Genomic DNA, 243,793 nt, shown 5'->3' with positions numbered 1-243,793 from the left:
GATTCATCCATTGTTTCTTTTCCCTGAAGTTAGGCACATCTTACAAAATGGCCATAGATCTAGCAAACAATGTTCCTTTAAGTCCCGACACAGTGGTTGAGGCAGAAATATTAAGAATTATTCCTTTCTGGTTCCTTCTGGCAACTTATCAACTTTGCCATAGGCTACAAGTCGAATGCTGGGCTTCAATGCATTCTGTACCCTCTCCAGTAACTACACAAACACATTTTAATATCAAAGAAGTTTAATACGCTGCAATAAAATAAGCGCCTAGAAAAAGCTCATGGAATAGATGTCAATGTTAGAGAAATCCCTCCCACACATCCTCTAGCTCCATCCCCCATCCCTCAAAACCAAACAAGAAAATCCGAACAACACAGGAAATCCTTCCAAGCTTGGATTTCAGTGAGGGCCCCTTCACCAAGAACAAGAACACAGCTTCCTACATGGCCTAATAGGAAAGTAAAACACAGGAGCACAAAAAGTCCACAAGATTTCAATATTTAAGAGACTTAGTACATATTCAAAGTTAAAATAACTCCAACTTTTATAGCTATACATATTGTTTTAAAGCAACTTAATATATTTTTAAATTTCATATATACACTCTCAAAGGTTCTTCAGGTGAGGTATGTAAACATTGTCTAATGAAAAACTTTCAATGTTTCAAACCAACAAATTCACAGCATACATTGAATTTTCATCCATTAAAGACACAGTATTTTCCTACACTCACTAACACAGCGGAAATCCAGGCCCAAGAGATACACGCTGATCATCCGGATTACCATTTGCAGAATTTCTCATTTCACTGTTTTTAGAAAGACCACCTTCACACAAATCAGGAGCACACCTTGGTACCTGGAAGGGGCTAGGCCCTCTGGAGACTATCTCCTTGGGCATCTGGATCACTGGCTAAGACTCACAAGACAGTAAAAAGGAGCACATCTGAACAACTACGAGATTGACCTCGGCAATGACAACACTGGGAGGAACCAGCAAGACCTTTAAAGGAACGGCAGAGATTCATCTTAGAGCTCCCTGGATCCACAGCTGGATCAGCAGCCCCTAAACTCATTCTGAAGGGTCGCGGCCTAAAAAGAATAAAAACCCAACACGGCACCTGAGCTTCAGTTAAATTGCATGGGCCTCCTATGACCCTCTGGCCCCTCAAAGGCATTAACTCTAGCCTAAAGTAGGACCCTGGGCTGTGCTTTTCATACAGGTTAGGGTTGAATTTCTTAATATCATAACGCATATGGGAAAATAATGCCATGAGTTCACAAAGATGACCAATGCCTGCACAGAGGCACTGGCCAATGACCTTGGAGGAGCTCAATTTTGAAAACCACTTGTTCCCTGAGGGTAAACAGCAGGCTTCTATTGAGATTAAGTGAGGTTAATAAGGGGATTATTTATTACAAGCTAATAAGACTTGGGAAGCCTCAGGCCAGAATTCTATTTTACCCCCACACAACCTACAATGCCCCCTCCCCACCCTCCCACCACCACAAGAAGTAGTCACCTTCCCAATGATACAATATAGGTCAGTTTCTTTCCTCTTGCTTGCTTTCAGGCTCAGCAATGGAAAGTTTTATCCTAATGCACCCACTTCAATCTAAAAAACACTAGTGAAAAATTCCAAACACCATCATAAATACAAAAGAGAAGACATATTCCAAAAGTCTAAAAAACTACCTTATTCTATTCATGGTTATTTGGGTGTGGGGTATTTTTCATAAAGTTTAGGACGGTCACAAGGAGAGGCTGCTAAACAGCTTAGAAACCTGTTGAACTGGACACGCTGGGAGACTTGGAGGAGCAACTGCTCTCTTCGCACTGACCTAAATGGTTTAACCCCAGACATGAAGGGGGCTTCAGACATTTCAAACCCAGGCACAGAGGAGGATTATAGGAAATTGGCTAGCTTTTAAACCTAGGTCAGATATAGTCAAAGGACTTGTAATTGGCCATTTAAATTTCTAATGTAAAAAGTTCCTATATTTACTCTATAGGCAAATAAGCTTTGCCTCAACTAGATTCTGAAAACCCTATAAATTCAAGGAAAATTGATAATTTTTCAATCTCTATGCCCAATTTTTGATGTGTCTAGTGCGGGCAGATTTCTCATCCATTGTTAAGAGTTGTACGACATGAAGGAGCGTGCAGACAAACAGAAGCAAAAATTCAAGTACAGCAACCTCTCCAGCAAAGGCAAGAGGTCTTAGCAAGAGCTGTTCTACCCCCACCCTATCCTCTGAGACAAGGGCCAACGTGGAGCCCGGAATAACTGTTATTACCTAGGATCTTATTGCTGATGGGCAACACATCAGAAAGAACACCTGGAAATCTGCTCTGCAGATCTGGGGACTGACCACTGACCAGTTTATCATACATACGTATATATATAATATATAACATAACCAGATGAGAAGAGGGGCAATTAAAGCTTAGATTTGATGTAACTTTACAGACCAAATGCCCCAAACAGCTCTCAACCTGCTGGTTTTTGTTCTTTCTCCATGTGTGAACTGTGTTATGAAAGGAAGTCCACTGCTCAAAATAGACTCTTCTACAACTCTACAATGCAAACCAACATCACTCAGAACGTGAATCTGTGTATAGCACATGTAATAAATATTTTTTAAAAATTATTTACAACATTACTTCTTTTGAACATTTAGATGAGAGCAAAATTTATTTCTTCCTGCAAAGGTTAAAAAAGTTTTGACCGTCTAGTTCAGTGCTAAATTCCCTGGCACTAGTTACCCATTCACATTTCATCTTAAAATCAGATTTGCTTACAAACGGTATCTTAGAAAAAACATTCTCCAGCATTACTGTTCAAGTGTCCTCCTCATTTGTTTAGAAAAGACAAAGGGAGGCCATAAGTAAATATGTAAATTATGGTTAAAATGGATGACAAAAATCCCCGTGGGTCCAGTCCCAAGCTCTCTGCAGTCCTGGAGCTGCAGTTCTGAGTCCAGCCAGCTGGGCAGAATGAGAATGACTCAGACTGGGGTGCCCAGGAATGGGGCACAGGGAATAGGAACATGACCATAAAGCATTGGTTCCATTACATCTAGGGGTGCTCTGAATTGCAGACCAGGACTCCTGAGAAGTAAAGCTGCACACATCTTTGAACAGATGGTCTCCTTCTGTAACCTTCGGTTACAGGTGGGGCTGGCCCCCATCTGCAAAGATGCTTGCTGAGACGGGGAGGAGGACGAGGAGGAGAACGGGGGTGGGGGGGGTGGGGGAGTACTGTCAAGGTGCGGAAGCAAACATGCTTATCTCCCATGGTTAATGAGAGTGAGACTAGGTGTCTTTCACAAACCTGAGAAAGACTAAATACGTCTTAATGCTTTCTTTAGGCAACCAACGGTTTCTCCATATCCCACAGGTATGGGTTTGGATTTCCTTGGGGTTACAACTAAGGCTCATTTCCCTGCACAGGCTGTTGAAGCGTACAGTTCACTGTACCAACTGTGCATGCAAAAAGTGGGCAGCCTGAGGCAAGCCCTCACGCCATGCCCAGCACAGCCATACCAGCTGTGGGAGACCCACTTTGTTCTGCGATGGGGTAACAGTGGGGGATGCACTTAGGTTCCCAATCCATGTTGCATCTGCCCAAATACAGTGAGGGTTTCAAGGCCTTGCCCTTCTGCCTTCACTGTGTTGTTTGGGGGTTCAACGGCTGGGCATGGTAGTTGAGGAGGAGGGTGGCTAGAAAGAACACTTTTTTGGAAAGCCCTTTTGACAGTTAATTCTTTTCGTTAAAATAAATACTTTCTGTAGAAGCATCCAAACATTTGAACAGGAAAATATCACTATTTACACAGTGAAATAAATTCCACAGTGGTGTGTATAAATATGTATTATATATACGTATTTGAAACCAGTCTCTAACACAGTCTCCTAGAACTATTAAGAATACAGAAACCACTGGTGAAACTAATAACCTCAAGCTATAGTGGCTCTAAAACTAATCTCTACCTGTGGCATAAAGATACAAAATTACACAAATCTTGTTTGTACAGCATCTTTTCCACAAACTAGCTCCCAAATACTACAGCTTTAGCTATAAGACAACGTGTAGATTACAGAAAACAATTGGGGTGAAAAAGTTAATAAATTGAATATCATTTGGACCCAATGGCTAAACACTAGAAGAAAGAGTTATGAAAAGAAAAATGCTCCTAATATGACATATATGTGTTCAGTGAAGCACTTGGGAGGTGGGAGACTTCAGAGAGGATGCCTCTAGGGAGCTCGTGGCATAAGCAGAAGAGGGAAGAGGCAAAGTGCCAAGGGTGGCCCCTCAGAATGAGGTGAGGCTGGCCTGAGCAGGGTCGAGCTTCCCGGGCCAGGCCAGAGCACTCTGAACTTATTCAGTCTAAAGCTGCTGGTGTGCTGACAAGGTGCCATCGACGTGCTGGTATTTTTAAGAGAGCTGAGAATGGGTGGTCTGGATTGGAGGTTCAACAGGCAAAGACCAGCCACTTCCGTTCACAAGTAGTGACTAAAGCATGAGGAGTGAAAAACTTGCAAATATGCTGTACATGAAAACGTAAAGGGGCTCCAGGGGTAAAACCACCCGCCCTGCGCTTGCCGGGAGAGGCAACTATTTTGGGCTTTAGGGTCATCAGTAAATCTGTTTGTGGAGGAATGTCTCTCCACAAGAGTCGAGTTCACTGTGATTCACAAAGATGAAGATGACTGTAGTACTTTCAGTTTTAACCATTTATCCTAGTAGATAAGACCATACGTCCACAATTCAACAAATTTTCAATCAACAGGGGGGATATTTTCTTTTTTTCTTTAACACACAAGCATTACTCAGGAATAAGGTGCAACAGGAGCTGTGTGCTGAGATGAACAGGCAAGATACCCTAAAATCTAAAAGGAAAGAAATGTTGCAATTCTGGACTACTTGGAAAAATATGTTTGCACCTAACTGCCCACACAATTTGATCTTGAATGACATATTGCAAGGGTCAGTAAACCTTTTCTGTAAAGGGCCAGGTAGTAAATATTTTATATTCTAGGCTGTGTGGGCCACATATGGTCTCTGTGTTATATATTTTTTAACATAGTCCTTTAAAAAGAAAAGGCCAAAAGCATTCCTCCAACCTCTGGCATATTATAAAACTATGAGCACCCAATTTTTTTTTTATGGGCAGCCTATACCTCCAATGTGGCTTGCCTACCGAGCACCTTATGTTAAATGGCATGGTCCCAGGCAGGTGAGAAAGCCTGTGTGTCACTGCACTCGCCAGGTGAACGTAACTGCACCACCGCCCCTCTGAAGGACAGAGCAAAGGATGTCTCCTGAGCACTGAGCGTAAACCACCAGGGCTCTGAGAAAAGGAAGATCAGACTGAGAGGAGATAATGGAAGGAACTGACCAGCTTTGGCTCAATTCTAGGGCAAAAGCAGGAACAAGGACACTCTCCTCAAAGTGCCCAAGGTGGTTCCCCAGGTCCCCAGTACAGCATGGCAAAGCCCTGAGCTGGGAGGAGCGATGGAGAGCTCTGGGTTTCTGCATGAGTACAACTTAATATCTTTAAAGAAAAGAGGTCAGACCTTCAAGTCTTCCAATCTGTCCAACATAGAATATAGCAATTTGTTCTGATGCTTCAAAGGATGAACTTCATTGAAGGCTGCCTCAAAAGGCTTCCCACAGTTCTGCTTGTTTTAAATACTATAATCTTTTTCTTTTCTTTTTTTCCCTGAAAAGGATTTGGGAGCAAGCAAAGGGAAGAGCATTTACTGCTGCGATGTGAGGACTGCCTTGCCGATGTGATATACATAGACGTGATTTCATACTCACAGAAAAAATTTCCAGTATTTCAGCGGAAATTTCAGTATTTCAAGCCATAAGAAGACAAAAATTAATAGCTAAGATTAAAAAATAATAATCTATTTCAAAACAATTGAAAGTCACTGTTTTGGGGCCACTGACAAAAATTTTTTCACTGACATGACATTCAACTTCAGTTTGACAAACAACATAAACACTTATCCTCCAGTTTTAGGGGAGGGGGAAGACTAACACCTTGGAAGTTGACTGGATTTGATCTAAAGATATAATCCGTAACTTTTCAGGTTATAATATGCTCCAATTTTCTATTATTCTTTTCTAAAGCACTTCAAGCCTCTATTTTTTATTTGTTGGCTTGCCTTTAACAAAAGTATTTTGAGAGAAGAGTATGTGACTGAAAAAAAACACCAGTGCCAATACATTTTTATTTTCCTAGAAGCTGGGCAAAAATATGACATAATAAGCAATGCTTTGGGTTTGTGATTGGACTTTGTTTCCCCTCTGTGAAAAGAGTTTTCCTTATCTGAATGTGAGGTTCAGAAAACTGAACCACCAACTAAAATGGTCTCAACTAATTTTGAGAGAAACAAAATCTTGGCTTACTTTAGTAATAAATAAGAAGTGAAGCCTGAGACAGGTCTGTGATAAAAATTGAGTGAAATGAGAGGCCCAGGCCATATAATTTTAGAACTCTGAATACCTATTTGCTCAAGGGTTCTGACTCTATAGGCACAGGTGGCCTCATTTTGGCTGTTGTGATGGGTGATTCTAAGGAGGATGATGAGAGGCTAAGGTAGCTCAGGTTTCAGGAGACGGTATTCGATGTGCTACAGCAATCTAACATGTCTCTTCTAGCAAGCAGAAATAAAGAAATGTAAAAGGAAGAACAAAATTGAGATAAGATAAGGAGGAAAGAGAAGAAAAGAAGAGGACAGAGAGGAACAGAGGCAGAAGAAAGGAGAAGATGAATTAGGGAAGATTTGTTCCTGAAAAAGGATTATTTTCTCAAGCAAGGGTGAGCAAACTTTTGTGGGCCATATGGTCTCTGCTGCAGATACTCAATTCTGCTGGAAAGCAGCCACAGACAATACATACACAAAGGAGTGTGGCCATGTTCCAATAAACTTTTATTTACAAAAGTTACCAGCCCAGTCTGCAGACCCTTGATAGATCACCTGTAAGCCAAAAGACAGCCTGCACAGCTGACCTAAAACCAAAAGGAGAGGTTGTGGCTCTGTGGGCCAGCGCCTTGGGGAATTCCAGCCCAGTGCTGGGTGCAGTGACAAGACGCTAGACTTGCTGATGGTGACACTACAACATCTCCAGCTTGCATCACATAGCACAGTCTTTTCTTACTTGGCTTTTAGGTCCACTAATCAATATGAATGCTGCCCATAAATGAGAGTAACAGCTTTAGCCCTCACCACAGAATCCATCACAAGGCAGGAAAGAGTCTAAACTTCAATTCAAAGTAAATGTCTTGAAGTGATGAGTTTTACTGATGATCTATCTGAACAGTGAGAAATTCACCTGCACAGTACGTGATGCATAGAGGATCCCATTAGAAGCACCACGTACACGAAGGGATGACTAATGGCACCTCGTCTATCCATACTACTGCAGGAACAAGGAGGCATGAAGCCCTCAGCCTAAGATTATTTTTTTAGATAAGGCTTGTGTAGATGTCTTAAAGAAATACACACACAACAGAACTGGCCTACCTAAGGGATCCAAAGGACTAGCAGTTGCAGATTAACAGACACTAATAACATTCCTACGTAGGAAGCCTCAAGAGCAGAACAAAGGTTCATGGCCTTCCTGCTTTGCTGCAGGATTGCTACATGTCCGAGGAAGAGCTAGGGGTAAGACTCTGGACCCCGACTGACGGAGCAGTCTCCATGTTGTCCTCCAAAACCTAGAGAGCCTCATGGGATAGAAAATGGGAGACAGAAAATGAGTCTCCTGAAGATGGCCCAGCTCTGGAGAGCTATTGTAGGCTTCAGTGATTGCTTCCCAGGCATCTTCCAGCTCCTCCAGAAGCTCAGAGGTAATACCAGTGTCCTCTGGTCATCAACTTCAGCTCCAACATTGGGACAGTCACTTCACTGAGTATAGGCCCAGGAGAAGAAGTCCTTTCTGATTTGGAATCCAGAATGTGGGATACACTGCCTTTGCATCTGGCGGCAAGTCATACTGTGAACATGGCTATAGGAAGCAGGTCTTCTCAAGAGACAGAAAACAAGGGGAGACTTGAGCCTATACCAAGCCTGGGCTTGGAGGTACTCAACATGCAGACATGTTTGCCAACATCTGCTGTAAGTATAAAAAGGCCTTCTAGAGTTGGCCCTCAAGTTTTTCTTTTTTTTCCGTCTATTAGCAAAATTAACTGAATCAGCAAAAATGAGATTCAACACATTAAAAATAATTCTAAACTTTTAAGTGTCCTAATTATGTAGAATCCCAGTCTATTTAAGTGTAGTCACTACTATAAAGTGTAAGTTCATTTTAAAGATGACCCATTGCATTGTTAGATGTATAAAATAAATACATACACATTAATATCTTTTCTCAAATGCTGCCTAGAATGGGAGAGAAGGCTATTATCTTGAAATAAGCTTTTAAAAATGAAAAAGAACTTAGAAAAGTAATGGAATGAATTATAAACCTGAAACTGGAAAAGTTCCACCCGCTTACTGCCTCACACCTCTCCCTGACCTAACCCAAGCACCCTTCCAAGGTAGTCGATATGCAGCTAAGGGGCACCTTGAACGTACGTACAGGAATCAGCACACCTGACATCGGCAAACCTCAGCTGTTTAAGTCACCACAAAAACAATATCCAGTGACGACTATTTGAAAAGATTTTTTTTTTAAACTTTAAAACCACTTTTTAAAGACTAAATGAACCTACTCAAAACATATTAATGCTTCTGTGCAACTTAATGCTGAGAAAGGGTTGCCAACATACACACTCAGCAGTTTCATTAATATAGGTAGCTCTTGAATGGCCAAAGTCAAAGATATTAAAAAGAAAAAAAGAGACTCATGGGATAGAGGAAACATTAGGAAAAAAAAAAATCAAGGCTTCATTGAAGAAAATAAGCTTCACTATCTAGGAAATTCAACACAATTCTCAATTTCCCATGAATCAAATGCTTTTCTCCAGTCCGATCCAATCATCAGAAGTTTTCATTATATACAGCAAACCAATAACAGAATGGGTAGAAGGCCTGTTTTATCATGATTAGAATGAACTAATGCATGAGAAAAAGTCCATCTGGGTTTATCTAAACAGATCTGAAACAATCTAAATGGAAAATTTTTTAATAAAAAGCACAGCATAGCAGCTGTTCATACAAACCTATTTCAGTGACAGCGTATGTCAGAGAAACTGGTTGAGGGTTTAACAACCAAGCCTTTTTTGCAGAATACCCCAATGGAAATGTCGAGTACACACTGTGTTATAATGGAACAATGTTATAGGGCACCAAGGTAAAGCCAACGCACCCATCTCAGGCTTCACTTGGGAAAGGCAAACAACACCAGTTGCAAATACTGTAGCTCCCACTTTTGAGCCACGGAACAGAGCCCAACATGACAGAGGCAGGAGTGATACTATAAGCATTAACTACTAGTATGGTGCTAACCAATCAGAATGGACACCCACTCTAAACATGTACATTCACATTGGAACATACCAGCCTAACATCACCTCTGGGTGTAGGGCCCACTATGAAATGCTGGAGCTGCTTCCTCCAATTGCAAAGTTGTTTTGACCTTTACATAACTCTGCTGTTTAGACCTTTCTGAGTCTGGTGCCAAAGTGGTTTGAGGGATGCTCATAGAGACCTGGGCCACATTTACACCATCCAGCATGTGCTAACTATCCAGCTCATGAATACCCTCACACACTGCATAAGGAGGAAGAATTTTACTTTCCTCCTGTAGAACTGGGATTGGGAGACATTTGTGGCTGACAGCTACATGCAAATGCACCCAAATGCACATGCACACACACACTCAAACTTTTCTATTAGTGGAAATAACATTTTGTATTTCTTTGAATACGGAAGTTCTCAGGGTAAAAAAGAAAATTAGAACAGTCACTCTTATCCTAATTGTCAAATTGCAGCTCAAGATGAAAAAAAGTCTAGGATTTTTCCTAGATTTCCTAGAAAACCTTGTTAGAGTGCTAGCAAGCCTGCGAGGCCAAACATGAAAAGGATGGTAAGAATCAGTAATGCAAATAATTTGAGGGATGTAAATAATTTTTAGAGGTCATAAACCAATATTAATACCTTGTGACACACCTTTTGTCCCATGGGCACATAATTTAGAATACATTTTTTCAAATGACAAAAGATCAAAGGTGAGAGAAGTGACCAACAATGAATATGATTTTTTAAAAAGGGGTAACAGAAACATTAATCTTTTATAATAATTATAAATTCCCTCTGCATTTTCATATACTATAAAAATGATTTGGTTTAGCTTTCAAATATCACTTAAACAAACAAGACAGAGAGGGAAGTTCACCGCTGGGGTTTGCAAAGAGGAGCATCTGTTCATGTACAGACACTGCAGGGTGGCTGCTGAAAAGCTACTTTTATGTGCATGATGGTGGTCTTCTTGGCTACAGTACAAGTGCTTGTGCATCAAGTATAAAATACAAGCCTTTAATCACACAGATCAGCTTTTTAGCTTTTGTAAATTTAAAAACAAAAAGGATAAATAAGGCACTGTACTTTTAAAAACTAAAACTGCTTGGTTCCAAGTTTAAAACCCAAGGAACAACCAGAATATAATATATAACTTCCCTTACTCAGCCTCAGAGAAAGACTCTGCAAGTTCCCTTCTCCATCTGAGACGCATTTGCTGACATTTTAAATTGTGGCGTTCTCCATTAACTGCAGATTTGAAAGGCTTGATAAGCTTATAAAAGCAGAATTTAGTTAATGCAAAATAAAGGGTTACTTCTATAGAACAGTTTTACTCTTGACTACCACCCTCTCAATCACTTTGCATCCAGCCGCCTCCGTTTGCTGTGTGAAGAGTCCAGCTTTGCCTTCAGCTTTCGCTTTCTCTGGGCTGCACTGTTCTCTGGGGTTTTTGTCAAGGGTCTGGCCCGAGTCTTTACACTGCTCTGCTTCCTGTTTGTGGCTTTCTGTGGCCTTGAAGAGGATTCACCTGCCCCCTTTTGCTTTGCAGGTTTCGTCACTGTCTCTGAGGCTGTGGGCTGGGTAGATCTTTTATTTGTATTCTCTTTTTCTTTCCTGGAGGGAGGGCAGCTCTTACCAGGGGACTTTTTAGGGCTCTTCACTTTATTCTCTTTCAAAGACTTTTTGGGCAGTTGGCTTATTCTATCCTTTGCAGCTGGCTTCTTGGTGGCAGGGGTTTTGGTGGATCCATCAATATGCTTTTCTTTGCTGGCTTTCATCGCAGGTCCCTTGTCCTTCCTGTCCAGAGTGCTGCTGCCTTCTGTTCTCTTGCGTTTATTCTGAACTTCCGCTTTCAGCAAGATTTCAGGCACCTGCTTCCCTTTCCGTCCCTTCATTCCATCAGTACTCTTGGGCTTAACGGGAAACCCAGCTGCATCCACTTGCAGGGCAAGCTTGGGGGACATCAGAGGGTTGATGCACACACTCTTACAACTCGGTCTATTTTCCACACCTAGACCAAACGGGCTTTCCATTTTCTCGTTCTTGATCAAACGTTGCTGGGCTCTGAGCTTTCCTCGAATATTGGAATATTTTCTAAGGATCCGGGTACTGGCTGGAGTAGGTGAGTTTGTGGGAGGATGGCTATTTCTACCTTCCCTGACGTCCCCTATGCTCATGTCTTCAGAATTGGGGCTGAGGCTGATGTCACTGCCATTCTCTGGATCCACTTGGTCAGGAGTCTCTCGAAATTTAGCCCAGAGCTTCTGCGTTTTCCAATTGTTCCTAGCAGGAGTAGCTCCCGGAAATTTCTTCAAGTGTTTTTTCAAGCGTTCAGCCTGTAGTGAACTGGGGTACAGGCTGGAAGGAGAGTACTTCTGAAGAGGATGCTTGACAGGGGGGATGTCTCCTGGAAGACGAGTATTGAGCTTCTTCACGATTACTAGAGACCGGGTTTCAGTTGTCTCTAAGAACCATTTACAAACATTAGATAATTTAAAGTTTGTCATAAACAGCATCTGAACAGGAGAAAACTTTTGACCATCCAGGGAACCCCTACATTTCCGTGACCTTTTCTTGCTTTTCCAAATCTCCTTTAGTTTATCTGACTTGTTCCTTGCTCTTGGTGTTGGCTGGGTTTCTTTTTCCAACTGGATCCAGCCTTTCTGAACTTTCATGTATTGGGCATTGAAGTTAGCAATAAGCTCTTGGTTCTCCTCCTCAGCACACCATTCTACAAACTTTGGCTGGTCATCTACCACTGTGTCCACATCATCCTCATCTAAGGGATCTCCACTCTCTGAAGCTTCATTTTCCTTTGGCATTGAGTTTCCGTGTGCTGCTTCCTTTTCGGAAGTCACTTTTGTAGCATCCAAAGAGTCTAGAGAATGAGCATGTCTTAGGTTGTAGATTGAAGAGGTCAGTCTTGTAAGCCTTGGTACCCATTTTGGGGGCTCAGTAGCATCACCACTTCCACTACTTGACAACCCAAGTGTGCTAGATGGCACATCAGTATCATCATCTTTACGCTGGGTGTTTGCACTGTCTACTCCATTTACATCCTCCTTGATATCTTGTGCAGGAAGAGGTCCTGGCTTCTCTTTTGATTGTTCTGGGAAAGTACAAGGAATACTATCTGAGGAGTCATGAGCACTTTTCTCACCTAACTTAGACTGAACATAGATTTCCAGTCTCTCTCCAGGCAGGGACTGGCCAACTGTGGTCAAGAGATCACTGCTGGGGAAAATAACTCCCTCTTCTCCCTTGACTTCTTTTGCCAGCATGTTTTTAAAAGTCTGCCTAGTGATGATTCCACCTCCCTCGCTCTCCTGTTCAGCATCTTTCTCAGAGGAATTTTCACTGACATTTGAGTTTTCGGCATCCTCCAGAGTTTTTGTATGGAAACCGTCAGTCAGAAAGCCCTCAGATGTTGTCCCACCAGGGTACCCTTCCTTTTTAGAACGTTTTGCACCGGGATTTTTAGAAACTTTGATTTCAGGACAAGCAGAAGTAGTTTCCAGTTTCTCTCCAGGCAGGGGCTGGCCAACTGGGGTTATGGGATCACTGCTGGGGAAAATATCTCCTCCTTCTCCCTTGACTTCCTTTGCCAGCATGTTTTTAAAAGTCTGCCTGGTGATGATCCCACCTCCTTCGCCCTCCTGCTCAGCATCTTTCTTAGAGGGATTTTCATCGACATTTGGGTTTTCAGCATCCTCCAGAGCTTTTGTATGGAAAGTGTCAGTCAGAAAGCCCTCAGGTGTTGTCCCACCAGGGTACCCTTCTTTTCTAGAACGTTTTGCACCAGGATTTTTAGAAACCTTGATCTCAGGACAAGCAGAGGAAGAATCTGAACTTTGATTTCTTAGGCACCTATCGGCAGAGGAAGAATCTGAAAGTTGACTTCTTAGGCACCTATCAGAGGCCTCAGGGAATTTTCTACCTTTTTTCTTCTTGTCCAAATTCTCTTCAGGTGAGTCAATGTTTTGATCACACATATCTTTTTCTGAAGGATGTTTTACATCACTGCCCTCTCCCTCTAATTTTCCTGTACCACCTGCTGCCTCACTTTCCTCAATTTCACTGGGGTTTTCATTAGTAAAAGTGCTGCTTTCCTTCATGAGTGGGTCAGTGTCTAGCTCCTGAGTGTCTTCAGTCTTGGCCTCAGTACTGATGCTTTGGTCGTCCTCAGCCTTTCCCAGGCTCATGGGAGGCTCCGAGCAGACTGGTGGACTTTGATTTTCTGAGCACAGATGACCTTCTTCTCTACTGACTATTTCAGGAGAAGAACAAGGCCTAGAAACAACATCTTCACTGCCTCCCTCAGGAACGCTCTCAGTAGAGGGAACCAGGTGACAGTCTTGGGGTACACTCATCTCCTTTGTATCCAGCAGTTCAACTGGTTGTTGGTCTCGTTCAGGGGAAGATATCCCACCCACTGTGGGAGCTGAGACCATGGAGCTGCCTTCTGGCATGTCCTCTTCAGGAGGATGAGCAGGGAGAGGCCCCACCAGGCTGGAGGCTGTCATTTCCTTTGACCTGGGGGAGCTGCTCAGATTCGGTTTATTCATCATGGGGCAAACCTCAGGCTCTTGTGATTCCTTTTCAGAAGAAACATCTCTGCCTCCTTCCTTGAGGGAGGTTATTTCTTTCCTAAGTTCTTCACGGTCGTCTTCTCTGGGATGTGGCACATCTACTGTTGGTCTAGGGGCTGAAATTATAAGGGTCTGCTTGGGAGTGACCACTGACTCTGACGCCAGTGTTGAGCAGCTTGCTTTTTCTTGGGAGTGTAAATTTCTGGCCAGTGTGCGAACAGTTGGCAGCTCACAACAATCACCATTGAAAAAGTATCCTCGAGTACTCTTTCTGGCTGTTTTCCGAGAAGATAATATCGATCTTTGATTCTCAAAGTGGCATTCTGTTATTGGCTGACTGATATAAACGACATCGCATTGGTTATCATAATCATTTATCCTCAACCCTGATGCCCTTTTACTTTTCCGAGCTGTCTTAATGGAGGTTGATATCATCTTGGTTCGCGAATGTCCATTAGATGCTTTGTGTACAGCTGGCATGGGGCTGGGGGCTAACCAACCATCTTTGGAATGATCAAACTGGCCCTTATCACTGGGATGTAAATGGTAACCCACCTTATTTCTTCCTAGTGAGTGAAGATGGTTCTCTTGCTTTGGCCTTGAATCTTGTTCACTTGCCTCTAAATCCTGGCGCAAAGGTGTTTTTGAGCCACACTGTAAAGCATTCTCTTTGTCAGCAGTTCTAGGTGAATTCCCCATAAACCCTGAGTCCCAAGCCTCTTCTGATAAAGCTCTGAATGAATTTCTTTGAGAAACAATACAGCTGTTGCTCTCCTCACTATTCTCAGCTGCCACTTTTACTGCAATTACACTTTCTACAAAAGCTGAACTCTGCATATGGTCTTTACCATCCTCACATATTTTCACATTTGCGTCTTGCACCTGTCCAGTGGTTTGCCCCTCCAAGCTCTTAGAGATGTGGTGGAAGTTTAATGAGGAAGAATTAGATGCAGTGAGGTATCCCAGAGTAGAACTATCCACTGAACTACCAGAATTAGGTTTAGTGGTTGGAAGTTCAGAGGAATCTTTCTGGACAATAGTCAAGGCATTCTCTCTTCCATCTACAGAGTTTGTCTCAGGAGGAGGCTCCTTCAGGGCCTGTTCTATCAAGTGTAGAGGGCTACGAGAACTTGATGAGTCTACGAACAAATCTGCAGAAGCAGAAGACTTCATATTGAGACACACAGCATCCTTTTCCTTATGTTTGGTGCCTAACTGGGCACAGCCAGCATTGCAAGTGGATGCATCCATTGCTCCAGAATCAGAAGGTCGCAGGTCCTCAGTGCCTGGCTGAGATTCAGTGTACAGATCGTTCAGAACACGAATGAACTGCTTCTGATGATGAGTGCACAGCTTCACCATAAACTTCTCCAGTGGAGACTTGGACTGATTGTTAGAATCTACTGCTATTGCCTCCGATGGGTTCTCACTAGACAGACAAAGAGAAAGAAGGAATTAGTATGGTCATTTTCCAAAGAACCATTTTTACATTATAAAATTCACCAGATGTCACTCATGTTGTAAAGAGTGAACACTCTGGCCAAAACTGCTTCTGAGTGCCCATATACTTTTGATTCAATAAATGAGGAGTATTTACCTAGTAAAAATATAAGGCCAGCTCTGTTATAGTCTCAATTTTTAATGACAACATCCTTCATACTTTTTAAGTGATCATTCACAAATAATTTTTATCTCAGAGAGAAAAAATATCTCTAAAAAGAAATTTCTTTTTTCAAAAAATAAAATTTGGCCACATTAATAACTCCAATTGGTCAACATATCTTTGTTTTAGGCCTGGGTATCCCTGTTTATTGGTTTATAAGTCCACAACACTGACAAAAATTCAGACACACTATATCACAAATTTTAGTTTAGAAATACTGAGAGAAATTACAGTTTTAACATGGTGTCTCAGCATGATCAATTGGCTGGACTTTATAATTCTGCAAACAGTAATGCAGGAATCTTTCTACAACCCTTTCCTGGGGAATGGAGGTATAGAGATCAATAATTTCACATTTCAGACACAATGAAGGATGCAATGACAAGCAATTCCTGATTCCTAGCTCGTAAGTGAGGAAATAGATACGAAATCACATTGTAAACTGTAAGGCTCTGTCAATGGAAGGTAGTAGTATTATGTCTTCAGTTAAACTTCACTCTTTACATTCTCCTAGACCTTCAATAAACACTTTACAACAATCCACAGGAAGTCATTCTACATTAAAGAACCCTTCTCAACTATTTCCATAAGTTAGCCAGCACAACTCTTAGAGTTTAACCTGGATAGTGGGGATGGTGGGAAAGGATGATACAAGCTTCAAGACAGGCTAAAGGCAATTTCTGCTTAGACAGCCAAGAGTTTTCAGAGCTTCTTTGTGTTTCTGGATGTGTGTTTTACTAAGCCCAGGCAGTGGGAGTGCTCCAATTTTCCAGAGTTTTATACAACTTCTCAATCTCTCTCTCGCTGGATTGTAATTCCTCAGGAGACTATTATCTGACTTTTTATGTAATGTGGCAGAGCACTAAGAGCAGCTTAATAAATGTGTGTTGAACAGATGTTGTTTGATAATGTCTTCCAGCTAATTCTTCTTTTCTTTAATCTTTGACTTTATCTCCTAGTCATGAGGTGCCTTTATAGGCAAGCTAACCGCAGATAGCCTACGTCAGCCTCCTGCTTTCCTACCCTCCTCTGGCCTCTCAAGCAGTGTGGTTTTAGTGGCAAGAGCACAGATTGTGGAATAGGAAAACCTATATTCTACTTCCAGCTCTGACATTTACTATCTACAGGATCTTAGGCAAATTACTTAACCTCTCTGAACCTTCGTTTCCTCATTTGTAAGTTGGAACTGAATATCAATATTTCAAAGGATTGTTGTGAGATATTAGATAACATACATAAAGCACAAAGCACAAAAGAGCAGGTGCTCAATTTTAGTTTCTCTGTTCCTGACTCAGGGAAAATTTTAAGACCAAGTGGTGAATAAAGTTGCTGAAACATATCTAAATACAAAACAAAATAAAACCAAGAAACTATTAGTCAAATCTGTTATTTAAACTGCTTTATGAGAGAAAGGTTACACTGTGTTTTTATTTTCACGACTAGCAAGAAAGCAGTTTTATTCAGTGGTGCCACAGGTATCTGAAAGGGCCTACCTTAGACTATGGATTAGAAAGACTAGAAATGTCTTAGAAAATGCCTATCTCAAACTTGAAACTGATCATTGAATTATGAATAAACCAAGAAAAAAGATTATTACAGAAGTATCGTAACAGGTGCATGGGGATGGTGAACTTTAAAGTACATGCAGGCAATGGGGCCAAAACCTAACAAAGGGAAGAAAAGACCAAAAGGAACTAGAAAAAAACTCATTGAGCAGTATACTAATGATACGTATATTTTTCTGTCTGTATATAGTGTCCTTCAGTAAAAAGTTTTAAAAAGGTAACATCTGGAAGGTCAACAGGAAGAAGCTCCCCCTACTGTGTGAGGATGGCCAATATTATCTCCTTCCTTCAGAACAGGGGAGACACCAGTGACTCCCTTGGGTTAGTTATGGTTAAGTCATTTCCAACTCTTGGACTCAACGCGATGTACACGGGAGCTTAACAAAGTCCTCATGCAGCTGCAGACTTCGTAGCTCATGGAGAAGTCAGAAGGCCCCAGTTGAAGGACCCCTCCAGGAGGTACCTTGTGGCTATGTCTATCAGGTGGGACCAACAGCATAACATGTGTTATAGGAAGTATTACCATGAGACGGTGGAGAGTAGTCTGCCCCTTAGTTGTGTGACCTTGGCCAAAACACTTAACCATTTTGGGTCTTAGTTGAGCACCTGTCCCCTCTACCCTTAGGATTGCTGCAAAGGAAAACCTACAAAGTTTATACCAATATCAGTTACTGTTATTGTCAGACAATCACATAAAACATGCTTCAATAAAAATAACGCAGAGCTCAGGAATGTGCATTGAGCTTTCTTACAACCTAAAAAACTGAATTTTCTTGATAATTAAAGGTAACCCTTCAAGTACCAAACATTTTAAAATTTTAAAATATTTTTGATGTAAGTCTTTTAAGAATTATATTCTCTTCTGAACACAATTTATTCTTTTTTAATGACTCAGGGTCATTACCATGTGCACCACTATTGAAGTTTGGCTATTAATTTTACTGTACTGAACTGAAATATATTGGTAGTTTTGAGGGCTACTCAATTAAGTAAATTTGACTGCCTAAACACAAAAAAGTTACTGTGGCAGTCAGCATTTTATTAAAATCTTTCTTCTTATTGGCTTCCAAATAGCAGCTGTGTTTAGGAGTCCCACGTTTATGTTTAGTAGAGTACTTCTGCTCACTAGCTGAGAAACTGTATCTCAAGTGCTAGACTGGTACCTTAAGTAAACAAATAGGCTCTGAATGAAGGCTTGAGGAATAGTTTTAGGAGTAAATTACATGGGTTTTCTAACAACTTCAACGGCTGAGAGGCCTTTATTCCTCAGTTTTTGGTTCTTAGATGTGTTCCTGATGTTTCTGAGATAGGTGACTATAAATAAGTGGGATATTACTGCCTTTTCAATGCATCAAAGAATGGAGTCTAAGTACATTTTAGCAATACATAAAAAAGGCTGACAAAGGTCTATGAGAAAGATTAAGAAATATCATGGCATCTTATTGTAGAAAAAACCGAAGAGATAAGTGGTTCTTCTCAACTCAAGAAGCGCAATCATCATCCAAGTCTGTGAAAATCATCTGGACTGCTTCACGCTTGTGGCTGTGCTCTGGAAGCAGGCTTTAGTGTTTGGGATGAACAATACACTGGGAGATTAATGAAATCAAGGCGTGTGTCTAACAAGAGGATAGAGTGCTCTGAAGGAAACCGAGGAAGTACTTTCTTCTAAAATGACGCTCACATAGAATAAAAAACTGAACAACAATTAATCCATAGGTGTTATCTAACTTCCTTTATGGTTGTGAGACTCGGATCTGCTGCTGTCCCACATGTTTCAAAAATTTAGTAGTGCTTTAATATTTTAATTACCCTCAACTAATGTAAGGTCTCCCAAGGGGCCATGCAACCAGCCCTAAAGCAGTGACTGTGGCAATATGGCTCAGCTAGTCCCTAAGGACAGAACAGACAACCACAGGTAGGTATGTATCTATTTCACAGCATCACGGTAAGGGGAGGTGGTGTCTTCACAACTAAGGCATATTAAAGAAACATTATCAGTATCCGCTAAACCCTAACCTGGAACAATGCAGTACAGCATTCAGATGCTGAGAAACAGCATCAGAGAGGCAGACACAGACTACAGCAACCTTAAGAGGCATTTACAGCAGTGGTTTGGGGAAGCTCAGGAGATGAAAAGATTAAAACTGCAAATGGCAACCTTGCCTGAGAGAAAGAGACACCAACAAAGGGTCATTTTTGTGTGTGTGTTCCTGGTAAAAAGGATCAGGAACAATGTACCGGTGAACCACAGGTCATCAGAGCAAGTGGAGGGTGCTCTCTATCAACTACATCCTTGGCCATCTCAAAACTATCTCCACCTGGAGTGAACCCTTTCCTGAAATCCTAAGCCCCAGTGGTTTGTAAAATTCATTGGCAATTACAAAGGGTCTTGCATATTTATCCTATAATTTCTATCTTTTACTGACTTAATTTGTCTCATCTTTGTCTTAGCTTTCAAAGCAGATGTAAACTACTTGAGTGTAAGTAAGGACCACAGTTCGTTTTTCTGTTTTCTCTTAGCAAAAAAGAGAGGGAAAGGGAGCACCCAGGCTACTTCCTGGGTTTTCTTCCTGAGCAGGACTATTTACTGAGATAGGAACACAGGCAAAGAAGCTGGTGGCTGGTGGTTGTTGGGGTATGTATGTGTCTGATGAGTTCTGTTCTGTATACGTTGAATTGAGGCGTTTATAAGATGCAGAATCTGAGATGTCTGATAGGCAACTGGACACACACATAAGCTCACCTGTAGCTTCACTTGGATCTGGGAACCTTCACATTAATACTAAACTTTGTCCAGGTGTCATTAAATGGCCCTGTTATAAGAGCTAACTTTATAACTATAGTAATAAAATCACTTTTGACTATGTCTCTAAATTATCCAGCCTCCTACCTTGTTTGATTTTCTCTGGAAATTTTCTCAATAGGACCTAAGTTTAGATGAATTTTAATTTCATATCATTTGAATAATTTTTAAAATTAACTTCAACCTTCTGAAGTTTAATTCTATTACTATTTTTTCATGTTTAAAAAAAATGGGTGTTAGCCAGTTTTGCCTGAGTTTTAAACAGCTAGTCTTTACCTTTGCTTCTAGTTATTCAAGTTTTCCAACAGTCTTAGGCCTTTAATAGAGGCTAAATACAGCATTTGTCCTGACTTAGAATACTCTCAGGCAGGGATCAGGGATACCAGAGAGGGGCCAGTTCTGTCCTGCAGACCATTCACTCACCTCGACCTAAGGGGAAGCACTGTTTCAGTTCAGTGATTCTAGTCGGTATCACAATACGTCCTTCACATCTGAGTGTATAAGATCTTTACAAGCACAATAATTCATCAGATTTTGAAAACCCTTGTTTGATTTCCTGTTTCTTCCACTCAACAACAGGTCTCTCTGTGATGGGTAACAGGTCTCTCTGTGATGGGTAAGTAAATGATTTACCAATCAGAAATACTTCACCACCACCACTAAAGAGGAGTAAGAGTCTAGGGACTGGTAACTGGGAGGAAGGGCTGTAGAAGAGGGAAACTTGACTTCCAGCTATCTGGATTAGTTTTGAGTCTCTCTCCTTAGTGAGAAATGGCCTGCATGACCTTGACCATTTTGTTTTTCTATCCCCAGTTCAATGCCTAATTCTTAAGGGTATGGTAAAAGGATAAGATAATATTCATAAAAACTTTGAAAGGCACCATTTAAGAATAATGTGTTGTTTTACAACCTTATCTTTAATGATTTACTCAATGATGTTTTTCTAGATCAGAGGTTAGACACAGCTAAAGTTGCCTACTTTGTCAATACTGCAATACCTCAAGTCCCAAAGGAAAGCATTCCTGTGGTTAATATAAATGGTGGATGGTCAATGCTTATGTTATCTTAGGATAAAAGACAGATCAACTAGAGATACGACAGAGCTGAGATGACAATTTTAATAGTAGAATTTGGAATTGCTGGATTCAAGTAGTCCCTCCTATATCTGCTCTCTAACCACCAATAAAACTGCTTTGGCAAATGCAACATCACAGATGACCAAAATATACTCTTCTTGACTGAAAAATGTGAATGATATTTGGATGGGAGCTAACCTTAGTAGCAGAGAAAGTAGTCCCAGGAAAACAGACAAGGAGAGAAAGCTAGAGACAACACTTTAGACAGAGTAGACCAAATTAAGAGTTGTAAATTAATTTGGCTTGATTCTTTTCTTTAAATACAAGAAAACACGAAAATGCATCGTCAGCCCCCCTTCAAGGCAATAAGAGTTGTGGTTTTTTGGCTAGATAATAATCTCAAATTATGTTCCCTAATTCCCTACTTCTGGTCCTTTAAGCACAGAAAACATTAAGTATATATTCAAGCGCCTGGGTAAGTCTGCTGAAAAGTCCTTGTTCTACACTGGGAAACGCATCTACCCTTGGCTATTTCACATCCGTGTTATCTTCCAAACCTGGATACAGAAATATTCCAAGGTCTATGACAAAATTGTGTGTGTGTGTGTGTATAGAAGGTGGGCATGGGGTGTGGAGAGAGTTTTTCACTCTCTGAAAAGCCATATATAGTTTGTACCTCCAAACTACTGAACAACCAAGTTTTCTTTCCATGGAATTGAACTAGGAGAAACAGTAAAAGGCTAGGTCAAGGTGACACAGAAAAGTGAGAAATAAAATTCATGAGATCACAGAACAGAAGGTGACCTCTTAAAATCAGGCTGTTTAATACCTGATTTCCAGGTGGTTGAAATCCAAAGGATCTAAATTTGGATTTAGATAGAATTTAGATGAATTTAGATAGAAAAAGCAATTCTCAAAATTGGGGTTAAGGAAAATTATCACTCTCCAGAGATCAGAATCATGGGGGATGGTGTGTGTGGAGTCAAACTCAGGATGCATCTGTATCTCTTCACCCTATAAGAGTCCAGCCTCAGTGAGCCATTATTGCTAACGGCAACACGGGATCTTGTTCAGATGTGGAATGGAAAAATAGTTAAGTACTGATCTAAAGCAAAATCCACACAATCCCTTTGTAATAGCTCTCTAAGTTTACTGTGTTCTTAACCAAGTTCACTAAAGGCAGAGCAGAATAAAGGTTCAAAAAATTATGAATTAATAAACTAAAATGGCGGAAAGGAGAGGTACTTCAGAGGGAGTTTACTGGGCATGAAGCTGTAGTTTGCTAGCTTTTCTGTATCTCAGGGCTTAATATCCCTGATAAAAGGCTACTATTCAGAGTAGATCTAAATATGACAGAAGCACTTTAAGGCCTGTATATTGTATCTCCTATTTCTCTTCAATTTAACCAAACTATCAAATTTATTAAATTACAATGAAAATACAATTATCATGTTCGCTCTTGAACGTATTTTCACCCTATAGGCAAACGTACCTGGGAAGCTAAAATATAATCAGAAAGTTACTTGGTGAGTAGGAAGTCAACGCAAGGGGTCGCTAAGCACAACAATCCAGTGCCTCGACCTCCTCTCTAGGTCATGGGCTCACAAAACAGATACTTCTGTCAAAAACCGAAAAAGTTTTGTTTTTTCCCAGCAAATTGATTTTTGTTTCTATCATCCCAGGTAAGACTATGCATGCAAGATCAAATACATCACATTTGGTGTTAATTAACTTAAAGAAAAGGAGCGAGGGTTCAGAGGCTATGCAAGACATGGGATTTTAGACTGGATGGAATAGATTAAGAATGTCTGCCATTAGCCTCACTGAGTTAGTGAAACCAGATTAGAGAAAGATCTGGATGTTAAAGGCATAACTGACATTTTCGAAGGTCAGGATTACATGAGAGCTCATGACATGCCAGTGAGACTGGCCTTTTTTTGTTTTTGTGTTTGTCAATCAGGGGATTAAAATTTATGTTGTTCTGTGGGGGAAACTGCCCTTTAATTCCCAATTTAAATGACCAGGACAATGACGGGCTAAAAAAATACTACTGCTCAAGCAGAATACAGAGATGCTCATTCTCCAAGTGAGAGAAAATGCACCATATCATGATGCTCTTTTAAAGGACTGTGAGGGGAAAGAAACATTTGTCAAGGCCCAACAGAGGCCAAGGACTGTGCACGGTTTCCGTGGAGTGGGATTGAAAGGAGTCAGAATCCAGACAGGACTTCCACTACAATGGGAATGCATTTCTTTTGTAATAATAACGATAACAATAAACTCAAACAAAACCCCACATCACCACCTTGCAGGGCAGTGTACGCAGAGGGGTGATCTAAAGGAGGCATGGGGAACTGACACAGGTAAACAAAAGGACACTGAATAGTTCACATGACAGATCCCAGCAACACAGTTTTTTCCCCTCTAGAAATAAAGTGATAACGTTTTTGACAAATATTTCTAGTTTCTTTTTGGGTGAAAAGAAGCGAGAAACTAGCAGATTATATATCTAAATAAGCAGCTATTTGATACTGTCCTGTGTTTTTTGTGATTTTTATGGGATCTTCTATATCCTAACTTCTCTCATGTTCTCGAGGTTCTTAATTTCCATTCTTGAAACCACATAAATCTTTGGTATAATCCTTAAAAGTGGCAAATAAATCACTTAAAATTGGCACAATGATAGCAGTCCTAAGTACTAATTGTAATTAAAGGACTTAGACCACTTTGTAAAATGTAAAACATTAAAAAAGATTTCTGTGGAAACTTATACAAGATTTAATGTTATTTCTCACTTGTTCACCTCATAAATGTTAGAGGAGGTATCTATATTTAAAAATTTAAATATAGGGATAAATGAAGTATTTTTATATCTACCATTCTCTCTGGGGTGCTCTTGCAATTAAAAGTCCTTTATAACCACGCCCCATTCCACCTCTCTCTGGAAACACTCAAGGCTACTGTTGGAGAAGTACTGGAGTGGGGTCAACTAAGCAGGATTATCTGTACTACATTCAAGTTTTTACTCAGGAATACTGGAAGACAACACGTAACTAAATGTATACACACATGCACACTCATACACACACATATACTCAATTTAGGCATTTATTCTACCTCAATCCTTATCCCTAGGTTCCATCACTTCTCCCATTTCCAATATACTATCAAGTTCAACTACACTGACTCAACTTCTCTTGGAAAATACAATATTCTAAGTTCCCTGCCACTAGTTTCCACCCATTTTAGAATTTGCTTCACATTATCCAGAACTGTCATCTTCCTAAAGCCCAAATCTGATCTTGTCACTTGTTTTATTCCACTGCTCACACTCCATCTTTCTTAGCAGGGGGTCGTGTTAGATATCTCTTCTCCCTGGGGCAAGTGTTAGATATTTCTCACTCTATTCTCAAGGTTTCTATCTTTTATTAAATAGCTCTTATGCTGCATGGTAACAGTTGACACGGTTATCTACTCCACTGGACTGTGATCCTTCTCTAGGTCCAGGACTTTGTCTTTTTGAACTTGGTAGCTTCACTACCTAAAACTTGGAGTTCAGCTCATCTCATCTCAGGCGTAAGTAAGTGATGAATAAACTAACGAAATAAATTACTATGTAGTGAAAATAATTTTCCTAAGACATTTTTTCAAGGGAATTGAAAAGGGCAGAAGAAACATTTTGACATATAATCAGAAGCGAAAAGAATAAGCTTTCAATGAAAATGAGTTCAAATCAACAAGGGAGGGAAACAGAGAAAGGAATTTTGAAGGTCAGACAGTAGCAGTATAGGCTACTAACTATAAGCACACAGGAGGTTGCTAGTATGCTCTTCAAGGTACCAGAATAACTGGGATGAAAAGTTATGGTTTACATATTGGTTTTCCAAAGCCATTAGAGTTTCTGACCGCAACCCAGAACAAGAAGCACTTTTTACAAAGTGACCCAGTACACCCAGTACATATACCCCAATTTGTATGTGTATGATGACACGCAAATTTCAATGAAATAGTCTTTATCCTTACTGTATGCTACGTACTCTGATTCTCTTTTTCTTTTTAAAATGGTGGTTAGGACCCACTAACTTGATCTTACAACCGATTAATAGGTCACAACTGGTTGATGCAGTTTGAAAAACTGGTCCACACAGACTCACCAATTCCTAGCACCTCATAACAATCTGCTATCCTGGTTATTTTCTTTTTAATCCATCTCTCTAGCTAAAGTTACACCGACACATTTTCCTAGCAAAAATGTCTCAAGTCAATTTAACAGACACTGGAATGAACACCTCTAAACCATGCTAGCTATGATCTGTTTGAAATGAGCAGAACTCCCATCTGATAAGAGTGTTAACTAAAATCACATTCAATATGCAGAGGATTCCCCAAATTCTTTCATTGGAAAACTAAAGGTCTGATGATTAAACACATATGCATGCACACATCCCCACACTTAGTTCTTACATTTTGTTATTCAAACTCCACCACCAAGTAAAAAGAAAAATCTACAAAGCATGTAAAATTTCAACCTTGAATATATAAAAATCTCATATACAATGGAAATGCAAAATAAATCTACATAAATTTATAATATTTAATCTTAAACATCTTCTAATTTCCCAACTTTTACCCTTAGTCTTTGAAAAGAAATGAAGAATGATTAACAGTTTGATAATGTTCCCCTGTAACAGGACCAAGAAATGCAGAAAGGCAGCATTCCAGGTTTCAGTCGTAGTTCCAACATTTTTATGTCTGACTGAAGAGTTAAAACAAGACTGGCTGCCCAGTGTCCCAGTCTAATATAAATTCATCCGTCTCAATTTCAAAGTTCTAATCAACATAAACAGCTTCCTCCACAACTTTTCATGTGATTTTCTCTCTCTCTCTAACCCTAACACTAAATTAACTCCTGCCAGGTGCTTTCACTCCTAGCTTTCACTCACTGAGCACTTGTAAAGAGCCTGGACACAGTGCTAAGTATTTTACATACAGAATCTCATTTAAGCCTCAGAGTAGATCTCTGAGGTGGGTAGTATAAACCCCCTTTTATGGATAAGAAAACTGAGGCTCATAAAGGTTCAATAACTTGCTCAAGATCACGTACTAGGAAAGTAGAAGGGTGGGGTAAAGACAGGTCCGTCAAATTCTGTCTTTTAAACTTGGATAGTCTCTCCTCTCCTTTCTATGCCTTACCTACTCTTCAAGATTCACCTCTTCCAACACTGAGTCAACAAGGCTGACTTCTGTTTAACAATGCAGTTTTATATCCTTCAAACATAATTTCTTTACTGGTAATTTCATAATATAGATTTAATTCTCTTCCTAAAAAGCAATGTAAGTTCATTCAAGAGTGAAACTAAATTAATAGTTGAAATTTAATTAGTTAAAAGTGAATCTAAAAGAAAATTAGTAGTAGATAAAACCCCTCATTCTAATTCTAGGTTTAGTCAAGAATGCCAAAGTGGTATAGAGATAAGCCCAATGGTTTGGAATCATGAGTATCAAGGGCAACTTATTACGTGAGGAGGGCAAGTCCCTTAAAACTCCTCCACGTTCCTTTTTTTGTTTCATTTAAAAAACGAAAGGGGCTGGCCCGGTGGCATAGTGCTTAAGTTTGCACACTGCACTTCGGCAGCCTGGGGTTTGCAGGTTCAGATCCTGGGCATGGACCCATGCACCGCTTATCAAGCCATGCCGTAGCAGGCGTCTCACATATCAAGTAGAGGAAGAGGGGCACGGATGTTAGCCCAGGGCCAATCTTCCTCAGCAAAAAGAGGAGTATTGGCAATAGATATTAGCTCAGGGCTAGTCTTCCTCACCAAACAGAAAAAAAAAAGATTACAATGGGAGCAAGAGTGTTTAATCAACGGGTTAATCAAAACCTCTTATGGTCACAACAATGTGAATATACTTAACACTACTGACTGTACACTTAAAAATGGTTAAGATGGTAAATTTAATCTTATGTGTCTTTTGCCACAATTAGAAAAGATTCACTGTATAAATGAACTCTAAAAATTCCCCTCCCCAAAAAAGGAAAAAAAAACCCAAACCAAACAACTTCCTGCGTCACATTTTGAAAATATGTAACACATTCAAGCCTCACACTCTTAAATAGTCACATGCTGCACAGTAGCATTTGATCAACAACGAACTGCATATACAACACTGGTCCCATAAGAGTAGAACTATATAGCCTAGATGCGTAGTAGGCTATACCACCTAGGTTTGTGTAAGTACACTCTATGACGTTTGCATAACGATGAAATCGCCTAACGATGCATTTCTCAGAACATAGCCCCATCATTAAGCCACGCATGACTGTAAACTGATTCAGTGGATCTAGTGTAGGTCCCAAGCATCTGTATTCTTAAAAAAGGTTGTTTCTGACTGAGACTGATTATATCCAATGATCCCCAGAACTCTCTGCGCTCTAACACTCATGGTAGAACTAGCCTGCACACAACAGAAATAGAAATTATGAATAATATACCTTAAAATTAATCAGAATAAAAAGTAACTGCTCAAGCTAAGTTTTGCAAAAGTATCATCACATTCATATGGCTCCTAATAAAAACTTAACAAAATGGACTTGTTTTAAATAAAAGGCATCTAAAATGACATTCAGATCTAATTTTTCCTTTAGGAAATGCTGCAATGCAAAGTTGAGACTTAAGGTTTGTAAGCATTATCCAATAAAGGGTTGCTACTGTATTTCTCAATGTTCGAACAGATATAATTACTGTATTTGTTTCACATTTAATATAAAATTGCATTTTTAATAGACTCAGAGTTGCAATAAGGTGTAAAAAGCATTCAGGCCAATATTCTCACTTTACAGATGGAAAAACAAATGATCTTTCTAGTATTCCAAGTTGAAAGAAACTTAAAGTACCAAATAATTCCTTATCACTCCATACTGCTGATCAAATAAAGTTGGCAAGAGCACAATTAACAATTTAAAATTACTAGTCAAGAAACAGTATTCTTACGTGCCTATAAAAAGCTCCAGACTCCAGAAGAATTAATACTTATGAATTCTGATATATTTTTACTTACTTTCCAAGTTGAACTCTAACAAAATCATGGATTAAACTATTACTTATATACTGATCAATCTTTTTAAATAATATTTTGTTTGGGAACATTTCTTTTCCACTAACCTCTGAAAACAAGCCTGTGTACTCCAGTTGTAAATGCAGTTTGATACTCACACTACCATTTCCCCCCAAAAGAACAAAAACTTATAAGCTTGAGTATGATGAATAAAATTGTGTTAAAATGCAGATAACGATCAAGTGGACACTCTGAATACAAGAACAGTTATCTACTATGTGACTTAATAAATAATTTCTATTAAAAAAAAGAAAAGGATTTTTCACTCACTTCAGCTACAAAATCTAATATCATATGACTTGGATATGTTTTTACATTTGAATACAAGTGTCTGGGGAGGAAACTCACAGTCCTGGGGGAAAAAATAACTCCACAATTCAGGAAATGGCAGAAAGCTATACCATTTTCCAATTTTTCCACTCCATTTCCCCGATTCTTACACCTTGATAAGACATAAGGGTCCCTGAATTAATTCCAAAGTATCAGCAGAATCAGCGAAGAAAATTCTGGATTAGGAGAAATAAGTCCTTTTTAAAAATAAGCTCACAACAATTGAAGAGATAATATCAACTGGATCACTAAAATAAATTCATTTATGAGTTGCTAGATTGTAATCCTACTACACTGATCTGGCCACCAGTTTAGAATGGATAATGACAAGAAACAAGTAGCTACAGCTTTGAAATTTACAAAGAAAGAATAATTAGGTTTCCAGAAAAATATTCTACAAACATGCAGCATAACTGATTAAGGGGAACAAGTGAACCAATGTACAAGCCTGTAGTACCAACAAAAATTTCCAACACTATATTATAAACATTGAACCAAAAGCAGGAATAGTTAGACAGCCAAAGAGATAAGACAAAAAATATTAACTGAAAGATAATGTAGAGCAACTACCAACAATACATCATTTTTAAATATCAAAGGCCATTACAAATGATCAGAAATCACTTCAAGCAGCCTGCATTAATTACACATATATCATGAGCTTGAAAAGGCAGCTTTCTAAAATATTTTGATCTCATTTCTAATCTTTATTACTATAATCCAGCTGTTCCCCTAACCACTTTACAACAGAGATCACTTTATAATACAAAACTTCTTTATACACTTAGTTTCTAAAAACCACAATATAAATGTTGAGCAACATATATGTTGTTCTTTATTTGTCCTGGTAAAAGAAAACACCCGCATCCTCCCAAGAACCAGAACTACTATAATAATCTTAGGCGACTGACAGTGTTGCTTTTATACTTATGCCTCAAGAAAAGAGCAAACAAAAATTAGTAAATCATTATTCTTTTTAGCAAGCAATCCCAGCATAAAGTTTTACTCTAAGAAAATTATGAAAAACGAAGTCCAGCAAGCAGGTATTATAAACATATCATTATATCTTGTTTAGCAGAAAATACTTTTTTTAAGTGAATAATCTAAGGAAGAAAACGGAGGTAGAGGAGTATCAAATTACTAAAGGCACAGAGCTACAGGGCAGTATTGCATCCAAACACGGAAGCACAATTTTGAAGCAGCAACTTCTAGTTATCTAAGAGACTTCATCTGGAAAGAATTTATCATAAAAAATTACCAACTTTGATTACCATGTGCATTTACAGTACACTTCAAAATCTTACCCCTTTTGTGGATTTTTAAAAGAATTAAAATCTTAAGAAGTAGAAACCAAGCTTTTAAAACAGTTTTTCACAACAAAATTTATTAGAAGAATAGTGGTTTTGAAAAGTCTAGCATCCAGTGAGAACTACCATACACAACATTACAGCTGGGAATGTTTCTCCAAAATGTCATGGTCAAATAATACAATGGAACCATTAAATCTTACACATGCACGAAAGAACTAGCGCTTCTGACATACAATGCAAAAAAAAGGGGACCACATGGATTAAAGTTTTAAGTACTCATCACATACATTAAGACACAGCTTATTTTAGTCCAGTCAAAAATCAGAACTGTATTAAAAAATTTAATGTAGTGCAATCAAACCAAAAAACTTAATTTGTGATCATAAGTGCTCTACTACATAAACATTGATCATAGCAAGGAACAAAAAGTTCAAATCACACAGTACAAAAAAAATCTGTAAATAAATATAAACTACAGTACAAGAGAAATATTAAATTATACAATTCCATCAAACTGTAAACAGTATATTGAAATGAGGTCCATAAGAGTAAAGGGGGTTCCTGTTTTGTTGCATGACACTTGAATTTCTAGAAATCTGAAAGATGCCATATTCCATATCTTCAAAGGCTATGGGTTTTATATATGGAGAATTCCTTTTAGTTGTAAGATATCAAATATTAAAGCAGAGGAATAATCTATTTTGTTAACCACAGACAGTACTGCAGAAAACAAAAGGAGTTTTAAAGAATAAAGACCTCTAGTAGACAAGTCTTAACATTAGAGATGCAAAGGGCTAAAACACTAGAATTAGAACTTCACATCATAAGAAACTTGTCACTGAGGACTTCAAGGCTACAAAATATACTGATAAAATCGTCTGCTGATATGCAGGCCTAGACCTCTGCTAATTTTTTGACATTTACATACTCATGTTACACCACCAACTTTGGCAGAATCACTACTAATAAACTCAGAGCACTCCTGGACCAATGGTTCCATCACAGTGGCCAGTGCACAGAATTCTCTAAAGACATTGCATAAACTAGAATGTAGAGGTCAGACACCCAAGGACCAGTGCTTGAATTTAGTAGTAGTATGGTGAAGAAGCAAGAGCCACATTGAGGAGGAACTGCATCTGTTATAGTTTACAGAGGCAGCAAGGAATGTCATTTAATTGTGCTGGCTTTTAGTGGCATTTAAAAATATATAGTGTGTGCGCGCGTGTGTGTGTGTGTTTTGCATGTGCTGGCTATACATTTACGCACATTTTGTTTTTTTAAATACACTGTTAACAGGAACCCCCATATTATCTGCTCAGTAGTAATAACTGAATATATAGAATGCCACTATAAGAGTGTGAGGCACCGTGTGCTGGAGAGTTATATGCAGCTTTAAAATCTGTTTGGCTGAGTTATACCTGGATACCTGAACTGAGTTTTTAAGTTGACATTCATCAAAGATGTGCTACCAGCACGTTGAAATAAAAGCAAAACAGAAAAATACAAGTCACTGTTAGGTTTAAGAATAGCATCAAAGTACCTGAATTGAGTGAGAATAGTGTGTAAACCGTCCCTGAGGGTTTTTAAACAGTGTGTACAAGTCGGATTCCTAAGAACAATTAGTTTTATTCAGCAGTGTGGACTGATAAACTACCAATGTCTGACAGTTTAAAGTGGAGGTTATAAAGAATTATATGCAAACACTCCAAATGTATAGTTCATACATTTCTTCTCAAAGCAGCAACAAGCTGCTGTAAAGTATACATCCCATCAGAACAAGCAACATATGGGAGTCAGATAAAGGTTTCTATCTTAGTCTGGTTTTCTGACAGCACAGCATATCAATATCCATGACTATATCTTTCCTAGATCAGAATGTAACTAATTTCGACTAGCAATATAGGATTAGATTTTTAATCAAACACTTTGCTATTACATACTAAAATTCCTTAAACTTACTAATGCTGGTATACTAACCTAGTTAATTAACCCCCCCTCATTTTAGAAATATACCCTTCCACAACTTAAAAACATTAAGATCCATTTTCAGTCCTCTGATGTAAAAAGCATGTCAGTGAATTAATATTAAAAATTTACACAGTAAAAAGGCTTGAATTTCAGCCAAAGATTCTAAACACTGCTCATTCCCTGAAGACTTAAAGGGAGAGAGAATCCCTACCCATTTTCCTAGTGATTCATTTTTCTAAAATGGTCTGACACAACTTTTCATTTTGGGGAATTTTCCCCTCACCTCCTCTCAAATTCCAAATTCTTAAGCCTGAAATGCTTAACGAAATGGGGAAAATGAGGAAATCACTTGGAATTGCTTGAAAGGTACAAAATGTTATTGTCTTTTTTTAATAAGACAAGAATTATTTATATTAATGTGATCTGACCCCATATTACGTAATATGTTTTATAATTTTAAATAATCACCCTAAAACTTACAGTACCTAAGACTCTGAAGATAAATTAAGACTTTAGTGTTGTAACAGAAAAAGTGCTGAATTATCCCTTTTCTAGTACTTTAAACATTTCGGACAAGTGCTTTCCTAATGACAGTAAAGTTTAATATTTACCCTTCCACCAAGCAGGAAAAAAAAGTCACCTGGATGAAAGAAAAGACTTTTAGGAGTGTAGCACCGGGTATTTACCAAATAATAGATGTTGTTTCACCATTCTGAGGGGGTGAACATACTCTAGATTGAAATTCTATTTGGCTATTGAATGTTAAAAATCCCTGCTCTACTGTGTCAGTGTCCTGTGTCCAACCCCACACCCCCCTCCCCCAGTCCCCTTACACACTATCCACTGAGAATCTAATCTCTAAAGAGATTATTTTAAAATTTATGTTTTCAGGACATACCTGAGAAAGGGTGCAATTATGCAGAACAAGGAACCCAAGACTGCACTAATACTGGTTACAGGTTCATAAATTCTTTTCCAAGACAAATCTAAAAAGTCTAAGAGGTATGGATCTTCAAATATGTCTTACTGCTTTCGATTTTTTTGGTATGTGTGTAGGGTCATTTCCAGTGTTGAAAAGATCATCTTGAGCCTGTTCAATGACAGTTCAAGATGGCGTAAAGAGTTCATTTCCATATTCAAACAATAAAGATGTATAATTATGATTATAATATTTGCTACATCCAATAAATCTATGATTAACTAAAAGTGCTTGCTTTTCGGCTTTTATTGATACAGCTCTAAATGAACCGGAAACCTTAAAATTACCCCCCAAACAGTTGCAGAATTAACTCATGTTTTATTTTTTTGACCAGTCAACATTAATTAGCCTTGATTCTCATTTTCAATCTAAAAGATTTTTCTGACTATCAAATAAAGATGGCCCAACTTTAACCACGTTATCTATCCTGTGACTCATTTTTAGTATAGTAGGACAGAATTTTTAGCCTTTTCTCAAGTCTACATACTTTCCCATACTACTTCCCACTTCTCTCCCCAATCTTCTTCATAACACTTAGGGCACACAGCTACAGGGCTAACGTCTGCTTCTTTAAAAGACAACTGTGAGTTTATCTGGGAATAAGAGACAGAGGATATGCAAAGAATTTCCTCTATTTTCCCTTCAGTCACCATGTTCACAAATCCTACTCAAGTCTCAGGGACAGAACGAATCCAGAAAAACTAAGAAGACTTTGGAGGTCTGCATTCTTTGTACCACAATTACACTTGTTTCCTTTTCAGCAGAGTTTGAAAGCAATCAGATCTTTAAAAAAATTCCTATATAACTTAATAGTCTCCTAACTGGGCTGTTTGGCTAAAGCCGTTAAGTTTTTAATAATACTGGCCTGACCATAGTATTAATGAAGATCTAATTATAATGGAAAGGTAGCAAGGAAAACAATCTTTGATATCTTCATGAAAGTAAAAATTTATAACTTCAATGTCTCCTATAATGTCTCCCATAAAAGATTAAGCAGAGCAATTCAGTCTATTGCCATATTCTATCACCAATGACAGCAACCTGAATATATAGATAAGGGTGGTTCATATGAAAACAACCTCTGGCATTTAGTCAAAGAAATAAAATTACAAAAGCAAAAATCTGTGGTTTCAAAATTAAATCTACAGGGATAACAGCTCTTAAAGAAAATGACACTGAACTGTCATATGTCTGCTCTAACTACTCAAGATAATTTCAGGTTCTGACATTGGGTTGACTCATTTATTTGTTTTATAAAAATAATTAACTGAATCCAAGCTTCACTATCATGGATCAGATTATGGGTCAATGAAACGTAAGAGAATCACAAACAGTTAGAACCAGGCCTCGCACCATGTGCTTACTTGGGACAGGGGGAGAACACACAGACAGCTCACTAGCAGCTCAAAGATTGCTGCGTACTGCCTAATGACAGAAGGTAGTTATGATATGGGCCTTTGCAGGTAGTCATTTTTAGCCTAATTTAGAGTTCTCTCCAGAAAATTGGGAACTAAACTTCTCATTGTGCCTTATTGTTTTACTATCTGATGCCATATAGCTCAGGTAAAATGTTGGGGAATGGAAATGCCAATTGGTTGAGGTAATGGTTTATATAAGATAACTAGAGTTCTAAAAGCACTTCAATATTGTAAAGTAAAAGTGTACCAAATAAAGCTAATACACACTTCACACTTGTTGAGCTTGCTCACCAGAACTGAACAGTAATTAACTTCACATAAGGACCCCTATTATCACACAAAGCCTTACTCATATTCATGATCTGCTGCAGCAAAGGTTTATCAAGCAACATCTAAACTTCAGAATAACAACAAACTTAATATTAAAAAGTATTATACACAAATATAAATTATTTTTCCTGAAAGAGAGACCTTGTCCTTCACGGTATTTGGGGAACAGAAAAAGTGTATAGCTCATCACAAACATAGTTCAGAGTCACTTGTAAGCCTAATGAACAAAGTAATATAATACATTACATTGTTGTCAAGCTTGATGACTCTCCTGTCTCAAAAATGAGAAAGCTAATGATAAAAATACCAACTAGATATCCTTCCACAGAATTATTCAGTGTTCTTGATTTTTATAGTGCCATAGCTTATCTACTCTATAATATCAATGTTTTCTCATAAAAAATGAAAGAACTGACTTTAAATACATTATCTCCTAACATTAGTTAGGAGACTAATATCATATAGTTTGAGTAATGTCATCATCTGCCTACTGGAAAATGCAAGGAGAAAGGCTTTTGTGACAAAGACAGTTGTGAACTATACTTTCCCATACCACAAAAATGGTCAACTGTTGTTCAGGCCATGCAAAACTCTGAGTAGCAGAAATTAAGCATGCGAATAGACCAATCTCTGTTACACATTTATGAGGACGTCCCCAAACTAGAATATCTACACTGAAAGTGCCAATACAGAATAGTGGCAAATCAAGAGAGAAATCAAATATTAAGGGATCACTGCGGCACCAAAACTGACAGCCAGCCATGTGATGAGCCACCTCCGAGAAATACATGGTATAATGGAACTCTGAACACAAAATTGAACATTAAAAGTGCACCTGAATATTACAAACTAACTTTACAAAACCTACAATAAGGTAAAATATATATCTTTTGAAATATTCAGCAGCTTTCTGTATTTTTTTAAAGTTTTTTTTTTTTGAGAGGCTCATGAAATTTAAAAGGGACCACTATCTAATTTCAACCATGCTTCACAAAACAATAATGGCTATTTTATATTGCAGTTACCAATGTAATGCAATTAGTGCTTTAAAATAATCTACACTCAAAAAAGAAAAACAAGAGAGAGAGAGACCGACCGACCTTTGGAGGAAATATGCTTATTCAAAAGCTTCTTGGAAAAGAAAATTTACCTGAATATCAAGTCATGACTGATCTCAAGTGTAATGTTTAAAAGCTTCACAGACATGAATATTACAATCTTCAGGTCTCAGGACTTTTAATCTGAGAAAAGTTTAGAGTTTGGTTTGTTTTTTAAATTCACTTTCTAACCAAAACAAATAATAGAAGTACTCAAATTTTCACTATTTACAACTCTCAGCCTACAATCTGAAATGACACAATACAAGTTCTCTTATTTAAACTGCAGCATTAAAGGGTAGGCACACCATTCTTCTGCTGCTCGATTGTCATCCACTGAAACACACATAGAAAATATTTATGTTAGTAAAATGATCACTCCATGTACACTACAATGACAAAATTTACATAACTCAACTCATACATCACTTTATAGACTACCACATAGGATTAAACCTCTCTGAATAGTAAAACTCTACAAAAGCTGGACTTTTAGGGCCAGATTTTTAAATGGGCCTTTAAATGATGCCTTTCTGAGAGGGGATAAAAGCAAGCACAAATTAATTGCTCAAAGGACGTTTTTGCAGTAATCTTGGGCTACTTAATACCCCAAATATCATGCAAAAAGGTACCATGACTGCAATTAATTGTGTGTGACAAATTACTGAGTGTGGAACAAAGGAGGCATTCCTTCATAAGCTTAGCCTTTTGCTTTCAGCAAACTTTCTACAACTTCCTTCAACTGCAGATGAAAACCATACATTTCATAAAGTATTTTTACTGCAACTTCCAGCTAGGCTAGAAAATATTGCAGAATCACATACTCTGAACCCAAACTGTTTTTTCTGTCGAGAAGACTAGAAAGCTAAGAGGAAAAAGGCTCAGTCAGCCACTGATTACACTGCTACACAAAATAACCAAACCAAAAGAGGAACCCAAGCCCAGGCTAGGTCAAGAATGAGCAGTGCATGTATTTTAATAACAGCAATGGTGTGCCTAACCTTTGAACACATAGGTTGCTGAGGGAAAAGTATCCTTAGCCTAATTAACTGCTCCAAAGTTTCCAGGCAAGAATGAATATATGCCTTGGGAATATCTGGACCTACTTCTCTTCAAACTGTTAACCATCAGCCTCGATTTAACTAACACTCCAAGTTTGATTTTATTTTATACAAAAACTCCAATGATTTTTTTGGTTTGTTTTTGGTTAAGCATTTAGAAGGGCGTGACCACCTTTCTCAGCAGATTAGAATATACAGGGTGTATGTGGTGTGGATTTTGTTTTGCACAAACAGTAATTTTAATTTGGTCACAATGCAAAATTAAATTTCCTGGGCTTTATTCTTGCAAAAAATTGTAGAAAATAAACGTTCCAAACTTAATTACTATAATTTTAAAAACCCATCTCAAAAAAAAGCTTAGATATTCTTCAAGGAGTGTTTGTACAAACATGATCTGAAACGTCCTGAACTGTGTGCTAAACAACCATAAAAATCAGAAAAAGTGAAGAAGGGGATATTATGTAGGATGCCAAAAAAAGAAAAAAAAATTTCAAAGCTACACATTAAATAAAAACTAAAAACCGACCCCTCCCTCCTCGTACTAGTATCTGGATTGGTTAAAAAAGAAACTCTGATGAGCTTGATTTCTGATTGAATTATTGTTAGAACTGAAATGCAACCTAAATCATACTAGGTTACCTTGAGGTGGTTTTTTTTTTCTCTCACCACAAACATGGATCCTTCGTTCATGTGGATATTTGGGCAGACTACTGAGGCTGTAAAATCTAGATACCACTTTTGTAATATTATAATTACTTATACACATTTCTCCCATTCCCCAATAAACAGATCTTGAATATTTTAAACTAGTGGTATTCAGTCATTAATTAGCACATGATCAAATCTGTAAAAGGATTTAAGAATACAAAGAAACTTAGTTTGCTAAAATGAGGCATCCTCTATTGTTTTATGTAATGTACCCTGACCGCTCCTGAGTTAAGAACGGAGCTCGTCCTCCATGAGATAAGGCTACATCCTCACATGTTGGTGAGACCGAATTCTACCCTTAGAAAATCCCAAATGAAATTACAGCAAAGGTAGTGTTACAAAGTAATTAACTGAAACATTTCTGAAGGTAGTGTGTGCACATTTTCCACCTCCTTCCCCTCTGGGTGAGCACTAAATAGACTGCTAATTTGTTAAGCAAATTTAATAGTGAGAAGAAAATCATAGAATGTAAGTTGACCCAAATAATTATTTATCACTGAATAACCAAATTTCTTAAAGGTTCATTGTTCTTAAGAGTTTTTTCTTTAGTTTAATCCTTCATTTAGTTTAATCGTAGAAGAAAAAACATGAATAATTTTATAAGATGGCTTTCCAATTTGTAATGATAAAGCTCCCAGTATGACAGAGGTGGTTTCTAAAAGGGGGCCTTTTTTTTTTAATAAATAAAGGCAAATATAACTTAAGAAAAAAAGGAAAGAAAGAAAAGCATGCAGGCTCTACAGGCAAGGAGTCCACTTCCATGTATCTGTTCTCTGTGAGGTAACTCAATTCTCTTTTGTAGAGAAACATGCAAAAGGCCAAACAATATCCCGAGCCATACTGCACATGAAAATTTTAAAATATGCAACATTCAGAATGCACCTTTCACCTCTGTACACACAAGTCAATGCAAAATATGCAAAGAAACAAGTGTCACAGTAAGTGAAGTTAGGTGCAAGCAATGATAGTTGAACAATGCAGTAGTGCTCACCCAGTTTGTACAGTAATTGGCACTCTATAGTATTCCTAATCGTTTTTTGATTCATTTGCACTTTGTGCTGCCTCTCCCTGGGGATCTAATTCAATCTTTACAGAAACATCTGGCCCCTCCGACCTCATTAATTTCATCTTTTTCTTTGGAGGGTTTTTCAAAGTGCCCAGCCTCTCTTTTACTTTGTACTCCAGTGTACTGTGGGGAATCCCATAAATACTCTGAGCTTTGGAAACACTCATTTTTCCACTCATAACCACTGAGATTGCTTCCTCCAGTATCTCACTGTTGTACTGTCTGTAACGCCCTCTTTTCTTCCGAGGCTGCTTGGAGCCAGGGTCTCCTTCTTGATCCGATGTGGGATATGGCTGTCCAGAGGTAGACTGCTCAGCATCTGAGCCCCAAGAATCGGGTCCAGCATCTAACATGCTTTTCCTATTTTGTTTTGGAAGAATAGCCCTTAATTTTTTACTAAGCGCGCTCTCCGTTTGTGAACCCATTACCAAAGAGCTATAGCTGTACTGATCACCAGTGCGAGACTCCCAAGAAAGATCCATTCCTCGAACTTGTGGTATCTTTAAATCTACAGGAGATGAATGGCTCGCATCCTTTTTTCCATCTTGTTTTGCTTGAAGTGCCATTTTTGGAAAGGCAGAGTTTTCTGCAAGAAAAGGAAGGTCACTGATGTTGCTGAGTGCACCATTTCCCCTGAACTTCATACGACTGAGGTTGAACTCATAATGTGGTTTTGCCCAAGAGGCTTCCCTGGATAATATTAAGTGTTGTCCATGATTCTGTAATCCAGATGGTCCAAGGCTGGCAGCTGTGGACAATTGGTTTCTGCTCAGTAGTTCTTCACTAATCTGCAGGGATCGAGCCAATGGAACTTTGAGTGATGTGGAGTGTCCAAAACCTTCCCTGGTTCCATCCTGTAAGCTTCTTGGAGGTACCCCATCACCACTCCGAAGTCCGTCCGGGCGGTACTGGCTGGGTCTCCCAGGTCGCCTAATTGGATGGAAGGAAACTGATGTGAGCAGGACTTGCACAGGTAGGGAGGGGTGGGTGAGGGGACCACTCCTTTATTAGAAGGCCTTGCTTGGGTAACATCACTTTGTGTTATTTATTTATTTTTCTCTAAAATTAAAAAAAAAAATAGTCTCAGCAGTTAGTTTTAAAACTTGTTCACAAAAAAAGAAAAGAAAAAAAGAAAAAAAAAACCAGGAGCTTTTTGGGCAAAGAAAAATTAAACCTGTCAGCTGGTCTCTGGTTGGGTTCACAAATTTTCGGAGAAAAAGTTTCGCGCAACTGTCTGAAAATAGCACCTTAATTATTAATTACAAAGTAATCATCAAGTCTCCATAGTTCTACACAGAATTGTGTTACCAATGTGACGTTACCACTAAACAAGTACAGTAATAAAAGAGTAAGCCAAATTATTTATTGTAATGCAACATATTCAACATTCATGACAACCAGCTATAAAACTGGAAACATTTACATTGGTGGAACCCATAGATAATCGATCATTTATCCCACAAACAAGTTGATGTTCATGATCAAAAATCAAACAATTCCAAATAACATTTCTTTCTTGCTTGGGAAAAAAAAAATATGGCTACTAGCCCCAAGGGGGAAAAAACCCCAAACCAAAACAAACCAAAATACCCATCATGTTATAACTTACCACACTTCTTCCTTTTAAAATACTATTACTTGCAGATATATGAGTACCACTGATTCTCCATTTGAAATAATCCAAGCTTTAAAGAAACTTCCCTTTATTTTCCCCAAAACTTTGTTTCTTAAATTCTACTCAAAGTAATTATTGTCAGAGATACATACACAACTTTGAAGCAGTTTCCTTTAGTTAAAAAATGTCTTCAAATACCAAACATCAGTTTTGAAATTTTAAGTGGATAGCTTTCAAATAATGTTTAAAAAGTCAACTACTTATACAAAGTTAATTCATAAGGTTTTCATTTTCACAATAGAGAAAGATTATCAGTGATAAAACTGGCAACTGGTAAAGCATGCCCAAGGAGAGCAATTACATTAACTAGGCACAAAAGTGGAACTCTGCAGAAATAATGATAAACCAGCTATGTTCTCCAAAAGTCTATGGGGACTCTGTGCTGTTATCAGTAAATAACATAATAAGGATAACAATGAATATTCAACTAAAAGATGGGCGGTACTGTCGGTGCTCTGGTCTTCCAGAAAACAATAACACATAGAAAACTCTTTCCATTCATAAGGATAAACACAGCAACTTCAACCATATAATACATGGACCTGGTGGCCAAGTTTAAAGTGAATCTTAAGCAAGGGATTCATTTATGCAAACCGCACTTAAGCTTCTCCTACATGTGTCCTTAATTACACAACTCAAGTTTTTGATATATAGATGGGACCCAATGATTTGGGACCATGATCACTTATATCTAGCATAAACTATAGTGAAAAGAAGGGCTTAAGAAAAAAAGATTAGTAAATTATGCAAAATGGATTAAATTAATAAGTTATTTTTAGACTGAATAAAGGAGGAAAGAAAAAGGAAAATGATGGAGTTTTAGAGAAAATAAAGGGAGCATTTTAGAAGTCAGTAAAGGAATCCTTCAATTTGAAGGTAATCAAAAGTTGAAAACGGTTAGTCCATTTAGTTTCTATTTATTCCTTTAATATCTAAACAACTTCCCCATGTTGATATTTTAAAAGTTAAATAAACCTAAATATTAACTAACTTACCAAAGTTATTTTTCATACCTAGATGAAGATTTTTGGTCACAACACAGTTTTATGGAAATGCCTTCCCAATTTGGCATCTAAACACCCTCATTAATATCTGACTTTTCTAAATGGTTACTACGTACACATAGAGGGAGAATTAGACAATTCTTACACTATAAAATTAGGTGGTCGGAAAATTCACTTTAGTCTGCTAAGAGTTATCAAAACTGAGCATGTAATACTGTCTTGGCAGCATAAGATGGTTATCCATCAACTACAAGCAATCTTATCTACTTCAAAACACAAAAATTACATACAATTACATTTCCTGAACTGACACAGTTAAAACTGCAGTTCAAATCAACAAACAAAACAAAACAAACAAGAAAAAAACGAACAGTCCCCACATACTCCATTAGAGATACCAAGTTAAATATTGGAGCCCAATTTTCATTCAACAACTTCAGCACACTAATACTGACTTTATATCTGAACTGTGGAATTATTTAGGTTGGGTTTCACACTCCTAAACACTCAACAACAAAAAGTCCAAAGACATTCTTGCCATATTCCTGATTATTTAGTATTTGTATTAAAACCGCAAAACTGATCTATACTAGCCAATTCTACATTTTACAGACTGTTTGATTGACAGACTCTAAGTAATTTTAATAAAGTTTCACCTATAAGGGTGTTACTCTGAAGGACTTATTTTTAAAACGTACAAGGGAGAGTGGCATCAATCTTTGATAAACTGTCCCCTCTAAAACTGAGGAAGGCTACAAATATTTTCCCTTACCCGTTCCCTTGAGTACTGGAGCAGCCTGGAGAATGGCTCAGGGAAGTGCTGCCAGCACATGGACTTTTCTTAGTGGATAGATCAAGTACACCGTCTGTAGAGACACAAAGAAACATCTGAGGATATTAAAAACTAGGAGCAAATGTGAACTGAAAAGGCTAAAAATGACAAAGCAGTAGGCAGAGGCAACTAAGCAGACATACCAGCCATATATTTGAGTTATGAAACCAATGCATTAATTAAATCAGGATATTTTCCCTCCTGAAGCAACAAAAATTTAGCAAAGCTTGTTATATCTAATATCTCCAAGGGTTAAATATTTTATTAATAGGGCAAAAGAAAAGGTAAAGCACATCACTAAAGATGTTAAAATATAGTGAGATATGAGAAAGAGCAGTGCACACAGTATGAGGTTCTGCAATAGAACTATTAGACTTCATTTTCTAAATTTCCTTGATCAAAGCATACAAGTTTTTAATGCCACAATGTCATACAAATTATAAAACCAAACTCCTCAAGAGCTAAGTCTACCTGAGACACTAAAAGTATGTGAAAGCTGGATTTAGAAAATTTTAAAGAATACAAATGTCATGTTAAAATATAAGTTTATATGGTTAAATTACACATATATACAAAATCGTCTGTAAGATCAATCAGTTGTTAATTGTTTATAATTTGCATGTGTCCTCATTACTTTTTGGACACATCTGAAAAAAACTGTGTACGTGGATTCAATATTTTGGAAAAATCTGCAGATTCAAAACTCACTTGCTGATATTTATAAAAACAAGGTTTTTTGATTAATAAGCTATTATAAATTGGTGGGCAAATTTTAAGGAAAGAAAGAATGAAATAGTCTTGATACTGACAACAGCCTAGAGGTTTAACCATTTTTTTTTACTGAAGCTAGACCAAATCACCAATTCATGTTATTAGAACATAAAATTAGAAGATTTTCTTTTCCCACAAAGACTTTTTTCCCCTCATAGACGTGTCTAGAAAAGAAAACTCACAGTCTGGACAACTTTTAAAGCTGCCATTCAGTCCAAAATTAAGTAAGCAAGCTAATACTCAATGCTGCGGATTTTCAGTTGGCCAGCAGAGAGCCCTTGCTATCTAGTTATGCTAAAAACTGCCCCAATATAGAACCCATTTAGGACTTGTATCTGAGGACACTGTAACTCCCTATTTCAGGCTATTACAAATAAATAAACAACTGAGTTTATAAACCAAAAAACCCACACTCATTACAAAACAAGCGTTGTCCTTGTAGAGTCATTAATGTCTCTAAAAATATAATTGTAATCTTACAGAACCAAGTATCCTATTAGACATCTAACCCAATTAGATATCTAACAAGCGAACACACTACTTTAAAATTTTTCCAACCAAAGACAGTATTATATAAAGACTTCTAACTCTGCCTAATCAATTAGGCAACATATTTTAAATCTACCACTAAAAATACTGTGATTTAGTTGAAAACTCACTAAAATTCACTTAGGAAATACAATCTTAAAAATTTTGTTCATTTGAAGTCTATACACTATAATCCTATCATCTAGTTCAAATGTCTCTTGGTAAGTGCATGCTGTCAACATAACATACCTCCTTAAACGTAACAGTAGCTGTAATAAGTATCTTTGTATGTTAATCTCTGTTATTAATACTTTACATACAACCTCTATGCTGTCATTCTCCTATTGTAAAGCCAAAGCTTTTAATGTAATATTTAAAGAGATTTTTAATGAAAGCTACCAATCTGTGCCAAAGAAAACAATCCTCAATAAAACAGAGAATAACTTTGCAAATATGGTAACAACTTTGCAGAGGTACACTGATTGATGTGAACACAGAATAACTAGGAGGTCTCCTGCTAGGAAATCTCTCAGAACTTAGAGATTTTGATTGCTGTTCACTACACAGAAATAAGAAAAAAGCAAAAGAAAACTATTCAAAAAAAATTCTTGGGCCAGCCCCGTGGCTTAGTGGTTAAGTGCGCACGCTCCACTACTGGTGGCCCGGGTTCGGATCCTGGGCGCACACCGACGCACCACTTCTCCGGCCATGCTGAGGCTGCGTCCCACATACAGCAAACTAGAAGGATGTGCAACTATGACCTACAACTATCTACTGGGGCTTTGGGGAAAAAAAGGAGGAGGACTGGTAATAGATGTTAGCTCAGAGCCGGTCTTCCTCAGCAAAAAACGAGGAGGATTAGCATGGACGTTAGCTCAGGGCTGATCTTCCTCACACACACACACACACAAAAAATCCTTAGGAAGCCACTAAAGCCAGTCCATTAAATGTAAATCTTTCATAAATTACTTACAATAAGCAAAAGAAAGTCCTTTTGGTTCTAATAAGAAAATTATTTACTTTGCAAAATAAACATGTATTTCTCACCAATAAATCCACACATCTCATAACCATTCAGCAGACTCTTATGTGATTTCTGTGACAATAAAATCTCAGTACAGACATCACCAATTTACAATTTGTAGCAGTTCAAACAATGGCAGAGTTGAAATGCTCATTTCATCTTTGTGAAATTAAAGGTAAAATGAGATCGCAAAGCAACAAGAATACTTAATCTATTTAAGAGAGCAAACTTTTCAAAGACTCAAGAAATATTTGCTAAGTAAAACTGATAACCTCTTAACCTTTTCACTTAATTAGGATCCTTACCACCAAATTACCTTTTGGAAATACTCTGAAGTTAGTTCATAGTACAGTGCATGTATGTATGTATGTGTTTGTGTATTTATAAAATACTGAATACACTTAACCTGAAGTATGCCTACTGTCTTCTCATTACTTCTAACCCTAGCAGTTTCTCTTTTAAAAATGCAAATAATACATATTTTTGCCTCATAATCTCATTTGCAGAGTATAACTTCTTCCACTTAACATGATATATTTATTTCTCAGATAGATGCTAATGCTAGAACATTGATGGATAAGGGGAAAAAATTTTTCATAGGGGTCTTAAAAACAATGGATATGACAATGCTTTGGAAAGTATAAAATGCTTATAAAAATATCAAGTAACTTAAAGATCAGTAAGAACTGTAACCACCTAACTTTCCTGAGTGGTACATCAATCATGACTACGAACTACTGATGGGTAAGACAGCCACTTTATCTGTACTACTTCTCTATCACTGCATAGTCAGAAATAATCTAACAATCACATTAGTTTTTATCCTATTATCACAATCGGTACCCTACTTGTCAATAATGTTTTTCTCCCCAAATTAAAGTACTCTGATTAGACAGAGGAGATCTTGACATCAAACCATACCTTGTTCGCTATGTTCTGACTGAGACTTTCTGACAGTAAGGTCCAGAGGTGAGTCTTGGTCAGCCATGAGAAGTTTGCTGAGCACAGGGTTCTGAGTAGTTGCAGCCGTGGGAGAGGTGGTGACTGGAGATGCTTTCGGCAGGCTTTGGTTCTTTGTGCTATTGGGCTGGCTGGGGTCCTGAGTAGAGCTATTTTTTGAGGTATATTCAGCAGCAAATTGTTGGATCATTCGCTGCATGATCTCACGGGCCACTAGGGGAATATTGGGGTCGGAGACCCAGGGACTGTCTGTAAACAAAGATTTATTTACTTTTAAAGTGGGACAATGTACTAAAAAAGACAGCTTTCAAGCAAACATAAAATTTCATTTTATTTGTTTTCTTAAAATGCAATATCCTAAAAACAGTATTCCCTCTTATATTTTTAATCTCTAAGCTTATGAGTTGCAGACTTAAAAAAATAAAATTTTCATAAAATTATTTCTAAACATCCCCCCCGCCCCCCGGGATTATGAAATCACATAAAGAGATAACAAATAGTATATCTTATGGGCAAGAATCACTTACCTGATACAGAAATCCCAAAACCCTTCTTTTATGAAATAATTACTCCCCTGTTTACCACCTATAGGTCACATCTGGTTTCCCCTAGATTTTTCCTCAGCTATCTCTTCCTAAATTGTTGAAGAATGGATTACTCAGTTCATGAGTGCTTATTTACTTCCTGTTCAAGACTGAAGGCATACCAAGATTATAAAAGGAGATACTTAATATTAAGATACATGATAGGCTAGGGCCATAGTTCTCACACTTGAATGTTCATCAAAATCATTTTGAGGTCTTGTAAAAACAGATTGGTGGGTCGAATCCCCAGAGTTACTGATTCAGCAGTTCCAGGGTGAGCCAAGAACTGGCATTTCTAACAAGTCTCTAGATGCTGCTGGTCAGGAGACCACAATTTTAGAACCTAATTTCAGGCTAGGGGTTTAACTTCCAAATCTCAAAAGCCTAAGACCATGTATCTTCCATGAGTTCTTTAAATACACTCTGTCAACCATTAAACCCAATAGCTAGGGAAGTAATGAAATAAACATCTAAGTTATCAATTTCTAATCAGTGTTAATTTCAAAATAAAGACCCTACAAATTCATTAACTCATAGAACTTTCAGTGCTGGAAGGGATGTTGAAGGTCAAATGGGGTAAAATAAAAGGGAAAATGTTTTATGTAAGTATTATCATCACATCTCTATCATTACCATACTATCAGGGACACTAAGATTCTCGAGAGCAGAGATATAGTTTGCCTATCTCTGTATTCTCAGCACCTAATCTTGCCTGGTATAAAGTATGCATTCTTATTAGTTGAGTAATAAGTGGATCAATCAAATCAATCACCATCAATCAGTTCTTTTTTTTTCCTCCCAAATGAGGGAAATGGGATCTAAAGAGTAAGCGGCCTCTTCAAATTTGTATAGATGGTTAGTGGTAGACCCTTGATTAAAACTCTCCCTCTGATCTTAATGTTCCACCCGTGACCTTTACTTCCCCACTACACTTGTGAGGCTTTAGAACTATTCTTAGAACACCTGAGTTTCGTTGGTCTTTTAAAGATTATAACTATACAAGGTAAATTTCTTTTTATAGCTCCAAAATCCATATTATTTTGGAGCTATAAGGAACTTAGATTGATTTATAAATTTAGAGAAAAACTGACTCATTACTATTAAATCTAAAATCTCCACCAAAAAAAAACACATCATCAAAACTTCACAGGACTCCTAAGAACATGTAATTTTCTTCTGAAGGACAATATTCAATACCAGAAGATAGTTATAAAGTCAGAATATTTATTTAATTGTCTGGAGTTTAATGAGGTTTGCTCTACCAATACTGACATTTCTGTTCTACTAAGTTTTGCTGACCCTGAGTTTCCTCTATAAAGAGAGACTATGAGTAAGCTAGATGGTTTAAGAATAAAGGTATTCAATTAGGTAAGGTTCAGAAGTTACTACAATGGCTGACAATGGTTTCTTAAATATTTTTTTAGGTGAGGAAGACTGGCCCTGAGCTAACTTCCACTGCTAATCTTCTTTTTTTGTGAGGAAGATAGGCCCTGAGCTATCATCTGATGCCAATCCTCCTCTTTTTTGCTGAGGAAGATTGGCCCTGGGCTAACATACATGCCCATCTTTCTCTACTTTATATGGGACGCCACCACAGCATGGCTTGACAAGTGGTGCACTGGTGCACGCCCGGGATCTGAACCTGTGAACCCCAGCCCGCCGAAGCGAGCGTGCACACTTAACTGCCACCAGGCTGGCCCCACCAATCTTCCTCTTTTTGCTTGAGGAAGATTGTCCCTGACTTAACATCTGTATCAGCCTTTCTCTATTTTGTATATGAGATGCCACCACAGCATGGCTTGATGAGTGGTGTGTAGGTCCGTGCCCAGAATCCGAACCCGCGAAGCCTGGGCCACTGAAGCAGAGCACGTGAACTTAACCACTATGCCACCTGGCCTGCCCCCCGTAAATGTTTTAATAAACATTTTAGCCATACATTGTTTTTTTTAAATCTCTCTACTGTGTTTTCTTATTAACATTCATTTAACTTTCTACTTAAGATCTATTTTTTCTTACACAGCATACAATCCTCCAAATCAAAGACAGTATATAATTTCAAGTTTTAATATATTAGTGTATTTTTTTATCCCCTGAAAAGTTGGAGAATATGTAATACATAAAAAGTTTCCAACCACAAAGCAAAATGAAGTTAGTTATGAGACGTCTCTGTTTAACCAGATTAATAAATATAATTAAAGAGATCTGTGAAGAGTCAAAGATTTTAGGATAAAGACCATAAATTGTTGCCTTTGAGCTTTAAATACCTGCAGCATATTTTGCCTCTCTGTTGAATGACTAACGTAATCATGAAATATAATTCATGTTTATGAATCAATATCTCTGCCATTTGAATTTCCATGTCTTCTGAAAGTTTCTTGCACATTTCATTCTTTCACTTACTTAACACACAACATCTACAAACCTAGCCATGCCTAGGGAAACATGCACAATTGAGTCAAATAAAAACAACAAATCAGATCAAAATGAAAACGATAGGAAAAACATGTAAATGCTACACCACAGACACCTGTATGTTTTAAAAATGCAAATCCAACTTTTGAAAAAATGTCAAATTTTCTAACACAAGTGACAAAGCAAGCTGAAAAGAAATATGATTAGGACAGTTGTGGAGGGCATATTGTTCTTAAATTGGAATTACAGAGTCCATACCACAAAAGCCTACTTTTATTGCATCTATACTTCCTACCTAGCTATATATAACCTTTTCACACTCAATTATTCAAACACACAATTTGCAATACTTGGAAACAAAGGATTAAATTCAAATACCTGAATTATTTATTAAAGATAAAATAGTCTCTTCAGACCAAATTGCCTGTCATATCTCTGGATGTTGAACACTGTTGGTATTAATTTGAAGAATACTAATGCCCATCTTTGAGACATTTCCAAGAAGATTAATATCTAAAAATAACAATATTAATACATAAAGCAAAGGGGAAGGAAGCTCCAATTACAAAGCAAGTTCTTTTTCTGAGCATCATATGCCAGTATACAGACAAATATATAAACTTAACTTGACATAAAATTTCAGAGGATTCTCATCTCTCAAAGTCTATCTCGAGCCTGATTCCAAGGTAAGAATTTCTCCCGTAAAGGTTATGTGCTCAAAAGTTTAACTTCTAAATAAGAACACTTATAAAAGAACTTTACCACAAATTATTCCTATATGACAAAGGGATGGGAACAGTAGAGAAGCAGGCTAGAACTCTCTTTAGGAATCCGCTTATGATTGACCTTATTAACTCCCTCTAAACTAAGAGTGGATGAAAAGTGGTTCCTCCAAGCAAATTAGGAAGAGGAATTCCTAATGAAGATAATGAAGTTTGCTGTAGGATTAGACCCATGACTCAGTACACATTCTAAAGGAGAGGAGCAGCAGAGAGAGGAACTGTAAAGATATTTTATTTAGTTAATAAACTGACAGAACAGATCTATCAGTCATTTATAATTTAAATGTGAATTACTTTAATAAAACAATCAAATAATCATAACACTAAGAAAATTACTATTTTGAACATAATTTTGGAATTCAGGGTACTCTAATGGGGATGATAAGGTGAGCAGGGGAGCCTCCATTGGGAGCTTTAGATTAGAGGATGCAAGATAGTAGTAGAAAAGAAGTGAGGATGTACTAAAAGATTTAATTTTGCCTAGGGAGCTGATGAAAGAAATTTTTTTAAAATAGTGCCACTGAAAACAATAATCTTGTGCATTTCTTAATTTTATATGACCCTTCACCTCATACTCCCTTTTGAAAATACTGATCAGATTAAGGAGAAGCCCAGCTGGTCTCCAACTGTAACCAACCCATTAGAATCAGCACTTATCAGACTTTTAACTTGTGTACACGCAAAAATCACCCTTTAAACTTCCGAAGGAATTTCCAGAGGAATGAGAGGTATAAACCAGAACATATGAAGAAATATTAAAGAAAGTGGAATCACTGAGTCTGCTTAATATTAAATAAGAATATTCAGGATTATCAGGAGTTTGTAGAAAATTTTTAAAGAATCTATCATAGTAACCTCCACCTTGAAACTAGAGGAAAGGTGTAACTAAAGAATACAAATCCATTTAGAAAGAATTTCTTGAAGGTAAAGACTCTTGACTAGAAAAATCATGAAGGGAAGCTTCCTGAAGGTCTTGGTTGATGGCAATTATGTTTCGTGGACAGAGAAAAGAAATGTAAAACAAACCTACAGAAGTTTCAAGGAGAAAGGTAAATTGAAAAATGCAAGAGATGGAGCTATTAAATGCCACCTCAAATGCATGGGGGAAAATTTTATTATATAATAATGAATTTCTTTTTCTAATTTTAATAATTAAAAAAATTTTAGGGAAACAGGACTATATCTAGAAGAAAAAATGCTTGTAAATCTAATTTTAAGATACAACTTTACAATTTCTCTCCAAATGAAATTTCAGTGAGGAATTACTAAAATTTTACACAGGTGGTTTCATAGTTATCAGTGATTAAAACAGTGACTGTTTATGTGTAAGAAAATTTGTCTAACAAAATATAGAACTACTGAGATCTTACAACTTTTAGACTTTCAAGAACTGTTTAACTAAATCTTACATAGCACCATCACTTTAGAGCAAAAAGGAGAGACAGGAGTTACCTTACCCTATTCCACGTTTAACTTGACCAAAGAAACGTAGAGAATTATAAAGTGTATTATCAATAGAGAAAAACATTTTTAAAAGTAACTCTTTTTAAAAATAACATTGAAATTAAGGAGATTAATATAAGACAAGCAGACGCTAAACATCATTCTTCACTGGAACCAACCTTTTCTATAAAAGACTGCATTGAGGAACTCTTCTGCTTGTCTCTCGAATCGAATGATTTTTGCTTGCTCTTGTTTAAGCAGAGCTTCTTGCCCAGCTCCCGAAGCTGGTTCATCCAGACCGACTAAGTGTCCCTGCAAAAATATTTGGTGAAATATTTGCACAAAAATCTTTCCCCATTCAATATCAAAAGCACAGATGCAAAATCAAAGACAAATGTTGATAACAGATAAGACAAATAGGTTTATAATACAACTAAAATACTTTAAAACTTCAAATCAGGATAAGATTTATCTCTACAAAAGTATAAAAGCAAAGTGAATAAAAGCAAAGTGAATATAAAAATATACTTTGGGTGGTTTTATTCATAGTTTTTGATCATGAGTTTTATTTAAAATTTACAGGTAAACTCTAAACTATAATTACTAAAGTGAAAATTTCCTTGAGGATTCAAATATATTGGCTCTTATTACACTATAGAAATAGCTCACAGACAACTCAACTCAGACAAAAAGATACCTTAAACTCCAAATCTCATTTGAGAATCATGTTTGCCTTCCTAGTATGAGATCTGTTTTCTCCAGATACAAAACAAACATTTTTAAAGAGTCATTAGGGGGAAAAACTCAAAGAGAATGTATTTGAATTCATAATTCTGTCCCTAGCAAACTGTATCTTTCAAATCTTTAGTGGGCTGTAAAATTAACAGGTCAAAACTATCACTTAGAAAAAAGAATTGAAAAATAGAGCACATTGCATGTTCTAAGTGTAAACGTTTTAGTATCTTAAGGGTAAACATCTCAATATCTTACACACACACACACACACACACACGTTTGAGCATGTCTGCAATACAAAATATGGGTCCTGATCAAAAAGTCTGCACTAGAGTCATCTCAAAGACTCCCAGGATCTGCTCTCAGAGTGCAGGAGCACTGGACTAGGTCGACAATGCTCTGCACTTACTCCCACTCTTTTAGCTAATAAATAAACAGGAAACTATGATAACAGAAATAAAAAGAAAAGCAAAGTACATCTTTTAAGTGTTCTTCAAGGTCCAGTGCATATAATTTACTTCAAATCACGGCTATGTATCAACACATGCATTTACTTATATTGGAAAACTTAACAGGTTCTAAATTAAAAAATGAGCACATATACCTTGGCATAATGGAAAGAAAGTAAACAAGACATTGAAGGCATGTTATGATCCACAAATGATTTCCTCAAAGATTTTAAATACACCCAATATTTGCAACCAGCTTTCCATGATTTCTTCATCACCTGAATTTTGTCAACAGCACAACTAAAATATGTATTTTGCAAAGAGTTTAATATGAAGAATTCACAATGATCCCTTAACATTTCCATATAAGACATATTAAGGTTGCCACATAACTTGTTTAAAAATTTTTTTTAAATATTTTAAGTGTTATAAATCATTACGAAAACCTTTATTATAGTTGCATTTGCCAACACTCTCTTTTATGGACTAAAGAAATTATTAAGAATAACTTTTTGAAATGAATTACAAATAAAATAATCTAATTTTGATATAGATTTAACATCTAAAAGGGATTAGGAACAAGTATTAATTAAAGAGTCCAATAAAATCTTCAACTGTATTATACTTTAATGTCATTTCATTGTTTAGCGAATTTTAAAAATCAGACATTATATGGAATAAATTGTACTTAACTCCTTAGTCCTACATTCAGTCAGTTCAATCAGACTTTGAACAGAATATCTATACTTAAATTACGTTTGATGTAGCATTCAGGCTACTTTCTAATCTAAATCAACAAAGAGCAACTAATCTAGCAGTACTCAGCAAGGCAGGTGCCACATGTTCTTTCTTGAATCTAACAATTACCTATTTTATCAACCTGGACTCTGTAATATACAGATTACTTTTAGTTGGTTCCTATCAATTATAGTCACATATTTGTTTTGTTTTTAAACAGTTTTACTGAGATATAATACACATACCATACAATTCACCCATTTAAAGTGTAAAATTCAATGATTTTTTAGTATATTCACGGAGGTGAGGGTCCATCACTACAATCTAATTTTAAAACATTTTCATACCCCAAAAGGAAATCCTGTACCCATTAACTGTCACTCCCCATTCTCCCACTTGCCCCAACCCTAGACAACCCCTACACTACTTTTTGTCTCTATAGACCTGTCTATTCTGAACATTTCATATAAATGAAATCATACAATATTCAGTTTTTTGGTGACTGACTTCTGTCTCTCAGAAAAATTTTTCTAAGGTTCATCTAAGTTGTAGCATTTATCAGTACTTACTTCCTTTCTATTACCAAATAATGTTCCATTGTATGGATATACCATATTTTATCCATTCATCAGTTGATAAACATGAGATGTTTCTACTTTTTGGCTACAATGACACAAAAAATGCTGCTTTTAATATTTGGGTATAAGTTTTTGTGTGGATGTATATTTTCATATCTATTGGATATATACTTATGAGTGGGATTTCTGGATCATATGTTAACTATGTTTACCATTTTGAGGAGCTGCCAAACCATTTTCCAAAGTAGCTGCACCATTTTATTATATTTCCAACAGCAATGAGGGTTCCGATTTCTCTGCATACTTACGAACACTTGTTACCTTTTTGATTACACCCATCCTAGTAACATGAGGAGGAGTACATCATGGTTTATATTTGCATTTCCCTAACAGCTAATGATGTTGAGCATCTTCTCATGTGCTTATTGGCCAAACACCTTCTTCCAAAAAATGTCTATTCATATGCTTTGCCCAGGTTTTTTTTTTTTTTGTGAGGAAGATCAGCCCTGTGCTAACATCCGTCAATCCTCCTCTTTTTTTGCCGAGGAAGACCGGCCCTGGACCAACATCCACGCCCATCCTCCTCCACTTCATATGGGACGCCGCCACAGCATGGCTTGCCAAGCAGTGCGTCGGTGCGCGCCCAGGATCCGAACAGCGAACCCCGGGCCACCGCAGTGGAGCGCACGCACTTAACCGCTTGTGCCACCGGGCCGGCCCCTGCTCAGTTTTTAATTGAGCTATTTACCTTTTTGTTGTTGAGTTGTAAGAATTCTTGATATGCTCTGGATACAAGTCCATTATCAGTTATACAATTATGCAAACCTTTCTCTCATCTGTGAGCTTTCTTATCACTTCACTGATGCTACTGTTAGCAGTAAAAACGTTTTTAATTTTAATGAATTCCAATTTATCTAGTTTCTCTTTTGTCATCTGTGCTTTTGATATTGTATCTAAAACTCTAGCAGCCAACCCAAGGTCATGAAGATTTACTCCTATGTTTTCTTCCAAAAGTTTTATAGTTTTAGGATTTACTTTTAGGTTTATGATCCATTTCAAGTAAATTTTTGTGTATGGTATACAAAAGGGATCCAACTTCCTTTGTGAAAAATCACTGGCCATAAATTTTACTTCTGGACACAATTCTATTCCACTGATCTATATATCTATCAACATGCGACTAACACACTATGTCAATCACTGTAGTTTTATAGTAAGTTCTGAAATTGGGGAGTGCCAGGCCTCCCACCCAATTTGTTCTTTTATAAGATTGTTTCAGCTATTTAGGGATCTCTTAACTTTTCATATGAATTTTAGGATCAGCTTGTCAATTTCTGCAAAGAAGCCACCAGGGTCTGGATAGGGAATGCGTTCAATCTGCAGTTCATTTTGGGGAGTAATGCCATCTTCATAATATTAAGTCTTCCAATCCATGAGCATGAGATGTCTTCCCATTTGTTTAGATCATCTTTAATTTCTTTCAACACTATTTTGTAATTTATAGTATATGAGATTTATACTTTTGTTAAACTTATTTCTAAGTATTTTATTCTTTTTGATGCTACTGTAAATGTAATTGTTTTCTTAATTTCGTGTTCAGATTGTTCATTGCTAGTGTATAGAAATACAACAATTTTTTTTAAATGCTGTATTCTGCAACCTCACTGAACTAACTTATTAACTCTTAATAGTGTTTCGTAGATTCCTTAGGATTTTCTATATACAACATCATGTCATCTATAAACACAGATACTTTTCTTTTTTTGCAATCTGGGTAGCTCTGGTTTCTTTTAATTGCCTAACTGCCAAGGCTAGAACTTCTTGTAAAATGCTGAATAGAAGTGGTGAGAATGAATATCCTCGCCTTGTTCCTGATTTTAGGGGAAACTGTTCAGTCTTTTACCATTAAGTATGTTAGCTGTATATTTTTGTAGGTCAGGTTGAGGAAGTTCTCTTCTATTCCTAGTTTGTTGGTTTTTTTTTTTTTAATCATGAAAAGGTGCTGGATTTGGTCAAATGCTTTTTTGGGGGGCATCTATTGAGATGATCATGTGGTTCCTGCCACTTATTCTATTCATACATTGTATTACATTAACTGATTTGGGGTGTTAAACTCACCTTGCATTCCTGAGATAAATCTCACTTGGTAGGGATGTACATATATGTTGCTAGATTTGGTTTGCTAGTATTTTGTTGAGGATTTTTGTATTGGTACTTGTAAGTGATACTGGTCTGCAGTTTTCTTGTGATGTCTCTGTCTGGTTTTGGTATTCAAGTAATACTGGCCCGACAGAATGAGGAAATCTTTCTTCCTCTTTTTATTACAGAAAAGTTTGTGAAGAAGTGGTATATTATTTCTTTTAAAAATATCTGGTAGAATCACCAGTGAAGAGATGTGGCCACGGGCTTTTCTTGGATGGAAGTTTTTAAAACAACTAATTAATCTCTTTAGTTGTTCTAGGTTGTACTGGTTTCCTAGGGCTACTGCAACATATTACCAAAATGGATGGTTTAAAACAACAGAAATTTATACTCTCATATCTCTGTATTCTAGAAGTCTGAAATCAAGGTGTCAGCAGGGCCATGCTCCTTCTGAAAGCTCTACGAAAGAGCCTTCCTTGCCTCTTCTTAGCTTCTGGTGCTCTTCCTAGCAATCGTTGGTGTTTCTTGGCTTATGACAGCATAACTCCAATTTCTTTCTCCATCTTTACATGGCCTTCTTCCCTGGGTGTGTGTCTGTGTTTCCAACTCTCCTTATAAGGACATTAGTCATTGGATCTAGGGCCCACTCTAATTTAGTGTAACCTCATCATAACTTGATTACATCTGCCAAGACTTTATTTCCAAATAAGGTCACATTCACAGGTAACCAGCAGTTGGAACTCCAACATATCTTTTTTGGGGAAACAACTCAACCTGCAAAACGTATGTCTGTTCAGATTTTTTATTTCTCTTTATGTTAGTTTCAGTAGTTTGTCTTTCTAGGCATTTGCCTATTTCACCTAAATCATCTAATCTGTTGGCAAATATATTGTTCACAGTATTCCTCTTATAATCTTTTTTATTTCCATAAGATCAGTAGTGATTTCCCCTACATCATCTGTGATTTAGTAATTTGAGTATTCTCTTTTTTTTTCTTGATCAGCACTAGATAAAGGTTTATCAATTTTGTCGATATTTTCAAAGAATCAACTTTTGGTTTTGTTAATTTTCTCTATTTTTCTATACTATTTCATTTATTTCTGCTCTAATCATTATTTCCTTCTCTCTGCTTGCTTTGGGTTTAGTTTGCTCTTCTTTTTCTAGACTCTTAAGGTGGACAGTTAGGGTACTGATTTGAGATCTTTTTTATCTAATATAGGCTTTTGTGGCTATAAATTACCTTCTAAGTGTTGTTAGTTACATCTCATAAGTTTTGGTTTTGCTTTAATTCATCTCAAATTATTTTCTAATTTCCTTTGTGATTTCTTCTTTGATCCACTGATTATTCAGAAATGCGGTGTTTAATTTCCACATATTTGTGAATTCCTCACATTTCCTCTGTAACTGATTTCTAATTTCATTCCACCATGGTTGGAAAACATACTTTGTATGGCTGCAATCCTTTAAAATTCACTTTTTTTATGGCCTACCATATGGTCTTTCCTGGAGACTGTTCCATATGCACTTGAGAAGAATGAGTATTTTGCTTGTTAGGTAGAGTACAGATGTCTGTTAGGTCCAGCTGATACACAGTGTTGTGGCGTCTTCCATCTTGGTTGATCTTCTGCCTAGATGCTCTATCTATTACTGAAAGTGGGGTATTGATGTGTCCAACTATTACTGTTGAACTGTCTATTTCCCCCTTCAATTCTGTCGAATTTTGCTTCATGCATTTTCAGGCTCTGTTGTTAGGATATAATTATGTTTTCCGGACAGACTGACCCTTTTATCATTAGAAAATGTCCTTCTTTATCTCTAGTCCATTGAAGTCTATTTCCCCAGCAGTGTGCGGCCTCTGATATCTCTCTCAGAGGATGCTGTCTTGAGCATGTGCAGTCTCTCTGTCCACCAGGAATGACTGTGGGTTCAGTTGGGCTCACTGGCAATTTTTTTCTTGGGTCCCCCCCTTATAAGCTGTTTGTTGATCTGCCTATAGCGATATCACACTCAGCTGTTAGCCTCTATTAACTATTCCACTGTTTCTGCCACACCCTGGGACCACACATTGTACCACAGTCTGATCCAGTAAAAGTGGGGCATCTTTGCAGAGGCAAGGTATTGCCAGTCTGTGAGGCTTGCTCCAACCCCAGGGGGCTCTTCTTAGCTGTCTCTTTTTCTGGTTCTCTCCATTAAACTTCTAACTGGTCTGCCATTTCACTGTTGCTACTAGTATCATGGAGCTACTAGCCTCCTCTTAATTGTTCACCACAAAGATCTTCATCACTTTCAACAACATCTTTTCACAAGTTCTGTTCCAAATAAAGTCAGTCCCCTTGGGAGAGCTACAGGGTTCTCTGTTCTTAAGGCCTGCCTCTCCCTTTGGAAGAACCTTTGTGCCACTGCACAGGAACCGGGGGCTGAGACAGTGACTCAACTCTCTCAGAGTGACATCTGTGCTCTATGAGTGGGGGTGTTGGATGACTTTCTCTTCCTGGCATGGAACTTCTGCCTTATGAATGAGGCCTGGCCCAGGGCAACTGAGGCCCAGTATTCTCAGTCTGCTGCACCTGGAATAGACTTCCACTCTCAGTAAAGGCTGAGTGAGGGAAAGGAGCCCTAGGCCTTTTGACCTTACCTGCCTGGAAGAAAGCATCTGTAACAAGAAGTCAGAAGATAGGAGAGATACCCACAGTCTGCCCCTCTTGCTCAGAGCAGAGCTTCCTTTAAGCTGAGCTCAGGGAGGTGGGTGGGAGTGAGTCATGGCTCAAATACTACAGACTCTTGTTCTTACTGAGATTTAGCAGATTTTTTTTGAACAAATGATTCTCCGTTTGCTGTGTGATCTTAAGATAATTATTTCCAGAGTTTAAATGGTTGTTTTAAACTAATTTTCAACAGTTAAATGGTTGTTTTACTTACTTGTTTTTATCTAGAATAATAACCAAAGATAAAAAATATAGACAAAAATCATATACTTTTTTCAACTGCATCTTGCTACCAAGTTAAAAATTTACAGGAATGATGTATAAACAAAATATAGTTCACCCTCCCTCACTATACATACATATACCAAAATTAAGTGAACAAACAAGACTAAAAAAGTTCATATGACATAGAGCTAATAAAGCTAATACAATAGCCTGGAGATAGAAGTTAAAGAAAACAAAACAATTCATGTCATTTCTCCTCCCCTATATTTGAATTCTAAAAAGAGTTATTCATTATGTATGGTAGGGCAAAAAATAAGAAAATGATGTGACATTCTCTTCTGTAAATTAAAAACCACTGTTCTTCTTTGCATTTATTATCTCTACTTATTAAAGAACAAGCTGTTGGCACAGAACTAAATAGGAATAAAGTGGGAGAGTTGAACTGCAATTTATATCTCCTAGGAGTTGCTTCCTTCAGGATTCAGGAATTGGTCCATCTAGACTGCTTGGCTCATAGTCAGAGGTGATTCTGTCATATAAGAATCTACTGTGAGCTTCTTAAAAGTATACACCTAGAACATACTCCCAGAGCTTTTCTTCTTTTTTTTTGTGAACAAGATTAGCCCTGAGCTAACATTTGTTGTCAATTCTCCTCTTTTTGCTGAGGAAGACTGGCCCTGAGCTAACGTCCATGGCCATGTTCCTCTACTTTATATGGGACACCACCACAGGATGGCTTGACAAGCGGTGCATCAGTCTGCGCCCAGGATCTGAACCCACGAACCCCAAGCAGCCGAAGCAGAGTGTGCGAACTTAACCGATACATCACTGGACCAGCCCCCACACCCAGAGCTTCTGAGTCTGTAACTCTGGAGCAGAGAGTAGTCATTATGTTTTTTAAAAGTTCTCTCCCTAATAAAGAACTGAAAAAAGCATCAGTATCATACGTTTAAAATTATATATTTAGAATAAGTCTTAGTATTTGGGAAGGCAAATCCCCACTTACTTATATTTTCCAAAATGTCCTGGCCATTCTAGCTTTATTCTTTCAGATTATATTTAACATCACTTTGTCAGTTCTGTTCCCACCACCAACAGCTCCCCAAAGACAATATGTTTTTGATGTGAATTGCATTGTACAGTCATGCGCTGCATAATGACATTTTGGTCAACGACCCACTACGTATACAACAGTGGGCCCATAAGGTTAGCGCCATATAGCCTAGGTGTGTAGTAGGCTATACCATCTAGGTTTGTGTAAGTACACTCTATGATGTCTGCACAATGATGAAATCGCCTAACAACGCATTTCTCAGAACATATCCCTGTCATTAAGTGGCACATGATTGTACTCAGAAAGTAATCAGGAAGAAGTAACATCTTTAAAAATATTCAGTCTTCTTTTTTAGGAACTGCTTTATATTTACCCAAGTGGGCTTTAATGGATCTCAACCAAAATTCTGTTGTTTATTCATATAGTTCCCATATATTTATTATTTTATATTTTTATTGTTATTATGAAAAGGATGTTTCCTTTATTTTCTAACTGCCATTGCTGGCATAAATGAAGAATACGTGTATGTAAAACAATGTTGTATACAGCTTTGAGGGGAAAGTGTAGGTCATCTATCTTCAATTGCTATGTTCTCTGGTAGCCTGACCAGTTTGTGTCAATTTTCCAACATCCTTTTTTTTTTGTGAGGAAGATCAGCCCTGAGCTAACATCCATGCTAATCTTCCTCTTTTTGCTGAGGAAGACCAGCTCTGAGCTAACATCTATTGCCAATCCTCCTCCTTTTTTTATCCCCAAAGCCCCAGTAGATAGTTGTATGCCATGGCTGCACTTCCTTCTAGTTGCTGTATGTGGGACGCGGCCTCAGCATGGCCGGAGAAGCGATGCGTCGGTGCGCGCCCGGGATCCGAACCCAGGCCGCCAGTAGCGGAGTGCGCACTTAACTGCTAAGCCACGGGGCCAGCCCTCCAACATCCTTTTAAGGTAATTTCTTTTAAGGGAGCTGTGAGAGTGATAGGGAGAGGTAAAGGAAAGAGAGCTGCAGAAGCCACCAATGCTTTGTGGTCTGATGATCCATCACCCAAAGCAAGTAAGGAGATATAATACTGAGTGGGTTGGAATCTTCTTCAATAGAAAAGACTTCAAGTTCTTTATTAAGCTTTTGGTTATCTTTACATACATAATCTATATAACATACTCTTTTATCATCTTTTACTCCTTTTTTGGGAATGGCAATAAAACAAATATCCAAAAGATGTTTTCAAATAAGGAGTTTACACTTTTCTCTACAACTTAAAAGTAACTCTCTCTCTGTACTACTAGAAATGCTAAAGGAAATTCTTCAGGCTGAAGGGAAATGACACTACAAAACACAGCTGAGAGACAATAAAGACTGCATAAATAAAAATGAGATAAACCATGACCATAAACTGAAAGACTCAATAGTGTTTACATGGCAATCCTCTCCAAACTGATCTATAGATTCAATGCAATCCTAATCAAAATTCTAAAAGGCTTTTTGAAGAACTGATAAGTTGGTTTTAAAATTTATATAGAAAGGTCAAGGACCTAGATGAGCAAAACAAGTTTGAAAAAGAAAAACAAAGTTGGAGGACTCGTACTATTTGATTTCCAGATATAAAGATACAGTAATCAAGACATTGTGGTATTGGTGTAAGGATAGACATATAGTTCAATGGCACAGAACACAGTTCAGAAATACACCCACATGTATATGGTCAACTGACTTAAAATGCTAAGGTACTTCAATGGGGGGAAAGGCTTTTTCAACAAATGGCTAGAACAAATGGATTATGTGAATACACTAAAACTAAACACTTAACACACACCACATAGAAAAACTAACTAGAAATGGATCAGATATCAAAATATAAGAGTTAACACTACTGAACTTCTAGAAGAAAATATGAGATTTTGTGTGTTTGACATTGGATTAGGTAAAGACTTCTTGAACAGGACATAAAAAATATGATTTTTTAAGAGAAAAAAATTGACAAAGGGTTTTATACAAAATATATAAAAAACTATAAGAGCTCAACAATTAAGTTTTCAAAAATAGGCAAAAGATTTAAACAAATGTTTCACATCAGATATGTATACAGAAAGATGCTCAACATCACTAGTCATCAGGGAAATGAGAATTAAAATCACAATGAGATACCACTACAGACCCACCAGAACGGCTAAAGTTAAAAAGACCAACAATATCAAATGTTGGCAAGATGTGGAACATTGGAACTGTCATACATCGCTGATGCAAACACAAAATGGTTCAGTCACTTTGGTGAACCATATGGTAGTATCTTATAAGGGTAAATATACAAGTACAACACTACCCAGTAATTCAAATTACACATATTTATCCCAGAGAAGTGAAAATATATGCCCAAAGACTTATACGTAAGTCAGTCTAATAACCAACAGCTGGAAATAATTCAAAAGTCCATAAAAAAAGTGAGTGGATAAACAAATAGTGGCATGTCCATGCTATGGAGACCTACTCAGCAATAAAAAGCAACAAAAGACTATATTCAAAAACAACAATGAATATCAAGAAATTATATTAAGTGAAAAAAGTCAAATACAAAAGACTACATACTATATGATTCCTATTATATAAAATTCTAGAAAAGGTAAAACTACAGTGATTGCCTAATCTGGAGGCCTGAAAAAGCGACTGACTACAGAGGGGCATGAGAAAATGTTTTAAGGTGAGGGAACTGTCCTGTACCTTGACTGTGGTGGTAGCCATAGAACTGTACACATTTACCAAAATCCATTAATCTTTTCTCTTAAATAGATGAGTTTTATTGTATATAAATATTACCTTAATAAAAAATCATTAAAAATTGGTTCAGGGTATTAAAGATACTAGATACCGAATGTATCACTGAATTCTGACTCTTGAACTAACCACTTGAAATCAAAAATGATCTTTACTTATATTTTCAGCATCACAAAGAAATTTGACACTCCATTGACAGATGATTGGATAAAGAAGACGTGGTGTGTGTGTGTCTATATATAGACACACATACACACACAATAGAATACTACTTGGCCATAAAAAAAAAAAGGCAGACAAAATTGGGGTCGGCCAGGTGGTGTAGCAGTTAAGTTCGCGCACTCCGCTTCAGAGGCCCAGGGTTTCCAGGTTCACATCCTGGGCACAGACTGACGCACTGCTTGTCAAGCCATGCTGTGGTGGTGTCCCATACAAAGTAGAGGAAGATGGGCACGATGTCAGCCCAGGGCCAATCCTCCTCAGCAAAAACGAGGATTGGCAACGGTTGTTAGCTCAGGGCTAATGTTCCTCACGGGGGGGGGAAAAAAAAAAAAAGACAAAATCGTCCCATTTGCAACAACATGGATGGACCTGGAGAATATTATGTTAAGTGAAATAAGCCAGACAGAGAAAGACAAACACTGTATGACTTCACTCATATGTGGAATATAAACCAACACATGGAAAGAGAGAACAGCTTGGTGGTTACCAGGGTGAAGGGAGTTGGGGGGGGGTGGGCACAAGGGGTGAAGGGGCGCATTTATATGGTGACTGACAAATAATAATGTACAACTGGAATCTCAAGTGTTATAAAGTACTATGACATCAATAAAAAAAAATCCACCCCCCCCAAATGCAAACTTGTAAAATACCTCAGGACAAAAAAAATGTGACACATATTTTCAAAAGCTTATGTGAATATCTTTCTCTTCAAGCAAGCATACTTTTAGGTTGAAAAAGAGTATCTTTCACTTGCTATTCACTTCTTTGCATAGTATTCTGAATAGATATAACATCGGCAGCCACAAATTGATGGCATTTCACTATTTTTGCTATATCCTTAGATATAAATCAAGATAAGGAGCCTAACTGTTGCTCAACAGCTGGTCTTTGTTAACGAAGCTGTACGCCAAAAATGGGTGTGCGTGCATCAACAATTCCTCACCAAAGGAACCGGATCCTTTAGAAAAATGGAATCCACTACTGGATCAGCGAAAAGACAAGATGAACCTAGAATATCTTGTTGTATCACAAAGTAAGAAAGCGCTCAAAAAATGATGGGGACACGTCAAAAGGATATAGGAGGTAGCTTGAAGGGCCCACTAACCAAATCTGGGACACTGGACAACAAACTATTGAACAGCATAAGAAATCTTGACTTCAAACTGATAGAGGGAAAGGGAAAGATCTTTTCAAAGTATAAAGCCCCATAAGAAATATAGAAGGAATAATGGAGTTTGAAAAATCATCATTTTCAAACTACCAGAAAAATAACTGATTCTACAAAGAATTACCATCAATACTAAAGCTAAAATGGATGAAAGTTTGATGACAAAAAGACACTTACATAGTCTTAAAGTATCTCTCCACAAATTACTTATCAATTACAAGGGAAAAAACAGTAACATTTCAGTGGAGAATCCTAGCACACATCAACCTTTGTCAAATGATCAAAGTTAACATCACCTACTAAACCGGCATTGTGTGCTTCATGACGTGATGCACTGACAAGGATACATTACTTATTTAATATTCCTGCTAAAAGATTATGACCTGAATTTAATAACAAAGAAACATCAGAAAACCTAAATTGAGAGACATTCTACAAAACAAATGGCCTGTACTCTTACAAAATGTCAATGTCATTAAAAATTAAGAAATAAAAGGCTGAGGGACCATTCTAGATTAAAGGAGACTAAAGAGTAGTGACAATCAAATTCAATGAGTGATCCTAAACTGGACTTTGAACTAAAGGGGAGAGGGGTAAAAAACTATAAAGTCATTGGGACAACTGGTCAACTCTGAATGAGATTCATAGATTAGATAACATATCAAAGTTAACTACCCTGAATTTTGAACTGTACTGTGTAGTTAAAGTAAGAAGATATCCCTATTCTTAGGAAATATATACGGAACTATTTAGGAGTAAAGAGGTATGAGGAGTATGTCTATAACTTATTCTCATAAGGTTCAGGAAAATGTGTGTTATATGTAATATCTATGAGAGAAAAAGAATGAGAATGAATAATAAGGCAAATGTGGTAAAATGTCAACAATCAGTGAATCTAGGTGAAGGATATATAACAGTTTTTGTAGTATTCTTACAACTTTTCTATAAATGTGAAATTATTTCAAAGTAAAAAGTTAAAAAAAAGTAGTGTGGACAAGTGCTGAACTCTACTTTTTTCCCAACAAGCCAGATCTCCCTTGTGTCTCTTCTACCTTCTCCATTATCGCAGCTGTCCTGCCATTAAATTATATTTGCTTATGTTATGGGTTGCTCTGTTACACAGTTGGAGGAAGAAGAGCAAAGAGAATATAAGTAGGAGATGGAAGTTAACAACTTTCAGGCTTCTCTCAATATCTCAACGACCTGATGAAGATATTCAAAACAGAATAAGAAATCTTCTGTCAAGGGCCAGACAGTAAATATTTTAGGCTTTGCAGGCCACATATAGTCTTTGTTGCATCTCGCCATTTTTTTTTCTTCACAAAAAAACCCAACTCTTTAGTTTGAAGGCATTACAAAAATAGGCTGTGGGCTGGATTTGGAGACAGGCCATAGTTGGCTGACCCCTGATAGAAAGAGTTATTAAATTTCTCCAAGAACCATAACAAAAATCACTCCACTGGTCCCTGAAATAGCAAGGACATTATTGGATAATTAAAGCAACAAAATTATGTCAGCATGAAAGTTAGTTCTTAGGGCAATAAACAGTTAATAAAGTTAAACTTTAAACACAAAATCAAGATTAACATTTCTTAAAGTTTCTTTTGTAACTAATATTTGTCCCCATTCCTGCCTAAATTCAAGACCATTCCCATTCTGTACCTGGATTCTCCAAATTTAAATCACATATATTTTTTAATTCATACCATATGGTATAGAAAATCTGGAAATTAGAAGTATATGTATGGGGGTCGGCCCGGTGGCGCAAGCGGTTAAGTGCGCGCGCTCCGCTGCGGCGGCCCGGGGTTCGCTGGTTCGGATCCCGGGCGCGCACCGACGCACTGCTTGGCAAGCCATGCTGTGGCGGCGTCCCATATAAAGTGGAGGAAGATGGGCACAGATGTTAGCCCAGGGCCGTCTTCCTCCGCAAAAAAAAGAGGAGGATTGGCGGATGTTAGCACAGGGCTGATCTCCTCACAAAAAAAAAAAAAAAATGGGTGCAAGATGGTAAATTTAAAAAAAAAAAAAAAAGAAGTATATGTATGCATGCAGGATTTGCAATAATTACGTTAGAAAGGCCTACCTGAGTAGATCTACAGCCTATAGCTACAGCAATGTCCGCTACCCATGGCTTACTGACATTTCAAGCAATGAGCTAAAAAAAGAGCTGACAAGATGCAACTCATTGATTTAAATGCCACTCTCCTACGTCTTATTATTTTAAATGCCAGCAAGTCTCAGGGAAAATGGCTCCACCATTTTAAATGCTCATATACAGCATAAACTGACCTCTTTAAGGTCAGTTATTAAAAAGGAACCTTCTTACTTCGTGTAAATTATTACTTTTTACATTAACAAAATATGAATTGTTGCGCTTAATGAAATTTTTACTTTATAGCAATGTTACTTTCAATTTTGTTAAGCAGAGCATCAAATTAAAGAATAGGAAAACAACAAAGCTTGAGCCTGAATACACATGAAGAGTTAAATACGGTATTCAAAATGTACAACAAATCTACCATGAATGACTCTTATCAGTGTATCTAATTGTGTTATTACTGTTCACGAAAATTATGTCTAAAGTATAAGTGACAAATGACTATTATTACTATTATACTTAATTCACCAGTAACTATAATCAGCATTTTCTTTTATAGTTTTTCTTCCATTATACACACAATTATCAAAAACATTAAAAGACAAGTGCAAGCCACTCCCCACAGTCAATGGCAAGGGTTTCTTATGTCCTTCCACTGGTTGGAAATTACAAGTTTATACTACCCCAATTCTCACCCACAACCCAATCTCAATCAGAAGACTTCCCAAATTTCTATCTGCTCTCCATAATGACTGTGGATATCCCTAGATGCCCAAGATCATTATAAACACAAGGATATCCAACTGCATATTTGAGGCGACAGTATTATAAAGCCTAGCAGAGGATAATCTTGCCTTTTTCTAAACTCCTACAGGACTTTATCTATACTGCTCTGAGGGCACTAGTTTTATAACCTGTATTATATTTATCTATATATATGTATATTTCTTACCTCCTCCACTAGACTACAGTTTCTTGAAAATAGCATCTGTGGCTAAAATTTCTTTATAATCACTCACAGTACCTTTATTTCAACCACAGTCCCTGGCGCTTCTGACAAAATAAGAGTGAAATACATACATAGTTGTTGATTTTAACTTTAGAAATAAGGAACTGAAGAAATTAAAAGAAAAAATTAAAAGAAACAAAAAGGCAAAGATTTAGTATTGTTAAGATGTCAATACTACCCAAAACGACCTACAGATTTAATGTAACCTCTACCAAAATCCCAATGGTGTTCTTTGCAGAAGCACAAAAGTCCATCCTAAAATTCACACGGAATCTCAAGGGACCCCAAATAGCCAAAACAATCTTGCAAACAAAACAAAACACAAAGTTGGAGGTATCACACTTCCCAACTTCAACTTATTACAAAGCTACAATAATCAAAACAATATGGCACTGGCATGAAGACAGACACACAGAATAACGCAATAGAATAGATAGCCCAGAAATAAACGTTCACATATATGGTCAAATGATTTTTGACAAGGGTGTCAAGACCATTCAATGAGGAAAAACACATTATTTTCAATAAATGATGTTGGGAAAACTGGATATCCACATGCAAAAGCATGAAGTTGGATCCTTATCTTATATCATATACAAAAATTAACTCAAAATGGATCAAAGACCTAAAACTATAAAACCCTTAGAAGAAAACACAGGAGGAAAAGCTTTATAACATTGGATTTCCCAATGATCTTTTGGGTATGACACCAAAAGAATAGGCAACACAGGTAAAAATAGATAAATTGGACTCTATCAAAATTTTAAAAACTGTGCATCAAAGGACAAAATAAACAGAGAGAAAAGGCATCCTACAAAATGGAAGAAAATATTTGTAAATCATATATCTGATAAGGGGTTAATATTCAGAAAGAACTACAACTCAACAACAAAAGAACAACATGATTTAAAAATGGGCAAAGAACTTGATAGACATTTTTCCAAAGAACATATACAAATGGCCAATAAGCACACGAAAAGATGCTCAACCTCACTAATCCTTAGGGAATGCAAATCAAAATCACAATGAGATATCACCTCACACCCATTAGGATGGCTACTATAAAAACAAAAAATAACAAATGTCAGCAAGAATGTGGGTAAATTTGAATCCTTATGCACTGCTGGTGGGAATGTAAAATGGTGCAGCAGATGTGGAAAGAGAGTTTGGTGGTCCCTCAAAAAATTAAAAATAGAACTACCACAGAATCCAGCAATTCCACTTCTAGGTATACACTCAAAAGAAATGAAAGCATGTTCTTGAAGAAATATTTGTACACCAATGTTCATAGCAGTATTATTTACAAAAGGTGAAAGCAACCCAAGTGTCCACTGTTGGATGAATGGATAAACAAAATGTCATATACTCATACAATGGAATATTATTGTGCCTTAAAAAAGAAGGAAATTCTGACACATGCTACAACACGGCTAAACCTTGAGGACATTTTGCTAAGTGAAATAAGCCAGTCATAGAATGACAAATACTGTATGATTCCACTTGTATGAGGCACCCAGAGTAGTCAAACTCATAGGAACCAAAAGCAGAATGGTGGTTGCCAGAGGCTGGGGGAGATGGAAATGGGGAATTGATTAAAGGGTACAGAGTTTCAATTTTATTAAAAGATGAAAAGAGTTCTGGAGATTGGTTGCACAACATTGTGAATGTACTTAGCACTACTGAACTGTACACTTAAAAATGATAACGCAGTAAATTTTATGTTTATTTTTGTATAGAATACAAAAATAAAAAATAAAAAAGGTACAATCTACGGCTAAATGCAAACAATTTCAAAAAGACAGAAACCTAATAAAGAGTAGGAAAGAAGAAAGAGAAGCAGAACAAACATGCACTCATAATAGAGGGAGAAAAACTGCCTAGTGCAAATATCAGTTCATAAGAAATGAAGAAAAAAGAAGTGAGACTCACATCCATGGCCAGAAAGAAATGAAAGACTGAATCAATACAAGACATCCAGATGAAACACTAAGGGGCTCAATATAATATGATGCTTTCTAACCTAAATTTTTGTATAACTAGCCATATGCTAAACTTTTTCAGGGCTTTGATGAATTATAAGAATCTCCTCAAGCAAGATTTCAAAAACAGATTTTTCAGAGAATCACAGAATTTTAAAGTTGAAAATTAGCTCAATGGGGCCGGCCCCGTGGCTTAGCGGTTAAGTGCGCGCGCTCTGATGCTGGCGGCCCGGGTTCGGATCCCGGGAGCGCCCCGAGGCACCACTTCTCCGTCCAACGCGAGGCCGAGTCCCACGTACAGCAACTAGAAGGATGTGAACCTATGACGTACAACTATCTACTGGGGCTTTGGGGGGAAGAACTGAATAAATAAAATCTTTAAAAAAAAAAAAAAAAAAAAAAGAAAATTAGCTCAATGCCTATCCATTCAAATTGCAAGTACAAAATACAAAAAATAAATTAAAAAATTGTATTTTTACATTGACAAAATGTAAGTAACATTGACAAGAATAAGATTTAAAAAAAAACCTAGACTTTACTAATTTCTTTCCTACTTAAAAATGCATTGCTGAGGAAGAAGAACAAAGCTGGTGGTATCCTTCTTCCTGATGTTAAACTATATTACTAAACAAAATAGTATAGAATTGGCATAAAAACAGACACACAAACCAATGGAACAGAATAGAGAGACCAGAAATAGACCCACACATATATGGTCAATTAATTTACAACAAAGGAGTCAAGGATAGACAATGAGGAAAGGACAGTCTCTTCAATAAATGGTGTTGGGAAAACTGGACGGCCACATGCAAAAGAATGAAACTGGACAACTGTCTTTATACTATACACAAAAAATAACTCAAAATGGATTAAAGGCTTCAATGTAAGACCTGAAACTACAAAACTCCTAGAAGAAAACACAAGTGGTAAGCCCCTTGACATCAGCCTTGATAATGATTTTTTGGGTTTGACACCAAAAGCAAAGGCAGCAACAACAACAAAAATAAACAAGTGAGACTATATCAAACTAAAAAGCTTTAGCACAGCAAAGGAAACAATCAACAAAACGAAAATGCAACCTACTGAAAGGGAGAAAATATTTGCAAACCATATATCTGACCAGGGGTTAATATTCAAAATATATAAAGAACTCAGACAACTCAATAGCAAAAAAAAACAGTTCAATTACAAAATGGCCACAGGATCTAAATAGACATTTTTCCAAAGACGACATACAGATGGCCAACAGGTACATGAAAAGGTGCTCAACATCACTAATCATCAGGGAAAAGCAAATCAAAACCACAATGAGATACCACTCACACCTGTTAGAACGGCTATTATCAAAAAGACAAGAAATAACGAGTGTTGGCGAGGATGTAGAGAAAAAGGAACACTTGTGTACTGTTGGTGGGAACGTAAATGGGTACAGCCACTATGGAAAACAGTATGGAGGTTCCTCAAAAAATTAAAAATAGAACTACCATATGATCCAGCAATTCTACTTCTGGGTACTTATCTGAAGGAAATGAAAACACTAACTCAAAAAGATATATGCACCCCCATGTTCATTGCAGCATTATTTAGAATAACCAAGATACAGAAGCAACCTAAGTATCCATCAATGGATAAATGGATAAAGAAAATGTGATCGATCGATCTATCTATCTATACATACACATGCATGTGCACATGCAATGGAATATCATTCAGCCATAAAAAAGAAGGAAATCTTGCCATTTGTGACAACACAGATTGACCTTGAGGGCGTTATGCTAAGGGAAACAAATCAGAGAAAGACAAATACTGTATGATCTCACTTATATGTGGAATCAAAAAAAAAAACCCCGAACTCATAGATACAGAGAACAGACTGGTAGTTGCCAGGGTGGGGGGAATGGGGGGAAGGGAAGCTGCGAAAATGAGTGAGGGTGATCAAAAGGTACAAACTTTCAGTTATAAAATAAATAAGTCCTGGGGATGTAATGTACAGCATGGTGACTATAGTTAATAATACTGTACTGTGTATCTGAAAGTTGCTAAGAGAGTAAATCTTAACAGTTCTCATCACAAGAAAAAACATTTGTAACTGTGTGTGGTGATGAATGTTAACTAGACTATTACGGTGATCATTTTACAATACATACAAATATGGAGTCATTATATTGTACACCTGAAACTAACATGTTATATGTCAATTATATCTCAATTTTAAAAAAGGAAAAAATAGTAATAAAAAATGATTAAAAAAATGCACTGCTGGACAAAGAAATCTTACTAATTTTCTTGAAACTATCTTTTTTGCTGCTGATACAACTAGAAAAAACTCCAAGCAGCAACGCAAGTGTTAGAGGAGTAGTTACTATAGCCTATTCCCCCTGATTATTTTTTTAAACATCACCTTTCTGAGAGTTCTTCACTGTTCTTTGCCCTCAGTGTGAGCAAGTCAGTTAGGGAGAGTTCTTATACTTAGGCATTCTTATCTCATTTAATTCCTGCCAAATGTTAACTCCTATAGTTACAGTGACTATATCCTAATTTCAATAGGAATTTCCCATCACTGTTCAGTAACTAATTTCTTGTTGGTTCTCCTTCAATCTTGCCTTCTTCAACTGTTCCCTCCTTTCAATAACTTTAATTTCTTCCTCTCCTCCAGATTCTTTTCTTCCAAGAGTGTATTATGTTAAGTTTCCCCTTTCTCCCCCCAAAATCTTTACTTAAACCAACTTCCCATTCTTTCTATGGTCCTGTTTTCTTCATCATTCCTGTTACTGACAATTTTTCAAACTAGTAGTCTATATCCATTTCTTAACTCCCACAGTAACCACATTCATTAACCCTGTCAGACTAATATAGTCTGGCTCCCACAACCAGTATTATTGAGAAGCTATTCTCTCAAAGCCCATGGTAGTATGTCTGCGTGTACTTGCTCAAGCCAGTTAGGGCCCATCTTGGGCAATGGCATAGGAGTCCACGTTAGTGCAACAAACACAACAACCTATCCCCCTACTCATCACACAGTACAGGGCCAGGAAGATACCTGATCCAAGATGGGCAACTCATTTATTCTATGATTCTACCTTCCTTCCTTCCAATCTGATTCTTCTTCCTACATCCTAAAATGAAGGTCTTCTTCAACTCGCAGTAACTTGTGCTTTACCCCTCAGCAAAGACTTCATCTGCTCAAATATTCCCATCACCACATGTATTCAGAAACCCTCCAAATATGTATTCAGCTCAGATCTTTTATTTAACTCAATTTCCACAACCGTTAACTGTCTACCAGACACTCCAATTAAATGTTCACTTCCACCACAAACTGCTTCCAGCCAATAACCTCATTATCATTACTATAAAAATTGGCCATTGTACTTTTCCCCTTCTTACTTTTCAACTTCTATTTATTCACCATGCTAAGTCATCCCGGCTTGGAAAGCCTAATGTGAGTATCACTTTCCCCTCTCTTATTTATATAGTCACATGACCACTAAGTTTTGACAATTCTTTATTCCAGTTTCTCTACATCCATCCCTTCCTTATGCATCTTCACAGACACAATCCTAGTTTAGGATTCATTTTCTGCATTATTACAACAGCCTCCTATAATTTCCTCACTATAAATTCCTTTCCATTATATCCTGAAAATGACTACAAAATCAATTGCTCTAAAACACAGATCCTTTTAAGGTTCATGTTGAATTCCAACTCCTTGATTAAGCAACTCCAGTGTCATCCACTACACTTCTCAACTCTACAGTACTTATTTTTTCTTGTATTATCCACTATCTTTTAAATTATTATGTATGAGAATGAAGGAGGGGATTTTACTCTAAATGTTTCCTACCTACATCAGAGCTTTAGTTCTGGGTGTGTAGGATGGATGATTTAAATCCCCCTACTTTAAATCTCCTTTCATTGTATTAGCCACCTACGGTCTCACCAACATTTCATAAGCAAGGAGGGAATCGGTCTTTTATTTCTTTGGTATACTCTCTTGCCTACCACAGAACCAGACATTTAATAAATTTGCCAAATCATTAGTCTTTTGGTTAACTATGACCATGTAAAATTGAACAGAGTAGAGTTAATCACCAATAAATGCTTTATCCAAGCCTACTTGTTTGTTTTAGGGAAAAATCCACAGATTGGAGGAAAAAAAACACAGCTCTTTGATATTTAATAGGATCTTGGACTGAGCAATGCTTCACTGTGTCAAGTGGTTTTCCTTAATCTTTTAAAATAATCTATATAAAAGGCCTCTGGAAATACAACAAGATTAGGTCTTGCAATTTAGATCTGTACAATTAACTGAATAATTGATGAATCATGTACTAACTCATGGTATCCACTTAACTCTGCCCTGTACCTCTTTAAATCTCATAAATAAATAACCTTTAATAACTTTAATAACTCCTCATATTTGTTTCTTCTTTCTCACTCCCAATAGACAGGAACTATATTGATATATTTTTCTTCTACAGTTCCTTTTATATAATAGATACTATGAATACTTACTGATTTGTGGTATCTGTGACAAGATGACAGACAAGTCATATCAAGCAGCATTGAATATGCCCAAGCTAATATATTCAACGTAAATATATGTTATAGAATACAATGAGAAAACAGTAACTAGATTTACCATCTGCTCTTACTAAAAACTTTCAATATGCTAACATAGCAATAAAAATCAAAATGTTAAAAGGATAGAACTAAACTTCTAATTAATGTATACTTACGAAACAGAGGAAATTATGAAATGTTCAGAGTAAACAAAATATGATGGACTAATGATAAATACGAAAAGGATCTAGTTACATGATTTCTGAGCTAGCTGGGCATTGAAGGATATCTGTTTCCAACCTTATCACTGGTTACTTCCCAAAATAAATGCTCTGCTCCACCCAAGATGTGCCCCTCTCATCTCTGCCTATCTAGACCTGTGTATTCTTCAAAGACGCGGCTCAAGTCCTAACTTCTTCTTAAAACATTCTCCTAATATGCTAGTCAAATACTAAACTTACTAAGTCTTATAATAAACTTCTTAAGAGGGCTGGCCCCGTGGCTTAGTGGTTAAGTGCGTGTGCTCTGCTGCTGGCGGCCCGGGTTCGGATCCCGGGCGCACACCGACGCACCACTTCTCCGGCCATGCTGAGGCCGCGTTCCACATACAGCAACTAGAAGGATGTGCAACTATGACATACAACTATCTACTGGGGCTTTGGGGGAAAAAATTAAAAAAAAAATAATAATAATAAAATAAACTTCTTAAGAGCATAAACATTTTGTATTATGGTATAACATTCTATCTCCCATCATCTTAGTTACTAAAACATCCATGCTCTTTACTCTAAAATGGCTCTCTCCACTCTATCTCAGCCATACACAAGCACAGCGATACCACAGATCAAGTCATCCCTTAGAATTAGTCCATTTTTAGAGATATTGAATACTCAAAGTAATTTTTCATTCTTCCCATTTCCCCTGGGAAATGGGAAGCTCTTCATAGTAGCAACACAATCACACAATTAATAGAAGCCTCACGAGACAATTTTTAATAGATATAGAAAGAAATATAGATGAATGTGTGTGTATATTTAAGTAAACATACACATTTCCTAGCTCAGACAACTGAGGAGGCCTAGAAGCAATGAAGCTCTAGTACCAATGAATACACCTAGTGCCCAGACCTCGCTTGCTTATACAACTCTCCAAATAAAAGAAACTAGAGTTCCCTGGAGAAATCCAGGGTTAAAACAGGGAAAGGAAAGCTAAGCCTGGAACATTTTTTGGTGCCAAAAAGAAAAAAAAAAAAAATCATATCAAAAAAGATGAGAAGTGGGGGCAGCCCAGTGGCGCAAGCAGTTAAGTGCGCGTGCTCCGCTGCGGTGGCCTGGGGTTCGCTGGTTCGGATCCCAGGCGTGCACTGACGCACCGCTTGTCAAGCCATGCTGTGGTGGCGTCCCATATAAAGTGGAGGAAGATGGACATGGATGTTAGCCCAGGGCCAGTCTTCCTCAGCAAAAAGAGGAGGATTGGCAGATGTTAGCTCAGGGCCGATCTTCCTCACCAAAAAAAAAAAAAAAAAAGATGAGAGGTCAACTTGAAAGCAGTCTTAATGGCCAAATCTAGGACAGTGTGAACTACATAATAAACAATGACTATAATAACTATAATCCATCGTAGAACGAAATAAGAATCCATGAGTCCATATTGATAAGTAAACAAATAAATACATAAATGGAAGAGAAGGGAAAGCTCTTCCTTACAGTAGAATTCCAACTAATAGAGGCAGAAGAAGAAACAGAAAGTCATCATTTGGTAAATACCACAGAAGTAATTTTTTACGCAAGATTCATCAATGGATGCTAAAATTAGTGTATGATGAGAAACTAGTATGATGAGAAAAAGATATTTACAAAATCTCAAAGTACCTCTCCATAAGATACCTATTAAGTACAAAAGGGGAAAAAATAGAAACATTACAGTAAAGAAAATCGGCAGACACCACCTTAGCTAAGTGATCAAAGTAAACATTTCCATGTGCTTCCTGAAATGGTGCACTAAGGATGACACAACATTAATTCTGTGGAATTCTTGCCAAAAATGCACAACCTGAATTCAATCATGAGGAATCATCAGACAAATCTTAATTGAGGGGCATTCTACAAATCAATTTGCCAGCAGTCTTCAAAAGTGTCAACGTTATAAAAGGCAAAGAATGACCAAAAACTATTCCAGACTAAAGGAGACTAAGGAAACATGACAACTAAATACAAAGTGTGCTCCTAGATTGGATCCTGGATCAGGAAAATGACATTACTGGGGTAACTGGTGAATTTTGAAAGGTTTGCAGATCAGATAACGGTATTGTATCAAGGTTAATTTCCTGATATTTACAATTGTACTGTGGTTACATAAGATGTTAACATTTGGGGAATCTGCATAAAGGGAATACAAGAATTCTTTTTATTATTTTTGCAACTGCTTTATAAGTCTAATATTATTTCAAAAAGAAGCTAAAAAAAGTATAAAAGCCTCATGAGTGAATAACGCACAGACAACTGTGTATATGTGCTTGGCACATGTAAACACTCAAAACAGTTAGCTATTAATATCATAATTCTCCAATTACATAATTCTCCAATTCTCCTGACTTCTTAGCTACCCGTTTAGTAAATATTTTATGGAGTGCCTACTTTGTGCCCAACAGACAGAACAGGAAGGAAAGAAAGAAGCAAGCAAGCAAGCAAGCCAGCCAGCCAGCCAGCCAGCCAGCCAGCCAGCCAGCCAGCCAGCAGTCACTCACTCACTAACAAAATCACAGCAGAGCTGAGGTTAGCTATTTCAAATACACTCATGCCCATTTATACTCTTATTCTCTCCCTCTTTCAAAGTGAGTAATCCCAAATCCTCAATTCTTGCTCTCTACATTCCATGTTCCTGTTCCTAGTTTTGTTTTCAAAATGCATGTATTCTAAAAACATGGATCAAATCCCAGCTTGGTGACTTTTTGCCCATACCTTAGTTTCTCTGACCCTTCCTATTTCTTTATTTGTAAAACTGGAATGCCTTTAACCAACTTTATAGGGTTGTTGTGTGGATTAAATGGGAACAAATAAAAGTAGCACATAGTAGATGCTCAAAAAATATTAGTTACCTTTCCCTTACAAATTATATTTTCTAACCACTGTAAGTTCCTGAAGTGTATGTAGATCAACAATTGCTTTACTTACTAATCTCTAGGTGAATCCCTGTTCTATTTCCAAAGCTATTTTGTATTTTTCACCTACATATTTTAAAAAGTAAATATAAACAATGCATTTACTTTATGCATTCTAAAGGCTTCAGTATCTACTGAAAATCCAATTAACTAAAAAATATGCATAACCTCCATTTCTTTCTCAAATGTCAGACCAATATTTCTAACAGCTTTTCCAAACATTATCCAAATATCTCACTATACCAACCTCAAACTCAAGATTCCAATATATTGCTCAATGCTGCCACCTATTGGCTGTTACCATACTCTCCAGATATTTCCTTCTTTTTTGAAATCTCAAGCTAGCCCTGAAGTGCAAGCCTTAAACCAGTGGATATATCTAATTTCCAGATTCTAGTCCTTCTCAGATGAGATGCTCCAAGTGCCTGAAAAAATTTCCAGCACAATCACTTTAAATCTAACACAATTAAAGACATATACTTGACAGTTTACATTTTCTAGGCTCTCTCTTTTCCTATTTTCCACTATAGATGTTATGGCTGTCTCTGACAAAAATAAATGCCAAAGACAGTAGGGAAGTGTCTAATGGAGAAAAACAGCCTTCCAGAACTAGCTGAGTTGTCAAATGGAAATATTCTAATTAGAAACCAACTAAAACTGTAGAACTACAAACACTAAGAACAGCTGTTTCAAATGTTACATGGTTCCATGCCTTGCCATTTCTGTATTATCTTCTAAAAATATTCATACAATATTTTACCCTCATATAGCAATGTAAAACTCAATCATATTACAAGAATATACTATACTCAATTACTAACATAGACAGAAGGGCTTTCCTCCCAATCCCACTCTAAAACAAAGGTAATTAATAGTTGCTTCTTCTATTCTATTAAATCACTTGCTCAATAAATAATCACAACATGCCAAAACACAGACACAAACACAGTTTAAAATGATGAATTTCAACTTCACTGGCAGCTGCTTAATTTTCTGGTCTTTTTCAAACCACATTAAATTTCAAAACACTTCTGATTAATTCAATGAAAACAGACCATCCTGGATAGTCACAGCAACAACGTTTTCATGTAGTAAGCAAGAAAAAGATGCCACAAAAGAAGAACATTTAGAAGCTCTTAAACTGGCTTTCAGATTTTAAAGCAACTTGCCAACCATGGTAAATAGTGGTACGGCGGCTACATGCAGAGGTAGGAAGAAGCATACAACAGGGTTCACAGTCTTCAGAGGTTAACAATGTAGTCAGGAACATAAGATTCAAACATAGAACAGGATGAACAAAATAAGGTAGAATATTAATTGACAAATAACTAGTATAGATAATATTTATTACAACAGTGTGAAGAGTTGAAACACAATAAGAGCAGAGGTATTCCATTTATAAGAAGGGAGAAGCTTAAGCTAAGAGTAAGAGCAAAGTAATTTCAAGCTACAGAGAACAACGAGTATGCAATTCTGTAGCCCAAATGGTAAAAGCGTGTTGTTTAATACAAATGATCAGACCAGTTTAGCTGAAAGAAAACTGTATGTAAGACTACTGGGGCAGCATCAGAAAGAGAAGCAGACTGAACTGTGGAGGGTACTGAGGCACTGAACCTTAGGCTAACGAATCCAGAAGACAATGAGAAAGTCACTGGAGACTGGGTATAGGGTAACATTTTTACATTATATGAGGGGTGAGGGTTGGCAGGAAGGAGTTTAATCTTGTAGCACTATTTAATAGACTTAAGAAAACTGGGAGAGACCAATCACCTTATTTCAATAGTCCAGAAATAATGCTAATGGTCTGAACTACAATGATGACTGTGGAAAAAGAATGAAATTCGGTATGAGGGAAAAACTGAGAGAACATGGTCAATGATTTGAAGCTGGTAGTGTACAAGAGAGATAAAGGAATTCAAAATGTTTCCAAAGCTTTAAAACAGGTAACAGAAGTACCATGAAAAGAAACATAAGACAGTAAACAATTATTAATAAATGTTTCCAACAATTGAAGTGTTTCTAAACCAAAATTCTATTTAACACAAAGCAATAAAACAGAAACCCAAAGATACAGTCAATTTCTACAATGGAAATATAAACAGCATTCACGCTCAAATATTATGAAGAAACATCTTATACTAATGCATAAGCCACAGTCCATCATAAAACTACATGAATTAGTAACTACTTGGTTCAGATCCATGTTACCGTTCTTTTTGTACAAATGACTCCTATTACCTGAATTACCATACATTTCATATTTAAAATAAATACAACTGTTTGAGACCTTGTTAATTATCCTGCCTGGTGAACTATATAAATAAAGCAATGCATGTTGGGATATAGATTTCACAATAGGCTAATCAAGAGACTAGAAACAGTCCAAATTGCAAAACTGAGTTACTATCAAATCCTTTATAAATAAATACAGAATCATACCTTCCTTTTCCTACAAATCCTCCAACAAAGTAATCAAATTTTGAAAAAATAAAAACTATAAAATACCACACTAGACAAGTTTCACAAGTTTCTTGGTTACCTTTACTTTATCTCTTCTCAAGCAACAGAACAGACAATTTTCATCAAAGGTCCAATCAGAAATGCTTTCAGGTTCACAGTCTGCAAAAATAGTAAGAATAACAAATTAACAGTCACAAAAGAGAATTTTTCAGGAAACGAAAGAGAATTTCAAAAATATTATTTATTTTAACAACGACAACCCCCCTCCTACTAAGTAGTAGGACAGGTTACTTACTTGCGTTACAATCCTTAACAATAATTGCTCACCAGTTAATATTCAAACATACATTTGCATGATCAACTAAATACAAAAAGATGCTTACATGGATATAGCTTTAACCCACATAAAACTGTGAATAAAAGGGAGAAGGAGACTGAGGCTAAATCACCAACATATCACATGCCACCAGAAAAAATCTGAAATACCAAAAGAAGATTTTGAATACCTTTAAATAAACTGAGATCTTTTAATAATGCAGGTCCAAACAGCCCTTCAAGAATACTTTCAAATCCTGAAAGGATGAAAAAAAATCCATTATTACAATAATATTCTCTATAGTAATTTAATATTAATCTGTTGCATGAAAAAACGATGGTATTTTCTTCCAGTTCTCAAGTATCCCCAGATTATTACTGAAGGGATGCTGAGGAGAGAAACTCAATGACAAATCTAAAAGCATTTTTTTTTGGTCAATGGTTAACACTCAAATGAATTCAGAGTACATTCAAGAACAATACAAAACAGCACTAGAAATAACCAATGAAGGAATGGAAATTCACGGGTTCTCTTACATCTTACAAAATCCCAAATACTTCTTTACATAAACGCTCAGATTTCATCTAAAAAGGTAACTTTCCCAGTGAAAGAGTCCAACTTCTTCAAAATTTTCACAATGTTCTGGATTACTCTAAATGGTATGTTTCTGAATATCAACTAAATAACAGATTTTTCAAGCTAAGTTTTTTGAAGAAGAAAAATCTTCACTGAGAACATCTATATCACTAAAGAAAAAAGCCATAATATAATATTTGAAAACAAAAAGACCTTTGTAATTATTTCACATTGCCACAATAACTTCCTGTTGGTTCCTTTATGAAGGCAGAACCCACTAATTATACATACAAAAAAAAGTGAAGGCAGAACCCATTAATTATACATACAAAAAAAAGTATGAGAAAAAATTCAAATATACCTGTATATAAATGTTTAAACTATTATCACCTTCTACCAGTATAAAGTAGAAAATGAAAAACAAAGAAAACTTTTCTCATTTATCTCAAATATTGCCAATCAACTCAATGAAAAACAATTAAAAAGATCTTTGCTGTCTTGCTGTTTTCTATGGGTTATTAAGAGAGTAAGGAGGAAAAAGAATAAGGGAATCCGATTTTATCTTTACATAACATAACAGAAATAACTGATTAGAGCAGTGACTCCCAAACTATGTGTCATGGACCTCACTGGCAGCTCAAATAGTTACAAGCGGTCCATGAATCCATATGTACTTTAAGCATGACCTTTAGAAAGAATTAATATTCTTGTGCATTCAGTGTACATACTATTTTTCAAATGCATAGAAATATTATTGTAATGAAGAAAACACAAAAAGTGTAACTGAATTCCTAGTAGTCTGGGGCAGTATGTATTTTGTGACATAATCTACCATCACCTAAGGGTTTATAAACTTTTTTTTAATTGTTAAAAAGTACTCATGTTCAAAAGGGAGGGAATTGCTAATTTAAAATACTGTTAAGTAGCATTTCCTTACCACAAATACAATCACCATAATGGATCTGGAGGGTAAGGGGATAGAAAAGATGGTCCCTGCAAACAGTATTTTATCTGATTATAAGAAAAACATTGTAATGTGTGGGATTTCTTTATCTCTAGTATTAAGCCATCATTTTCAATAGAGTTAACCTCTAGAGTTTGTGTTATTCACATTATAGTTAGAGACTTGATTTTTCTACTATTTTCTAGATCTCTAGGTTCTAGATTTTTCATGTATTAGTAAGGAGCAATTGTTTTTCAACTCTCCTTAGTTCTTCCCATCAAAATTATTCCAAGTATATTAGTAAAAAAACCCCCAAATAACTACCCATTCGAGCAAATGGGAGGAATCTATGCCTGTTTATTATTTGCCTACTATAATTAAAACATTTTCCAATAAATTACTATAATCTCTCTAGGGAGGAGAAAGGACTGGGCTGGGGGTTTTGAGGGTGGAGAGATGGTGGTAAGAGAATGAGAAGGAACTATCTTGGACCTGCAAACTAGATCTCAACATTAGCTTTTTTTTTTTCACCCAAATAAATCCCACAGCCTGCCTCCTACGCTAAAGGCCTCTAAACCCCCCGAAGAAATTCTGATTTCACAAATATTAATGAAAGCATTCAATATCTTCAAAGGACCAAGGACACACTACAAAGAGCTAAAGGAGATTACAGGTGGCGCTTATCCCGAAGAGCAATCTAATACGCTTTTACTTGGGTTTATATGAAATTATGACAAATTCGAAACTTGCATGCCAAGCATAAATTCTTCAAAAGAAAAAATGTAAATATAGTAAGAAATAATACCGGGAAAGAAAAAAGCAAAGAAAAGCTTTGGGAAATAAAATTTTAAAAAACACAAAAGATAATAAAACTTGAAAGAATAAGAAAACAGAATAAGAACTTCATCGATAACACATAAACACTAAAAAAAACAAAATCACACATCAAAAGGCAGTGAAAGGGAAAGGAATCAAACAAGAAAAAATCTGGTCATGAATGCAATGACTTAACCACAACTAATTTTGATCAAAATAGTAACTGTAAACAAGTCACTCCTCTTTTGCTCATATCTGCAACAATACCTTAAACCTTACAAATATTGATTGGGCACTGTAAAGCCATATTTTGCTATCCTCTGTTAACTGAATTTAATGCCACTCAGTTTTATTAATATTAAATATTGAATTTAGCAGTTGCGTAGCAACAAGGAATGTCTCATGTGCTATGCATGACATTAACAAAAGGCAAATAAGGAAAGAACAAATGTATTCAAAATTTATACCATGATCTCACAGAAAAGCCATGAAGATCAATAACAAAATGCCATGGAAAATTAAATAAATACTGAAAAAGACAGCCATATCATTATGTTCAATCACTAGGGCTTAAAAAACACTTTTATGTAATATATTACATATAAAGAAATATTAATAATTTTATTGCACATGACTTGCTTTCCAAAGAATTTCTATCCAACTCACAACTGGTCTCAAAGCTGGTCTCCAGTCTCGTCACTGCGACCTGCACTGTCTTCAGACTGTATTCCTAAAACACTGCTTTGACTATGTCACTATCTGCTCAGGAAAACTCCACTTTGTTTGAAAAACAAATCCCAATATCCTGAGTCCAGCAATCAAAGCTGCTTATAATTTAACCCTGACCTACTGTCAGTAGCCTTATTTCCCAGAACTTTCCTGCTCATTCTCAGAGCTCCAGTCAGGTTGGTATTCTCATGTATTCATTCAGTCATCATCTCTACCTCCTAATATTTTCTCAAGTCTTTGTATCTCACCTCTACCCAAATACATTATCTCCCTCAAGGCACTCTTCAACTTGTTCAACAAACATATTTGCTTATTCAACATACATTAACTGACAGCCTACCACCTACCAGGAACAGTGGCAGGCACTGAGTAGGCAGTGGTGAACAGACACCGTGCCTGCCCTCATGGAGCTTTGGTTTTCAGCTTCCTCATCCTCAGAATTCACATAACACTGCCCCCTTTTAAATAAATGTAAATTGCCTTATGTTTTCTGTCATGTGCAAAGCACTGGCTATGCAAGTATCCTGTAAAATAAAATTTGTCAGAGGCTATCTAAACCCTGTTTTTTTTTTTCTTTTCATGTGTTTATGTCTTATCTCAAGGATTTAACGCTCCAGGAAAGCTAGGAAGGTCTTCCTGTTTCCTGCAACGTTTCTCTTATATCTACATGCCTGGTTTTTAGCTTTTGATTTACTCACGTAAGTCTCAAAAACAGAAGCTAGAAGATTAAAATTTCTCACAAATTTCCTTCTTCGATCTAAATCATAATCTCTACTCTCTTTATGTCTAACCAAAAGGGGAAAGGCAGGTTATATAAGCAACGGGATATGAACATGTCAAATACACAGCCAACTAAGATAAGCAATTTAGCCTATACGTTTGAAATAAAGAAAAATATTACGGATGGAATGGAAAAAATGGTTCATGGGTCTTGGGAACCTCTCCTCTGAGATAACCAGTACAGAAATGAGCAGTGTGAGGGACAAAGAGGTGCTGAAGGAAAACGAGGAGCATATCAGAAAATCAGTAATTTTTACATCAAGGTCCCTTGGGTATCTTGTGAAACTTGGTGCTTGGTATAAAAGAGCTCGATCTTCAACAGAGTATTATAATTTTATAAAATATCAGTTCAAAGGCGCTTGCTGTTAACAATCATCAACTAATGTCCTAATAAACAAAGAGGGGACTGACAGTATATGGAGTTCTTCACTTAAAACTCAGGGTATATAACTACTTGCCAACACCCCACTGAACTTCATAACAAGTGAGCCCCAAAATGAAAATAATTTAAAAGCACCAGATTATATAATCTTTTATATTCTATCCAAGTTAATAAAAAGTAATTAATCCCCTTTTATTGATGTTCCAGCTATCTCACTGTGTCATAAAACCAAGGAAGTTTGGATGAACTTTTATAAGTAATGAACAAAAACCAGGCTCATTACTAGGCAATTCATCCCACTGTTGGACAACTACATTCATTAAGAGTTCTTTCTCGCTCCCTGAGCATCTGCTCCTGGCCCATGCACTCCGAGGAGTCCATTTTGCTGGCCCATTTACCACTCTCAGAATTACCTAGCACAAGAACTGCCGAAAAAACCTGACCAGGTATACTGAAGAGAAACAATAATCTAATCACAACTAGTGGCCCAAACTGAAACAGAATTAATGAAGACAAAACACTACAACTTGAAGAAAAATTATAAATAGTATTTCTATTGAGAGCAGGGAGAAACCACATTAAAAAAAAAAGAGCAACCTGCTCTGAAAAAAGGAGTAGAGACTATGTGTCTAAGGTAGGGAAAAAAAAGAAAAAAAAACTGCCAAAATAACCAAATAGAGGTATTAGGTAGAAAAATATACAACAAATTAGTGATTTAGAAAACCAACTTAAGAAATACCCCCATAATGTACAGTGAATCTGAAGAAACAGAAACCATGGAAAAAGATTAGAGATGAGGAGGTTGCCAGGACCTTCAATATCTGTAAAACAGGATTTCCGTAACAAGGAAGAATATAACTTAAAAAAATATTAAATTTAAAACAAAAGGGAAGGAGGAGGAGAAAAAGGAGAAGAAGAAAACTTCCTAATGTTGAATATCATCTTGAGTCTTCATATCTAATGGGCTCTGAGAAGTACTGGGTCAGAACACTTAGGGGAAAAAGAAGTATATCCATGTAGAACTCTCCTGGTAAAATATCTGAATTTCAACAATAAAAGTTTAAAAGCTCCAAATAAGGGAAAATTTTTACTTAATTTTACTTATAATAAGAGGAAAGAGATTTAGATTGCCAATTATTTCATCAGTAAAAGTAAATGCTAAAAGCCAATGGAGCTATGTTTACAAAATTCTGAGGGTAAAAAAAAAAAAACTTTTTGTAACCAATCTATTACTCATAATATGAGTAAAAGAAAGAAATTACAGTCATGTGCCACATAACAACATTTCAGTCAATGACAGACTGCATATACAACAGTGGGCCCATAAGATTAGAACCATATAGCCTAGGTGTGTAGTAGGCTGTACCATCTAGGTTTGTGTAAGTACACTCTATGATGTTCGCACAATGCTGACATCACCTAATGACGCATTTCTCAGAATGTATCTCTGTTGTTAAGCAATGCACAACTGTACTAGATATGCTCTGATTTGGAAAGTAGGATAGCCATTCACTTTGGGGGTAAGAGTTACTTAAAGCAGTTCAGCTCAATAAAAAGTCATTCAGAACAAAGACTTCCTAAAAAGGGAAACACTATTTATATAAAAAATAATGGTAAGCAATATACCAGTAAAACTAATAGTTAAGGGTAAATAGTTGTTACTAATTTAGGGGTTCAGTTTAATATGACAAATAAGAAAGGATTCTTTAAGTAGATGAATGCAACATTATTTTAAAAATTAATAATTTAAGAATAACATCTCAAATTATTACAACAAAATCTTAGGTGAAGAAGTAAGAGTAAAATATGCTTAAGTAAAGTATGCTAAGATCAAATGTTCATGTGGGGTGAAGGAGCAATTTGTGTCATCAATCTTTGATGTTGATAAGGAAATACAGGCTTAAAATAAATTTGCTTAAAATGTTTGGGTAAAGCTGAAGAATTTCCAAATCACCAGAGGAAATAAAGAACAACAACAAAAAAGGTCAATTATAAAAGTAAATAAAACTAAAAACTAAAAAACTAAAAAGCGCACAAACAAGAAACACAAAAAATAATTTCAGGAATAATACCAAACATGTACGTTACAATAAAGGTTAACTGAATTAACTAAGTAAAAGAGAAAAGGCTGTTAGAGTACAGCAACATACAGTTTATAACAGACTCAAAGTGACATAGATATGTTGAAACTACATAGAAAAATGTAAAAAAGGAAAGAAAAAAGAAAGCAATGAAATAGGTGGCAATAACAATATCAGACAAAGAAGAATTCAAGGATAAAAACATAAAACAAAATAATGATTTTTTTCCTATTACTAAAAGGGTAATCTATGTCACGAGTGAAATGGACCTATAATTTTTTTCTTATAATAGCTCTGTTTGGGTTTGACATCTAGCCTCACAGAAAAAGTTGGGATACATTCCCTCTTTTTCAATATCCTGGAAGAGGTGACAGAAAATTGGGAAGCTCTCCTCCTTAAAAGTTGGGATGAACTCACATGTAAAACCATCTGGGGTTATTTTCTTTGAGATAAGAGTTTTACCTATTAAAAAACTTACCTAATAGTTACAGAACCGTTCAAGCTCTTTATTTCTTCTTGAGTTGGTTTGTGGCAAGTTATATTTTTATTTAATTTCCAAATTATTGGCATATGGTTGTTGACAGTATTTTCCCTTATCTTTTTTAAAATTGTGGTAAAATATACATAAATACAAAATTTACCATTTTAACCATTTTTAAGTGTTTCATTAAATATATCTACCTTGTTTGCACCATCATCCATTTCCAGAACCTTTTTCATCTTGCAAAACTGAAACTCGATACCCATTAAACAATAACTCCCTATTCCCCCCTACCCCCAGCCCTGTCAACCACCATTCTACTTTCTGTCTCTATGAATGTGACTACTGTAAGTATCTCTTAAGTGGAATCATACAGTATATGTCATTTTGTGACTGGACACTGGGTTGCTTCCACCTTTTGGCTATTGTAAATAATGCTGCTATAAATCCCTTATCTTTTAAATCTCTTCTTTACCTGTAGTCTTCATTTTCATAATATTATTTATTTGTGTCTTTTATTCCTTGATCAATCTTGCCAGGTTTGTTTTCTGAGTTTTTCCCCCTCAAAAAAATCCACTTTTGACTTTTTTTGATCTTTTCTATCATATCTTTGTTTTCTGGTGCATTAATTTTCACTCTATCTTTCTATTTTTTTCAGGTTTATTCTTTTGTTCTTTTTCTAACTAATGATAGAAGCTTAGTTCACTTATTTTCAGGTTTCCCTCAAATTTTTTTTAAACAAAGAATTAAATATAGGAATGATTTAAGAGAACTAAACCTTTAATTCTTTTGTATTAAGAAGTAATCTAGGATAAATAAAATGTAGTACGTATATCCTCATAATGGAATATTATTACAATATAGATGAATGAACTTCAAAACATTATGCTAAACGACAAAGGCAAGAAATAAAAGACTCCATACCATATGATTCCATTTATATGAAATGTCCAGAAAAGACAAATCTATGGAGACAAAAGTAGATTAGTGGTTTTCTAGGGCTGAGAGTGAAAATGGGAACTGCAAATGGACACGTTTCTTTTTGAGGTGATGGAAATTTTCTAAAGTTAGATTTTGGTGATGACTGGACAACTTTGTATACAATAAAAATTGGTGAATTGCCAGGGCCAGCCCGGTGGTGTAGTGGTTAAGTTGACGTGCTCCACTTCGGCAATGCGGGGTTCACCAGTTCAGATCTTGGGCATGGACCTGCGCACCACTCATTAAGCCATGCTGAGGCGGTGTCCCACAGAGAGCAACTAGAAGGATGCACAACTATGACATACAACTATCTACTGGCGCTTTGGGGGAGAAAAAAGGAAGAAGATTGGCAACAGATGTTAGCTCAGGGCCAATCTTCCTCCTCAAAAATAAAAAAATCAGTGTATTGTACACTTAAAATGGGGGAACTGTAAGGTGAGTAAATTATATCTCAACAAAGCTGTTAACAGGGCCGGCCCTGTGGCGTAGCGGTTAAGTGCGCATGCTCTGCTGCTGGCAACCCCGAGTTCGGATCCCGGGCACACACCGACGCACCGCTTGTCAGGCCATGCTGTGGCGGTGTCCCACATAAAGTGGAGGAAGATCGGCATGGATGTTAGCTCAGGGTCAGTCTTCCTCAGCAAAAAGAGGAGGATTGGCATGGATGTTAGCTCAGGGCTGATCTTCCTCACACACACACAAAAAAGCTGTTAAAATAAGTAATCTACGCATATTTGATAAATATTTGTAATGTTTTAAGGAAATTTGGCCTATTAGAGAGCCAGCCTTGTAATTCTAATTTAAAATGTAGAATTGAATAGCTGCTTTAGACTTGTGGTTTTAGATTGAAATCTTAATAAATTTGCATAGTGTATTTAAAAAGTTACACAACTTAAGAATAATCACCTATTTAAATGATTAGATTTACAAGATTTATTTAAGTATCTAGGAAGGTTTTGTTTAGTAAATCAATATTTAAAGACAAAACAAAAATTTTAATTTATAGTTACAAATTAAAATGTTTTAAGAAGTTAAACTAAAATACAGTCACACTTGCTTAACAACAGGGATACTTTCTGAGAAATGCATCATTAGGCGACTGTTGTTGTGCGAACATCATAGAGTGTGTTGAAGGGGAACAAAATATGCCACCCCAAAACGTGTCTCTTTAACATGAGGACTATTTTAGGCTAATTATTTTTAAGAAACAAAAGACTCAAAGTTTTTCTTGTTACATCCCCTTTAACTGCCTAAAAGAATTCAGATGAAAAAACCTGTCTCAGGAAGGGAGCTATCACCTTAGTATAACAGGAACTAGGTGGTAGACAGGGGAGGAAGCTAGAAAAGCCTGTTTGTTGGGCTCCCTATTGTGTTATTCTGTTTCTGTGTGGCCAAACACTTGTTCTCCAAATGTTTGCTCCTTTTTACTTACATGTGAATTGCCTTCCTTCCACCTTAAGTCCCTGACTCTCTCTAAGCTGAGGGCTTCAGCCATTTTGGTTAGTTACTTGGTGTTCCTGGGTTTCTCTCATGTATATGTTACTAAAATTTTGTTTTTCTCCTGTTAATCTGTCTCATGTCAATTTAATTCTTTGACCAGCCGGAAGAACCTAGAAGGGTAAAGGAAAATTTCTTATTCCTCTACAGTACTTACACAAACCTACATGGTATAGCCTACTACACACTACACACCTAAGCTATATGGTACTAATCTTACGGGACCATATGTGGTCATATATTGGGTCCATTGTTGACCAAAACGTCATTAGGCGGTGCATGACTGTATTTATCAAAAGTTTGTTAAAATTAGAGTAAGATCTGTATTTTAGGAGAACTAGATTTTAAATTTATAAGTTTAAATAAAGTGAACATTAAATTAGAAATCAAACTATGCACTGTCTTTTCTATATACAAGGCCATTCTAAAGGATATTATTTTTAAAACCTCACATTTAATATCAAAAACCAATCAAGTATTTATTCAGAGCTCACCAGTGGGGATTACAGGGGATAGGTTTGAAATATATGCTCTGCCATTAAGATTTACACACATTTCTGCTACCATGCATATACTGATAACTCTCCCATCTCTTATCTCTTGCCCCAGATCTTAATTCTAATTGCCTGCTTCATATCATCACCAAGATATCCCAAAAACATCAAAAAGTCCAAATCAAAATCATTCTACTCCTCTTCTCTCATCTCAACCAGTGATGACTCCTGTATTCCTTACCAGGAAAATGGCATCACTAACCCTCTCCCCCTCAAGTCATTCAGGTTACAAATCTCAGACAGTCAGGATTCTACTCTTTCCCTAAGTCAGTCACCAAGTGTTCCAGTTACTGAGTCTTATTCATTCTAATTCAGAAAGATTGATCCAAATCTATTCTCTCTTCTCCATCTCTAAATTCAGGCCTTTACCATTTCTTACGTTAATAACTACAATTGCAGTACATATCATTCACGCTGAAAATAGTAGCAGTGGTTATTAATTGAGTCCTTAGTATCAGGCAAGCACTGTGTCAGGTTACTTCATACTCATTATAACAAAATCTTCAGAGGAACACTGTCAAACAGGTTTTATTACCACCTAGTACAGATAAGAAAACCGAAAATCTGAGCAGCTCATTTTTTCATACAGCTACAAAGACAGCCTAGGTTTAAAACCAGGCCTATGATTCTAAAGCCCAGGCTCTTTCCACTTCATCACAGTACCTATTAACAACATCTCTTAACTTTTAATTCATCTTACTATTTCAACATTCCCCTACACCAACCATCACCACAGGAATCCATCCTTCATATTGCTGCTGAACTTCTTTCATCTTTTCTCGGTTTTAAAAACCTATGATGGGGACCAGCCCAGGGGCACAGCGGTTAAGTGTGCGTGCTCTGTTTCGATGGCCCGGGGGTTCGCCAGTTTGGATCCCAGGCGTGCACTGACGGACCGCTTGTCAAGCCATGCTGTGGCGGTGTCCCATATAAAGTAGAGGAAGATGCGCACAGATGTTAGCCCAGGGCCAATCTTCCTCAGCAATAAAAAAGAAAGGAGGATTGGCATCAGATGTTAGCTCAGGGCTGATCTTCCTCACAAACTAAAAACCTTTGATGGCTTTACACTGACAATACTGAAGACTTTAAATTCCTGAATGACATACAAGATCACTGAGAGTCTGTCTAGTCCTAAACTACCTTTTCAGTCTCCTCTGCCACCATTTTCTGTCCACACACACTATGCTCTGGCCAGACTTACTTATCAGTCATTACATAAATGTCAATGCTTCCATGACTTATGAGTATAACATGTCCTCTGCCTAGAAAAGTTCTCCTGCAATCCTCAACGTAGTTCATTCTAAGGGATCCCTTATCTCATCCTATAAGCCCCAAGCAAAGTTAGGAACATCCTCATCAATGCTAAAGTTGTACTACCCATAAACTATACTATAATTATTTTTTTGGCATTTTATCCACTAGATTTTGAGCAAAGAACTGGAGCCTATTCATCTTTTTCTTAACATCAGCCTATTCCTTAACCTGAAGTCAAAAAATGTTTGTTGGATCAATGCAAACACACCCTTCTTAATTCCATATCCTTATATTTACCTGAGTGGTTTGAGATTTTTATAATGACTCTACTTTGTGTGTCTGGCATGTTGCAAACCCAAAGAAATAGAAATAAAGTAAATAAAATAGAAGGGTAATTGATACCTGATGGAAAAAGGACAGTTTTCTGCTCCACCTCAACCAAGTTCCCTGTACCTATGAACTAAAATCAGAACATAATTAATGGCTTGCTTTGCTGGTCCACGAACAGAGATGACAGGACACTTTTTTTGTGCAAAGCTGTAATCACAGCAAAGACAGAAATAAATCCAGAGAGATAAAGTTCTGAAAAATAATGATATTAATATATTAAGAAGGGGGCCGGCCCCGTGGCTTAGCGGTTAAGTGCGTGCGCTCCGCTGCTGGCAGCCCGGGTTCGGATCCCGGGCGTGCACCGACGCACCGCTTCTCTGGCCACGCTGAGGCCGCGTCCCACATACAGCAAATAGAAGGATGTGCAACTATGACATACAACTATCTACTGGGGCTTTGGGGGGAAAATAAATAAATAAAATTTAAAAAAAATATATATTAAGAAGGGATAAGTACTAAGTAGCTGGCATATTACCAAAACAATTTCATATAATTATATTTACATACATAATGCCATAAATGAGATTCCAAGACGTTAAGTAACCAAAATCACAAAGGTAGTAGTAGCTAGGTCAGATGAATTTAGTTCTTTGGAAATCCAAGGGCAGTTTTGGTTCAATTTTTTCTATTTCCAAACTGTCTTGGGTAGAGTAATTATGCTAAAAAGAGGCATTTAAATGCAAATCTGAAGTTGATTAGGAATGAGTCAATTACACCAGGAGTTCACAATCTGTGGGCCACAATTCCTTAGAGAAATTTAGTCATTACAAGGTCAGTAAATCCATATGAGCACTGTTTGTAAAGTAAATAAAAATGTGCTTATATATACAGCCACTACTTTTCTGAACACATTTTGCTGTGAACAAAATACATATTTCTTTAAAGAGCATTACTGAATTCATAATAGCCTTTGTCATTATATATTTTTCAAAGATACTAAAAATAGAATACAATGGAAGAGATCAGAAATTTCTTTTGATTTTTTTTTTTTTTTAGGTTGAAGTAAAAAGGTTTTCTATTGTTTCTGAGCCTCTTTTCCTGGGTGGACTATAGATATTTATTGAGCGTCTACTATGAGTCAGGCACTAGGGATGCAGCTGTGAAAAATACAGAGAAAAGTTCCTATCTTGGAAATTTAATTCTGGCAGAGGAGACAAATGATACAAATAATAATGATGATGATGATAAATAATGTGTGGTAAGTATAAGTAGAAGAAGTAGTGGCTGAAGAAGAATATAGCAGAGTAGAAAGATAATAACTAAGCCCTGATACTAAACCCTGACTGATAACACTGAGAAACGCTGAGGAGGGACTGAGCAGAGAGGAGAATTTTTAGAGATCAAGAAAAGACTCTAAGAGGCAACATGTTTGAGCACTGAATGAAGTGAGGGAGTAAGCCATGTAGATATCTGGGACAGGAATGTTCTAGGCAAGGAAACAGCACTAAAGCAGTATATGGTTTGAAGTATAATATATTTGGGAAACAGCAAGAAAGTTGATATAGTCTGAGCAAAGTGAATAAGGTAGAAAGTAGGAATCTACTAGAATCAGAGATCTAGATGCAAGATCATGTAGGCCATGGTAGGAGACTGGATAATGAATTTAATAGAAATCACTAGTTTTACATTTGCGTAGTGGTGAGGTCACATGATCAGATTTATATTGTTTAAGATTACCAGGTGGCTGCATGGATAACTGATTATGAGGAAAGTACTATATTACAATAGCCTTGATAAGAGAGAATGGTGGCTTGAACTAGAGTGGCAGTTATAGAGGTAGAGTAGTGGCTGTATACAGAGTATATTTTGAAGATAAAACCAACTTGCTTTGATGATGCAAGGCGGAATGTGAGGGAAAGGAGTTGAAAACAACACTTAGGCTTTTGGTCTGAGGACGGGGGGAATGGGATGGGATTTTCTAAGAGCGAGAAGACTGGAGGAGAAACAGGTTTGGAAGACAGAAATCCAGTTCAGTTTCGGACATGTTAAATCTGACATGCCTCTTAGAAATCAAAGTGGATATATGCAGGAGGTAACTGAATGGGTGAGTGTAAAATTTAAAGGAGACCCTAGGATCAGAGATATAAAACTGGAAATCATCAAAGTACAGATAGAATTTAAAGCCTTAGAACTAGATGAGATCATATTAGCTAATGAGAGCATATAAAAAGGAAAGGAAAGAAGAGGAATGAATACCGAAGCACCCCAATGTTCACCAATTAGGAAGAAAAAGAGACTGAAAATATGACCAGGTCTTATTCATGGTTATATTTCCAGCATCTGGCAAGCAACTTGGTGGCAAGCACTCAAAAAATACTACCTGATATGAACTATTGTATATAGCATGTAATTAAAATAAATGCATATAATACCCCCCCCACACACAAGAGATGATTTTGAAAGAAAGCACATCCCTTTTGATATAGTCAAACACATTTCTTTAAATATATCTAATTTGCATATTTTACAAATCATTAGTTTATGATACACCTCCAATTATAAATATATACCTTAATATACGGCACTACAAAAGACCAAACTTCACTCCAGCCCCCACTGGAATAAGCTTCAGCATGTTTTAGAAAATTTTAAATTACACCAAAGTTTAAGTTAGCCTTCAGACTTATATACATATTTACACATAACATAAATTCTTAATAGTTTTCCTCTGCTCAAAAACGTTCAATGATTACCAACAGAATAAAATCCAAACTATGAAGTCTGGCTTTTAAATCTTTCCAAAAGCAAACCTTTTCAACACTCTTCTCCTCTGATTTCCTTCAAGCACAAACTATCCTGTTTCTTAAACATAACTTGCTTTTGCTTGTCTTGATCCCTTTTTCACACCATGTTCCTTCTGCCTAAAGTGTTCTTCTCTCAAATCTCAATAGTCTTGATCATGCTTGGTCTTCAAGGCCACAGATCAAAAGTCCCTTCCCACTGTTATCTTTCCTCCCAATTGACTCTCAGTATCTTTCACTTTATCTGTCCTGAATTTTCGACACGAATACATTTTATGTATCCAACTGAATTTTACACTCAATGTTGTAATGTAATTTAAGGAACACTAGTATTCTAGAAAGTAAGAGACTAGTGAGTAAGGGCTTGGATTCTGGAGCCAGATTACCTGGGTTCAAATTTCTGACTTTGCCTTTTAATAGTTCTATGGCCTCGGGCAAGTTATTTGTCTTCTTTACCCTTCACCTTCCTTGGCTATAAAATTGTCTTGATCTCAAAAAATTAAGATAATTAAAAAAATATTTGGGAACTGTTTAGAATAATGTCTGAAAGCATGATAGAAGCACTCTATTATAAAGTATTTGAGAAAGAAAAGAAGGGAGGGAGGTTATATTTTGGTTTCTAACTCCTTTTTTTCCTATATATTATAACAGACAACTACATACAACAATAATTATAAATCTACGTTGACTGGCATGTAATGCATAAAGATGTGATTTGTGACAACAACATAAAGCAGGGGGACAGAGCTTTATTGGAGCAAAGTATTTTGTATACTATTGAAACTAAGTTTTATTAATTTGAAATGAATGCAATAAAGATGTTAATTACATATCCCAAGGGAAAACACTAAAAAAAAAACTAAAAATTGTATAGTAAAAGAAATGAGAAGGGAATCATAATGGTACATCAGAAAATATTTACATAACACAAAAGATGGCAGTAAGAGAGGACTTCTAAATTGACATAAGACGAGTAGAAAACAAATAGCAAAAGGCACATCCGTCTTCATCAGTAATTACGCTGCATAATGATGTTTTGGTCAACAATGGACCGCATATACAACAGTGGTCCCATAAGATCAGTACCATATAGACTAGGTATGTAGTACACTATTCCATCCATAGGGTGTAAGTACACCCTATTATGTTTGCACAATGATGAAATCATCTAATGATGCATTTCTCAGAACATGTGTCTGTCGTTAAGTGATGCATGACTGTACATTAAATGTAAATGGATTAAACTCTCCAATTAAGAGAGAGAGATGGGCAGAACAGATTAAAAAAAAAACACATGATCCAACTATATGCTGTCTACAAGAGACTTGCTTTAGACCCAAAAACACAAAGAGGTTGAAAGTGAAAGAAAAGAAAAAGACAGTTCATGAAAATAGCAACTGGAAGTGAAATGGAGTAGATATACTAATACCAGACAAAATATATGTTAAGATAAAACTTGTTACAATAGACAAAAAGGACATTATAAAACAAAAGAGGCAATCTATCAAGAAGATTTAATAATTAAAAATATATATGTACATAACAGAGCCTCAAAATATATGAAGCAAAAAACGACAGACGTGAAGGAAGAAATAGCTCAAAAATAATAGTTGTAGACTTCACTATGCCACTTTCAATAACGAATGAAACAACTAGATAAAAGATAAACAGGACACAGAAGACTTGAACACCACCATAAATCAACTAGACCTAACAGACTAATAGAAAACTCTGCCCAAAAAGAGCAGAATATATATTCTTCTCAAGAGCACATGGAACATTCTCCAGGGTAGACCATATGTTAGGCCACAAAAAACGTCTCAATAAATTTAAAAACTTGTAAATCATACAAGTATTTTCTTCACCAATAATGTAATGAAATTAGAATCAATAACAGGAAAACTGAAAAATTCTCAAATATATGGAAATTAAACAACACATTCTTTTTTTTTTTGGTGAGGAAGATTAGCCCTGGGCTTATATCCACGCCCATCTTCCTCTACTTTTTTTTATATGTGGGACACCTGTCACGGCATGGCTTTGATAAGCGGTGTGTAGGTCTGTGCCCAGGACCCAAACCTGCGAACCCTAGGCTGCTGAAGCGGGGTGTGCGAACTTAACCACTATGCCACTGGACCAGCCCCTAAACAACATGTTCTTAATCAATGAGTCAAAGAAGTAATCACAATGAAAATTAGAAAATACTTTGAGAAGAATGAAAAAAAAAAAACACAACATACAAAAACGTATGGGATGCAGCAAAAGCAGTGCTCAGAGAGAAATTTATAGCTGTAAACATCTACATTAAAAAAGAATATTACAGGGGGGCCGGCCCGGTGGCGCAAGCAGTTAAGTGCGCACGCTCCACTGCGGTGGCCTGGGGTTCACAGGTTCAGATCCTGGGCACGCACCAATGCACCGCTTCTTAAGCCACGCTGTGGCAGCGTCCCATGGAAAGTGGAGGAAGAGGGGCACAGATGTCAGCCCAGGGCCAGTCTTCCTCGGCAAAAAAAGAGGAGGATTGGCATCAGATGTTAGCTCAGGGCTGGTCTGCCTCACACACACACACAAAAAAACAGAATATTACAAATCAATAACCTAACCTTCCACCTTAAGGGAAATGAGAAAAAGAAGAAACTAAATGTAAAGCAAGCACAAGGAAGGAAATAATAAAGATTAGGGCAGAGATTTAAAAAAGAGAGAGATTAGAAAAAGAGAGAAAATCAGTGAAACCAAATCTTCTTTGAAAAGATTAACAATATTGACAAACCTTTAGCAAGATTGACCAAGAAGTAAGAGAGAGAAGACTCAATTTACTAAAATCAGGAATGAAAGTGGGGACATCACTACTGACTACAGAAATAAAAAGAATTACAAAAGAATACTATGAACAAGTGTATGCCAACAAATAGATAACGTAGATGAAATGGACAAATTCCTAGAAACAAACTACTAAAACTGACTCAACAAGAAATAAAAAATCTGATAGACCTATAACAAGTAAAGAGATTAAAACAATAATAAAAATAACTTCTGACAAAGAAAAGCCAAGGGCTATATGGCTTCACTGATGAATTCTACCAAATATTTCAAGAAGAAATAACATCAATTCTTCTCAAACTTTTCCAAAAAATAGAAGAGGAATGAATACTTCCTAACTCACTCCATGAGACTGGTACTATCCTGATACCAAAGACAGACGAAGACATTATAAGAAAACTACAGGCTAATATCCCTCATGAATACAGATGCAAGAATCCTCAAAAAAAACATTAACAAGCCAAATGCAGCAGCATATTAAGAGGACTATACATCAGGGATTTACCCTAGGAATGCATGGGTGTTCAACATACAAAAATCACTCAATTGGAAAAAAAATCAATCACCATATTAATACAACGAAAGGGAAAAAAATAACATGATCATCTCAATTGACACAGAAAGAGCATTTGAGAAATTCCAACACCGTTTCATGACAAAAACACTCAACAATCTAGGAACAGAAAGGAGCTTTCACAACCTGATAAAGGGCATCTATGAAAACCTCATAATTGAACACACTCGATGAAAGACTGAAAGCTTCCCACTAACATGAGGAAAAAGACAAGGATGTTCACTCTTGCCACTTCTTTCAACATTGTCTGGAAGTTCTAGCCAGGGCAATTAGGTAAGAGAAAAAGAAATAAAACGCATCCAAATTGGAAAGGAAGAAGTAAAACCACCTCCTTTCGCAGATATCATGATCTTATATATAGAAAAATCCTAAAGAAATCTACAGAAAAACTATTAAATCTAATACATAAGCTCAGCAAGATTGTAAGAATACAAGAATAACATACAAAAATCAGTTGTATTTTTATACACTAGCAATGAACAATCTGAAATTAAGGAAACAATTCCATTTATAATAGTATCAAAAAGCATAAAATACTTAGAAATAAATTTAACCAAGGAGGTAGAAGAAGTGCACCCTGAAAACTGCAAAATAATGTTGAAAAAAAATTTAACAGACTTAAATAAGGGAAGGGAAAGACATTCCAGGTTCCTAGATCAGAAGACTTAATATTGTTAAGATGGCAATACTCCCTAAATTGATCTACAAATTCAAGGCAACCCGTATCAAAATTCCAACTACCTTTTTTGCAGAAATTGACAGGCTGATCCTAAAATTCATAGGGAACTGCAAGGCAGTCCAAATAGCCAAAACAATCTTGTTTCGAAGAAAGTTGAACAAAAAGAAGAGCAAAGTCGGAGGATTCACACAACCCAATTTCAAAAATTATTACAAAGCCATGGTAATCAAAACAGGGTGCTGCTGGCACAAGGACAGACATACAGACCAACGGAACAGAAATGAGAGTCCAGAAATAAATCCATACATCAATGGTCAATGGATTTTCGACAAGGATGTCAAGACTATTCAGTGGGGGAAGAACTGCCTTTTCAACAAATGATGCTGGGCTACTGAATAACCACATGCAAAAGAACAAAGTTGGATTCTTACCTCACACCATACATAAAAGTTAACTTAAAATGTATCAAAGACCTAAATATAAGAGAGAAAACTATAAAACTCTTAAAGAAAAACATACGGGTAAATCTTCGTGACTTTGGACGTAGCAATGGATTCTTAAATATGACACCAAAAGCATAAGCAAAAAAATTAAAAATTTAAAAATATTAAACTTCATAAAAATTAAAAACTTCTATGAATCAAAGAATATTATGAAGAAAGAGAAAAAAGTCACAAAATAGGGGACAATTTTTGCAAATCATATACCTGATAAGAGTCTAGTATCCAGAATACATAAAGAACTCTTACACATCAACAAAAAAACAGATAACCCAATTAAAAAATGGGCAAAGGACTTTCACATTTCTCTACAGAAGATTTACAAATGGCCAACAAGCACATGAAAAGATGCTCCATATCATCAGTCACTACAGAAATGCAAATCAAAACCAGGAGCTACCACTTCATACCCACTAGGATGGCTATTAAAAAAACAACAAGGAAAATAAGTGTTGAGGAGGATGCAGAGAAATTAGCATCCCACACATTGCTGATGGGAATGCAAAATGGTGCAGATGCTGTGGAAAACAGTTTAGTGGTTCCTCAAAAAGTTAAACATAGAATTACCATGTGACCCAGCAATTCTACTCAAGTATACACCTAAGAGAAATGAATATGGGTGTTCATTCAAACAAACACTTGTACATGAATGTTCATAACGGCATTATTCATAATAGCCAAAAAGTAGAAACACTCAAATGTCCATTAACTGATGAAAAACAAAATGCGGTATCAACATACAATGGAATAATATTCAGCCATAAAAAGTAATTATTTTGGACTGTTTGTGCCCCCACCCCAATCCATATGTTGAAGCCCTAACCTCCAATGTAACTGTATTTTAATTAAGGTTAAATGAAGTTATAAGTGGGGGAGGCTTATCCGATAGGATTAGTGTCCTTATAAGAAGAGACACCAGAGAGTGCTTCCACCCCTGCATTCCAGCACAGAGGAAAGGTCATGTGAGGACACAGTGAGAAAGTGGGCATCTACAAGCCAGGAAAAGAGTACTCACCAGAAACCGACCATGCTGGACCTTGATCTGAGGCTTCCAAGCCTCCAGAACTGAGAGAAAATAAATTACCTCTTGTTTAAGCATTCCAACATTTTGTTATGGTAGTCTGAGCTGACTAATACAGGAATGAAATTCTGATGTGTAATGTAACATGGATGAATCTAAAAAATATTACATTAAATGAAACAAGTCAGACACAAAAGGCCACATACTATACGACTGTTTATATGAAATGTCCAGAAGAGGCAAATCCATAGACACAGAAAAGATATTAGTGGTTGCCAGGGGATGGGAGAGGGGAAATAGGGAGTGACTATGTAATGAGTTTGTTGTTAATGCCGTCGACTCCGACTCCTAGGGACCCTGTGTAGAGTAGAGCAGAACTCCGCGGGGTCTTTTTGTGCCATGCTCTCACCTTTTGGATCACTATATGAGATAATGCTCTGCTGCTATTCATATAGTTTTCATGGCCAATTTTTTCAGAAGTGGGTGGCTAGGTCCTTCCTCCTGGTCTGTCTTAGTGTGGAAGCTCTGCTGAAACCTGGCCACCATAAATGACCCTGCTGGTATTTGAAATACCAGTGGCATAGCTTTTAGCATCATAGCAACACCCAGCTGCCACAGTACGACAACCGGCAGAGAGATGGTGTGTTCCCTGACCAGGAAATGAACTTGAGCCATGGCAGTGAGAGCACTAAATATTAACCACTAGACCACCAGGCTGGCTGTGTAATGGGTACGGGATATCTTTTTAAGGTAATGAAAATGCTATAAAATTTGATAGTGGTGATGGTTCTGCAACACTGTGAATGTACTAAAAGCTACTGAATTATAGACATTAAAATGGTGAATTTTAATTTTTAAAAAAGAAATGAATATTGATAGATGCAACCTGGATGACTCAAAGGCCTTATGCTGAGTGAATGAAGCCAGCCTCAAATGGCTTAATTCTATATGATTCCATTTAAATGACATTCTCAAAAAGACAAAACTATAAGGATGAAGAACAGATCAGAGGTTGCCAGAGGTTTGCGGAGGAGAGATTGTAAGAGGAGAGCCAATGGAGTTGTTTGGGGTGATGGAACTATTCTGTATCTTGATTGTGGTAGTGGGTACACAAATTTATTACATGTAGTAAAATTCCTAGAACTGTACAAAAATGGTCAATTTTTCTATATGTTAATTTTTTTTTTTTTTTTTTGTGAAGAAGATCAGCCCTGAGCTAACATCCATGCTAATCCTCCTCTTTTTGCTGAGGAAGACCGGGTCTGAGCTAACATCTATTGCCAATCCTTTTTTTTTTTTTTTCTTCTTCCCCAAAGCCCCAGTAGATAGCTGTATGTCATAGTTGCACATCCTTCTAGTTGCTGTATGTAGGACGCGGTCTCAGCATGTCCGGAGAAGCGGTACGTCGGTGCACGCCCGGGACCTGAACCCGGGCCGCCAGTAGCGGAGCGCGTGCACTTACCCGCTAAGCCACGGGGCGGGCCCTATATGTTAATTTAAAAATAAAATTTTTGCTACAAAAAAATCCACAGGTCTATTTTGCACTTGGAAAGGATCCTTGAGCAACGCTTGATTTGTAACATTAGGTACTGGCCATTTTGAAATTATTAGTTCACTGAGTTATGTGCATCTTCTAAATGTTGACATATTTCATTGTACAATTTCCCACCCAAAAAACCACATTTGTTAATATCACCACCAATCTCATCAGGCAGGTTTTTTTTTTTTGTGAGGAAGATTGGCCCTGTGCTAACATCTGCCAATCCCCCTCTTTTTGCTGAGGAAGACTGGCCCTGGGCTAACATCCATGCCCATCTTCCTCCACTTTATATGGGACGCCGCCACAGCATGGCTTCACAAGCAGCGCGTCGGTGTGTGCCTGGGATCCGAACCAGCGAGACCCGGGCCGCCGCAGCGGGGAGCGCGCACTTAACCACTTGCGCCACCGGGCCGGCCGGATCAGGCAGGTTTTTTAAGGGAAGTTGTCACACTCACAAGGGTGAATAATATATTTTCCAATATTCTAAAAGCTGGAATGTTATGATTGGCAACAAATACTGTTATTTCTTTCCCTTGATGTGACAAGCTCACTTCATTCATTTTTCAGAAGATGTCTGTCAATTACTGAAGTCTGAATAACCAGAGTTTGTCAGATATTCATCCAAGTAAAATGGTGTTCCATGAAATAAGTACCTAGTTTAAGCTCACAACTCAAACAATCACAGAAGTGTTTTATATATACTTCCCATTTCATTACACAGAATACTAACAAGACATGTACTCAAGAGTTTTATCATTATGAAGTTATCTTTATGAAATATGAAATATCATTATGAAAATAGTTTTGACCTTGCAGATCCCTGAAAGGGTCTCAGGAACTACCAGGAGGGTCCATAGACCACACTTTGAGAAGCTGAATAATCAAATCAATTCGTCTTTGTCAGTTTTCTTGCCCTGTTTATTATGGTTGGAATTAACAGTTTTATTTTGAGAATACTGTAGCATTTCTTTAGTTCTCTGTGTGCTGAGGAAAAGAATATAAATTTATATGGCTAGAATACTGGTTTCAAGATAGGAAATGGGTACTTTTTGACCAGAGAAGTGTAAGCAGCAGGATACTTCAGCATTTAATCTAATTATTACAAGTGCTCAGAAAGAGACGCAGAATGGAGAATTTCAGATGGCACAAAAGACTCAACAGTCCAGTAAAACCTCTCCAGACTGTGCAGAAAAGACTAGTACATTTGAGTGAATAAGTACAAGTTAATACATTTAAGGAAAAAAACCTCAAATTCTATTTATACGACTGACTCTAAGTAATCAGTAAGTACTAGAAGTCACTGTATACTCTTCTCTGAATCCACAATTACTAACAAGTATGTTGTTATAGCTAACAGAGAACACCAAAACTGCTAGATGTCTTTGGGAAGAGTACTACGTCCTACATAGTATCCCAACTATATAGTGAAGAATTGATCCTTGAAATTCTGTGTGTAGTTCAAGAACAGTAAATATAAAGGACTAGAACGATATATGACAAAGTCTTTAAAATCCTTAAGGGGTACATATCATATCAAGAAATATTAGAACAAGGCATTTCTTTTGACAAAAATGTAGAATAAATTTTAAAATATCCCATGTTACAACTTAACATAGAACCTAACCTACCCAAATTCTCAACTAAAATAGCTTAAGAAACATTTAACATTCTAATTCTAGGAAAGAAACAAATGGCAAGTCAACAAACTATTAAGAATGTCATTTTAAAAAGATTTACTGTTATATACTAAGCTCAAAACACACTGAATCCAATTTTGAAAGCTTTATATAACTATACAGATATTCAAATGAAAAGTTCTATTCTAAATAACTGTAAAACATTGCATTTCCTTAAATTAACTATTCAAACCAAAATAATGTTGTATTTAAGGACATTTTCCCCAAAAGCTTTATAAATATTTATAGGAAAATTGCAGTTGCTCAGTGATAGGTTTATAAATAGGACCAAACTATTCAGGGAAAAATGTAAAGATAACTTAAAAGTCCTGTTATTATAAATATCTAAATAGAATATATGGATATTTTATCCATATAGTGAGTAAAATTTGTACAAGGGGTACATATACTCATCTCACACACATACACACACACTCTCTCGCTCAACGCATACTTAAGCTCAAAAGGTTGGTAGGAAAGCCCTCAAAGTGCTAGCAATGAAGGAGAATCTGAAAGAGCTGAGAATGTGCTGATAATACACTGAACGGATGATTACGGTCATGCATCGCTTAATGACTGGGACACGTTCTGAGAAACGCACTGTCAGACGATTTCATCGTCGTGTGAACATCAGAGTGTACTTACACAAACCTAGATGGGATAGCCTACTACACACCTAGGCCATATGGTACTAATCTATGGGACCACCATCGTATCCGCCATCTGTCGGTAACCAAAACATTATGTGGCATATGTCTGTAGTATGGGTAACCTAGGAACTTGGGTTTTAACACTCATGCAGGGACAAAAGAAGAGAGGCCTTAAGAAGGTTGAAACTGAAACTTGCAAAAAAGCTAAGACCCTAGAGCAATGCTACTCAAAAGCGTGGTCCATTAACCTGCCACATCATCTGGTAACTTGTTCCCTACAAATATAAATTCTTGGACCCCAACCCAGACCTAATGAATCAGAATCTCTGGGAATGAGGCTCAGGGATCTTAGTTTTAACAAGCTTTCCAGGTGATACTTATGCTTACTAATGTTTGAGAAGCACCATCCCAGAGAAACTGCACCTCAGGTGTAGAAAGGACTGACTCGGGGAAAAAAATCCATCTACTGATTGGCAAAGGAAGTTTTTCTCTTCCTAGGTTGAGAAAAAATAAGGGAGTCTGCCCAGAGAAACTGTATCCCTTGCTTGTGCCTTGCACAGGTGTGGTACCCAAATATACACTACTTCAGTAGCTTTCAAACATGTTAGTTCCAGGATCACTTTATACTCTTACAAATTATTGAGGATGCTAAAGAACTTTTGTTTATGTGGTTATACCTCCTGATATTTGCTGTATTTGAAATTAAATTTTTTAAATCCAAGAACATAAAAGACTCACATTCCATTAGCTATCAGAGTGATGATATCATCATATCCCATAGCCTCTGGAAAATTCCACAAGAGAATGAAGAGTGAAAAGGCAAATAATATCTTAGTATTATTATGAAAATAGTTTTGACCTCCTGGACCCCCAGGAGTTCCTGGATCACACTTTGAGAACCACTGCACTATCTGAATTATCTAGGAATCCCCTAACTATAAAATGAACATAAGACCGGTCCTCTAGGTTACTGAAGAAGCTCAAGATCTCTATTGGAAAAAAACAAGCCACGTCAACCAGGAATCCACTCACAATTAAAACACCATAAAACTTACAGAAAACAATTTATCAAAAGAATGCACTGACAAGAAACAGAAGGATTAAAGCCCCAAGAAATTAAAATGTTATATTATACCTGTTTTTTATAATTATTACAAATGGGATAAATTATATATTTAATAACATAGCATATTTAAATATTTAAAATGTTATATATTATACTCAGTATATATATTATACTATTTCATAGGTGAGCTATGTATACCACTGTTTAAAATATTTCACACAGCAATTAACCTTTAAGAAACTACCACTCAAGAGAATGAGAGAACAAGTCACAGACCAGGAGAAAATATTTGCAAAAGACATATCTGATCAAGGACTGTTATCTAAAATATACAAAGAACTGTTAAAACTCAATAATAAGAAAAGGAACAACCAGATGTAAAAATGGGCAAAAGACCTGAAGAGACACCCCACTAAAGAAGAAATACAGATGGCAAGTATACATATGAAAACATGTTCAATATCATATGTTATTAGGGAATTACAAATTAAAATGAGATACCACTACACGCTGATTAGAATGGCCAAAATCCAAAACACTGAGAACACCAAATGCTGACAAGGATGTGGAGCAATAGGAACTCTCATTCACCGCTGACAGAAATGAAGACAGTTTGGCAGTTTCTTACAAAACTAAACATACTCTTAGCATGGGATCCAGCAATTGCATTTGGTATTTACTGAAATGAACTGAAAACTTATGTCCACACAAAAACCTGCACACAGATATTTATAGCAGCTTTATTCATAACTGCCAAAACTTGGAAGCCACCAAGATGTCCTTCAGGGAGTGAATGCATAAATAAACTGTGGTACATCCAGACAATGGAATATTATTCAGTGCTAAAAGAAATGAGCTATCAAGTCATGAAAAGATATGGAGGTAACTTAAATGCATATTGCTAAGTGAAACAATCCAATCTGAAAAAGCTACATACTATATGATTCCAACTTTTCAACATTCTGAGAAAGGCAAAACTAGAGACAGTAAAAAGATCAGTGGTTGCCAGGGATCAGGGGGAAAGGAGAGATGAACAGGCAGAGCACAAGAGGAGTTTTAGGGCAGTAAAACTACTCTGTATGATATTACAATGGTGGATACATGTGCCAAAACCCACAGAATGTACAACACCAAGAGTGAACTCTAATGTAAACTACGAATTTGGGGTGATAATCATGGGTTAATGCAGGTTCATTGATGGTAACAAATGTTCCACCGTGGTGCTAGATGTGGATAGTGAGGAGGTTATGCATACATAGGAACTCCCTATACTCTCCATTAAATTTTGCTGTGAATTTAAAAAATAAAGTTTATTAATTAAAAAAGAAACACCACTTAGCAAGTTTGGGTGTTGTAACCAAGAAAAATATCCACAATTATTTGAAAGGCTATTAAAATATTTCTCCCTTTTCCAACATTTCTGTATCAGGCTGGATTTTCTTCATATACGTCAACTAAAACAACATTATGCAACAGCTGAATGAAAAAGGATCCAGCTATCTTCTATTAACCCAGACATTAAAGAAATTTGCAAAATTAAAAACAATGTCCCCTTCCTCACATAATTTTTTTCTTTTGGAAAACAATGATTTTCACTAAAATGTTTAACATGTAATAGGTTGATTATTATTTTCAAACAAATTACTAATACAACAGCTCTTTGAAGAGCTCAATAATTTTCAAGGGGTCTCAAGACCAAAAAGTTTGAAAATTGCTTCTCTAGGTCATCAAAACTCAAATGATAAGAGGAAGCTATAGGAAGACAGAAGTCAGTACACCAAATAAAAATAATTAAATTAGTGCTATCCAAAGAAGAGACAGACCACTTTGAGAAATTCAAAATTATCAAACACTGAAATGTGGTAACAATGGGTAACAGATCAGATAGTTTTTAAGAGGACATCCCCACTATAAGAATCTATAAAACATCATGGTACCACAAATACTGGCTAATATTCTCAATTAAAATACCACTGCTTCAGATCACAAGAAAAGAGGGGACCTGATACTGCTATACACAATATTTATAAACAGCATATATAAATATCATTATCATTTTATATTACATATTAAATATATTGTAATAAAAGCAGCTAACATTAAGCTGGATTCTAAAACTTGACATTCATTATTTTATGTAACCTTCACAATAATTCTGAGATAGGTATTATTACCATCCCTCATTTACAGAGTGAGATACTGAGGTCTAATAGCTACAAAAAAAAAAGAGAAGCTGGGATTCTAATTTAAGCATTCTCCTTAGAGAGTTGGACAAATCTTTTCTGTAAAAGGCCATATAGTAAATATTTTAGGTGTTGCAGGCCATACACAATCTCTGTCCCTGCCTTTTTTCTTTTTAAACAATTTTTCACAAAAAAACATCCTTAGCTCTTAAGCCTTCCAAAAAAAAAAAAAAAAAAAAGAATCACAGCCCAGATCAGCCTTTCTCAACCAGGTTCCCTGAGAGAATTAAGCCCAAATGCCCTAAGGCATCCTTGCATGTAATGAATTTACTTCTCTTCTATGCACCATTAGAATGGTATTTGTTTTGTATAATCTTTGGGAGAATTGACAGTCACTAAAATAATCATCTGTGTTCAGTAGTTCACCTGCATTCAATACAAGAAACAAATACCAACTGTTGCAACTTACCTATCTGGAAAAATAAGGATTGCATGTTTTTTTCGAAAATTCTATTAATGGTTCACTAACTTTAACAGAGAAGCCGAATTAAATCACACAATATTGTTCTACAGTTATGTGGTCCTCATTAAGAATATTGATAACCTAAAAAAGACAGCCTTAAACTATACTTGCTTGATGCTTGAAGGCCAGCCACCATCATCATCACCTTTTAGAGTCTGATTATACCCTCAAGGAAAAACAAATGATATAAAACACTTTGTGAAGTTATATCATTTCAAACTCACAGCTGTAAAGGTCATCGAGATTATTAAAGAGGAATCTGAACTAAAAAGCCACACTGCCTTTTGGGACAATAACAGTTTAAGCCAAATAGAGCAAAACCAATACCTGAATGCAGAAAGGCCAGCCAATACCTTAAGGATTTTCAACATTAACAGTCAAGCAATTGAAGCAACATTAAATAGGAGAATATATGGAGCCCCTGGAATACCATCATTCCACAAATCTCAAACCAATACTTCTTGCAACACGCCAGATATGTAGACAGAAATCATCAAGATGCAGTATTGGTAGATGTTTTCCAACTCAGATAATCACTACGTTCCAGAAGGTCTCACATAAAAACCTGCCTAGGTTAAGAGCACCTCAAAATATAATTTCTAGGGCTTTTGTATCAGCACTTGCAGCTTCATAGGTTCACTTTATTTTATTTTACTCGCTTTATTTTATATTATGAAAATAACCAAAACTTTTAAAGCTGTGGAAATACCCATTAGCCACAACTTCTATGTGTAGATGACTTGAAATAAGCTTCTGGGCCTTTGCTTAAATCCTCACTCTCCATCCATTCATGACTACAATAAAATCATGGGGAATAATAAAAATGGAAGCAGCACTGCCCAGTGGTTTAGAACACGGACTCTGGAACCAAACTGTGTGGCTATGAGTCCTAATTCTACCTTTTCTAGCCATGTGACCTTGGGCAAGTTCCTCAATTTATTTCTCAGTGCCTCCTCTGTAAAATAGGCATGATAATAACATACCTTATTAGGTTTTTATGAGGATTAAATAAATTAGTATTTGAAAAATTAGATAGAACAGTACCTGGCATAAAGTACTACATACACATATCTTAAATGGAAAAACAAAACAAAAAAATACAGGAAACAACATCAAGCTGAGGAAGTGAGAACTCACACAGTTAAAGAACAACGAGAGGCTGACAATGAAGGGCCTTCTCATAGCAGCTGTCTCATATCCTGCAGTACTATATTCACAATGAGTATCTACTATGTGGACGATATTCAAAACTGAATTCTTTATCTTCTTCTCAAAACCTGCTCCACTCAGTATCTCCCATCTTGATTAAAGCCAACTCTGCACTTTGAGTTGCCTGAACCAAAAATTTTTCAAGTCCCCCTTACCTCCTTTCTCTCATTCTCCACATTAATCCAACAGGAAATTATGCTGGATCCACCAACCCTAACCAAAATTCTACCTATCTAAATATATTCACAGCCCTAACCACTTCTCCCTTCCTCTACTAGCACCCAGAACAACCAACCTTCACCTCTCATCCTGGACTAATGCAATAGCTTCGAATCTGTGCTAATACTCCTGCTCCCCCTCCCTATTCCTGGCCTATTCTCAACATAGCAGCAATTAGTTTGTTAAAACTAAGCCAGATCATCAAATCATTCTCCTGCTCAAAAGCCTACAATGCTCCTGATTTTACTCATAGTAAAAACCAAAGTCCTACCTTCCCCCTAATTTTGCTGTGAACCTTAAACTGCTCTAAAAAAAATAAAGTCTTAATTTTGAAAAAAAAAGAAAAGAAGGGGCCAGCCTAGTGGCACAGTGGTTAAGTGTGCACACTCAGCTTCGGCAGCCCGGGGTTCGCTGGTTCAGATCCTGGGCGCGCACAGACGCACACGGCTTGTCAAGCCATGCTGTGGCGGCGTCCCATATAAAGTGGAGGAAGATGGGCACAGATGTTAGCCCAGGGCCAATCTTCCTCAGCAAAAAAGAGGAGGATTGGCAACAGATGTTAGCTCAGGGCTGATCTTCCTTACAACAACAAAAAAGAAAAGAAGCAAAGCACGTTTAACTGTCTAAAACGCAGCTAAGCTTTCCTCAAAGGATTAAGTAAACTACAGCGGAAATAGACCACTGGAGACATATCCCACACTTACTTACACATACATATACGCACACACACAGCCAAAGTTCTCACAAGAGTCTATATACCTTACATGATCTATCTGCCCTCTTATTACTTTTCTTGGTTAGATTCAGGTTAGTTTTTTAGGGTACTGTGTCCTTCTTACTTTATCAAATCAAGAGACATATTATGTCTGCCTGTTCTACTTTTAGTGATGCTAAGATTGATCAGTGAATTCAGGATATCAACTTGATCCCACCATTACAAAGTTACCTATCACCTTTCACCCAGAAGTTTTAGTATATATTAATAATCTGCCTAGATCCATTATTGTATTATGAGCACAAAATGGTGACTTTTCTAATACTTTCATTTCTTCTTCATTTAACTGGAAAGTCTTCAACAAAGAAGAGCTTTCCGCTATCAACTATTCGGTTACCTTGAAATACATTTCGCACTGAAAGGCAGGACAAGTGCTTCATTCTTCTATGTACAAATTTTCAGAATAATGAGTTGACATCCTTGAAACCTCCAAAGGTGATCAATTGTTATTTTTCTGTTTTATTTTTAAAGTACCATTATCGACTCCTAGATTTTTATTTATTTGATATGGTTCGATCCACTACAGTCATTACTTTTTTATATTCAAATTTTCCTTCTAAGGCCAGTAGGAGCACCTTTGAGATGGCCTCTGTGAACTTCTGACACTTCAACTTATCTTAACCAACATGACAGGCAAAAGATTTTAACTTGCAGTTTAAATTTGCAATTCCTTGATTATAATCAAGACTGAACAATTTTCATGTTTACTGATCTCTTTAACTTCTTTGTGAATTGCCTATTCATTTTCTTATCCATTCTTCCTGTGGGCCGTTAATCCTTTTTGCTTTCTTAATCTTACAAGTTCATTTTAATATATGGCAGAGGTTACATATTAATAAAACCTGCAATCTTTTTTCTCTATTTGCTTTTTGATTTTACAGGATTGTCATGTAAAATATTTAATTTTTAAAAAAATAAAACAATCATTTCCTTTACAACTCTTAGTTGAGATTATAAAAGCCTTTTCCATTTCAATATGATAGAAAAAAATTGCCTATGCTTCTTTTAATTCTTTCATGGTTTCTTTTTTTTTAATGTTTAAATCTGACCCAGCTAGATAAAATTAGCTGTTTATAAATATATTTATTCCCACTAGAATTTGAGATCTTCAAAGGCAAGAACTATCTTACTCATTTTGTTACCAGAACAAGCTTCTTGCCTGTGGACCCGTGCGTTTTCACAGGGTTTGAGGAAGGTGGTGGTGGTGATGAACAGTCATAAATCCTGCTTTCTCTGCTTTTAAATTAGGGCAACTCAGTCCTATTGAACTGTGTTCCCTGCAGGAGAAGGTGTGGCACAGGGAGAAAAACCCTGTGTCCTGCTTTAGGCTAATATTACACATGCATTGCCCTGACATCACATAACAATTTTAAGAAGTGAGGGGTGGGGTGCGGTGCAGAAAGTGAGTATGGGAATTCAGCTTCCAAGAAGTGATGTCTGAATGGAGTCTCAAAGAACAAGTAGGTATTAAATAGATAAAGAGAGACTGATAAAGAGTACTCCAGTCATAGAATACAGAATGTGCAAAGGTGTGAAAGTGGGAGTACATAATCTATTTGCAGAATTAAAGCAGTTTATTATGACTGCCTAGGCCAGGGCTTGGCATATAGAGTAACAACTATATAAATGTTAGCTATTATTTATGCTGATTATCGGGATATGAAGATAAATTAGGTAAAACTGCAAGCAGTAGGCTAAGATGCTCCTGGAAAGCCACATTAAAGTCTGAATTTTAAAGTCTAGAGATGTGGAGCCACTGAAGGATTTTTGAAAGGATGATGGCATGTTCTAGAAAAATTACACTGGTAGTGTGGATCAAAGATTGGATGGAATACAGATAGGCAAGAGTCATAAAGAATCTATAATGATGGAGTATGCAGAAGTGATAAAAACTTTTATAAAGTGAGGGAAGTCTGCAAACCTCTTGCAAGACCTAAGACGTCAGTATACTGATCTCTACAAAAAGGTACCAGGTGTCTAATACCGTTTTATAGCCTGTGAGATATAAACACTTAATAATAAACATTCCTGTCCTGATCTACCTGTAACACTTTCCATTTTAGTAAAGACTCACATCCAGTAAAGTAAACCATTTTCAACAAAATTCCTTCAGGGTCATGAAATGCCCCATGTTCTCTTTTCTACAAGCAAGAGAGGTTGGTAAAAGCTCATGAATGTCTCCCAGTGAACCAAAAAGCTGGTTTTCTAAAGACCCCATGATGTAACAAAAGCTAAATTACGGCTACTGATGCATCGTACCCTGGCCCAGTCTCTCTGAAATTTCTGCAGGCTCAGCAATACTTTTTACTGACACTGTGGTAATGATGCGACACACATATGCCCTAATAACAGAGTTCACACCTAATTCCAGCTACATGGACTATCAGACACGAGATGTGAGTAAGCTACAGATTGTGGGACAACTACTGGAGGGCAAGCTATAGAGCTAGTTTAGGGGCACTTCTCATCTCAGGTGTCTTACTGCTCAGAAGGACCGCTTCTATGTGGCACAAAACTTCTTGGGTCCATTTGGGACCCTACCAAAACTGACAAAACTTGCTAGGGAAAAGGAGAGGAGTTGAGGACCATGATTCTATCTTGAACTCTATGGAGTGGCAGATACTGGGACTTAAAGTTAATGAACTGGTTTGTTTGTTGTTGTTTTTTATAAGGCATACTTCCTAAAAGCTGTTGTTCTTCCCTGAATCATGGTTCAGTAATGAACCCAACTACTCTAGCTATCTCCTTAGAAAAGGTCCAAATAAAGCAATCTTTTTCTAATGTGATTCTCTAAAAAAATAGTTTGGAGACTAAAAAACCCAATGTTACAACAGCTCCCCCACAGATATCTATTTCTACCTTTACATTTCTTGAAGATCAAATGTCTATAATACATATATAATTACCTATTAATTATATACAGAATTATCACAAATAAACAACAAGATAAACTGAATTTTTTGAATGGGCAAAAGACTTAGATACTTCAAAAAAGAACATATATGAAAGTCCAGGAAGCACATTAAAAGGTGTTCAATATCATTAGTCATTAGGGAAATTAAAACAATGAGATACCACTTTATAACCACTAGAATGGTCAAAATAGAAAAGACTAACAAACATCAAATATTTGTGAGGATGTGGAGTAACTGATCTCTCCAGACATTGTTGGGGGGAATGTAAAGTGGAGATACAACCTCTTTGGAGTTTCCTATGAAGTTAAACATATATCTCTACCCTATGACCCTGCGATTTCATTCCTAGGTATTTACCCAAGAGAAACGAAAAAAGACTTATACAAAAATGTTTATGGGATAGCCTTACTTATAATAACCCCAAGCTAAATAACCCAAATGTCTATCAGGAATGGAACAGATAAACAAATTGTGGTATGCCCATACAATAGAACACTACTCAGCAATAAAAAGAATGAACTAATGGCCAGAATAGGCAAATCTACAGAGACAAAGTAAATTAGTAATTATCTATGGCTGGGGGGTGGAAAGTGAGGGGGACAGCGTAAGGAGTGACTGCTAACAGGTATGGGTTCTCATCTGTAAACCGAATATAATGGTACCTACTGGGGTGACGAAAAAGTGTTCTAAAATCTGATTGTGGGAATGGCTGCACAACTCTGTGACTACAGCAAAAATCATTGAATTGTACACTTTAAATAGGTGAATTTTTTGCCATACGAATTCTATCTCAATAAATCTACTTAAAGGAATCAACTATTAATGTAATAACACACATAAACATTATGTTTAAGCAAAAGAAGCCAGACACAGAAGAGTATATACTGCATGATTCCTTTTATATGAAATCCAGATGCAGGCAAAACTAATTTATGGTGATCGAAATCAGTTATTGTGGTGGTGGGCAACTGGCTGGAAAAGGACGTGAGTAACTTTCTAGGAGGCTGGAAATGTTCTGTATGTTGTTTGGGGTGGAGGTCACCAGGGTGTATGTACACAATTGTCAAAACTTAAGAATTGTACATATTAATTATATCTCAATAAAAAAGGTGGTTAAAAAAAAATCACTATTTGAACTTGGAAAGAAAAGAGGGTAAGAACTAAGAGTGCCTGCCAAAGAATGCCTTCATGCTTCCCCAATGGGAGTGATTATACAGCTGTCCATTTACAGAAATATTCAGTGCCTGAGCACACTCTGTCTTTTCTTTCTTCCCATAACATTTTAATAGTAAACTCATCCAGTTCTCCCCTCTCCTCCAATTTTCCCATATATCAGTTTCCCTTGTTTTTAAAAAAACAGTCAAAGAATACTTCACAACCAAAACTGAGCCAAGTTAAAGCGTGTTTAAGTGCAACCAAGTAGTGAAAAGAAAATGTAAATATTTATATAAACCAGAATCTGAGGAGGGAAATCAAGGTCTAATTTTTCTTTTCCTGTCTTCTGAAAACATATTCTAACACCCTGTCTGGAAGAATCCTCTCCATCTACCACTCTTCTCCTCTTACTTCCCCTGGTTAGTTAACTCCTATTCATCTTTCACCTCTCAAATGAAAATTTCTCTTAGAAATTCTTCTGAAATTCTATTACTCTAATCCACACCCCCCACCCAAACACAACTACACACACACAGAGAACAATGTCTCCTTTCAGAGCTCTTATCTCATTGTGTAGTTACAGGTTCCTCATGTGATTAACGTCCCTATTTCTTCCATTAGACTCTAAATGCCATGCGAGTTGGAATAGTCTCCTATGCTATGCACATCACTGTATCCCTCCACGTAGCATAGTTCTCAGTAGCTAGCATCGATACTCAAAGAACATTTGGCTCAATGAATAAATTAAAAATGCAACTCAACCAAACCATCTAAACAAAGATTGTCTCCCAAGCAGAGGTTGTCCTTGCTTGAGAAATCCATTGTAAGTCAATATACCTTTGACAGAGTACATTTTGGATCAGTATCTATGAGTCACTGAGTATCTACTTCCTTGTCAACTTGGCACTCAGAATATAAGATTGTCCTCTGAGTCATTAGCTTCTACCCTTACTCTGCCTGTTGTTCCTTTCTTAATTGGGCACATGTATTCTTACTATCTTTAATCTCTGTTGTATATTTTACTATGTGCTTTTCCTGCAGTTTCTAAGATATCAGATTTTAAGAAATTAAACAATAATGTTCATAAACTACTGTCAAGACAATATTTAATGGCATTAATAGCTATAGAAAACTGCTTAGGGAAGGGGGTTTCAGTTCAGAATGGAAACAAAGTGACATTACTACCAAAAAACTCAAAACAGTTCTCCCAACATTTCAATAAACAGAAAGCTGACTGAAGTGTCAAAAAGAATAGATAGAATAGACAAGTTGATGACAAAAAATAACATCATGGAAGAATGGATCTGGGATTTTGCAGAACGCACTAAATGAAAGCAAAAATGTTTACAGAAATCAACTTACACCAACTAAAGCCTCTACTTTAGCAAATACCTACGGTAAATACAAGACCAGGCCTTTGGGTGAAATTTGAACAATTTTCTACAATCCTTTGAAGCAGTTTAAAGAGACTGCATAACACCAATCTATGCTTTCTTGAAAAAGGCATGCTCAGAAAAACCTGGATGGCTATGCTGTGCCAATCACATACTGCAGACTTGCTAAAGCAATAACAAAGCAACTTAACTTTCAGAATCAATTCTCTAAGAATCAATTCTGAATATGTGAAAATTTATGAGTTGGAGGAAGAAGATCCAAAAGTCTTTTTTCTAATAATCATCACCTCCTCCCTTTCCTCCCCTATTAAAACATTATTATTACTTTCACCACTGGCAATGTATTATAATCATCACTGCAGAAGTCAATTCAAGATCAAATGTAAGCAGAAATGTCCTTAAGGGCCAGCCCTGCGGTGTGGTGGTGAAGTTCACATGCTCTGCTTCAGCAGCCCAGGGTTCGCAGGTTCAAATCCCGGGCATGGACCAACGCACCGCCCAGGGTTCGCAGGTTCAAATCCCGGGCATGGACCAACGCACCGCTCGTCAAGCCATGCTGTGGCGGCGCCCCACATACAAATCGGAGGAAGATGGGCACAGATGTTAGCTCAGGGCCAGTCTTCCTCACCAAAAAAAAAAGAAAGAAAAGAAAAAAAAGAAATGTCTTATTAAAAATAAGAGGCTCAACCTCACTCACAAAGGAAATGCTAATGAAAACTATACTGAGAATATTTTTTACCTATTAAATTTGCAAAAATCCACAAGTCAGACATAATATGATACTAGTAAGGCTGTGGGGATACAGATACTCAGCTGATGGGCGCTCTCCTACAATGAAGGAGGGACTACAAAATTGTATCACCCATGTAGATGGCAATTTGGCAATATCTAGCAAAATTACAAATACATTTTACGCTTTAAACTCAGCAATACCATTTCTGGGAATGTATCCTACACATACAAAATAACTTATATACAATATTATTCACTGCAGCATGGTTAGTGGTAAGTGAAAAGTGAAAACAACTAGATTTTAATAATCACCTAGTTAAATATATTACAGTACATCCACCCAATGGAATACAATGGAGCTGTGAAAAAGAATGAGCACGCCTTTGGTCCGGCCCGGTGCTGTAGTGGTTAAGTGCGTGTGCTCGGCTTTGGCGGCCTGGGGTTCGCAGGTTTGGATCCTGGGTGCACACTGACGCACTGCTTGTCAAGCCATGCTGTGGTGGCGTCCCACATAAAGTAAAGGCAGATGGGCACAGATGTTAGCCCAGGGCCCATCTTCCTCGGCAAAAAGAGGAGGATGGGCAACGAATGTTAACTCAGGGCTGATCTTCCCCACAAAAAAAAAGAATGAGCATGCTCTCTATATACTGTTATGGAAAGACAGCTAAAATATAGTAAGTGAAAAAAGCAAGATACAGAACAAGCAAGGTTGTTTGCAATAAACAGGGAAAAGTAAGAAAAAATATTAACATCTGCTTTTATTTTTATAAAGAAACACTAAAAGAATAACATAAAAATGGTTGCAGGAGGAAAGTAAAATGAATAGATGGGGCATGAGTGGAACCAAGACTTCTCATTGCATACTTAAAAAAAATAATTTTGAGTTTTGATTTGAGAAAATATTACTAAACTTAAAAAAAGGTACCACTGTCAAAAATACTTATAATGAAAATTAGTTGTACTGCATTCATCATTACTAACTTAAAATATGACATTTTCTTTACTTATTGTTCCTATTTCATTTCAGTGACTATTGGGGGTGGGGCAGACAGGGAGTATATATATTTAAAAGTGCCTTATAGGTCTCCCAAACTGTTTTTCCAATTAAATTTTAAATTCCTTAAAAATGAATTTTCGTATGTACCACAAAGCTTTTTTTCTTTAAATTTCAAATTATGTTTAATGCTTTTGTACATATTACAGATCTATTTTTTAAAGCCTATCACATGGAACTGATTTACTCAAGGAAAGTGGCATTTTGGAAAAATAGAAGTAGAAGTAGAGTGGGTCATTTGGCTGACCAAATCATCCCACAAAGGTTTTGAGTAAGAATTACAGTATCTATAGAAAACACCCACTTCCTGTAAATTAGAAACTAGGATATTCATAAGATCATTTTTTTTTTCAAAGTTTAACCACACCTTGAAGGTATTATGACTCTCTCAGTTTGCAGCAAATGAACAAGAGCCCAGAAATACTGCTTGAGCTACTCTTAAGTTTTTGCTTAGTCTCATCAAAATACTAATTTGTTCCCACCTCGACAGCCAGTTGCCCTAGACATACTCTTTCTTTTACATTCAGGCTATTAGCACACGTTTACTCTGGGTGTTTCACTTTACTTCTGCTACTGGTTCTCACGTGGAACTGTGCTATTTGGGAGTCAAACACATTGAAAAATAATGTTTAGTTGTTCATCAACAAGGATCATGGCTTCAGCTAAACTATAACTACAGACTCTCTAAAATGTAGAGTCTAAGAAATACAATCAATCACAAAAATATCATGTCACATTATTATGGTTAGGACGAAATTTTAACCAAAGATTATATATTTTTAAATGCCAAACCCATAAATTCCAAAGGTATCCCAAATCCCCATAAAATCCATTTAAAATGTAAAGATATTCATTGGGAAAACTTATGGTCAGTATTTTAAGAGGATGGACTGAATAAAATAATAAATCTTAAATGTACCAAATATGTTCTGTATTAGTCTCCTAGAGCTGCTAACGTATTACTACAAACTAAGTGGCTTAAAACAACAGGAATGTATTCTCTCGCAGTTCTGGAGACTAGAAGGCAGAAATCAAGGTATTGGCAGGGCTATGCTCCCTCCAAAGGCTCTAAGGAAGAACACTTCCTTGCCTCTTTGCAGCTTCTGGTGGTTGCCAGCAATCCTTGGCGTTCCTTGGCCGGTGGCAGTATAATTCCAATCTCTGCCTCTGTCTTCTGTCTTCACATGGCCATCTTCCTTGTTGCTATCCAAATTTCCCTCTTCCTATAAGGACACCAGTTACTGAATGAGGGCCCACCCTAATGTAGTATGACCTCATTTTAACTTGATTACAACTGAAAGACCCTATTTCCAAGTAAAGTCACATGCACAGATACTGAGGGGTGAGGATTTCAACATACCTTTCTGGGGGACACAATTCAATTCATAACATAGTCCAAATCAATTTCTTCAAAAGTAGACCCAGATTCATATATAGATATTTATAGGTTTTTGCCTAACCAGCATCCATTTCCCTTTCTTAGGTAATAGCATCCAATTTTCTTTTGAAGATTCAATCTGCTCCTCCAAGCCATAAGCAAGGGCTGGTCTTAAGCCTCTCCCCAAAAACAGGCACCTGTCCCTGTCAGGTCAGAAAATCACACTCCACTGGCCTTAGTGACTGGTTCAGGGAGAGGCCACATGTCCCAAGCCTGTCCAATGAGTCCTTCCATTCGCCCAATTTGGCTGGTGCTATACAAAAAGAGACATGCAGACTTTAAGACAGACTTTAAGAATTATATAAGTCTAGAGCTACCTTTGATCATCTTTACCACCATACCTGCCAAAGAAGGAAACCAAAAGAGGAAAGGAATGCTTAGAGATGGAGATCAAGAGACATTCCTAATGACATCAAACCTCTGGATCCAGACATGTCAGAACCTAGCTTTAGCTTTACTCTGTGAACTTTCCAGTTCATAAACCTACAAAATGGTCTTTTGACTTAAATTAATTTGAATTTGGTTTCTGAACTTGAAATAGAAAGAGTCCTGATAGATACAGGAAGAATACTGCAAAGTGCTAAATGATTGAAAACAGGGCCTCACTTTTTGTCAGTTATTTTCTCAAACTTGCCAAAGAGACAGGAAGAGCCAGTAGAAAAGGAATAGTTTGTATCCATGTCCATTCCCTGTCCACCAGGCCATCTGCCATGAAGGGTTTTAGAATCTAAAAGTTACAAACAAATTCATTCATGTTTGTTAAATTCATGTTTGTTAAATTCACAGGATCTGTGAGCTCCTGACAGCAAAATATGAATATAAGAAACTCTCAGAGTTATAAAAACCTAAGTATTAATACCTAAAATAAAGCATTCATAAAATCTTGTCCTCCTCAATGACATTCCACATCACTCTCACCCCTAAAGCAATGATAGTCCTAGATCAACATCACTACAAAGTGTCTAGAGTGGTGACAAAGTCATATTAAAATATCTCTTTCTTGCCTTATCACCACTGTGAGAACATTCACGACAGTTTCGCCTTTTAATATGGCTATCACTGTTCATGGTTCATTTGTTTCTATCGAGAGCAAAGTGTGTCACACACAGGGTATGTCAATATAAATGTCCCTGGACTTCTGGAAAGAGCATCAATATTTTACACTCATACAATCTAAACGCTCTTCCTTCTCCATCTGCTGCCCACCTCCAACTTTTACCCATGTGTTTCTAGAAAATTCCCAGCCCTTTCCTATTCCTTTTGCTGATACTTTAGAAACCTCCAAGTAATATACACACTCTGGACAAAAAGGTAAAGATTACATCTTGAAGTGAAACAAGACAAAATAAAGAAATAATGTTTTTCCTGTTACAGGTCGAGTTTCACTTGTGTCTCCACACATGCAGAGAAAACTAGTCTGTAGTATCTCTAACACAGTGGTTCTCAAAGGGGTAACTCCTCCTACCCAACATCCCTTAAAAATCACTGTGTTAGGGGCTGGCCCAGTGGCGCAGTGGTTGGGTTCGCACACTCAGCTTTGACAGCCCAGGCTTCGCAGGTTCAGATCCCAGGTGTGGACCTACATATCACTCATCAAGGCAGGCTGTGGTGGTGTCCCACATACAACATAGAGGAAGACTGGCACAGATGTTAGCTCAGGGACAATCTTCCTCGAGCAAAAGGAGGAGGACTGGCAACCGATGTTAGCTCAGGGCCAATCTTCCTCACCAAAAAAATAAATCACTGTGTTAAAGCCATTAAGGGTACCACAAATTGTGTCCAAAATATCTACACTCCCTCTTCCTCATATTAATTTGGTTTTTCCCTAAATAACTTGAGTCACTATAAATAGAACACTATCTCTTACTTAATTTCAGTCACTAGTTTGTAATATTTCAAAGTACTGTTTTCTGCCTTTCCACAAATATTTACTGAGCATCTACTGTGTGCCAGTCACTTTGTCAAGTACTTAAAATATAAAGAAAAACACAACCAACATGGTCGCTGACCTCAAGGGTCTTGCAAACTAGGAGAGGTATAGCAATGCTTGCACGCTAGAAAAAGTGACCGGTATTTTGTGGTTGGAGGACTTGTGGAATTCAAGAGTGTGGACTGGGCAAGATACACAGAGAGAGTTGAGACTGAAGAAGTAGGCTAGGATCAGTTATCTTGGAGGGTCTTGCATGCTGGTTAAAGTAACCTTATTCTACATGCCTGTGGTTTTCAAACTTCAGTGTGTATAAGAATCATTTGAGATATCTGTTAAAAATACAGATTCCCATGTCCCACCTAAGAAGATTCGGATTCAGCAGATCTGGGGTAGGACCCCAAATTTTCAATTTTTATAAATATCTCAGTGGTTTTGTTCAGGTGGTCAATACTCTGAAACAATGCTTTAGGTAGGTATTTTTCTCAAGTTTTCCATGTAGTCCTAGGGGTGAGAAGGAGAATGCTAGCGGAATACGCACTTTCAATAGCCTCTAGTTGCACTGTTCTGTAGGTGACAAGATCATCAGCTGAGAGAGAAGCAGGACTGCACAGGACTAAAAGAGAGCCACTGTGGTAAACTGCAGGATCTGACCAAGAATACACAAAAGAACTCCCAATGCCGAGAGTCCAGCTGAGGGTGGACACCACAAATTTGTAGTAGCATCAATCCACACAGCTGTTTTTCCACCTATAAAATTAAAATAATACCCACTTAGTAAGGTTATTATGAAAATTAAATTACATGTGATAATAGATGTAAAATATGTAGGGATAATGGCATATTAGAATTCAAGATTTCAACATTTCCAGTTAATAAAAAGGTACAGGGGATGGCGTTGGGAACGGATGTCTATGCATTTTATTTCAATAATACACTACTTAAACTCTTCAATTTACTTAAATCATGTTTGTGGGTTGAGCTGGTATCATAACCAACAATTTTAACACTGTTTCTTGGTTTAAAACGTCTTGTGAAATAGAAATAACCAAAAAAATAAAATCAACTCTTCAACACCTAAATGGGCATTATATATATTATTATTGTACTTGGTACTCAAGAAGGTGACTGAAGAATTCATTAAGAAAGAATGAAATAGAATGCCTTGTAGTGGTGAGTCTACTTTCTCATCTTACTAAATTCAGTAGATCATTCCCATGCTGCACTCTACTATGTTTCTTCCTGGTATAGTATCATCACAGTCAAATCATCCCTCCCCATTTCCATAAGGCCAGAGAATTTGCTTTTTTACATTGTTTACCTACAGTAAGCTATTCATTTTCTGTTCCCCTTACAAAGGTATAATCTTTCTTAGAACTTAAAAACAGTGTTTGTCAGGACTTTGGTTGCAAGTGATAAAAATCCAACCTAAATGGGCCGGAACAAAAAAGAGTTCAAGTAAGCTTTTTAGATCTCCCTTCAGGTACAGATGGATTCAAGTGCATAGCAATATTTCTCTCCCCGTCCATCACTCTGTTTATCTCACACAAAGGCAAACAACTACACTCAGAGGTAGGCTCTTCCCAAAATGGTAACTGCTTCCTGCATATGGACTATTTTCTCTGCCAGCCCAGAGAAAAGAGATCTCTTTCCTAAGAACTCCATCAGCCAGTCTCAAGGCTGATCCCTGAACTACTCACTCACTGTGACCAATGACCAGGCATCAGTCACAGAAGTAAGTTAGTTTCATCCAAACCATATGGAACTCAAGAATGTCAGGAAAGATGGCTCCCTAACAGAAAATCAAGATGCTACTACCAGAAGAGGGAAAGATTCTGAGATGGCAAAAACAAGATATGCGGTACAGAAGACATGATAAAACACACCCATACTTTGTCCCCAAAAATAAGGGAGAAAAAACTTGGAAAATTAAAAACATAATTTACAAGATAACAGTCATATAAAAGCATATAGGCTCTAAAGTCAGACAGTCCTAGATTCAAACTGCCAGTTCCATCACATTTGTGAATTATTTAATCATTCTAACTCTCTGTTCCTTGAGAGTAAAAAGAAAAGAAAAAAAAAAGGATATCACACTCTTTGCAGGTTGACTGTACAGACTAAATGAGAAAAATACCTGTTAAGCACATATTGTGTGCTTGACCAATACCTATTGACATGAATATTTACATGAAAAAATGAAGACTGATGCTTTCTAAGGTAGACTGCAAATGGCCCCAATTCTTCATCCCTCCACATATCCAGGCCCTTTGCCATATAACTTTATAATACCCTCCCCACCACGAGTCTGGGCTCAATCATGTGATATACTTTGAGATATTAGCAGACACATAAGCAGAGGCTTGAAAAAGTGCTTCCTTATTCTGCTCACTTTGCGCACATCTGCCATGCCATGATAACTGGCCCAAGTATCCTGCTGAAGGTTGAGAAAGGTGGAACAGAGTCTAGTAACTGCAGTCATCTCAGCTTAGGTCAACCTACATCAGCTAGCTCATCCTCAGACAGGGAGCAAGTCGAGCCAAGATCAGCAGAGCTGCCTAGCCAACCCACAGCTGACTACATGAGCAAGCCCAGCCCAGATCAGTTGAACCCCAGACTTGCGAACTCAATAAATGCTTCTAGTTATGTTGCAGAGGTAACTGTGATTATTTGATATGCAGCACGAATGTGGCAACAGATAAGTGAAACACCATCTTATGGTGGTAAGTCAATAAAGAAAATAATTTTTATACCTTCTTTTATGATGTTAAAAGGTGATTTGACAATATAAATAAAATAGTTTATTCCTATTATCATTACAAGTTTACTATCCAAGCATAATTTTAAACTGTTAGAAATGGAAGAATCAATGCTTAACTTCAAGAAAGGCTGCATCTCTTACATCTTTTAATTCATAAACAGACAAAAGTCAGAAGAGACAAAACTACCCGCACTATATCAAAATAAAGTTGTTTTATGGACCTAATACAAACAGTGATGCAAATTGAACCAAAAAATTCACTAAAAACCAAAAAACTTCACTGAATGTATTTCATTACTGAACTCTGTCTAGTTAATTTCATTCTGTTACCTATGACCACCATTGTTTCTACTTCTAAAGTCACTCTTATCTCCATGGGCTTCTGAAGATGTCTGTTTCCCCAGACTAAAATACATATATACATTTATTTTAAAAATTAATTGTTTACCTGTTAATTTGATATATTTCCAAACATATATCAATTTATTTCACATATACAAAAAGAGAAAAAGAAATACAGTCACGCGTCGCTTAACGACGGGGACACATTCTGAGAAATACGTTGTTAGGTGATTTCATTGTTACGCGAACATCACAGAGCGTACCTGCACAAACATAGATGGTACAGCCTACTACACACCTAGGCTACTTGGTACTAATCTTACGGGACCACTGTGGTATATGCGGTCTAACGTTAACTGAAACGTCATTATGCAGTGCGTGACTGTATAAAGAAAAGATGGAGGCATATAGAGTATGGAAGAAAGATGAATGAAAAGCTGTATCATGCAAAAGCAAGTTACTCATTCCTGAAAGAACATTTTTGGCAAAATACTAGGGTGCGCTATTGGACCAAACAGAAGATGCTGTATTTTCTGCCATCTGAGAGCAACATTCTTTCAGCATCAAGTTTTAAAATGTGCTGCTTATTTCATAATCCAAATATAACAGCAACAGTATCATTACTATCTTGCTTATACTTCTGTTCTTGAGTCACAGAAACGAGACATTGGCAGCAGCATGATTTGACAACAGATCCTTCCTGTTTCTTAATACATCCTGTATTCTTTACCTTCTTTTCTACTTGTAACTGGATATATATTCATATTCTTCAAAATAGTTGATTTCATCTGGATTACTTGTTAAAGACTATTTGACAAAATATGGATTGGCTGACTAAAGTACAGTATTACTAAAGGTATTTTTACCTAAACATCTTCATATAGTTTTAAGAAACAATTTCTATCAAGTAATCTTTGAGGTAATACATAAGCATTTATTAATCATTTAACAAGACCAAAGCTTCCATCTTTCCAAAATAAAGTTTAAATCCTTAGGAAAAGAAAAAAACAGCAAAATTGTCTGGGTCATCAACACATCCGGTCATTGTCCTTGCCACAACGTCAATTTATTTTTTATCAATGTAACTATATTAGAATACTCTTCTCCATTAATTTACATTTTGTTGCTTTTAAAGATCAAAATCTGTGTATAATTCAATCTTCTTTATAGTTTAACAGTCTTGACCCAAACAACTCATTCAGGTCGGACTGTCAACTATATGGGCTCCTCTTTTTAGAAAAACGAAGTCCCATACAGATTTACAGCTCCTGATAACTCCTACCTAAAGCCTTCTCACCTAACGTGGAAAATTCTAGTTTCTCTTCTCTCTCTTTCCCCTGTTTATGAATTTACCCTTGCCTTTCACCAATGAAATGTACTAATCTGTGATTTGGATAAGTTATAAAATTAAACAGAAGTTCTTTGCCTAAGGAGAAAGGAGCGAAAGGGAATGTTATCTTTTAGTGGTACATTGGTGGCCATTAGCCATGGATCTTGAAACTGTTTTCAGTAGATACATGTGGACTTCTGACTCTCTGTATATGTCTATTTTAACATGTCAAAATCTATTTTCACACATACTCCACAGTGAAAAGCGATATATAGTAAATATACAAATAAAAACTGGTTGTACAAGATTCACATGGAAAATAGCTTCATCACTTTAATCATTCCCATTTTTCTTTTAAAAACTCAATACAGCAAAATTCCAGTACCTCTCAAAAAATCGCTGGAAATTAATCTATATTATTATTTTTATCCTGATGTATTCTCTTTCCAGAACACAAACTAGATCTAGATAGAGTAACATAGTAAGTATCATAAAAATATTATTGCCCAAGACAATTTTGAGGTTTCCAATAGGTAAACAATAAGTAAAATTTTAGTACACTGACCACTGAACATAGGGGATATATAACTAAATCATTTTAAAAAGATGTATTAAACACTTATAGAAAAATGACCAGCTTAAAGGTTTCTTCAATAGCTATTCTCAAAGATTTATGGACTTCTTAATGCCCATTCGTAAAGTATCATTTTATTGTGATCAGATAAGGTAATCAATGCCCATTTATACAAATTAAACTTTGTCAGCTTCCTTACTGACTGAAAAGTCACATAACCTAACACATGACGAGATAGATAAATATTTATATCATTAATCGTGCCATAAGAAAGCTGCATTTTAACACAGGGAAATATTCACAAATATTTATATTCCTCTCATTTTTTATTCTTAGTGAAGGCAAGAAATTTCTCATTTTATTTTGATGGGAATTTCTCCCTATTACCTTTGTCACAACATCTTCCCGTATCTACTAATGAAGCATTTTTGTCTAGAATCAGTGATGTTTGAATCACCAAAATAGTGTATCATTTTAAAAATTTGCCAAATTGTTCCTTCTCCCCTTCTCAGCAATTATACACTACTCAGCAACTTCCCTTTCCATCACATATTTTAAAATATTTATTGCCAACTGCACCAAATCTAAGTCACAGTTGGAAGGTTAGAACTAAGAAGGCATTGGGCTAAAATCGAGGAATCCTGAATCCTGACCTCAATCTGCTTTACCCTGTTTGCCCCTACACCCCCACTTGACATCTCTGGGAAGGATACGAATAGAAGAAAAGGCCAGGCACCTACACACTGTTACTACATGGGCTTTTGTTACAAACTTCAAAGTGCCCTGTTAACTAGGCTGGTCCACACTTAAAGCTCACCAAGCTTAAGGCCTAGAATCAATATCACTTGGATATCCTTTCTGTCTTTCCTCTTCTAAGCCTATGCTTAAATCTCAGCCAATGATGAACAAAGGCCAGTCTAGCAACATATGAAGGAAAACTAAGCCAGTGGAACATTCAGCTCTGAAACCTGTTTAGCACTGAATAACACCGACAAAACTAAAAAATTGAGAAGAAAAAGGAAAGGCAAACAGGACCAAAATGCTGAAGAGAAGGGGGCAAGGCATTCTAGGTCAGGGAATTGAAAGAGTAATTACGTTACCATTTATGGTAAGATTATAGGTAGAGAAATCAGAATTCTTTAATGTAATATATGGCAAGTAAGCAATTAGTACTTGGAAACAAAGAAAGGGGGTATTTTGGTGGAACCAAACAGGAAAGTCTAAAAGAAGGGTGTATGCTTTAATGTTTAAGATTAAAGAGCACAGGCTTTTCAATTCCAATCCTTGGTCTACCACTCTTTAGCTGAGTGACCATGAATGAAATCCTTCATCTTTCCAAATCTGTTTCTCCACCTTTAAAACAGATATTAACATCAAAGGGCTTTTGTGTAGCACATAGTAAATGCTTACTGTATAGTAGCTTTTAAGGAACATTAGTAAAACAAAACAAAAACCAAAAACTTGTCTTCTCCATATTTAGATAATATCTTTATAAACCACTTGATGGGGACAATAAAAAATATGTGAAAAACAAGACAGAATCAAACTGAACGTAAGCATGTCTTAATTTAATAAATTCAAAAATTCCTTCCTCTATACACATTGTACACTTATTTTTAAAATTTGAATAAACCATCATCTAAATGTACTAGTGGAGCATGCACTTATATTAAATCAGATGTGAATTCTGTTTTAAAATGAAATATATTTCTTTGCGGTAAATTCACATTTTCACATGTAGGATTTTCTCTTACCAAGCAAGATATACCCTGTAGATCCTCTTAAAATTAGTTTTTCTTCCCCTGTATATTGTGAGTTTAGGAAAGGGAGAACATGCCTTTACCCTCTGGAAACCTCTAAAAAGTCAACTAATAAGAGAAACACACACAATAATCATTTATTGATGATGATGATAAAATGATTCAGATTTTATGAAAAATAAGCTAAATGTGAGACAGAATAACAGTCAAGACTATCTAGTATTACCAATGAGAATGAAAATGCTCATCATACAACAGTTTTTCCAATAATAGTAATTCTCATGGTAAATAATATTGGTGTTCACATCTTCTAACCCAGAAAGTAAGCGTTGATTTGTATCATCTTTAACAGAGGGTGAAAACTAGTACATAATTTCATACAGCAATTGAAGCAAGTTGAATAAAAGAATTCAGTTCTGTGTTTTACTTTTACCTGAGAAGTTAAGTAAATATTTCAAACATTAAAATACCATACAATTATTTCTGTGGATAAGAGGGAAGCATTTATGCTAAGGGAAATCCCCTGATTGCTTTATTTATTCATAAGAGTTATTACTCAGTGTTTCCCAACTGACCAATTGTTTTTTTTTAATAATTTTATTTATTTATTTTTTCCCCCCAAAGCCCCAGTAGATAGTTGTATGTCATAGCTGCACATCCTTCTAGTTGCTGTATGTGGGACGCGGCCTCAGCATGGCCGGAGAAGCGGTGCGTCGGTGAGTCGGTACGCGCCCGGGATCCGAACCCAGGCCGCCAGCAGCAGAGCGCGAGCACTTAACCGCTAAGCCACCGGGCCGGCCCCAATTGTTTTTTAATACCCATCTTTATCTTCCTATATTTCTAAATAAAGACAACAAAATAATGTTTGTGAAAGTTTTCTAAAAAGTACAAAATGTGCTATGCAGATATCAGATGGTAATACCATTAACAGATTTTTCTGACACTGTCTAATTTCCATTTGTCAAGTTTTAGAGTTTATTTATTCTCCTAGGTCATTACACTTACCAAAAATCTTGTGAGACAACTTTGTTTCTAAATGATCCCCTTCAAACTTTGTAAAACAACTGGGATGGACTAACTTTTAACAATTTAGAAGTTCTAAGAAATGCTCCTTTACTTCAAATGGTAAAATACAGTTGTAATTGTTTTCAATACAATTATAAGATACAACTGAGTAGAATTTCTTTTTCCTCTTGAGTACAAATGTCTCAAACATACGAATTTCTAGTTTCCCAATACCAAAATTCTGAAATGTAAGTCTAAATAAATCACTGGTTACATCCATATTTTTCTTCTTTTAGCATTCCCTTTGACTCATCCTGCTCTTATCATCCCGCTCTTATAATTTAAAAATACCTACCACCCAAAACTAGACTCAAAGAACTTTATTATAATAAGGGCACTCAACAAAAACTGGTTTTACACATGTAACTTCCTTGGACTGCACAATAATAAATCCAGAAAACTGATTAAGTAATACACCAAAAGAATCCATAATTCTAACAAAAGATAGATAAATGTGGAACAAAGGGAATAAAAACAAAACAAAAATCATTAGAAGGTGACAACCATTACCACACAGCTTTCCTAACTTGCCCCTCACAAACAATCCATTAAGTAAAGGATTCTCAGACTAACTCTGCTGCCTACCCGGTAAGATTCTCAATTTCATCCTTAAGACATCACTACACCTGACACTTCATAACAGACCAAATCTAACCAATTCAAAAATCAAAGTAAAATAACGACAAAATTCAAAATGGTCTTTTGAAAACAGCATGTTAGTTTAGCACCAAAAAATAAAATCACATAACTTGCCCTACTAAATATAACTTGTCAGGGCCGGCCCCGTGGCTTAGCGGTTAAGTGTGCGCGCTCTGCTGCTGGCGGCTCGGGTTCGGATCCCGGGTGCGCACCGATGCACGGCTTCTCCGGCCATGCTGAGGCCGCGTCCCACATACAGCAACTAGAAGGATGTGCAACTATGACATACAACTATCTACTGGGGCTTTGGGGGAAAAAATAAATAAATAAAATTAATTAAAAAAATAATTTGTCAGATAACTGGGTTTTATAAAATACAAACAAAAAACGTAATCTTAAATTTCAAAATACTGCTATTGTATAGATTTCTCGCACTATTCAAACTTAGAAAAAGAAGAGATTCAGACAAAAATGTCTATATAGAGTAAAGGTATTCCTCTCTACCAAAACCTTTGTTAATTACTTGGGCATAGAACAGATTTAAATAATGTAATTTACCACATTATCTGTACTTGATCTATGAACTCTCACTATAGAAAGGCAGGAATTTACAAGATTTGGATAGCAAAGTAGATCTGTGTTGTCACACAACTCCATCAAATAACTAACAATTTTAATAAATCATAGAAAAGGATGTTTATGGAAGTCTTTCCTGAGTAATTCTAGTTCACTCCGATCACTCCATTACTATATCCATTTTTCCCCTCACAAGGTATACTGCAGTTTATCTTGTGATTTGTAATTATTCTCAAATTGAGGGTACGACAAGGAAAAAAGTTTGCAAATCACATACTGATATGGGTCTAGTATTCAGAACATACTCTTACAACTCAATAATAAAAAGATAACTCAATTTAAAAACAGGCCAGGGATCTGAATAGACATTTCTCAAAGGAAGATGTACAAATAACCAACAAGCACATGAAAAGATGTTCCACATCATTGGTCATTAGGGAAATTCCAATCAAAACCACGATGAGATACCACTTTGTACCTACCCACTAGGAAAGCTATAGTCAAAAAGACAGGCAATAACAAGTGTTGGCAAGGGTGTGGAGAAACTGGAATCCTCATACACTGCAGGTGGGAATGTAAAATATTGTAGCCCCTTTAGAAAACAGTTTGGTAGTTCCTCAAAAAGTTAAAACACAGTTACCATATGACCCAGCAATTCCACTCCTAGGTACATACCCAAGAGAAGTGAAAATAAATGTCCACAAAAATAATGCTGACAATGCAGCATTATTCATAATAAGCAAAAAGTAGGAACGATCTAAACGCCCATCAACTGATGAATAAAAAGTAGTATGTCCCTATAATGCAATATTATTTAGTCATAAAAAGCAATAAAGTGGGGCTGGCCCAGTGGCACAGCGCCAAGTTCGCGCACTCCACTTCGGCAGCCCAGGGTTCGCTGGTTGAGATCCTGGGCGTGGACCTGCGCACCGCTCATCAAGCCATGCTGAGGTGGTGTCCCACATAGACCAACTAGAAGAATGTACTACTATGACATACAACTATCTAGTGGAGCTTTGCGGAGGGAAAAAAAAAAGGCAATTAAGTGCCGATACATGCTATAACATGGAAGAATCCTGAAAGCGTTCTAAGACCCAAAAGGCCACATACTGTATGATTACATTTATATGAAATGTCCAGAATAGGCAAATCCACAGAAATAGGAAGTAGATTAGTAGTTGCTAAGGGGTCATAGGAGGAATGGGAAATGAGTGCTAATGAGTATGGGGTTTCTTTTTTGGGCAATGAAAGTGTTCTGGAAGTAGTGATGTTTGCAAAACCTTGTAAATAAACTAAAAACCACTGAATTGTATACTTTAAAAAAGATGAATTTTATGGTACATAAATTATATTGAAAAATAAAGAAAAAATTCAGGGTATGGACCACTGTACTTGGGATACTTCCTGCATACAAGAGACAGTCAATAAAATGAGCTAATAGTTCACACTAGAATCATCCCAAAAGCAATGTGCAAGTGTATGGAATACTAAAAAGATTTTCAAAATATTTGCAAATAGAGTAGGAAATAATGTGGAGCTTAGTGATGGTTAAGTTTTTAACTTGAAACTACAAAAAATAACAGCTTTGTTTATTCACATCTACCCAATATCCAGATTCCATACAGCAGGTGGGTAGACATAAAGGAAATAAGAATCAAGAGAGAAGTTCAGAGGCACGTCGAAACAAATCAAGCCCCTCTGCTGAGCTTTCAGAGCCAGTATGTGAACCAGGAAACCAATTTCATTATTTTACATATACCTTTGCCACAGAAAATACTTTTTGACTATTTCCAAATAGCAAATCCAACCTTTAAGGATGAAAATTTGCCAATAATAAAGGAGATCCAAAGAATATGCCACTGATTTCAGGCAATTCCAAAAACAGGTTTTGTGCAATGGAATAAGGTATAGCCTCCACATGACCTTACTTAGAGACACTGCTGTGGATGACAATATTGTCCCTGTCAAGATGATTTTAAAAACAATCTGTATCATTATTGTCGAGTTCCACAATGGAATCCTTATATAAAGAAACATTCCTCCCCTGAGCTACGGAGAGAAATGTACTGCAAACCCCAAGTTGCCTAACAAAGAGACTCCATTTTTTAACCTGCATAAGAAAATCATATAACCTACCTTTGGAAAATCTATCACCTATATTTCCCCCCCACACGAATCATGGATTGCCCCTTAAATAAACAACTCATTCTTGTCCCTTTTCCACTTCTGTACATTCCTTTCTCATGATAGGAATGCCGTTTCCATATTCATCAAAATGAAGCCTTCCCTCATCATCTGAAGAGATTCTTCTCACTTCTAAATACCCCTAGCACTTGCTTGCACCATCACATGCCACATTTTGCCTTGTACTATAACTGAATATACTATGTTTTCTCCAAGGACTGAAAGTTCCTAAAGGTTAGGGCAGCTTCCCCAATATCTCTGTTTGCCCAAAGTGCCTGGTACAAGGCAGATGCTTAATAAATATTTAAATGAAGTAAGTACTTACCTAACTGCCTTTCCTTGGTTCCTGAAAACAGCACTAATACAAGTAGCTAAGTGATGAGGCACCAGGCATTCAGAAGTGGCAAGCCCCCACAGACACTGAATACCTCATTCTCACCCTGGAAGAAATTCCAGGACATTCTGTGTAGCCCCATAAGGCTAAAAGAAAAAAATGACATTATTCAGATGCTTCCTAGAATTGTTCCAGCCACAAACACATTTGAGGGAATTAGGGCAATTTGAAATAACTCTCTGCAAGTCAAAAAGACTCATCGTGCTACCCTTTTTCAGCCAAGCTAGAGCTAAGCTGAAATCACAACCTTCTGTACAATGGGAAGAGCTTTTTGAGAATACAGCAAGGATTAGGAGCAGCCAAGCAATAGGTTACATCACACTCACAGCCGAGAGAACCTTGATCTTCCTGGAACCTGGACCAATCATCCTAGACTCAGAGGACCCCTCAATAATCACCTGGTTACCAAATACCCATCTTAATCATAATCACTGCCTGAACCTGCTACTAACGCCAATTCAACTAAAATCTAATAACAGAAAGACCAATACCTCCACCTCCACAATCCTGACACTCCCCCTCCAACCTCATCCCTGGAAAAAAAGTAGAAGGGAGAATTAGATTTTGGAAATGAAAATTCATTTTTAAACCAAAGACTGCTATAAATTAACTACCATTTAGAAACCAAATGACCCTAAAATATTAAGATAATCAGTCAACAGAATCAAATAGAAGGCTAGCTGTTCAGAACCAACCCCATTAAAATAAAACAGGAATTATTACATCTGCTAGTGACAAACTTTTGGACTGAATATAAGGGATCATTACCAGCTCTCTCAAATATAGAAAGTTAACACTATAATTGATTTACTCAGACCTCTCCTCTTGAAGAACAAAATTACATACAATAAAAGAGAAAATATGAGACCCAACTGATTTTAGTTTGGAGATTATCAACTATATATTACTACTCAGATTAAAATACTGCTCTGTACTCTGTACTCTAAATATCTCCTGAACTTTACTACCTCGAAAGTGGAAATTTGGAGTTAAAAGTATGCTTTAAGAAAACTAATCATCATATTAAAATCATCCTTCAAAAAATGAATCTAAAATTTTATATTCAATTCAGATATTTACAAAACAATTTTATTAGTCATTAAAAAAAAAAACCCTGTCAAGCAGCAGTAACTAACCACTAATACCAGCAATGACTGATAATAAGGGGGCCTGAGGCAGAAGGCAAGGATTCAAGGCAAACAGAATTGGAATAAGATAAACAACTCATTAAAACCATCTCAACTAAAGCCATAATAACTTAAGAAATCTATGAGGTTATAGTTAATTTTAACATCTTTTAAAAACTAAAAAGCCCTACTGAAAAAAAACAATCACTAAAAAAATCAAATATAATAACTAAAAATTCTTCAAAATAATTTTAGGATTTTATGTTAACTCACAATTCTGAAAACATTAATTTCATGCTTTTCAAAACCTCCTATATGCCTTTTATAAGCTTTCTTATTTGACAGTTACAAATAATAACTCAAAAAATGCTTAAGCTGATGTAACATTTTAGCAAATGTACGGTAGGTTTAAAAGAATAAAACAAGCAGAGACAGAGCAAACGATAACTGATAACCAAAAGGCTCATTCCTGGAGGGCAGAGCTGGACTTGGCTTGGCAGGAGGGAAATTTTAAAATATACCCACAAGACAAATTATACCAAAAAAACTGACTCATGCCTTTACTATTTACACAAGCATGTTTTAAAATGTACTTTTAACCTTTGGACAACCAAAGTAATATCAGATACCTTAAAGCATTATTGCCTGTATTAATTTTGATGTTACAATCTAAATCCTTAACAACATTCACACACATTTTCATAATGAAACACTGCAGAAATGGCAAAGCTTATATTCTCTAAGTAAACGTTACCTTATTTTTCACTTGTCTAAAGTTTCAGTTTTGCTTTTTAATCTATTATAGACAACATCCCTTGTGGGACATTGTAAAGGGCATACCCTCCTGTCAAGCCAGAAAGCTCAAACACAAAGACATTGAGCTAACCAAGTGCTGTAATTCTTCCAAACTGAGCCTCTCCACACCCCCTCCACCCTTCCCCCCAACAGATATGTCTATTAAATCAGTGTCTGTTCTCCCCCTCGCACAACAAAGAGAACTTCTCACCGCATGAAATTGCCGCTGAATGGACACCAGAAAGCAGGATTTGCATAATTCCTTCCAACGAAACCCTGTCGGGAAGGAGGGGATGAGGGGCCCAAGCGAACGGATAGAATCTCCTAAATTCTGCCGGGGAAGACCAGGTTCCCAAGAATATTCCCCGGGGGGGGGGGGCGAGGGGGAAAGGGCTGGAATTCTGGGCCTCCCCGAGAACTGGGCGTGGGGGGCGGAGAACGACGAGAGAGCATTTCCCCACACAGCAGCAGCACCGAAGCAAAGACCGGGAAATAACAATGCTGGAGGACAGGAGAGTCAGACACAAGGATGGACCGGGGCTAGGGGGCGGCGGGCGGAGCGGAGACACCACACGGGCCACTTACTTTTTGGAGGGGGGTTAAATATATGAGTTAAGCCCTTATGGTCCCGCCGGCCGCCGCACAGAGGGAAACGGGACCTTGGGAGAGAAAAACAGACAAAACACACAGTGTGAGAGGCGCAGCTCGGCCGCCCGGCCCCTCCCGGGGCGCCCCCGTCCACACTCCCTCCTGCCCGCGGGGAAAAAGCCACCCGAGGCGGCCCGAGGTCCGGGAGGCGGGGGGCGGACGGGGCTCTCGGCGAGGCGGCGGCTCCGGCAAATCCCCCGGGAGGAGACAAGAGCGACCCCGCTCCGGCTTCTCGGTCGGACCCGGTCCCACCCCCCTTCCTCCCCGCCGCGCGCACACCGAACACAAATACACACACACCGACCCGAGCGTCGAGGATTAACTCCCCGGCCGCCGCCGCCGCCGCCGCCTCCGCCCGCAGAGGAAGTGCAGCCGCTGCCCCCCGCGGCCATGACACCCCACTTGGCTCGGTCAGGCGGACCCGCGGCCTGTGACAGCTCCGGCTCCCTCCGCCCCCATCTCCACCTCACGCCTCGCACACGCCCGAGCGCCGGGCGCCCGCCCGCCAGCCGCGCGTGCACGCGGGGACGGGGGTGCGCGCCGCCGCCACGCGTGGGGGAGGGGCGGCGCGGGACGGGGAAGGCGCCGGCGAGAACGGAGAAGGGAGTAGAGTCGCGGCCCAGCACGCCCGCTGCCCCCCGTCCTCCAGCTGGGCTGTGTGGGGCCGGCGGCGGCGCCCCGGCCAAATGGCAGCGCCGCGGGGTAAGTCTCCACAATAAGCCGGCAGCGGCGCCGGGCCGCCGGGCGGTGAGGGAGAGGGGGAGGGGAAGGGCACGCGCTCCCGCCCGAGAGCCCGCCCCGGGGAGGGCGCGCGGAGGGGAGGGGCCGGCGCGCGCTCCGGCCCGCCCGGGAGAGAGCCCGCCCGCAGGTCGCGCGCGCCCGCACTCCGGGGGGTGGGGGAGGGGGGCTCCGGAGCCAAAGAGGGCGGGCGGGCCGGAGCAGCAATTGCCTGTGCCCCAGCTCCCTCCCGCGTCCGGGGCGGTCGGCGGCGGGGCGGCCCGAGGGCCGGAGGCGGCTGGGGGAGGGTCTCACCTACACAGTGAATGAGCTTGTGGCGCCACGAGTCCAGTTCTTGCCGAAAGCCGCGTCTCTCAACGGAGCATTGCTGCCGCCTACACACCCTCGCCATCTTCTGCCGCCCGCCCGGCCCTGCCTCCGCCGCGGCCCCGCGCACGCCCAGCCGCGTCGCCCGGGGCCGCGCACGCACCCGCGGCCTGGGCGTCGCGCCTCCTGCCGGGGGCGGCGCGGGGGCAGGGCCGGCCTCACCTCGCGGTGGCCCCGGCGTAGCCCGGGGGCGGCCTGGGCGCGCGCCCGCCCCGCACGCAGCGCCGCGCGACCCGCCGGTCTGCGGCCGCCGCCGCCTCGGGCTGCCTAAGCAGGCGCCTTCTCACGGCCGGAGGTCAGCCCTGGCTGCCCTGCGCCGCCGCCGCACTGTTCCCCAAGACCGCGGCTGCCCCTTCCTTTCCCTTCCCGGGGCTTTTTGTTTCTTAAACCAGCTTCATCTATCACTTCCAACCTGCCTATCGCCCGACACCAACTGTTGCAGGTTCCATGGTAACTGCTTTTCTGAACTTCTCAGTCGGAACTGCTCCTCCCGGGAGCCTGTTTAAGAAGCAGAGTTAAGAATAAATGCCCGGATGCCCGTGGAGGCACTGAGCCCTAAAGTTTTCGCAGGTAAAAAGGATGCATTTTATTAAGTCATTGGAAGACTTAGCTAATATTCGTAAACCCAGTAACAATTGAAATCAAACGTTTTAAAGTAAACAAAAAACTAGCGAGGCTGATTATAGGCGACATTCTCAAGTTTTGGCATATTCGGAACCCCTCCTGTGTTGTGTGGAAAGATGTTTTAAGAAAATTGTGTTCAAGTGAGAGAGTGGTTTTTCAGAAGAAGGCTTAATGAACAATACTTAAAGCAGAGTGTTGGAAAATAGCTTAATTCCATATTTCAGAAAAGACTCATATTTTCAATGACGATGGGATTTTCAGGTGAAAACCTGGAATAGTTAAATCACCCTGCGTAGGGCACTACCTCTTCCATTTAAACATAATGCTAACCTTAATTCCTTGACTGTTCGGGAGAGAAAGAGAAAAGAGAGAAGAAAGACGGAACAAAAGGAGGAAGGGGGCGGGGGGCGGGGGCGGAATACAAAACCAAAAGAAAAAACCAATAATAGATTCTTCTTTACTGGTAGGCCCAGTACCCTAGGATTCTGGCCTCTTCCTTGCCTGTGGGGTTTAAGATTAAGGACGCTGCATTCCTGCTTTTAGATATTTAAATTTAAATTTGAAGACTTAATTTTAACTTCTGTAGTAAGTAAAACAAAGTCGTTTAAATACTTGACATCAAGGATCCCATTGGTGTATTGATTTATGTCTTTTCAAAGGTAGTGGTCCTGGTTCTAGGAACCAGGCACTTGTGGAGCGGTGTGTTTATCCATAAAGAGATGGACTGAGTGGGCCTCTTGGGTAGGAGTGGTTTGAATAGTGGTATGAGTAGAAAAGCACCTTCTGCTCCCCAAATCTTAAAACCAATGATTTTCCCACAATTTCCAAAATTCCACAGTATTTCATTGGCTTAAGAGTACTGTCAGGAAGTATTGAATTTCTATGTACATAAAACTTTCCTGAGTGGTGAGAGGAGGGGACAAACGTGAGATAAAAGATTGCTATGGACGGCCATCCTGCACATGTGATGGCAAGACATCTATCGTCAACCTGAAACTTCTCTTCTTCACCACTAGGTGGTAGGTTTGAGTCTTTTGTAGCTTTTAACCAAGTTTCTGTGGTTTTTGGAGGAAATATATTTCATAAAATTTCAAATAAATGAACAACATGTAACTCTAAAATGAGTTAATAATAAATGTATTTTCCAATTATCCCATATAATTTGTTTAAAAATAATCAAACCAAGGGTATTATTTCCTCAACATAATCTCTTAAAGAGTCTTAGATGTATAGATTAAGAGGATCCTAGAGGCTTCAGAGATCAACTCTAGTATAAGGTATGGATCCTCTATTTGAGGTATGGAATTGGAAGCCCCGACAAGTAAAGTGACTTGACCAAGGGTACATAGCTGCTAGGTAGATGGAGGGCAACAAACGCCAGAAGACAGGTTTCCCAGTTCCCAATTCAATGCTATTTCCACTACTCCACTTTGAATTGCAATTACTGCTTTACTTATTTTACTTTGGAAACCAACATATAGTTTACCTCTCACAAAGGCCTATTTGGAAGAAAAGATAAGGGGACAATAATAGTAACTTATTTATTAAGTACCAACTGTGTGTTTAGCATTGCAACTTGATTTCATTCCATCTGAATAACAATGCCATAAAATAGGTGTAATTTTAACTACTTTTTCCATTTTCCAGATTAGAAATTTAAGACTCGGAGGGGTTAAGTGCCTTTGTCCAAGGTCACAAAGCTACCAAATAGCAGAACAAGAATTCTACGATCTCTCTGACTCCAAAACCCTCCAAATTGTCCTGCAAGTAGAAACAGGACTCTGCATGCAGAGGATTCATTTAATTCCATGTGAGAGATGACGTTCCACTGCACAGTTAAGCAGTTTGACAAATACTTTGAGCTCCTATCGTATGTCAGGCAGTGTCCTAGGCACTGAGGACATATAGATATCTAAGACGTAATTTCTGGCCTCTAACTCTTTTGGCTACCCTGAAATTGGGCCTTAGCTGCAAGCTCTTTCCCATTCTAGGGAGGGTCAAGCAATATAACACAGTGGTTAAGAGAATAGAATCTGAAGACAGACAGAGCTTGATTGGATTACTGGCTCTATCCATTAGTAGCTGTGTGGCCTTGACAAATTAACTTCTCTGGTCATCAGTTTCCTCATGTGGAAGAGGATAATAGTCTGCAAGATGGAGTGTGGGTGAAGATGAAATAAAACAGTCATGTACAGTGGCTGGCACATCGTTAGCGTGAAACGAGTATCAGTTCTCATGATTAGGCCTTCCTAAGGTCCCATCTGCTTGTCCAGTCTGTTGGGTGACGGGAAACCAAGATACTTGTGCAGTTTGGAGTTGATCTGTGCCAGTATGAAGAAGTGACAGCAATGACCTTGGCCTTTGAAAGCAGCATTCTCTGAGTCCTGTTCTGTAGTTCTCACAATGGGCGGATGATGGGGAGAAACGGAGCACAGAAAAGGACTGTTGGAGAATGGGGGTAGACTCTGCTAACCATAGGACTGATAGCTCAGTATTACAGCAAGCTTGTGTCTGATTAGTTGGACGTGGCATGTAATAGGGCAATGACCTCAGATAAATGGGAGGATGCAATGGATTGGGGCTTTCTAAGGAAGAAAAGCATCCTGATGGGAGACTTTTTTAAGAACATGGTCAACTTCTAATGAATTCCAACAGATACTTTTTAAAGTACTTTTCATGGCTTATGTTATTTATTCCTCACAACAATCCAATCAATTATCCTCATTTTTTAACAGAGCACAGAAAGGTTAAGTAATTTGCCCAAGGTCACACAAGGTATAGTAGATTTGGATTCGAACCCAGGCAATCTGGCTGCAGGGCCAGCTCTTTAACCTTCGCACTATTTTGCCTCCTGTACTACTAGGGGAAATGGGACCTATAATGAGAGACAAGACCTAGACAGACAGAAGGGAAGCCCTGTCACTTGGTGGAACTACTCATGTAGTGGTTCTTCTTGCTTTGTAAAAGACTTTCAGAGTTCCTCATTTCTCAGCCTGTGTCTGCCCGTGTGCCACAGGCCTAGAAAACTTTATGGCTTTTCTTTATGTTGTATGTGTATGTGTGAAATTTATTTTTCTTTTAAAGTTTTATTGAGATATATTTCACATACTGTAAAATACACCTATTTAAAGTGTATGCTTCAGTGGTTTTTAGTATATTCACAGAGTTGTGCAACCATGACCACAATTACCTAGAACATTGTCGTCAGCCCCAAAGAAACTCCATATCCATTAGCAGTCACTCTGCAGTCACCTCTCTCCTCAACCCCTGGCAACAGCTCACCTACTTTCTGTCTCTATGAATTTCCTTATTCTGGACATTGCACATAAATAGAGCCATACAATTTGTGGTCTTTTGTGACTACTTGCTTTCACTGAGTGCAGTGTTTTCAAGGTTCATCCAAGGTTCATCCTTCTTTTTTTGTTGCCAAATAATATTTCATCATCTAGATAAACAATATTTTATTTATTCCAGTTGATGGATATTTTGATTGTTTTCACTTTTGACTATTATAAATAATACTGTTATAAATATTTGTGTACAAGGTTTTGTGTGGACATATGTTTTCATGTTTTTAAAAAATAGATATATCTATTTTGAAATAATTTCAAATTACAGAAAAGTTACAAGAACTTCCATATTCCCTTTGCTCAGATTCCTCAGTTGTTATATTTTACCACACCTGCTTTCACTCCCTCTCTCTGTAGATCTCTCTCTGTGGATCTCTCATATATATATATGGTTTTGTTGGTGGTTGTGAGTCCTTTTATGAACAATCTGATAGAAAGCTACAAACTCGATTCCCTACCACCCCTAAATATCCAGTGTGTGTGTCCACAAAGCAAAGACACTCTCCTTCATAACCATCATATAGCCCCACAAGTCAGGAAATCAACATTGGTACTACGCAGACCCCATTAAAATTTTACTCTTTGTCCCAACAATGTCTCTTTTCCTTTTCTGGCCCAAAATCCTACCCAGGAACTTACATTGAATTTAATTGTTATGTATTTTCAGTCTCCTTGAATCTGGAACAATTCCTCAGCCTTTCCTTGTTTTTTATGACCTTGACAGTTTAAAAAGAACAAGACTTTCATTCTGTAGGGTGATCCTCAACTGAATCCATCCAGTGTTCCTCGTGACTAGACTCAGGCCATACATTTTGACAGGAAAACCACAGAAATGAGGCTGGGATCTTCTGAGTGCATCTCATCGGGGGCTCACGATGTCAGCTCTTCACACCGCTGTGATGAGAACTTTGCTCATCTGGTCAAGTGGTTTTCTCCACCATAAAATCACCATTGTTTCCTTTGTATTTGATAAGTATTTTGTAAGGAAATATTCTGAGATTATGCCAATGTCCTGTCCCTCGCTTCATCCACCAGCCTTAACATCCATTAATGACTCCTGCTTGAGTCACTCACCGCAATGATGATGGTCAAACAGTGATTTTCTTACTCTATCATTTCTTCTGCATTTACTAGTTAACATTCTAATGTAAGAAAGAGGTTTCCCTTCTCCTCTTTTATTTATGTATTTACTTATCTCAATATGGACTCATGGACTTCTATTTCATTTAATGGGTTGTAATGTATTGCTGTGGTTATTTATTTTCATGCTCAGATTGTCCCAGATTTGGTCAGTGGGAGTCCCTTCAAGCTGACTTCTTTGTCCTGTTGTCATGTCCCCATCATTCTATAAGCATTTCCTTACCTTCTGGTACAACTAGATGTTATAGGCTCATTTTTTATTTTCCCTTCTGGCGCTCTGGAATCAGCCATTTCTCCAAGAAGCCCTGATTATTTTTGGTGGAGGATAATATTTAGAAATCAAGATCTGGGTTCTTGATGTGTTCACTGCTACTGGGGTGTCATGGCTTCTAGGTCCTATTAGCTTTTAGAGCTAGGAAATATGTATATGTATGTGTATACGTACATACACACACATATATTTATAACTTTTTTAATCTATCTCTAAATATATTTAAAAGCCATGAGTTCACACTGATGCAGTCAATTCCAATCCAGCACCTCTTAATACTTGTAAGCTTTTCCCTGCTCCTTATTTTAAAATCCCTCTTAGACAGCGAGAAACCAGGCTTTTGTATTTTTTTTATATTGACTTCAATATATTTACTTGTTTTCTTGATCCCCTCTACATTTACCGATCTTCTGACCAAACTGGCTGCCTCCTTAGCCTGCTTCCTCTGCAGCCCCTTCTCCAGACTGTCCTCTATTTGGCCACCACTCAAATGTCATCTATTTGGCACTCCACTACCCAGTGGATGTTGGTTCTCCCCACATTGAATGGCATGCATTCTGTGCCTCCAACCAAAATTCTCAAAGGAACTCAAAAAACCTTCCAAATTTATAAAGAAAAATAAAGATCCATGAATAATTATGATGTCAATTTTGAAAAAGAAGAGCAAAGAAGCGTATGTTAGACACAGATGCAGCCTAGATCCTTCTTCAAGGAAGAACTGGCCACCTAGCTGCGGGTAGTGAGGTCACTACACAGCCAGTTGCTTTAGGGTCAGCCTCAGCTGCTGAGAACTGTCCTGCCAAGGTCACATTCTTCTGGCGCTGCCAGGATGTGGTGACTGAAGGCAAGCAGGCTATAAAAGCCTGGTCATTTCAGCATGATGAAGGACACTCTGATGGTTAATACTTGCTCCAAAGTGCTTCCCTAGGTTGGCTGAGGCTTTGTCAACCTGCATCTTAGTTCAGTTTCTTTCTCTGCCCAATTCTGCTTCCTCCCTTTCCCTTTCACAGCTGCTAATCCCTAATAAATGTTTTACATCCCAAAGTCCATCTCAGCTTCTGCTTCCAGAGAACCTGACATGTGACAAGGAGGGATTCACCCTACTAGATATTATGCAATAAGCCATAGTAATAAAACTACCATGGTACTGGCATAGGAAAAGGGAGATCATGGAGAATAATATCTTTGTGGCTTTGGTGTGGGAATAACTTTGTAAACCAGATGCCCCAAAAGCGTGAACTACATATATATGTTTTTTAAAAAAAGATTTTATTACATCAAAGTTAATGGTCTATAAAGGACATGATAGATAGAATTTAGCAGATGCTTTGACAGACTGGGAGAAGACATTTGCACCATCTAAAACCAACAGGGAATTAATATCTAGAATATACAGGGAAATATTTCAAATCCAGAAAAATGTAGATAATCCAATAGAAAAATGGAAAAGAGCATAATCAGGAAATCCGAAGGTGAGAAAACCATCTGGCCCACAAGTGTATGAAGAAATGCTCAGTTTCGCTAGTGATCAGAGAAACAAAATAAAACTATGAGATGAATCCAAAAATTGGCAAGGTTGTTGAGAAGGAGGAGCCCTTATGTGAGAGTATGAATTGGTGCAGATACCCTGAGAGCAAACTGGCCATACAGGTCTGTATAGATCCTGTGACCCAGGGTCTTAGATGCTGAGACAAGAATTTAAGTTTGAGTAGTCTATTAGGGAGATGATTCCAGGAAACACCAAGTACTGAGTGGGGAAGTGAGACAGAAGAGAAGGATGCCTTTTTTTTTTTTTTGTGAGGAAGATCAGCCCTGAGCTAACATCCATGCTAAAATCCCCCTCTTTTTGCTGAGGAAGACTGGCTCTGAGCTGACATCTATTGCCAATCCTCCTCCTTTTTTTTCCCCCAAAGCCTCAGTGGATAGTTGTATGTCATAGTTGCACATCCTTCTAGTTGCTGTATGTGGGACGCGGCCTCAGCATGGCCGGAGAAGTGGTGCGTTGGTGCGCGCCCGGGATCTGAACCCAGGCCGCCAGTAGCGGAGCCCGCACACTTAACCGCTAAGCCACGGGGCCGGCCCGAAGGAAGCCTATTAAGGGTGCATTATTAAGCAAATTACTACTGTGAGCAACTGGAGTTAATCTCTCTGGAGAAGTGTAAGACATAGCGCCTCAGATTAACCCACTTGAAGGATGAGGGAGCTGGGGCATTTACCCATAAATCCGCTCAGTCATTGGTTGACTCTGAGTCCCAGGGAAGGAATTAATTTCCCAGACTTCTGCCTGCCCTATTTATAGGCAGAGCAGGCTCCAGGAGTCAGAGAAAGCCCTCAGGTTCAGAGACGCAGATGCTAGCAGATCGAAGTCTTGGGCAGCTGTATACCGAATCGTAAGGTCCAAGGGCATGTAAGTGGGACATTACAACAGGATCTGCAATACCTGGTAACCCGGCTCCTGGGTATATAATCCCACTTCACACAGGTCCATAAGAACACATGCATGAGGATGCTAATTATAGCAGTGTTTGTGCTAGTTGGAGTTAAAGGCAACCTGGGTATGGTAGAGACTGCTATACACTCACCAAATCCTGTTTTCTTTTCTTTCTGGGCACACAGATAGACTACCTGGGTTACATGGAGCTATATGACCAAATTCTGGCCATCAGAATGTGGGCATGAGTGATTATGCCACTTCCAGTCCTGGCCAAAAACAAACAAACCTTACACACAATTCTCTTGCTTTCTTATCCATTCACTAATGAAGGCAGAGGGGGACAAGGACCTAGCATATGGCTGAGTCACACAATAGAAGAAGCCTGGGCTTCTGAACGATGCATGGGGAAAAGTCCCTTCCCCAGCTTTTCACCACCTCACCTTGGAGTGTGACCTGAGCTTGACAAAACTTTCCATTGTTTTCAGCCACTGAGATTTGAGGCTGTTTGTTATGCAGTTACCCTACCCTCACTAATACACTAAATCTGTCACTATATCACACATGCACACACACATATTTTTTTTAACCAAAACTATGTTATACTATGGATACAATTTTGCAGCTTTCTCTTGTCATTTAAAAATGTGCTGTAGATCTTATTATAGATATATGCTTATTACATATATATGCTTATTATATATGTTAATATGTGCCTATTATATATATATGTATGTATACGTGTGTGTGTATGTGTGTATGCTGTATTATCTCCTAGAAGTCAAATTGCTGAGTCAAAGGAATTACATATTTCAAAATTTGATAGATTATTCTCCAACAATATATTACTCCTGCTATTAATATATCAATGCCTAAGATATCCCTTGTCCCTACATCCATTTGTAGCTACCACCATATTTCTCTGCTCCCCTTTTTGACAAAACTCTTCAATATAATTGTTTATGTTTGTTGTCTCTACTTCCTTATTCTTCCTTCAAGCTCCTCCAATTTAGCTCTTTCCTTGTTATTCCACTGAAATCCCATTTGTCAGAAGTCACCAGTGGTCTCCATCATGATACATCAAATGGTTGACTTTCAGTGATAGGACCTGACACCTCAGCAGCTTTCAATACTGTTGAACACTCTTTCCCTCTTAAGACACTGTCTTCACAGGCTTCCAGTTAGCTTTCCCCCTCACTAGTTCCTCCATCTTAGAATCGTTTGCTGGCTCCTCCTCCTCTGCCTATCTTTTTAAAAAATTCTTTGTAACTTAAAAAAATTATTGTGGTAATAACATTTAACATGAGATTTACCCTCTTAAATTTTAAGCATACAATACATTATTGTTGACTATAGGTACAATGTTATACCGCAGATCTCTAGATCTTATTCATCTTGTCCTCAGAATATTCAAAAAGGAACTACCTCACCAAGAAAAAAAGAGAGAAGGCTCAAATGAATAAAATTAGAAATGTATGGGGCCGTTGGGGCCGGCCCCGTGGCTTAGCGGTTAAGTCGCACGCTCCGCTGCTGGTGTCCCGGGTTCAGATCCTGGGCGCGCACCGATGCACCGCTTCTCCGGCCATGCTGAGGTCGCATCCCACGTACAGCAACTAGAAGGATGTGCATCTATGACATACAACTATCTACTGGGGCTTTGGGGGAAAAAATAAAAATGAAATTAAAAAAGAAAAAAATTAAAAAAGAAATGTATGGGGCTGGGCCTGTGGCTTAGCGGTTAAGTGCTCGCGCTCCGCTGCTGGCGTCCCGGGTTCGGAACCCCGGGCGCGCACCGACGCACCGCCTCTCTGGCCGAGCTGGGGCCACGGTCCCACATACAGCAACTAGAAGGATGTGCAGCTATGACATGCAATTATCTATTGGGGCTTTGGGGGGAAAAAAAATAAATAAAATCTTAAAAAAAAAAAGATTTTAAAAAATAAATAAAATTAGAAATGTAAAAGGAGAAATTACAGCGGATACCACAAAAATACAAAAGATTATAAGAGAATATTATGAAAAACTATATGCCAATAAATTGGACAATCTAGAAGAAATGGATAAATTCTTAGACTCATACGACCTCCCAAAACTGAATCAGGAAGAAATAGAGGGACCGGGCCAGTGGCGCAAGTGGTTAAGTGCGCGTGCTCCACTGCGGCGGCCCGGCCTTCACCAGTTTGGATCCTGGGTGCACACCGATGCACCGCTTGTTAAGCCATGCTGTGGCAGCATCCCATATAAAGTGGAGGAAGATGGGTGTAGATGTTAGCCCAGGGCCAGTCTTCCTCAGCAAAAAGGGGAGGATTGGCCAGATGTTAGCTCAGGGGCGATCTTCCTCAAAAAAAAAAAAAAAAAAGAAGAAATAGAGAACCTGAATAGACCAATCACAAGCAAAGAGATTGAAATAGGAATCAAAAACCTCCCAAAAAATAAAAGTCCAGGACCAGATGGCTTCTCTGGAGAATTTTACCAAACATTCAAAGAAGATTTAATATCTATCCTTCTCAAACTATTCAAAAAAAGAGAGGAAGATGGAACACTTGCAACACATACTATGAGACCAACATCACCCTCATACCAAAGCCAGACAAAGACGATACTAAGAAGGAAAACTACAGACCAACATCACTGATAAAAAAGATGCAAAAATCCTCAACAAAACATTGGCAAAATGAATACAGCAATATTTTAGAAAGATCACACACCATGATCAAGTGTGATTTATACCAGGGACACAGGGATGGTTCAACATCTGCAAATCAATCAGTGTGATATACCACATTAACAAAATGAGGAATAAAAACCATATGATCATCTCAATAGGTGCAGAGAAGGCATTTGACAAGATACAACACTAATTTATGATAAAAACTCTCAAAAAGAGGCCAGGCCTGTGGCACAGCAGTTAAGTGCGCGGGCTCCGCCACTAGCAGCCAGGGTTCGGATCCCAGGCGCACACCGAGGCACCGCTTGTCAGGCCATGCTGTGGCGGCGTCCCATATAAAGTGGAGGAAGATAGGCACAGATGTTAGCCCAGGGCCAGTCTTCCTCAGCAAAAAGAGGAGGATTGGCATGGATGTTAGCTCAGGGCCAATTTTCCTCAGAAAAAAAAAAAAAAGGGGAGCCGGCCCAGTGGTGCAAGTGGTTAAGTGTGCACGCTCCACTGTGGTGGCCTGGGGTTCACCAGTTCGGATCCGGGTGCGCACCGACGTACCGCTTGGCAAGCCATGCTGTGGCGGCGTTCCATAGAAAGTGGAGGAAGATTGGCACGGATGTTAGCCCAGGGCCAGTCATACTCAGCAAAAAGAAAAAAGAGGAGGATTGGCGGATGTTAGCACAGGGCTGATCTTCCTCTCACACACACACAAAAACTCTCAAAAAAATCGGTACAGAAGGAAAGTTACTCAACATACTAAAGGCCGTATGTGACAAACCCACAGCTAACATCATACTCAATGGGGAAAAACTGAAAGCCATCCCTCTGAAAACAAGAACAAGACAAGGGTGCCCACTCTCGCCCCTTTTATTCAACATAGTACTGGAGGTTCTGGCCAGAGCAATTAGGCAAGAAAGAGGCATAAAAGGAGTACAAATAGGCAATGAAGTAGTGAAACTCTCGCTGTTTGTGGATGACGTGATCTTATATATAGAAAATGCTAAAGAATCCATTGGAACACTATTAGAAATAATCAACAACTACAGCAAAGTTGCTGGGTACAAAATCAACTTACAGAAATTGGTTGCATTTCTATATGCCAACAACAAACTGACAGAGAACTCAAGAAGACAATCCCATTTACAATTGCAACAAAAGAATAAAATATCTAGGAATAAATTTAATCAAGGATGTGAAAGACCTATACAATGAAAACTATAAGACATTATTGAGTGAAATCAATGATGACATAAAGGAACGGAAAAATATTCAATGCACATGGATTGGAAGAATAAACATAGTTAAAATGTCCATACTACCTAAAGCAATCTACCAATTCAATGCAATCCCAATCAGAATCCCAAGGACATTCTTCATGGAAATAGAACAAAGAATACTAAAACTCATATGGGGCAACAAAAGATCTCAAATAGCTAAAGCAATCCTGAGAAAAAAGAACAAAGCTGGATGCATTGCAATCCCTGACTTCAAAACATACTACTACAAAGCGATAGTAATCAAAACAGCATGATACTGGTACAGAAACAGACACACAGATCAATGGAACGGAATTGAAGGCCCGGAAATAAAACCTCACATCTACAGGCAGCTAATCTTTGACAAAGGAGCAAAGAACATATAATGGAGAAAGGAAAGTCTCTTCAATAAGTGGTGCTGGGAAAACTGGACAGCCACTTACAAAATAATGAAAATAGACCACCTTCCTTTGCCATACAAAAAAATTAACTCAAAATGGATCAAAGACCTGAAGGTGAGACCTGAAATTATAAAACTCCTGGAAGAAAATATAGGCAGTACACTATTCATCATTAGTCATAAAGGGATCTTCTCAAATTCCATGTCTACTCAGACAAGGGAAACAAAAGCAAAAATAAACAAGTGGGACTTCATCAGACTAAAGACCTTCTACAAGGCAAACAAAACCAGGATCAAAATGAATAGGCAACCCATCAACTGGGAAAAAATATTTGCAAACCATATATCTGACCAGGGGTTAACCTGCATAATATATAAAGAACTCACACAACTGAACAACAAAAAAACAAACAACCCGATCAAAAAATGGGCAGAGGAAATGAACAGACACTGCTGCAAAGAAGATATACAGATGGCCAATAGGCACATGAAAAGATGTTCAACATCACTAATCATCAGGGAGATGCAAATCAAAACCACAGTAAGATATCATTTTACACCCATTAGAATGGCTATAATCACCAAGACAAAAAGCAACAAATGCTGGAGAGGCTGTGCAGAAATGGGAACCCTGATTCACTTCTGGTGGGAGTGCAAACTGGTGCAGCCTCTATGGAAAACAGTATGGAGAGTCCTCAAAAAATTAAAAATAGAAATACCTTGTGATCCAGCTATCCTGCTACTGGGTATCTACCCAATGAACCTGAAATCAACAATCAAAGAGGCTTATGCACCCCTATGTTCATCGCAGCATTATTCACTATAGCCAAGACATAGAAGCAACCCAAATGTCCCTTGACTGATGAGTGGATAAAGATGATGTGGTATATATACACAATGGAATACTGCTCAGCCATAAAAAAAGACAAAATCATCCCATTTGCAACAACATGGATGGACCTGGAGGTTATTATGTTAAGCAAAATAAGCCAGAAAGAGAAAGACAAACACCACATGATTTCACTCATAAGTGGAAGATAAACCAACACACGGACAGAGAGAACTGTTTGGTGGTTACCAGGGGCAAGGGGAGTGCGGGGTGGGCACAAGAGGTGAAGGGATTCATTTATATGGTGACTGACAATAATGTACAACAAAAATTTCACAATAAAGAAAAAACAAAAAATAAATGGGGGAAAAAGCAAAAAAAAAAAAAAAAGGAACTACCATATGATCCAGCAATACTGTTCTGAGTATTGAATTGAAATCAAGATCTCAAAGAGATATTAGCACTCCCATGTTCGTTGCAACACTATTGATATAGCCAAGATGTGGAAACAATCCAAATGTCTATCAACAGATGAATAGATAAAGAAAATGTGGTATATACCTACAATGGAATACTATTCAGCCCTTAAAAAGAAGGAAACTCTTCCCATCTTGAAATGTTAGAATACTCAACACTCTGCTCTATCTGCTCACACTTCCTTGGCAATTTCATCCGGTTCTGTGGCTTTAAATACTGTCCGTATATCAATGACTCCCAAATTTATATCTCCATCCCTGTTTCATCCCCTGAGCAACAACTTCCTACTGTATATCTTCTGTTGCATGTCTAACAGGCATCTCAATATACTGGAACCCAACTCTTGATTCTCTTCCCAAGATTTGCACCTCCCATAGTCTTCCCTATATCAGTAAATGGTACCCCCCAGTAGCCAGTTTTATAGGCCAAAAGCCCAAGAGTCACCCTTGATTCCTCTATTTCTTTCACATCAATGGATGAACAGGGGCCGGCCCTTTGGCGTAGTGGTCAAGTGCGCATGCTCCGCTGCTGGCGGCCTGGATTCGGATCCCAGGCACGCACTTCTCAGGCCATGCTGTGGCGGCGTCCCATATAAAGTAGAGGAAGATGGGCACGGATGTTAGCCCAGGGCCAGTCTTCCTCAGCAAAAAGAGGAGGATTGGCATGGATGTTAGCTCAGGGCTGATCTTCCTCACACACACACACAAAAATGGATGAACAAGTCCTGTCAGTTCTATCTTCAAAATAAAGCCTTAATCCAGCCACTTCTCCCCACCTCCACCACTATTACCTTAGTTCAAGCCACCATGAGCTCTTACCTGAACTGCTACAATAGCCTCTTATCTGCCTCCCAGCACGTAATAGGCACTCAAAAAATGTTTGTTAAATAAATGAGGGAATGTATGTGTGTATACTTTGAAAAAAGTATAAAAATATGATCCACAAAATGTTAAGACATTATCTTTGTGTGGATTGAATTATAGTGTACTTGTCTTTTTTTTACTATACATTTCACTACTATTTGAATTGTTTACAATGATATATTATTTCTATAATCAGAAAAAGAAGATCTCTAGATAAAAAATAGACATAATGAAACAACACACTTGAAAATCTCAAATTTAAATATTTTAAAAAGATAACTGTCATAAAATGTTAGCAATATCCCCAAGTGTGTGGCAAATTATAACTTAGGAAAAATAATGTAATGCTGAACTAGGTCATTTTAAAAACTGGTAACCTTCAGTTTGAACTTCAGAAAATGTTAATTTGTCTTTAATCTTAGCTACTCAGGGGCCTGCCGGTGGCGCAAGCGATTAAGTGCGTGCGCTCCGCTGCAGCAGCCCGGGATTTGCTGGTTCGGATCCCGGCGTGCACCAATGCACTGCTTGTTAAGCCATGCTGTGGCGGGGTCCCATATAAAGTGCAGGAAGATGGGCACGGATATTAACCCAGGGCCAGTCTTCCTCAGCAAAAAAAGAGGAGGATTGGCAGATGTTAGCTCAGGGCCGATCTTCCTCACAAAAAATAAAATAAATAATCTTAGCTACTCAAAAGTTAAATTAAAGCAATATAATAGAGTAATGGCCAGCCAGTTAGAAAAATAAGCACATGAGATCTGGTTATTTACATTTGGTGTTAAGTTAACCAAAACTGAAAAAGAGTGCAGCATAGTTGTATTGATCATAGCACTGTAAAAATATATGAATAGACATTTTAAGAATAAAACAGCACACAGAATGATGTTAAGTGGAATTTTAAGTTTATAAGATATTTTCCCAAATGACAATAGAATTGACTATAAGATATAAGCTGCTTCAAGAGGATGTAGGGATAAAATTTAACTATGTCTAGCTTTATTTTTGATTTTTTTAATGGAGTGAGTGAACCTTTTTCCGTTAAGTCCTTAGAATCATGTTCTCTGCTGACCTATATTTACCTGACCACATGGTATTATGTTCATCTGGTTTTGGTGAACAAACAAACAAACAGTTCACTATTTTCTTTGTTAGGTGACTAAGAAAAAAAAAGAATCACCAGAAAGGAGTTATTTATAACTAGGTGGCAAATGAAGGTTGTTTCCATGGAAAATGCGTTACAATTTTTAAGCTTGAAAAGGTATAAAATGCATCTGAATTAGGCAAAATGAAAGTGTTTAAAACCAAAGGAAGTCCTAAAGAAAAGTTTAGTTTAAATAAGAAAAAGAAAGTTTGGTAAAATCATAGAAAGTACTTAAATATCCTCTCTGAGCTTCAGCACAATGTGCATTTCAAAATTTACATCTGATAATTTTCCCATCTAACAAAAATGACTCCTCATTACTGAGCAACCATTCTAATTTGTTTTCATTTAATCTTTTAAAAGATTTGTTATTCAGAGCCTCTTATGTACCAGCTACCCAAATGACCAGGTGGCAGACCAGTTGGTTTTCATGGGTCAGAAGATGCAAGGTGCAGAGTCGTTAGATATTTAGATCAACTTCAAGGATGAAAGCTGAACAGATAGAGCCGGGCATAGAGTTTACATCTGCTCACTCCTTGTACAATGATCTTTCAACTGTGGCCTCTAAGAGTACCAGATATGATATGATATGATATGATATAGGAAATGAATTGATATCATATGATGCTGGGTTATCATAAAGAGTAGTTTCATTATTGTGGATGAATCTTTTTTTTTTTTTGTGAGGAAGATCAGCCCTGAGCTAACATCCACGCTAATCCTCCTCTTTTTGCTGAGGAAGACCAGCTCTGAGCTAACATCTATTGCCAATCTTCCTCCTTTTTTCCCCCCAAAGCCCAGGTAGATAGTTGTATGTCATAGTTGCACATCCTTCTAGTTGCTGTATGTGGGACTCAGCCTATCGCCGGAGAAGCGGTGCATGGTGCGCGCCCGAGATCCGAACCCGGGCTGCCAGTAGCGGAGCGCGCGCACTTAACTGCTAAGCCACAGGGCCGGTGTGGATGAATCTTAATTACGTTCCTTGCAGGTATATAGTAATTGTTACCGTAAAAAGACAATACAGACATCTTAAGTACTTATCAGTTTAGGGAAAAAATCAGAGTAGCTTATATGAATTTGTGGAATAATGATAGGAGCTACTATTTATTGATTAAGGACTCTAAGCTAAATCTTGAGCTAAGCACCTTACCTGCCTTATTTCATTTAATACTTAAAACAATTCTGTAAGGTAGGTACTATTTTGTATCTCATTTTAGAGTTGGGGAAAATAAAGCATATAGAGTTTAGATACCTTATTCAAATTCACACAACAGATAGATGGAAGAATTTGAACTCAAAAGATTCCAGTAATTTGGTTTTCCTCTTTTTCACTGTAGTGCATCATAGATCAAGGCAAGTGCTAGCTTGGATTTGTATGTAATTAAAAGATAGTTGTCAAACTTCCCTTTTACTTCAGCTATATAAATTAAACACTGGGCTATTGACATTTAACAAATGCTTACCCATTAAGTCTTAGAAGTTTTATATGAATTTATTGGGATTTTTTGTTTCCTCAGAGCATAAATGCTCTTGTGTTGACTAGTACAGTTGTTCTTGAAAGAGGATAAAACATTGGAATAGTATATTTAATAATTCTGCTAGCCAATCCACAATCTTTTCCAAAAATAAACTCTTATTAATATTCTTTTATTTGTAATTTCTCATTAAAATGCCTTTTCAAAAGTTTAAGCACAGTCGTTTGTCACTAAAGCTGTGTTATGCCGAATGTCTTAAACAATTACATATGCTAATGGCTCTTACTATTTTCCCTGCAGCACAAGTCTATAATTTCTTCTCAAGCAATGTCTTACTGATCCAATAACAGTTCTTCCCAAATCAATTGAAATGCAGAAGTAAGGGCCAGCCCGTGGCTTAGCAGTTAAGTGTGCGCACTCTGCTGCTGGTGGCCCGGGTTCGGATCCTGGGCGTGCACCAACGCACTGCTTCTCCGGCCATGCTGAGGCCACGTCCCACATAGAGCAACTAGAAGGATGTGCAGCTATGACATACAACTATCTACTGGGGCTTTGGGGAAGACAAAAAAAAAAAAAAAAAGGAGGAGGATTGGCAATAGATGTTAGCTCAGAGCCAGTCTTTCCTCAGCAAAAAGAGGATTAGCACGGATGTTAGCTCAGGGCTGATCTTCTTCACAAAAAAAAAGAAATGCAGAAGTAACAAATTCCAAGGCACACACTGTGGAAGACTGGAAATAATGTAAATATAGTGTTACATAAAGAACTGGTGCAACATAAAACAAAGGCGAGTTCATCTATTCGTGGAATGGGTGACATTTCATATTAAGAATACAGAGATTAAGTACACTAAAATGATGAATGACATCTCGATTTTTTTCCTTACATTCACTTAAAAAAAGAAAACATAATATCCACAAGTTGCTTGCAGTTGATGTCACCTTAGCATAAAACACTCCCCCTTACAACTCTTCTTGAAAATACTCTTTACATCTTTCTGAAAGCTTTTATTCTCTTAGTCAGATTCTTCTTGGCAGACGCTCTCCTAGATGCAGTGTTAAAGATGCCAATAAACTCTAGGTGTTCCAAACAGATAATCATGTTGCTGTACAAATGCACTTTCAGGGCTGGCCCAGTGGCATAGCGGTTAAGTGCGCGCGCTCTGCTGCTGGCGGCCCGGGTCGGATCCTGGGCGTGCACCGATTCACCGCTTGTCAGGCCATGCTGTGGCAGCTTCCCATATAAAAAGTGGAGGAAGGTGGGCACAGATATTAGCCCAGGGCCAGTCTTCCTCAGCAAAAAGAGGAGGATTGGTGTGGATGTTAGCTCAGGGCCGATCTTCCTCTCACACACACACAAAAAAACCCACACTTTCATATTGTCTGACTGTTAACTCTGGCAAACTCTATTGGTCAATTCTTTGATCTATCACCCTTTCAGAAAATTGAGGGGGCTGGTCCGGTGGCATAGAAGTTCAGTTCTCACGTTCTGCTTCGGTGGCGGGGTTTGCCAGTTCGGATCCTGGGCATGGACCTACTCACTGCTCATCAAGCTGTGCTGAGGCAGCATCCCACATAGAGTAACTAGAAGGATGTACAACTATGACATACAACTATCTACTGGGGCTTTGGGGAGAAAAAAGGAAAAAAGGAGGAAAATTGGCAATAGATGTTAGCTTGGGGCCAACCTTTCTAAAAAAAAAAGTAAGTTGAGGATCATAGTCCTCATTATACCTTTGAAATCTGTTGGACATCTCCTTTGGTCATCAATTTGCTTATGACCTTCAACAAATCACTCAGTTCTCTGGCCCTCATTTTCTACTTCTATAAAAGGAGAAGGTTGGACGAGGTATTCTGAAGTTTCCTTAGAGCTTGAGTTGTCTAAGTTATTAGGATTCATCAAAGTCAAGCGCCTGAAAGTTTCAAACAAATAATTTTACATTTCTAGATTTAAACAAAATACCACAGTATGCAAAATAGAATTGCAAAATTGTAGTAATACATACTGTGGTATATTAAGTAAAATAAGCAAACTCAACTTTGCATGAACCCACACATTTTAATTTGATGTAATGTTATAGTAATTTATATTTGTTTTTAATTTTTTTTTTTTTTGTGAGGAAGATCAGCCCTGAGCTAACATCCATGCCAATCCTCCTCTTTTTGCTGAGGAAGACTGCCCTGAGCTAACATCCATGCCCATCTTCCTCCACTTTATGTGGGACGCTGCCACAGCATGGCCTGACAAGCACTGCATGGGTGCACACCCAGGATCCGAACCCAGGCCGCCAGCAGTGGAGTGCGTGCACTTAACCACTACGCCATTGGGCCGGCCCTTGATATTTGTTTTTAATTTGATAGTGTAACATTCAAAGTTTAAGGCATTAGAAGTTTTGTAGGAAGAAGATACTATATGTAGGAAATTGATGCCTATCCCTTGGCTAAAGCCATCTAAACCGGTAACACCAATAGGAAAACCCAAAACAATGAACACCAACAAGACCTAGCAAAATAAGTTTCAAAACAAAGGAATTATAAAATAAATCTCACGTATCCAGTTAGCAGGTGTTGTACCACCCATACAGAGAAGCCTTTTGCAGCATCTTCACAAGGTGCTCAAAATGGCAAAAATTTGAGCCCATGTGAAGACTTAAAAAGGTAGTGGATAAAAAGAACAAAATTTTAATATTTGATTATTAATAGTAGAAAAAATACAACCAAATTAATGTTCAACAAAGGGAATTGTTTATGTATGTAATGAGACTGCCCATTCATTCTCGTTGATAAGTACTATTCATTGTGTGAGTGCACTAAATTTTATTCATTTTACCGTTGATAGGCATTTGGATAGTTTCCAGTAGTTGACTACTACAAACAATGCTCCAGTGAATATTCTGGTACACATCTTTTGGTGAGCATATGTGTGCATTTCTATGGGTACTCACCTAGGGGTGGAATTGCTAGATCATAGAGTATGCACATGTTTAGCTTTAGTTGCTAGTGCCAAACAGTTTTCCGAAATTAGTTGCACCAATTCACTCTCTCACCATCAGTGTAGGAGTGTTTTGGATGGTCTTACATTTGGCATTTTTCATTTTAGCCATTCTGGAGATAACTAGAGACGTTGAGCACCTTTTCATGTATATACTGGCCATCTCGGTACTTTTTTTGGTAACGTGCCTATTCATCTTTTCTCTGTTTTTCTATTTGGTTGTCTTTGTATTTCTTTGTATATTCCTTATTTATAAAGTTGGTTTTTACATATAAGTTCTTTATATATTCTGGATATGAGTCTTTTGTAGAATATATGTATTGTGAATATCTGCTCTCATTCTGTGCAGTGCATTTTCATTCTCATAATGGTATTTTCTTTTTGTACAGAAGTTCTTAATTTAATATAGTTAAATTTATCAATTTTTTTCTTTTTGATTAGTGCTTTTATGTCTTGTCTTTAAAAGTTTTGCCTACTTCAAGGTGAAGGACATGTTCTCTTCTAAGAATTTTATTGTTTTATCTTTCACATTTAGATCTACAATTCACTTGGAATTGATTTTTGTGTGTAGAATGAGGTAGTGATCAAGATATACTTTTATCCATGTTGTTACCCAATTGCCTAAACACTATTTACTGAAATATTATCTCTTCCTTACTGTAGTGTCATCTTTGTGATAAATCAGGTGACCATATATGTGTGGGTCTGTTTCTGGCCTCTCAGTTATATTCCACTGATCAGTTTGTCTTTTTTGCATGTAATACACACTGTGTTAATTATCATACCTTTATAATAGTCTTGATATCAGGTAATATGTCTTCTGGTGTTATTTTTGTTCTTCAGGATTGCCTTGGCTATTCTTGGCCCTTTGAATTCCATTTTAATTTTAGAATCAGTTTGTTGGTTTACACATACACACATACACGTACACAATCCTTGCTGGAATTTTGATTAGGATTGCCTTGAAGGTTAGGTTAGGTTAATTTGAGGATATTGACATCTAAACAATACTGAGTCTTCCAATCCATAAACATGATCTATCCTTCTATTTATTTGTCTTTAAAAATTGATCTCTATAATATTCTATAGTTTTCAATGTAGAGGTTTTACATATCTTTCATTAGATTTATTCCTAAGTACTTAACTTTTGATGATATTCAAAGTGAGATCTTTTAAAAATCATTTTGTATTTGTTTTATGTTGGTACATACATGCAATTTTTTAAAACTTTTTGTTTTGGAATGACAAGAGATTTTTACATATTGGGGTATATGGGGTAGCTATTCTGGTTCAAAACAGATTCAGCTTGAAGTAAAGAAGCCTGACTTATGGCCTATCAAACGTACAATGTACATCTGCTTTAACCATTAAAGAATGCACTCTCTTAAGATAAGAATGTATACTTCCCCTCCTACGCCAGTATCAGTAATGCCCTATTGGTAATGCCTGTATTAGTTCCTTTCCTGACATCTGGGTCATGTTGACCTACTAATGTGCAACTGAATACCTCATTGTAGTGTATCCTTGGTGTGTTTAATGTATGTTCTTTGTTCTACAAAGGTATAAGACTGTACTGAAAACCATGTTTCTCCAGAACGCTTTCTTCCTTTGTGGAAACTGTCTTCCCAGGTTTTAATCCTCACCCTGGCTCAAGTAAAACTCACCTATCGCTCTTATCTATAGAATGGTTTTTGGTTATTTTGCGTTGACAGGAATAATTTTAGATTTACACAAAAGTTGCAAAGATAATAACCCTTATCCAGCTTACCTTAATGTTAATGTGACCATGGTACATTTGTGAAAACTAAGACATTGACACTAAAATAATACTTTTAACTAAACTATAAACTTTATTTAGATTTCAGCAGTTTTTCCACTACTGTCCTTTTTCTGCTCCAAGGTCCAATCAAGAATGCCACATTGCATTTAGTCATTATGTCTTCTCTAGTCAGTGATAGTTACTCAGTCTTTCCTTGCTCTTCCTCATCTTGAAACTTTTGAAGAGTACTGGTCAGGTATTTTGTAGAATGTCCCTTAGTTTGAGTTTGTCTGATATGTTCTCATGGTTAGACTGGTGTTATGGGACTTGGGGAGGAAGGCCACAGAGATGAGGTGCTCTTCTCACTGCATCATGTCAGGGGTACATGATAACAATATGATTTATCACAGGGTGATGCTAACCTTGATCACTTCATTAAGAGGACATCTGCCAAGTTTGTTTATTCGTTTATTTGTTGATGGACATTTAGGTTATTTCCAGTTTGGGGCTTGTGTTAGTTTGCTAGGGCTGCCGTAACAAAATACCACAGACTGGGTGGCTTAAATAACAAAAATTTATTTTCTCACAGTTCTGGAGAGTTCTCACAAATTTCGATAGATTGTATTTTCATTTTGATTAAGTTCAAAGTGGTTTCTAATTTCCCTTTTGATTTCTTCTTTGACCCATGGGTTATTTAGAAGGATGTTATTTTGTTTCCAAAAAATTATAGTTTTCTATAGATGTTTCTGTTATTGATTTCTAATTTATTTCCATAGTAGTCAGAGAACATATTGTATGATTTGACTCCTTTAAATTTATTGAGACTTGTTTTATGAACTAGAATATGGTCAGTCTTAGTAAATGTTGAATGTGCTCCTGAGAAGTATGTATATTCTGCTGCTGTTGGGTGGAGTCCACTAGGTTGATAGTGTTGCTCAAGTCTACTATATTCTTCTTTATTTTCTGTCTACTTAATTATTGAATCTACTTAATTATTGGATTAAGAGTGAGGTTGAAGCCAGGCACCTGGGGATTACTGTAAATATTCAATAAGATTACCTTTCGACCATGTTATGAAAAGAAGTTAATCTTGTCAATATGCTGGTTTCTTGTTTAACCTGAGGGGTGACTCAAGGATCACAAGGATTTAAGAAAGAGAATGCCTTCAAGGAAGTTGCAATCACCAGATAACTAGCCCCGAGCTGCTGTTGATGCCCAGAAGTCAGATTGCCCAAGGGCTTACCTGGAGTGAAAGAAACATGGATTACCCCTTTGTTTCTCCAAAACTCCTTCTGCCATGCCCCTTAGCTCTATAAAACCCCCTGCTTTCTTCTCTTATTAAGGAGGATTTGAGAGAACCTATCCTCCCACCTTCTCATTTTGGCCAATTCAAATAAACCTTTCCCAGTAATTGGCTTACTGCACATCAGCATAGGAATTTGAGATTAAGAGGTTCAGTGTCAAGGTACCCTAGAGGGGTATTGAAATCTCTGATTATAATTGTGGATTTGTGCATTTGTCTTATGGTCTTGGCCTTCACATGTCCAGAAATTGTTGACTCTATGCCAGATATTGTGTATAAAGGACCATATATGCTCCAGGTGATGTTATCTAGTATCATAGAGAATTCATCCTTTCATTTGTTGGGCTGATAGAGGAGGGGCCTGATTATTTAATTTTAGTCTGAGACTGAGCCTTGAAGGTAGGATGGGTACAGTAGAAGTGGGTTACAGTTTTGTTTAGACTCAACCTATCTCTGATTTCTTCTCTTTCAAAGGAAAGAACTTGGGCCGGCTCCGTGGCTTGGCGGTTGGGTGCGCGCGCTCTGATGCTGGCGGCCCGGGTTCGGATCCCGGGCGCGCCCCGAGGCACCACTTCTCCGTCCAACGCGAGACCGAGTCCCACGTACAGCAACTAGAGGGATGTGAACCTATGACATACAACTATCTACTGGGGCTTTGGGGGGAAAAAAAATGAATAAAAAAAAAAAACAAAGGAAAGAACTTTCAGGGCTTTTAATTGAGAAACAGGAGTTTATTTGTTTTCTTGAAGATTTTCTGGAGGTTAAGTTCTGTCTTTAAGAGGTTTTCAGCTTGGGTATTCAGTCTCCCACCCCAAGCAGCTTCAAAATTTGGTACATATCTTAAGGGGATATGGAGAGTGGATGCCTCCATTTGACCCCTGAAATATCCAATTTGTCTTCCTATAGCCCCATGTATATACCATAATCTCTGCTGGTTTCCCTGTTACCTGCCCTGGGACCTTTTGCCCCAGGGCCAATCCTGGATTCTCAGCCTCTAGCTATAGTCAGTAAGTATCTCCAGGGCAAGAATATCTATGGGTTCTCATTATCATTCAGCACTCCCTCTAAGGCCATCAACTCTTATCTTATCTATTTTAATTCAGTGCCCTGCTATTGGTAGATACTGTGTTATGCTTTCTTTTCAAATTTATATCTGAATCTTTACTCAGATGTAGACTTTACCTTGTTTACTGTGATTTCACTATTTTTGGAATATATAGCTGAATCCATTTTCAAATGTATATTTTACCTTTTAACAGTTACTAGTCTGAAATGCACATGAATCATTTTTCAAAAAAAAAAGAAATTTTCAGGATTTTGACTTCTGTCAATATGGGAAGCAAGATATTATAAAGCACTTCATTACTCTAAAACGAGGAGATTCTGGAAGAGGTTAATTTTTTTAATACATCACGGGACTTGCAATAAATAAATAAAATCTTTAAGTGGTCCCTAATAAAAAGTAAGCTGAAACCAGGATGGGAGTGTAAGTAGCAAGAAGCCTGGAAGTTGATATTGCCCTAAGGATAAATGTAGACGTATCAGTGTGTCAGTTGATCAGAGGACCAAACCTTGGACTAGTTCCAAACAGGCTTCTTGAACCTGAGATTCCTAAATAAGGAAATATATTTAAAAAAAGCTAAAGTAGTCCGAGGATGGTTGTTCCTGTTGGCTCTTAGTAGAAGGATCAAAAAATCCCCAGTTTAGGCCTGTAGGATCCCTAAAGAGACATACATGTGATCTTACAATCAGAGATTGGCAAAGTCACTATGACTAAGAGTCAAAACAACAAACAACAGATTTAGATCTCCATGGCCTTCAGATATTGGAATTATAAAATCAAAATATAAAATAACTTTGTATAAAATACTGGAAGAAATTTTAAAATGGAATTATGAAAATGATCAAGCAACAAGAGACTATCACAGGTGACTAAGAATTTTTGAAATAGAAATAAATAGTGTACTTGAAAATTAAAAATATAATTGTTGACATTTTGGGCCAGCCCCGTGGCTTAGCGGTTAAGTGCACACGCTCCGCTACTGGCAGTCCGGGTTCGGATCCCGGGCATGCACTTACGCACCGCTTCTCCGGCCATGCTGCGGCCGTGTCCCACATACAGCAACTAGAAGGATGTGCAACTATGACATACAACTATCTACTGGGGCTTTGAGGAAAAAAAAAGGAGGAGGATTGGCAATAGATGTTAGCTCAGAGCCAGTCTTCCTCAGCAAAAAGAGGAGGATTAGCATGGATGTTAGCTCAGGGCTGATCATCCTCACACACAAAAAAATAATAATAATAATAATAGTTGTTGACATTTTAAAACTTCATAAAGCCATGAATTAGACATTGATGATAAGAATGTAATGGATGGTTGGATCTAAATAAATTACCCAGAATGTAATATAGGAAAACAAGGAAATGGCAATTCTGAAAGTGGGATTGAGAGACATGGAAAATAGAATAATAAATCTAATTTGTAGATTTCTTGGTGATAAATTAGTGAGAATAGAGGAGAAGAAATAGTTGATGAGTTAATGGATGATAATTTTTTAATTCTGATGAAGGATATAAATCCATAAATACCAAAAACATAATTTATAGCAACCTTGATAAATAAAAAGAACTCTAGATCTGGGTACTTTGTAGTAAAACTCCAGAACACAAAGGTAAAAATATTTTAAAAGCAGCTTAAGAGAAAAAATGATCTATAAATGAATGACAATTTGACTGACTGCAGATTTCACAACTCAGGTTAGAAAATATATTTATCTCTTCAAAGTGCTGAAAAAAAAATAGCTGTCAACCTGGAATTAAAAAATAATTGTCGGGGCTGGCTCCGTGGCTTAGCGGTTAAGTGCCCGCACTCCGCTACTGGCGGCCCGGGTTCAGATCCCGGGCGCGCACTGACGCACCGCTTCTCCGGCCATGCTGAGGCCGCGTCCCACATACAGCAACTAGAAGGATGTGCAGCTATGACATACAACTATCTACTGGGGCTTTGGGGGAAAAAAAAAGGAGGAGGATTGGCAATAGATGTTAGCTCAGAGCCGGTCTTCCTCAGCAAAAAGAGGAGGATTAGCATGGATGTTAGCTCAGGGCTGATCTTCCTCACAAAAATAATAATAATAATAATAATAATTGTCCACTTTGAATTATGTACCTAGCAAAATTATCTTTCAAGAATGAGGGCAGAATAAAGCCATTTTGAGATTAATATCTGAGAGAATCTGCCACAGCAGACCTTCACCAAAAGAACTTCTAAAAATTGACTTCAGAAAGAAGACAAATTATCTCAGAAGAAAGACCTGAGATCCAACAAGTAATAAGGAGCAAAGAAATAGGTAAACTTGTAGGTAACATTAAATAAGCATTATTTATATGAAGTAAAAAGTGTTATTATTTATAAATTGTCTAATTTGTGTGTTTTTTAAAGGACTAAATGAAAATACTAGATAACGATAATTTATGAGTTAGGAGTGGAGGATTTAGAGGTATTCTAAAGACTTTGTATTATTCAGCAGAAGACCAGATAAGAACTATAGCGTTGTTGATGTAAATAGGCATGTTAAAATTTTCATGAATAACTAGTAAAAACAATGGAAATAGAATGTAGACCTTAAAATTTGTAGAGGTAAAATTAAATAAAAAAACAAAGAACAAACAAAGACAACTTTAATTTTTTTTAAAGGAAAAGATGAGAAAAGAAAATCATTAAAAAAGCAAAACATACTTACAGCAAAAAGTTAGACGGGTAGAAACAAATTCAGATATACCAATAATCACTAAATGTAATTAGACTAAAATTCTGTTAAAATTCAGAGATGATCAGATTCTTATAAAAAGAAAGAATGTCCAGTCTTTCTAGGTCTGGCCATAGTGGAGTAATAGGTATTATACTTACTCACCCACCACATACAACTGTAAAATTGGCAAAATATATTAAGCAACTGTTTTTAGGCATTGAACAACAGACAATATGTATCTGTGATCTTTGAGAAAATGGAGTTACGTGAGGTGAGCTCCATATTCAGCATAATTTTCTGCCTGGGCATCCCTTCCAAACCATGGTGCAGGGAGGTGGAGCCTAAGCAGAGCAAAGAGAGCTTGCTGAGCTGAAGAGTCAAAGATCAGAGTTTCAAGGTGTGAGGCCTGGAAGGAATACAGCTACTAGTGGGTTGTAAGAACAGAGATCCTTAAAGTTACAGAGTGCTGGGAGATATTAGAGTTCTGACCAGAGAAAGCAGAGAGACCTTGATGTTTACTCTGGGCTTTGAGTTTCGGTTCTAAAACTTCCATGCCTTAGGAACAGGGCTATTTTATTTATTTATTTATTTTTATTTTTAATTTTATTTATTTATTTCCCCCAAAGCCCCAGTAGATAGTTGTATGTCATAGCTGCACATCCTTCTAGTTGCTGTGTGTGGGACGCGGCCTCAGCATGGCCGGAGAAGCAGTGCGTGGGTGCGCGCCTGGGATCCGAACCCGGGCCGCCAGCAGCGGAGTGCACTCACTTAACCGCTAAGCCACAGGGGCCGGCCTGGAACAGGGCTATTTTAGCTGTCGAATAAGGAACTCGAGATTAGCCCTAAAAAAGCAAAAAAGCAAAGCTGTGACAAGATCAGACTATTCCAAATTAAATTAACTTACTTCCCGGAAAAGAAAATAATGTCTTAACATTTTTTAAAGAAGGACAACAAAATCCAGATGCTCTACAATGTAGCGTCCACAGTGTATAACATTCAATAAAAATTACTAGATAAGAGAAACAGGAGAATGTGATAAATCACCAGAGGGTGGAAGACAAAAAATGGAAACATATCCAGAGATGGCAGACATTTTTTAAGGACCTCAAGATAGTTATTATAAATGTGTGAACTCCTTGAGAGTAAAAACCATGCCTTCTCCGCAGGAGGCAGTATAGGGTAAGGGCTAAGAGTGTAGGCTCTGGTGTTAAGTATATTCCTAGGTTCAAATCTCAGACCTGACATTTGTTAATTATGTAAAGTTATTTTTAATAACTTAAATAAAGATATTTAAGTTGTTTGAATCCTGGTTTACTTAACCTTAAAATGGGAAAAAGAATATCTTCCTCACAGAGTTGTCCTAGAATTAAGTGAGATAATGTACAAGGAGTGCCTAACACATAGGTAAGAGCTCTATAAATATTATCTATTATTACTCATACCACAGCACAGACTCACTTATTCTAGGTGTCCATATTTTGAATGAAGAAAGGAATGAATGACTCAAGGGGCTATTATCAAGCCCAGTAGTGCTCATGCCATGTCTGAATGTTAGAAACCAGCTGGGGTGAGATTAGTGAGCATTATGTTGTCAAGCAACTAGCCAAATGGAGAGGGGAGAGGGACACCTGAGGTCCAACTTCTTGGGATGAGAAGACAGCCAAGAGCACAAGTCGAATCGAGTACTCACATTTCACGGGCTGCTTTAGGGAGAACTGAGGGCCAAACAGTGCCCAGCCCAGCTGGAAGCACCTTGTTTATCTGCTGCTCTCTGTTACTGATTAACAGTAGGCACCCCTCTTGCCACACCCTGTTGCTCAAACACTATTAAATTTTAAAATAACATGACTTTAGGAAGAACTGGACAAAGTGCAGATACCTGGTCTATGGGTGGGAGTTGGTGAGGTGTAGGCAGCAATGATAGTTGGGAATCAGGAAACACTTTGTACCTGTTTACTTTGACAAAGAATCAGATCCAGGTTTTCCCCCTGGAGTGGAGGAAGATGGGGAGGCTTCGGAACTGGGTGTGGGAATCTCTTTAAAATCCCAAATGTGAGATAAAAACCTGATCACATGGAATCTGGACTTTTTGTGTTACAAACTCTGACCCTCATGGAATCTCTTTCAGTCATGCCCAAGAAATGTCTGAAACTCAAGCAGAGTAGGGTTGTGGAAAGAGCACTAGGAGGCAGGTAGGGGCATTCAGTTTGGGCTTTCCCACCTAGCTCCCTGTGTATGTTTCCCGATCTTCTAGGCCTCAGAGGCAGTCCAACTAGATCAGCATTTCGCAACGTGTCTCCCCAGGCTGTTAACAGGTGGTGTGGAAGAAAGGGTTCTGTTAACCAGTATTTCCCAGTCTGTCATATGTACTTTTTAAAAGGTGAGTGGATTTAAAGAAAAAGAGTAAGTCAATAATAATATAGGGGCTGGCCTGGGGGGGTCGGCCCGGTGGCGCAAGCAGTTAAGTGCGCGCTCTGCTGCGGCGGCCCGGGGTTCGCTGGTTCGGATCCCAGGCGCTCACGGAAGCAGTGTTTGGCAAGCCATGCTGTGGCGGCATCCCATATAAAGTGGAGGAAGATGGGCACGGATGTTAGCCCAGGGCCAGTCTTCCTCAGCAAAATGAGAGTGATTGGCGGATGTTAGCTCAGGGCCAATCTCCTCACCAAAAAAAAAAAATAATAATAATGATATAGGGGCTGGCCTGGTGGTGTAGTGCTTAAGTTCGTGTGCCCTGCTTTGGCGACCTGGGGTTCACAGGTGTGGATCCTGGGCATGGACCAACATACTGCTCATCAAGCTATGCTGTGATGGGTTCCACAAACAAAATAGAGGAATATTGGCACAGATGTTAGCTCAGGGACAGTCTTCCTCAAGCAAAAAGAGAAAGATTGGCAACAAATGTTAGCTCAGGGACAATCTTCCTCACCAAAAAAAAAAAAGTAGTAATAATAGTACAAGCTGTGTGCAAATGTGGCAAAAGGCATGAAGGTGGTTGAAATTTGATAAAGGTTCTATTAAACCAATTGAAGCAGCTTATTGTTGCAGGACTTTTCAGAATTTTGTCACATTGATGGACATGTTGCCTCTTCAAGAAGAGATCTGACATCTTGCATTTCTTGAACTCATTTGACTATAGAACCATTCTTTTCTTTAAAATAACAGAGTATCTCGTTAGACTCTTGATCTGGAGACTTCATTTCAGGAAATGCTGTTGAGAAATGCTGAGGTGGTTTTAGAGATGACCTTTTAGGATCTTGGTTCCTTCTGCTCCCCTATGTTTGATGGAAAGTCTTAAAAGAAAGTACAGAGATGGAGCTGCAAACGGCCATTGAAAGAGGTTTATATAGGGGCTTTGGAGGGGAAAAAAAATTATTAAAAAAAAAAAAAAGAAAGAGGTTTATATAATAGTTAAAAGCACATTAGCCCCTAAATGCAATGTGATATCCTGGATTGGATCCTGGAACAGAAAAAGATCATTAGTTGGAAAAAACTAGTGAAATCTAATCTGCAGTTTAGTTAAAACTAGTGACATATAGTCTGGAGTTTAGTTAATAATAATGTACCAAGGTTGGTTTCTTAGTTTTGACAATGTACTATGGTAATGTAAGATGTTAACAAAAGGGGAAACTAGGTGCTGGGGTCAGGAGCTGTATCAGCTGGCAGTGGACGGAGCTCTGAGTTCCAGTAGGCAAATCCACCAAGCCTGGTAACATTCCCTACTCACTTCTTTACCTGGTCTTGTGGTGCTCAGTAGGAAAGGAGAAGGGCTAAGCTGAACTCCAGAGCAAGAGGAATCACATTCACTCACCAAACCCTTGCTTAGGCCCTTCCATGTGTCTTTGTTGGTACCGAATTTGGCTCAGGGCAGAGGCCGTGGTAACAGTGAAAGGAAGGGCATTTTCCACCCTCCTCTCTCACATTCTGTTCTGGTTACTCAGCCTTCCCAGTCATAGCCTAGCCCCTACAACAGTCCTCAACTTCAAATTAAATTTAGGGCCAAAGTCCCCTTGGGATCAGACAGAGTAAAATTCTCCAGTCCAAGGACCTGAGCGTGCTCACCCATCTGAATGCAGAGAGCTGCAAGCAGTCAGGTTGTGGCCATAAAATCCTCAGCAGGTGTTGGTGGACAAGGCAGATAGATTCAGGGGAGGAATGTTCTGGCTGATAGAGGCTATGGTTCTGTAACTCTGCTAACCTTTCCCAGAGCCTGTGTCTAGGTGAAAAATGGGTGGAGACCAGAGAGAAGTAACCACTTACTTCCATGTGCAGACAGACACAGGCATTTATTGCAGGCTTATCACAAAAGTCTACAAGTTATTATATTTCACAACAAACAGTTATTGGAGGGAGGGAAAGAAAGCGAGACCTATGGGAAACTGAAAGGGAGATAAGCATCAACAAAAACATTTTATGAAGGGCCTTTCTTAAGTGCTCTTCTCAGAGAATCCTGGTACACCCAAAATGTTAACACAATCTTCAAGATAAAATTTATTTTCATCGATACTAATTAACATGAATATATGAATATATTTAATGCATGCGATTGTCCTCAGGGTGGTATCAACGTGGTGGGAAGGAAGGAGAAGGACAATGGGGAGACCTGGTTTGGACAGTGCACTTCACTGGGAGGTAAGGGGTAAGTTATTCAGAATCACACATAGGCAAAATTTCACTATCTTTTCCAACTGGTTAGAGAAATGTTATTGCTGCGTTATAAATCAATTTGTTTCTAGCTATTTTACCAAATCCACTTATTAATTTCAATACTTTTAACCAGTTCTTTTTAGTTTTCTAGTACTGAAACTACATCATCTACAAATAATGATTTCTGTTTCTTCCTTTTGATATTCATTCCTCTTTTTTCTATTTCATCTCTCACTGCATTGGGAAGAATTTTCAAAACAGTAGATGATGATAATAATAATGATAATGATAGCAGGGATAATTATTTTGAAAGGAGTCCCTCTCATGTTTCTCCTTTAATTTTATTTGGTTGCAATTAACTGTCCTTTATCATATCATACCATTTTCCCCACATAGAGATTCATCTCTTCTCTTCTCTGCCAATTTAACTCCTACCCATTCTGCAAAGATCATCTGAAATCCCATTACTCTCACAAAATGTGTATACAAAAGCATGTATAAATAAACACCCAGCTAATCTTAATGTCGTTTTTTACAGTTCACAAAGGACTTTCATTACAGATTCTCATTTGATGTTCTTGACAGACTGTGGGGTAGGTATTGTTAGGACTTTCATTTTACATATAAGAAAATTCAGTTTTTGCGGGGCCAAGCAACTAGCCCAAGGACATGTAGTTAAATTGACTACAGTTTTGCATTTTAGGGAAAAGATTTTTTTTTTTTTTTTTTGCTGGGAAAGATTTGCCCTGAGCTAACATCTGTGGCTAATCTTCCTCTCTTTCTTTTTTTTTTTTTTTTTTTTAATTTTTTGTTTATTGCAGTAACATTGGTTTATAACATTGTAAAAATTTCAGGTGTACATCATTGTACTTCTATTTCTGCATGGACTACATCATGTTCACCACCAAAATACTAATTACAACCCATCACCACACACATGTACTGAATTATCCCTTTCACCCTCCTCCCTCCCCCCTTCCCCTCTGGTAACCACCAATCCAATCTCTGTCCCTATGTGTTTGTTTATTGTTGTTATTATCTACTACTTAATGAAGGAAATCATACGGTATTTGACCTTCTCCCTCTGACTTATTTCACTTTGCATTATACCCTCAATGTCCATCCATGTTGTCACAAATGGCTGGATTTCATCGTTTCTTATGGCTGAGTAGTATTCCATTGTGTATATATACCACAGCTTCTTTATCCATTCGTCCCTTGATGGGCACTTAGGTTGCTTCCAAGTCTTGGCTATCGTGAATAAGGCTGCAATGAACACAGGGGTGCATGTACTTTTGCAAATTGGTGTTTTCAAGTTCTTTGGATAAATACCCAACAGTGGAATAGCTGGATCATATGGTAGTTCTATCGTTGATTTTTTGAGGAATCTCCATACTGTTTTCCATAGTGGCTGCACCAGTTTGCACTCCCACCAGCAGTGTATGAGAGTTCCCTTCTCTCCACATCCTCTCCAACACATGTTGTTTCCTGTCTTGTTAATTATAGCCATTCTGACGGGCGTGAGGTGATATCTCGTTGTAGTTTTGATTTGCATTTCCCTGATAGTTAGTGATTTTGAACATCTTTTCATGTGTCTGTTGGCCATCTGTATATCTTCTTTGGAGAAATGTCTGTTCAGGTCTTTTGCCCATTTTTAATTGGGTTGGTAGTTTTTGTTGTTGAGATGCATGAGTTCTTTATATATTTTGGAGATTAAGCCCTTATCAGATGTATGGTTTGCAAATATCTTCTCCCAATTGTTAGGTTGTCTTTTCGTTTTGTTGATGGTTTCCTTTGCTGTGCAGAAGCTTTTTAGTTTGATGTAGTCCCATTTGTTTATTTTTTCTATTGTTTCTCTTGCCCGGTCAGATGTGGTGTTTGAAAAGATGTTGCTAAGACTGATGTCGAAGAGCGTACGGCCTATGTTTTCTTCTAGAAGTTTCACAGTTTCAGGTCTTACATTCAAGTCTTTAATCCATTTGGAGTTAATTTTTGTGTATGGTGTAAGGTAAGGGTCTACTTTCATTTTTTTGCATATGGCTATCCAGTTTTCCCAACACCATTTGTTGAAGAGACTTTCTTTTCCCCATTGTATGTTCTTGGCTCCTTTGTCAAAGATTAGCTGTCCATAGATGTGTGGGTTTATTTCTGGGCTTTCGATTCTATTCCATTGATCTGTGTGTCTGTTTTTGTGCCAGTACCATGCTGTTTTGGTTACTATAGCTTTGTAGTATATTTTGAAATCAGGGAGTGTGATACCTCCAGCTTTGTTCTTTTTTCTCAGGATTCCTTTAGCTATTCGGGGTCTTTTGTTGTTCCATATAAATTTTAGGATTCTTTGTTCTATTTCTGTGAAAAATATTATTGGAACTTTGATAGGGATTGCATTGAATCTATAGATGGCTTTAGGAAGTATGGACATCTTAACTATGTTAATTCTTCCAATCCAAGAGCACGGAATATCTTTCCATTTCTTTGTGTCTTCTTCAATTTCTTTCAGAAATGTTTTATAGTTTTCGGTGTACAGCTCTTTCATCTCTTTGGTTAAGTTTATTCCTAGGTATTTTATTCTTTTTGTTGCAATTGTAAATGGGATGGTATTCTTAATTTCTCTTTCTGCTACTTCGTTGTTAGTGTACAGAAATGCAACTGATTTTTGTATGTTGATTTTGTATCCTGCAACTTTACCATATTCGTTTATTACTTCTAAAAGTTTTCTGGTGGATTCTTTAGGGTTTTCTATATATAAAATCATGTCATCTGCAAATAGTGACAGTTTCACTTCTTCCTTTCCAATTTGGATCCCTTTTATTTCTTTCTCTTGCCTGATTGCTCTGGCTAGGACTTCCAGTACTATGTTAAATAGGAGTGGTGACAGTGGGCATCCTTGTCTGGTTCCTGTTCTTAGAGGGATAGCTTTCAGTTTTTCACCATTGAGGATGATATTAGCTGTGGGTTTCTCATATATGGTCTTTATTATGTTGAAGTACTTTCCTTCTATACCCATTTTATTCAGAGTTTTTATCATAAATGGATGCTGGATCTTGTCAAATGCTTTCTCTGCATCTATTGAGATGATCATGTGATTTTTGTTCTTCATTTTATTAATGTGGTGTATTACGTTGATTGATTTGCGAATGTTAAACCATCCCTGCATCCCTGGAATAAATCCCACTTGATCATGGTGTATAATCTTTTTAACGTATTGTTGTATGCGATTTGCTAGTATTTTGTTGAGGATTTTCGCATCGATGTTCATCAGTGATATTGGCCTGTAATTTTCTTTTTTGTGTTGTCCTTGTCTGGTTTTGGTATCAGGGTAATGTCAGCTTCGTAGAATGAGTTAGGAGCTTCCCCCTCCTCAATTTTTGGAAGAGTTTGAGAAGGATAGGTATTAAGTCTTCTTTGAATGTTTGGTAGAATTCACCAGGGAAGCCGTCTGGTCCTGGACTTTTATTTTTAGGGAGGTTTTTGATTACTGTTTTGATCTCCTTACTGGTGATTGGTCTATTCAAATTCTCTACTTCTTCTTGATCCAGTTTTGGAAGGTTGTATGATTCTAAGAATTTATCCATTTCTTCCAGATTGTCGAATTTGTTGGCATATAGTTTTTCATAGTATTCTCTTATAATCTTTTGTATTTCTGAGGTGTCTGTTGTAACCTCTCCTCTTTCATTTCTGATTTTACTTATTTGTGCCTTCTCTCTTTTTTTCTTGGTGAGTCTAGCTAAAGGTTTGTCTATTTTGTTGATCTTTTCAAAGAACCAGCTCTTGATTTTATTAATTTTTTCTATTGGTATTTGGTCTCTATTTCATTTATTTCTGCTCTGATTTTTATTATTTCCCTTCTTCTACTTATTTTGGGCTTTGTTTGTTCTTCTTTTTCCAGTTCCTTTAGGTGCATTGTTAGATTGTTTATTTGAGATTTTTCTTGTTTGTTGAGATAGGCCTGTATCGCTATAAACTTCCCTCTTAGAACCGCTTTTGCTGTATCCCATAAATTCTGGCATGTCGTATTTTCATTTTCATTTGTCTCCAGGTAGTTTTTGATTTCTTCTTTGATTTCTTCGTTAACCCAATCGTTGTTCAGTAGCATTTTGTTTAATCTCCACGTATTTGTGGCTTTTCTGATTTTCTTCCTATAGTTGATTTCTAGTTTCATACCGTTGTGGTCAGAAAAGATGCTTGGTATTATTTCAATCTTCTTAAATTTATGGAGACTTGTTTTGTGGCCTAATATGTGATCAATCCTGGAGAATGTTCCATGTGCCTTTGAAAAGAACGTGTATTCTTCGGTTTTTGGATGGAATGCTCTGTATATATCTACTAGGTCCATCTGTTCTAGTGTGTCGTTTAAGGCCAATGTTTCCTTATTGATCTTCTGTTTGGATGATCTATCCGTTGGTGTAAGTGGAGTGTTAAAGTCCCCTACTATTATTGTGTTACTGTCTATTTCTGTTTTTATGTCTGTTAATAATTGCTTTATATATTTAGGTGCACCTACATTGGGTGCGTAGATATTTACAAGTGTTATATCCTCTTGTTGGATTGTTCCCTTGATCATTATGTAATGCCCTTCTTTGTCTCGTTTTTTTTTTTTTTTTTTGCTGGGAAAGATTTGCCCTGAGCTAACATCTGTGGCTAATCTTCCTCTCTTTCTTTTTTTTTTTTTTTTCCCCTCCCCAGAGCCCCAGTATATAGTTGTATATTCTAGTTGTAAGTCCTTCTGGTTCTTCTATGTGAGCTGCTGCCATAGCATGGCTACTGACAGATGAGTGGTGCGGTTCCACCCCCGGGAACCAAACCCAGGCCACCGAAGTGGAGTGTGCCAAACTTTAACCACTAGGCCCTCAGGGCAGGCTCAAGAAAAGATTTTTATATCCCGAAGAATTGTAAGAGTTGAGACAGTCCAAAGTGTCACACCTAACTTGCAAAATAAGGAATTGAAAAGCATCTTTCAGGCTCAGTAAAAGTCAATGTGGTCAGCCCAAAATTCTGCACTCACCAAATGAGGAAATTTTGGATAAAATTAGCAGCAGAAAATACACTTTTTCTCAAGTTATTGCTGCTCACAGTGCTATCCATTCATTCTTGTTCTGAAATGTAAAGACCTGAAGAAAGATGTCACCAATCATTTGCAAGGTTGAACATTGGTGGCCACCTCATCAGTTATTGATCTTGGGCTAGACTCCTCATCTATCAGATGGAGTGAATGATGGGGTGGGGGAGGAGTGGTAATATTCCCATCTTTGCCGACCCTGACAATACTGTAATTAAGCCTGAAATAAGTAAGTGTCAGAGACAGTCATTCCAAACTATAGTGGGCTGAAAGTATTAATATTCTAATGTATGGATCATCTTCCATACCTCCCAATTTTGACCAGAAATGCAGACTAGAATGAAAGTACCAAAGAGGAAGGCAGAAAGCTTCAGAGGTTTTAGGGAAGGAGAATAGAGAGATAAATGAGAGCTGGTACTCTCCAGACCAGTGAAGAGTGGACCAAGGATGTGGACAAGGGTGGGCAGTGAGTGGGTGATGGAGAAGAAAGGAACAATCTAGCCACAGGAAGCTGTGTCACCCCTGCCTCTCACCAGGAAAGCCCCCTGCATCCACTTCCAAACCTTCAATCACAACCTAGATCAGGGATTCTTACCCTGGAGTCTGTGAGCCCCAGGAGGTCCATGGATGGACTTTGGGGCTATGCTCTCCAAGATCATATGTATTCCTTTGAGCATGTGTACATTTGAGGGGACAAGGTCCATAGCGTTAGTCAAGTATATATATATATATATATATGGATTATGGCTCTCTGAGAGAGTATTTCTATATAAAGAAGTATGGGTTGCTGCTTAATGGGTAAGGGTTTTACTTTGGAGTCATGGAAATGTTTTGAAACTAGAAAGAGGTGGTGATTGCACGACATTGTGAGTGTACTAAATGCCACTTTAAAATGGTTAATTTTATGTTATGTGAATTGCACCTCAATAAATTATTTAAAAGAAGTATGGATTGATGCTGGTGACACTCATCTAAATCTCTTTTCTGAGCTTCAGTCTCTTGCATGGAACTGCTTATGGACAGCTCCACTGAGATGGCCACAGGCAGCCCAAACTCCAGAATTCAATTTTTCATGTTTCCTTTCAGCATCTGTTCTTCCTCCTCCTTTCTCTGTTTCATTAAATAGCACCACCACCATCATCAGTGACCCAAGCTGGAAACCTGGGAGTAATCCATGATATCACCTGTTCCCTCTTCCTTCCTCTCCTTCCACATCCAATCTCCATATCCTATTGATACTGCCTCCTAAATATGTCTCATGTCTGTGCACTTCTCTCTCTGCACATTGCCACTGACTTAGTTGGGGCACCATCACTCCTTGCCTAGGGGTGCAGTAGCCTCCTAACCAGTCTCCTACATCAGTCTGTTCAATTAGGCATTCTTCCAGCTGCAAGTAACAGAATACTCAACTTAAAATAGATTTTAAAATAGGACGTCTTGTTATGACGTCCCCGCACATAACAAGAAATTTAGAGATAGACAGTCGTGGCTTTGCCTCAGAAGTCTCTGTCAGGGCTATCATCTCTGCATTAATCTTGGCTTTTTTTCTCAGGCTTCTCTCATAGGATAAGGCATCACATTTGTGTTCAAGGCAGGAAGAGAGCAGAAAGGCAGTGCCTAATCTTTCATCAGGAAAGGAAAAGTTTTCCCAGAAGTTCTTTGGGAGACTTTCTCTTACGTATCTTTAGCCAGAATTGGGCCTCCGACTCCCATCACCACACCCAGCTGCAAGGATAGCTGAGAAAATGGGAAACGGGGTGGCTACAGTTAGAGCAGGGGACAAGCTATTAGCTCTGGCCTGTTTTTGTATGGCCCTTGAGCTAAGAACAGGTTTTGTTTTCTGTTTTTTAACAACCCTTTAAAAATATAAAGATGAACACTCAATCACTTCTGCCCGTGGGGTCAGGCACCTCCTGGCCTCCCGGCACCCATGGCTCCACCAGAGCCAAGGTGGAGGAGTATGTGCGGGAGCTGTGATGAGCCCTGGCGAACTGTGGATGACTGTGGTGGGGCCTTTAATGATAGGTACCATTGGTGGTGGTATCTTTCAAGCAATCAAAGGCTTTCACAATTCTCCAGTGGGAGTAAACCACAGACTATGCCGGAGTTTGACAGCTCTTAAAACCAGGGCTCCACAGTTGGGAGGCAGCTTTGCAGTTTGGCAAGGTCTGTTTTCCATGATCGACGGCAGTATGGTTCAAACCAGAGGGAAGGGTAAGACTAAAGTACACTTTATCCTTGGGATGCCCTGCAGGATTTTAAACTGGGGAACAATAAGATGAGGTTTGCATTTTAGGAAATTATATTGTATCTAATCCAGGGGTCAGCAACATTTTTCTGTAAAGAATCAGATAATAATGCTTTATGCTTCGTGGGCCATATGGTCTCTGTTGAGTATTGATCTTTTTTTTTTTTTTTTGCAAGTTCCAGGAGTTTTTATTGTCTGACTAACAGAACATACAAATCCAGGCAGAGAAGTCCTCAAGGAATTACGGGGTTTCCCTCTTGTCTGCCCTGTGGTCCTTCATCTTCTAAGCACTTACTATATTTCCTTTAAAGATATTAGAGGGCCAGCCTGGTGGCGCAGTGGTTAAGTTTGGTGCACTCTGCTTTGGCAGCCCGGGGTTCCCAGGTTCAGATCCCGGGCACGGACCTATACCGCTCATCAAGCCATGCTGTGGCAGCATCCCACATACAAAATAGAGGACGATTGGCACAGATGTTAGCTCAGCAAGAGTCTTCCTCAAGCAAAAAGAGGAAGATTGGCAACAGATGTTAGCTCAGGGCCACTCTTCCTCACCTAAATAAATAAATAAATAATAATAAAATAAAGATATTAGACATTTACTTTGATCACAAATGGAATCCAAGTGTGAATAAATAAATGTGTTATCTTTTAACTCTCCCCCTTCCATGTTCCTTTATTTTCTTTTTCTTTTTTATTTTTTTGTGAGGAAGATCGGCCCTGAGCTAACATCTGCCAATCCTCCTCTTTTTTTTCTTGCTGAGAAAGACTGGCCCTAGGCTAGCATTCATGCCCGTCTTCCTCCATGTTATATGGGATGCCGCCACAGCATGGCTTGACAAGCGGTGCTTCGGTGTGCGCCCGGGATCCGTGCTGGCGAACCCTAGGCTGCCGCAGCAGAGCGGGAGCACTTACCGGCTTGCGCCACCGGGCTGGCCCCCGCCATGTTCCTTTAAATTGGAAAATGTGCTAAATGTCTCTTCGTGGCCAGTTTGGCCATAGGCGTCCCACCCATGATTTTAAAAACAGACTGTAACTTGATCTTCTGAAATCTTTTCTTGAACTATTGCTCATTCTGTTATAAAGAAATCCTGGGAAAGAAGTCCTATTGATATTGTCGATAGTCTTCAAAGGGTGAGGTTGGTAACTGGGCTGAAGGCAACTGGGAGGGGTCTTCGGCAAACTGAGGAACATTGGGAAATTGTGCAGGAGCAAAACTTGTCAACAAGATACTGTTAGCGAACCAAGTGGGCTCGCCTCCTGGTGAGTTAAACAAGACTCTACACCAGTGGAAGTTGTCTCACAAAGTGAAGTGTATTTTTAGCAAATAGGAGGCCATGAGGAATCATTTCCAAAGTCATGGTGTCCCAGAACAAAGGGAAGGAGGAACTTTTATTTTGTTGGAGAATGAATATTCAAAAAGGAGAGGTGGGTACACTGTAGATTATGGTAAAGACGCTTAATCTCCTCTTGAAGAGATCTTCGCATTAAAAATAGGCAAGGTCATGGGCACAGCTCTTCTAGGGAGGCTTGGTTAGCTTCAGGGTGGCTACTGGTTGTCTCCTTAACATAACAACAGTTAAATGCTTCCAAACCCACCCTTGAGTTCCTCGAGGCACTAGTCAGTGACAATACCAGCTCCTTCAATTAAAGCCAGGAGAATGCCACCCATTGTGGCTGACCCGACATGGCCACTGGTCCATTTCTTGCTGCCAGTATGGGTCCTGTTAAGGCATCACTTGTGATGGCCTTTGAAGTTTGGTCTGAGATTCCTTAGAAACAGTTCCAGCAAAGCAGATTTAAAAGAGCCTATATGATCAGTTGCTATTCTTGCTGTACTTATGTAAATAATTGGGCCAAATTTATTGCAACTAGACTTATTTTACAAACTAGTTTGTCTTAATTTGGCTATCTTTGGTAAAAATGTAGGTAATTTTAGAGAGAAAAATTATTTCAGTAAAAACTATAGTACACATTTGTGAATATTAGATCCTAGTTCTGTTAATTGTCTTTGAGGGTTTTGTTTTCTACCTATAAACTGGACTGGACCCTGAATTCTTCTAGTCTCCTGAAATATCTGGCTACAAATCTCCAAACTGATGTTTTCAATTTTACCATCATTTTCATTTGGAATCATTGAGAACTGAACCTGCACTTTTTCCTGAAGCCCTACAAACTGAAGCGGGACAAGTTGATATAAACTTAACAGAGATCACCACGATAGCATGCCTGTTGCTGTGTAAGCCACTCAAAAGGATACCTGAACACTCGATGGCATCATCAGAGACATTTTAAGCTGCAAAAGATGCTTCTGTCACTGACTAGTGCCCCGAGGAACTCAAGGGTGGGTTTGGAAGCATTTAACTGTTTTTCCAAGTTGTTTTTTTATGTTAAGGAGACACAACCAGCAACCACTCTGAAGCTAAGGAAGCCTCCCTACAAGAACTACACTCATGACCTTGCCTTATTTTTAATGCAAAGAGCTCTTCAAGAGGAGATTAAGCCTCATTACCATAATCTGCAGTGTACCCACCTCTCCCTTTTGAATATTCATTCCCCAACCAAAATAAAAGTTCCCCCTTCCCTTTGTTCGGAGACACCATGACTTTGGAAATGATTCCTCATGGCCTCCTATTTGCTAAAAATACACTTTACTTTGTGAGACAACTTCCACTGATGTAGAGTCTTATTTAACTCACCAGGTGGTGAACCCACATGGTTTGGTATCACTTTGATGCTGACATCTAGAAATCTTCTTGACTGGCTGTCCTCTGAACTCAGAAACTGATTTATAATTTGCTCCAACCATTAACCTTGTTTTTCTTTTTGTTTCCATAGTAAAGCTTCTTATTAAATACCTGATTGCTTGCTTCCACAATATAGGCCTAACTTTGGGAGCCCACCTGCATCACCACCTTGTAAAATGAACTTAACTGGATTGATCTATTATCAGGACTAAGAAATATGTTCAGTGAGATGGAACAATCTACCACTCAGCTTCTGGACTATGAAACTTCTTTAAGTTTCAAAAGGACTGTGAAACTTCCAGAGAATTTCAGAGGAGAGAACTGATGGGGGTCATGGCAGGTCACCCCAAGACGTGCCACTCTGGTATGCAGATTATTTCGATTTGTAGATGATAATGGCTCAGAAGGATCTGAAAGAAACTTTGACCTCCCTCCCAACTAACTGCCTAAAATGATTTAAGATAAGAGGCCTGTCCTCAGGGCAGGCCATCATCATAGATAACTCTGGGTATGGATAGACTGGGAGGGTCCTTGCTAAGCCCATCCTTATCAAAGCTCTGTTTACCAAACATTTACATTTGTAAGGGAAATCTCCATTAGTAAAGGTATCTCCCTCTCTGTATCTGGGAAGAAGGAGGGATGACCTCATCTCTAGAAACTTATCAATGCAGAAGGCAAGGCCTTAAATCTGCATAATAAGCTTACTCTTGTTTACTGTGCTTTTCTGGTAATCTCCCGTAACTGACTCCCCCCACTCCCAACATCCTCCTTTGCCTTTAGCTGAACATAGTATTTAAGATGAGAACCTCCACTATTTTGTTGAGTTACTCACTTTCCCTGGGTTTCTCCCATGTATACATGTTATAAAGCTTTGTTTGATTTTCTCCTGCTATTCAGTCTCATGTCAATTTAGTTTGTAGCCCAGCCAGAAAGGACCCAGAGTGGGTAGAGGATAGTCTTCCTCCCCTTCACCATGCCTTCTGTTATTATTATTTCAGAGTCTTTATCAAATGCCTGCTTGTGTAGATATTAATCAGAATAATAGAGACAGGCTTGGATGGGCAAATATGACAGACTGATAGTCTGATAAACTCTAAAATATTTCATATAGACCAATGAGTCTCAACCCTAGCTGCTCATTAGACTCAACTGGGATACTTTAAACAATGCCAATACCTAGGTTCCACACAAAACATCTAAATCAGAATCTCTGATGGTGGGCCTAGGCATTGATTGTTTTTTAAAGACCCTCAGGTAGGGTGACCAACTGTCCCAGTTTTCCCAGGGCTAAGGGATTTCCCTGGAAAAGAGACTTCAAGTGCTAAAACTGAGATAGCCCCAGGCAATTAAAGTTGGTCACCCTATCAAGTGAATCTAATGTGCTTCTAGGGCTGAGAACAACTGATATTGTTTTTATTGGTCAAGAAGGTGTATTATGGTTGTTCTATGGTTTGCCCCACCCCATATTGTGATGGTAAGAGCAATGAACAAAGAAGATCTTGATTTGAGTCCTGGCTTTGCCACTTACTAAGTGACCTGTGACAAGTAACTAAGTCTCTCTGAACCTTGATTTCTTTATCTGCAAAATGGTAGTGATAAGACCTACCACACAGAACTAGTTGTGGGTCTGGATTGCAAACAGCAGACACCACTTCTAGTTAACTTAACCAGAAAAGGAATTTATTGGAAGGGGTTGGATAGTTCACAGACTCAATGGGAAGGCCAGAGAAACTGGCTTTTGTTGGTTAGGATCTAAGAGAGAAAAGACACTGTCAAGACACTCCCCCCTCCCCCAACACACACATACACACACACACACACACACACACGTGCACGCACACACACAGAGGAAAGGCCTATTTAGGACACCACCAGGCAACTCTACTGCAATTTCATGAATAACTTCTGATTGACCCCGAGATTTTGCAGTCATTCTCTTGAGTCAGTGTTCCAGGCTGAACATATAATTGCCTGGACTAAGTCTACTGCACACTCTTAACTGCTTGAGGTTAGGGAGAGAGGCCATTTAACATACTTTTAAGAAAGGCAGGTGAAAGCATTTTTAAAAGAGTAAACCCTATGCATAGGGGGTTCTCCATTCTGCCTGCAGAGTAGGATTGCCTGGGGAGCTTTTTTTTTTTTTTTTTTTTTTTAAAGATTTTATTTATTCATGTTTTTCCCCCCAAAGCCCCAGTAGATAGTTGTATGTCGTAGGTTCACATCCTTCTAGTTGCTGTACGTGGGACTCGGCCTCGCGTTGGATGGAGAAGTGGTGCCTTGGGGCGCGCCCGGGATCCGAACCCCGGGCCGCCAGCATCAGAGCGCACGCACTTAACCGCTAAGCCACGGAGCCGGCCCGCCTGGGGAGCTTTTAAAAGATCAGAATCTCAAGGATTTGGAGAGAGAAATCTTCATTTTGAATATACTAGATGATCCTTAAATTCACTGAAGTCTGAGAACTATTGTGCCAGAGGAATACCTGGTCCTTCTCTATATTGAAAAAGGTTAGAGATCAGAGAAACCCTATTCCTTTTATTGTTCCTGAGATAAGGTGAGAGTGTTTCAAAAAAGAATATTCACTATGTAAACAATGGAAATAACAGCATAATATCATAAATACAAAATTATTTACAGTGACCATTTGTCTGATGATAGATCTGTTGATGCAAAATAACCAATAGCCATTCTATAGATAAGAGAAATAAGGTGTTTTACTTGAGCCAGAGTGAGGATTATAACCCCAGAAGCCCTTAGAAAGCATTCTGGAGAAGCATGGTTTTCAGTACAGTCTTATATCTTTTTAGGACAAAGAACATACATTAAACACACCCAGGATACATTTTCATCAAAATTTCAAAGAGGTATTTAGTTGCAAATTAGCAGGTCAATGTGACCTGATGTCAGGAAAGGGACTAATCTGGGCGTTACCAATAGGGCCTTAACTATAGAGCTTTACCAATAAGGTGTAGGAGGGGAAGTATGCATTCTTATCTTAAGAGAGTGTATTCTTTACTCTAATGGTTAAGCAGATGTACAATGTATGTTTGATAGGCCGTTAAGTCAGGCTTTTTAGTTCAAGCCAAATCAGTTTTGAACTTGAATAGTTACCCCATATACCTCAATATGTGAAAATCTCTTGTCAGTTGTAAGATTGATCAACCATCTCAAGTCTCTGAGCAATCATTACTCTAGCTTGCATGCAGTCTTACAACACTGAGTAAAGAAAACAGTAATTAGTTTGAACATGATGACTAATACAAGAATTCCAAGGAGTAATAGAAATAGGAATTGCAATCCAGTCACAAGTGGAAGCCAATATTGAAAGGGAGCCAACTAAACAAATCAAGACTAGGTATAAGGTCGCTTAAGGAATTCACCTACTTTTTCATGTGCTTTAGCAGAGATGACACATTGGAAGATAATCAGGTATAAAAAACACAACATTCAGTTTGAATGGTTGCACATGTACCACCTTGGGATGCAGTTAAAATATCTAAAGCCATACTATGTTAAAGGGCAGCTTTTCTCATTAAAGACATTTCAATATTTAATAAGGCTATTCCTGCTTGACTATCATTAAGGACTTGTTGAGTAAATCTAGTCAGGGCTTCTATGTAATATATAACATCTTCTAGCCCCAAAAAGGAGCAAATATAGCTGCTAGGTGGCCATACCAGTAGAACACTGAATAAGCCCATCTGTCCTTAAAGAGAGGAAGATTGGCAACAGTTGTTAGTTCAGGGAAAATCCTTCCCCACATCCAAGGGAAACCCAGGGTGCAGCATCCTAGCCATCTGGGTGGCAGCCAAGGCCAGAGGTTTGTTCTACAGAACTATTGAGTTCCATTAGGAGCCACTCGATAAATGCCTGGCCTTGGGCCGGCCCCGTGGCTTAGTGGTTAAGTGCTCGCGATCCGCTACTGGCAGCCCGGGATCCAGTAGCCCGGGTTCGGATCCCGGGCGTGCACCGACGCACCACTTCTCCGGCCGTGCTGAGGCCATGTCCCACGTACAGCAACTAGAAGGATGTGCAGCTATGACATACAACTATCTACTGGGGCTTTGGGGGGAAAAAAAAAGGAGGAGGATTGGCAATAGATGTTAGCTCAGAGCCGGTCTTCCTCAGCAAAAAAGAGGAGGATTAGCATGGATGTTAGCTCAGGGCTGATCTTCCCACCAAAAAATAAAAATAAAAAAATAAATAAATAAATAAATAAATAAATAAATAAATAAATAAATGCCTGGCCTTCAAGACCAGTCTGTTCCAAACCAATCACTTTCTTTAAGTATGATAGTATTATGAAAACCTTAAATGGAACAATTATAAAATGGGTATATGTTTTTAGCATTACAAGGGTTTAAATGAGCAGATAAAAAGTTGGGAATACAGGCTTGGTCTGGAGTTTTGGAACAGCTGTCTACAACAGATGCTATCTTCTCATCCTGGTTTGGAGGTATTTGTCTTGGTCAGTTGAAGTCAGATGTCAGAAACAGGAGTTGAAATCTACTCAGGCAGAGGAGACTTTTTTAATGAGAAATATGTATCCTTGAGTCTATGCCCTTTAATTTTGTGGCGCATGGATTGGCTAAAATTACCTGTTATGGTTCTTTCCAATGGGGTTGCAGAGAGTCCTTTATTTGATGTCTCTTCCAATAAATAAATTCTCCAGGTTATAGTCCATGATCCTTAAGGTCGTCGTCTCCTGGGAACTCTCTGTGAAAGGAATCAGCTACTAACATTTCATTTCTTTTAAGCACCTCAGTGAGACCCTGACAACAATGTAATGTATCTCCCTTAAGCAAAGTTGGTTCATAATTTCCTCATCTAATTGCATAGGCTGTCCTGTTATTATTTCAAAGGGAGACAGCTGATGTTTACCAAAAGGTGTAGATCTAAGATTAAGAAGTACTAGTGGAAGAGCTTTTGGCCATGAGAGATTAAATGCTTCTGAAAGCTTTGCCAATTGAGTTTTGATTGTACCATTGGTTAAAATGTTGCATTATTGGACAAATATCACAAATAGATTTAATCATTTGTCTGGTGGAATGAGCTCCCCACTCACTGAAAAACTCAGTAGGAATTCTGAAAAGGAATTATCCTTTCCAATAATTTGCCTACTACTAAAGCTGTTGCTTTCCCACAAGGAAAAGCCTCAACCTAATGTGAGAACACACAGATCATTACTAAGATATTTATATCCTTGAGATGGTGGCATTTGAACAAAGTTCAATTGCTGTACCTCAAAGAGTCCCTTAGGAAAGGAAAAGTGACCTTGTGACCCATGAAGTGTTTTCCCAGGATTATATTTAGGACATATAGTACAACGAGTATATGTTTTATGAGCCACTGTGGGAGAAAGTTTCCAAAAATATTGTTTTCCCCACAAAATCATCTTTTCAGGTGCTCAGTGGGCAATTGATGCATATGCTGGAGCAGTGGCAATTGTGTTCCAATAGGCATTATGGTTGGTTATCAGGCTGTAACCACATCTGCCTGGTGGTGTTGAAAATTCCCCCTTTTTGTTGCCACCTTTGTTTCTCTTCTTCCGTGGTGATTTCTTGAGCCTATAGAAGGAAATCTTTCACTGGGTTAGCAGAGTTAATAGAAAGTAATGGGCATTCTCAAGACTGGACAGCATATCCTGCTTAATAATGTCCTTGCTTATCATTTAAGTAAGACCCATCTGTAAACCAAATTAGATAACAGAATGCAGTTGTGGTTATTTTCCTCCTCTGGTGCTGGAAGCAAGGTAGCAGGGTTAAGATAGTGAATAATATTTACCTACGCAATATAACCTAAGAAAATTTATCATCATTTACTTGACAATGCTTCTCATGCAATTTAGCATAGCAAACAAGCCTAATTAGTTCAGTATCTCCCTCTTTATATGGAGAACAAATTTCTTTGAGAAGTCCCAGGGGCCCTCCAAAAATTCTCCAAGAAAAAAATTGTTTTTCAAGTCAAAAGAAAGACTTCATTTAAGATCTGAACTTTTTTTTTTTTGGTGAGTAAGATTGGTCCTGAGCCAACTTCCACTGCCAATCTTCCTCCTTTTGCTGAGGAAGATTAGCCCTGAGCTATCATCTGTGCCCTTCTTCCCCTATTTTGTATGTGGGATGCCACCACAGCATGGCTTGATGAGGGGTGTGTAGGTCTGTGCCTGAGATCCAGACCTGCAAACTCCAGGCCCATGAAGCAGAGTGCACGAACTCAACCACTACACCACTGGGCTGGCACCTAGGATCTGAATTTTGGGGGAAGTTTGTCAAAAATATCAAAAGGTTTTAAAACACTTGGTCAAACAAGATCAGGTGTTTGCTGATCTTGTGTTGCTCTGAAATACTGGTTGCTGTGAAATAATGCTTAGTTATCCATTTAACCAAAGTGACAACAGATGTTAAAGGCAAGCAGTTTAAAAAACTCTTAGTTCTTTTTTTGTGTGCGTGAGGAAAATTAGCCCTGAGCTAACATCCGTTGCCAATCCTCCTCTTTTTGCTGAGGAAGATTGGTCTTGGGCTAACATCCGTGCCCATCTTCCTCTACTTTATGTGGGACGCTGCCACAGCGTGGCTTGACGAGCAGTGCATCGGTCTGTGGCCAGGATCTGAACCTGCGAACCCCAGGCCACTAAAGCAGAGAGCGCTAACTTAACCGCTACACCACTGGGCCAGCCCTCTAAAAAAACTCCTTAGTTCTTTTAATAGAGAGATTTCAGCCTTTTAGGACATAGGAAATTATTTTGATAAAACATAGGATTTCTGTTTTTTAGGTTGATTTACTCAAAGGTAAAGAAAAACCTGTTATAATCTCATTATCAAGAGCAGACTAAAAGTCCAGGGAAAGAGAAAGAGGAAAAGAAAAGAAAGGAAAAAGAAAGAGAAAACCAAATTCTAATTTTGCATCAGCTTACTTTTGATATTAAAACTCATTTATTAATTAAATTTATTCCAATCTTAACCAGCTTGATCATGTATAAAATTCTTTCTTCAAGGTTCCTTTTTCACAAACCTTCTATAACTTTTTTTTTACATTCAGAGTTTGTCCCATGTCTTTTTTTTTTCCCTAGTATTTTAGGACAAATTTATCTTTCTTAACAAAACAGACAAAAATATTTCCTTTCCTTATACCTTCTTTACTGAAATCGTACATCTTACTTTCCTTGAATACAAAGATATTTGCCTTACTAAGTTTAGTAGCTTTAATCATATGTATTAATTAGAATTCTTAACCCTGGGCCAGCCCCGTGGCTTAGGGGTTAAGTGTGCGCGCTCTGCTGCTGGCAGCCCGGGTTCGGATCCCGGGCGCTCACCGACGCACCGCTTCTCCAGCCATGCTGAGGCCGTGTCCCACATACAGCAACTAGAAGGATGTGCAGCTATGACATACAACTATCTACTGGGGCTTTGGGGGAAAATATAAATAAATAAATAAAATTAAAAAAAAAAGAATTCTTAACCCTTACAGACCTTAATTTTTAGTGAAAACTAAGAAGTAAGTAATTATAAACTGTTTTTTTACATTAGCATTCTATGGCTTGGCAAATTCATAAACACTTTTTATAATTTCTAGAAATGTGCTACTTCATAATACAATCTTTTAATAAAATGCAAGATATGTTTACTAATAGACTCAAGCATCTTTTAGTTTCTCTGTAATAAGAAGCCAAAAGTAGATAAGCCTATATTTAGTAATTAATATCTAATATTTTATCTTATGTGGAAATGACCTAGATACTCAATAAATTTCTATGATTTAACTTAATTTAACAAAATTCTAGGGTTTCAAGTCACCAAAATGTTTTGAAGTTGTTTTAAGTAAATACACTGTAACATATTGTTAAAAAGTTCATCCAAAAACTTTTTTCACATATATTTAACTTACTTGTTTCCAATAATTACGTTTAGATGGCCTACAAAAACTTCATGAAACATTAGACAAAATCAGCTATCATTCTTTTTTTTTTTTTTTTGCCATTGCTCTTCCCCAGCCTTTTATTTATTTATTTTTTGTGAGGAAGATCAGCCCTGAGCTAACATCCATGGTAATCCTCCTCTTTTTGCTGAGGAAGACCGGCTCTGAGCTAACATCTATTGCCAGTCCTCCTCCTTTTTTTCCCCAAAGCCCCAGTAGATAGTTGTATGTCATAGCTGCACATCCTTCTAGTTGCTGTATGTGGGACGCGGCCTCAGCATGGCCGGAGAAGCGGTGCGTCGGTGCGCGCCCGGGATCCGAACCCGGGGCCACCGGTAGCGGAGCGCACGCACTTAACCGCTAAGCCACGGGGCCAGCCCTCAGCTATCATTCTAAGCTATTTTGCTGGCAAATTTTGTAACAGAGACACATAAGCTCATTTGACCAATAAGCCCTAGCTGCATGTCTGCATCACTATTCAATGCTGATAACTCTGAGGACATGCCTATTTCAATCAAACCAACAAACTTAAACAAGCTTTCATTTACCAAAGATTATTTCATATCATGTTAACTTGAAAGACATTTGGGTTAGTTTCTATTACATTTAGAAATAATTTATGTACGTGCTTACTTTAAGCCAATTAAATAGAGCTCCTTTAGAAATTACACCATCTGGAAGTAGAAAAATATCACATAGACACACACAAACACAGACAGATGCAACAAAGATTTTATAGCCTCTGTTTTAATATTTTTCCTTAGATTTTTGGGCAAGGGTGCTTTCATAGCAGTCTGCATCTCCAAAAGCTTCTCCATCCCCCAACCTTCCCTTTTTTTCAGATGCAGGAATCTGGGATGGTCTAGATAATAGCTCCCAGAGAGGTCACAAGTTTTTTTTTTTTGAGATAAACAAGGGAGGTTACTTATCAAAGGACTGACATACCCATCCAATTACATTTTCCTTAATTTTCTTCTTTCCTTCTAAGTACTTAGTTTTATCTTAATTTAGGGAAGAAGGCCTAAAAAAATTCTTATCAGGCTTTGAATATCAGCTGCCAATTTGGCCAAATTTCTGATCATAAGTTACCAAATCCTTTCAAATATCTTGTCAGGTTTCAGTGGGGACAAACTGTAACTATTCCTGGCAGCATTAAACTGCATTAACTTTTAATTTTAATTTCCCCTTGACTGTTTAAGGGTAGCAGTTTCCCAGAAAATCTCTCAGAGTCTCACTTACCGTGGGAGAGGCTCATATTGGGTCCTCCTTCGAAGGTTAGATTACAAGGGTGTCCTTAAAGCCATGACTTAATAAGCATACTTCTTAAATGATCTTATCTAATTGAAACTTTCCTTCCAATGGCCAATGTACAAGTTTTGGAGGCACAAAGAGGCCCCAAAATGGCCACTATTATTTTAAATTATCTTGGATTATCTTGATCCGAAGGACCAACCATTTATGGTTATCCCCAATTTCTTATGCACTTGCAAGTATCCACTCTTCTATACATATTGTACATGAAGTCATCCAAAGTTCCAGGGGGAGGCTGCCCATTCAGGAAATGGTTGGCTTTTAGAAGCATGATTTCCCATTTTCTTTTAGTTTCCTTTTACTGTAAAGTTTGAAAAATTTCTAAGGACAGTGTAGTGGGTCAAAAGTGTGCTGCTTGTGAGTATCACTCCATAAAAAGTTTGTGAGCACTCTGTTACATGTCTCGGTTTCTCCCACCGGCAGTCTAAAACTACCGTGGGGGCTCAGAGAGTGTGGACGACCAACGCTTATATGCACTTCCCTAGATGAGCCGTTAATTACTTCAAGTGAACAATCACGATGGAATTCCCTATGAGATCCCTGCACGTCTCGATTTTCAACCTCAGACACTCCCACTAGATTCTCAGTTGCTTGAGAATGCCTAATGGCTTAGAGGAGCTGGTGTGCCTTCTCTTCAGAGCTGAATGAGTTTTCAGTCTCTTATTTTGGTGTTAAACATTTTTTCAGGCTTTATAGGCATGATTCTTTCCAATTTAAAGCCAAAGTAAAAAGGTCAGCCTGCCCTGTTCACTCCAAAGTTCCCTCTAGGCTCTCCTGGCCTAGGAAATTCCCCCGAGGTTTCTCTTATGTAGGAAATTCCCCATAGATTCCTCTTACCTAGGAAATGTACCATTACCCTCTTAAGACTTGAAACAGCTCAAGTAAAAGTCAGGAACTGTGACTTAAATAAGGGGGTCTGGGTTTCAGCAGAACTCACTGGGGACACCTGAAGAGTGTTGTGAATCCTGAGGGGCTGAATGGGCCTGTGTGGTACCAAGTGCTGGTTCAAAGTAGATTCTAGGTGGTATCTGGTGGGTTTCTCTGAAATCCTGCTGCACTACACCAAGAAATGTCTACGCAAAATAACCAATAACCATTCTATAGATAAGAGAAATAAGGTGAGTTTAATTGAGGCAGAGTGGTGATTATAACCCCAGAAGGCCTTAGAAAGCATTCTGGAGAAGCATGGTTTTCAGTACAGTCTTATATCTTTTTAGAACAAAGAACATACATTAAACACACCCAGAATACATTTTCATCAAAATTTCAAAGAGGTATTTAGTTGCAAATTAGCAGGTCAACATGACTGTAATGTTGGGAAAGGGACTATACTGGATGTTACCAATAGGGCATTACCGATAGGGCGGAGGAGGGGAAGATTGCATTCTTATCTTAAGAGAGTGCATTCTTTACTTTAATGGTTAAGTAGATGTACAATGTATGTTTGATAGGCCATAAGTCAAGATTTTTAATTCAAGCCAAATCAGTTTTGAACCTGAATAGGTATCCCATATACTTCAATATGTGAAAATCTCTTGTCAGATCAATTTATTTATTTATTTTTAAATTTTATTTACTTATTTTTTTCCCCCAAAACCCCAGTAGATAGTTGTATGTCATAGCTGCACATCCTTCTAGTTGCTGTATGTGGGACATGGCCTCAGCATGGCCGGAGAAGCGGTGCATCGGTGCACGCCCGGGATCTGAACCCAGGCTGCCAGCATCGGAGCGTGAGCACTCAACCACTAAGCCACGGGGCGGCCCTTGTCAGATCAATTTAAAGTTTAGTCATAGATGAAGAAGACCACCATAATTTAAGAACTGTATGTCTGCCTATGATTCCCGGATTCTTATCCTTTATCTCTACTTTGTTTTTCTTTACTGGTTAATTTGGCCAAGTCATATCCTCGGGAGTCTGATAGGGATTGCTCTCCCTTCAGGGAATCTTGGCTACCTGATATGAACCCTGAGCCCAATAAGTGAGAAAGCAACTCTCCCATACAGAGCTACCTATGCCCTCAGGTGCCCTCTGAGCACTGGCCTCTCGGAATATCACTGTTGTAGGTGCTGTCAAGATTGACTGAACGTCTTTGTAAAGACACCACAAGTCCAGGATGGGTTTCTAAGGTGGACTCTACAGACCAACATACCTGGGGTCCATTGTTAGTATTTATAATAGGAGACTGTATGTGTATAAGACATCATTCTAGTGGATATGATTACATGAGACCAGATCACAGAGGTAAAGATAGAATGAGAATTGCCAAAAATTCAGAAATAGTAAAATTGAAACCACCAGATCAATAAAATAGTATTTAATGAGAGTTTATTGTGGCTATAAGAACAGTTCACAAACTGGGAGCTTTCAAATACAAAACTTACATGAAGCTCAGAGCCATGAGGTTACATGACGGCTTATAAGTGAAAATGAGGAAGTTGTTTAACTTTTACAATGATTGGTTATTACAATTGAGGGTTTCCAGATGGCAGAGGATTGGTTAAAAGTGGTTATTTTATAGCATTTTTAGGAAGATGACTTAAGTTTCTATTATGATTATCAGAGGCATTTACAAGAAATAATCTAAGTTTCACTTATGTTCATAAAATAAGCCAGATGTAGTTGTGCTTACATGGCTCAGGGAATTTTCAACTTTGGTCTCCTTTTTGCATTTTATTTTAACAGAACAAAAGGAGTTGGATATTCTTTTAGAAGTATTTCTCTTAAAGTATAGAATGGTAAACAGATGAATTGTCCATCTCTACTCTAAAAAAAAAATTCTCCTGAAATATTTAGGACCAGCCATCTGAAATCAGTATATTTTTTTCCTCTGAGAACTACTGAGGAAACACTGGCAAATCATTATGTCTCTATCTTTCCCCGCTACTACATGCGGACCAAAATCTACCTTTACCAAATCTCATCCCTAGCGTAATTCATGTTACAATTAATAAAAAAAAGACTCACCTTTGATGATTTTCATTTTAGTCCTAGATTGTGATTTCCCTAAGGAGTTTGAAAACACATTTTGTCTCCTCAAAAACATTTACAATCAAATTTGTTCAGAGGAAGGTTGCTTTATGGGAGTATTTCTACAAGTAGCTAATCACAGACATTTTATATTGACTCTCTTAACTTTAGATTTCTGGATATAAATTTTCCTGCTTATCAATAAATTTCAGGGGTACCATTATTTGTGTCTTTTTGCCTCCTATAAACTCTCTTAACTTACAATTATAGTTTTAAAAAATTATTTTCTTATTCTAAAAGGACTATGTTCTTTTTTTTATTTTTTGTTATTGCGGTAACATTGGTTTATAACATTGTATAAATTTCAGGTGTACATCATTATACTTCTATTTCTGCATAGATTACATCATGTTCACCACCCAAATACTAATTACAATCCATCACCACACACTTGTGCCTAATCATGCCTAAAAGGATTACGTTCTTATTGTAGAAAATTTGGAAAAGATAGAAAAGATTAAAGAAGAAACTAAACCACTAAATCCACCATTAAGAAAAAACCCACACTTAATATTTGGGGTATATTTTCTCTTTTTTTCCCCTTAATTGAGATAATGCTATATATTCAGTTTTATATTCTGATTATTTCAACTGTCAGGAAAAGTTGTAAAAGACTTTGAAATGGGGACAGAAAGGAAAAGAAAAAATGATCACTTACTGTACTATTTACTGGACCTCTCTGCTAACAGGTAGCAATGCAAATGACTCTGGTCCATAAGTATGCAAATGACTTCTGTTGGGTGGAGGGACAAATGACTTCCAAATCCCCAGGTAGATAAAGTCAGTTTTGTATCTATTTGTAAATTTATTAAAGTATTTCTGATTGACCTATTCCTGTGGGATTCTTTGAATTCTCTTTTGAACTGGTTATAATACCTTACTGGTTCCCTCATTAATTAATGAGTTAAATTAAATCTTTGGTGGATATTCTCTTTATATTTGTGTGAGGGTCATGATTTTATCTTTTAAAAAAATTATTCTTTAACACAACTAACATTATATCATAAACATTTCTCCTTTAAAAATTATTCACGAATAAACATTTTAATGGTTCTATGACATGCCATCATGTGAATGTAAGACATTTTATTCACTCATTTTCTAATGTACAGATGTCCTTATACTGTTTCCCCTGTGTTCAATATTTACATTGTTTACAATTTTTCCCTTAAAAAAAAGAATGTAGTGAACATCTTTGTGCCCAAATCCTTGTTTATATTTTTTTATTTTTTCCTTAGAAGAGATTTCTATGAATAGAATTACTAAACTGAAGGGTATTAATATTTTTCTGTCTCTTGAAAGATACTACCAAACTGCTTTCTGGTAAGAGATGCATCTACTAGCAATGGTGAGACAGTTCTCAGTAAACTGTCACGAACATTTAACGTTATCATTTAAATGCTTTGGGAAGTTAATAACAAATGATACTTGTTTTGGTTTAAAATAATTATTTTTATATTTAATTGCGATTAAAAACACAACATAAAATTTACCGTCTTAACCATTTTTCAGTATACAGTTCAGTAGTGTTAAGTATATGCATGTTGTTGTGCAACAAATCTCCAGAACTTTTTCATCTTGCCAAATGAAACTCTGTACCTATTGAACAGCAACTCCCCATTTCCCCCTCCCTTCAGCCCCTGGTAACCACTATTCTACTTTCTGTTTCTGTAAATTTTGACTACTTTAGATGTCTCATATAAGTAGGATCATACAGTATTTTGTCTTTTTGTGACTGGCTTATTTCACCTAGCATAATGTCCTCAAGGGTCATCCATGTTGCAGCATGTGACAGGATTTCCTTTTTTTTTTTTTTAAGGCTGAACAATATTCTATAATATGTATATACCACAGTTCGTTTATCCATTCATCTGTCAATGGATATTTGGGTTGCTTCTACCTCTTGGCTATTGTGAATAATGCTGCTATGAACATGGGTGTCCAAATATCGCTTTGAGACCCTACTTTCAATTCTTTTGGATATATACCCAGAAGTGGGATTGCTGGATCATATGGTGGTTCTATTTTTAATTTTTTGAGGGACCACTATGTTGTTTTCCGTAGTGGCTGCACCATTTTACAATCCCACCAACAATGCACAAGGGATCCAATTTCTCCACATTCTTGCCAGCACTTGTTATTTTGTTTTGTTTTGTTTTGTTTTGTTGATAGTAACCATCCTAATGGGTGTGAGGTGATATCTCATTGTGATTTTGATTTCTCTATGCATAGATATGCATCACTAAGCATTCTCTAATGATTAGTGATGTTGAGCATCTTTTCATATGCTTGTTGGCCATTTGTATATCATCTTTAGAGAAATGTCTGTTCAAGTCCTTTGCCCATTTTTAAATTGGGTTATTTGTTTTGTTGTTGTTGAGTTGTAGGAGTTCTATATATATTCTGGATATTAACACCTTATCAGATACATGATTTGCAAATATTTTCTCCCAATCTGTAGGTTGCCTTTTCACTCTGTATCTTTTGATGCACAGAAATTTTACATTTGATGTAGTCCCATTTAGATAAATGGTATCTTGTTTTATCCCTATTTACTTCTCCTGTGAGTTTGAATTATTTTAGTGTTTACACTGGAGTCACATTTTACTCAGATGTTGGGTTCTAAAAGTTAACTGCTAGGGCAAAGGAGCAATATTCTGTTCTAATCTATACCATTCGATTTTTTTTAAATGCTGATTACTCCATAAATTAATCTCAGAACCCACTAATGGATCATGACCCATAATTTGAAAACACTGTCTTAAATCATCACAAAATATTGATAGTATATTCTGTAGCTGATAATATCAGTTCCTCTAACTCTTTATCAGTATTTCTCTGTAGATCATGATTAATTCTGCAGTTTGTTTCTTGAAGATAAAGCCATTCCAACCCACTTTATAAGACCATCTGAACAATGGTCTGCATTGCCTATGACATACACTCATTGTGTAGAATAATAGAGTTGAATCACATTCCTCTCTTTTTTTCTTGACCATTTATAATCGGGTTTGCATAAATCAAACTTAAGTATGATTTGAATCTACTGAATTAGCTACTTCTAATTCCAGATCTAGAAATTGTATGTTTATGTCCTTGACAGTTTAATCTGTTGAGGACATCTAAGTTTTTCTTATCCCTTTTCTATAAGCTTCACATATTAGACACATTAACTTCTGAGAGACTGAGGCTAAAAACAGACAATAGCCAGACCATGTATGGTGATAGGATTCTGTCCCACAACCTCTGTGGCAGCCAGTCCAGGCCACCAAACCCCAAGCTCTGTAGCAACTGGCCCAGGACAGGCAGGACTTGGTCAATGACTGTCAGATTCCCTGTTTTTTGGATCCTTCTCCCCAATTTCCAACTCAGGACCAACTAGAGAAAGCCAGATGTGTTCCTCAAACTAATCACGTAAGATGCACTGATTTCTAGTTAGCCCACCTCCAGCTTCTCTGTGCCATAAAGCTCCAATTACAGCACACCTGAAACCTATTTTTTTCACCACAAGTCTTTCCCACTCCCCTGACAGGCTTTGAATCTCTGCCAAAAGCATGCAATGGTGGTGATTCACTTGCTCAGCAAGTTCTGAGATCTCATTTAAGTCTTTATTTCCACATTACATTTGTTGCAAATTCTTTTTTTTTTTTTAACAACCAAATTCCTTCATTTTTATTTTTTTGTGTGAGGAAGATTGGCCCTGAGCTAACATCTGCCAATCCTCCTCTTTTTTGCTGAGGAAGACTGGCCCTGGGCTAACATCCGTGCCCATCTTCCTCCACTTTATATGGGACGCCGCCACAGCATGGCTTGACAAGCAGTGCGTTGGTGCGCACCCGGGATCCAAACCGGCAAACCCCGGGCTGCCGCAGCCGAGCGCGCTCGCTTAACCACTTGCGCCACCAGGCAGGCCCCTTTTTGTTCCAAATTCTTTTCACACTTGGTTGTTTATCTTTCATTTTTTAACGATGTTATGATTTTGTTTATGATGCTTTTAACATTTCTGACAAATTTTTCTGTAATCAGATCTATTCAACTCTTTAGTGGTGAGACTTTCCATTGCTCTTTTGCTTGACAGATGCTTCCCAAAAAATGGTGGGATAAATCCATACACTAGCTTCTGTTCCTCCCCCAATCCCACTAAGAGACGATAAGGGGAAAATAAGGGCATAAACCCACAAGAAAAGGGCAAAGAGAATGGGTGAGCTCTCTTCTCCCATCCAGCTAATTCTCCTCCATTGCTCCCTCCTAGAATAGTGACAGCCAGGATTACGTTTTCAAGGCAGGAGACTGGAAGTGTCTTGCCTGACTGATAATGATAAAACAATAGCTAATGTTTATTTAGTGCTTACTATGTACCAGATACAGTTTTATATATATTAACTCATTTAATCCGCACCTTAACTCTATGAAATAGGCACTATCATCACCCCCATTTTACAGATAAAGAAACTGAGGCCCAGAGAGGTTAGGAATTTGGCAAATGAGTGGTCGACCTTGCATTTTAACCTAAGTAGTCTGCCTCAGACTATACTCTTAACAGGTGCCTGACTGCCTCCTTTTTAGGAAAGACCTAAAGATACTGACATCAAGAGTTTCCCACAACACAGCACAATCAGATCACTGTATAATGAAACTTCCAGTTGAAAAGCTTCCCTCACACACAGAACTTCCCATCAATTTCTTATTGCTCCACTGTTAGACATGAGCAGACAGTGAAGACACCGGATGTTTGAGGAAGATTTTTTGTCTTCTTTTTTGTTTTTGTTTTTGTTTTTTTTTGTGAGGAGATCAGCCCTGTGCTAACATCCGCCAATCCTCCTCTTTTTTTGCTGAGGAAGACGGCCCTGGGCTAACATCTGTGCCCATCTTCCTCCACTTTATATGGGACGCCGCCACAGCATGGCTTACCAAGCAGTGCGTTGGTGCACGCCCGGGATCCGAACCAGCGAACCCCGGGCCGCCGCAGCAGAGCGCGCGCACTTAACCGCTTGCGCCACCGGGCCGGCCCCTCTTCTTTTTTGTTTTAATCAACTTTGATGTATAATTTGAATAAAATAAAATGCACCTATATTAAGTGTACAGTTTGATGAGTTTTGACAAATTATATATCAGTGTAACTACCACTCCAACGATATGTAAAACATTTCCATGTATCCAGAAAGTTCCATTGTGTCCCTTTTGCAGTCAATTTCCACAGTAATTCCCCTCCTTAGAGAACCACTTATTTGATTTCTTTCACTATAAATTCATTTTGTCTGTAGAACTTCATATAAATGGAATCATACAGTATGCACTCTTTAGTGTTTGGCTTCAGCACACACATCCATTTGTTGCATGTATCAGAAGTTCTTTCCTATTTGCTGTGAATAGTTTTTGATTTTATATATATATATAACAAATTGCAGTGTACATGTATATACATATATACCACAATTTGTTTATTTACCTGTTGATGGATATTTGGGATGTTTCCAGTTGTTTTTCATCCAAGAAAGATATTTAATATAAATACTCTTAAAACACTAATATAAAAGTTACTGTCAAAATGGATTACTTGATTCATGATATTACTGAGTTATTTCCATAAAGCACTCAGCTCATTATGATTCATTATTGTATTGTATGTTAGGGTAATTTAGATTCTTCTAATCCTAAATCCAGTGGTAAATATATTTATAAATATTTCTTTTTCTACTGTGGTAAAGTATACATAACTGGATAGCTAGGAGTGGGGACAGCAGCCTGCTTTTCTCTGAGTGACAGCTCTGCTCAACAAGCAGGGCACTGGGTAGAAGAGGTACCCTCTGGTCCTTGGCTTCTTGTAGAACCTGCACCCTACTAACAGGTGGAGTGAGGGCTATCAGGGTTCCAGTATTCTTGACTTGCTGCCCTCAGGTAGAGCCTCCACCACTTGAGTCGGGGCTAGGTGTAAGAAGCTAGCTGTGAACCTCTTGTCCACACTTTCCTGCCTGGATCGTCCTCTGGGACACAGAGCTGGGAAGGACAAGAAATGCCGATGACCTGCCCTTCCTGGGGAGATACTGTAGTCCTTGGCTGGCAGCTGCGGGGAGAGGAGCTTCCATCACACTGAGCCGGTGGGGGAAAGAGTGGGTCATGGCTCAAACGCCAGACTCTAGTTGTCTTACCAACATTTAGTAGATGTTCTTGGATAAATATTACTTCATTTGTTTATGCTATTAGGACAATTTTCAGAGAGTTGAAAAAAATTTTTTTAACTAATTTTCACCAGTTGTGATTATTTCACTAGGAAGTGGGTCCTCAGAGGTCCTCATGCTGGAACTCATGCTGGAACTGTCTCTCAATAAATGCTCTTTTGCATTTTGCTTGGTTCATTTAACAATATATCCTAGAAATCGCTTTCTATCAGTTCATAGAGATCTCCCTCACCCTTTTTACAGTGGCAAAGGTCTTCACTGTGTGGATGTATCATAGTTTATTCAAACACTCTCTTATGTAGGGAAATTTAGGTTGTTTCCAATATCTTGCAATTACAAACAATACTGCAGTGAACAACCTTGTCCACATGTAGTTTCATGTTGGTGGAGGTATGTATTCAAGGTAGATTCCTAGAGTGGCGTTGCTGGGACAAAAGGTAAGTGCATATGTACTTTGTGAGATATTGCTAAATTCCCCTCTGAAAGAGTTGTACCAATTTTGATTTCTACCAACAGAGTGTGCTGTCATCTTCTGTTTTTGTTCAATTTTTGCCAACGTGATAGGTGAGTTTCAATTTGCGTTTCTCTAATTATGAGTGAGATTGAACATCTTTACATACTTTAAAGACTGTTTTTTTATGTTTCTGTGGTTTAACTTTATATGTTTTTCCCTTCCTTTTTTCTGTTGTTTTTGGTCTGTTATTCCTCAATTTTAGAGTTTTAAAAAATATTGGTGATAATAGCCCTTTATCTGTAATACATGTTGCAAATATTTTCTCCCAGTATATCAGCTATCTTTTTACTTTGGTTGTGGTGGGTTTTTTTTTTCCATTCAGAAGTTTATTTTTGTGTAGTAAAATTTGTCAATCTTTTCTTTTATTGCTCTTGGATCTTGAGTCGTAGTTTGAAAGCTTTCCCTATACTCAGGTTAAAAAGAGGTTTACCCGGGGCCGGTCCAGTGGTGTAGTGGTTAAGTTCGCACCCTCTGCTTCAGCTGTCCCAGGGTTCACAGGTTCAAATCCAGGGCGAGAACCCAAGCACCACTTATCAAGCCATGCTGTGGCAGCGTCCCATATAAAGTAGAGAAAGGTGCGCATGGATATTAGCCCAGGGCCAGTCTTCCTCAGCAAAAAGAGGAGGATTGGCAGCAGATGTTAGCTCAGGGCTGATCTTCCTCATTAAATAAATAAATAAAATAAAAAGGAATTTACCCATATTTTCTTCTAGTACTTATATGGTTTTGTTTATTGTTTTATTCATTTAGGTCTTGGATCAGTTTGGAGTTTATTCTTGTGCATGGAGTGAGGTATGGATATAATTTTATGTCTTTCTGAAAGGTTACTCAGTTGCCTCAGTATCATTTATTTACCCCAGTGATTTCAGATGCTGCTTTTGTTGTATACAAATTTCCAAATCTGCTAGGGTCTATTTCTGGGATTTCTATTTAATTCCACTGGTCAGTTAGTCTATTTATGCATCAGTGCCAATTGTTCTTTTTTGTGTGTGAACCTGCGAAACTTCGAACCCCAGGCCGAGGAAGCGGAGCGTTTGCATTTAACTGCTGCGCCACCGGGCTGGCCCCCAATTGTTTTAATTATACAGGCTTGATTGCGTGTTTTAATGTCTGGTAGGGTTAAGTCCCTATTGCATTTCTTTTTCTGTGTGTTTTTTTTTTCTTTGTTATTCTTGCATGTTTGTTTTTCTACATAAATTTTATTATCAACTGTTGGTATTTTTATTGGGATTATATTAATTTTACAAATTAACAAATTTGTACAAATTGACATCTTTATGAAGAGCTGTCCTACCCAAAAATAGAGGATGTCTTTTCATTTGATTGAATCTATTTTTGTATTTTCGGAAATATTTTAAAGTTTTACTCTCGTAAGTTTTTTACATTTCTTATTAAATTTACCTCTACATTCTTAATCTTATTTGTTGCTATTGTCAGTGAGATTTTCTTTACCTTTATATCCTCTAACTGGTTATTGTTACTGCATATGATTTTTGTGTGTTAATTTTATATCTTGCTATCTTTCAGAATTTTTTCATTTGAGTTACTTTTATTATTGATTCTCAAGGTTTACCAGGTATACTATCATATCATTTGCATGTATAGATATTTTTACTTTTTCTTTAATAATTCTTATGTCTCTAATTTTTTCTTGTCTAGTTGCTTTGATTAATACCTCTATACAATGATGTGTGTAGTAAAGATAGCAAGCATTCTTGCTTTGTCCCAAATCTTAGTGGAAATGTCTCTAGTGTTTATCCATTAAGATGATGGCTTTAGGACTATTAAAAGATATCCATCAGTTTCTATTTTCTTGGCTTTCTTTTTATCAGAAATAGATGTTGAAATTTGTCAGTGTTTTTCAGCATCTACGGAAATAATCATATGACTTTTCCCCCTTAGATCTATTAATATGGTATTTGATATTAATGGATTTATTGATGTTGAACTAATCTTTCATTCTAGGAATAAATTCCCATTTAGGTGCATTATTTTCTTAGTGTAGTGTTGGATTATGCTTCCTAAATTTTATTTGGCACTTTTGCATCAATATTCATAAGTAATACTGGTCTGTGGTTTTTCTTTTTTGTACTTTTAGTGTCAGGTTTAGGCATCAGGGTTATACTTCCATAGCAAAAAGAATTAGGAGATTTTGTCTGTTTTCAATGCTCTGAAAAAATTTACAGAATATTGAGTCTGGTGCTTTTTGTGTGGCTAGTTCCTTAATAATTGTCTCTCGTTCTTCCATGGAAATTGATCACTTTAATCAATATCTTTACCAAGTCAGTTTTGGGAATCTGTATTTCTCTGGGAAAGTGTACATTTAATCTAGGTTTTCAAATTTATTTGCATAGAGATTTGCAAATTAATTGCTTATGATTTTTAAAATTTCTTCTGTTTCCACGGTTATATCTCTCATCATGTTTCATGTTCTATATTGTACTTTCTCCCTTGTTTCTTGATCAAGTTAGTGAGTGGTTTGTCTATTTTGTTAATTTATTCAGGAAACAAGGATTATGATTTATTTATTAGATCTTCTGCTTTTCTCTTCTTTGCTTCATTAATTTTCCACTTTTATCTTTATTATTTCCTACCTTGGGCTTTCTTTTGGTTTACTCTGTTGTTCTTTTTCTATTTTTTCCCTGTTTTTTTGAGCTAGGAATATAATTAATTTATTTTCATTCTTTTGTTTTTAACTGATACAAGTGTTTAGTACTATGAATTTTTCTTTTATTATTATTTTAATGTATCCCATAGATTCTGGTATGTAGCATTTACATTAATCATTATATTTTAGAAATTCCATAATTTAAATTTGCATGTCTTTTTTTTTTTTTAAATTGAGATATAATTGACATATAACATGGTAGTAATTTTAGGTGTACAACATATCGATTTGATATATGAATATATTGTAAAATGATTACCACAATAAGTTTAGTTAACATCCATCACTACAGTTACAAAAAAATTTTTTCTTGCATTTCCTCTTGACTGAAAAGTTGTTTAACATAAAGTTTTTAAATTTCCTGTGCTAAGGATCCTTTAAAAAAATTGTATTAATAGTTTCTAGTTTTATTGCATTGTCATCAGAATGTGTTGTTTGTGAAACATCTACCTCATAGAACTTACTAAAGTTTTTCTCATGACCTAATATATGATCAATTTTTTTTGTTTGTGTGTGAGGAAGATCAGACCTGAGCTAACATCCATGCTAATCCTCCTCTTTTTGCTGAGGAAGACCAGCTCTGAGCTAACATCTATTGCCAATCCTCCTCCTTTTTCCCCCCAAAGCCCCAGTAGGTAGTTGTATGTCATAGTTGCACATCCTTCTAGTTGCTGTATGTGGGATGCAGCCTTAGCATGGCGGGAGAAGCGGTGCGTCGGTGCACGCCTGGGATCCGAACCCAGGCAGCCAGTAGCAGAGCATGTGCACTTAACTGCTAAGCCACGGGGCCGGCCCATATATGATCAATTTTTAAGAATGTTTTTTGAATGCATGAGAAGGTGTATTCAGGGTGGAAAGTTTGACATATATCCATAAGATCATCCATTTTAGTGGCATCCTTTAACTCCTACCTGTTGCCTATGCAACAATCAATCACTTTTTCCACTTTCCTCTTTCTTCTTCTTCCTCCCATTTTTTAGTTGCACTGTTTCTACTTTGTCACAATATATTACATTTGTTCGTTGGTCTTTTTTTTTGTTTTTTTCTTTTTGTGAGGAAGATCAGCCCTGAGCTAATATCCATGCCAATCCTCCTCTTTTTGCTGAGGAAGATGGGCCCTGAACTAACATCTATTGCCAATCCTCCTCCTTTTTTTTCCCTTTTTCTCCCCAAGGCCCCAGTAGATAGTTGTATGTCATAGTTGCACACCTTTCTAGTTGCTGTATGTGGGATGCCGCCTCAGCATGGCCGGATGAGTGGTGCGTCGGTGTGCGCCCGGGATCCGAACCCCGGACCGCCAGTAGCAGAGTTCGAGCACTTAACTGCTAAACCACGGGGCCGGCCCCTGTTCGTTGGTCTTGTACCCTCGTTCTCACCTTTGTTTTAGTCTTTGATCTACAGTTATCTATATTAAACTACTTACCATCGGTCCTTTTGTTAAAATTTTCCAAGTCATCTCTTGGTTGGATAAAGCTTAACTTCTAAGAGATTCCTCAAGAAAGGCCCTAAATTCCTGTAAACTGAAAAAACACTTTTTTTTGTTTCAGTTTCTAAAATGCTGGTTCCTTTTTGCCTTGCTTTGAATGCTGCTTTTGAGAAGTCTTATGTTAATATCATTCTTTTGCACTTGCAAATTATGTCCTTTTTTGCCTGGAGGTTTTCAGGATGTTTTTCTTTATCTTTGAAATCTTATAGTTTTGCCAAGATATGTCTCAGGGATAATCATTTTAGGTAAATTTTCTCAGGTACTTGGTAGATTCTCAGGAATGTACAATATGTAGATTCAGGTCTTCTTTGTTTCTAAAAATTTTTCTTGGATTTTAGTTTTAAATGTTGGTTCTGTTCCATTGCTTTGTTTTCTTCAGGGACAATTGTATAAATGACTATTCTTTGCATTTCTTCTATATCTACCCCTCCCTTTTTATTCTTTTTTCTTTACCTTATTTTCATTTTCATAGTTGTTTTCCTGCCTTCTTTTCCAGCTGGGCTCTCATCTCAGGTGTTTACTTGTCTTTCTTTTCTTTTCTGTGTTGTTTTTTTTTATTGTGAAATTTTTGTTGTACATTATTGTTCATCAGTCACCGTATAAGTGCATCCCTCCACCCCTTGTGCCCACCCTTACCCCCCTAGCCCCTGGTAACCACCCAAACAGTTCTGTCTGTCCGTGTGTTGGTATATCTTCCACATATGAGTGAAATCATGCACTGTTTGTCTTTCTCTTTCTGGCTTATTTCACTTAACATAATACCCTCCAGGTCCATCCATGTTGTTGCAAATGGGACGATTTTGTCTTTTTTTATGGCTGAGTAGTATTCCATGGTATATATATACCACATCTTCTTTATCGAATCATCAGTCGAGGGACACTTGGGTTGCTTCTATGTCTTGGCTATAGTGAATAATGCTGCGATGAACATAGGGGTGCATAAGCCTCTTTGATTGTTGATTTCAGGTTCGTTGGGTAGATACCCAGTAATGGGATAGCTGGATCATAAGGTATTTCTATTTTTAATTTTTTGAGGAATCTCCATACTGTTTTCCATAGAGGCTGTGCCAGTTTGCATTCCCACCAGCAATGGATTAGTGTTCTCATTTCTCCACAGCCTCTCCAGCATTTGTTGCTTTTTGTCTTGGTGATTATAGCCATTCTAATGGGTGTAAAATGATATCTTAGTGTGGTTTTGATTTGCATCTCCCTGATGATTAGTGATGTTGAACATCTTTTCATGTGTCTATTGGCCATCTGTATATCTTCTTTGGAGAAGTGTCTGTTCATTTCCTCTGCCCATTTTTTGATTGGGTTGTTTGTTTTTTTGTTATTCAGTTGTGTGAGTTCTTTATATATTATGGAGGTTAATCCCTTGTCAGATATATGGTTTGCAAATATTTTTTCCCAGCTGGTGGGTTCCCTATTTATTTTTATCCTGATTTCATTTGCCTTGTAGAAGCTCTTTAATCTGATGAAGTCCCACTTGTTTATTTTTTCTTTTGTTTCCCTTGTCTGAGTAGATATGGAATTCAAGAAGATCCCTTTATGGCTGATGGCAAGTAGTGTACTACCTATATTTTGCTCCACGAGTTTTATAGTTTCAGGTCTCACCTTCAGGTCTTTGATCCATTTTGAGTTAACTTTTGTGTATGGTGAAAGAAGATGGTCTACTTTCATTCTTTTGCAAGTGGCTGTCCAGTTTTCCCAGCACCATTTATTGAAGAGACTTTCCTTTCTCCACTGTATGTCCTTAGCTCCTTTGTCAAAGATTAGCTGCCCATAGATATGAGTTTGTTTTCGGGACTTCCAATTCTGTTCCACTGATCTATGTGTCTGTTTTTGTACCAGTACCATGCTGTTTTAATTACTACCACTTTGTAGTATGTTTTGAAGTCGGGGATTGTGATGCCTCCAGCCTTGTTCTTCTTTTTCAGGATTGCTTTAGCTATACGGGGTCTTTTGTTGCCCCATATGAATGCTAGTATTCTTTGTTCTATTTCTGTGAAGAAGGTCCTTGGGATTCTGATTGGGATTGCATTGAATCTGTAGATTGCTTTAGGTAGTATGGACATTTTAACAATGTTTATTCTTCCAATCCAAGTGCATGGAATATTTTTCCATTTCTTTATGTCATCATTGATTTCACTCAATAATGTCTTATAGTTTTCATTGTATAGGTCTTTCACTTCCTTGGTTAAATTTACTCCTAGATATTTTATTCTTTTTGTTGCAATTGTAAATGGAATTGTCTTCTTGAGTTCTCTTTCTGTTAGTTTGTTGTTGGTATACAGGAATGTGACTGATTTCTGTAAGTTGATTTTGTACCCTGCCACTTGGCTGTAGTTGTTGATTATTTCTAATAGTTTTCCAATGGATTCTTCGGGGTTTTCTTTTTTTTTTTTTTTTAATTTTATTTATTTATTTTTTTCCCCCAAAGCCCCAGTAGATAGTTGTATGTCATAGCTGCACATCCTTCTAGTTGCTGTATGTGGGACGCGGCCTCAGCATGGCCGGAGAAGCGGTGCATTGGTGCGCGCCTGGGATCCAAAGCCGGGCCGCCAGCAGCAGAGTGCGCGCACTTAACCGCTAAGCCACGAGGCCGGCCCTGGGGTTTTCTATATATAAGATCATGTCATCTGCAAACAACGAGAGTTTCACTTCTTCATTGCCCATTTGGATTCCTTTTATTCCTTTTTCTTGCCTAATTGCTCTGGCCAGGACCTCCAGTGCTGTGTTGAATAAGAGTGGTGAGAGTGGGCACCCTTGTCTTGTCCCTGTTTTCAGAGGGATGGCTTTCAGTTTTTCCCTGTTGAATATGATGTTGGCTGTGGGTTTGTCATATATGGCCTTTATTATGTTAAGGTACTTTCCTTCTATACCCATTTTGTTGAGAGATTTTATCATAAATCAATGTTGGATCTTGTCAAAAGACTTCTCTGCATCTATTGAGATGATCATACGGTTTTTATTCCTCGTTTTGTTAATGTGGTGTATCACATTGATTGATTTGCGGATGTTGAACCATCCCTGTGTCCCTGGTATAAATCCCACTTGATCATGGTGTATGATCTTTTTAATGTATTGCTGTATTCGGTTTGCCAATATTTTGTTGAGGATTTTTGCATCTATGTTCATCAGGGATATTGGTCTGTAGTTTTCCTTCTTAGTATTGTCTTTGCCTGGCTTTGGTATCAGAGTGATGTTGGCCTCGTAGAATGTATTGGGAAGTGTTCCATCTTCCTCTATCTTTTGGAATAGTTTGAGAAGGGTAGGTATTAAGTCTTCTTTGAATGTCTGGTAAAATTCTCCAGAGAAGCCATCTGGTCCTGGACTTTTATTTTTTGGGAGGTTTTTGATTACTGTTTCAATCTCTTTACTTGTGATTGGTCTATTCAGGTTCTCTATTTCTTCTCGATTCAGCTTTGGGAGGTTGTATGAGTCTAGGAATTTATCCATTTCTTCTAGATTGTCCAATTTGTTGGCATATAGTTTTTCATAGTATTCTCTTATAATCTTTTGTATTTCTATGGTATCTGTTGTAATTTCTCCTTTTTCCTTTCTAATTTTATTTATTTGAGCCTTCTCTCTTTTTTTCTTGGTGAGTCTGGCTAAGGGTTTGTCAATTTGTTTATCTTCTCAAAGAACCAGTTCTTTGTTTCATTGATCTTTTCTCCTGTTTTTTTAATTTCAATTTCATTTACTTCTGATCTGATTTTTATTATTTCCCTCCTTCTGCTGACTTTAGGCTTTGTTTGTTCTTCTTTTTCTAATTCTGTTAGGCATAGTTTGAGGTTGCTTATTTGGACTTTTTCTTGTTTGTTAAGGTGGGCCTGTATTTTTGCTATGAGTTTCCCTCTCAGGACTGCTTTTGCTGCATTCCATTTGAGTTGGTACGGTGTATTTTCATTTTCATTTGTCTCCAGATATGCTTTGATTTCTCCCTTAATTTCATCAATGATCCATTGGTTGTTTAGTAGCATGTTGTTGAGTCTCCACAGCTTTGTCACTTTCCCGGTTTTTTCCTTGTAGTTGATTTCTAACTTCATGGCATTATGGTCTTAAAAGATGCTTGTTATGATTTCAGTCTTCTTAAATTTATATAAGCATGCCTTGTTTCCCAACATATGGCCTATTCTTGGGAATGTTCCATGTGCACTTGAGAAGAATGTGTAATCTGCTGTGTTTAGATGGAGTGCTCAGTACATGTGTATTAAGTCCATCTCATCTAGTTTTTCTTTTAGGTTCATTATTTCCTTATTCATTTTGTGTCTGGATGATTTGTCCATTGATGAGAGTGGGGTGTTAAGATCCCCTACTACTATTGTGTCATTGTTAATATCTCCTTTTAGGTTTGTTAATAGTTGCTTTATGTACCTTGGTGCTCCTGTATTGGGTGCATATTTAAAAGTGATATCTTCTTGGTGGAGTGTGCCTTTTATCATTATATATTGCCCCTCTTTGTCTCTCATTACTTGTTTTATCTTGAGGTCAACTTTGTCTGATATAAGTATGGCAACACCTGCTTTCTTTTGTTTGCTATTAGCTTGGAGTATTGTCTTCCATCCTTTCACTCTGAGCCTATGTTTGTCTTTAGAGCTGAGATGTGTTTCCTGGAGGCAGCATATTATTGGGTCTTGTTTTTTAATCCATCCCACCACTCTGTGTCTTTTGATTGGAGAGTTCAGTCCATTTACATTTAGGGTAATTATTGATATATGGGGGCTTGTTGTTGTTATTTTATTGCTCTTTTTCTGGTTCTTTTGCATTTCTTTTGTTTCTCATCCCGTGTGTTTCAATTACCAATTTAGTTTGGTAGTTCTGTATGGGGGTTCTCTTAGTTTTCTCTTTCTTTATCATGTGTGATTCTCTTCTAATTATTTGGTTAGTGGTTACCATGAGGTTTGTATAAAAAATCTCATGGATGTGATAGTCCATTTTTTGATGGCCTTTTATTCCCTTAGACTAAGTTGATTTAATCTCTTTCCTCTTCCCCTTCTAAGTTATTATTGTCACATCTTATTCCTTCTTGTGTTGTTAGTTCGTGTTTAACATGATGAGGTTATATTTATGCTTGGTGCTTACCTTCCCTTGATCTTTGGTTTTATATTTAAGTGTTTGCTAATCTATTTGATAGAGGACTGCAATTTTTATGGTTTCGTTCACCTATTTTCCTCCTTGTTCAAAACTTTGGATCCCCTTTCTCTTTTTTTCCTCAGGGATGAGGGCCTTCTTGAGCACTTCTTGTGTAGTGGGGGTCTTGTGGCAATGAACTCCCTTAGATTTTGTTTATCTGGAATAGTTATTATTTCTCCATCATATCTGAAGGATATTTTTGCTGGATAGAGTATCCTTGGCTGAAAGTTTTTGTCCTTCAGAATTTTGAATGTATCATTCCACTCTCTCCTAGCCTTTAAAGTTTGTATTGAGAAATCGACTGAGAGCCCGATAGGAAATCCTTTGTATGTTATTTCTTTGTCTAGCTGCCCTTACTATTTTTTCTTCATCATTGATCTTTTGCCAGCTTTACTACTATATGCCTTGGAGTGGGTCTTTTAATGTTGATATATTTAGGAGATCTATTGATTTCATTCACTGGTATTTCCAGCTCCTTCCCCAGGTTTGGGAAGTTCTCAAATATTATTTCTTTGAACACGTTCTCTGCTCCTTTTTCTCTCTCTTCTCCCCCTGGAACACCTATAATCCTTATGTTGGATTTCCTAGTTGAGTCGGATATTTCTCGGAGAGTTTCTTCATTTCTTTTTAGTCTTAGTTCTCTTTCCTCCTCCATCTGGAGCACTTCTGCATTGCTGTCCTCAATATTGCTAATTCTTTTCTCCCTTTTCTCGGTATTGTCAGCTCTGATGCTTAAGCCTTACAGATTTGTCTTTATCTCCTCTATTGTGTTTTTCATCTCTAAGATTTCTGATTGGTTTTTCTTTACAGTTTAAATCTCTTTTGTGAAGAAACTCCTGATTTTGTTGAATTATCTGTCTGTGTTTTCTTGTATTTCATTATGCTTTTTTATGATGGCTATTTTGAATTCTCTGTCGTTAAGGTTGTACGTTTCTGTGCTTTCCGGGTTGACTTCTGGGTGCTTGTCATTTTCCTTTTGGTCTGGAGATTTAATATATTTTTGCATGTTGCTTGTCAGTGTTGGCTTGCTTTTCCTCATAGTGAAAGTATGTGGTTGCAGTTTCCTCTTGCTGCTGCTGGGGGGGTGCGGTCAAGGGCTCTGTATTCTGGCCCGCCTCAGTCCACAGGCACTCTCGTCAGCCCCTGGCTGACCTGAGGCATGGCTGATTGGAGGCTGCTGGGGGGGAAGCGTGGGAACAGCTGGAGCTGGAGCGTGGAAACAGCTGAGACTGGAGCGCAGCTAGGCTGAAGCAGCCGGGGCTCAGGTGTGGGTGGTTTGAAGCAGCTGCAGCTGAAGTGCCACTGGGCCAAAGAAGCAGGGGCTGGAGTGCCACTGGGCCAAAGAAGCTGGAACTGGAGTGCGGTGAGCTGAAGTTGCTGGCACCAACCAGCTGGAGCCTGAGCACAGGCCAAGCTGAAGCTGCTGGAGCCAGGGCTGGGGGGATGCAGTCAAGCTGAAAGAGCTGGGGGCAGGGCACGGTCCAGCTGAAGGAGCTGGGGGCGGGGCACGGTCCAGCTGAAGGAGCTGGGGCCGTGGCACGGGGAAGCTTAGGAAGCTGCGGCCATAGCTTGGTTCAGCCAGAGCAGCTGGGGCTGTAGCATGGTGGGGCCTGAGCTGCTGCTGCCTCTGGTGTGGGGGCACAGGCTCGCTTCACTGCTGATCGGGCCCAGGCACCTGGGGGCCGCTGCCTGTGGGGGTGGGATGCGGTCATACTGCCCCTACTGGTGGGGCCTGGGCTCCTGGGGGCCGCTGCCTCTGGGGCCAGGGCTGAGCTGAAGTGCTGCTGTGCTGAAGTGCCAGTCAGGCAGGATGGGTGGGGGGCGGGCACTTACTTTCACCTCCTGGATCTCAGAGGTTTCTTGCCTTGCTGTTGCTCTCTGCTCTCCTGAGGGTCTAGCTTGCCGAAACTACCCTCGCAACAGTTCTGCTCCCTCCGTAGGGTGATCCCCTAGGGCTGTGAGGGGTCTTGGAGAGTGCCAGTTTTCACGTGGCAAGCCACCCCTCCCCCTCCTCTGAGAGCCACGCGGTCTCAGTCTCTGGGTCGCAGTCCTTGGGGAAGGAAATGAGCTCCTCTTACCTCCTTCCACTTCCTCTGGGGATTCCTGCACCTCTGTCCTTGGGTGTATGGCTGCCTGGGTGCTTCAGATGTCCCCCGCATTGTGTGAATAGCTTCTGTTGGAATATGAATGTCCTTTTTGTTGTGTCTTAGAGGGGGAGAGTGCAATGGGGGAAGCTCACTCCTCCATGATGCTGATGTCACTCTCTTTCTGTGTTTTTTTTTAAAGATTATTTTATTGAGGTCATAATGGTTTATAACATGGTGTAATTTCAGGTGTACATTATTATATATCAGTTTCTGTGTAGACTACATCATGCTCACCAGTAGTCTAGTTTTTATCTGTCTCCATACATATGTGCCCCTTTACCACTTTTGCCCACCCCGCCACCCCCTTCCCCTCTGGTCACCCCTAATCTGTTCTCTTTATCTCTGTGTTTGTTTATCTTCCACATATAGGTGAAATCCTATGGTATTTGTCTTTCTCTATCTGGCTTATTTCACTTAACATGGAACCCTCAAAGTCCATCCATGTTGTTGCAAATGGGACAATTTTGTCTTTTTTTATGGCTGAGTAGTATTCCATTGTATATATATATATATATATATATACCACATCTTCTTTATCCATTCATCAGTCAATGGGCACTTGGGTGGCTTCTATATCTTGGCTATTGTGAATAATGTTGCAATGAACATAGAAGTGTGTAAATCTCTTTGTATTGTTGATTTCATGTTGTTTGGATAAATACCCAGTAGTGGGACAGCTGGATCATTTGGTACTTCTATTTTTAATTTTTTGAGAAATCTCCATACTGTTTTCCATAGTGGCTGCACCAGTTTGCATTCCCACCAGAAGGGTATGAGGGTTTGCTTTTCTCCACATCCTCTCCAACATTTGTTATTTTTTGTCTTGTTAATTATAGCCATTCTGACAGGTGTAAGGTGATATCTCACTGTAGTTTTGATTTGAATTTCCCTAATAACTAGTGATGTTGAACATCTTTTCATATGCCTGTTGGCCATATGTATATCTTCTTTGGAAAAGTATCTGTTCATATCCTCTGTCCATTTTTTGATTGGGTTGTATTTTTTGTTGTTGTTGAGTTGTATGAGTTCTTTATATATTTTGCAGGTTAACCCCTTGTCAGATATATGATTTGCAAATATTTTCTCCCACTTGTTGTGTTGTCTTTTCATTTTATTGATAGTTTCCTTTGTCTTGCAGAAGCTTTTTAAGTCCGATGTACTTCCATTTGTTTATTTTTTTCTTTTGTTTCCCTTGGCTGAGTAGACATGGTATTTGGAAAGATGCTGCTAAGACCAATGTCAAAAAATGTACTGCCTATATTTTCTTCTAGAATTTTTATGGTTTCAGGTCTTACATTCAAATCTTTAATCCATTTTGAATTAATTTTTTGCGTATGGTGTAAGATAATGCTCTGCTTTCATTCTTTTGCATGTGGCTGTCCCGTTTTCCCAACACCATTTATTGAAGAGACTTTTCTTTCTCCATTGTATATTCTTGGCTCCTTTGTTGAAGATTAGCTGTGAGTGGGTGGTTTTATTTCTGGGCTTTCAATTCTGTTCCATTGATCTGTGCATCTGTTTTTGTGCCAGTACCATGTTGTTTTGAGTACTATAGCTTTGTAGTATATTTTGAAGTTAGGGATTGTGATGCCTCCAGCTTTGTTCTTTTTTCTCAGGATTGCTTTGGCTATTTGGGATCTTTTGTTGTTCCATAAAAATGTTAGGATTCTTTGTTCTATTTCCGTGAAGCATATCATTGGGATTCTAATTGGGATTGCATTGAATCTGTAGATTGCTTATGTAATATGGACATTTTAACTATGTTTATTCTTCCAATCCATGAGCATGGACTTTCTATTTCTTTTTTTTTAGCATTTTTTTTTGAGGAAGATTGGCCATAGCTAACATCTGTTGCCAACATTCCTCTTTTACTTTTTTCTCCCCAAAGCCCCAGCACATAGTTGCATATCTTAGTTGTAGGTCCTTCTAGTTCCTCTATGTTGGACGCCACCTCGGCATGGCTTGATGAGTGGTGAGTAAGTCTGCGCCCAGGATTAGAGTGCGAACCAGCAAACCCTGGGCTGCTGAAGCAGAATGTGTGAACTTAACTGCTATGCCACCGGGCTGGCCCCTCCATTTCTTTATGTCTTCTTCGATTTCTTTCAATAATGTCTTATAGTTTTCAGTGTATGGGTCTTTCACCTCCTTGGCTAAATATATTCTCAGATATTTTATTCTTTTTGTTGTGATTGTAAATGGGATTGTATTCTTGACCTCTCTTTCTGCTAGTTCGTTATTAGTGTATAGAAGTGCAACTGATTTCTAGGTTGATTTTGTACCCTGCAACTTTGCTGTAGTTGTTGATTATTTCTAATAGCTTTCTGGTGGGTTCTTTAGGGTTTTCTACATACAAAATCATGTCGCCTGCAAACAGCGAGAGTTTTACTTCTTCCTTTCCAATTTGGATACATTTTATTTCTTTTTCTTGCCTAATTGCTCTGGCCAAAATCTCCAGTACTATGTTGAATAGGAGTGGTGAGAGTGGGCACTCTTGTCTTGTTCCTGTTCTCAGAGGGATGGCTTTCAGTTTTTCACCATTAAGTATTATGTTGGCTATGGGTTTGTCATATATGACCTTTATTATGTTGAAGTACTTTCCTTCTATGCCCATTTTATTGAAAGTTTTTATCATAAATAGGTGTTGGATCTTGTCAAATGTTTTCTCTGCATCTATTGAGATGATCGTGTGATTTTTATTCCTCATTTTGTTAATGTGGTGTATCACATTGATTGATTTGCAGATGTTGAACCATCCCTGCATTCCTGGTATAAATCCCACTTACTCATGGTGTATGATCATTTTAATGTATTGCTGTATTCAATTTGCCTATATTTTGTTGAGGATTTTTGCATCTATGTTCATCAGCAAAACTGGCCTGTAATTTTCCTTCTTTGTGTTGTTCTTGTCTGGTTTTGATATCAGGGTAATGCTGGCCTCATAGAATGAGTTGGGGAGCATTCCATCTTCTTCAATTTTTCGGAATAGTTTGAGAAGGATAGGTATTAGACAATCTTTGAACGTTTGGTAGAATTCTCCAGAGAAACCATCTGGTCCTGGACTTTTGTTTTTTGGGAGGTTTTTGATTACTGTTTCTATCTCTTTACTTGTGATTGGTCTGTTTAGATTCTCTGTTTCTTCTTGATTCAGTTTTGGGAGGTTGTATGATTCTAAGAATTTATCCATTTCTTCTAGGTTATCCAGTTCGTTGGCATATAGTTTTTCATAGTATTCTCTTATAATCCCTCGTGTTTCTGTGGTATCTGTTGTAATTTCTCCTCTTTTACTTTTAATTTTATTTATTTGAGCCTTCTCTCTTCTTTTCTTTGTCAGTCTGGCTAAGGGTTTGTCAATTTTGTTTATCTTCTTGAAGAACCAACAATTTCTCTTAGTTTCATTGATCCTTTCTATTGTTTTTTTATATTTATTTGTTTATTTATGCTGAGGAAGGTTAGACCTGAGCTAACATTTGTGCCAATCTTCCTCTACTTTATATGTGGTTCGCCACCACAGCATGGATAACGAGTGGTGTAGGTTCATGCCCAGGATGCATACCCACAAACCTGGGCCACCAAAGCAGAATGCACCAAACTTAACCACTATGCCTCGGGGCTGGCCCCCTTTCTGTTTGTTTATTTGTCTGTTTGGTGATGAAGATTGGCCATGAGCTAACATCTGTGCCCACCTTCCTCTATTTTGTATGTGGGATGCCGCCACAGCATGGCTTGATGAGCGGTGCACAGGTCTGTGCCTGGGATTCGAACCTGTGAACTCTGCCAGAACCTGTGAATCGGGCTGCCGAAGCAGAGAGCACAAATCTAACCAGTATGCCACTGGGCTGGCCTGCTGGCCCCCTTTCTATTGTTTTTTAAGTCTCTATTTCATTTATTTCTGCTCTAATTTTTGTTGTTTCCCTCCTTCTGCTGACTTTGGACTTTGTTTGCTCTTCTTTTTCTACTTCTGTTAGGTGTAGTTTAAGATTATTTATTTGAGATTTTTCTTGTTTGTTGAGGTAGGCCTGTATTGCTATAAATTTCCCTCTTAGTGCCACTTTTGCTGCATCCCATAATAATGGGTATGTTGTGTTTTCATTTTCATTTGTCTCCAGGTATTTTTTGATTTCTCCTTTGATTTCTTCATTGATCCAAAGGTTGTTCAGTAGTGTGTTGTTTAATCTCATATTTGTGCCTTTCCCAGCTTTTTTCCTGTAGTTGATTTCTAGTTTCATAGCATTGTGGTTGGAAAAGTTGCTTGGAATGATTTCAGTCTTCTTGAATTTATTGAGGCTTGCCTTGTTTCCCAACATATGGTCTATCTTTGAGAATGTTCCACATGCACTTGAGAAGAATGTGTATTCTGCTGTTTTTGGATAGAGTGTTCTATATATATCTATCAATTCCATCTTGTGGAGTGTTTCATTTAAGGCCACTGTTTCCTTGTTGACTTTATGTCTGGATGATCTATCCATTGATGTAAGTGGGATGATGATGTCCCCTACTATTATTGTGTTGCTGTCAATTTCTCCCTTTTGGTGATCCTGTGTTAGGTACTTGTATATTGATGTGTTATTTCCTCTTGGTGGAATGCCCCTTTTATCATTATATACTGTCCCTCTTTGTCTCTCATTGTCTTTTTTATCTTGAATTCTGCTTTGTCTGATATAAGTATGGCAACACCTGCTTTCTTTTGCTTGCCATTTGCTTGGAGTATCGTCTTGCGTTCCTTCACTCTGAGCCTATGTTTGTCTTTAGAGCTGAGATGTGTTTCCTGGAGGCAGCATATTGTCTGGTCTTTTTTTAATCCATCCAGCCACTCTGTGTCTTTTGATTGGAGAATTCAATCCACTTACATTTAGATGATTATTGATATATGAGGGCTTAATACTGACATTTTATCTTTGTTTTCTGGGTGTTCTATATTTCCATTGTTTCTTTTCCCTTGTATTTCTGACTGCCATTTCAGTTTGGTGCTTTTCTGTGATGGTTTTCTCAGTTTTCTCTTTATTTATGATTTGTGGCTCTGCTCTGATTTTTTGTTTAGTGGTTACCATGAGGTTTGTATAAAAGATCTAGTAGATGAGATAGTCCATTTTCTGATAGCCTCTTATCTCCATCAGCCTAAGCAGGTCCTATCTCTTTCCTCTTCCCCTTCTGAGTTACTGTTGTTATAAATTATTCTTTTTTGTGTTGTGAGTTTGTGACTACATTGAAGTGTTTATAATTATTTTTGATGCTTTCCTTCCCTTTATGTCTTACGTTATAATTAAGTGCTTGCTAACCTGTTCTGATGGAGAGCTGCAATTTTCTGAGTTTCTCTGTCTATTTGTCTCCCTGCTCAAAGCTTTGTAAACCTTTGTAAACTTTTGCCTTTATGTTATAGGTAGGAGGGCTTCTTCCATCATTTCTTGTAAGGGAGGCCTAGTGGCGATGAATTCTCTCAGCTTTTGTTTGTCTGAGAAAGCTTTTATTTCTCCATTGTATATGAAGGATAGTTTCACTGGATAGAGTATGCTTGGCTGAAAGTTTTTGTCTTTCAGTATTTTTAATATATCATTCTATTCTCTCCTAGCCTGTAAGGTTTCTGCTGAGAAATCCACTGAAAGCCTGATAGGGGTTCCTTTGTAGATTATTGCCTTCTGACTTGCTGCCTTTAATATTTTTCTTTGTCATTGACTTTTTTTGTGTGTGTGTGAGGAGGACCAGCCCTGAGCTAACATCCAATGCCAATCCTCCTCTGTTTTTGCTGAAGAAGACTAGCCCTGAGATAACATCCATGGCCATCTTCCTCTAATTTATATGGGATGCCGCCACAGCATGACTTAACAAGTGGTGCATCGATGCGCTCCCGGCATCCGAACCTGCGAACCCCGGGCTGCCCGCAGCAGAGCATGCACACCCAACTGCTTGTGCCACTGGGCCAGCCCCCATCTTTGTCATTGACTTTTGCCAGTTTTAATATCATATGCCTTGGAGAAAGTCTTTTTGCACTGATGTAATTAGGAGTTCTATTGGCTTCATGTATTTGTAAATCCAGTTCCTTCCCCGGGTTTGGGAAGTTCTTAGCTATTATTTCTTTGACCAAGCTCTCTGCTCCTTTCTCCCTCTCGAGACTTTCCCCCTGGTATACATATAATCTTTATGTTGCTTTTCCTAATGAGTTGGATATTTTTTGAAGAATTTATTCATTTTTAAAAAATCTTAGCTCTCTCTCCTTCTCTACCTGGATCATTTCTATATTTCTGTCCTCTAATTCCCTAATTCTGTTCTCCATAACATCAGCTCTATTTTTTAGTGGTTTCTGGATTACTTTTTATCTCATTAATTGTGTTCTTTGTATCTGGAATTTCTGTTTGTTTTTTTTTTCTTTAGAGTTTTAATATCTTTGGTGAAGTATTCCTTCTGCTCATTAATTTTATTCCTGAGAATGAACTGTCTTTCTGAGTTTTCTTGTACCTCATTGAGTTTCTTTATGACAACTATTTTGAATTCTCTGTCATTTAGATTGTAAATTTCTGTGACTTCAGTATTGGTTCCTGGAGACTTGTCATTATCCTTCTGCTCTGAAGTGTTACTGTTGTTCTTCATGGTAATTCATGAAGTGATCCTTTGCTGGTGCATTTGTGGTAGTATCAGGTCACAGATTCCACCTGCCACCACTGGGGGGTAGCAAGAGCTGTTTTTTCTGATCTGCCCAGTCTGCTGGAAGTTGTGTGGGTAGGGCTGCTCTGTGTTTGCGTGGGCTGGCCACAGCCACTTTGCAGGTTGTGCTCACATGGCCAGGGCTCCTGTGCTGGGTGGGTGGGTTGCACCTGGTAGGCAGGGCCTCTATGGTTGGCAGATGGGTTGCTCTCACGTGAATGAGGCCGCTGTGCTCAGCAGGGGACCAGCTGAGCTGCTATGCTCGAGGCAAGGGGCGCCTATGGTAGCTGAGGCACCACTCAGTAGGTCCCACGGGCTGCTGTGCTCCACAGGTGGGGTGCCTTCTCACCTGCACTGTACTAGGCAGGTGGGCACCTTTGCAGGGGCTGAGCCACCACTACTCAGTGTTGAGCGTTCCCACCGATGAGGCTGCTGAATCACAATGGGCACTCCTGTGGGCCAGGGTACAACTCCAAAAGCCTTTGTGTGGGTTGGGCTGCCCCAGCCTCCTCTTACAGTTGTGGTGGCCACTATGTGAGGGTCTGCGAGCTGGCTTACTGCTGCCAGGGAAGGGGAGGGGTGCACTCACCCAGCTCTACTGCCTCCCGGGGATCCAGTCCACCTACCTTCAGATGCACAGCTGCATGGATCTCCCAGACATGCTGTTGTGCTATGCAGGCAATCCTCTGCTGGTTAATGAATGTCCATCTAGTTGTAACTTAGAGGGGAGAGACAAAAGGAGAGACAAATTTACTCTGCCATGAAGCTGACGTCACTCTTTGTCTTTCTTTTCTTAAGCATAGCACCTGGTGGCTTTTTTACATACATATGCACCCATGTAACTATCACCCAGCTCATATTCCAGCATCTAGATACTCCTTCATCCCTCTATCAGTCAATATTTCTTCCCATCAGTCATTACTCCCCCTTCAAAGGTAATAACTTTTCTGACTTCTATCTTCCTTAGTTTTGCCCTTTCTTGGAATACATATATTTGAAGTTATAGAGTATGTAAACTTTTGTGTCTGTCTTCTTTCATTCAACATTATGTATATGAGATTCAATGTATATAGCATTATATATATGTGTTTTATTTTATTGCTGACAATAAATATTCCCTGATTACTTATCATGTGCCAGGCTTTACAACGACGACAATTTTGAACAACAAGGCTGTGGCTAATTGTGTATTCTTTCTGATGCCCAGCACGGGTGGCATTCTATACACAGGAAAATATAAAACCAGACAATGGAGATGCTTTTAATCATCACCCCACAGGTTTGCTGAAGTCAGACAAATAGCCACTAGGATGGTGCCAGGGATGGAGATGAGACTGCCTTTAGTTGTGCATCGTGTAAAGCAGTGTTTCAAAACTTTTGCATCAGAATCACCTGAAAGCCTTATTAAAACAGTTTGTGGGGGGCCCCAACTTCCAGAATTTCTCATTCAGTAGGTCTTGGGTAGGGCTCACAATTGGTATTTCTAGCAAGTTCCCAGGGGATGCTGATGCTGAAGATCTAGGGATCACATGATGAGTAAGGTGTGATAGTGCAGACTGATTGATTACTAAAAATGGTTCTTTTGTCTAAGTGACCAAGAGTGCCCACTGCTCAACAGCATTAGATGTTAGCAATATTTTCCATTTTTGCCATCTCATGGGCAGTAATGACAGCTAGTTGTTTAAGTGTGCATTTCTTATACTGCCTCTCAGGATGAACATTTCTTGAGTTAATTGGCTGTTTCTGGTTCTTTTCCTATGAGTTTTGTTCCTGTCTTTTGCCCATTTTTCTACTAGCTTGTTTATATATTTCTTTGTTATTAATTTGAAGGAGATATTTATATATTAGTAATATTTAAACTTTGTCCTATCTTTCAAATTTCTCTCTCAGTCTATTCATTTATTTTTTGGCTTTGTTTATGGTATTTTAAATGTTTATGTGGTTGAATCCATAAATTTTCCCTTTATGGACTCTAGGTTTCCAGTCTTTTTTAAAAGGGCCAATCCTATACTGAGGTTAAACAAATGTTATCTTTTATTTTCTCCTATTTTAATAGTTCTATTTTTTTTTGTATTTGCATCTTTAATCTCTGGGGAACTTATTGTTGTTTATAGTGTGAGGCAAGGTTCTAACTTTATTTTCTTTCATATGGAAAGCCACCTCATCCTCTACCTTTTTTGGAGAGAGTGTAAATTGCCACAACCTTCTTGGAAAGCAGTCTGGCCATAGCTACTTAAATTTAAAATGCACATACACTTTTATAAAAAAATCAATGAAAGTAAGAGTTGTTTTTTGAAAAAGTAAACAAATTGACAAATGCTTCGCTAGATTAACTAAGAAAGAAAGAAAGAAGATAAATAAAATAAATAAAATGAGAAACGAAAGGGGAGACATTACAACTGATGCCACAGAAATAAAAAGGATCATAAAAGACTACAATGAACAGTTATACACCAACAAAGGGGATAGCCTAGAAGCAATGGATAAATTCCTAGTGACATACAAACTACCAAGAATGAATCATGAAAAAATAGAAAGTCTGAGCAGATCTATAAGTAGTATGGAGATTGAAGCAGTAGTCAAAATCCTCCCAACAAATAAAAGCCCAGTACCAGATGGCTTCACTGGTGAGTTCTACCAAATCTTTAAAGAAGAATTAACCCCAATCCTTCTCAAACTCTTCCAAAAATTGAAGAAGAGGGAACTCTTCCAAACTCATTCTATGAGGCCAGCATTACCCTGATACCAAAGCCAGATAAAAACAACACAAGAAAAGAAAACTGTAGATCAATATCTCTGATGAATATAAATGTAAAAATCCTCAACAAAATACTAGCAAACTGAATCTCCAGCAGCACATTAAAAGTATTATATACCATGACCAAGTGGAATTTATCCCTGAGATGCAAGGATGGTTCAACATACAAAAATCAATTAATGTGATGCACCATATTAATAGAATAAAGGATAAAAATGATATGATCATCTTAATAGATGCAGAAAAAAACCTTGACAAAATTCGACACCCTTTCATGATAAAAACTCTCAACAAATTAGGAATGGAAAGAAAGTACTTCAACATAGTAAAGGCCATATATGAAAAGTCCACAGCCAACATCATACTCAATCATGAAAAACTGAAGCTGCTTTTCCTCTAAGATCAGGAACAAGACAAGGATGCCCACTCTCACCACTTTTATTCAACGTAGTACTGGAAGCCCTAACCAGGTCAATTAGGCAAGGAAAAGAAATAAAAGGCATCCAAATCAGAAAGGAAAAGTAAAATTGTCCCTGTTTGCAGATGACATGATCTTATATGTAGAAAACCCTAAAGACCCCATGAAAAAACTGTTAGAACCAATAAACAAATTCAGTAAAGTTGCAGGACACAAAATCAACATATAAAAATTAGTTGCATTTCTCTATACTAACAATGAACTATCTGAAAAGGAAATTAGGAAAACAGTCTCATTTACAATAGCACCAAAAAGAATTAAACAATTAGGAATAAACTAAGGAGGCTTGTACAATGAAAACTACAAAATACTGAAGAGGACACAAAAAATAGAAAAGCATCCTGTGTTCATGGATTAGAAGACTTGTTAAAATGTCCATACTATCCAAAGTGATCTACAGATTCAGTGCAATCCCTGTCAAAATCCCAATGCCATTTTTTTGTCACAGGAATAGAGAAAACATTTCTAAAGTTTATATGGAACCACAAATAGCCAAATCAATCTTGAGAAAGAAGAACAAAGCTGGAGGCATCACACCTCCTGATACAAAATCTATTACAAAGCTACAGTAATCAAAACAGCATAGTACTGGCATAAAGACAGACATATAGACCAATGGAACAGTATAGAAAGCCCAGAAATAAATCCACGCACATATGGTCAACTGATCTTTGGCAAGGATGGCAAGAATACACAATGGGGAAGGGATAGTCTCTTCAACAATGGTGCTGGGAAAACTGGATATCCACATGCAAAAGAATGAAATTGGACCCTTAACTTATACCATACACAAAAATCAATTCAAAATGGATTAAAGACTTAAATATAAGACCTGAAATTGCAAAAATCCTAGAAGAAAACATAGGGTGAAAACTTCATGATACTGGTCCTGGCAATGATTTCATGGATATGACACCAAAAGCACAGGCAACAGAAGTGGGACTATATCAAACTAAAAAGCTCTGCACAGCAAAGGGAACAATCAACAGAGTAAAGAGGCAACCTACGGAATGGGAGTAAATATTTGCAAGCCATATATCTGATAAGGGGATAATCTCCAAAATACATAAGGAACTACTACAACTCAATAGCAAAAAAACCTAATAACCCAATTAAAAAATGGGCTAAGGACTGGAATAAACATTTCTCCAAAGAAGACACAAATGACCAACAGCTATATGAAAAAATGCTTACCATCACTAATCATCAGGGAAATGCAAATCAAAACCACAATGAGGGCAGGCCTGGTGGCTTAGCGGTTAAGTGCGTGTGCTCCGCTACTGGCGGCCCCGGGTTCGGATCCTAGGCGCACACCAACGCACCGCTTCTCCGGCCATGCTGAGGCTGCGTCCCACATACAGCAACTAGAAGGATGTGCAACTATGACATACAACTATCTACTGGGGCTTTGGGGAAGGAAAGAAAAAAAACGAGGATTGGCAATAGATGTTAGCTGAGAGCCAGTCTTCCTCAGCAAAAAGAGGAGGATTAGCACGGATGTTAGCTCAGGGCTGATCTCCCTCACAGAAAAAAATAAATTAAAAAAAAAAAACCACAATGAGATATCACCTCACACCTGTCAGGATGGCTCTTATTAAAAAAACAAAAGACAACAAATGTTGGTGAAGATATGGAGAAATTGGAACCCCTGTACACTATTGGTGGGAATGCAAAATGGTGCAGCTGCTATGTAAACCAATATGGAGGTTCCTCAAAAAATTAAAACTAGAACTAATCGGACTAACTGAAAACTAGAGATAATTGAAATCAGGATCTTGAAGTGATCATGTTCTTTGCAGCACTATTCACAATAGCCAAGATTAGAAACAATTTACATGTTCGTCAACAGATGAATGGATAAGGAAAACGTGGTACATACATACAATGGAATTATTCAGCCTTAAAAAAGAAGTAAATCCTGCAATATGTGACAAGATGGATGAACCTTCAGGGCATTGTGCTAAATGAAATAAGCCAGTCACAGAAAGACAAATACTACATGACTCCACCTATATGGGTTATCTAAAATAGTTAAATTCAGGGGCCGGCCCGTGGTGTAGTGGTTAAGTGCGCGCGCTCTGCCGCTGGTGGCCCTGTTCAGATCTCAGGCCCGCCGAGGCACTGCTTGTCAGGCTGTGCTGTTTGCAGCGTCCCTTATAAAGTGGAAGAAGATAGGCGCAGATGTTAGCCCAGGGCCAGTCTTCCTCAGCAAAAAGAGGACGATTGGCATGGATGTTAGCTCAGGGCTGATCTTCCTCATCAAAAAAAAAAAATAAATAAAATAAAATAGTCAAACTCATAGAAGCAAAAAATAGAATGGTGGTTGCAGGATCTGGAGGGAGGGGGAAATGTGGAGTTACTAATTAACAGGCATAAACTTTCAGTTAAGCAAGGTGAATAAGTTCTAGAGATCTGCTGTATAACATTGTACCTGTAGGCAATAATACTGTATTGTACACTTAAAAATTTGCTAAGAGGGTAGAGCTCATGTTAAGTGTTCTTACTACAATAAGATAAAATTAGAAATAAATAAGTAAACAAAATGCACATATCCTTTGATCCAGCAATCCTACTTCTAGAATGTATTTTATAGAAATAAAAGCATTAGTATATAAATTTATATGTAAGGATGTATATTGTGTCATTTCTTTCATAACACCTGAAAAATATGGAATCACATTAATGTATAGGGGAAATATTAGAATAAATTATGGCAAATCCATAGTATGAAATATTCTGAAGTTATTTTAAAGAATACTGTAGATCTCTATATGTATTGACTTACAAAAGTGTTCATGAAATATTGTTAAATGCAAAAGCAAGTCGCATGTCATTTTTAAAAACTCTTTGTGTGTGTACATATGTCTGTATATGCATAGAAAAAACCATAAAAGGATACACATCATAAGGTTATCATTGGTTTCCTCAAGGAAAGAATTGGAAGGTGGTTGGAATGTAAGGGGTGAAGATTATGAATTTTTATTTTATAGACATGTATTTTTTGAAATACTGCAAATCAAGAAAAAAAATCACATTACTAACTGGTTAATTATCCAAAGAGTAGAGATCTTGTTAAGCCTATGGGAAGCAGAGGGATCAATGCCCACATTTTCCCTTCAAGAAGGCCAAAGGGAGACAAGATGTCTTCATACACTGAAAGGTTGATAAGTTTGAGGAGGAACAGAGGTGTATGCTGTCAGAGTAGAACTAGAAGCAGTGGACAGGAATTTCAGGAGGCTAATTTTAGTACAGCATGATGTAAATTTCTAATCACTAGAAATGTCCAAAACTTGAAGCATCTGTCATAAGGAGTTTGAGTTTTCCACTGCTAGAGATATTCAAGCTGAGGCCAGGTGACATTCTGTCATGTGTGTTATAGAAGAAATTTCTAAATTTGACTGGAGGTTGGGCTAGATAATTTTGAATATCTTTGCAGTGCTAGAATTCTATGATTTTATCACCTGGAAAAACTTTATTAAAATAACATTGTAAGTGCTTGTTAATTCAGAAATGACTCTCATAGGCATACAAAGTTGCCAGATACATAAGGGGACTCATTATACGGTAGATGTGACATTTTGAAGAAGTAAGGAAAAGATTGATTATTCAGTAAATAGTGATGGGACGAGTGGAAACTATGAATAATATAAAATTGGATTATTTCCTCACTCTTTACCAACACATTCCATATGGATTGAAGTTTTAACTGTTAAAAAAAGAGTTGAGTCAGAAAATAATGGGACATTGTTTTGATTATCTAGGTGTTGGAAGCCATTTTAAGCAGAACATAAAATCCAGAAGGCACAAATTAAATAATTGGTAAATTTGACTAAAAAAAATGTTTCTATTGAACAAAATATTATTATTGAAGTCAAAAGATAGACAGCAAATGAGAAAATATTTGCAACTAAAGAGTTAATTTCCTAAATATGGAAAGACTTCTTAAAATTCAATAATTTTTTTTTAATTTTTTTTATTTTTTATTTTTTTATTTTATTTTCATCTTTATTTTATTTTATTTTATTTATTTATTTATTTTATTTTTTTAAAAAATTTTTTGTTTATTGCAGTAACATTGGTTTATAACATTGTAAAAATTTCAGGTGTACATCATTGTACTTCTATTTCTGCATAGATTACATCATGTTCACCACCAAAATACTAATTAGAACCCATCACCACACACATGTACCGAATTATCCCTTTCACCCTCCTCCCTCCCCCCTTCCCCTCTGGTAACCACCAATCCAATCTCTGTCCCTATGTGTTTGTTTATTGTTGTTTTTATCTACTACTTAATGAAGGAAATCATACGGTATTTGACCTTCTCCCTCTGACTTATTTCACTTTGCATTATACCCTCAATGTCCATCCATGATGTCACAAATGGCTGGATTTCATCATTTCTTATGGCTGAGTAGTATTCCATTGTGTATATATACCATAGCTTCTTTATCCATTCGTCCCTTGATGGGCACTTAGGTTGCTTCCAAGTCTTGGCTATTGTGAATAACGCTGCAATGAACACAGGGGTGCATGTACCTTTACAAATTGGTGTTTTCAAGTTCTTTGGATAAATACCCAGCAGTGGGATGGCTGGATCATATGGTAGTTCTATCGTTGATTTTTTGAGGAATCTCCATACTGTTTTCCATAGTGGCTGCACCAGTTTGCACTCCCACCAGCAGTGTATGAGAGTTCCCTTCTCTCCACATCCTCTCCAACACATGTTGTTTCCTGTCTTGTTAATTATAGCCATTCTGACGGGCGTCAGGTGATATCTCATTGTAGTTTTGATTTGCATTTCCCTGATAGTTAATGATTTTGAACATCTTTTCATGTGTCTGTTGGCCATCTGTATATCTTCTTTGGAGAAATGTCTGTTCAGGTCCTTTGCCCATTTTTTAATTGGGTTGGTAGTTTTTTTGTTCGTAAGATGCATGAGTTCTTTATATATTTTGGAGATTAAGCCCTTATCAGAAGTATGGTTTGCAAATATCTTCTCCCAATTGTTAGGTTGTCTTTTCGTTTTGTTGATGGTTTCCTTTGCTGTGCAGAAGCTTTTTAGTTTGATGTAGTCCCATTTGTTTATTTTTTCTATTGTTTCTCTTGCCCGGTCAGACATGGTGTTTGAGAAGATGTTGCTAAGACTGATGTCGAAGAGCGTACGGCCTATGTTTTCTTCTAGAAGTTTCACAGTTTCAGGTCTTACATTCAAGTCTTTAATCCATTTGGAGTTAATTTTTGTGTATGGTGTAAGGTAAGGGTCTACTTTCATTTTTTTGCATATGGCTATCCAGTTTTCCCAACACCATTTGTTGAAGAGACTTTCTTTTCCCCATTGTATGTTCTTGGCTCCTTTGTCAAAGATTAGCTGTCCATAGATGTGTGGGTTTATTTCTGGGCTTTCGATTCTATTCCATTGATCTGTGTGTCTGTTTTTGTGCCAGTACCATGCTGTTTTGGTTACTACAGCTTTGTAGTATATTTTGAAATCAGGGAGTGTGATACCTCCAGCTTTGTTCTTTTTTCTCAGGATCCCTTTAGCTATTCGGGGTCTTTTGTTGTTCCATATAAATTTTAGGATTCTTTGTTCTATTTCTATGAAAAATGTTGTTGAAACTTTGATAGGGATTGCATTGAATCTATAGATGGCTTTAGGAAGTATGGACATCTTAACTATGTTAATTCTTCCAATCCAAGAGCATGGAATATCTTTCCATTTCTTTGTGTCTTCTTCAGTTTCTTTCAGAAATGTTTTATAGTTTTCGGTGTACAGATCTTTCACCTCTTTGGTTAAGTTTATTCCTAGGTATTTTATTCTTTTTGTTGCAATTGTAAATGGGATGGTATTCTTAATTTCTCTTTCTGCTACTTCGTTGTTAGTGTACAGAAATGCAACTGATTTTTGTATGTTGATTTTGTATCCTGCAACTTTACCATATTCGTTTATTACTTCTAAAAGTTTTCTGGTGGATTCTTTGGGGTTTTCTATATATAAAATCATGTCATCTGCAAATAGTGACAGTTTCACTTCTTCCTTTCCAATTTGGATCCCTTTTATTTCTTTCTCTTGTCTGATTGCTCTGGCTAGGACTTCCAGTACTATGTTAAATAGGAGTGGTGACAGTGGGCATCCTTGTCTGGTTCCTGTTCTTAGAGGGATGGCTTTCAGTTTTTCACCATTGAGGATGATATTAGCTGTGGGTTTCTCATATATGGTCTTTATTATGTTGAGGTACTTTCCTTCTATACCCATTTTATTCAGAGTTTTTATCATAAATGGATGCTGGATCTTGTCAAATGCTTTCTCTGCATCTATTGAGATGATCATGTGATTTTTATTCTTCATTTTATTAATGTGGTGTATTACGTTGATTGATTTGCGAAAGTTAAACCATCCCTGCATACCTGGAATAAATCCCACTTGATCATGGTGTATAATCTTTTTAACGTATTGTTGTATGCGATTTGCTAGTATTTTATTGAGGATTTTTGCATCGATGTTCATCAGTGATATTGGCCTGGAATTTTCTTGTTGGGTTGTCCTTGTCTGGTTTTGGTATCAGGGTAATGTCAGCTTCGTAGAGTGAGTTAGCGAGCTTCCCCCCCTCCTCAATTTTTTGGAAGAGTTTGAGAAGGATAGGTATTAAGTCTTCTTTGAATGTTTGGTAGAATTCACCAGGGAAGCCGTCTGGTCCTGGACTTTTATTTTTGGGGAGGTTTGTGATTACTGTTTCGATCTCCTTACTGGTGATTGGTCTATTCAAATTCTCTACTTCTTCTTGATCCAGTTTTGGAAAGTTGTATGATTCTAAGAATTTATCCATTTCTTCCAGATTGTCGAATTGGTTGGCATATAGCTTTTCATAGTATTCTCTTATAATCTTTTGTATTTCTGAGGTGTCTGTTGTAACCTCTCCTCTTTCATTTCTGATTTTACTTATTTGTGCCTTCTCTTTTTTTCTTGGTGAGTCTAGCTAAAGGTTTGTCTATTTTGTTGATCTTTTCAAAGAACCAGCTCTTGGTTTTATTAATTTTTTCTATTGTTATTTGGTCTCTATTTCATTTATTTCTGCTCTGATTTTTATTATTTCCCTTCTTCTACTGATTTTGGGCTTTGTTTGTTCTTCTTTTTCCAGTTCCTTCAGGTGCATTGTTAGATTGTTTATTTGAGATTTTTCTTGTTTGTTGAGATAGGCCTGTATCGCTATAAACTTCCCTCTTAGAACTGCTTTTGCTGTATCCCATAAATTCTGGCATGTCGTATTTTCATTTTCATTTGTCTCCAGGTATTTTTTGATTTCTTCTTTGATTTCTTCGTTAACCCAGTCGTTGTTCAGTAGCATTTTGTTTAATCTCCACGTATTTGTGGCTTTTCTGATTTTCTTCCTATAGTTGATTTCTAGTTTCATACCGTTGTGGTCAGAAAAGATGCTTGGTGTTATTTCAATCTTCTTAAATTTATGGAGACTTGTTTTGTGGCCTAATATGTGATCAATCCTGGAGAATGTTCCATGTGCCTTTGAAAAGAACGTGTATTCTTCGGTTTTTGGATGGAATGATCTGTATATATCTACTAGGTCCATCTGCTGTAGTGTGTCGTTTAAGGCCAATGTTTCCTTATTGATCTTCTGTTTGGATGATCTATCCGTTGGTGTAAGTGGAGTGTTAAAGTCCCCTACTATTATTGTGTTACTGTCTATTTCTGTTTTTATGTCTGTTAATAATTGCTTTATATATTTAGGTGCACCTACATTGGGTGCGTAGATATTTACAAGTGTTATATCCTCTTGTTGGATTGTTCCCTTGATCATTATGTAATGCCCTTCTTTGTCTCTTTTTACAGTTTTTGTTTTAAAGTCTATTTTGTCTGATATGAGTACTGCTACCCCAGCTTTCTTTTCATTGCCATTTGCATGGAGTATCTTTTTACATCCCTTCGCTTTCAGTTTGTGAGTGTCTTTAGGTCTGAAGTGTGTCTCTTGTATGCAGCGTATATATGGGTCTTGTTTTTTTATCCAGTCAGCCACCCTATGCCTTTTAATTGGAGCATTTAGTCCATTGACGTTTAAAGTAGCTATTGATAAGTATGTACTTACTGCAATTTTTTAACTTTTTTTTTCCTCAGTGTTTTAGTAGTCCTTCTCTGTTCCTTTCTTCTTCTATACAGAATTGATGGTCACTTTAGTTTGACCTCTGTCTGAAAGCTGTACTCTTTAACTACCCTCCTCCCTCATGTTTTTGATATCATATCTAACCTCTTTGTTGTGCATTTGTATCCATTACATTCTAATCATGGAAATAGATAATTTTTCCTATTTGTGGTCTTTTCTTTTCCCCTTAAATCAGTCCCTTTAACATTTCTTGTAGCACTGGTTTCTTGGTGACAAACTCCTTTAATTTTTGCTTATCTGGGAAAATTTTGATCTCTCCTTCCATTTTGAATGATAACCTTGCTGGGTAGAGTATTCTTGGCTGTAAGTTTTTTCCTTTTAGCACTTTAAATATATTGTGCCATTCTCTTCTAGCCTGTAAGGTTTCTGCAGAGAAGTCAGCTGATAGCCTTATGGGGTTTCCTTTGTACGTAACTTGACATTCTCTTGCGGCTTTTAGGATTCTCTCTTTATCTTTAATTCTGGACATTTTGATTATGATGTGTCTTGGTGTGGGCCGCTTTGGGTTTATCTTGTTTGGGGCTCTCTGTGATTCCTGTACCTGGATGTCTGTTTCCTTCCTTAGGTTAGGGAAGTTTTCATCTATTATTTCTTGAAATAGATTCTCTGACCCCTTGTCTCGTTCTTCTCCTTCCGGGACACCTATAACACGGATGTTAGTGCGCTTGATGTTGTCCCAGCGGTCCCTTAGACTGTCCTCAGTCTTTTTAATTCTTTTCTCTTTTACCTGTTCACCTCGGGTAATTTCTTCTAGTCTTTCGTCCAGCTCACAGATCCGTTCTTCTGTATCCTCTACTCTGCTTTTGAGTCCCTCTAATGAATTTTTCATTTCCAGTATTGTATTCTTCATTTCTGATTGGTTCTTTTTTATATCTTCCATTTCTTTGTTGACATTCTCACTGAGTTCATCTATTCTTCTCCCCAGATCAGTGAGCATCCTTAACACTCTTAGTTTGAACTCTCTGTTGGGTAGGTTGCTCATTTCTGTTTCACTTAGTTCCTTTTCTGGGGTTTTGTCCTGTTCCCTTACTTGGAATGTATTCTTTTGCCTCTTCATTTTGCCTCTTTCCCTGTGCTTGTGTCTACATATTAGGTAGGTCAGCTACGTCTCCTGCTCTTGGATAGGTGACCTTATGTAAGTGATGGCTTAGGAGGCTTCCAGTGTGCTTCCCTCAGTTCTCAATGTTCCAGGGGTGACCCCTATGTGGGCTCCGTGTGTCCTTCTGCTGTGGCCTGTTTGCTCTCCCTGTAGGCGCCCAGGGAGGCTGAGTTATGCTCTTGGCCAGCGTTGTAATGCTCAGCTGCTTGTAGTTGTTGTGGGCCCTTCAGTCTCTTTATCAGGTGTGGGGATCCCCAGCACAGTTGGCTGCAAGTTCTAATACCACATTTGTGTTGCAGTATTTCTTTTAAGTGAGTAGGCCCCCACCGTGGCAGGTTGTTAGGCTCAGGGCCTTACAATTGCTGTAAGCCTCTAGCCCATTAGGTCTCTTGTCAGCTCTCTGAGGATTGCAGCTGTGTGGGGCTGCCCTCAGGCACAGGAGCACCCAATTGTTTCAGGTTTTGGAAGGTGGAGCAAACCTCCTATGTGGGTCTTTGAGAAGTACAAGTCTTCTGCGGCTGAGAAGCCCTGCCGCCCACAGGTCCACACACACAGTCAACACAGTCCTGCCCCGTGTGAGCGCCCCGACCTCCCCAAGCGGACCCAGTCTCTCCACGGCGGGAGCCCCACACACTCTGCCACCGCTGCACACTCTCCACCCGCTCCTTGTGCACACCCTGCCCTGCTCAAGTCGGCTCAGTTGCCAGGCTGCAGAGAATCCAGTCACCAATCTATGCGGGCCCACAAGTTGCCTGAGGGCTTGTTGTTGGGTGGGGCCAGTCTCTAGGGTGGGCTGCCTGCCCTGGCTGAGCTGGATTAAATCGGTGCTCTAGCGGGTGGGGCAGACCCTGGGCTAGCAGGTCTCAGGGAGAACTCCAATGGCCTCTGTGTCAGCACGCTCACACCAGGCCACAACAATGGCCGCCGCCAATGTCCCAGTCCCTGGAGAGGTCTCACCCCTCACCGAGATGCACTCAGGGCCTATTAGGTGAGTCTCTTGTCACCAAAGCACTGTACACCTTTCTTTCTGATGATTTTAGGGTGCTTCCTGAAACGGGTGAGTTTGCGCGCGGACCCTTTAAGAGCCAGTTTTAGTTTCTTTGTGAACCGGGTTTTCTGGGGGTGCTCCCCATTGTTTTAGTAGCAGGCACAGTCAGATATTATGCCGCTGGTCTCGATTGTGCTGAGTCCACAATATGCCCACAGCGGGGCCGCTCCCCGGCTCAGGGCCCCGCGCCTCCAGGGAGGGTGCGTACCTGTGAGCTGCTCCCGGCGGCCGTGAAGCTGGCGGCTTGTGAAGGCGGCGTTTTTCCTCTCCAGAAGCGAGTCTCTGCCTCTTCCACCTCGGTTAGGATTGTCCGTTGTTGCAGGAGTTCCTCTCATCCAGTTTTCAGTTCTGTCTCAGGGGTAATTTTTCCATGAGTAGTTGTAAATTGGCTGTGTCCACAGGAGGAGGTGAGTTCCGAGTCTGCTTACGCCGCCATCTTGACTCCTCTGCTCCGAAATTCAATAATTTAAAGATGAATAAGCCAGTTGCAAAATGGGCAAAACCCATGAACAGATAAATCACATTAATAAATATAGACTCTTACTTATATGGAAAGATGGTCAGCCTCATTCATAATGAGAGAAATGTATTCATAATGAGAGAAATGTATTCATAATGAAATACCACTTTTCCAATCAATAAGACTGACAACTATTAAAAAGTTTCCTAATGCCAAGTATTGTCAAAGATACAGAGAAATAGCCAGCCCTGGTGGTATATATATATATATATTCCAGATACTAGACCCTTGTCAGTTATATGATTTGCAAATATTTTCTCCCATTCTGTGGGTTATCTTTTTACTTTCATGCTGGTTTCCTTTGAAGTACAAACTTTTTAAATTTTGACAATGCCCAACTAATCTATTTTTTTCTTTTATTGCCTATGCTTTTGGTATGATATCTAAGAAATCATGGCCTAATCCAAAGTCATGAAAATTTACACTTATATTTTCTTCTAAGAGTTTTATAATTTTACGTTTACATATTTTATCTACCTTGAGTTAACTTTTGTGTATGGTGTGAGGTAGGGGTCCAACTGTGTTCTTTTGCAGATGGATGTCCAGTTGTCTCAGCACCATTTGTTGAAAAGACTTTTCTTTCCTCAGTGAATGGTCTTGCCACCCTTGTTGAAAATCAGTTATCCGTAGATGTGTGGGTTCTTTCTCTGAACTCCCAATTTTACACCCTTCACTTAAACGTCTATCCTTATGCCTGTACCACTCTGTCTTGATTACTGTAGCTTTGCAGTAAGGTTTGAAATCAGGAAGTATGAGTCTTCCCAATTTGTTCTTTTTTTTTCAAGATTAAAAAAAGGGGGAGGAGGCTCTTGAAATTTCATATGGATTTTAGGATCAGCTTGTCAATTTCTGCAAAGAAGCCAGTTGGGAGTTGGATAGGGATTGCATAGGATCTACAGATCAGTGGAGATTCTTGCTATCCTCACAATATTAAGTGTTCTGACCCATGAACAGGAGATGCTTTTCCATTTATGTAGGTCTTCAATTCCTTTCAATAATGTTTTGTAGTTTTCAGAGTATAAGTTTTATACTTCATTTGTTAAGTTTTTCCTGTTTCCTAATTCTTTTTCTGTAGTTTATTTTTTCATTCAAGTTTTTTTTTTATTGTGAAATTTTTGTTGTACACCATCATTTGTCAGTCACCATATAAATGTATCCTTCCACCCTTTGTGCCCACCCCCTACCCCCCTTGCCCCTGGTAACCACCAAACAGTTCTGTCTGTCTGTGTGTTGGTTTATCTTCCACATATGAGTGAAATCATGCATTGTTTGTCTTTCTCTTTCTGGCTTATTTTGCTTAACATAATACCCTCCAGGTCCATCCATGTTGTTGCAAATGGGAAGATTTTGTGTTTTTTTTATGGCTGAGTAGTATTCCATTATATATATATAACACATCTTCTTTATCCAATCATCAGTCGAGGGACACTTGGATTGCTTCCATGCCTTGGCTATAGCAAATAATGCTGTGATGAACATAGGGGTGCATAAGCCTCTTTGGATTGTTGATTTCAGGTTCATTGGGTAGATACCCCGTAGTGGGATAGCTGGATCATAAGGTTTTATACTTCGTTTGTTAATTGTTTCCTAAGTTTCCCAATTCTTTTTCTGTAGTTTATTTTTTCATTCAAGTTTTTAATTTAAATAGTCATGAATATTTTTATGGTTTTTGGATTTCCTGCCTTATTCAAGACAATTCCACCTTTACTCCACAGTTATACAAATAATCTCCTAAATTTTCTTCTAATAGATTTTTTTAAACCTTTACATCCTTGGGACATTTAGAATTCATTTTTGTAAAGAGCATGAAGGAGTCTGGCTTTGTTTTCTTCCAGATGAAGAGCCAATTATTCCAGCCATGTAAACCATACTTTTTCTACTGAATTAAAATACTAACTTTGTCATTAAGTTTGAAATATGTACTTACATTTGTTTCTCATGTTGCTGTACAATTCATTCATGGATTTATGGGGATATAGTAGGGGGAACTAAATTAAATCATTCAGAAGTCTGTATGGAAGAAACAACGTCTGATAAATCAGAGAATAGCCAAGAAATTCATGAAAAAAATTATGAATAGAGAAATGCTAGATGCTAAAAATTTCTATGAAGCTGTTCTAATCGAAGAGTATGGTATTGTCCCAGGAACAGATGAATAAATACATATAAACTGAATTTGAAAACTTTCTTCAGTCATGTTCCATCCCTCTAATATAACAGCTATTTTCAGTTCTTTATTTTAGCTTCTAGTCTTTACCTGTATAACACAAAAGTCAGCCTCCTGGAAATCCCAAATTTACCGGTTTTCTGGGTACACTTTTTTTTTCTTTCCTGTCTCTCCAGCTCCCTCCTGCACTTCTGCCTCATAGTCGTTCTTAGAATATTTTCATGGTTCGTTTCTTCTCCTGAAGTCTGCAGCCTTCCATCCTTTTGCCTGCCTTTCGTTCTTTGATCTCACCCTTCATCTCCATCAGCTTCTCCCCATTCTTCTCCTTCCCCTATCCACTTGCCCTAGAAAATTAAAAATTTGTCTGTCTTTATTTTCAAGAGTAATACTGTATTTCTTATCTCACTCTAACCCAGGCCAGCCCCAACCTCTAGATTGCTACAACATGAGGGTCTGTTAAAGTGTTTGGCAAAGCAAAGATAGTTCACTTTCTGAGGATTTCTGCCTCTTGCTGTTTTTTTTTTTTTTTTTTTTTGAGGAAGATCAGCCCTGAGCTAACATCCATGCCAATCCTCCTCTTTTTACTGAGGAAGACTGGCCCTGGGCTAACATCCGTGCCCATCTTCCTCCACTTTATATGGGACGCTGCCACAGCATGGCCTAACAAGTGGTGCATCGGCGCATGCCGGGGATCCGAACCTGGGCCGCCAGCAGCGGAGCGCCCGCACTTAACCCCTACGCCAGGGGGCCGGCCCCCTCTTGCTGTTTTAAAGAACAACTTTTTCTCCCTGCTCCATATACATAGTTCTTGCAGAGTTGTAATCACAGTTTATGTACATACAAATTTGTGTTCTACTCTCATTTGAGGTTATTTCATTAAGTGTACATACATATAAATTTGTGTTCCACTCATTTTCATTTGGTGTTGTTTTGTAAGTAGTTTTCTCATCATGAGTCTTATCTTTAAAAACTGTATAATTCTATCATGTGGAGATGACATAATTGACAATCATTTCTCTAGTGTTGAACATTTAAGACGTTTCCACTTTTTCGCTGGGGAAAATTTGTGATAAAACATTTCTAAACAATTAAAACTCTCTTTCTATCAAATTATTTTCTGAAAGTAAACCCCTGGGAATATGCAAAATGGAGGAAGAGGAGTTTAATTTTTATTACCCATTTTTTTTTTGGCTGGGGAAAAATTGTTATAAAATGTTTCAAGATAAATAAGTTCTCTTTCTTTCAAATTATTTTCCTGAAAATAAACTCCCTAAAATGTGTGGAATAGAAGAAGAGGAGTTTACATTTTTATTGCCCTTGATATATGTTGTTTTACACAGTATGATTCTGGTAACATTATCTGATTTCAAGACTTAATAAAGTTACACTTATAAGGACAAGTGGAATTGGCTTAAAGACAGACAACTAAATGAATGGAACAGCATAGAGAGTCCAGAAATAGACTTCCACATATACGGACAATTGATTTTTGACAAAAGTGCAAAAACAATTCATTGGAGAAAGGATAGTAATTTCAACAAATGTTGCTGGGACAATTTGGATATCTACATGAAAAAAAATGAACTTCAAATCGTATACAAAAATTAACTCAAAATGTATCATAGATCAAAATGTAAAACCTATAGCTATTAAACTTCTGGAAGAAAACATAGGAGAAATATTTGTAACCTTGCGGTTGGGCAAAGATTTTTTAGACATGACACCAAAAGAACAAGCCATAAAAGAATAAGTTGATAAATCATAAAAGAACAAATTAGTTAATTTAGAGTTTTACTAAACCTCTGCTCTCAGTAAGAGTTAGTTAAGAGAGTGAAAACATAAGCCATGGATTAGGAGGAAATACTTTTAAATCAAATATCTGATAAAGGACTTGTGCCCTGAATATATAAAGAGATCTCAAAACTTACTGATAAGAAAACAAACTTTTTTTAAAAAAAGAAAGTAAAAGACACTTCACCAAAGAAAATATACAGATGACAAGTAAATACATGAAAAGATGAGCAATGTCATTAGTCATTAGGGAAATGCAAATTATAATCACAATAAGATACTACTACACTCCCATTAGAATGGCCAAAATTAAAAAGACTGACCAGACCAAGTGTTGATGAGGATGCTGAGCAATTAGAACTCCCTTATACTGTTAGTAGTCACTAGGTATTTACCCAAGCGAATGAGAGCATATGTCTGTACAAAGACTTGTGCATAGTTGTTTACACAGCTTTATTTAAAATAGCCAAGATTTGGAAATGACTCTAATGTCTATCAATAGGTAAATTGATGAAGAAACTATAGCACATCCATGCAATGGAATACTACTTAGCAATAAAAAGGAATGAACAATTAATACATGCTATAACATGGATGAATCTCAAAATAATTATGCCGAGTGAAAGAATCCAGACAAAAGGAGTACACACTGTATGATCTCATTTATGTGAAATTGTAGGAAATGCAAACTAATGCATAGTGACAGAAAGCAGATCAGTGGTTGCCTGGGGATTGGGGTGGGTTTGTGCTTGGAGGGACAGAGTACAAAGGGGCACAAAGAAACTCTTAGGGATGATGAATATGTTCATTATCGTAGTTGTGGTGATGATTTCACGGGTGTATCTATATGGCAAAACATCAAACTGTATCCTTTAACTAAAGTTATTTCTTTAAATGGGGTGAAACATGCTATCTTTCTATTTTTGTACTATCTTCTTACTGAAACAAGTATTATGTATTTGAATGTTACTAATTATATCTAATATGTTTGAGAAACAGCATTAACAAGGACAAGCAACTTCCCTCTTGGCTTCAATATTTCTGGAAATTTACATCTCTGGGCAGCTTAAACTTTTAGTACTTGGCCTTCAAGGCCTGGATTTGAGCATTGGCACTGCTACTTATCAGAGATAAATGTTGAGCCAGTCATTTGTCTTTTGTGTGACTCAATTTCCTTATCTATATAATGAAGGTAATGGGGTCTACCTCCTAGGATTGGTTTGAGGATCAAAGACAATAATATATACAAAAGCGCTTTACACCCTGTTAATAGCAAATCACGTGTAAAGTTTTTATAAGTTTCATCACCAGATGACCTAGTTCACACCTTGAGCCTTGAGAGATTAGATCAGAGTGAAGATAATTCCTTTTTCATTTTTTAAGGGAGGTTTGCAGAGAAGCCAGGATGCAGATGCCAAAATGAGGTGAAATTTCAATGTCTGTGACACCCACCACACTCATAAACTGGTGGTTCCAGCAACCTAGTTTCATATATTTAAATATGACATCTACATCCTCTCAACTTCTGTTGGACTCTACCCCCACCCCCCAGCACCCTTGACAACCACTAGCCCCAAAGAAAAACCCTATAGATAACCTTGGTTTGTTTTCCAGGACAGAGCTAAATTTTGCACCCCCTTTGTCCCTGGATATAACAGAATTTATGTTCATTTTATAGTTAGCCTAATAACCAGTATTTCCACATCTTTGTAATACAGTCAATGTGTGGTTCCCCAGCAGTGTCAGCATCAACTGGAAACTTGATAGAAAAGCAAATTCTAATATCCCATCTTAGACCTACTGGGTCCAAAACTCTGAGGATAGAGCCCATCAGTTTGTGGTTTAGTGATCTCTTCAGCTAAAGTTTGAGAAGCACTGCTAAAATGTATACTGTTAAATCATGCAGTTGAGCCAGCCCTGGTAGTCTAGTGGTTAAGATTCAGTGCTCTTACCGCCACCACCCTGGTTCGTTTCCCGGTGATGGAACCACATCACCCGTCTGTCAGTTGTCATACTGTGGTGGCGGCTCACATAGAAAATTAAAAACTAACAATTAGGATACACAACCATGCACTGAAGCTTTAAAAAAAAAATCCTACAATTTACTGGTTAGTGGCAAATTAAACAGCTTTTAACTGATGGCTTTTGCAGGAAACCTTTCCAGAAATATTTTCTAGTTTGCAAGAAGATCAAATTGCATTTAAATTCTATCTGTGGAGCGGGTTATAAGTTATTGGACACACCTGGCACTGAAGTTTGCTATTGGGTTATGCAGGCATTTAGGGAATTACTTTGACTTTAGTATAGTGGAGTGCCATTTGGACAATCAGTTTTACAAAGTAGTATCCTATTCTTAGGAACTTGAAGAATTCAAAAAAGTGTCCAGACTTATTGTCTTTAAACTTAGAAAGGAATTGTATGTTAGGAGACTGTGGTTTGCTCTAATTTGCACAATAAACTTGTAGTACAAAGCGGTCATTATGTTAAGACAAATAAGACAATCTCTATATGAATTAAAGGTAAGCACAAATTTTCATGTTCAATGTTGCACTTTTCACCTGTTTTTTATTAGCTAGGGCATCATTTGTTCGTTTACCAAACACAATAAGCCAGACTGAAGAACAAAATTTCCATCTGGAAGCTTCTGTTTGGTTTGGATAGAAGGAGCCAAGTTTTCAGCATCTATCCCAGTGTCTGGATTGAAAAGAAGTGGCTCTTCTGTATCGAGAGCTGGTCTGAATCCACAAGCAGGGAAGGACTCTCAGTTGTGTACTAGGATTCAGTAAAACTGTCTGTGGCCAAAACTAGGTTCATGAGATTTTCAAAAACTTTTCCTGCCCTGTCACATTCAGGATGGACTCAGAAGGGCAGAAGTGAGACCATTACTGAGACACGTACTTCCACTGGGGCACTCCCTTCTTAGACTTGGACCCTCCGGGGTGTGTGTGCGTGTGGGCCTGATTTTGTCTTCATGTTCTCTGCATTCCTTGTATCCTAAGATCTAGGTCATTGATTCTCAGACTTTGGAATTTTGCAGAATAGTAAATTAAAAGAAACGCGTATTTTAAGAATTGGAAAACTGTCATAATTTAGTCATTTCAATTTTTCCAAGGAGGGATTGATAAGAAATTAACCTTTACTATTGTGGTCACTTTGCTTTAAAAAAGGTACTTTAATAACAACCAAAAAATATATATAAAGGACATAATCTTAGATTAAAGGGCCGTCTTTTTAAAGAAAGACCACTGGTAGCCTACTACCAACAGTACCTCTTTAAGAGGCAGCTTGGGCAGAGTGGATAAACAGGCAGGTTCTGGGCTCAGTGCTGCCTGGATTGGAATTCTTGTTGTATTACCTACCAGCCGTGTGATCTTGGGCAAGTCACTTTCTCTCTCTGAACCTTAGTTTCTTCAACTGTAAAAATAGACTTAACAGTAGTGCCTTGTTCATAGTGGTTTTTTTTTTTTTTTGGTTAATCCAACCTTTACTGTTATTCTCTTTGGGATATTTGGTCTGATACAAGCTGTGATAGCTAGAAGCAGAAGTTCCTTCTCTTTCCCGCAGTTTATTGAGGTACAATTGACATATAACATTGTGTAAGTTTAAGGTATATGACATAGTGATTTTACATATGTATATATTGCAAAATGATTACCACAATAAAGTTAGTTAACACATCCATCACCTCACATAGTTACAACATTTTTTTAAGTTCGTAGTGTTGTGTGACGATTCTATTAATGATCTGTAAAGACAGCTTTATGTGCTTTTAGCACAGTATCTGACACATAGTTTTAAAATGTTAGTTGTCATTAGAAATAATAGTGAAAAAGTAAATTCTGTCACTTTTTTTTTTTCCTGCTAATAAAAGCCAGGCAAACAGTTATTTTGCATTTGGTCTCACTGGTTCAAATGTCTAAATTCTGGAGTAAGTCCATTTGCCTCTCTTCGGTGTTCTTCCTGGGAAGTTCATTAACGCAATTGCTGCTGATTCCAGTCCTCCAAGGTCTAGGACGCTCCCTGCAGAAGGTGCTCGGAACCATAGCAAACTCAGAAGGCCACAGGTACAGTCTCTGTGGCATCAGATGCTGTTTGGGCTGATTCCTGAGGTATCTCTCCTGTCTCTCAGGTAAGTGAGGGTCTGGCTTTCTAAGTAGCTACACAGGAGTTGCCTGCTGGCTCCCAATCATATGACCACTGCAGAAATACCAAGCTCCCTATCTTGGCTCCAGCCAGTTTCCTCTGAGCAGCCTGTGAGAAATGGCTCCCTGCTTTTTTGTTTGTTTTTTATCATCCAAGTCTAGCTTAAGAGGACTCTGAAACTTACTTTGCATGTCTGGACCTGAAAGCAAGAGCTGATTTTTAAAAGCCAGATTCTTGTTGCATTTGGACAGAATGATGTGTCTTTCATATTTTCTTTGCATCTCTCTTCAATAGTTGCTTGATCTGACAATGAAAATATAAAATAAATGAGAATAGAAAAAGTAAAGCATTCAATTGTACAAATTATATATCTGTTTCAAAATATACTTGCATTAAATAAAATAAGCTTTACTTATTTTACTTTTAATTACTCTTGCTTGTAATTACTAAGAGATTTATCGTAAATGATTCCATACATTCTGGGAAGATTTGCAACTTCTAGGCAGGGCCAACATTTGAGGAAAAAGCTAAGAGAATTTGCATCTGATCACAGTTTATATAGTAGGTTTCTTATCACCAATCTGCAAGCTGCATTGAACATATCATTAGCATCACTTGTGCAGGGAACTGATTTTATTTGGGAAAAGGGTGAGTAAGCTTTAGCCTCAATTTTGAGTTCATTAAAACTTCTCACGAATTTCATCAACAGCCTATCCAATACAGTTTCGAAAAAGTAAAGATGTTAAGGTAAGCAGACAACTCTTTAGAACCAAAAACACGTTTTCATGCTGTATTATGTTGAATTCTCCATCTACACTGGGCAATCATGAAGTTGTCCTTCTTCAGGACAACATGCTCCCAGGACTCGGACAATCCAGTGGGGCTGAGAGGGAGCATGAGGACTGGAGAGAGGAGGGGCTACCTCTTGTTATTTCACATAGAGAGAAATTTATAACACACGATCCATGTTCCTACAATCTTTTCTTTCTATCATCTGCCATAATGCTTAATGAAGTCTTTAACTTTATTCTGGAAGTCCTCCTTGTCCCACAAATGTGTTCTGTATCTTTAATATTCAATGGATCATCACAACTCAAAAGATCAGTAAATAAAGAGTTCAATCCCCAGACAACATCCTTCAATGTTCTGGTGAAAGTCCAGCCAGTACTATCAGTTGAATGTTATCGAGGTAAAATTAGACATATTTCACCTGTGTCAGTGATCTTGGGGTGCCAGATCCTGGTCAAGCATTCACGTTGGGTTGTACCACGTTGTACACAGTGGGAACTGCAGTTTCAAGCTGAAAATCTCCCCCCTGGTAGTAACCCTCATCTGGAGTTACAGATAACTGAAAGCAATGAAGCTTGTTTGGATCAGGAAAATGCACTTTACATGTACAAGGTAAATTAGCTTCAAGTTCTGCAGCTTCTTTAAACGAGAAGCTTGTCTTTCATGGAAACCTTCTGAGTGGAGTCAGACTGATGTCTGGGACGGTCATCATCCCACTTCAAGTTGCTTACCAGTGTTAGCATTACTGCTACCTCTCTCCTGGGCACCTAGAGACAGGCGAGGTGGGCCTGGTGACCAACACTATGCTGGGCCTGGCAACAGGTGAGGTGACATCAAAGTCTTGTAGGATCTTTTTATCAGCTTTCCTCTCCCTCCCTCTCCCTTGCCCAAAGAGAGGCTGGAAACTTTCCATTCTTGTCTTCTGGGTATGTTTCAAGGTTGGAGAGGCAGTTAAGAGGGTGTGTGTGTGTATGTGTGTGTTTTAGGAGAAGGATCCTCACCTCAATTAGGTCTTTGGCAGGGCTTGGAAGGTCCACAGAGTTAAGCTGGATCATCCCACATGGAGGAGGAGGTAAAGCCACTCTTTAAGGAGATTCCTAGACACTGGTGGGTCAGAGAGGGATGACTGAATTTTGGGCTGTGGTAGAATGTTAAAAATGGTAACAGATCACAGTCTATATGGCCACAACCTTTGGCAATTGACTTTGCCACTCCTATCTTCAAGAAGTAGAGTCGATTTCCTTCATCCGTGAATCTAGACTGGGTTTATGACTTGCTTTGACAATAGAATGTTGCAGAAATAATGTTCTGGAACTTCTGAGCACAGGCCTTAAGAGGACTCGTAGCTTCTACATTTGCTCGGGGATACTAGCCACCCTGTAAAGAGGTCTGGCTCATCCTGCTAGAGAGTGAGGCTTTGTGGAGAGAATCAAGGTGTCTCAACAGACATGGACAAAAGACCTTCTTGAACCTTTGAGCTCAGCCCAGCTGCAAGCTGACTGCAGCCATAGAAGTGAGCCCAGCGTTTACCTCGAGGAATAGAGATGATTTGGTCTCACTTAACCCTGCCCAAATTCCTGGCCCACAGGAACATGAGCAATACAATGTTTGTTCTAAGCCATTACCTTTCAGGGTAGTTTGTTCTGCAGCAATAGATAACTAATGGAGTGGCCATGTGGCTGCCTGGGCACCCCAGCTTTGGGGGCCACAGTAAGTTTAACTAGGAAGGAATGGACATCACCAATGGAAGTGGCCCATTCTTGAATAGACCACAGTTTTCTGGTCTAGGATCCATGATACAGACAGGGAAATGTCTTTGGTGATGCCTATAAGCCCCCTGGGCTCTTGTGGGGTATAGCGACGTCCTGAAGTGATGGAAGGTGAATTTCTATCAACCATGAGAGGGATTGAGGGATTGAATTAGGTTTAATTTAATTTAAAAAAATAAAGAAATGTGAAATGTCTTGCACCCAAGTGTTATGGAGAAAATCCAAATAGGCTTATATACAGCTGTTTATGTATGCAATGTTTATATTAAACATTCTCTTTAATGTCTTCTTTTTCTGCAAAACTTAGGAAAAAGTGTATTTTTAAGCAGTACTAGTTCACAAACAAAAGAAACCTATACAGTCTCCACTTCTGTGGCAGAAATGTCACAGTTGCTTCATCTTTTTCTTTGTTACATGAAGGGTATATATTTTTTTCATACAGTGAGATTGACATTGAAACTTACTAACAGCAAAGCTGGTTAAGGAGAAGAGAAGGCATTGGAGGGAATTGTGTTGTTGTTTTCCTTTCCCATCCCCTATTTATTGTGCTCCTGAACTCTGAACACTGAAGCATCGAGAGTGGGCTGGTTGTTAAGTGGGAACTCATGATAAATTTGCCAGAGTCTTCTAGATTTACTCAATATTCTAACAATGTTTCTGGTGGTTGTAATGCCTACTTCCTTTGAAAAATTTCAAAGTAAATCAAATCTTATACTTCTGTGCTCAGAACCCTCCAATATTCAGAGGAAAATCCAAAGTCCTTTTCATGGTGTGGTAGTCAGAATAATAGCCTCCCAAAGGTGTCCACATCCTTATCTCCAGAACCTGTGAACATGTTACCTTACATGCCAAAAGAGACTTTGCAGATGTGATTAAGTTAGGGATCTTGAAATGGGAGATGATTCTAGATTATCAGGTGGGCCCAATGTAATCACAAGAGTCCCTACAAGAGAAAGAAGGAAGCAGGAGAGTCAGAGAAGGAAATGTCACAATAGAAGCAGAGATGAGAGAGAGAGAGAATTGAGGGAGATCTGAAGATGTTTTGATGTTGGCTTTGAAGATAGAAGAGAAGGGTCCACGAGTCAAGGAATGCAGGCAGCCTTTAGAAGCTGGAAAAGGACATAGATTCTTTCTCCTAGAGCATCCAAAAGGAATGCAGCCCTACCAGCACCTTGATTTTAGCTTAGTAAAACCCATTTCAGACTTCTGACCTCCAGAACTATAAGATAATAAAATCTGTGTTGTCTTGAGCCACTATGTTTGTGGTTATTTGTTACAGCATCAATAGGAAACAAATACATATGGTGTGCACGACCTTATATAATCTGTTTCCCTGTCCTGTCCTCCACTTCTCTGACTTTATTTCCATACACTTCTACTCCTTCTCCCACCTGTACACATACTCTCTCTCCCACCCCCCCACCCCCCGATTTCTCAAACATTTCAAGCATGCTACCTCCTCAGAGTCTTTGCATTTACTCTTCCTCTGCTTCCAAAAGCTTTTCCCTTAGATATCCACAAGGTTCATGCCCTCATTTCCTTCAGGTTTTCTGCTCAAATGTCACTTTATCAGGGATGTATTTCCTGACCACTCCATATGAAATAGCACACACACTTCCCCATCAGGGAGTCTCTCTCCACCTAACATTTTGCTTGTTTGTTCTTTGTTTGCTCAGCGGTCTATCCCTAGAATGCAAGCTCCCTAAGGGCAGGTACCATGTCTGCTTTGTTCACCACCGTACAATAACTCCTAGGATAGTCTTGACTTCTGATAGATACACAATAATTAGTTGTTGAATGCACGAATAAACGTTTGAGGAGCAGTCTGGTGTGGTAGAGAGAGCACAGGCTCGGAGCTGGATTCACCTGTGTTGAATCTTGACTTTTGGGTTTGTGGCCTTGGAAAAGTTACTTGACTTGAGTATCCACCCTGTAAAATGGGAGTTACAGCTCCTACCTCTTAGAATTGTTGGGAGAATTAAATGAAACAGAGTACACAGATGCCTGTCTCAAAGCTGACATCCCTTTGATGAGGTATGAGCACTTAATCTAGCTCATGTGAAGCCTAGCTTCGTCATTATAAGGTGAGGTCCCAGAAGAGGCCTAGTAAAACAAGTACTAGAGACTAGAGCATAAATTCTATATCACTCTTTGGGATAACTTCTGTTTCTCTGTGCTTCATTCTGGAAATGTCTTCTGACCCATCCTCCATTCAGTGCTTGATTCAACTGTGTCTAATAAACTGTTAAACCCATTCACCGAGTTTTAAATTTTTGTTGTTACTGTATACTTTTTTTTTATCATGGTAAGTGAAACATAACATAAAATTTACCATTTCAACCATTTTTAAGTGTACAGTTCAGTGACATTAAGTACATTCACATTGTTGTGCAGCCATCACCAACATCCATTTCCAGAACACTCCATCTTCCCAAACTCAAATTCTATACCATTAAACAATTCTCCCTTCCCTCTAGCCCCTGGCAACCACAATTCTGCTTTCTGTCTTTTTGAATTCAACTACTCTAGGTTACTCATATAAGTGGAATCATGCAATATTTGTCCTTTTGTATCTGGCTCATTTGACTTAGCATAACGTCCTCAAGGTTCATCCATGTTGCAGCATGTGTCAGAATTTCCTTCCTTTTTAAAGCTGAATAATATACCATTGTACGTGTGTGTGTGTGTGTGTGTGTGTGTGTGTGTGTGTGTGTGTAACATTTTGTTTATTTACTCATCCATCGATAGACACTTGGGTTGTTTCCACGTTTTACCTATTGTGAATAATGCTGCTATGAACACTGGTATACAAGTATCTGTTTGGATCCCTGCTTTCCAATTCTTTTGTGTATATACCCAAGTGGAATTGCTGGATTATATGGAAATTCTGTTTAATTTTTTGAGGAATCATCACACTGTTTTCCACAGTGGCTACACCATTTTATATTCCTGCAAGCAATGCACAGGGTTCCAATTTCTCCACATCCACATCAACACTTGTTATTTTCTGTGTTTTTGGTAATAGCCTGTCTTGACATGGGTACAGCCATGTTTGGCCATTCCATTGACCTACAGCCACCAGCACACAAAGAAATATAAAGCTGCTTTCTGTGTGGTGGGAACTGGCCTTTCTCCCATGGAGATAGTTACAATTTGTAGCATTTCAAGGTTCTTTGGGCATCGTAGCTTGGGGCAGACTGGCCATCTGTGCAGGGCTGGGACAATAAACAGAGAAAACAATGCACATACACAACTGCAGGGCTGGGACGATAGCCAGGAGGCTCAGTGCAGGTACGCCACTGATAACTATTTGTGCATGGGAACACTGAATGCTTGCTCTGTAAACTCTGTAACTGCTTGCTCTGGAAATTACTGATGCTATATAAACTGCTGGAAACTGAGACCTGGTGAGAGTCTCACCTGTGGAGGGGACGCCCTGCCCAGGACCTCTGATGATGGGATTCCCGCCCAGCCGTGTCAATTGAAGGAACTCTCCCTGGCAATGGGGTGTGGATGTTGTGAGTAACCTGTCTGATGTGTTCTCTTTTCGGTCAACCTGGTGTTTCTCTTTCTGGTTGATTTGTGTCATTTCCCTTCAGTCGATTTGGTGTTTCCCTTTCCAATTGATCTGATGTTTTTCCCTCTTATTACATGACCTGTTCGAATCTGCTGCTATCTCAGTCGATCTGGTGTTTCCCTTTCCGATCGAGTTGGTGTTTTGCCCTCTTATTATTTGATCTATTCAGATCTGTTTGCGGACTATCGCCTTTACTCGCCTCTATATAATAAAATATACCTTCAGTCCACTTGTTTGGAGTGGAAATTTCCTTTTATGTCTCCAATCAAATCCCCCGAACCTCTCAAAACGTAGCCATCCTAGTGGGTGTGAAGTGGCGTCTCATTTTGGTTGTTATTATACTTGTGTGATATAGATTTTCTGTTGGTTCTTTCTTTATAGTTTACAGTGTTAAGCCAAAATTGTGAGTGTTGTCTTCTATCTCTTCAATCATGTTAGGCATATTAACCATGTTAAGCATATTTAGCAATATTAACCATATTCGTAAGTAACTGAATCTGATGACTCCATTATCTGGAACCCCTGTGGGTCTGTTTCTATGTCTGTTTTTCTTTTGGTTTTTGTTCATGTTGTCTTGTCAGTTCAGGTGTTTGGTTATTTTTTATTAAATACTTGATCTTGTACCTAAAATAATATAGAAATATTTTGAGGCTTAAGATGATGTTATTTTCCTCCAGAGAGGCAGAGCTAGAGGCACCACCATCCTGAATTTCCCTAATCCAATTTCGGTGACTGAGATGATTCAAAGCTGGGCTTTGAAAATTCCCTGAGCTGGGGAAAAGGGTGCTGAGTGTGAGTACTCATTTTTAATTTTTGTAAAATATAGCTGAAAGGGCTCATACAGTCAGTGTAGCAGCTGAACTGAGGGCTTCTTGATTTCCTGATGATGGTTATAATTTTCCTCCTGCAGTGAGCTGATTCCCTTATAGAAATACACATTCTAGCAGAATGAACATGTTTCATTGTCTTGCTGTATGGCCTTTGTGGCGCCTACTGGCTACATATCGGCCCATTTCAGTGTGCCTGTGGGTTTCCACTTGCTGCATGTTGATGCTGCACTTGCTCGTTTTGTCCCTTGGACTCTGAGCTGTTGTCCACTTAGGTTTACAGATGCATTACCCTCTGTGGCTCCTTACCTGCCATTTTGATTCCCGTTTATTGGCAGGTGTTAATTTGGACAACCTATGTTAACTAACCTCTCTAGCTTAATGCATAAGCCCTTCGTCTCCCATAAGAACGCTCCCATTCCCCTCATGACTGCCCCTATGAGAATCCCTGATGGCTGTGGCCTGGTCTTTGAACTCCATCTCCCTCTCTTGCTTCAGACTCACCCATTATACATACATCAAAATATGCTACATGTGGACTATTGAGATTGAAAATAAAACTACTAATAAAAATAACAGGTCAGTCATTTGTCACAGCTATGGTAAAACAATCATTTTTCTAATTACTGAAAGAATAAAAGAATGATAATAATAGCAATGATGAACTACTTTTATCAATTGCTTCGTATCAGGTTCAGTTTATGCACTATCTCATTTAATCCTCATAAGACCCTGTGAGCTCAGTGCCATTGCCAGTGATATCAGGCCTTTACAGATGGGAAGAGGGCTTAAAGGGTCTGTGTCATCTGCTCAGTCACCCAGAGTGGCAGAGCAAGAATAGGAATGGTGGAATTTGAATTCATACACTCCTATCTTCTACTAGTTTATAACATAAGTCAATAAATAAGAAGGAAAAAATGAACTGCTAGGACATAGTAAAAATTAAGAATCTCTGCATACAAAATCTATAGAAAAGGAAAAGAAGAGATTGGAGGAAATAGATTGGAGGAAATAGTTACAGCAGATATGGTAAAGGATTAACATCTGTCGTCTGTGAAGTGTGTGAATAAGAGCATTAAGAAGTTAATTACAAATAGACAAGGACACAGACTATGTACAGAAGAGAAAATACAAATTTTAAATAGGTGGCAAACTTTTCAACCATCCTGGTAATCAAATGGAAATAATAACAAAGGGTAATTTGCATATTTGTAATTTGTAATATGGATATATTTGTAATTTGTAATTTCTATAACTTTGGAGCACTTTTTTGAAAACACAAAATCCAACACAAGTGAAGCAATAGAGAAATATTTATTACTGGTGGCACTGTAAATTGGTAGAATTGTATTGTGTAAAATTTAACAATATATGTCAAGAGTAATAGCAATGTAAACTCCTCTTTTCCCATTCTGCATATTCCCAGGGGTTTACTTTCAGAAAATAATTTGATAGAAAGAGAGCTTTAATTGTTTAAACATATTTTATAACAAATTTTCTCCGGCAAAACAGTGGAAATGTCTTAAATGTTCAATGCTAGAGAAATGATTGTCAGTTACATCATCTCTACATGATGAAATCATACAGTTTTTGAAAACAACTCGTGATGAGAAAACTACTTATGAAACAACATCAAATGAAAAAGTAGAACATAATTTTATGTGTATGTACATTTGATGAAATGACATCAAACGAAAGTAGAACACAAATTTGTACGTACGTAAACTGAGA

General features: G+C 37.9%; 1 protein-coding gene and 1 pseudogene across 8 annotated transcripts; both read right to left on the bottom strand.

The window, feature by feature from the left end:
• Positions 1-226: 226 nt before the first annotated feature.
• LCOR (ligand dependent nuclear receptor corepressor) lies at positions 227-134,537 on the bottom strand. Of its 8 annotated transcripts, none has more exons than XM_087432356.1 (9): positions 134,425-134,537; positions 133,330-133,403; positions 132,956-133,020; positions 79,133-79,198; positions 78,706-78,785; positions 50,757-50,889; positions 45,318-45,605; positions 42,014-42,107; positions 227-15,501 (listed from the first exon to the last, which is right to left on the bottom strand). In XM_087432356.1, exons 3-9 carry the CDS (start codon positions 132,999-133,001, stop codon positions 10,839-10,841), a joined length of 5,370 nt encoding a protein of 1,789 aa, XP_087288482.1. In that variant the 5' UTR covers positions 133,002-133,020; positions 133,330-133,403; positions 134,425-134,537; the 3' UTR covers positions 227-10,838. The 8 variants fall into 8 exon arrangements, with proteins under 8 accessions (XP_087288482.1, XP_087288483.1, XP_087288484.1 ...); XM_087432357.1 differs by having other exon boundaries at positions 134,429-134,527; XM_087432358.1 differs by lacking the exon at positions 134,425-134,537 and adding an exon at positions 133,697-133,802.
• Positions 134,538-236,090: 101,553 nt separating this feature from the next.
• LOC101407332 (NEDD8-conjugating enzyme UBE2F-like) lies at positions 236,091-236,632 on the bottom strand (annotated as a pseudogene).
• Positions 236,633-243,793: the final 7,161 nt, after the last annotated feature.

The sequence above is a fragment of the Ceratotherium simum genome, chromosome 6 (assembly GCF_057802395.1).
Source record: "Ceratotherium simum simum isolate JZ-2026a chromosome 6, ASM5780239v1, whole genome shotgun sequence".
Taxonomy (NCBI): domain Eukaryota; kingdom Metazoa; phylum Chordata; class Mammalia; order Perissodactyla; family Rhinocerotidae; genus Ceratotherium; species Ceratotherium simum.
Note: the sequence above shows the minus strand (reverse complement) of the source record. Positions and strands in the feature narration are given on the sequence as shown.

Coding starts and splice junctions, on each gene's coding strand:
- LCOR (XM_014785607.2), bottom strand. CDS start 133,784: ATGGCCGCGGGGGGCAGCGGCTGCACTTCCTCTGCGGGCGGAGGCGGC. Junction 45,606..50,756: donor TGCAGTCTTTTATAGAAAAG/GTTGGTTCCAGT, acceptor CTTTGTTTACAG/ACAGTCCCTGGGTCTCCGAC. Junction 15,502..42,013: donor TCCAGTACTCAAGGGAACGG/GTAAGGGAAAAT, acceptor TTGTCTGTCTAG/TGAGAACCCATCGGAGGCAA.